General features: G+C 36.8%; 2 protein-coding genes across 2 annotated transcripts; one reads left to right on the top strand and one right to left on the bottom strand.

The window, feature by feature from the left end:
* Window positions 1–53878: 53878 nt before the first annotated feature.
* Window positions 53879–56138, top strand: LOC149816857 (uncharacterized). The gene is made up of 3 exons (XM_089986979.1): window positions 53879–54272; window positions 54712–55044; window positions 55858–56138. Exons 1-3 carry the CDS (start codon window positions 53879–53881, stop codon window positions 56136–56138), a joined length of 1008 nt encoding a protein of 335 aa, XP_089843105.1.
* Window positions 56139–67616: 11478 nt separating this feature from the next.
* On the bottom strand, window positions 67617–273016 carry LOC149816856 (DNAJ heat shock N-terminal domain-containing protein). The gene is made up of 20 exons (XM_089987245.1): window positions 272410–273016; window positions 271540–271609; window positions 271357–271399; window positions 270357–270434; window positions 270143–270227; window positions 269916–269998; window positions 269732–269789; window positions 268581–268694; window positions 248816–248873; window positions 217236–217332; window positions 210562–210597; window positions 193147–193283; window positions 143225–143295; window positions 143065–143118; window positions 119672–119814; window positions 118907–119053; window positions 80662–80901; window positions 73482–73541; window positions 69254–69487; window positions 67617–67915 (listed from the first exon to the last, which is right to left on the bottom strand). The coding sequence occupies exons 1-20, from the start codon at window positions 272534–272536 to the stop codon at window positions 67781–67783; spliced, it is 2070 nt and encodes a 689-aa protein (XP_089843371.1). The 5' UTR covers window positions 272537–273016; the 3' UTR covers window positions 67617–67780.
* Between the last annotated feature and the right edge of the window lie 15342 nt (window positions 273017–288358).

Raw genomic sequence — 288358 nt, 5'->3', positions numbered from 1 at the left:
ATGAATGTTTTTGACATAATCTAACAGTTTAGAAAATTTTAAAGCCCCATGAGGAAAAAATTTTCTAAACAAAGCTAAAAAGAGTGGTTATTTATGTGAAGTTTAAAGAAAAGACTGTATTTGAATTTAAAAAGCTAATTTTGAATCACAAAGTATAAGTATGCACAGTTGCGATAAACTACTAAGCAAATGAAAAATAGAAAGAAAAAGTTTGAGCTCAAAAGTAAAAGGGCATGCATTAGGTTGTTTGGATATATTTCACAATCTTTAGTAGTTGGGCTTAGATGCAAGTTGAAGCGTCTGAGTTTCATATCGAAAAAGAGAATGAAAATCTTTGTGATCCTTAGTAGCTGAGCTCAAACACAAGTTGAAGTATTTAAGTCTCATGTCGAAAAGGTAAATGAAGGAAGTCACTTTTGTGTCCTAGTCAATATCTTTAGCATATAGTGAAAAAGTATAAAAAGATATTGGCATCACACAGGGCATAAAAGCAGACCACATGCAAGCCATCAAATTAAAAGAAAAGAAAAAAATTGAAAATTAAGAAAGATTGAAAATCCATTAAAAAAAAGAGAGAATGAGAGTTTGATGAAAAATTCATTGCTTAAAAGTAGTGTGAAAGACTGTGCAGAAAAATATACAAGTGATGAAAAATGAACAATAACATGACAATACATGGTTTTCTAAGAAACAATCATAGATAAATGTAATTTTTTAAAAAATGAAAGGAAAGTTTTTATCGTGGAGGCGTAGAATCTCTAAATGTGTCTTGGGAATGAAAATTACATGAAGTATAATTGCTAAAATTAATTTCTTAAATTGCCTAACATTTTTGAGAAAGAATTTAAATTTTTGCATGACATTGATGTTTGTGGGTAGCATCACTACAAACCCTCACGAGACCTTTCTCGTCCATTGGGGTAACTCATGGGTTTAAAAAAAGCTTGTTGCATAAGCTAAATGCAACCGTGATTCCTACGAAAGAGAGTTAGTTTAATAAAAATTTGCATTTTATTTGGCTAGCTCGTATTCTCATAGATTGGGTAGTGTAAATTGCTAGGGACTAGCAATCATTTTAGCATGGGGGTATTTGATTATGCATGAATTGTGCATCAATCTAACACACTATTCATGCATTTAGGCATCATTTATAGGTTTAGGACTCACACTTAGATGCATTTGAGCACGAATGAGCTATGGTTCAAATTTCACTCAAATCAGAGTTAAATTGAGTAAGTTATTGCATTTTTAATGCACGAGTTCGTACCTCGAGGCAAATCGGGTCAAGATCTGATCCAAATGGCCATTTTGGGCCTTTGATCAATGCATAAACACCACAATCCAACCCAAATAGGATCCAAATCTACTTCAAAAAATAATTGCAAAACCCCCCCTCTCAAAATGGTGCCTAGCAATAAGTTTCTTTTTAATCTCCTTTTTGGAAATTCCAAAAAGTGAGTTTTTTACTATAAATGGTAGCACAAAACCCTAGGAAATCATTTTTGCCTAGGGATTTGCACCCATTTGAGCTAAGTCTCAATCCTCCACGCCTTCCTCTTCATCCACCCCATTCCATCTTTTTCTTCTGCTTGGTTTTCCTTAGTTTTCCATCATTCTCTCCCTTGTCGCCCCCTATCTTCCCCATTTCCTCTTCTTCTTCTTCCATTTCTTCCATTTCTTCCATTTCTTTTCCTCCTTGATGATTGCTGATCAATATTTGTTTTCTTTTGCAGATGTAGCAGAAGTGGAAGGTGGCAATCTTGGATGGGGTGTCGTCTACTCCACCAAGATCAACCGGTTTTACCTCCCTGTTCCTCTTCTCCACCCGAGCTCGACTCGATTCCCACTCCATCATTCGGTGCACTTCAACCATGCTACATCAGCAAGTTGCAGCATATTGACACAGCCATGCAACATCATTGAAGACTTCTAGATGCATTTTCCTTGGCTTAAATTTCTCCCCATCGACCCCTCCACTCGTTGGACAGCCCCCACGCACGGTTTGTCTCTTTTCCCCTCTCTTTTAGCTAAATATGACGTGTACTGTTTTTTTTTCGTTGTGTGCATGTTTTCTGGTTTGGTGGCAGCCTTAGCTTAAGTTTTTGCTCAGACCAGCACCCTAAGATCGAGTGTAGGCTGTTTCTTTGCTGTTTTTTCTATTTTGAATATTAGTATAGCTGATTTCCCTCTTGCGCCAAGACCGGCTAGAGTTCTTCTAACCGGTTGTGGTCGGTTTGCTTTAGGTCCTCCTTTTGTTTGATTGATGTAGACTAGAATAATTCTAAGTGTTCAAAATTAGTTTAAATTGTTGTATCTTGCTGCATTTTGCTTAGATTTTCATTCATAGATGCATTATCGCCCAAATGCCAAAAATCGGGTAGGGTTCTTCTTCCCGATTTGGGTGTTTGTCAAGTAGGTGTATTAATTGTTAATATTCTATTTTTCAGCATGTTTTTAGGTGGTAACTAGTTAGTCTATACTGTGTTGTGTAGCATAGATAACTTAGATTAGTTAATTCATGTTGTTGTTATTGTTTTTAGTGTTTGATTAACCCGAAGGCCAAAAAATGACTAGAGTTCTTCTAGTCGGTATTAGGCATTTATTGTAGTAAGTATATTTATTGTAGTTTACGGTTTTATAGTCTATTTGAGTGGTCATTTAGTTAGCATCTAGTCTGATATACAGCGTAGTTAGGTTAGAAAAAAAAAATTATGTGTTTTTGCTTCGTCGCACCCGTTCTAGCCTCACACGCCAAAACCGGCTAGAGTCTCTTCCCCAGTCGGTGTTGTTGGTTTTTACGAGGATAAGTAATAGTTTATTTTACTGATTTCAGTATGTTGGTAGCATACTTAGTAGTAGACTATCATGTATGTGCGTCTTAGTTAGCATAGTGTGAACACCCCAAATTTTTCAAAGTTTTGTAAAAATGACCCTTTTGCCCCTAACTCCATTTTCTGAGAAATCAAAGCAAATTCTTCAAACTTTCTGGATTAAAAACCATATTGATCCATTCAAAATCGTTTTCAGGTTCAAATCTGGTGCTTTAAATCCATATTTCCTCAAAACCCGGATCCTAACTCACTTCTGAAGAAGTTTTCTCAAAATGACTTTAAAATTCTCAGAAGAATTCCCTTTTGTAAATATTTTTTGCAAAAAAACACAAAAAAATTAGTTTTAATCCTTGTTTTCTCACAAGCTTTAGGATTTTATTCTAAAAATACAAAAAAATTGAAAAATAAACTAAAAACCAAAAAAATTTGGAAAGTTATGAGAAAAACAAATGGGTTTAAGCTTTTTAAAATCAATTTTGCTAAAAAAATCAATTTAAAACCGTTTTATGAAAAATCTTTTACACGGAGCCTTCTTTTGGAAAATCCAAATTTTTACAAACCCTTCTTAGGGTTTCTCTTTGAAAAACCTTGGAGAGGAGTGGCGGCGGACTCTCTTCACCGCGCTCTCCTCTTCTTCTCTCTCCACCATTCGATCTGCAACAACCTCCTAATTCCTCCACCCTCGATTTCCAACGACGCACAACCATCGGTCCTTCCAGAACCCTCTCCTGCTCCTATAAGAAGGGCACGCAGGGAAGAAAAAAGGGGGAATCGTCTACGAAGGAGATCATCGATAAACACCACCAACTCTGCAAATCTCGGTGCCTCATCTCCAGTGGTCGAAAGAAAACCAAACCCCTCTGCAAACAAGGTAAGGATCCCCTTTCTCTTGCCTCCGGTCTCCAATTTTCTTTCATTTTTCTTTTCCCCCAATTGAAGCATCCACAGTAACATTGGTTCGCCTATACCAAACCAACTTACTTCAATGCGAAATTGATGGAATCTTCAGGTTCCAACATTTTTTTTTTATTTTTTTTGCCCTTTACAGAAATCTACTTTTCCCATTTTCTTAATCTTCAGGGTTTCCCCTTTATTTTGGATTACATTCTATGAATTTTTATTTAATGCCTACATCACGACCATTACATTAGATGTTCAATTTCGGACCCTTGTACCCTGGTTTTCATTAATATCCCCATCAGTTGATATTGTTCATTTTGTTTTCGTTTACATTATAAGCTCAGGGGAATAGCGGATCTGCAAGCTTTTTAGCTTCAGATCTGCGTCCAAAATCATACCGCATGGCATTGACACCATTGAATCCTCTACATTTTGATGAACACTATGTATTTCATGATCTTATTTTCTCTGTGCACATCATCTGTTTTCATCCGTTATTTGATATATTATATTTCCTATGTCGTAGCTCTTTAACTGTTCAGTTTTGCATCAATTGCATTTTGGTCTCAATTTACATTTTATTTCATAAACATCCCCTGTAGACTTACTGTTTTGCCGTCTCCATTATCATTTATCTGTTATCATGACGTTCTTCACCTTGCCCCATTCTGGAAATATCTCCACCTGCAAAAACGCAGAAGTTGCTTTACTTAATCACGTATAAGTGAAACGTATCACAGAATCTAAGGTTTGTATATACCAACCTTGTGCCTGCCATCGTCGGTGATAGCCCACGGAAAGCATCAGGTAGCTCCAGAGAATTTGATATAATCACAAACCTGTGTGCTAATGAAACAAAGACATCATTGAAGTTGGTTAAAGCAATGATTTGATACAAAGTTTTCCCCAGAAGTAGATCGGTCAAGGATGAGAGGATTCAAGAATTAACGTTGCTGTCAAGATGAAACATACTAGAGCTCAGGGATTAATAAAGATAGATATACACCAATTAAGAGCATGCTCCATGCATACACAGTCAATATAATCCCCATTGACAGAATGATTTGAAAACCAGTTCTCTGGTTTCATTATGGATCCTCGTAAGTATTGTTTTGAAGCTAGGACTGAATTTACTGAAGAATACATGCTTTGTTGGTTCATAATCTGCTATACACCTTTCTCCTGTAAGATTCCCCATATGCTTTAAATACAGGTAATCTTCTTTCACTAATGTTCCATTCAAACTTCTTTTTATAAATATCTCTGTGGCTTAACTGTTATGTTTCTTTTTATCAATTCTGAATAGCAATCGGATCGGAGCAATATCAGCAGCTGATTATCACCATAATTTCTGCTGAAACTGGTCCGGATGACCTCTCACCTCGTGCTCATGCTGTAGCACCCATCAGTTTCATTTATCGCTCAGAGAAAGAGAGAAGCGAGTTTAGATCAAAAGAATACCTGGATTTAAATAAAAATCTAGGCCAAGTCTTCAAAAGCAAGTCTGGATTCGTGAGATCAATCAGCAGGATCGGTAAATTAATGGCCGGTGTCATTTTCAAAAGCTCTTGATATGCAATCACACTTCCACATTGATCAAGAGGCAGAATCATTCTAGTAAAGGGGTACATTTCGCATTCCTTAGTAGTGATTATTGGAAACAAGTGACGTATAGGTTTTGCAGTAAATCTTTGAAGTATTTTATATGTGTTTTCATATCTGAATTTTTGCTTGTTATATGAATTTTACCTCTCCAAGTCTGGAAAAGGAATCTAAAGAGCATAATGGGATAATCCATGGGCATACTCCGATCACATGACTGAAAAAGTTAGCACTAAGAGTTGAATGTCAGTATCAGATCAGATTGACTGCGACGGTTGTGGTGTATATCAATGGTTAGTATATATCGGCACAGCAAACCTGTGTTAATAGTATATATTAGCTTCCTGTGGGATAGTTAGTCTATGTCCATACGTATTAAACAGACAGTCTGTGCTACCAGTGAGGTAGTAAATCCATTTTAATGTGTATTCTGATTAGTGGTATGTATGAATCTGTAGCTAAGGTATGTTAGATCCTATACATGTTGCATAGTGAAGTTGATTGAGTGTGAGTTAGCAAATCTGTGCCGATAGGGTGTCAGCAGTGGGTCCATTGAGATTGGAATGCTCAGTGAGTCTGTGCGACAAATTAGCTGGTTTATCAATTAATGTGGGTTGTCTGGTATAGGCATCAATAGTTTAGAGTATGTTAGTGTTAGATTGTGGCATCATTATAAATCTGCATATACTAGTTATACCATTAGTGTTATATTTTCTGTAGCTTCTCCATTTTTTTTTTCTTTTCCTTTTGTTTCTCTTTTCGCCTATGTATTAACACTCCACAGTAGCTTTTGCATGTTTTATTAATTCAATGCTAATCATTTATCCACTTACATTAGTCATATCATTAGCATCTCCATCTGCATTCTGTACATCCCAAGCAAATGTTCTGAGTTGTAGTTGTGGTTATCAGTCATAGCCTCACTCACCCTTTTCAGTAAATTTCTGTGCAAAAATGCCCAGATCCACCTACCCCATTTACAATCTAGTGATAGTCATGTCCAATATATATATCATATTTTAATCCCGTGTACGTAATTTCTTTCACTTCACCCATGCCAACACCATCATATCCCAGCTGCAATATCACAGCACCAGTAGCCTGTTATCCACCAACATGTTCACATTCTTTTGCACTTTCTATGCACAGCATAGCCACCTGCAGCCTCTTCAATGACCTTTTACATCAACATTTTCATTACATCTCTATCCTTCATTAGTTTACAAGCATCATTTCACTGCATACTTTGTCATTGACATGCATAAAACATTCCATCAATTATGCTTTGAAATCAAGATGATGTTATATAAATGATTTCCCATACACATCATGTGCTAACTCATCCTTTGCAGGGGATGTGTGAAAAAAAGATATCATTACTTAAGGTTGTACATTTGATTTTATCCATTGTAATAGTTAGATTGGAATAAGAATTTACCTTTCCTGCTTTAGGTAGAATGGATGAGCATTGTAAATATCATTGAATTACTTGTTGTTCATGCATTTTTTCCTTTATTTCTCAAATTCTCACAATGGTAAAACACGAATGGCACGTGCACCATTTCGTAAGAGGTAATCGATACTAAGTTGATGATCCACATCAATGACCATAGTCAGGGTGTGGACAAAACTTAGCATCTTTATCTTTTACAAAATAACACTGGACCCACACTGGATCCATTTTCAAAATTCATCATATTTTCCATAAATACTTTCTTCTTTTATCAGAATTTAACTTAAAATTAACTCAAAATATATACCAATGGCCATACTCAGGGTATATTGAGGGTTAATTTCATTTTAAAATTCTATAAAAGCACTAAAATGTATTTTATTCTTCTTTTGAATTTAAATATAGATTATCATATAATACATTCAATGACCATAGTCAAGGATGTATTATATTTTCAATCTTATTTTAATTCATTTAAAGAATGAAATAGCTTTTCAAGTTCCAATCTCAAACTTATTCAAATTCATTCATCCTATAGGGTAGAATTGCATCATATTTTCAAAACTTCTTTTTCAAAAAAGTATTTTCTTCTTCTTCATTAGATCTTATTCAAATCCAATTCTATCTCATTTTAAGATTCAAAAATTCAATTTCAAAGTCCAATTTGATTTTGAAACTCCTTTATATTTCAAACTTCAACTTTCCAAAAATCTAAAATTCAAAGTTCAATTTAACTTTGAAAGTATCTTCTGATTTCAAAATCAAGTTCATCCCCTTACCTTCAATCAAGGTTTGGATTTGAATCTCAAGTTTAAATTTGGGTTTCTAAAAACCCAAGATCCGTCTTTAAAGGTCCTATTTGGACTTCTCAAAATCCAAACCCAAAGACAAATCCTAGTCTCAACTTGGATCCAGATTTCCAAGTATAAACTCCATTCCACTTTGGATCTCCCATCACGGATCCGAAATCCATCTAGGATCCAAATCCTTATTTCACTTTGGATCTCCAATCACAGATCCAAATTTCATTTAGGATCCAGATCCTCGTTCTACCATTGGATCTCAGATTCAGATCCAAAATCCAATTCTTAGGATCCAGAATCCAACCCTACTTTGGGTCTCAGATTCAGATCCAAAATCCAATTCTTAGAATCCAGAACCCAATCCTATATTGGATCTCAGACTTCAGATCCAAATCCAACTCTTAGGATCCAGAATCCAACTCTACTTTGGATCTCAGACTTCAGATCCAAACCCATTCTAGGATCCAGAACCAACTCTATTTTGGATCTCAAACTTCAGATCCAATTCCATTATAGGATCCAAAAATCCAACTTCATCTTGGATCTCAAATTTAAGATCCAAAATCCATTTAGAACCCAGAATTCAACTTCAGGTCCAAATTTCATCTGGAATTCCAAACCTTGAATCCAATTCCATTCAAAATTTCAGATCCAATTTCTCCAAATTCTTAAATTCAATTCCATTCAAAATTCCAGATTCAAATTCCATCTTGAATCCCATATTCCAAATCAACTTCTCAAACCAATTTCACTTCATTCTAAGATTTCAAGATCAAATTCCCATTTCAGATCCTAAATTCAGAATTCAACTTTGAAACTCTATTCAGAATCCAGATATTGGATTCGAATTTCATCTTAAAAATCCAACTTTTAAATCAATTCCATTTCTCAATTTTGTTCAAATTTCCCAATTCTATCTTTCCTTCTGATTCAATTTTCATTTCTATTCTGATTCAAAGTCCATTTATGACTTTAAAAATTCCTTTTATCTCGAAGTTTCAAGATTATTTTCCAAAACCAGATTCATATTCCCAAGCTTTTGATTACTCTTAAAACTTAGAACTTTAATCTTAAGTTCTAAGTTAAAATCATTTCTTCACTTTATCAGATTCATCTCACTTGGGAGATCTTCAAAATATTTCAAAAAGAGCATACATCTTTACATTTGCACAAGCATGATTCTTTGTGCATCTAGACTTAGGATAAATACTTAGATAAATTCATTGCGAAGCAAAAGGCATAAAATTCGACCCTTGGTTCGATTACCCCTGGTAAAGGCGCCAGGAACGGTCGAACCTCATACCGACGAGCGGATCCCGTCTCCCAGTTTTCCCGCAAATATTTCAAAAACGGAGGCGAGTTATTTCAAAAATTTTCTAAATTAAGGTCAAGTGAGACCCGCAAAAGAATTCCTCTCCTTCTTTTCTCTTCTTTTTCTCTTCTCTCTTTCTTTCTGTCTTTTATCTTTCTCCCTTCAAAAGGAGGAAAATGAGAGGTTAGAAAGGAAAAGAGAAGGAAGAGAGAGAATATTACGAGAGGAAAAATTTTGCGATGATCACAGTTTTGGCGACCGTGATGGGACCCGTCTCCGTCCGGTCGAATTATGCCTTTTTCTTTTGCTTTGATATTATCTAAGTCTTTATTCTTCAAATGTCAGCTTCATTTCCATGCAAACCTTAGGAAGCCTAGATTTTGTCCTAAGCTGACATCATTGCATATAGGATTTAAGTATGGTTTGGTAGGACCATATTGAGGAGATTATTCCATGCTCACATTAGACTTAGGTCTTAAATACAACTCTCCTTAATTCTAGGGATTGAATGCAAAACAATGTATGCAAGTGTATGCTTCTCTTCATTTTAATCTATCTCTTTAGGACTTGCATTAGAGCCATCTGATTTCTTGCATGTTGGGCATATTTTGAAAACCTCCTTACCTACATTGTTCCGGTCTTCACGTTGCTGGGCTGTCTCACTGAACCATAGTTCGGGAGAGAGCCTCACAACTGGACCACTTATTTGGGTTCGCGCCCCCCTTACCACGTACCTAAGAGCCATAGTCCGAGGTATATCGGTAGGTGCTCAAGGATGTTAGGAAGCCATTACCCTAGAACCGGAAAAATATTTCTATGCCACGTACTTCGAGCTTCGGCTTGAGTATATCAGTGTATCTTGATTGGAATCAGATGATCTGAACCCTAGAGTTAGGATTAAGGTCCTACAAGCCATTTCAAAATATTGCATTTAGAGTCAGCCTCTAGGGAATGCTGTTTGTGCATCCTTGTTTGTATATCTATGATTGTATGATATTTTATATTCCCTATATTTTCCGAAACCCTGGGTGTATATTATTCAAAATTTCCTCCTTGTTTTAAAACCCAGGTATATTTTCCTTTTTCTTCTCTTAATTTCTTCTAATTCTTTTTTTGATCCTGCCTGCAATTCTTCAAAAAAAATCTTTTCTATATTCTATTCCTTACCCTCATTTACAATAAAACATCTTTTGTCAGGATATGTCCTTTTCAAAATTTGTCTTTATTCACATTTTACTTGTCTATCCTTTTTCAGAAAAAAAGTGCGGTTGTCGCAAACTTTGGTGACAATCCGATCCCTCGTAATGGGATATTCTCATTTTCGGATTATGATTTCCTCCTTTATTAAAATTTCTTCTTAGATCTTTTCTAAAAAGACCCATTTATGCTCTACAGAGAGCATTGGCGCTATCAGTTGAGTCAGGTAAAGCTCAGAGATTACACTACTCTAACATCCCAGTTACAAGCAGAGAGAGTAAGGAATGGATTCTCGAAAGTCTGTCAGAGAGGGAGTTCAGGACAGCAAAAGTGAGATTGATCCTGCGATATATCAATTATTCAAAAAGATGATGGTGGAGATATTATCTGAGCAAGCTGAGGCTAGTTGCGGAAAAGCTTCCACAGAAGGAAAGGCACCTGTCACTTTCCCCATGAATAAGCACAGCAATATCAGTATAGGAAATTCCAAAGCCAGCAGGGGCAGCAATCAAGGCAACCAGGACAGCAACTTGAGAAAGTGTAAAGGCCAGATTGGGAAATATTGTGAAAAACATGATAGACTTCATCAATACAATCCTCAACAAAAGGACAAGAAGCAGGAAGAACCAAAGCGTAAGGATTGGAGCAAAGATCGAGATTTCACTCCTTTAGATCAACCGCTCGACACAATCCTCGAATATATGATGGCCAACGGATTACTCAGGCTCCCAAAAGCCGCCAGCCCTTCCACAGTCATGGGAAAATATATAGACCAGTTCTGCAGATACCATCAAGTAACAGGGCATGACACTGAGCATTGCTTCATCTTCAAGAATATCGTTCAGGATTGCCTTGATAAGAATCTCTTTGTCAAAAACGAAGAAGAAAGGCATCCAGATCTCCTAAACATGCAAGCTCAGTCCAGCTATCAGGCAGGGGTCAGCACTCAGTGGAAGTCAAGCAAGCCTAAGAAAACAAAGCATGAGGGTTGGGGTTATGATCGTCAGCTTACCCCCCTAGGTCAGCCAATCGAAGAAGTTCTTCAATACCTGCTCGAGAAAGGCATGATCAAACTCCCAAAGCAGGATGATCCCTCTATCACCAAGGGGAAATGGAAAGATCGCTTCTGCAAGTTTCATCGAGCAAGGGGGCATGACACGGAGCGTTGCTTCGTCCTCAAAAACATTGTGCAGGACTACATTGATAAAGAGCTTCTGGTACCAGAGGAAGGAGAAGAGCAGCCTGCAGTTTCAGCCGGACCTTTTTCAGACCAATCAGAGAATTGAGAATGTCAAGAATTTTTCGCTTTCATCCCTTTCTGTTAATCGCTTTGTAGGGGCAAGTCAGCCCAGTCTTTGTGACTTCTTTCTAGTTAAAATACTTGTAAATATTCAAGTTCTGTCGTCAACTTTTGCTTATCAATGAAATATCGATTTTCTTTATATCTTTAATATTCAATACTTTCTTCCTTTTGCTATATTGGGGCATTAAAATCTCTTTTTCAAAAATACGGGACAATCCTGACACCATTCATGAGAGAAATGATATTACCTATGAGGGTCTTTCAAAAACCATGAAAATCTTAGTTCAAATATTTTATTACAACCTTTTTCAAAGATCAACCCTTGTGTTGATCCTATTTGATTTTGAATCATTGCATTTCAAAGATCAACCCTTGTGTTGATCATATTTTTCTACAAATTGATTTTTCAAAGATCAACCCTTGTGTTGATCATATTTTTCTACAAATTGATTTCGAATCATTGCATTTCAAAGATCAACCCCTGTATTGATCATATTGATTTCGAATTATTGCATTCTAAAAATCAACCCTTGTGTTGTTCATATCTTTCAAAATTGGTCTTTCAAGCCATTGCATTTCATAGATCAAACCTTGTGTTGATCATATTTTCTAAAAATTTGGTCTTCAAATCATTACATTCAAAGATCAATCCCTTGTGTTGATCTCATTTTCTAAAAATCTGATTTCATTTCATTCAAGGATCAATCCCTTGTGTTGATCTCATTTCATTTAAGGATCAATCCCTTGTGTTGATCTCATTTTCCAAAAATTTGATTTTATTTCATTCAAAGATCAATCCCTTGTGTTGATCTCATTTTCCAAAAATTTGATTTCATTTCATTTAAGGATCAATCCCTTGTGTTGATCTCATTTTCCAAAAATTTGATTTTATTTCATTCAAAGATCAATCCCTTGTGTTGATCTCATTTTCCAAAATTTGATTTCATTACATTTAAAAATCAACCCTTGTGCTGATCTCATTTTCCAAAAATTTGATTTTATTGCATTCAAAAGATCAATCCTGGTGTTGATTATGTTTTCTAAAAATTGATTTCAAATCATTACATTCAAAGATCAACCCCTGTGCTGATCATATTTTCTAAAAATTGATTTTGAATCATTGCATTCCAAATATCAACCCTCGGGTTGATCATATTTTTTTACAAATTGATTTTCAAATCATTGCTTCAAAAAATTAACCCTCATGATGATCTCTCATGAATGATCCCCTTTCAAAGATTAGCTCTCGTGGTTAATCCTTCCTTCCAAAATGATTTTCTCGTCATTTTCTCTCATTTTAAAAGATCCCACATGCAGGTAGGATCAAATTCTTTTCTCAACTCCTATCAACCTTTTGTTTTTTTATCAGTTTTATCAATTTTTATTCATTTTTATTATTATTTATCCATTTTTTTTCTCCTTGATTCTTATTTTCAAAGATTTTCCTTTCAGGTTAAGGGATAAACTTGATGCCTCTTTCCCATGAGGTATTTCTTTTTCCTTCTTTTCTTTTCTTTTTTTCCCCCTTCAGGTTAAGGGACAAACTTGAAACCTCATCCTACGAGGTCTTTATTTCTTCAAAACAAGGGATAGTCCTGAATGTCTTTCTCTTTTAAGGCTTCATTAATTTTTGCTAAATCTTTTTCTTCATCCAATTTTATCAATTTTATTTCTTAATTAAACTTTAAATCTTCCAATCCTTTATCAAAGCTTTTTCATCAACTTTTGCCTAAATTTTATTCCTTTCCCATTCAGGATAAGGGATAATCCTGAAACCCCTCATAGGAGCAACAATGCTACCTTTGAGAATTCTTTCCATAAAATTTCCTTGATTCTTCTCCTTTGTCAAATCTTCCATCAATTTCTATCTCTTCTCACCAATTCTTTTTAAATTTTATTTCCTCCCCAGTCAAGATAACAGGGGCAATCATATCACATGCAAATAAATTCAGTCCCCTAAATGGTCATTCTCAATCCCAGGTCCGGTCCTCGCACTAGCAAATTTTCAAAACCCAATCTTTTGATTAAAAACTTTCTGTCAAAAACCCGAGTTTCCACTTGGGCTTATCCTTCTATTTATTTTTTGTTCGGAGTTCTGAGTTCCGACCAGGACTTCCTTCTGAATCCAATCCTCGCATTGGAAATCAATCATTTCTTCAGAAATCTGAGTTCCAGCTCGGGTTTTTCTTCTATTATTTTTCGTTCGAAGTTCTGAGTTCCGACCAGGACTTCCTTCTGAATTCAATCCTCGCATTGGAAATCAATCATTTCTTCAAAAATCCGAGTTCCAGCTCGGGTTTTCCTTCTATTATTTTTTGTTCGAAGTTCTGAGTTCCGACCAGGACTTCCTTTTGAATCCAATCCTCGCATTGGAAATCCATCATTTCTTTAGAAATCCGAGTTTCAGCTCGAGTTTTTCTTATATTATTTTTCGTTCGAAGTTCTGAGTTCCGACCAGGACTTCCTTTTGAATCCAATCCTCGCATTGGAAATCCTTCATTTCTTTGGAAATTCGAGTTTCAAGCTTGGGTTTTTCTTCTATTAATTTCAGTCAAAGTTCTGAGTTCCGACCGGGACTTCCTTTTGAATCCAATCCTCGCATTGGAAATCCTTCATTTCTTTGGAAATCCGAGTTCCAGCTTGGGTTTTTCTTCTATTAATTTCAGTCGAAGTTCTGAGTTCCGACCAGGACTTCCTTTTGAATCCAATCCTCGCATTGGAAATCCTTCATTTCTTTGGAAATCCGAGTTCCAGCTCGGGTTTCTCTTCTATTATTTTCAGTTGAAGTTCTGAGTTCCGACCAGTACTTCCTTTTGAATCCAATCATCGCATTGGAAATCCTCCATTCCTTTGAAAATCCGAGTTCTAGCTCGGGTTTCTCTTCTATTAATTTCAGTCAAAGTTCTGAGTTCCGACCAGGACTTCCTTTTGAATCCAATCCTCGCATTAGAAATCCTTCATTTCTTTGAAAATCCGAGTTCTAGCTCGGGTTTCTCTTCTATTATTTTCAGTCGAAGTTCTGAGTTCCGACCAGTACTTCCTTTTGAATCCAATCATCGCATTGGAAACCCTTCATTTCTTTGGAAATCTGAGTTCCAGCTCGGGTTTTTCTTCTATTATTTTCAGTCAAAGTTCTGAGTTCCGACCAGGACTTCCTTTTGAATCCAATCCTCGCATTGGAAATCCATTATTTCTTCATTTCCCCTTCAGGTTAAGAGATAAACCTGATGCCTCCTGCTAACGAGGTATTTCTTTCCTTCCTTCCCAGTTTAGGATAAGGAGATAAATCCTGAAAACAGACCACACGCAGTTAGGATGTGACGATCCATTGAATTCAGAATTTCTCATCAAATTTTACTTTCCTAGCTCATCTTCACAACCCAGTCCTCGCACTGGTTATTTCTCAAATTTTTCAATCACATATTGAGCTCATTTAGAGGGTCCGGTCCTCGCACCAATAACTTTCTACATTCAATCTCTTGATAAAAAATCCTTTCTTCTACAAAATTCAAGTTCTGATTTAAAATCTCCCAAAAGCTGATGTATTTCAAACGTCCCAGTTTTACTGGTCAGGTATTTCAAAAGTTCCAGCTTCTTGCTGGTCAGGTATTTCAAACGTCCCAGTTTTTGCTGGTCAGGTATTTCCAAAAGATCCAACACTCGTTGGTCGTGTATTTCAAACGTTCCAGCTTCTCGCTGGTCAGGTATTTCAAACGTCCCAGCTTTTGCTGGTCAGGTATTTCAAAAAGATCCAACACTCGTTGGGCATGTATTTCAAACGTTCCAGCTTCTTGCTGGTCAGATATTTCAAATGTCCCAGCTTCTGCTGGTCAGGTATTTCTGAAAAGATCCAACACTTGTTGGTCATATATTCCAAACGTTCCAGCTTCTCGCTGGTCAGGTATTTCAAATGTCTCAGCTTCTGCTGGTCAGGTATTTCAAAAAAGATCCAACACTCGTTGGGCATGTATTTCAAACGTTCCAGCTTCTCGCTGGTCAGGTATTTCAAACATTCCAGCTTTTTGCTGGTCAGATCCAACACCCGTTTGTTATATATTTCAAACGTTCCAGCTTCTCGCTGGTCAGGTATTTCAAACGTCCCAGCTTTTGCTGGTCAGGTATTTCAAAAGATCCAACACCCGTTGGACATGTATTTCAAACATTCCAGCATTCCGTTGGTCATGTATTTCAAACGTTCCAGCTTTTGCTGGTCAGGTATTTCCAAAAAAAATCCAACGCTCGTTGGTCATGTATTTCAAACGTTCCAGCTTTTCGCTGGTCAGGTATTTCAAACGTTCCAGCTTTTCGCTGGTCACGCATTTCAAACGTTCCAGCTTTGCTGGTCATGTATTCCCAAAAAGGACTCAACTTTTGGTCGTGTATCTCCAAAAGACCCAGCTCTCACTGGTCATGTATCTCAAAAGGTCCCAGCTCAAATTATCGAGCTCCCAACTCAACCTATTTCCATAAATCAAACCTTCAGGGTGTGATTTCTCCGTTCTCTCATTTTCAAACCTTCAGGTTTCAATCTCTCAAATCTATCATTTCTAAAATCTTCATATCTCTAAATTCTATCAATTCTCTAAACCTCTGGGTACAATATTTTCAAAATTTCATCATTTTTTTCAACCCTCGGGTTATAATCTCCCAATTGCATTTCAAAAAATTTCAAAAACCTATTTGTCATATATTTCAAACGTTTGAGCTTTTGCTGGTCAGGTATTTCCAAAAAGATCCAACACTCGTTGGTCATATATTTCAAAACGTTCCAGCTCCTGTTGGTCATGTATTTCAAAGGTTCCAGCTTTCCGCTGGTCATGTATTTTTCAAAATCAAAGATTGCAACTCAAGATCTCATCAAAATTTATATTGAGTGATTATTTCACAAAGAATTCATGAAAATTTTGCCAATTTGTTAAAAACACTTGTTGATTCTAAATATTCTTACTACACAAAAGAATTTTCTCAGATTACCTCCAGTATTTCCTCCCAAAGGTGAAACTTTTTGCGAGAAAGAGGTAAAATTCAAATCTTTTTTTTGTTGATCAAACCAAAAGGATATAAGAAATGTCCTCGATATGATCAATGAAAGAAATCTTCAATGATGTTGAAAAACCAGAAGCGAATTGATATTGATCTTAGCTATGGCGTGTGTTTTAAAATGACTTTCTGGCAATCAGGCAGTGGAAATATCTTGAGCCATAAAAAGAAATCCACTCAATCCATATCTCCTCATTTATTCATTTAAAGCTTCAACCAAATATTCGCAAAAGGGATCTCTCGATTGTCGTCAAGATGAAGACGAATTAAGCGAGTAGACCCCCGGGGCCAAAGAAGATTTGAAACATCTCCAAGATGACGGAGTTTGTGACGGATCCTTCAAGGGAAAGTTCAGATCACCGTCGAGATGAAGGCGGATGTGAGGGGCCTACCGACAAACCCTAAAAGATATTTGATTCCAGCTATCATCTAAAGACCTTTTGAGCCAATATCATCATATATAATCCTTGAGGAAAAGAAGGATCAGAGCATCTCCAAGATGAAGGAGTTTGTGACGTACCCTTCCCTGAAAAAGAGAGAAAAGTCAGGACCCATCCAAATGAAGGATGATGTGAAAAAACGAGAAAACCCAATGACTCAAAAAGAGTGCAAAAAATCATCGTAGAGAAAACACCCAGATATCAAACTGCCAAAGTTGCCAAAAGTCATCTTTTCTCATGCAAAATTCTTTTATCAATATCTTTTCATTTCCTGCTTTTATGAAATTAAGAATATTTCTTCTACTTCTCATATCAGGGAAATGGATAGCTTCCTTGAAGAAAATCATCAGTGCTAAAATTTGTGAATTTGACTCTTAAGACCAAGAAGATAACCTCGTTGGGGGAAGTACTCTAGGTAAAAGAGGGAATATCTTTTGCACATACGTGCACATTTCCAAGCGTTTGAATCAACTATCATTTTATCTTATTGGCAAAATTTTCTAGCTATTCCAAGAATAAACATTCAATATCCATTTTGATGCAACCTAGTGTTGTTTATATTTCCCAAAAAGAGCTCCCTCTGAAAGAAGTATCTCTTCCTGTCCCATCACGGTTTTCTCATTAACGAATCCCGTATGGATGACCCACTCAGGATAAGGGTCAAAAACCTGAAATTTCTTGCGAAAGATCATTTGATTTCAAAAGCTATTTCAGTCTCAGCAATGAGACGCCCAATTTCTTCCCCTTTTCAAAGCTTTAGGGACTCTATATTTCCTCCTTTCGCAAAAACCCCTCTCGGATTTGTTCGTCCAAATTCCGAAGGTCCCATTATGGTTTCTCCATTTTTGAGAAACCTGTATGGTAGATTTCCCCCACTCAGGATAAGGGTCAAACCTGAACCATTTGCGAAAGATTCTTTGATTTCAAAAGTTATTTCAGTCTCAGCAATGAGACACCCAATTTCTTCCCCTTTTCAAAGCTTTAGGGACTCTATATTTCCTCCTTTCGCAAAAAACCCTCTCGGATTTGTTCGTCCAAATTCCGAAGGTCCCATTATGGTTTCTCCATTTTTGAGAAACCTGTATGGTAGATTTCCCCCACTCAGGATAAGGGTTAAACCTGAACCATTTGCGAAAGATCATTGATTTCAAAAGCTATTTCAGTCTCAGCGATGAGACACACCATTTCTCCCCCTTTTTCAAAGCTTTAGGGACCCTATATTTCCTCCTTTCGCAAAAACCCCTCTTGGATTTGTTCGTCCAAATTCCGAAGGTCCCATTATGGTTTCTCCATTTTTGAGAAACCCGTATGGTAGATTTCCTATCCAGATTAAGAGTTAACCCGGAACCTCGTTTCGCGAGGTATCTTCCTTTCAGGTTTGGGTTAAACCAGAGTCACATTCCAATAAAATTCCTCGTTTTAACGAGATGATTTCTTCCAGTCCCACCATGGCTCTTCCCATCTAAAACTCCATGCTTTGTACCTCCATTCAGAATATGATCCTACTTGAGCTTCAATTCACGAGGCATTTTCCAAAAATGTCCCATCAAGGTCCTCGTGTATTTCCTTTCCTCATTTCCAAATTCATTTTGATATATCTTCGTCCCATCCAGGTTAAGGGCTAAACCTGAATCATTCCAATAAGAGTATCTTGTCTCACCCACGAGACCTGATCAAAATTCTCATTTCCCACCATTTCAGAATTTTCATCTAAAGACCCATCACGATTTCCTCATCTTTTACTCAAATCATATCATTTCGAGGATTTCGTCTCCCCAAAACCATTCAGGATAAGGTTTTTAAGCCTGAAGAGCCATATTTTCAAAATAATTCTTCCACACCCAATTTAGATCTGCTGACTGGGGTATTTTTTTTTTTTTTTTTTAAAATGGAGTGTTATCTTTGCCACTAAGCTCGGCTTTCAACCGGCTTAGTAGCAAAGAGGGGCATCTGTGAACACCCCAAATTTTTCAAAGTTTTGTAAAAATGACCCTTTTGCCCCTAACTCCATTTTCTGAGAAATCAAAGCAAATTCTTCAGACTTTCTGGATTAAAAACCATATTGATCCATTCAAAATCGTTTTCAGGTTCAAATCTGGTGCTTTAAATCCATATTTCCTCAAAACCCGGATCCTAACTTACTTCTGAAGAAGTTTTCTCAAAATGACTTTAAAATTCTCAGAAGAATTCCCTTTTGTAAATATTTTTTGCAAAAAAACACAAAAAAAATTAGTTTTAATCCTTGTTTTCTCACAAGCTTTAGGATTTTATTCTAAAAATACAAAAAAATTGAAAAATAAACTAAAAACCAAAAAAAATAGGAAAGTTATGAGAAAAACAAATGGGTTTAAGCTTTTTAAAATCAATTTTGCTAAAAAAATCAATTTAAAACCGTTTTATGAAAAACCTTTTACACGGAGCCTTCTTTTGGAAAATCCAAATTTTTACAAACCCTTCTTAGGGTTTCTCTTTGAAAAACCTCGGAGAGGAGTGGCGGCGGACTCTCTTCACTGCGCTCTCCTCTTCTTCTCTCTCCACCATTCGATCTGCAACAACCTCCTAATTCCTCCACCCTCGATTTCCAACGACGCACAACCATCGGTCCTTCCAGAACCCTCTGCTGCTCCTATAAGAAGGGCACGCAGGGAAGAAAAAAGGGGGAATCATCTACGAAGGAGATCATCGATAAACACCACCAACTCTGCAAATCTCGGTGCCTCATCTCCAGTGGTCGAAAGAAAACCAAACCCCTCTGCAAACAAGGTAAGGATCCCCTTTCTCTTGCCTCTGATCTCCAATTTTCTTTCATTTTTCTTTTCCCCCAATTGAAGCATCCACAGTAACATTGGTTCGCCTATACCAAACCAACTTACTTCAATGCGAAATTGATGGAATCTTCAGGTTCCAACATTTTTTTTTATTTTTTTTGCCCTTTACAGAAATCTACTTTCCCCATTTTCTTAATCTTCAGGGTTTCCCCTTTATTTTGGATTACATTCTATGAATTTTTATTTAATGCCTACATCACGACCATTACATTAGATGTTCAATTTCGGACCCTTGTACCCTGGTTTTCATTAATATCCCCATCAGTTGATATTGTTCATTTTGTTTTCGTTTACATTATAAGCTCAGGGGAATAGCGGATCTGCAAGCTTTTTAGCTTCAGATCTGCGTCCAAAATCATACCGCATGGCATTGACACCATTGAATCCTCTACATTTTGATGAACACTATGTATTTCATGATCTTATTTTCTCTGTGCACATCATCTGTTTTCATCCGTTATTTGATATATTATATTTTCTATGTCGTAGCTCTTTAACTGTTCAGTTCTGCATCAATTGCATTTTGGTCTCAATTTACATTTTATTTCATAAACATCCCCTGTAGACTTACTGTTTTGCCGTCTCCATTATCATTTATCTGTTATCATGACGTGCTTCACCTTGCCCCATTCTGGAAATATCTCCACCTGCAAAAACGCAGAAGTTGCTTTACTTAATCACGTATAAGTGAAACGTATCACAGAATCTAAGGTTTGTATATACCAACCTTGTGCCTGCCATCGTCGGTGATAGCCCACAGAAAGCATCAGGTAGCTCCAGAGAATTTGATATAATCACAAACCTGTGTGCTAATGAAACAAAGACATCATTGAAGTTGGTTAAAGCAATGATTTGATACAAAGTTTTCCCCAGAAGTAGATCGGTCAAGGATGAGAGGATTCAAGAATTAACGTTGCTGTCAAGATGCAACATACTAGAGCTCGGGGATTAATAAAGATAGATATACACCAATTAAGAGCATGCTCCATGCATACACAGTCAATATAATCCCCATTGACAGAATGATTTGAAAACCAGTTCTCTGGTTTCATTATGGATCCTCGTAAGTATTGTTTTGAAGCTAGGACTGAATTTACTGAAGAATACATGCTTTGTTGGTTCATAATCTGCTATACACCTTTCTCCTGTAAGATTCCCCATATGCTTTAAATACAGGTAATCTTCTTTCACTAATGTTCCATTCAAACTTCTTTTTATAAATATCTCTGTGGCTTAACTGTTATGTTTCTTTTTATCAATTCTGAATAGCAATCGGATCGGAGCAATATCAGCAGCTGATTATCACCATAATTTCTGCTGAAACTGGTCCGGATGACCTCTCACCTCGTGCTCATGTTGTAGCACCCATCAGTTTCATTTATCGCTCAGAGAAAGAGAGAAGTGAGTTTAGATTAAAGGAATACCTGGATTTAAATAAAAATATAGGCCAAGTCTTCAAAAGCAAGTCTGGATTCGTGAGATCAATCAGCAGGATCGGTAAATTAATGGCCGGTGTCATTTTCAAAAGCTCTTGATATGCAATCACAGTTCCACATTGATCAAGAGGCAGAATCATTCTAGTAAAGGGGTACATTTCGCATTCCTTAGTAGTGATTATTGGAAACAAGTGACGTATAGGTTTTGCAGTAAATCTTTGAAGTATTTTATATGTGTTTTCATATCTGAATTTTTGCTTGTTATATGAATTTTACCTCTCCAAGTCTGGAAAAGGAATCTAAAGAGCATAATGGGATCCATGGGCATACTCCGATCACATGACTGAAAAAGTTAGCACTAAGAGTTGAATGTCAGTATCAGATCAGATTGACTGCGACAATTGTGGTGTATATCAATGGTTAGTATATATCGGCACAGCAAACCTGTGTTAATAGTATATATTAGCTTCCTGTGGGATAGTTAGTCTATGTCCATACGTATTAAACAGACAGTCTGTGCTACCAGTGAGGTAGTAAATCCATTTTAATGTGTATTCTGATTAGTGGTATGTATGAATCTGTAGCTAGGGTATGTTAGATCCTATACATGTTGCATAGTGAAGTTGATTGAGCGTGAGTTAGCAAATCTGTGCCGATAGGGTGTCAGCAGTGGGTCCATTGAGATTTGAATGCTCAGTGAGTCTGTGCGACAAATTAGCTGGTTTATCAATTAATGTGGGTTGTCTGGTATAGGCATCAATAGTTTAGAGTATGTTAGTGTTAGACTGTGGCATCATTATAAATCTGCATATACTAGTTATACCATCAGTGTTATATTTTCTGTAGCTTCTCCATTTTTTTTTTCTTTTCCTTTTATTTCTCTTTTCGCCTATGTATTAACACTCCACAGTAGCTTTTGCATGTTTTATTAATTCAATGCTAATCATTTATCCACTTACATTAGTCATATCATTAGCATCTCCATCTGCATTCTGTACATCCCAAGCAAATGTTCTGAGTTGTAGTTGTGGTTATCAGTCATAGCCTCACTCACCCTTTTCAGTAAATTTCTGTGCAAAAATGCCCAGATCCACCTACCCCATTTACAATCTAGTGATAGTCATGTCCAATATATATATATCATATTTTAATCCCGTGTACGTAATTTCTTTCACTTCACCCATGCCAACACCATCATATCCCAGCTGCAATATCACAGCACCAGTAGCCTGTTATCCACCAACATGTTCACATTCTTTTGCACTTTCTATGCACAGCATAGCCACCTGCAGCCTCTTCAATGACCTTTTACATCAACATTTTCATTACATCTCTATCCTTCATTAGTTTACAAGCATCATTTCACTGCATACTTTGTCATTGACATGCATAAAACATTCCATCAATTATGCTTTGAAATCAAGATGATGTTATATAAATGATTTCCCATACACATCATGTGCTAACTCATCCTTTGCAGGGGATGTGTGAAAAAAAGATATCATTACTTAAGGTTGTACATTTGATTTTATCCATTGTAATAGTTAGATTGGAATAAGAATTTACCTTTCCTGCTTTAGGTAGAATGGATGAGCATTGTAAATATCATTGAATTACTTGTTCATGCATTTTTTCCTTTATTTCTCAAATTCTCACAATGGTAAAACACGAATGGCACGTGCACCATTTCGTAAGAGGTAATCGATACTAAGCTAATGATCCACATCAATGGCCATAGTCAGGGTGTGGATAAAACTTAGCATCTTTATCTTTTACAAAATAACACTGGACCCACACTGGATCCATTTTCAAAATTCATCATATTTTCCATAAATACTTTCTTCTTTTATCAGAATTTAACTTAAAATTAACTCAAAATATATACCAATGGCCATACTCAGGGTATATTGAGGGTTAATTTCATTTTAAAATTCTATAAAAGCACTAAAATATATTTTATTCTTCTTTTGAATTTAAATATAGATTATCATATAATACATTCAATGACCATAGTCAAGGATGTATTATATTTTCAATCTTATTTTAATTCATTTAAAGAATGAAATAGCTTTTCAAGTTCCAATCTCAAACTTATTCAAATTCATTCATCCTATAGGGTAGAATTGCATCATATTTTCAAAACTTCTTTTTCAAAAAAGTGTTTTCTTCTTCTTCATCAGATCTTATTCAAATCCAATTCTATCTCAATTTAAGATTCAAAAATTCAATTTCAAAGTCCAATTTGACTTTGAAACTGCTTTATATTTCAAACTTCAACTTTCCAAAAATCTAAAATTCAAAGTTCAATTTAACTTTGAAAGTATCTTCTGATTTCAAAATCAAGTTCATCCCCTTACCTTCAATCAAGGTTTGGATTTGAATCTCAAGTTTAAATTTGGGTTTCTAAAAACCCAAGATCCGTCTTTAAAGGTCCTATTTGGACTTCTCAAAATCCAAACCCAAAGACAAATCCTAGTCTCAACTTGGATCCAGATTTCCAAGTATAAACTCCATTCCACTTTGGATCTCCCATCACGGATCTGAATTCCATCTAGGATCCAAATCCTTATTTCACTTTGGATCTCCAATCACAGATCCAAATTTCATTTAGGATCCAGATCCTCGTTCTACCATTGGATCTCAGATTCAGATCTAAAATCCAATTCTTAGGATCCAGAATCCAACCCTACTTTGGGTCTCAGATTCAGATCCAAAATCCAATTCTTAAAATCCAGAACCCAATCCTACATTGGATCTCAGACTTCAGATCCAAATCCAACTCTTAGGATCTAGAATCCAACTCTACTTTGGATCTCAGACTTCAGATCCAAACTCATTCTAGGATCCAGAACCAACTCTATTTTGGATCTCAAACTTCAGATCCAATTCCATTATAGGATCCAAAAATCCAACTTCATCTTGGATCTCAAATTTAAGATCCAAAATCCATTTAGAACCCAGAATTCAACTTCAGGTCCAAATTTCATCTGGAATTCCAAACCTTGAATCCAATTCCATTCAAAATTTCAGATCCAATTTCTCCAAATTCTTAAATTCAATTCCATTCAAAATTACAGATTCAAATTCCATCTTGAATCCCATATTCCAAATCAACTTCTCAAACCAATTCCACTTCATTCTAAGATTTCAAGATCAAATTCCCATTTCAGATCCTAAATTCAGAATTCAACTTTGAAACTCTATTCAGAATCTAGATATTGGATTCGAATTTCATCTTAAAAATCCAACTTTTAAATCAATTCCATTTCTCAATTTTGTTCAAATTTCCCAATTCTATCTTTCCTTCTGATTCAATTTTCGTTTCTATTCTGATTCAAAGTCCATTTATGACTTTGAAAATTCCTTTTATCTCGAAGTTTCAAGATTATTTTTCAAAACCAGATTCATATTCCCAAGCTTTTGATTACTCTTAAAACTTAGAACTTTAATCTTAAGTTCTAAGTTAAAATCATTTCTTCACTTTATCAGATTCATCTCACTTGGGAGATCTTCAAAATATTTCAAAAAGAGCATACATCTTTACATTTGCACAAGCATGATTCTTTGTGCATCTAGACTTAGGATAAATACTTAGATAAATTCATTGCGAAGCAAAAGGCATAAAATTCGACCCTTGGTTCAATTACCCCTGGTAAAGGCGCCAGAAACGGTCGAACCTCGTACCGACGAACGGATCCCGTCTCCCAGTTTTCCCGCAAATATTTCAAAAACGGAGGCGAGTTATTTCAAAAATTTTCTAAATTAAGGTCAAGTGAGACCCGCAAAAGAATTCCTCTCCTTCTTTTCTCTTCTCTCTTTCTTTCTGTCTTTTATCTTTCTCCCTTCAAAAGGAGGAAAATGAGAGGTTAGAAAGGAAAAGAGAAGGAAGAGAGAGAATATTACGAGAGGAAAAATTTTGCGATGATCACACATAGTTAGACTTTTAGCATAGATAATAATTAGTTTCTAATCCTTGCAAATTCGTGTTTCATGACAGTCATGTCGCTGAAATTTTACTGAATTTGTGACGTGTACATCCAGAGCTTTCAAAGTGATATTTGAAATCCGAAAGTTCTTTTGGATTCCTGATTGAGTCAGGAATCCAACAAAATAAAAATCACTCCGATCGGACTCCGTTTGGGCCGTCTACTGTTCAGTTTAGTATTGTGTGGGGACATAACTGTCATTTCTGATTTTACGTAAGTGTTATAGTTTTATTTCTAAGTTTAGTAGCAGAGTCTGAGTTTGAGTCTGAGTCTAAGTACAGAGTTATTTTTAGCATTAGGTTAGTTTAGTTTACTTAAGTCTTGTTATTTTTATTATTTTAAGCATAATTTGGTTTATTAGTTAACTTTAGCATTAGCATAGACTTAACTTTCTTAATTGTTTTTATCATCGTTATTAACATTGATTTCCTGATTTGTAGGTGATATACAGCTGCAAGTTAGTGCAATTCGTCCAACTAATAGCATGCTCTATTATGAAAATGATGAAAATGCCCCTACAACCTAGGGCTTGAGTCACTTTGTAGTTTTTCTTTTCATACTTGTTCAATTGATTTCGTTGTATGATTGCTTGTAATTGAACAAGTTAATATCAATAAAGTGCAAATTGTAGATTTAATTGAGTGTATCCCATTCCCTGTGGATCGATCTGTACTCACCACAAAAGTGGAAAGTCGGTTATTATTACTTGGTTGGCGATTTTCCAAAATACTTAAATGAAAAATATGTTTTAAAATATCGATTACAATAGTCCGACCAAAATACATTCTTTACATATCCCTGACTATGGTCACGAATATGTATTGAATACATCTCATTTAGTTTTAAAATGAGAAGATACTTAGAAAACTTTTGAAAATATGCTATGATTTCTGAAAATGCCTAATAGTGTAGGTTGTTTGTGGCATAGAAAAAGATGATAAATCTGGGTTTTGTTCATATTCTGACTATGGCCACAAATACGAAACCCACCGAGTTTACCAAATCCTTAGAAGCTACTGCATGTGCCATTCGTGTAGACCATGGTGGGTTTGAATATGCATGAATCACCATCCATCACACATTGACATTATTTTAAAAAATAATCTATATGCAATGCAGCCCTATTCTAAGCATGAAATTAAATTCTTATTCCAAATTGTTTACAATTTACATCAATAATAAATTGAAATAAAGAAAAAGACAATAAAGCAAAATACAATCTTGAGTGTCCCTGCAAAACAAGAAAACTTGTTAGTGGAGATATGTCAACTTTTCGGGATTTATGCCACAATATCTGGAAATTGCTGGATTTATTAGCTATAAGCCTTGTTTCATGTTTTCCTTAGATAAACATAATAAAAGATAATAAAAAATTGAATAAATAATAAAAATAAACAACTTTGAAATTTGAAATTTTGGGAAAAATAACCAAAATGCCCCTGAAAACAAGACTATGACTTTGAGATCAGGATTTTCAGAAAAGAATTTTGTAAATCTTTTAATTTAGTGATCAAACAGATTCAAATCAACACCAAATTGGTTGTGGAGCACCCTAGCATGATTATAAAAATGATCAAACCCTAAAAATATAATATTTTTTATAAAAAAATCAGAATATCATAAAAATATCAAATTTGGCCCATATTTCAGTTGAACCGAGACTCCATGGGCATCCTGTTTTTATGATTTAACTAAATAACGCATCAAATGAATTCCAAAATTTACAAAAATCGACATGAACACTTATAATAGCCCTAAAATTAAAGTGCAATCAAAAAATATAATTTTTGGCATTATTTTGATATGAAAAATAAATAAAAACATAAAAATATAAAATTTTGTTCGCGAGCACGTACCTGTCACAGTGTCAGACCTGAATTAGGCATCAAACAATAATGAAAATAGTAAAATTTCACATGGAGAAACTAGACACATGATTAAAAATAATTCCTTTTACAGATCAGAAAAAGCATCTCCGGTAGAGGATATCGTTCTGGCAATATACGCTTGATTCCGGCAAACACGTAACGGCTCTAGAAAATACAATTTTGATTTAGGTTCAAATTAAAATAACATACAGAGTTAAAAAATTTCCAAAATAACACTGATAAAACTAGACGTGCTAATGAATTTGTGTCATCTTACGGATCAGAAAAACAATCTTTGGTTACTGTGATACAATCTGTGTAAGTTGACCCAGAGCTTAAATGATACATAACAGTTGTTGTGAAACAGATTCTGATTTCTGATAGAGGAAAAATAGCAAACAACCATATAAAAATCTAAAGATTTTACAATATATACTAGACATCATAACAAACATACTGCAACTTATAGATCGTCGATTGAATCTCTAATGAGGGAGATATTGCTTCGACAAGCCATACCTGATTTTGTACATTGCATTCACGGTACCAGAATTAGAGTTTGGTTTTTTATTTTTTAGCATAGTTATAGAACTCAAAATAATCCATTTTTTTTATGAAAAAACACTGATACATGCACGGTTTAACCCTAAAAAAATCAGAATTTAATGACAGAAAAATAAACATGAAATAATATTGTTCCTGCATGCTTGAAATCAAGAACGCATAATAAATAAAAACCTAATTTAAGCATGTAAAACCTATTAAAAAATGCAAGGAATCATGTTTTGATGCTTGAACACATAAAATAACATTAACATGATAAAATAAACAAAAAAATTCAGGAGAAACATGGTTGGAATTTGATTTGGTCATTAAAAAAGAGATTTGATTCATTGAACGGTTGAATCTCGATCTTTTTTGGGCGTTTAACATAATAAATAAAAAATAAATATTATTAATGGATGAAAACATGTAAGAGACCATCAAACATCAGCTAATCATCATCTTGAAGCCCTCACATGATTTTTTTTAAATAAAAACAAGGGAAAAATATGCTAAAAGAGGCGACAAAGGTGATTTTAATTAAAAATAAACAAAAATTAAGAAAAGAGAAGAAGACCTTACCGTGGAGCTTCAATGGAGGAGGCTGGAGCTTGGAGGAGAGAGAGCCATAAATTTGAGAAAGGGAGAGAAGGAGAGAGCATGTGGAGGTCGACCCTCTAGGTGCTCCTTTTATAGAGTTTCATTAGGTTAGCTTTTTTTAGAGTTTTATTTTTTCAAAATTCTTCCTAGTTAGCTTAACTAGGGGGGGGGGGGGGTTTGGTGGAGTGTTCTAACATAACAATACACTAATTAACTAACCTAATTGAGTCCTAACTAGCATAAAATAAATCCAAATGTGGTGTCACCTATTGTGGGCCCACATTTGATTTTAAAAGCTCTAATTTCAAGGTCTTAAAAATGATGTTTTAAAAAGTGAAAATAAAGGTTAGTTTTTAAAATCAATTTGGATCTTTTTGAAATTCTAATTCAAATAAGACACCAACTAAACTTGAACTAACCTAGACTTCTTTTAAATGTGATTCCGCCTACTGTGGGCCCCATTTGAGTTTTCAAAAAACGATTTTACAAACCTGAAAATAAAGGGGTTAAAACCCAGATTTTCAAAAGAGTTTGAAACAAAATGTAAAAATCAAAATTCTAAATCAACTAGAGTCCTAAGTGAATTAAAAATCTCTCGAGTATAGTGCCAGGTATGTGGGCCCCGCATCTGAGTTTTTCAACCAGTTAAAATAAAGGTTAAAAAAAAGTTTTTAAAACAGATGGGAATAAAAGCAAAGGATAAAATTCGAGAAAATTAGAGTCATAAACCAACTGAAACTCCTGGTTAGAGTCCTAAAATTTTGAAACTCTTAAATTTTGGTTTTTAAAGGACAAACAAAGAGATTTTGAAAGATCTTCTCAAAGATTAGTAAAAGTGAACAAAAGACGAAACCAAGGTTAGAGTCTTAATCAACTGGGACTCTAGGATAGAGTCTCAGAATTTTGAAACTCTTAGAATTGAATTTGTTTTTGAAAAAACAAGTGAAATAAAAGTAAAAAGATGAAATCAGAGTAGAGTTCTGGAACTCTGGGGTAGAGTCCTAAAATTTTGAAACTCTACAATAAAGTCCTGAAATTTTGAAATTTGATCCTTTGAAAGATAAATGAAGAAGTTTTTGAAAGATTTTCTAAATAATGAAGTCAGGGTTAGAGTCCCAATCCAACTGAAACTCTGGAGCAGAGTCCTGATCCGACTAAAACTCTAAAATTTTGACTTCTTTTAAAAGATTTCCTTGAAAACATATATAAATAGAGATAAAAGGAAGAGTTCTAATTTGATTGAAACTCTATGATAAAGTTCTAGTTTGACTGAAACTCTAAATTTTTTATCTTTTGAAAGTCAGTAAGAAGGTTTTTGAAAACAAGTGAAAAATAGGAATGAAGAATGAAATTGTGATAGAGTCCTAGTTCGACTAAAACTCTAAAATTTTGAGCCAAAATGAAAGATTTTCTTGAAAATAGGTAAAAATATCAATGAGAGATAGAGTCCTAATCCAACTAAAACTCTGAGATTTTGGAAAAAATGAAAGAAATTGATGAGGGATATTACTACCTCTGACTTAAAACCAAAATAGAATTTTGAAAAAGGTTTAAAGAGATAAAAAGATAGAGTCCTAAATCAACTAAAACTTTGGAATTTGAGAAATGAAAGAATTCAGAGGCGACACCACCTAGATGGGTCTCATCTGAGAATTGAGATCAATTAAAATTTGATTTTAAAACGAATCTAGATCACTTTCTAAAGAAAATATTTTGAAATATAAGATCTTGGGGGTTAACAAAAGGCAAATATCTATCTAAAAACCCAGGTTTTTGAAATTGATTTCGAAATAGGGTTTTAAAATCGAATCTAGATTTGAAGATTTTGAAAAACCAGAGTGCTAGATCTCGAAAATGCCATGCAATGCCATGCAATGTAATGAAATGACATGAAACGAGATGAAGTGATGCAAAATGATATGGAATGACATGCAAAAGGCAAACCCAAGAAGAGGGATTTGAAGTCCCGGACCCCTGGCAGAGACAAAGAATTGACTATTTTTGTTCGAAGGCAAAAAATTGATAACTGAAATGGAGATTGACTTTTGAAATATTTAAAGTTGGGGCGAAATTCGGGCTCTGAATAGCCCTGGCTCAGATGTCGACCAACTAGTTTCTTGAAGGATTTAGAGAGCGGGTCCCAGTGGCAAGAGAAAAGGGTTTGTAAGCGAAGGTGGAAAATTTGGGGTATTTACAATATCCCTAAAGTTAAAACTTTTTTCTAAAAACCACCTAATTCTAAAGTTAGTTCTAATTGAATGCAAAACTAATTGTTATTTACAAGTAGGTGCCTAAGTTCATTACAAAGAGGGGCTTTTTGAGAAATGTTCAAAGATTTAACACTATGGCATATGAATTTGTGGATCTTTAGGTTATAGATCCAGTCTAAGGTCCAAATTTGAGCTCTTGGGTCGGATCTGGATCTGCTTTGCCTCAAAAACTGATCCAAAACCCTAAAAATGTTTTATTTTCCTCATTTTAACTCTAATTCGAGTGAAATTTGAACGGTGGCCTCTTTGTATCTAAATACATCAATACATGGGTTCTAAACCTTCAAAACACGTGAAAAATACATGAATATTATATAAAAATGATATGCATTTCATGCATCATCACCCGATTTCATATGCATTGCATTTCAAGCAATGCATATTGGCCTTTAGTCACTTTGATACTTAGCATAAGTATCACATTTTTGGTATTTTCTGCACTCAAATCAGTTAAACATATGAGGCAACCATAGCATCTCTAGATATCCACAACTAAATATGATGTGTGCTCATAACTTGCATTTGCATTTCGGTTAAGGATTGAGCGTAACAACAACATTCATAAATATCCACAACTAAGTATGGTGGGTGTGCATAACTTGTATTTGCAATTCAGTTACGTATTTAGCGAAATAATAACATGCTTACACGATTAATGCCTATCACCATTGCATAACAAGAATATCATTAAAAAATAATTAAAAAACTTATGCATAAGCAAATAAACATGCATGCACTTACCATTGTAGGACAAAATTTTTTTACGCACGAGTGACTTTAATTTCCTTTATTTAAGTTTTTTTTACATGATGTGATCATGTATAATATTCACATTTTATTAATCATTATTTATGCACGATTCATGTTAAAATTGCTTTAAAACCCCATTTTTATCATTAGTTTTGAGAAACCGCGTTAAAATTGAATTTATCAAAAATTCACGTATTTCAAAGCTTACCCAATGTTTTTAGTATTTTTATTAGTTTTAGATTTTCTTAATTATATTTTAATTAGGTTAGGTTTGAATTAGCCAATATTAATTAGACTAAGAAGTTGTGTTTTTTTAGAAAAACACATTTTTCATAAGAGACCCTATTTTGAAAATTATAAAAAATCTTTGGACTCTTTTTGAAAAATCTGTTTTAACCTAATTTGAGCATTATAAATATGTCTTTTCCAGCAAGAGGAGACATTTTTTTCAGCAGCCCTCTTGCTTCCCCTACTTCTTGCCTCCCTCTTAGCTCTCTCCCTTGCTTCTCCTCTCTCTTTTGTCGATTTCTTTCTCTCCTTGTTCTCCTCTTCTTCTTTTTCTTCCTCTTTTTCTTCAAGCTTCGAACCCTTTCATCATCGGCAACTTCTTCTTCTTCTTCGTCGGGGCAACGTGGATATAGCTAGATTGACCATCTTCTCTTCTCAACCTTTTCATCGGAGATGATCCGTGGCAGGTCGCTTCTTTTTTCCCTATCTCCGTAGTTTAGGTTTTTACTATTGTATGCATAGTTAATTTCTGCATATAGCTGATTTGAATCTTGTTTATTTGGTTTTCTCATGGTAAAATAGTGTAGGTGCATCTTGATATTGCATTTTATCATAGCTCACATTTTATTTGATCCTTCGTTGATCGTTTAGATTTTAGAATAAATTTTGAATCATTGTTTTTATTTGTTGCTGCCGTTGATTAGGTTTAGTTTTTACTGTTGAGAGGATCACGTTGATTAGGTAGAATTACTGCACGATCAGACCTGTGTGATTTACTAATCACACATATCTGTTTGGGTTTAGCAAATTTTTTTTACAATTCTGCATTCACGTTTTGTTTTAGTGTTTTGTTTTTAAAGTAACATAGCATAAATCAGTATTCTGTTTTCTTGTTTAGTGTTGCAGATATTGGGGCTACAAAATAATTTTTGTTTTTAGTTTATGCTTCACGCTGATTCAATTCATCGTGTTTGACGTTAAAAGAATAAGTTCTGTTTTATTTATTTTTTTGACAAAGAGTATGCTAAATAAGGTGGAATAGTCGTAGGACCATAGTGTTATTAGAATTCTTTTTGTGTTTCATACAATACTTGGTTATTGTGTTTCATAGTGGTCTTTTTCTGGAATTCGTATAATAGGCATAGGTGAATGTCTTAACTTGTTAGTTAACGTGTTTTAATTTTGTTGAGTTAGCATACATGAATAGGTTAGTGGCATACCATGTGGTCAGATTAATATGTAGATTTACCTAGATATAATTTAGTGTTTGTTGTAAAAGTCATCTAGTTTATTTTATTTCACTAGTTATTCAATTCATTAGTTGTCAAGCATTTGCTATTCTATATGTTAATTGTTAAATTTTTTTAGTAGATATTCTATACGGTAGTTTTTTTACATGAGTGAGTTTTAGTTAATTCGTTCTTTTCATGTTAGAGTTTTCATTTAATTAAATTCTACTTAGTTGCTTTGTTATTAGGGGTTAAGATAGTTAGTTCTAATTCGTGTGCCCTTTTTCCAAATCAATTAGTGTGTTAAATAGTTTAGTATAGTTTAGATTGTTTTAAGTTGTTTCATAGTTTGTTTTTAGTTTGTTAATTAGTTACCTTATTTCGTCTTCTAGTGTAACTAGTGGTTTAGTATAGTTTGATTCTTTATTGTTGATTTTTAGTTCATTAACTAGTAGATTTCATTTAGTGCTATTTGTTGTTGTTGCATTTGTGTTTTTGTGTTTTGCAGGAAAGTGTTGGAAAGTGCGGTAGAGCCCTTTTTGTGCCCTAAAAGTACCCTCTGAGGTCTCCTCGGGCTCAAAGAAGTGCCCTCAGGGAGCCCTCAAAAAAGCAAAAGTTCAAGAAAACATACATTATCTCAAGAAACGACAAGAAGACTCGAAGCACTGAAGCCTTTGCTTTTATTTTTAGATTAAGTTTTTATTTTTAGATTAGGTTTTCATTTTTAATTCTTTTATTTATTAATTAGGTCTGTAATAAGACCATTTTATTATTTGTTTAAGCCCTTTGCGTAGGGCAATACTCTCTTAGTTATTTTAATTATTTAAGTATTTTTTTATTATTGGCAAAAAAGAGTAGTTTAGCTTGTGTGTTTGAATACAAGTATTTCTCGTTCCCTGAGATCGACCCAGACTCCACCACTCATGCGAGCCAGCTCTTATTATTTGGTGTCTGGGTTTCACACTTGTTTTCATTAAAAATATTTTTTTAAAAATCATTTTCATAAAACTCACACCAAATTTTTGGCGCCGTTGTCGGGGAACGGCGAGTAATACAAGTATTCACTTTATTGCCATTGCTTGTTCATGTTTATTTAGGTTGTTAGTTTACTTTCTGTTCTTTAATTAGGATTGTTTAGTTTGCTTTCCGTGTTCATATCTAGGAGTGTTTAGTTTCTTTTCTACATTTAGGTTTAGAACCACGTTGCTTGCCAACCCTAGATAGCAGCTTACCTTTCTTGCACGGTCCACCGATTAGGATACCCCTAGAGGTGACTGTGCACGATTGGTACCATGCTCATAGCTTGAATTTTCGCAAAATATCTGTTGGGTGCAAGTGTGTGGTGTTTGTTTATTTCTTACTTTCTAGTTATTTTTCTTTTTTACCTGCTTTGTGGTTTGTTGTGGTTTGGCCGTGTAGCGTGTTAGGTAGGTAGAAAATCAGTGTCTAGGATGGTTGCTGCACTAGTCTACACTTTGGTGCATGCATGGGCGACGCTCGTTTGACCTCAAGCTTGCTGAGTTTGTTAAGGACCTAGAGTCCCTTATTAGGAGAACACGTTGATCTGTCCCCATGGCCTAAGATCAGCAGTTGACCCGTCCTCTTAGGGAGTATTTCACTCCCAATGCTTACACTCTAACCTCCTGCATCGCGAGACCTGATGTAGGAGCCAATCAGTTTGAGATAAAGGCCAGCATAATTTAAATGCTTCCATCTTTTTATGGTCTGAGCAACGAAGACCCCTACCATCGTCTCGATGAATTCATTGAGATCTGCTATACGATGCAGATCAATAATTTTGGAGATGACGCGTTGAGGTTAACATTGTTTATGTTTTTCCTCAAGCACAAAGCCCAACACTGACTGAAGGCCCTCGATACAATTCAAATTACCACTTGGGAAGGCATGCAACGTGAGTTCCTCAAAAAGTACTTTCCAATTGGTAAGACAAATCAGTTTCGTAAAGCCATCACCAGCTTTTTGCAAATTGAGAGAGAATTATTTCATGAGACCTAGGAGAGGATGAAAGATCTTCTCTGAAAGTGCTCCCATCACCCGGTGCCCCATTGGCAGCTGGTGTAGTACTTTTATGATAGCCTGACTGAGAAAGACAGGCAAATGATCGATTCTTCGTGTGGGGGCACGGTCATGCCCAAGAGTGAGGATGAAGCATGGGCCTTATTTGACACACTAAATGAAAATGCCATGCACCATGCCCTGTCCTCACGGCTTGATAGGACCATATATGTTCCTAGTGGTTCTAAGAAGAGAGGGAATTATGAAGTTGGGTCCGAGCGTGATTTGCAAATCAAAGCGGACCAATTGACCAGGAAATTAGATCAATTATTGGTCAACCCAGCTTCGATAAATTCAGTAAGAAAAATGTGTGAGCTATGTGCTATCCCTACACACTTTGTTTCTGAGTGTCCGACAATACCACTCTATCCTGAATTCGTTCAGAAGCAAGTGAATGTTGCCCAAGGTTTCGCCAAACCGGTGCACGATCCTTATGCACCCACCTATAACCTGGGATGGCGAAATCATCCCAACTTTGTGTGGAGAAATCCATAAGAGCCACCCCATCTGCCCTCCCAGACACAGCACAGATAGGGTAACTTCTCACAAGGTTACCCACATCCCACACTTCCATAAGCCCACCCCTCACTTAGCTTGCCTTCTCCTCAAGAGCCCACATCGAGCTCATCTTTTTAGGAGAAGTTGTTAGAGGTCTTTTATGACATTAAGGCCACCCTCTATTCCCACATGCAGTCAATAGCAAAGCTAGAGACCCAGATGGGACAGTTGGTTGAGGCCTTGAGCAAGCGCAACGAAGGAATCCTCCTGAGTCAGTCTGTCATCAACCCGAAGGATAAGGAACCCATGTAACACGGCCTGCACTCCACAGAGTCCCACCATGAGCAGGTTAACTCTGTTATGTCCCTTTGGAGTGGGAAGGCATTTCACCCTACTCAAGAATCGACTGACGATCCCACTAACCAGTCGATCTCCTCCACCAGACCCAAGGAGAATGGGCAGGGCCCACAACCTATGCTTTCTTTATATATCCCCGCAACCCCTTTTTCTCAGGCCTTGGCCAAACCGATTGATTTTTGCAAGCAGGGGGCGCACATGCCCGAAATGCTTGACATGTTCAAGCAGGATCACATTAACCCCCCCTTGTCTGACACTGCTTATATTGATAGATGTTCAGTTCTTGGCTCTCCACCATTTGAGAATAGTCTCCACATGGAGACTAAACTCCTTCCTTCCAGTCTAGAGAGTCATTGTAAGGTGCATATGGGTAGAGTTAGAGGAAACATAGTGCGCAGTGTCATGAATAACACTATTTTCCTCAGAGCCCCTGATTGAGCATGACTTTACGTCCATTGATCTCATGGATGTTGAAGGGTCACTAGAGATCCGTCTGGCTGAGGACGTAAAACTTAGCACTTTATGGGAGGCAACCCATATTTGTGATGTACCATTAGTAGTTTTAGTAGTTTTTCTTCATGAGCGTCAAGCCTAGATCATGTATGCATTGCATTCTTTTGCATATTTCTATGAGTTGTGAACTGTGAGACAGGTGGAACCTATGCAGAGTCATTCACATGTTGTATCAGGTAAGATTTCACAGAGTGGATCAAGTGACTTTTACTCCTTTTTCTCTCATTTATTTTTGTTCTCATATGCATTCACTTAGTTTCATACAAGCATGGGGGAGTGCTACTAAGGACAGTGTCATTCAAGCATGGGGGAGAGTGTAGTTTGCACACCCAAATTTTTTATGCCTTCGTACTTGCACATTGATGAAAACTCATAAAAAATGGGCTTTTAAGGAATGAGTTTGAACTTATATGACTGCTTTGCAAAATCTAATGTTTTTAGAGAATTTTTAAGCCCCATAAATTTTTTTTCTAACACGGATCTAGAAAGATGTGATTGTTTATATAGATTTTAAAGAAATGATGATAGATGCATGTTATAGCATATTTTGAATCACAAATATGAATATGCATAGTTTTACTTTTGAAAAACTATGCAAATGAACACAATTGTGAAAATAAGATTTCAAAAAGTGAAAAGAGCATACATTTAGTTGTTTGATATCTTCGTATTCCTCAGTAGCTAAGCTTATACACAAGTTGAAGTGTTTGAGTTTCATGTCGAAAACAATAATGAAGGGCGTCACTTCTTTGTCTAAGTTGATATATGTGGCCTATTTGGTTCGAGCAAGTGGATCCTGAGGAGTGTTTACACCTGGTTCCCTAAAGCCATCTGGTTTGGGAGCCACCGGCCCGAAAGCCTGTTACATCGACTTTATAGAGAGCCTAATAGATGTTGACATTGCACATGACAAAGAAGCAGACTATACGTAAACTATGAAAATTGAAGGTCTAGTAACTCAAGCAATTAAGTCTGAGGGTTACTTTGTATCTAGTGCCCTAAGGTCGTCTGGTCTGGGAGTCACTAACCTAATGCTCGTTACATGGGTCACAAAAACTGAAAATTTGATATAGTGCTCAACAAAAGAAAGAAAAGAAAATGTGTTAAAAATTGAAAATCAAGAAAAAGAAGAAGAAAAGAGCATCGAAGAAAAAGTTTATTGCTTAGAAGCTAATATTGAAAAAAACTGTGCAGAAAACACATGAGTGAGGATAAGTAAATAATGACATATACTTATTTGAATTTCTGAGAATAAAACATAAATGATTATGTTATTTAGAAAAGTAAAAGAAAATGTTTTATTCTATGGTGGCAGGTAGAAGACTTTAATCATGTTTTGATAATGCAATGGCATGAAATATTTGTGAAAGCAAACTCCTTAACTGCCTAATGCTTTGTGTTTTGAAATTTGTATGCATACATGACAAAGATGTTTGTGGGTAGCATCACTGCAAACCCTCACGAGACCTTATCGTCTACTGGGGTAACCCAGGGGTTGAAAGGGCTTGTTGCATACGCTAAATGCAATTGTGATTCCTACAAAAGTGAGTTAGGTTTTGATTAGTTTAGCATTTTTGCTTTTTGCTTTAGTTTGCTCGAGAACTAGCAAATGATAAGCATGAGAGTATTTGATTATGCATAATATTCACATTTTATTAATCATTATTTATGCATGATTCATGTTAAAATCACTTTAAAAACTCATTTTTATTGTTAGTTTTGAGAAACCACATTTAAATTAAATTTATCAGAAAAATCATGTATTTCAAAGCTTACCCTATGTTTTTAGTGTTTTTATTAGTTTTAGATTTTCTTAATTATATTTTAATTAGGTTAGGTTTGAATTAGCCAATATTAATTAGTTTAGGAAGTTTTTTTTTTTTTGGAAAAACATGTTTTTCATAAAAGACATTGTTTTGAAAATTATCAAAAAACTTTGGACTTTTTTGGAAAAATTTGTTTTAACCTAACTAGAGCATTATAAATATATCTTTTCCAGCAAGAGGAGACATTTTTTCAAGCAGCCCTCTTGCTTCCCCTCCTATTTGCCTCCCTCTTCTCTCTCTCCCTTGCTTCTCCTCTCTCTTTTGCCGATTTCTTTCTCTCCTTGTTCTCCTCTTCTTCTTTTTCTTCCTCTTTTTCTTCAAGATTCAAACTCTTTCGTCATTGACAACTTCTTCTTCTTCATTGGGGAAGTGTGGATGCAGCTAAAATGACCATCTTCTCTTCTCAACCTTTCTATCGGAGACGATCCATGACAGGTCGCTTCTTTCTCCCCCATCTCCATAGTTTAGGTTTTTACTATTGCATGCATAGTTAATTTTTGCATATAGCTGATCTGAATCTTGTTTATCTGGTTTTCTCATGGTAAAATAGTGTAGGTGCATCTTGATATTACATTTTATAATAGCTCTCATTTTATTTGAGCCTTCGTTGATTGTTTAGATTTTAGAATAAATTTTGAATCATTGTTTTTATTTGTTGCAATTGTTGATTAGGTTTAGTTTTTACTGTTGAGAGGATCACGTTGATTAGGTAGAATTAGTGCACGATCAGACCTGTGTGATTTACTAATCACACATATCTGTTTGGGTTTAGCAATTTTTTTTTACGATTCTGCATTCACGTTTTGTTTTAGTGTTTTGTTTTTAAAGTAACATAGCATAAATCAGTATTATATTTTCTTGTTTAGTGCTGCATATATTGGGGCTATAAAATAATTTTTGTTTTTAGTTTATGCTTCACGCTGATTCAATTCATCGTGTTTGACGTTAAAAAAATAAGTTCTGCTTTATTTTTGTGTGGACAAAAGTATGCTGAATAAGGTGGAATAGTTGTAGGACCATAGTGTTATTAGATTTTTTTTTGTGTTTCATACAATACTTGGTTATTGTGTTTCATAGTGGTCTTTTTCTGGAATTCATAGAATAGGCATAGGTGAACGTCTTAACTTGTTAGTTAACGTGTTTTAATTCTGTTGAGTTAGCATACATGAATAGGTTAGTGGTAGTCCATGTGGTCAGATTAATGTGTAGATTTACTTAGATATAATTTAGTGTTTGTTGTAAAAGTCATCTAGTTTATTTTATTTCACTAGTTATTCAATTCATTAGTTGTCAAGCATTTGCTATTCTATATGTTAATTGTTAAAAAAATTTAGTAGATATTCTATACAGTAGTTGTTTTACATGAGTCATTTTACTTGAGTGAGTTTTAGTTAATTCGTTCTTTGCGTGTTAGAGTTCTCTTTTAATTAAATTCTACTTAGTTGCTTGGTTATTAGGGGTTAAAATAGTTAGTTCTAATTCATGTGCCCTTTTTCCAAATCAATTAGTGTGTTAAATAGTTTAATATAGTTTAGATTGTTTTAAGTTGTTTCATGGTTTGTTCTTAGTTTGTTAGTTAGTTACCTTATTTCATCTTCTAGTGTAACTAGTGGTTTAGTGTAATTTGATTCTTTCTTGTTGATTTTTAGTTTATTAACTAGTAGATTTCGTTTAGTGCTATTTGTTGTTGTTGCGTTTGTGTTTTTGTGTTTTGCAGGGAAGCGTTGGAAAGTACAATAGAGCCCTTTTTGTGCCCTAAAAGTACCCTCTGAGGTCCCCTCGGGCTCTAAGAAGTGCCCTCAGGAAGCCCTCAGAAAAGCAAAAGTTCAAGAAAACATACATTACTTCAAAAAGGGACAAGAAGACTCGAAGCAGTAAAGCCTTTGCTTTTATTTTTAGATTAACTTTTCATTTTTAATTCTTTTATTTATTAATTAGGTCTGTAATAAAACCATTTTATTATTTGTTTAAGCCCTCTGCGTAAGGCAATACTCTCTTAGTTATTTTAATTATTTAAGTATTTTTTATTATTGGCAATAAAGAGTAGTTTAGCTTCTGTGTTTGAATACAAGTATTTCTCGTTCCCTGAGATCGACTTGAACTCCACCACTCTTGCGAGCCAGTTTTTATTATTTGGTGTCTGGCTTTCACACTTGTTTTTATTAAAAATATTATTTTAAAAATCATTTTCATAAAACTCACACCATGGTGCATGTCATGCTTAACTAAATGCACAAATAATTAGAGTTTTCACTTTTTAGCCATGTGGGTACTACACAGGCATTCCCTAGATGAGGACTATGACTCACGAGGGTGTATTCAAACAATTTTTGGCTTTACCCTAACCAGACACCTTTAACCAATTTTGAGTGAGGGACAACCTAGTCAAGAGAGATCTCCCAATACCTCTATCATGATGCATCAAACTTTCACTCATGAGTTTCGTAAACAACCACCCCACGGCTAATATGAAAACATTACCCTATCTCCGTGGCTAGAGAGAAGCAACCTTCTGTGCTCAAAATATAATCCATAAAGCTAAAAGTATCGCTTACCCGCTCATTGTAAGCCCAATAGAATTACTATTCACATGATTATTCTTTTAATCAATTAATTCTATCATTTATCCACGCACATACAAAATGAATCTAATATACGATTCAGGTCTCCAATTTGGGCAAACAGATGCAAATTTTTAATGCCAAAGATGCTATCATGTTACACGTGCAATTTGTAACATAGTAAACTTATTCATGCAGTCACTTATAGGCATTGATCATGATTGACTACATGCATCCAAATAATCACATAAACACATAGTGCATAACACATGCACTTCAATAGCAGTGTGCATTCAAGCATGCACATGCAAAAATGAACATTTTCTTGTCATGCTCCTTTAGGCACTTAGCACCTATATAAACATATCATTATAGATTGCATTTGTATATTCATTTATCATTTAGAAACATAAGCTCATATCATACATTGATTTCATGCATTGCTTAACTAATCCATAGTCAGTTCGGGATCCACTTAGGCCCATATCTGCTCTGTTGTTCCGACTATCATATCTCTATGCATATTCTAACAACAGAGCTCAGATTTTCATAAAAAGTAGAAAAATTTGTTAGCTTTTCAATGCCATAAATTGTTCTAAAAACTCATCTGGATGAGAGAGATAATTAGTTTAGTCTCGTATACACTTTTTTGTTTTGACAATCACTGTTCTATGCACATTCTGAGAACAGAACTCAGAATTTCATAAAAAATGAAAAATTTCATTAGCTTTTCAAAGCCACAAACCGTTCGTAAAAACTCCTTTAGATGAGAAAGATACAATCAATTTATCATATGTATATTGGATTTTTTCACACAGCCGAGAATATACATTCGGGAGAAACAACTAACACATCTTATATTTTCTTTTCACTGATTCATCAAAACAAAAATATACAAATTACTATTTTTGGGGTTCTTTTTAAGGGCTAGGTTTAAATAAAACCCTAATTTTGACTTATTCAAAATTACCAATAGTTTTGAAACAAAAATTGCATGTATATTCTTTTGAAAACAGGTTTGGTTTTTAGAAACAAATCTCAAGAAGTGTTCTTTCTCTTTTTTTATCAGTCATGATGAACTGGATGCATACGCACTTATGGGCATATCAGTTCCACCATGTCAATATATACAACAAGGATGAATCTGATATGCCTAAGGACAAAGGTTTGCAAAACACGTACATGATTTCAACAAAGTTTACTAAGAAATCATTTTTGAAATACTTTTCTAACTTTGCATCATCGTCATGGTCTGGTTCCATGGTTGATTGTATGTAACCATACACGTACTAAATTTATACATTATCAACATGCAAACATGACTATAACAGTTGCACACTCAGCTACATAGACAACAAGTCAACTTTTACCATGAAACGATTTCCTCGTAAACGTTTCTGATAAAACTACACTATATGTAACTTTAACATGTTATATACTTTTATTTTTGTCAGGAACTGAACTGACTCGGCCCATTGGAGTTTAGTCATGATGTTCCCGAGCATATCAACACTAAGTGGACTAGTTCATGCTGCATATCATAACATGATGTTGCATATTAAAATATCATGTTGCATATCATAACATCATGCTACATATTATCACATCATGACAAAATTTAAAGCTCTACATTAAAAAAGATTTTTATAATAGATTATAAAAACACCATGCCTCCATAGGCCCACATATTGTACATCAATATGTCACATGTCTATCTGGTTCACTTTTGGATCCATGTCATGTTCACCTGGTTCACTTCTGGAACCATCTCATGCATTTAAATATACAATCCCCTAACTTGGGACTGGTAACACAAAATTTACTCATCATTATAAATTTTATCATAATTCGTACAAAATAACTCATGCTTTGAGATTTTAATAGAAGGTTCTTATATATGTTACATGTATACAAGAAAAAACCTAGACCTTAGCATAGACTGTTTTCTATTCACAAAACAATCTTGTCCAATTCTGTCTTTTCAATAAAAAATTAGTCATAAATAATTCAAAATAAATTAGATGTTGAGATTTTTATTGTGTGACTTGATATGCTTGTTTTAAGCCCACAAAAACCTAGAATTAAATTTGATTACAACAAAGATCTAAAAATCACATAATATCTATTGTTTTTGTTACTTGATAGAACGTGTTTCAGAAACTTACAGATTCTGGATCAACTTCCATGAATTTTTATTTCTAAACCATAAAGAATCAACCTTCAAGATTTTAATTGTGTATTTTTACATATCTAAACTAACATACCTTAAAATCTCATCCACAGATTTTGAGTATTTTGGAAGACATGATTTTTACAAAAATATACTATCTCCATAGACTCTCGGTCATGACAGGATTTATATGCTGAATTACAAAGGGCATATCTCTCAATTCATGACTCATTTGAGTCTATGATTTAGACTGTAATTATTTCTATATGTTTGAAACGTCTCTACAATTTTTAAAATTTATAATTTTATGGTTTGAGAGAACCAAATTTATTATTCTGACTGGTCGAATTAAAATACTCAAAACAAAATACAAGAATCAACCAAGAACTTCATGCTTTCAACATGAACATTAAGAAAACTCATCAAACAATTCCAAATCCATCAAGAACATATCAAATTCATGCATTCAACCATGGAATCATGCTATAAATACAGAAATACAACATATACATAAATCTAACATAAAAAAATCATATGTTTTTTTAAAAGAAAACACATTATAAAAATCAAAATTAGCTTTCGAAAAAGGATTTTGGATTTTCAAAACCTTCATGTATAACACAATATGGCTGATATATATGCTAATATGCATCTAAAGATCATCCCACAATATGCTCATGTATCTTAACAATATACACACATATAAGGTTACAGTGTACCTACCTCAAAATCATTGATTCTTACGTATGATCTTTGTCTTCACTGAACAAGACCTTCTCAACCCTTCAATGGAGATGCAATCGCTCTACACCAACTTCTATGGAAGCCTTCTCAAAGAGGGGCATGAGGAAGAAAGAAGATAAAAAGAAAAAGGAAAAGAGAAAAATAGAAGGAGCATGTGGGAGAGAGAAGACAGCCTTTTAATAAGCCTCCTAAAAAGTCCTCTAATTAAATAAGGAAACCCCTTATGTCATGTTAGCTAAATAAGATTCTAATTAGATTCAGGAGCCTTCTATAATCCTAGCTAATTAAGGATCCTATTCAATTAAAGAAACAATTAAGCAATTTAACTAACTAGGTCTCTCAATGAAATAAGAAAAACATTAAATAGATTGACTAAGCTAAGAAGGTTAAATTAAAAAAGTAGGTGGGGACATCTCCCCCTTTGGATTGCCTTGGACTTAGTTGAGTTATTTCCATACCGGTTTTTAAGATTCAAGAGGACTCACCTAAGAAGCATCTCACTCTATAGATTCTATTTTCAAATTCAGATTTAAATTCAACGAAATTGAAACTCAAATTTAAATTCAAACCAAATTTGAGACATAAATTTTATCTTTATTTCTCACAAAATTATGAAAAACCTTAGGTATTACAAAAATATCTCCCATGTTTGCATTGCAGGATGGAGCTCGCAAAAATGGTACAAGCTCCCATGCCTTTTTGCAGAAACCACCAAGTTCCCATGCATACGTACCCCTAGGGCATGTTTGTCTGCAGTGGATGAGGCTTTGCGGCAGCACTGGACACAGAACTGTGAAAAGAAAGTCGGACACCCCCTCCCCCCCAACGGGAAACCTTTCAGTAGGAAGGGGGTATTGCATTGAAGAGGGCTTTCCTTAAGAAAAGCGGCTTCTCTATTTGTGTAGCCACAATGAGTGGCACATAAATGCATAGGGCTACGTGCGTATCTGCAGAAAGCCCCAACTTTTTGTGACAAACTTGCCCTAAAGAAAATGGCAGATTCCGCAGAAGATGGTCCTTTAAATTGCAAACAACATCCTTCTACTGACCCAACCAAAGTGGCAATGTGAGTAATGGAGTCCATTAATGCTAATGGCATCATGAATATTCTTGTTCCCTCCTCCACTCCCTAAAAAGAAAAGTCATTCCACCACTTAACATTGTGAGAAAGCTTTCATATGAGGAAGGTACAAAAGGATTTACACATAAAGGGTATTTGGTTGTTCTTTTCAAAATTGAAAAGAAATCTCATGTGATTTTGAATATCATGTCATTTCATTTCTCATGTTTGTTTAGTGTGAGATTTGAAATCTCATTTGCATGAGAATCCCATGTCATGGAGAGGGCAGCGGAGCTTTTCAAAGGAGCATTTCCGACAATCTCCACCCATCGTGATTCTTTCAGGTGGTTACAGTGAAAAAAAAAAACTCAAAACGGGGGCTTGCATGCTTGTTTGGGACTTAGAGAGGCCAGTGGAGCTCGCTGGAGGTGGTAGCCCGATGAGCTCCATCTCATGCTGTGATTCTTCTTGGTGGCTGCAGCAAATAAATAAATAGATATATAAAGAGGAGAAATAGGGGGCTTGCTAGTGGAGCCCTTGTTTGGGTCACGAAGAGGGTGATGGAGCATTTCCAGCGAGCTACACCCCTGCTGCAATTTTCCTGGATGATTGCGATGGAGAAAAAAACCTAAAAAGGGGGGAATATGGGCTTGCTAGTAAGCGCCCCCCTTTGGATCGCAGGAATGGAAATGGATCTCGCCGAAATCCCATTTTCGATGAGCTTCACCTTAACTGAACCCCTACCTAGTGCTAGTGGTTGCAGGCTTGCACCGATTTAAAAAAAAAATGTCCCTAAAATTCTGGCAAGCGTTTTTCTTCTCCGATGGTTACCCCTGTATCCGGCACTTCTCCAGCATTAATTCCCTCTTTCATTGAGCTGGATGCAGCTGGTGCTAAGCTTCCCCCAACCCACTTTCATATACGTGAAGGTGAAGAAGAATTTTGGGGTGGAAGCCCCAACATTCATTTTCGTGAATCACGCAAAATGTGATTTGGAAAAACGTCACCCTATTCAAAATCTTGCGTGCTGAAGTGATTTCAAATTCACATTAGCATCTTTTCTCATGAGAATCATGAAAAATGAGCCACTATGAGAATCTCTCTCATTTGAATGAGAGTGATTTTCATGGGGTCAAAAAAGTGATAGGTTGTGAAAAAAAAAAAAACTGGAGCACACGTGTGCCCATCATGGTACTTCTTACATGCTGATTTGATGTTTGTTCCATTTATGATAAAAAAGATTATGGATTGCCAGCTCAGCACTTTCCTAAGAAAGTTGCACGAAACAAATGAGGTCAGTAACAAAGTTCAAACGAGGGTGAAGAAAAGTGAAAGCTGTGGAGTTTTAGACATAGTAAAGACAAACAAACTGGGGCTGTCTGTTTTGTATTGGGTGGTTTAGTATTTTAGTTAGGTTAGTTTTCCAAAAGAAGCCACTGGCTTCCTCAAACTCCATTTGCACATGTAGAGACTACATGGTGTGGCCCACCTAGCGCTTCTAATTTTCCCGCTTATTTTCTTTCAAAGTTTATTCTCCAACCTATCAGTACATTTATGCTTTGACTGTAGTATGCCTCCACATTTAATCTCAGCAGACGTCTTCTGCCACTGGTTTTCTGCTGTGAGTGAAAGAAGGTTTTCTTTATTACATTCGGCTCTTACACTATGTTTTGGACTTCCACCTGATGTCAAGTACATCCTCTTTTATAGAATGTACAGATATGCACAATTTATTTGCTTGGTACTCTTTTTCTCTTTTTGTAAAGAAAAGGTTTTGTTTTGAAAAGAAACAGTTGCAGTTCACCTGTTCCGTGTCGAGTTGGCTCAAGACACAGGCCACTAGAGTTAGTACTCTTGCACTGCCAATGAAAAGATACTGTTAATGTTTTCTGTTATAAGTTAATTATAACCACCGCAGAAGATCAAATTTATCATGCATCGTTTGGCTGTTTTTCCTGTAGTAACAAGGGTAATTCCCTGAAAGAACCAAATTAATTATAGATTTGAACATTACAAACAATACGTTGGGTCAAGTTTAAAAGCCACTCTCAAGGTTCATTTTTTCAGATAGATAGCTTGAAAAACGTATCAACTATTCTAGATTATGTTTGGCATAAACATTAAAAGTAATTCTTGCTTATGTTTAGTGTTAATCCACCATCTATGAAAGGGTACCATTTTAAGCTGCTTCTGTTTTTTCAGGAACGTGTATGCGTTATGTATTTCATGTGTTGTTTTGCTTTAGTTTTTAAGCAATAAAGAAAATTCGACCAGCATCTCTTTTGGCATCAGCTACAATGATTTAATGTTTATTATGATTACGGGCTGCGATTTTCTTTCCGAGACCATTATGGTTTGTTGGATCTTGTTGGAAAGTTTGTTCAAAAGATGTAAAGATTGAATCGGGAGTTGCTCCGAACGGGTGCAGCCGTGCAGCTTATAATTGTTCGCTTGGAAATGAAATGGAGGATGTGACCTGTTCCATGCAGAGTAAAGCAAGCAGACACAGCAGTCTGGCTATATATATATATATATATATATATATATTTTGTTACACCAACCTTGTGAAAATTGAATTTTAGAAAAGAGATTTCAAGCCTAGAGGCACGTTCTTAAGATCGCTATCTTTAGAACTTCAATCGCCCCACTCCGAAAATTCCGAAGATGCGAAAAAGGGTTTTGTTACGACTGAGTTCCCAAGATACAACTAGCCTTGAACCTCAAGAGAGTCACTGCTTCGCAAGAACAAATGACCTCTTCCACACATGAACTCTGCAAGCCAAACCGAGAAGAAAGAAAGGAGAAAACTGGAGAGTCAGAAATTTTGATGTCCTCAAAAGACGAAAATAGAAGATATTTATAAACTTTTAGAGAGGCCAAAACGTTTTGTGATAAATGAGATTAATGGCCATAAATCTGACAGTTTGAAAATAAGACAAAAAGGTACCTGAACGGTCACCCACCTTTGACTGTCAATCAAAGGCCTTCAAAACCGTCCAACAGTCACAAAGCGCCTTAAACTCAATATAAATGCTATTAAAACCTTTCAAACGGCCAGATATCTCAAAACCGAAAAATCAAAACGGATATTTGCGCCTCATATGCACCTCGCACCGCTGCGAGCGTGCGAAGTGCAAAGTGCGCCATCAAAATGCCACATTGTGCCTCAAGCGCCCTTGCGCACACACACACGCGCGCGTCCGTTGTTGCACGATGCGCAGCAACGTCCGCAAGCCACCCAAAGACACAAGGCTTACCAAAGTAAATAATAGAGAACAAAGTCTGTATTTAAACCACTAGAAAAACGGATTTCTCTTAGATATGGGACTAAACCTTTTAAAACACTTATGGTGGAAAGAAATCACCAATTTTAAAACTTTCCTAACAATCCCCCACTAGTTTTAAAATATATTTGGCTTGCATAGAAACTTATGCATTAGTGAGAGTGTCTGCATGACTTGAACCCCCACTATTTGAAAGAAAACCTAAATTAACCAAGGTGCTAAGTGGACTTACCTTAAACTTAGCTCCTTATATTGTTAACAGAGTTTTCAATCATACATAGCGTTTCCAAAAGTTCGATTGTATGGATTTCATGTTGGCACATTTAGAGCCTTGTGCTTTCCTGGATTCATGAGTGCTCTAGGGAATTGTCAATTCTCATAAGAAACGGCTCACATTTCTACACTCATATAGGTGAGTTTGTCTAGGTGTACAATAACACACACCCTAGCCTTAAGGCCTACAAACTCATTAAGAGCTATTAGCTCAACTCTCATATTAGTTACAGCTCATGAGCACACATCAGTAATGGGCTTACATAAATATGCTCAATATCTGTCATTCACCAATTCGTTTCCCATTGAACCTATGCATGTGGGATCTCGAGCGCTCTAGGTTGGGTATCCTTAGGTGATGACTTAATTGGCTTAATTCTCATTCCCCTTGATGTTTTATTGATGACATCTCTCGAAAGGCCTTTCGTAAATGGGTCTGCCAAATTTTGACAAGACTTCACATATTTCAATGAAATAATATTGTCATCAATCATTTGTCTTATAAAACTGTGTCTTAGACTAATATGTCTAGACTTTCCATTGTATTTCATATTACTTGCTTTACATATAGCTGATTGGCTATCACAAAACATTGAAATAGCAGGTATAGGCTTCTCACCTAGTGGAATATCCACTAGCATATTCTTAAGCCATTCAGCTTCTCTACAAGCAGATGCCAAAGCAATAAACTCATATTCCATTGTAGAATGAGTTATACAGGTTTGTTTCTTAGACCCCCATGCAACTGCTCCTCCACCAAGGGTAAAAACTCAACCACTCGTAGACTTGGAATCTTCAAAGTTGGTTTTCCAACTTGCATCACTATACCCTTCAATAATAGCAGGAAACTCGGTATAGTGAATTACATAGTCTAAAGTATGTTTTAGATATCTAAGAATCATGTTCACTACATTCCAGTGTTGATGACCAAGATTATTAGTGTATCTACACACTTTACTCATTGCATAGGCAATATCAGGCCTTGTGCAGTTCATTGCATACATAAGGCTACCTACAACACTGGCATATTTTAATTGTTGAACACTTGCACCAACATTAGGAGTCAATTTCATATTTGGATCATATGGGGTGCATGCTGGTGAACTATTAAGATATCCATACTTTGTAAGAATTTTCTCAATATAATGTGATTGACATAATACAATGCTATTTTTATTTCTTATAATTTTGATTCCTAAAATAACATCTGTAACACCCAAGTCTTTCATACAAAACAAGGAAGATAAAAATATTTTTGTTTGATTTATGCATTCACTATTGTTACCCAAAATAAGCATATCATCAACATATAAACAAATAATAATAATTGAACTACTATCTACTTTACTGTAGACACATTTGTCAGCATCATGAATTTTAAAACCATTATGTACCAGAGAACTATCAAATTTTTCATGCCATTGCTAAGGGGCTTGCTTTAATCCATATAAGGATTTCTCAAGTTTGCAAACTTTGCGCTCTTGCCCTAGCACTACAAAACCTTCAGGTTGCTCTATATATATCTCTTCATCTAATTCTTCATTCAAAAAGGTCGTTTTCACGTCCATTTGATGGATTTGAAGCTTATATATGACAGCCATGGCAATCAGAATTCTAATAGTAGATATTCTGGTTACAGGAGCAAAAGTATCAAAATAATCAATACCTTCTTTTTGTTTAAAGCCTTTTGTAACCAAACGCGCTTTAAATTTATCGATTGTACCATCAGATTTTAATTTCTTTTTGAAAATCCATTTGCAGCCAATAGTTTTGCAACCAACAAGTAAATCCACTAATTTCCAAACATTATTAGACATAATTGATTCTATTTCATCATTAATCGCTTCTCTCCAAAAGGCAGCATCATGAGAAGACATAGTCTCTTGAAAAGACAGAGGATCATTCTCAATTAGAAATGTATAAAAGTCAGAACCAAAATTAGTTGGTTTTCTAATGCGTTTACTGTGTCTAACTTCAGTTTCTGGTTCATCAGCACAATCATTAGAATATTCAATCATGTCATTAACATGATGTTCATCTACTGTAATGCGATTGTCATCAAGAAGAGAATCAAATGCATTTTTATGTTCTATGAAAGATGCATTTCTAGATTCTATAATAACATCATTAATAATGTCCAAAAATCTATATGCTTTATTATGTTCAGCATACCCAACAAATGCACATTTAAATGCTTTCGGTCCAACCTTATTTCTTTTATTTTTTGGAATTTTATCATATGCTAAACAGCCCCAAACACGAAAATAACTAAGATTAGGTTTCTTACCAAAACATAATTCATAAGGTAATTTTTCAGATTTGGAATAAGGAACTCGGTTAAGAATATAACAAGCAGAAAGTATAGCCTCTCCCCATAAGTTGGAATGCAAACCCGTATTAAGAAGCATAGCATTTATCATTTCTACAAGTGTTCTGTTTTTCCTTTCTGCTACTCTATTTTGTTCAGGAGTTCTAGGTGCTGAAGTTTGATGGATAATGCCATTATCTCCACAGAATTTATCAAATTCTTCTCCTAAGTATTCACCTCCTCTATCTGTTCTTAAATGTACAATATTTGTTTTAAACCTATTTTGTACTTTAGCAAGATAAAGAAGAAATTTGGAAAATGCTTCAGATTTATGTTTCATCAAATAAACATAACAAAATTTCGAGTAATCATCTATAAAGGTAATGAAGTACCTATTGCCACCACGACTTAAAACATTATCCATCGTACACACATCAGAATGCACTAATTCAAGCAATTTATAATTCTTTTCTACACTAGGAAACGGGAGTCTAGTTAACTTAGTTTGAATGCATGTCTCACACTTATGTTTATGTTCTATTCTAACATGACAAGGAAGAAGACCAAAGTTATTCATATTATGAATGCAACGAGAATTTATATGTCCTAATCTTGAATGCCAAAGAAAATAGGAGTCAACCATATAAACAGAAGTAGTAGCTTCATTTTTGCTCATTTTGAACATACCACCAGTGGCAAACCCTTTTCCTACAAAGATTTTTCCTTTGGTCACAGTTACAACCCCAAACTCAATAACAATCTTAAAGCCATTTCGTGACAGTAGATCTGCAGAGATTAAATTTTTTCAAACTTCTGGAGCATAGTGGACATTCTCAAGTGTTAGGACTTTCCCGGAGGTGAACTTAATTTCCACACTCCCTTTTCCCAGCACTTTAGTTGAGGAAGAGTTTCCCATAAAGAGATTGCATCCCTCTCCCACTACTTCATACGACTTGAACAAGTTCTTGTCGTTTGCCACATGAACAGTGCTTTCAGTATCCAGGTACCAGTCCTTATTTGCAGCCACCATAAAGGTTTCAGAGATTACAACAACAAGCCTTTCTTCTGACTCATTTGGCTTAGGACCAGTCATCTTCCGTTCTCTGCATTCTCTAGCAAAATGGCCAAACTTGCCACAAACATAGCAACTAATTTTCTTTTTATCAGTTGGCTTTTTCCCTTTCACGAAATTCTTTTTGATTTTCTGGGTTTTCATGATTTTGCCACTCTTGTTACTAACAAAATTCACTTTAGGATAACCTTCTTTAGGACTCAAATTCTTTTTGTCACGAAGACGAGTCTTCTCCTCAATTCGGATGTCTTTAAGAAGACCATCTAAAGTGATTTTTTCATTTTTATGTTTTAGGTGACTCCTATATTCTTTCCAGGAATCCGACAGTTTTCCAATGATGACAGCAACTTGGAAGTCATCATCAAGATACATACCTTCTCCTTTGATCTTATAGGCCAGAATTTGCATCTCATGAATTTGAGCAAGTATCGGCTTATCATCAACAATAGAAAAATTAACATACTGATCTACGATAAACCTTTTGTTACCAGCATCTTCTGCATTGTACTTGATCTCGTGAGCATTCCACAACTCTCCAGCCAACTCCAATGGTGAATACAGGTCAAAGAGAGAATCGTCTAAAGTGTTCAGGATATACCCTTTGCATCTGTAGTTGTCAGTATGCCACTTCTCTCATTCTTTCTTCTGCTCTTCTGTCTCAACTTCTCCAGCAACGACAGTGGGACAGGGCTTTTTGAGGACATAGTCGATATGCAGCTCGGACAACAAAAAAGATACCTTTGATTGCCACCGCTTGAAGTTTGACCCATCAAATCGATCGAGTTTTTCAAGGTTACGGCTAAGCAGATTGATGGAGTTGGATGTCGAACCAGAGGCCATATTGAAGTTCTAAAATTGTTACACCAACCTTGTGAAAATTGAATTTTAGAAAAGAGATTTCAAGCCTAGAGGCACGTTCTTAAGATCGCTATCTTTAGAACTTCAATCGCCCCACTTCGAAAATTCCGAAGATGCGAAAAAGGGTTTTGTTACGACTGAGTTCCCAGGATACAACTAGGCTTGAACCTCAAGAGAGTCACTGCTTCGCAAGAACAGATGACCTCTTCCACACATGAACTCTGCAAGCCAAACCGAGAAGAAAGAAAGGAGAAAACTGGAGAGTCAGAAATTCTGATGTCCTCAAAAGACGAAAATAGAAGATATTTATAAACTTTTAGAGAGGCCAAAACGTTTTGCGATAAATGAGATTAATGGCTATAAATCTGACAGTTTGAAAATAAGACAAAAAGGTACCTGAACGGTCACCCACCTTTGACTGTCAATCAAAGGCCTTCAAAACCGTCCAACAGTCACAAAGCGCCTTAAACTCAATATAAATGCTATTAAAACCTTTTAAATGGCCAAATATCTCAAAACCGAAAAATCAAAACGGATATTTGCGTCTCATATGCACCTCGCACCGCTGCGAGCGTGCGAAGTGCGCCATCAAAATGCCACATTGTGCCTCAAGCGCCCTTGCGCACACACGCGCGAACGTCCGTTGCTGCACGATGCGCAACAACGTCCGCAAGCCACCCAAAGACACAAGGCTTACCAAAGTAAATAATAGAGAACAAAGCCTGTATTTAAACCACTAGAAAAACGGATTTCTCTTAGATATGGGACTAAACCTTTTAAAACACTTATGGTGGAAAGAAATCATCAATTTTAAAACTTTCCTAACATATATATATATATATAGAGAGAGAGAGAGAGAGGTAGGTGCTTGAACATTAGCTGTTTGGGATAAGTGATGGGTTTTTCTATTTTTTCTGTATTTTTTTCATAGTTTCAACCTCATAAATGTGTTGGATCATGTGTTTTTAAAGAAAAAATGAACCTAAATAATTTACAAAGATTTTAGATAGTTGAGTTTTTAAACATTATAAAAACCCATCCATTGGAATCGACACCTGAAAAAACAATCAATCGCAAGCGCCTAATGTTTACTATATATATATATATAGAAAACAGAGAGAGGCACGTGGGAGGGGTGACATCACACTTGTAACTGGTTGTTAACTTGTTATGGTACAAGAATAAAACAAGAGAAAGAAAAGAAAAAAGTAAATAATAAATTTCAGCAGGGATTTCTTGGGTAAAGGACGCTGGTGATGCAAAATTCTCCTGCTGCTGCTTAAGTTGCTAGCTTTTGTTGAAGTCTGGAAATTTTCGTCCCCTGTTTTTGCTTTTCTTCAATCTCTTCCAACCTAGCTGCCGTCCTTGTTCTCTGCTTCTCCCATCTCACCTTCCCCTCCCCGAAAAAAAACAAGAGAAAAAAATTTCTGTCTTCTGGCTCTCTGGCCATGAAGATGACCCTCCATCAGCTGCACAGGAGCAGTATCTGTCATGATGTAAACCAAGGTAATGACGATGACCGAGCCTGTATCCTTGATGTTAACCCTACTAATGAATCATAATGCGAGTGCCACTTCCATACCACCCAAGACAATTCATTTTCATTTCATTCATTCATGTGCTGAGGATCTCTCTCTCTCTCTGTTTCTTCCGGTGTGTATGTTTGCAGATGCCGCTGGGGGCTACCTTGCAAATGAAACCACCATTACTCCCTGTCTTCATGGTGGCTCAGTCTCTTCTTCTGGTGAGAGTTACAGCAAACGTGACTTAGGCATTCAGATTTTGGAAGCTCCATCAGACAACCATGATGTGAAGGCTTTCAACTTACCATTTGTGGAAAGCTGTAACATTACAAAAGGGTATGAATCCAGCGAAGGCAATGATGCCGGTGAGGAAGTGCATGACAATGAACATTCTTCATTTGGGAAAGCTACTAAGCTCTGCGCTCGGGGCCATTGGAGACCTGCTGAGGATGCCAAGCTCAAAGAGCTCGTTGCTCTCTATGGCCCTCAAAACTGGAACCTCATAGCGGAGAAATTGGAAGGGAGATCAGGTAATAAAACCATATCTACATCCAGTCTCTGTATGCTTCAGTGAATGATGACCTTTTGATTGTTCTAAAAAAATGACCTTTTGAGAAAAAAAAATAATTACCACTTCCTCTGTTTCTTTAACCAAATAAATCTTTTGAATGCTATTTTTTCATTCTGGATACTCATTTGCAATGTTCATTGATCTTAGCTATGCTATTAAGGATAATACCCCAACATACAAAATCCAGCATTTTATTCTAGTCTTTTCTTATTTCCCTTCTTCCAACGAACAAAAGGCTTAAAGGGAGTGATGTTTTGAAAATCATACCTTTTAGCAAGACTTGGTCTTTTGGATGCGTTGTTCATGTATCTATGTTGGTATGGTAGACTATTTTTTCCAAATATTTCTGTTTTTTTTTTCTTTTTTAATGATAATCTTCCCTTTTGATGGTTATGAAGGTAAAAGTTGCAGGCTGAGATGGTTTAATCAATTAGATCCAAGAATCAACCGTAGGGCCTTCAGTGAAGAGGAAGAGGACAGGCTAATGGCTGCCCACAGGCTATATGGGAACAAATGGGCCATGATTGCTAGATTGTTTCCTGGTAGGACAGACAACGCAGTCAAGAACCACTGGCATGTGATCATGGCTAGGAAATACAGAGAGCAGTCTAGTGCTTACAGGAGGAGAAAGCTGAACCAATCTGCTTATGCTAGCACAAGGTTAGATACAATCTGTAGCCCCGCTGGTTGCAGTCACACAGTCAATAGAGAAGCAAAACCCCATTACCAAAGTCTCTGTTTTATTTTAAAACATAGAACTCATCCCCATTTCAAATCTCAACCATGACGCGAAACTCTAATGATGGTAGGGAAGAAGACTCGGTTTCAAGTTGCAGGGATGTGCCATTCGGTTCAGCCAGCAGCATTACCAATATGACACAACAACGACCACCTTTTGATTTCCTTTCCGGTATGCGTCAATCTTTTCCTTAACCTTAAAGTTTCATCACACTAAAAACTAGTTGAATGCTGTTTACTTATTTGCTTATTTGTTTGGGAGAGGAGCGTCAATCCGAGTCCAGAGTTTCTGCTCGTTCTTCCTCCATTTGTTCTCTACCGTCATGCTTTTGTGTTGGGGGTTTCTTCCCTTTTTTGTTTGATTCCAGCAGTTGTACCGTTTCAGCTTAGTAATCTCATGTGTTTGTTATGAAAAAAAATCTCATGCGTCCCTGGTTTCAGTGAAGATTATGAAAACCATTTGTTTTTGTGCTCTCTCAAGAATCAACCAAGCAGGTGTCTTTCTTCTTGTCATGCTTCTGTGGATATGATTTCATGCTTTTATGGGTGTATGGGCGGGTGCTGAAGTGAAGGCGTTAGTTCTAATTAATGGGGAGTCTGTCAGTTTATATTAAAAATTTGACGATCTGCCCACTGTCTCCTGAGCAACCAAAATGGTCCCCAACTCCCAAAACATGACCCAGTTAGGCAAAAGGGTGCCCAACTTTCCATTTAAAACAGCCACTTCAAATTGTTGCAGGTAAAGAACACATTGGACACCTATCCTTCTTTGATGAGAGCTCCTTTAACCATTTTGGGTCTTGCAGGTTTCAGGGATGGTGATGATAGGACAGGCTTTTACATTAATGGTGACAGCTGCTGGTATGTGTCTGATCATTTCCACCACGATGGGTGCTACGACGACGACCACCACCACCCATCTCTTACTCCATTGACAATGAGCAGCCGTGGTTATTACCCAGCCTCACCCACATCAGAAATCTCAGTCACCCAAGAATCCTCTGTTGCAGACAAGAACAATAACAACGCTTTTGATAAAATCTCTCCTGCATTCATTGATTTCCTTGGTGTAGGTGCCACTACATGACAAGATTTTAAAGAAGACCCTACAGCACTTTTAAGGAGGGTGGGGTTTTGCATTTTTAACTCCAAAAGACTAATTACCCGAAAAAGGAATGTGATAATGACGATCGAAAGAAATTGGTTTTTGTTAGGCAATATTGCTTTCGCCTGTTTGTTTGTTTTTTAAGAAAAAAGAGATGCTTGAGCTGCCTTGAGTTTTATTTTTCTACGAAAGATGGCCTTAATGCTCCTAAGAATAATGTTATTTCAGACTGCATTTTCACCAGCTCGATTTTCGCTGAATATAGAGGTATTTTTAACGATTTTACCCTCCATTGGAATATAAGAAAAGTGGCTTTTGCCCTCACCACACTTTTGCAAAAATCCTTTCTTGCGAAAGTCAAAATAATAATATAACAAGGAAAGTGAAGATATTTATGATGACATCCTTCCACTGGAAATTCATGCAGTGGTTTTGGTTACACAGACAAGTGAAACTTTATTTTTATTCGGATAAGAGTTTCGCCTTCAAGTCTAAACAGCGAATCTTTCTTTCCCTTTTAGCGGATCTCTTCGATGTGTTATTTTTGAGCGGAAGTCATATTTTCAGCGTAACTCTTTTGCGAGCGAACTTCTTAGGTTTCCAGCGAAACTTGAGTGTCTTTATAATTTAAGTGGAATTCGTTTCCTGCAAAACTGTTTTTTGGGGAAACTCTTTTTTGTATAAAAACGGGTTTTGAAAAGTCGTTTTCAGCAACGGTGCCAGGAATTGTTTCTATGTATTTCTTCTACCATTGTTCTCCTCTGGTCGATGTTCTTTTGAGCTTTCGCATGATGGATTTTGACATTCTTGCTTGAAGTTACTGTGCACTATTTCATTCCATCATTGTCAACCTTCTTTTTGTGAGATGTCAACCTACTTTTGTGAGTTTTTGATGGACCTTTCTTGTAAGATATACATCTATATTTTCTCATAGAATGTTTTGGCTAATCCCTATGAGATTTTGATGGGTCTTTTAGTGGTTGTATTATTTCTTATAAGATATGATTTTTGTTGACCTTATTTTTGTAGATTTTATTTATAGTTTATTATTTTATTTATACATGTATTATTGATGTTTTAAAAACTATGAAGTTGAAAAATTCATACCAATGTAATGTACACTTATAGTCACAGTGCAATAACATCATCATACACATGTGTGCATGTGAATTGTTCAATGCAGTCATGTAGAAAATTGACAAACATTGTCATGTTTTCATTTGTATTTTATATTTTTTTGTATTGGTGGCCATCTGATTTTCTATTTTCTTGTTTAATACTGTATTATTGATTTTTTTGTCATGTTATTTCAGTTAACAAGACATCAATATATGTTTTGTATTATAAGTATACTCGTTGCTTAAGATTTTAATATCAAGTATTTTGTAATAAATGATTTGAGTTAGTAGGTTAAGTTACGATGGATCCAAAAAAGGTAAGGATTTACTATCGCTATGTTGACAATGAATATTGACGAACTTTATTGTTGTTGAGAAGCAACATCTTTAATGATATTGAATTGATGAAACAAAAAATTGGGTTGGTTGGAGGAGAGATGAGGTTTCACTTTAGCTTTTGAAAAGAGGATTTTGATGGTAATATAAGATTGATGTGCATTAAAGATGATGATGATGATGATGATGTAGCTTCCATGTTGAGTGGCACTGATCTTTATATTATGATTTCATAAAAATGACACTTTGAGGAAGCACAAAGATAACTACCACTAAGCTTATACACTCAAAGAGTTCAATAAGGCATCATCAAAATATATAATATTTGAATTAAGGGATGATGTTGTTGATAAAGACCCATCGTTTCATAGAACACTTGCATATGATAAAGACATGTCTACAACAATGAATATACCTAAGTGAAAGGATATCAGATTTGAATCTGACATGCACGTTTATAGTGACGTGGTTGCAAGAAAAGTTGTGCATGTGCACAATAAAGTATATAAGGTCTTATTCAAGTGATGATTCTTATGATAAAGACTCATTCTATATAGAAACTAATGCACATAAGAAAAATAATACACATTTGGTGAGCAGTGCAAAGTGGAGGGTATGCAACTACATGTTGCACACTTTGAAGGGATGCATGAGATGAGGAGCTTAATTATGAAGGACACTTCGTGTCAAATACAGTTGCTCAATGAGACATAGTTTGAATGCGACACTTAATGAAGTTGGTCACATGGATAATATGACAAATGAAACAGAAGTGCACATGAATAATATAGAATATGAAACACATGATTATGATGCAAGACAACTAGGTATGCCTTATATAATTGGAATGAACATTCAACATCATTCTCGTTAAAATAGAATATAGAGTATGCATGTTAAATTCTCGTTTACATGCATAAGAGATTCATCTTCCCAAAGTTTTGATGATGTGCTACACGATGATATGCCGAATATATATGAATATGAAGATGAAGATAATGAAGATGAAGATGATGACGATGAAGTTCATGCTGATGAAAATTAAAGAATGTGCAAAATGCAAACCAAGGAGCTCAAAGCATAGTATGATTATATGATACGTATGAATATCTTGTGTTATAACATATCATAAATTTTTTTAACATGGTTAATGTTTTGCAGGAATGTGATATATGAATTTTGCAATGAAGAGGATTATAGAGCATTTCATTTGTAAATCTTTTAGCTGATAAAAAAATGGATGAATGTTTGGAATAGTGTGAGGAAGTAGTTGTTTTTTTACCTACAATCGGGTTATCAACATTCAACACTCCTTACGTTAATCCATAATTTGATGATATGAAGAGTTGTCAAATGAATGAAAAATTATGTGATACAAAAAAATTACAATATCATGTTTAAGAGGAGTTGCAATAATAGAGTTACAGTCATATGTATACGATAAATGAACTGCCCGTGAAAGATTCATTGTTCGAGGGTGTGTGGCACCAATTACTTTTGGGTCAAAACATATGAAAACACCCACACTAGTGGTGGTTCATATGGTAACATACAAGAGGTGCATGTCCAAACAAATGGGTTTCCGATGCTATATATAATCGACTATACGATCAACCACGAATGACTCTGCGACAGATCATCAATGATATTTTTCATGATCAAGGGGTTTAAATTAGTTACAAGCAAATGTAGCGAAAAAAAGAAAAGGCACAAATGAAGCTTTATGGTTCTTTCAAAAACTCCTTCAAGAGTCCTATGTATATTCATCAGTTCAAGACCACAAATCCAGGTTCATATGGAATCATTGAAACTGAAAGAAGAACAAATCAATTTAAGTATTTGTTCATTTCTTTAAGACCTTGCATTGAAGGGTTTATACAAGGATATAAGCCATTGCTTTTCCTCGATGACACCTTTTTGAAGGGAAAGTACATGATCATATGCTTATCATCACATTTTATCGATGTTTGTGGAAAATTGTTCACCGTAGCATTTGGGGTTGTAGACAAAGAGACTAATGCATCATGGGAATGATTTTTTGAGTGTAAAAAAAGAATTACACCTACTCAATGTGTATTGTCATCTTGAAAAGATTGACTATATTATTCGATAGACAAAAAGGCTTGAAGCATGCCGTACTTCAGGTATTCCAAAATTCTCATATTGGTTATTGCACAAAATATCTCGTAGATAAATTAAAAAACAACTTTGAATAAGCACTTGTGAGGCATTAGTGAAATGCAATTAAGGCTTACACTATAATACAATGCAATTGACAATTGGAGAAGATCAAGGAACACAATTTGGCCGGATATGATTATGTTGCATTGGTTGAACCCATATTTTGGGCCAACTCTCATTGTCCTAAAAAAAGTTATGATCATTTGACAACAAATGTAGCAGAGAGTTTAAACACATGGATCACAGATAACTATGATAAACCATTCATCATGTTTGTTGAAAATACTCGGCATATGTTGATGATGGTTTTTGTGGAGAGAAGGAAGTGTGAGAATAAATGAGAGGCATTGTTGCACCAAGCGTGGTGCAGAAATTAGAGGATTTGAAGAACAAGACTAGAGAATTGCATGTAAATGTTATACCTACATTAGATAAACACTTTGAAGCGTGTGTGATTTCTCGCAATTATGAAGTCAACCTTGAGAGGTGTAAGTGTACATGTCTAGAGTGGAAGTGCATTCGAATGCCATGTGATTATACGGTTGCTTGCATATCTAGCTTGCGTGAACAACCAAAAAGTTACTATGATGAGTGTTTCATAATTGAGAAGTACAAAAAGATGCATTGCTCAGCAAAGCAAGCAACTGAATTGTTGTTGTTTTCTTTCCTTGTTTTCTTTTCTTGTCTAATTCTTTTCTTGCCTAAAAGATGGAGCATAGTGACTAAAAAAGAAAGCAACAATTGAGTGAGCAAAGCGACCGATAGAGTGAGCAAGCAAAGCGAGCAAGCGGTAAAGATTAAACTCAATAGGAAACAACCATTCCTGTGCCAAAGTTAGATAGTATGGGTGACGTCCCTTACTATCTAACCAATACAATACCTTTTAAAAATGGTAAGCAATTCAATACCTTTACCAAAAGTCAAAAGAAGAGAAACAAACGTACTAGACAAGATTTCATACAAGTGTGCTATGAGCGGCAATTATAATCACAATAGGCAGACATGTCATGAAAGAAAATAAGTATAAAAAAACATAATACAAACTATTTAGTTTATGGTGTGGTTAAGTAGTTATATACATTCGTTATTTGTGGTTGCAATTTTTGTTTTATATATAGTCATGTTGATAATTTTGTTTATACTTATGTATTAACTATTATGAGCATAAAGTAAGTGTTATAAATGGGCAAGAGAAAGGTCGGTGCCCAGGAAAAGGGCAAGGCAAAGACTGATGCCACGAAAAAGGGCAAGGAAAAGTCATATGCTTGCCTTGTCCTAGTAAAGCCAATGACATGTCGTTGCTCTCCAAGCAGTCAGTTGTCTCACTTTGCTACCCTTTAGTTGCGACCATTTGCTCCAGTTAGTTTTTTAATCAGTAGTAAAACAATATAAACATCACTTTTCAGATTATTTCTTTTCATGTCCTCGTTATAAGCCACTTAGAGTCTTTATACAAATCTTGCTAGATGCTACATAGAACAAATAAAATTATGTGCAAACATAACAAAAAAATAAACAAATTAACATGCAAAACTAATACTTACATCACTTGCTAAGAGATTTTCTTTACCAAACTCATACTCTTTCAACTCTAGAGTGTTCTCTTTTATAAGTTTTTCTTTCTCATTAACTTGTTCTTAACAACAAAATAAATTATATATGATTAATATCACATATACACACATAATTTAGAATATTGCTTATACTTGATGTACGATAGGTTTTTTCATGTTGTTCGAACCTTAGGGCTATTTGAATATCCTTATACCATGAGAACGCTTATGGCTATATATCTCGAGCTACCTAGATATACACACAAAGAAGCAATTAATTAAACAACATTGGATATACATACAAAGTAATTCATTAAACAATACTATATATACATACATATTGTTGTTTGTGCTTTCGCTTGTTGAGTCCAACCTCGCCACATACACTGCATTTGTATGGCACAATATCTGTGTGTTCTATTCTCCATCTATTAAGCTTAGGTCGCCTTTCTTTGCAAATCACTTTTGGTGAATAGACAACTATAAGAATATAGAGTGTTGTGTGAGACATTATGTCATAGGGAAGAATGAATATTGATTATATGCAACTCGATAAGATTCAACTTTGAAGAACTTATCACAGTAATCCTTTGGTAGGTTGCCCTTATACAAAATGCATGTGATTGCATGTTTGTAAAGAATACTGCTAACCTGTCACTCTTCATAAGAACATAAGTGCCTCTGAAGATCAATACTATAACCATGAGATCGGTCACAGGCTTCGTACCATAGGCAATGCACTACTTGCACACATATTTGTTGTGCCTTTTTCTTCAGTTTCTCTAGCTTTTCTTTTACTTTCGGCACCACAACACTTATCATATGCTGCTCTGCAATCTTATTTTTTTTTTAAAGTTTCATCAGCATGAGACGAAGCTTTTCAATATGTAGAATTAGGGACTTGTCGTGTATGGCGAGAATCTATGAATTGAAGCTCTCATGTATATTAGATGTTAGGCAACCATATATTTTCACTGAAAAGTGACAATTAACCTAATGTTTCTGATGCACGTCACTGGCAACATAATTATATGAGTTTGCGCTTTGTTCCTTAATTTTGTCAAAAAAATAATTGCATTATTCTTTCATGCATGTTTGAGTTGCAGTCCACCAAAGTGCACTGAGTGGTAAAGCAAATTTCTTCGAATATTTCTTCATCAAATATTTCATGCAAAATCTAACATGACATGTAAGCCATGTGTGGGGAACGACATACTTTAAACCTGGATGCCTATCTGAGATAACTGTCAATACTCTTCTCTCTATAAACTCACTGAAGTGTATGGATTCATTCTTTAATACCTCTAAAAACCATACCTATGAATCATTGGACTCCTTATCAACAATTGTAAATGCTATAAAAAATATCTCACCACAAAGATCAATAGTATGGGCCGACAACTCATGTATCTTTTATGAATGTGTTATCTACTATAAGAACTAGAGAGCATCATTTCAAAATCTTATTGATGCTTGGTCGAAAGGATAAGAATAGATACTTAAATCAATCTTTTCTATCAGTCTTAATATACCCTAGCAATCCTCGGTTAACCTTCATCAGATGATCCAAATAGGTGAAAAGCACCTTGAAGAACTTTTTGAATGAACCATATAATGCAACTTTAGTGTGTTCTCATCCACTCCATGCTTGTTTGTAACTTTCACACCTTCCTCGTGACTGATGTCATTAATGATTTCACTTAAAGTTATCTTCGGGTTATCATGCATGCGTTTGTGAATAATACTTGAAAGACATTTTCTCCACTATAAGGTTGCTCAATGATCCACCATATATATGTTCGCTATCATATCTCTTCACTTGAAAGAAACCTACACTGCGTACCTTTATGCAATGGATCTTCTAGGGACAATCAACCATCATATGAGTGTTCTTGCTCGTGCATACGATAGTGACTATTATTGTAACTCTTTAAGAATTTTGCTTTATAATTTTTCTTGATCACATGATCTTTTAAAAACTCGTGGTAGTGTGGGAGATTATTAAACCTTTTGCCCAAAGCAATTTCTTGATCATTTGAGTGTGTCGCTTTCACCCACCCTTATTTGTCCCATGTAATCATTATCTTCATCCTCTCTTATAGACATGGTATACTCATCATCATCAATATCATCTGATTGTTCATTGTCAACATGATCACTACTACCATTAATTAATTGTTTGATTGCACCAATTAAATCAAAATTCATTGTATCTATCGCTTTATTTGCTTCCATGCATGCATCATTTTTGCATTTCTAACATTCGAAATTAACTATCAAAATATCATATTTATTATCACACCTAAATCTTAACTATAAATTACATCAAAATTATAACTTGTCCCTATCATTGTTGTATGCCCGAGAAGGCTGCATGTCATTCAAATTATTGCAATGAAGATTACTAGCACTTATTTGTCCACATGGTTTCATATCCTTTGCAGTGATTCGCTGATCATGTACAACATCAATATCGTCTACTATTTGAGATAGTTAGATAATTGATAAAAGATCCACCTCGATAGATGGTATCTAAAATACATGCACATTCTCTATGGGATTCAAATCATTCCATTGATCAACTACTCTTTGTTTAATTGCTCATTTATTAACTTTGCATACTTCCAAGTAAACATTGCTATTAAATAACATCAATTTTACATCATCATCATCATCAACATCTATCTATATTTCTTGGTTGTTTAAGTTTGAAGAATAACTATACCAGAGGCTCAATAAGTCTGTCGTATATCCAGTTTTATGAGACATCAAAGCTGCAAATTCTTTAAAGGTAATATTTTTGAAGACCACTAAATATTTTTAATTAGTGTAATCAGACCTACAGTAATATACTTTAGTCCTTTTAGACACCATCATTGATTATTTATAATAACCACGATAGTGTACTTTAGCCCTTTCAATGCTTATGCACAGTGAACCCTAGCCTCGTTACACCAACATAAGAACAACAAATATTAACTAAAGAACAAGCAAACAATCATAAATCATCTAGAACAATATATATTTTTATAAAAAAAAATCATAAACATAGTAAACCATAAATCTGGTGGCTGGAGAAGTCGATGACAACATAAGAAAACATACAAAATACATCAATAACAACAACCAAATACAAATATGCATTGAGATATTCAATGATTGCGAGCTGGATTCGTTCACACCCCTGATTGTAGGTTGTCATATTAAACAGAAATACACATAAGGATATATATATATATATATATATATATATATATATATATATATATATATATATATATATATATATATATATATATATATATATATAGTATAAAACTCACCTTTCGAACCTGTAGATGGGTAAGTCGATTATACGGATGATATCACAACCTCCTCGGAATGCAGGAATCATTGCAAGGGTTCTATAGAGATGTTCTTTACAGACACAAACAAGAAAAAAAAACCTCAAATAAAAATGAGTATATATGATTCGATAAAATCACAAATATTAAGAAAATTGTATATAATAAAAAAATCATAAATATTTAAGTAGGACATTTGCGATTTTATTGGTTCTCTTTAAATGGAGTTTCACACATAAATTTATGTGATTTTGAGAAGTATATGCGAAAAAGTAGGATATTTGCGAGAGGTGTTTCACAAATATATTTATGTGAAATATTGACATATATATGAAAGAGTAGGATATTTATGATTTTGGTCATTTTAGTTTCACCAAAAATTTGCAAATAAATTTATGTGAGTTTGTGAAGTCCACATAAAAGAACCTGCAATTCTGGATTTAAGTGGGAGTTGGACCTAATCAATGGGCCATACAATTTTATCATAATAAGGTATCAATTCGCAGTTGCGAAGGGTAAAAGAGTCCTAACAATGTCAGCTTTTTTTATTTTGGACATCAGGAGAATACCAAAATATAAGGTTTTTAGGAAATCGGGTCAAATTATCCATACAGTATGATCATTTTTTGCAGACTTCCTCAATTTCGCTTATATTTTATGTGGACTTCCTCAAGTCCGCCAATATTTTATGTGTTTTTCCTCATCCTCGCCTATGTTCATTGTTTACATGTTAAGGAGGAACAATCTATCCTTTAGATGATGTTTCTCCCCAACCACTCATTAGATCAAGGTGATCTTGGTAGTAGTAGAAAGCTAACATCCTGATTTGTCTCTTTCCTTTTTGTCTATTTTTTAAAAATTTTGATGCATGTGGCCAGAAAATAGTATAGAACATATGAAAAATATGCAACCCTAGAGGGTGCAGAGTATGTTTCTATTTCAGTTTTAGAACTCAGGAACCCTAGAGAGGTTTTTGATTGACTCAAAACATGAAAGTTATAAGCCTGTGTCTCGACTTTTCAACGACTATAAAAACACAAGCCTTCAACATCTGATCAAAGAGAGACCAATATGAGAACATAAATTATTGTACAAAAAAAAGTCACATATTTGGTAGGAAGTTCACATATATATAGGAAAAGTTTGCATGTGTAAAAGGTAAAAAGGTCTTTTTAAATTAAGATATTTATGATTTTAGAGATGGAGAGTATAAAAAATTGTACAATTTTTTGAAAAATGTGTCAAATAACCCGCACAATATGATCATTTTCTGTAATTTATCTATCTCATGAAATCATTATCTTTCCGGTGGATGTAGGATGAGATAGCCGAACCACATAAAATTCAATCTCTTTGTTCTCTTTTGGCTCTGAACTCCTTTAATCCCCACCATTGTGGCTGGAAAGCTCAGCTTGTAAAAAGCTCATTTGAACTTTAAAATATGCTCAGCAAGCCAAGCACGAATAAGATTGGTTCATCTTGACCCAGTTCGTACAGACTTATTAAGTAGTAGTGCATTCAAACAACGGGGGGCTCCCATTGTCTGGTAGGAGCAGCTAGTGCACGTCAACTTGTGTTGGGACGTTGCAGGTTGAAAACCCAATGGTAAAGTTGTATGACTGGTAGGGGTCTGTCTAACCCCAGCTTGCCTTTGAAAAAAAATATTAGTAAATTCTAAATACATTTTACGTTATATAAGGTAGTAAAAACAAATAGTCGAAATGTTTTTGACTCAAAATTGTATTGCTATCTTTGCAACAAAGTGAGACATCTTGAGCTTGCCTCAATTGGTCTAGAGTTCAAATCCTATTAATTCCAACTATGAGTCAATGCATTCTCACAAATGAGCCAGCCTGAAGTCGGCTTATTTAATGATGAGCTTGAGCTCAGTTGCACTCTCCACAAAAATGAACCGAACACGAACAGCTAATTTTTGGTTCATGCGGATTATTTGCCAGCCCAAATGGAAGGTCATCAATCCAATTGTAACTTCCGTCTTCAAACAATTGAAAAATGTCAGTGTGCACACAATACCATCGGAACCAAGAAAAATACAAGTCCCATCTTGCCATGAACTCAAGAGCATGCTGCAAATTCACCATACACGGCTCCACGAAAGGGTAATGTTGAGAACACAGCTTCAACTTCAAATTCAAGATCTCTGGGCAACTCGGGTTTCTTTCTCACTGAAGCAAGCTCTGAAAGCTTGGTTTTTGTTGGCCCCGCATGGTTATTGGAATTCTAAAGAAATTGCCCCCCCTCCCCCCCCCCCTGTAGACAGAAAACACCTGAGGAAAGATAGCATACATGGTACACCACGGAAGTGTCTTAAGCTTACTGGATTCAATTGGTTTAGCAGTCTCTTCCAATGGGATCCACTGAGCTACAACGGGAGGCATCACAATGGAAACACCCTTTGATGTGGGAGCTGAAGGTGAATGGGACTACCTTTGTCGCCACACCACAGATTATCAGACAAGTTGGTGATGATCTAAGGATGAACTCATTCTTTCGACCCTAAGGCCTTGTTTGTTTCATTCCCAAGCAAAGGAAAGGCTTTACATGGGAATGGGCACATATTTAAAAAAAATCCTGTCAGCTCAGCCTTCTCATGTGAAAGCTTTCATGGGGGAGGTATCAAAAGGATTTACACATAAAAGTGGTAGGTGGTGGAAAAAACTGGGGCCCACTTGTACCAGCACTTTCCCAACGTGATGATTTAATGTTTGTTTCATTCATGGTGGAAAGAATTACATCAGAGTTGCCAGCTGGGCACTTCCACATTTAAGTTGCATGAAACAAAAGAGGCCTAAAAATAGTTGTATCACAGGAGAAGTGAAAGAAGATATATTGGAGTGGTAGAATCTTTGGTTTTAGAAGATGAAAAGACTTTTACCTGTAATGCTGCCGTTTAAGATCGGAAACTACTTTTCTTGTGTAAAAATTAAATATTTGTCTGATTAATAATTAAACAAAATCCATTTCAGTTCGTGTCACAATATTCAAAATCATAAGCAACAGAAGCTCATTGCCTTTCTGAAACAATCTTCTTTGATGCCCAAGTCCTGCCTGAAGATGGTCTTCCCTTTGCATCATTCAGAGTCAGAGTCCGCTGTTACCCACTGATGTGCGTTCTCTGGCTCTATTTCAGTAATCAAAGTTGGTTGATCGTGTTGCTCTCTAGTCGCTGCACTAGATTTCTCACTACCATCTTCCTTGTTCTCAACCTATCAAACAAGAACAGAAGCTCCCTCAGGTGGAAACCAGATACAGACCATTGCAATTAAATGAATAAAAAAGAAACTGGAAGTGAGCATACAAAAGGGGAAAATCATTTAATTATGCATAAGTAATTAATAACCAACATATTCTAAACCTGCACTTCTCAAATACATGATTTAAATTGGATTGGCCAACGCAACATGCCATATCCGAATAGGATCTGAATCAGATCAATGGTTTCCCAATTAAAGCCATAGAATATTGGAAGCAGCAGATGAGCCACAGCAGAATCCGATTCTAATTGGATGATTTGTGCCATATGGTAAAAAATCTAACAACTACATCATGGATTAGATTATTCTCTTGAACATTCAGGTACGTGAACAATAGAACAATCGTTTAGCCCAAGGAAACAGCTCCTTAGACTTAAAAGGAATGGTTCTGTTTTCATCTGTCGTTAGTTAAGTAGGGGGATAGCCCGTGGGATTCAAACCACTGTACTATAATCAGTTTGTTCTTAATGCATCTACCATCACTTTCTTTACCTCAAGTATCAGTAATATCAAGAACAGGGAAGTGAAGCAACAAACAGATTTGAAGCTGAGGACCAAAATAAATAAAAGACATTTTTGTGTGGGGAAGTGATACAAATTCCAAAGTCCACCCAAAGACCTTAATCCCTTTGAGATCCCAGTCAACCTGCTGACCAAAAGTCAAGGTCAACCAATCTGATTCGAATGTTGGATGAATTTTGGTGTGGATGAAATTGGAGTTTATACAATGCAATCCCAAGTGCTTTACAGGTGAATGGAAAAGCTCTTGCACGTGACAGAGATGGGCAAAACCTCTCAAAACACAAATTTGCAGAAAGAACTGTGAAACCACAATGCTTCCCAAAACAGCACATTTTATACGTATAACAAAATAGGCCTTAAGACATGGTTTAAAAAAAAGGCTCTTGTTGAGATTCAAGAGCAACTACAGCAATACTTCTAAATTCATGGTTGTAGGAGGCAAGCATGAACATGATAGAGAACAAATCAGAGAACCATGGAACCTTTTGATAATATTACAAAAACACGAGGACAAGCCCAAGGATAACTCTTAGAAGAATGGCATTATCACAAGCTTATAGGAAAATTCTGGTTGACTTTTCCCAGAAGCAAATTAAACCAAGTACTAACTAGTGTTGTACAAAGCAAAAAGATAAAAGCTTACAGCAAAGGAATCATTGGTGAAGGAATTGAAAAAGAAAATTCTACATGGTTTGGAATTTTTTTTTTAATTGCATAAGATAGATTCACTTGAAACCGATAGCTACAACTAAGAAGATTTTGGCTAACCTTTTCACTCTGCTGAGATGACTGAGTTGCACGCAACCAAATAATACCAAATGATATGGATGCACCTAGTAACAAGAGAGGTCCCATCCTTGGATCTATGATGAACATGTACAAAGCTGCACAGATACTCCAAATTCCTTGTTTCAATTCTTTCCCTTTCGATACAATGCTCTGGGCACCTTTTGACCATATTGGCTCCGCATCCTCTGGAACAAGTTCTGGAGTCTTCACTTTCTGTAGAAGAAAAGAAGCAAGTACACATGCATCACAAGCCAAAAAGAACTAAGGGGTTCAGAACATTGTTTTAGGTTCACAAGTACTCTTGTGGCATGCATGTTAGAGATTAGATATATTCTTACATATACAATAATATAAAACACATCCATGCAAAATGACTAATTCAAAACCGACCATCACATGCTAAACAAGGCTTAGAGATGTAGTGTAGTTTAGTGTTGTATGTATTTATAGCAATGTCGTAAATATTGTATCGAAACCCGTATCAGAAAGGTTTGGAAAACAAGTGTATCATACGGTATCGTATCATAAGATACAAGAGAAAAAAACATTTAAATTTTGCAAAAAATAAAGTCACAAAAAAACAGAAAAATCTAAAACTTATCTAAAAATTAAAAAATCATAGAATACAAGAAAAATATATATAAGCATGAGTACAAGCATTAAAATCAAGTGTCAAATAAAACAAACATAGACTATTGACATGCCATTAACATGTAATAGAGTTCAGTAGTTCACTAAATAAAGTCAACATAGAACCTATGGTACCCGAACACTCCATTTTTTCCTCCGTACCTGTGTTGACACGTGTCAACACCCGGACACACCATTTTACCCTCCGTACATACAAGTTTGTATTTAATTTATAATTTATAATTTATAATTTATAATTTATAATTATATTTTCAGTTTATAACTTTATATTTTCAGTATATAATATATATTTTAGATATAGCATATACGTTTAGATTATATTCAGTTTATTTTGAATTTATTTGTATTTATGTGATATATATATATATATATATATCCGTGTCCTTGTACCCACATTTTTTGGAATTGTCATGTCATACCCTTCGTACCCATACCTGCACCCGTGCCTGTACCCGTACCCAGGTGACAGCATAGAACTTAGAAGTTCACTACATGAATACATAAGTCAAAGGACTCAAAACAACAAAGACAAACAACAAGACTCATCACTCGAACTTTATTACAAAGTCAATAACAGAGAAATTCACTATATAGTTTACTACATGATTACAAAAACCAAAAGACTCAAAATAACAAGACTCATCACTAGCCTTTATAATCAAATATTTTGCATTCATAGCCAAATATGACATCTTGTTATGCCTCTTATTGCTCCTCATTTGATTCATCATTTGCATTTCGTTATGCCAGCACATGAATGTCTTGTGCATGTCCAAATGCTTGTAATCTCTCTTCCCTCCCATTATCTCATTCAGATTGGCGAGCATTGTATCCCGTGTATCATCTGGAGCTTCAACACATGGTCGTAATAGTACATCAAGTTCCTGAGCAATGTGCCACTTAATGTGATGCAAGCCCCCCCACAAATCAATGAATGACAGAATCTACATCTCAAAACATCACGCCTCTGGAGATCGTCAACAACCTCACAATGCTACCATGTTGGGTCATCAGCACGTCAAGCTATTGCTAAATACAAAGTTACAAACTAAATATATAAGTTCAATGATTTTCTCTGCTTGTTGCAACGTCCACTTTATCAGCTCAATGATTTAGCCAGAGATGACATCTTCCCCCTGAGATGTTGATGGGTCATCGTTATCTTCTGAATTAGGGATGATTTGTGGCAATTTTTTTTCGACAAATAAAACCATATAAAAGGACTTCCCTCTACCCCACTACAAGACAAAAATTGTTGACTCTATATTACCTGAGAAAGCACAAAAATACCCATGAATAAAATGCTATATACATATCACAACAAAAAGGGGCAGCATATAAGAATGGTAATATACATATGATACATAAGTCTCAACACTCCCCCTCAAACTTGAGAAGATACAAGCGGAATCCCAAGTTTGTAAAGGAATGAACTAAAATATAGAGGAGCAAGAATCTCGGTGAACACATTAAAAATAAGTTTACGCATTTTTGTTGGTGAGACTAAGTATAGATAATTAGATATGAATTATTACCTGTTCTAGTGCTTGAAAAATTAGCTTGATGTTCGTTTAAAAGTTAGAACTTTAGTGAATAATTCTATTTAAATTAACTTTTGAAATCATTTGAAAAAAATCCCCCCTTGAATTGATGCAAAAAATTAAAATGTTAGAGAATTGAATTGGTTTCTTACTAAATGATGAAAAAATAAAAATGGTGAGAGATTTCAGATTTATGTCTAAGGAAATATATATCATGTACTTGAGATGGATTGTCATTATGTTAGAGAAGAATATTTAGAAGGAACGATAAAGTTGCCCCTATGTTTCTTCTAAGTATCATGTTGTGGATTTTTTGAAGCATTGCCTTCACCCTATTTTCTTTTTCTTAGCAAACTTTCAGTTGTTACAACATAAGTTTGAGGGGAAGTGTTAATATATATATGATGTATTTTAGGTTTTTTATGTAATTTTTTTTTAATATTGTAGTTTTTATTTTATTTTTATTTTTATTTTTAATTTTAGTCTTTTGTTAGTTAGCTGTTGGACTAGCCTAACCGCTAGCTAACTAGCCGTTAGACTAGTCCAATGGCTAGTTAAACTATTAGTTAGGACTAGCCTAACGACTAGCATTCTCCTTTGTGTATATATAGGGGACAAATTCCCCTCTTAATGTATACTTCTCTTGAGCATACTTCGATAATAAAAAATTTATATTTTTATATTGTGCTCTTGGGCCCGTTTGTGGCTTGTGATTGTGTGTTCTCTTGAACTCTTGTATTTGCCCTTAGTGGCTTGTGTTTATTTCCCTTGGTGGATTTCTGATATTGTATTCTTTTTTTTCTACTTCATTACAGTTTGATATCTATAAAAACAGTTGGACGGTGATCAAGTGCAGCGATACATTGAATTTGTGCAATGTGATTGCACCCGATCCCAATTCTTGTTAGATACACGAAGGAAACATTGAATTATGTGCTAATTTTTTCCATCATTCTCTACTGGAACTTTGAGCATATTTAGATGCTGATTTTGCAGGGTCTCCTTCAAACAGATGTTCACCCAGTAGATTTTGTATATGCCTTTGTGCCTCCCTTATTTCATTACACAACAAAAAGACAAGATTTGAGTTCAAAAATCAATAACGGTTGTTATTAGGATTTTTCATATATAAATAGAATTTTAGTGGTGCAGACTCTGACCACACAAAAATCATTAGGGGCTTAGGACTGTCTTCTCTTAACGTGCTGCCTTCATCAAGAAAACTTTAACAGATTATTAATATGATGAGAAAAAACCAAAGATTCTCCAGTATCTTTTATATTTTCAACATCCTGGAGTTATGATGTCTTTTCAAAAAATGAAGGGTGTGTATCCCTTATCGACAAGATAACATTCGGACACTTCATGGGCACAATCAAACCAGTTTTACACAGTCAACATTGTGTCATTAACTTTATCTATTTTCTTTTATGATCTTATTTACTTATTTCATATTCACTTGAATTCTTTTTCTTTTAAAATTTGTCATCAATTACATTACATTTTAATTTCAATTTACTTTTATTATTTGATGTTCCTAATTATAGCGATTTAGAATTGTTGTTTTATACATACATACACACATACATCTATGTGTGTGTACAGCCGTGTCCCCATGTCCTAATTATTGAAAATTATTGAATTGTACCAAGTGAATCCTCATTGTGTCCCACTCCCGCATCTGTATCCATGTGACATAGCTCTTATACCATGGAGTGTTTCTCAAGGTAGAGAAATATCACAATGCAGTCTTTGAGTTCAGTACTGATTAATACTTTTATGGCTTTTAAAAAACCATAGTTTTTGGTCATGTTTTATGCTTCAATGTAAATGAAAAGACTATTTACATGAAAAATTTTCTCGAACAGAGAAGATTTATCTTATCAAAAGATGCAATTCTAATTCTGCAGATCATGATGGATTTCTAATAAGTCCTTGACATTCACCTTGGAAGGAAAATATATGACTAGACAATAATGCTGCAAATAGCATGTTAACATATAAATGGCACTTACATAATAGGGAAGATCCTTGGTGTCGCCATCCACAATTATTTTAGAAATCCATTCTAGTATCTACAATAGAAAAATCATGTTTCTTAGGGCTGAAAACAAAATAGAAGCATGAAGCACATCAAATTTTAACCGGACAGATAGACCAAGTAATCGAGAGGGCCATTTAACAGAGACAACATAGCTCAACTCATTAGTTCCAATACATGAAACCATAAATATTTTTTTCCCTGAAGCATACTGGTAAGTTCATTGACTCATAAAAGGTGTTTAAAAATGTGCAGCTAATTCATTAAAATTTATTGGAAAAAAGGGAAAATTTACAATGTTCTCATACTTCTTAAGTTACACACTTCTTCCAGTCTGGCTGTTTAATCTGCAACCTATTTGAATTCTCAATATTGAAGATCCAATACTTCTTTCTCACAGTAATTGAGCCCTAACATAAGAAAGAACGCATTGTGTATGTCTATGTCATACTGGTACTTTATTGACCCATCAAAGATGCTTACAATGTGTAGCTAATGTCTTGAAAGATTATCCCAAAAAAAAAGAAAATTTTCAAAGTTTTCATACTTCTTATATTACATGCTTTTGCCTGTAATGAAATGGTGGTCTTCAACAAATGCACAAATAACTCACCAACAAGTGTCTATTGGAGACACTACAAGCATGACCCTTGAAAGGGTATAAAAGGAAGAACACTTGAAAAATAAATAATACTTTATTCATGAACAAAATGCTTAAGAAACATTGTGGTTTACATTGAAGGGGTTCACCCCTATATATACAAAAAAGTGGAAGAGAGAGGAGAGCTCATTTTGAGCTCTCCAAAAGAGACGTTGGATTCCAATGTCTCTTAATATAGCTGTTGGACTACAATCCAACAACATTTATTATTATAGCTGTTGGACTATAGTCCAACAACATTTATTATAGATGTTGGACTATAGTCCAACAGCTATTTGCACAGTCAAGTTCCAACAGGAACTTGACTGGATCAAATATCTAGTTTCTATTGAACTAGATGCTAAAAAAGAAAATAAAGAAAATAATAAAAGAAAATATAATAATATTAAATAATATATATATATATATATATATATTACAGTTTACATTTTAACACTCCCCCTCAAACTTACGGTACAATGAGCGAAAGTTTGTCTAAGAGGAAGTGAAATCTGGGAGCAGTGAGAGGCTTGGTAAAGAAGTCTGCTAATTGATATTCTGATGTAACATATGGCAGATCAATGGTTCCATGTAAGTATTCCTCTCTGACATAGTGACAGTCCATCTCAATGTGTTTAGTGCGCTCATGGAATGTCCGGTTGCTTGCAATGTAGATCGCACTTTTGTTGTCACAGCACATCTTTGAAGTTTGCGTTGCTTTAGCTCCCATATCCGCTAACAATCGTCTGAGCCAAACAACCTCCATAGTGGTGGTTGCCATGGCTCTGTATTCAGCTTCGGTGGAGGAAAGAGAGACTTTCTGCTGCTTCTTGCACCTCCACGAAATTAAGGTTTCACCTAGGAACACACAAAAACCAGTAGTTGAGTGTCTATTATTGGGATCACCTCCCCAGTCAGCATCAGTATATGCAATTAAATTTAATGAAGATGAAGCAGACAAGAAGAGTCCTCGTGAAAGAGAGGATTTTAAGTATCTAATAATACGCAAAATCGCTCCCATGTGCACGGAAGTGGGAGCATGCTGAAACTGACTGACTGTATGAACCGCATGAGTTATATCTGGCCTAGTAATGGAAAGATAAGAAAGAGCTCCAACAAGCTGTCTATAAGGAGTAGGATCATCAAGAAGTTCTCTATCATCAATTTTCATTTTAACATTGACAACTTCTGGAGTGTCTACTTTCTTATCATCTGTAATTCCAGACCTGGAAACGATATCAAGAGCAAATTTAGATTGAGATATCAAATACCCCCGAGGGGAATAAGCAACTTCAATGCCTAAAAAATATCTTAATAAACCTAAGTCAGTCATTTCAAAGTGAGTTTTAAGAAGAGATTTGATATTTGCAACTCCCTGATTGTCGCCTCCGGTGATGATCATATCGTCCACATAGAGAAGAAGAATAATGATGCCTGCATCAGATTTCTTAACAAACAAAGCAGTGTCAGTTAAACAAGGTTGAAAACCAATATCAAGCATAACATGACTAAATCGGTCATACCAGGCTTTTGGAGCCTGTTTAAGACCATAAAGAGCTTTTTCTAGACGAAGAGCTTTACCCTTAGGGATACTAATACCAGGTGGGGCTTCCATGTATACTTCTTAAACGAGATTCCCATTCAGAAAAGCATTTTTGACATCTAATTGAAAGATAGGCCATGTTCTAATGGAGGCCAAGGCTATTAAAGTTCTAACAGTGGTCATACGGGCCACATAAGCAAATGTTTCTTCATAATCGATGTCATACTCTTGGGCATATCCTTTTGCTACTAAATGGGCCTTATATCTTTCCAGGGTCCCATCACTTTTGGTTTTGACTTTGTATACCCACCTACAACCTATAGGTTTCTTACCCGGAGGGATATCTTGTATCGTCCAAGTATTGGCCTTTTCTAGTGCATCCAATTCTATTTTCATGGCTTCTATCCATTCTATATGATTTTTTGCTTGAGAATAGGATGATGGTTCAACATATGATTGTATTAATGTAATGGCGGCCCTATACGTGGGTGAAAAAGATTCATAAGACACAAATTTTTCTGGAGGTTTAGAGATTCTAGACGTTCTTCTAGGTGAGACTTCAGAGTATTTTTGTAATGCACATGAAAGATTTTGCTCTCTACGTCTTGAATATTGTAGACTAACATCTCTATGGATTTGCTCTTCATTATCATCATTTTCAACAACAATAGGACTTTGATCATTGTCAAGGTCACATCCAACATCACATTCATTGGATTTTGAAGCTGGATCAATTAAAAACAAGTATTCAGTGACATCCTTGGATTTTTCAAATTCAAAGAAGCTTTCTTTTTCCAAAAAAGATACATTTCTTGACACATATAATTTGTCATTTTGAAAATCGAAACACCTGTAGCCTTTTTTATTATCAGCATATCCTAAAAAGGCACATGGGATTGCACGAGGAGAGAGTTTATCATTTCTGTTGGTGAAAACAAAACATTTGCATCCAAAGACTCTTAATCTAGAATAATCTGGAGTTAAATTAATAAACTTTTCTATTGGAGTTGTATTCTTTAATGAGGAAGATGGCATCCTATTAATGAGGTAGGTGGCAGTTAGGACCGCTTCAGCCCAAAAACTTTTTGGAACTTGATTTGCAATTAGCAATGTCCTAGTAGTTTCCATAATGTGTTGATGTTTGCGTTCGGCTAGGCCATTCTGTTGTGGAGTGTGGATATGATCTCTGATGTGTAATACCATGTAAATTGAGATAGTCTTTGAATTCGTTGGACATAAATTCTCCCCCTGAATCAGTGCAAAAAACAGAAATATCATTTTGAAACTTATTTTTAACCATTTTATGAAATATTTGGAAGTTAGCAAAGACATCAGATTTATGTTTAAGAAAATAAATCCAAGTATGTCTAGAAAAGTCATCAACAAAAATGACATAATATGTATAACCACCTTTGGAAATAACTGGTGCGGGGCCCCAAACATCCGAATGTATTAACTCAAGTGGTCGTGAGGAAACAAAAGTTTTACTAAGAAATGGTAACCTTTTCATTTTGCCAAGAATGCAGTCTTTACAAGAAAAATTTTCAGAATTACAAAATTTTTCCAAACTTGGAAAATATTGAATTTTAGACATATGAGGATGGCCAAGCCTTTTGTGCCATAAATCCAATTCTAATTTCTGAATATTATAACAAAATGCATTCTTGGGTAATTCCAAAAAGTCCATGTAATAAAGTTCTCCTTCTCTATGACCTTCCCCAATCAGCTTCCCTGACTGGCGATCCTGTACCCAACAACCATGAGAAGAGGAGATATTATATCCATAATCAGATATTTGCGAGACAGATAAGAGATTCAAATTAAGTTTAGGGATATATCTAACTTCTGGGATAAAAAATCTTTTGGATTTTTTAAGATTTTCAAAACATCCTATTCCTTTTACTTCAAGAGATGTGCCATCGACTGTAAAAACCTTTGACACACTTGAGTTATTTTTAAGACATTCGAATATACTATTAACATTTGGGGTCATATGAAAAGAAGCACCAGAATCTAAAAGCCAAGGAAAGTTACCTGGACCAGAGAAAGATGCAACTGTCGCTCCAGTTGAGGCTTCGGTTGAGGAGGATACCCCTTTGAGAAGAGGTTGAAGGATTTCCATCAGTTGAGCCATAGACACAGGTGCATCTTGATCTTTTGACTCAAATTCAGCAGATACAACTCTTTTTTCTTCTCTTCTTTTTAACTTTGGACATTGAGGCCTATAGTGCCCCGGTTCATGACAATGATGACAAATAACCTTTCTTTTATCAAAGTCGCTGTTTTGCCTTCCAAAATGAGGCGGCTTGTAAGTACGAGTATGATTCCTCGATCTAGATACAGTTAAAACGGAGTCATCATCAACTTTTGGAGTACTTTTTCTAAGTCTATTTTCCTCCATAGTGAGCTCTTCTATAGTATCAACAATAGAAGGAATTTTTCCACGATGTAAAAGGGCCGATTTGGTGGATTCAAACTCCGGCCTTAGACCATTCACAAATTGATAGAAATGTTCCATATCGAGTTGCTTTTGGCGAAGCTCGATGTCTTCGACACAATGCCATTTGGGCTCAAGAAGAGCCAACTCTTCCCAAAGTTCGAACAACTCATTATAATATTCTCGAATAGTTTTATCTTTTTGAGTCATTGTCCGAACTTTATCTTGTAAATTGCATACATGTGCAATATCTTTAAGGGAATACATGTTTTTGAGGTATTCCCAAGCCTTATCGGCATGCTCAAACTTAGCTAGACTAGAGCATTTTTTAATGTCTATGCTATTGATGAGCCATGACATAATTTTTGCATGCCCTATCCTCCATTCTTTCCATTTCTTTTCATAAGTGGCTAACGCCTTACTCTTCTCTTCTTCCGTTAGAGGAACCTCTTTATCACCCTCTTTCTTGGTAAGAGATAGTTTAGGTTCCAAATCGAAACCATCCACTATACCCCATAAACCTTTTCCCCAAATGTGGTGCTTCATAATCGAAGCCCACATTACATAGTTAGTATCATTTAGCTTCATTGGAATGATGGTGATCTTATCATTGTCATCCATCTTTTACAAGGGTAAGAGAGGAATAAATAGGAGGAGAGAGAGAAAAATAAAAAGAAAAGAAAAAGAGTAGACAAAGGAATAAGAGAGGATACAAAACCAAAATTTTTTGTAGCACAAGTTCGCCTTTCTTCAAACAAATCTTCTTGAGCCACAAGGTGATGAAACACCTTTTGTAAATGTGGCACGGAAATAGAGGCGGAAGCACTTCAAGATCTAAGGATTTCGTAGCTCTGATACCATGTAATGAAATGGTGGTCTTCAACAAATGCACAAATAACTCACCAACAAGTGTCTATTGGAGACACTACAAGCATGACCCTTGAAAGGGTATAAAAGGAAGAACACTTGAAAAATAAATAATACTTTATTCATGAACAAAATGCTTAAGAAGCATTGTGGTTTACATTGAAGGGGTTCACCCCTATATATACAAAAAAGTGGAAGAGAGAGGAGAGCTCATTTTGAGCTCTCCAAAAGAGACGTTGGATTCCAACGTCTCTTAATATAGCTGTTGGACTACAGTCCAACATCATTTATTATTATAGCTGTTGGACTATAGTCCAACAACATTTATTATAGCTGTTGGACTACAGTCCAACAGCTATTTGCATAGTCTTGACTGGATCAAATATCTAGTTTCTATTGAACTAGATGCTAAAAAAGAAAATAAAGAAAATTAGAAAAAGAAAATAATAAAAGAAAATATAATAATATTAAATAATATATATATATATATATATATATATATATATATATATATATATATTACAGTTTACATTTTAACACTGCCAATATGGCTGTTTAATTTGCAACCTATTTGAATTTTCTATATAGGACATCCAACACCTCTTTCTCACAGCAATTGAGCTCTAACATAAGAAAAAACAAGTTATGTATGTTCTAGGTTGACACAAAGAGAACTACCTAGTTTACCTTCAAGTTTCACCTTAAACCGGAACAGGAATGAGTAACCTCCTACAGAACTAAGAGGAAGCTGGTGGACAAATGTTACTACCATATATAGTTATGGATCTCAAGGCATGAGATTATGTATCTGATATCAAGCTGGCCCAGGTCTATCTAGTCAAATTTGGTAAGCCTATCCCATGCCTTCTCACATAGATGATCCGTTTCTGCATGGAATTTTTTAATCTGAAGCTGATGAGGATCTAAAAGATCTCCAAATTAATAAAGGTCCCAGACTGGTTAAGTTGTTTTTCATGTATTATATATAAAAGGTAGGGAGCTCATTGGATGCAGTGTGAGAAGCCCCTGCCTAGAGACCTAGACCGAAGACATCTGATTATGTTAGATCGAACTAGAGCAATTTTTTATAATATCTGAACCTAATAAATACCATTTATTGTCAATTCTGGTGCGAGGACAAGGATACTTGGTATGAGATAGCCTAGAGCTATGGAAGGTAAGAAATTGTACAACTCAATGGAAACTGCGAGACAGAATATGTACAAGTACAATTTGAGTTCAATGATTCAAAGGGAAGTTTTGACTTTTCAGAACCTGTCAGATCTCCTTGGCAGCAGTAACTTGTAGCTGACACCAAGTACATCTAATGCTATTGGTAAGCAGTAAGCAATCTCATATGCTTAACAGTGAAACCATTTTACAGCAAGCATTTTACAAATGAAAGGTGGAATCCTCTCAAAACAAAGACAATAATTTCTTTGAGGTGGTGTAACCAATATTTATCAATTTGATGCACCATAGAATAGCAACTGATAGAAAAATTATTATTTACCATAATGTAAAAGCAACTGTTATAGGGTGACATGAAGAACAAAAATAGGCTGCTTACTCTAAAAGAATAATATAAACCAACTTAGATGCTGTAAAACTTCTATAACTCTTAGATAAAGAGAATATATATGTTTAAAACCAAGCAAAAATTGTACCTCGGGAATGTCTGTTGAGCCATTATACTTTGCCACAAGCTGGGATGCTAGACCTACTTCATCCTCTCTAAACATGTTCCACATGGTCCCCTTATGCTTCTCAATCTCAGCATCATCGTTCGTAGAGTTCCTTTTGTAACGCACAATGAATAATCGGGGCACATCCTCTTCATCTCCATATCTTTTAGGTCCACAAGTTTCATAACTATGTTCCGAATAGAGGTAGAAGAAACAATATTTCTGGGTGAAACAACACAAGCACACATGAAAATTTATAAACTAAAGATGAAATATCACAAATAAGATGAAGTATCACAAATATTTCACTATCTTTAGAAGTCTCAAGAGAGCACCATTTTAATGTAAGCAATAAATCGATAACTGGATAGGCGTAGAACAGATAGGAATATGAATAAGCAATCTACTTTGAGAAATGTAGAGAATTTTTAGTACACGTGGGACCATCCAAACCAAAGATCTTACAAGCAAAACCAAAAAAGAAAAGCTCCTAGTGTAAAGGAAATACAAGAACAAGTGCACAATATAAAAGCCACTAAGAGCACTAAAAGAACAAAGATGTGCACAAACACAAGGCCACTAAATGCAATACACATAAGCCACTAAGGGCAAGAACAAGAACTCAAGACCATAAACAAACACAAGCCACCAAAGGGCCAAAAACAATATAAAAAATAATTTTTTATTAATTCTCAAATGCTCAAGAGAAGCATAAACAAGGGGACTAATCCCCTATATGTATATATATATATATATATATATATATATATATATATATATATATATATATATAAGAGAGGAGAGAGATAGAGTATACAAAGAGAGAGAGAGCTAGATGTTAGCTAGCTCTAACAAATACATGCCTTTTAAAGGAATGCATTGGGTATAGTTGGAACGAATGGTGCAAGTATATGCCTTTTGAAGAGCCTCTGTTTGGTAGATTTGTGCATCAAAACTCCTACAAAAGTCAGCAGAGAAACCAGCATGGACCCTTTGACTCAGAGTGGGTCTATTTTGGATTACAAAGACTCTAACAAATCGATCTGGATCTAATTCATGTACCTTCGAGAAGGTTTAAAAGGATCCCCCAAAGTCAGGAAATGGTTACCAATCCACCTAGATCCCTTGATGAATGGGATTGCAACCTCATGGTAGTCGATGAGCCTCTTGTACCTAGGACCTTGGGTGATGGTATGTCTGATGCAGGTCCTTTTGTAGTCAGAGAGCTATCATCCACCATGGAAACCAGTCATGAGACCAACCAAGAACAGGGTAGTGATACCTACACCCGAGGTATGTAATTTTAACCTGGACCTTATACATTATCATTCAAAAAACCAAAAAAAAATGAAAATTCAAAAATTCAAAAACATTTTTGCTTTTCTGTCTGGAGATGCAACAACTCCCCCCCCCCCTATTCCAGAACTTTCCCATGTATGTGAATGGGAATCTGGGAATTTGTGTCAATCCTTCTCTTTTTGTTGATGTCTCTGTCTCTTATACAAAAGCCCACAAAGAATTGAATATTTCAAAAATCCGAAGGAATCAATAATTTGAAAAAACTGACATTGTTATTCTTGAAAAATCCTCCTAAAGTAAGCATGGTGATAACTTGGGCATGAGCATTTCAGAGATGAGGGAGAGCCAGGGGAAGATATTATCGAGCTTGAGTTTAAAAAGATTTTTGAAAGGCAAGTGTTGATGGGAAAATTCACCAACAAGATTTTGAAATGTTTTAGAAAGATTTTTAGAAAAAAGATTTTAAAACTCGCCTCCGTTTTTAAAGGTGACGGGATCCACCCACTCAGTACGAGGTTGAACCATTCCTTACCAAGTGGCAAGGGATAATTCAACCAAGGTTCAAATCTTTACCTAAAAAAACTGGTCTTGAGCTTTCTTGAACCCTTGAGAGTGCACCTGTGAGGTAATTTTGGATGGTGGTGTGTGTATATATATATATATAGGTAGTTATATATTATACATAGGTAAAATATGTAAACATTTTTTTTTGCCCTTTTTGACCAAGTCAACATATTGTTGACCTTGGTTGACTAGTTGTAGCCGTTGGACTAGCTCCAATGGCTATATAGGGCCTCTCTTGTGTATAAAAAGGGAGCAATCCTCTCATTTCAAATATGCCTTCTTGCATATTTGATGAATATAAATAAAACATATTTTTTATGCTTGTGAGCTTTCTTGGGTGTGCCCATTGTGGGTTTTTGTGAGTGTGATCTTTGTAGCCACTTTTGTGTTTGAATCCACTTTGTTATATGGTGGATATTTGTTCGTGAAGGCTCGTATTTCCTTACATGGTATTGTTAAAATGTAAAACATATAGATATAATAATAATATAAATATTATTATTATATCTATATTTTTCTGTAATTTTATTTTTGTATTTTTTAGTGTCTAGTTCTAATAGAACTAGACTAACCTTATCTAGTCAAGTTCCACTTGGAACTTAACTAGAAAGGTAACTGTTGGAATGGTCCAACGGTTACATTTCTAACCGTTGGACCATTCCAACGGCTACAAGGAGAGCTCTCCTCTTCTTCCCTTTTTCAAACTTGTATATATAGGGGTGCAGACCCTCTTGTAAAATGATTCCAATGCTTCTTAAGCATTAGGTTCTCCAGCTTCAATAAAGAATATATTTTATTCTTTTTTGTTTTCTTTTATACCCTTTTAAGGGTTATGCTTAAGTGTCCTCTTAAGACACTCTTTCTTACGGATCTTAGTTCGTGTTTGGAAGATCCTCATTTCATTTCATGGTATCAGAGCAAGGTTCATCCTACGTCGTGAGAATTTCTTGCCTCGTTTTCTGTGCCAAGCTTACAAAGGTGTTTTATCACCTTGGTTGGGTTCTTTGAAGGAAGGAGAAAAGAGGAAGGCTCGTTGCATCAAAATCTTGTGTTTGTTCTCTTTTACCCTCTCTTCCTCTTTATTTCTTTTTCTTTCTTCTTTTATCACCTTTATAAAAGATGGATGATCAAGATAAAATCACCATCATACCCATGAAGCTAAACGACACAAATTATGTAATGTGGGCTTCAATAATGAAGCACTATATATGGAGAAAAGGATTATAGGGAATAGTAGATGGTTCTGATTCAGAACCTAAACTTGTCCTCACCAAAATGGAAGGTAATAAAGAAATTCTCTTAACCGAAGAGGAGAAAAGCAAAGCCTTAGCCAACTTTGAAAAAAGTTGGAAGGAATGGCGAATAGCGCATGCTAAAATTATGTCATGGCTAATTAGTAGTGTTGACATAAAGAAATGCTCTAGTCTCGCCAAGTTTGAGCATGCCGATAAGGCATGGGAATATCTCAAGAATATGTATTCTCTAAAAGATATTGCACATGTGTGCAATCTTCAAGAAAGAGTGAGATCAATGACCCAAGGTGATAAAACTATACGTGAATACTATAATGAACTATCGGAATTTTGGGGTGAATTGGCTATTTTAGAGCAAAAATGGCATTGTCCCGAGGACATTGAGCTCCGGCAAAAGCAACTTGACATGGAGCAGTTTTATCAATTTGTAAATGGTCTAAGACCAGAATTCGAGTCGACTAAGTCGGCCCTTCTTCATCGGGGAAAAGTTCCCTCTATTGTCGATACTAAAGAGGAATTAACTATGGAGAAAAACAAAATCAAGAAGAATACTCCAAAGACTGAAGATGATTTTGTGCTAGCTGTATCTAGACCGGGGAATCATGTACGATCTTATAGACCTCCTAATTTTAACCGACAAAGCGGTGACTATGACAAGAAAAAGGTTATTTGCCATCATTGTCATGAACCTGGACACTACAGGACACAATGTCTCAAGCTTAAGGAGCTGAGAGAAAAGAGCAGTGATTGCTGGATCGGAGCCCAAAGATCAGAATGCACCAGTTTTCATGGCTCAACTAATGGAGATTCTCCAACCTCTCATCAAAGGAGCATCATCTTCATCTGAAGCTTCAACTAGCGCACCTACCTCATCTTTTTCCGATCCAGGTAACTTTTCTTGACTCCTTGACTCTGGTGCTTCTTTCCATATGACCCCAAATAATCAAAGTCTATCCGAATGTGTTAAAATGAAACAAGTGTGTCAAAAGTTTTTACAACTGATGAAACTTCTCTTGAAATAGAAGGAATAAAATTTTTTGAAAAAATTCATAAAACTAAAAAATTTTCTATCACAAAAGTTAGATATATTCCAAAATTAAATTTAAATCTTTTATCTGTATCTCAAATATCTGATTATGGATGTAATATTTCATTTTCTTTTCATGGTTGTTGGGTGCAGGATCGCCAGTCAGAAAAGCTGATTGGGGAAGGTCATAGAGAATGAGGACTCTAATACATGAATTTTTTGGAAATGCCGAAGAATGCATTTTGCTATAACATTCAAAAAATTGAGTTGGAACTGTGGCATAAAAGACTTGGTCATCCACATATAGCCAAAATCCAACATTTTTCAAATCTAGGAAAATTTTGTAACTCTGAATCATTTGATTGTAAAGATTGTATTCTTGGCAAAATGAAAAGATTACCATTTCAAAACAGAACTTTTATCTCTTCAAGACCACTTGAATTAGTACACTCGGATGTTTGGGGTCCTGCACCAGTAATTTCTAAATAAGGACTTGCTTATTACGTTATTTGTGTCGATGATTTTTCCCAACATACGTGGATTTACTTTCTTAAACATAAGTCTGAAGAATTTTCATAGTTTCAAACATTTCATAATATGGTTAAAAACAAATTTCAAAATGATATTACTATTTTTCGCACAGATTCAAGGGGGGAATTTTTATCCACAGATTTTAAAAATTATCTTAATTTACATGGCATCACACATCAAAAGTCATGTCCATACTCCATAAACACCTCAACAAAATGGGCTGGCAGAACGTAAACATCGCCATATTATAGAAACTACTAGGACTTTATTAATAGCAAATCAAGTCCCAAAAGATTTTTGGGCATAAGCTGCCTTAACTGTCACCTATCTGATTAATAGGATGTCACCCTCTTCTTTGCAAAATATAACTCCCATTGAAAAACTTATGAACGTTTCTCCAGATTACTCTAGACTAAGAATATTTGGATGCAAGTGTTTCATATTTACCAACAAAAATGATAAACCTTCTCCTCGTGTGATTCCCTATGCCTTTTTAGGGTATGTTGAAAATCAAAAAGGTTATAGGTGTTTTGACCTCAAAAATAATAGATTATATGTATCTAGAAATGTTTCCTCTCTCGAAAAGGAGAGCTCTTTTATTGTCAAACACATCTTCGATGGTGTTGAGATGATGATACCCATATCACCGAGAAGACTTGTAAGCCACATAATCTCCATTGTCGTGGTAGCCATTGCTCGATATTCAGCTTCAGTTGAGGATAGAAATACTTTTTATTATTTCTTGCACCAAGAAATCAGCGAATCTCCTAAAAAAATACACAAACTAGTAGTTGGGATTCTATCATTTAGATTATCTCCCCAATCAACATCAGTATAAGCAGTTAAATCAAGAGATGAGGAAGAGGATAAGAAAAGCCCTTTTGAAATGGTGTTTTTAATATATCGCACAATCCTCATTACTACTGCCATGTGCACTGTAGTAGGAGCATACTAAAACCGGCTAGCCATATGAACAGCAAGAGCAATATCAGGTCGGGTGATAGAGAGGTAAGTGAGAGATCCAATTAATTGACAATATGGATTAGGATCTTCAAGCAGAACACCATTTTCGAGTCTTAATTCAACATTTATGACTTCTGGGGTCTCCACCTTTTTTTCATCCAAAACTTTCGACTTAGCACATATGTCAGCAGTTAATTTCATTTAAGAGAGAATATATCCTCTAGAGGAGTAGGCCACTTCAATGCCTAAAAAATATCTCAAGAAACCCAAGTCAGACATATCAAAAGTTTTCTTTAAGATTAATTTAATTTCAATAACTACTTTGTTGTTTTCATTTATAAAAGAAGAATCAGAGCAATGTCACTATAACAAAAAATAAATCCCAAATTAATCAAAACATTACTAAATTTGTCGTACCAAGCCTTAGGAGCTTGTTTAAGACCATACAAGGCTTTTTTTAGTTTTAAAACTTTTCCATTTAAATTTACCCCTGAAGGAGGTTCCATGTAAACTTTCTCACCAAGTTCTCCATTCAAAAAGGCATTTTTGACATTTAATTAAAAAATAGGCCATTTTTTTATAGACGTAATGGCAATGAGAGCTCGAATACTTATCATTCGTGCTACAGGGGCAAAGGTTTGCTCATATTCTTGAGCAGACTCTTTGGCAACTAATCTGGATTTATACCTTTCTAATGATCCATCACTTTTGGTTTTTACTTTAAACACCCATCTACATCCTATAAGTTTCTTGCCTAGGGGAGGATCAACTATTTCCCATGTATTAGCTTTCTTAAAATCATTAAGTTCAAATTCCATAGCTTCATTTCAATGAGGATATTGTTTGGCATCATTATAATGAGATGGTTCATAATAAGAGTGACGAGTTATTAAACATGCTCCAAAGTTTGGAGGGAACGAGTCATATTATACAAATCTACTTGGTGCACTAGAGATACGATTTGATTTTCTAGGTTGGGATTCTTCTAAAGGTATGTTTTGGGAGAACTTGTCAAGAGCACATGGATGATCACCTTCACTCCATCTAGTATACACGTGTATTATTTGATATATGTTCATTCAAATTTTCATGTTGAGCAACATCTTTATCATTAAGAGAATGCTCACTATTAGAGCCATTATCAAAAGATTCAAATACCTCATTAGAGTTAGACTCATAATTTCGTGGTAATAAATCAAATAGAAATGAATAATCAATGTTTTCTCTTGGTTCTTTAATATCAAACTCATTTTCATTTTCAAGAAAAGTAACATCTTTTGAAATATAAAGTTTGTTATTTATTGGATCAAAACATCGATATTCTTTTTTATTTTCTCCGTAGCCTAAGAAAACACACTCAATAGTTTTTAGAGATAGTTTATCATTTTTATAAAACATAACACCTACAACCAAAGATTCTTAGTCTTTTAAAATCGGGAGTCATTTTAAAAAGCTTTTCAAATGGAGAAGCATTGTTTAATGAGGACGAAGGAGTTCTATAAATTAAGTTGAGGTTAGAACAACTTCGGCCCAAAAATTTTTTAGAACATCCTTGAAAATTACAAGAGTCCTAGTGGTTTCTTTTCTTTCCGCTAACCCATTTTATTGCGGAGTTCTAGGACAAGACCTCTGATGACAAATTCCATTTTGTTTCAAGTAATTTTGAAAATCATTAGACATGTATTCTCCTCCCGAATCCGATCTAAGAATAGAAAGGTTGCTTAGGAATTGATTTTTAATCATTATATGAAATTCTTTAAAAAAAACACATCAGATTTATGATTTAGAAAATAAATCTATGTGTATCTAGTAAAATCATCAACAAAAATAGAATATGAGTAACCTCCTTTTGATATGATTGGTGAGGGACCCCATACATTCAAATGCACTAATTCAAAAGGTTGTATAGAAACAAAAGTTCTTTAAGGAAAGAAAATTGCTTTCATTTTTCCAAAAATGCAATCTTTACAAGCTATGTCTTTTTCATTACATGCATTTCCCAAAAAGGAAAAAAGAGTCATTTTTTAGAAGCTAGGGTGGTCAAGTCTTTTATGTCAAGTATCAATACTTTTGACATTTACAAAATTACAAAATGACTTGGGTGGAAGAGACAAAAAATTCATAAAATAAAGATCGACCCTCCTATGGCCATACCCAATCAGCTGCCCTAACTAAAGATGCACGGTGCAATCTTTAGGTTAGAAAGAAATTTTGCAACCATGATCGAAAATTTAAGAAACCAAAAAAAGATTTAAACTTAATTTTGGAACCACCCTTATTTTTGAAACAAAAAAAAAATTGAGAATGTTTTGAATCAAGTGTTCAACACTTTCTATTTATAAAGAAGTTTCATCGACCGTTGAAACATAAGATGAAGAAGGATTAGAATATATTTTGGAAAAAACATTCTTATGCGATGTCATATGAAAGGAAGCACCCGAATCAAGAATCAACATACCTGGAAGTGATGAGGATGATGAAATGGCGGCATCCGTAGTGGAGGATGATTTGAGAAGTAGTTGAAGTGACTCCGATATTTGATTAAGCGTATCTTTAATATCTCCTCCATTTTTGCTTACTTCTTTTTTAGGTGTGATTTCACCAACGGAAGCAACTTTACCTTTAAGCTTAAGAGATACCAGTCTAATGTGTCCCAGCTAGTGTTGTGAAAAGCGTTGAGGCGTAGCGAGGCGCTCCACCAAAATCTAAGGCGAGGCGTAAGCCTCGAGGCACAAAGCGTAAGCCTCAATTTTTTTTTTTTAAACTTAAAAAAACTATAAAAATTATCTAAAATTATAAATAAATAAGAAATGCTTTATTGATGAAGCACCAACCAACATGAAATAAAAAATCTCAAATAAATACAGAAAAATATGAGATAATTAGTATAAAGAAAAATAATGTCTATATTTTTTTTATAGAAAGAAAAATTTAGACAAAACCTTAGCTTATATTAGTATCTTTTCTGAGGTACATTAATTCACGGGAAACAGAACTAGGAGACAAAATTCTGCACAGAATTTCATATCAACAATAACTAATCATACTTCACAAAATATTTTCAATGTTGAGAGAAAAAACTGAAGCAAAACATCAATGAGAGAGACATCAACTGGAGGAAATCAAGGCAACATGGATATCTTGAGAGAAAAAAATGAAAAACATAAAAACTACTTTAACTACAATGTGATTTTTATACAAGCTCTCCAGCTCCACCAATTTAATGCAGCTCGCACATGGTATCTGACCTACCAATTACGATCTAAGAACAACTGAAGATTGATATGGGAACACCTAGAAACAAAAAAACATATTTGCAAAAAATATATTTGCGTGCAAATCTATTGGTTATAGCAATATATGGCAGGGGCTTGGCCCCTGTCTGCTATAACCAACAGATGGCAGGGGTCGAGGCCCCTGCCTGACTGAATCATAGAATGGCCCTGCCATTCTATGGCCCCTGCTAGAAACAAAAAGCAGGCAAGGGCTTGGCCCCTGCTTGCTTTAACCAATAGATGGCAGGGGCCGAGCCCCTACCTGCCTGAAACAATATATGGCACGGGCCTCGGCCCCTGCCTGACTGAACCATAGAATGGCCCCTGCTAGAAACAAAGACTAACGAAAATCATATATGGCAGGGGCCAAGGCCCCTACCTGACAGGGACCACAATCGGCAGGAGCCATGGGCCCTGCCTGTCGGAATAAATCGCACGGCAGGGGTCGTGCCCCTGCCTGCTACAGAGATTCAAGAGAGGGAGGCAGACACGAACGAAAAAGAATGAAGGGGGTCGGGTTACCTGGGGTATGGCTGCTTCCGACGAGAAGGAGGAGGCCGATAAGGGAGAGACGCTAGAGAGGGGCTGCGAGAGAGAGGGACAGGGGCTGCGAGAGAGAGGGAGAGAGGTTGCGAGAGAGAGGGAGAGATTGTGAGAGACGAGAGAGAGGGATTGTGAGAGACTATTTAGGGGCCCCGACCCTCATTAGGGTCGGGGGCAAGATTTTAATTATGGTCAAATGAGGGATTTGACCCTCATTTGACCAAAATCATGAGGCGTGTGCGCCTCACCCTGAGGCTCGCCTCGCCTCGAGGTGTACACCTCAAGGCCTCTGAGGCGTGCGCCTTTGTGCATTTGCGCCTCAAGGCACAAAGGCCCTTGCCTTGAGGCGAGGCACGCTTTTAATAACACTGGTCCCAGCTCATTACAATGATGACAAGTGACACCCTTCCTATATCCACTATTATAGTTGGGCCCATTACCATAGTTATTAGGTTTTACAAAGTGAGGTGGCTTATAGGTTTTTACATTGGAACCTGGCCTAGTAACGGCCAAAACCTCATCATTCTTAAGGGTCATACCACGACGGGTTTCTTCTTGGCATTCCTCGGCAAGAGCATCTTCAATAGGCATAGCTTTGGTCCTATGAAGAAGAGAAGCCCTTATTCAAATTCCGGACTTAGAGCATAAAAGAATTGAAAAAAGTGCTCTTTCTCAATTTGCTCTCGTCTCAATTCAATATCTTCGGGAACCACCTATTTAGGCTCAAGAAGAGCTAATTCATCCCAAAGACGGGACAAAATACTAAAGCAGTCACTGACACACATGTCCCCTTGCTTAGTGGATCTAATTTTATCTTGACAACAATATTGTCTAGCAAGATCCTTTTGGGTATATATACCCTTAAGAAAGAACCAAGCTTTGATGGCTCTTTTAAATTTAGCAATGTTGGTACATATTTTTATGTCAACATTGTTTATAAACCATGCCAAAATTTTAGCATGGTTACTTTCCCAATCCTCAATCTAAATTTGATGATCATTGATGGCTTTAAGACGATCATCCCCATTAAGAGCTTTTTCGACACCTCCTTCAACTTTGGTGAGCTTTAGTGATGATTTAAGAGAGGTTCCCATCACAAACCCTAAAGTTTCTTTCCTCTAAAATGATTTTTCATGGCCGATGCCCACATCAAGTAGTGTGATCCATTAAGTTTGAAGGAAAGCTCCACTCTTAATTCATGCTCCATGACAATAAGAAAGAGATAATACTTTTATCACAATCTTTAAACACCACAATAAATGCTTCCAAGATCAAGAGAACCCAAATAGCTCTAATACCATGTAACGAAGTTAGCATAATCACAAATAACAAAGTGTAGAACACTTACAAGTCTAATAATGGACAAAAACAAAGAAAGCACAAGCACTTTAAGTGCATTCACAAATCCACAAAGGCATAATGCCAAAAGGCAAATAAAAAGTAAATATTATTGAGAATATGGGAGAAAGGAATGTTACAAAATGAAGGGAGAACACCCCTATTTATATACAAGAAGAGAGAGAGGAGGCCCTTTAAAAAATCCTAAGTTTTTCAAAAAAAAAAAACTTTCGGCCAGGGTCGGATCCGACCTAGACCCATAACCCATTAGGGTTATAAACAGTTATCGTGACGGTTTAAACCCTCGCCTTTATTTCTTTACTTCCCCGCCTCGCAGTTGTGTTTCCCCTCATCCCCATTACAAACAGAAAACCCTTTGGTGTTTCCCTGTTCGACGCCCCTGATCCTCTTTAAAAGCACGAGAGGGGAGGGAGGGCTCCCATCCACTGCGCCTCCCTCCTCCTCCTCCTCTTTCACCTCTCCTCCTTCTCTGTGTGCGGTGGCATTGACGACGCCGACCTCCTCGCACAGGTAAGTCTTTTATTTCTCTTTCTTCTTCTCTCCTCTGCGCCACATAACCCATCTCCCCTTCCATGTCGGCGACCTCCCCCTGCCATCGGTCCTCGCAGCATCGTCAGAGCTGCGGCACCACGACCGACCACTGTTGTTGTCGCCTTTGCCTCGACTCCCACCTGCTTCCACCTGCTTCCCTCTTCGCAGCATTTTTTCGGCAGGCCCTAACAGCGATTTCTGCCAGCGACCCACTGCCATCGCCCAATCTCGCAGCCCCTTGTGAGACCTCCGTAACTCAACCCCTCCCTTCGACTTGTTTGGTAGGCAGGGGCTTCGACCCCTGCCGTCTGTCGCTCCCGTCAGGCAAGGGCCAGGGCCCCTACCGTGCGATTATTCCGATAGGCAGGGGCCTCGGTCCCTGCCATTTGGGGTTTTTATAAGGCATGAGCCTCGGCCCATGTCGTGCGTCTTATTCCGGCAGACAGGGGTCTCAGCTCCTGCCGTTTGATGTTTCTAACGAGCAGGGGCCTCGACCCCTGCCATGCACCCCCTTCTGGGGGTGGGTTTTGCCCCTGCCACTCGCTCTTTGGCAGATCGACAGGGGCTGAGTCCCTGCCGACTAAGTCCTTTCGGTGGGTCGATAGGGGTTGAGCCCCTACTGCCTCCTATGATTTCCAACTATCGGCAGGAGCTAAGCTCTGCAGTTTTCTGCCTTCTGGCAGGTGGCAGCAGCCTAGCCTTTGCCCCTGTCCGCGATATCAGAAGATGGGTGGAGGGTCGAGCCCCTACCACCTTCTGTCACTGCCACCGACATCCCTTGTCTAATGTCGGGTTGGATCAGGATCACAACCGAGTCCACCAAGCCCTTTCTATTTCTTATTCGAGTTGCTATTTATTTGTTCTTCACAAATTGCACGACGGAGCACGCTCACGGCCCGAGATGTACATTACTACGTACAACGACGCGTGCAATCCTGAAACCCTCAAGGTAGAGGAAAGTTGCGCAAAAGGGTAGTAGATGAACTGAATTAAGTTAAAATAATTAAAATAATCATGCTAGATATGCCTAGTCGTACTTTATTTCCTTCCTGTACTTATCTGCTTTGCGTATTTACTTGCCTGCACTCTTATTGGTTGAGATATGGTTTTGTACCTAGTGCCTTATTTGCACATTTACTTACTTGCTTAGATATTTTGTTACGACAACAAAGTCGTACATGATACTTCAAGTACAAGGTTTTGATGATGAGCAAGTGAAATCAACTGCATTTCAGCTAAGGCAATGAAGACATTGAAGAATTTGATGAAGAATGTTTGAAGACTAGTGTGCAAATGTTTAATTCATTAAAAGTCTTAGATTCTTGTAAGAGCCTTACTTAAAGTGCATATTTAGATTGCATTTTACCTAAAAAGTCTTTAAAAAAACTTTTCTAAAAGAACCCTTTATGAAAATCTTTTTAGAAAACTCTTTTCTTAAATTTTCGTGTTTATTAGTCGACTAATAGACTCACCAGTCGACTAATCCTTTCGCGCCATATTTTCTAAAAAGTCATTTTTGTCAAATTAGTCGACCGAAGGTTTTATCAGTCGACTGGACAGAACATGTGTTTTCTGAAAATTTAGCAGCAGTCGACTAATGCTTTTATCAGTCGACCGGACAAAATGTATAATTTTCAGAAGATTTTAGCAGCAGTCGACTGAAAGATTTTTCAGTCTACTGATGATATTATCAGTCGACTAATTTTATCTCTAGTCGACTAAGTTTCAAAAGTTCAGATTTTCAAACGGCTTGATAAACAGATCAGTCGACCGACGATAACAGTCAGTTATCAGTCGACTAATTTTATCTCTAGTCGACTAAGTTTCAAAAGTTCAGATTTTCAAACGGCTCGATAAACAGATCAGTCGACCGACGATAACAGTCAGTCTACTAATAACTAACTATTAGTCGACTAACTACTCTTCCAGTCGACTAATTTTGTCGTTTTTCCTGAAACTTCAAAAAGGCGTGTCTTTTCGTTTTTCAAACGTTTTGATCGTTCAAAATAGACTGTTTTGACACCCTTTCATACACTCAACGTATGAAAACTTTTAACTATAAATATGAGTGCTTTCTACACTCAAAAATATCAAATCCAATTGAATTACTTCTTGCTTTTCACTCTTATTCATTCAAGTATTTATTTTCTCACTCACGTGATATTTTTTACTTCAGTTTTTCACTCAAATTCCTTTGAGAGATAGTGAATTCGTGAGTAGAGTATTTCAACAACCTCAAAAGCCAATTGCATCTCATTTGCATTCAAAAGAAAGGCTTATAGGTTGTATTTTAAGTTGTTACTTAATTTTCTGTAAAAGGAAGGACTCCTTGGTTTAAAGGAGTTGTTTGCTTTCAGTAGGTGTGTTACTGAAAGTAGGACTGGATTTGGTCTGTGTATGATCTTGTAGTTACACAAGGTTGATAGTGGAAATCTCGAGCGGGTTTTGCTTGGGGACTGGATGTAGGTCGGGAAAGACCGAACCAGGATAAATTATGTATTCTTTGTGTGTTTGCTTTTCAAATTGCAAAATTCGTTAATATTCCGCAGACAATTTTTAAAAGCACTATTCACCCCCGCTCTAGTGCTCGTTGCCTCGATCGTACTGCACTTTCATTTGGTATCAGAGCAGGTTTGCTATTATTTTGATTTGATCATTATCTAGCATGGCAACTACAACATCTCAGCACAAAGAAGGAAGCTCTTCTGTTCGTCCTCCTCTCTTCGACGGAACAAACTGTGGATACTAGAAAGTGAGAATGACAATATTCTTGCAATCCATGGATCTCGATATTTGGAGAATTGTTTTAGAAAAATACCAAACTCCATCAACTGATTTCAGCCAATGGACCGATGAAGAAAAGAAAACTGCTTCACTGAATGCCAAGGCGATGAATGCATTATATTGTGTCGTTGACAAGGTAGAGTTCAATCGCATCTCTCAATGCTCTACAACAAATGAAATCTGGCATACTCTTCTCGTGACTCACGAAGGTACGTCAAAGGTAAAGGAATCCAAAATTGCTTCTTTGGTTCATAAATTTGAATTGTTTAAAATGAAGCAAAATGAATCTATATCGGACATGGTAACAAGAATGACCGATATAACTAACACTCTGAAATTCCTTGGAAAAGAATATTCACAAGTGGATTTAGTCAGAAAGATCCTAAGGTGTTTAACTCCTGAATGGGAGAGAAAAACCACTGCTATTGAAGAGGCAAATGATTTAAACACTCTCACTCTTGAAGATTTGGTTGGTAACCTAATGGCATATGAAGTCCAACTTCAAGACAGACAAGAAAAAGAACCCAAGAAGAAATCTCTTGCTTTTAAGGCTACTTCTGACTCAGAAAATTCAGAAGAAGATGAAGATGTAGATATTGCCCTCATTACAAGGCAATTAAGAAGATTCATCAAAAAGGAAAGATTTCAAAGAAAGGTAAAGAAAGCAGATTCTTCCAATCCAAATGAAGTCAAGTGTTTTAATTGCAAAAAGGGTGGACATATCAAGAAAGATTGTCCTCTTCTCAAAATCAAGCCCAATGACCAATTCAAGAAAAAAAAGGCATCTCAAGTATATTGAGATGATAGTGACTCCTCTTCCGATGAAAAATCAAATGAAGAAGTCGCCAACATGTGCTTTGTAGCACAAGAAGATTCGGTAAGTCAATTTGACTATGATGAGTTATTAGAAGCATTTAATGATTTATATGCTAAATTTAAGAGTCTAGGTTCTAAAAATAAAGAGTTAAAAACTGAAAATTCAACTCTTGACTCTTAAAATAAAGCATTATTTCAAGAGATAAAAGATATCAAGAAGGAAAACTCTTGCCAAGCATTTGAGATAAAAGAAATTGGAACAAGAACCAATCTCTTACAAAAAGAAATAATTAGACTAAAAGAAAAATCAAATGATCTTCTATCTATAGTGACCAAATTCACAAATGGTCAAGAGAATCTAGAAAAACTTCTTGGTTCTCAAAGATGTTCGGTTAATAAAACCGGATTGGGATATAGTTTCTTTGATACTCAAAATAGACCAAACTATGTTGTGAGAAATCAAAGACAATATTCTCAATCATTTGTTCAAAGAACTAAATTTTCTAATAGAAATGCATCTAATCATGGAACTTATAATACTTATAAGCCTAAACATGATTATTCTAGAAATGCTAAATCTTTTTATAAAAAGAATATTTATTATCAAAGGAAACCAAAATCCAAATGGATATGGGTTCCTAAGACTAACTCTCATAGACCCGAAAATAGAAAGGGGTCAAATGCTTTGTCTTCTAATTTTGTTGTAGGTACACAAAATAAGGAGCAAATGAATATTGGACAACGGTTGTTCCAAACATATGACTGGAAGGCCGGAGTTATTTTCCACCCTCCAAAATAAAGATGGAAGAACCGTCACCTTTGGTGACAATAACAAGGGAAAAGTAATAGGTATTGGTAATATTGGTAATCCAAAATTTCCCTTGATAGAAAATGTTCTTTTAGTAGATGGTTTAATGCATAATTTATTATCTATTAGTCAATTATGTGATAAAGGTTTTCATGTTTCTTTTGAAAATGATTTATGCTTAATTTCTGATTTTCAATCTAAAAAGATCATTTTTAAAGGTAAAAGAAGGAACAATGTGTATGAACTATATCTAGATGAGTTACCCACTTTTAATGAAAAATGTCTTATCGTTTCAAATGAAATTCAATGGTTATGGCACAAGAGACTTTGACATGTTAACTTTAAAATTATTTTCAAGTTATCCAAGAATGATCTTGTAAGAGGCCTACCTAGAATACCATATAAGAAAAGAAAGATCACTTATGTGATGCTTGCCAAAAGGGTAAACAAATCAAGAGTTCTTTTAAAGCAAAAGATATAGTTTCAACAAAACGTCCTCTTGAACTTTTACATTTAGATCTATTTGAACCATCTAGAATTCAAAGTTTGAATGGTAGCAAGTATGCTTTTTTTTAGTAGATGATTATTCTCGATTTACATGGGTGATTTTTCTAAAAAGCAAAAATGATGCTTTTTCTGAATTTTCCAAACTTTGTAGAAGAATTACAAATGAAAACTCTACATCTATAATTAAAATTCGTAGTGATCATGGTGGTGAATTTGAAAATGAATCTTTTCTAAAGTATTGCGATTTACATGGTATCTCTCACAACTTTGCTTTTCCTAGAACGACTCCACAATAAATACAGCATGTTATGTTTTAAACCGTGTTCTTATTCGACCAATCTTACATAAAACTTGTTTTGAATTATATTATGATCGTATACCAAAGATCTCATATTTCAAAATTTTTGGTAGTAAATGTTTCTTGTTAACAACCAAAGATAATCTTGATAAGTTTGATTCAAAATCAGATGAATCAATATTTCTTGGATATTCCTCTAGAAGTAAAGCTTATCATATTTTTAATAAAAGAACATCTTGCATCGAAGAATCTTTACATGTTGCATTTGATGAGAATTGTGAGCAGGTTATACCTCTAAGCGAAGGAGAAGAAGTAATACTTCAAGAAGAACCCTTGATAGAAAATACTTCTCAAGAAAATATTCCTCTTCAACCTGTTTGGAAAGAAGTTCCTAATCATCCACATGAACAAGTTATTGGAGAAATAAAAAATGGTGTTCAAACCAGGGTTACCGGAAGCGCCTAGCTAAAAGGGGAAGCGCGCTTCGGAAGCGCGGAACGTCGCGCTTCCGAAGCGTGGGGGGAAGCGTCCCCCTTTTTTGGGAAGCGCGTTTCCCTTTAATGGGGGACGCGTTTCCCTTTAATGGGGGACACGCTTCCCTTTAATGGGAAGTGCGCTTCCCATCACGCTTCCCCCTCGCTTCCCCCACGCTTCCCCCTCGCTTCCCCTGTTTTTTTTAATTTTTTTGTATTTTTTATTTTTTATTTTTATTTTTTTCGCTTCCCCCTCGCTTCCGAGACGCTTCCTAGGTCGCTTCCGAGACGCTTCCTAGGTCGCTTCCGAGACACTTCCCGAATCGCTCCTAAGTGGTCCCACGCTTCCCCGCTTCCTAAAATTTTGAAAGTGCCTCGCTTCCCGCTCCCGCTTCCCGTATCGCTTCCCGCTCCCGCTTCCTCAACTGGCAACCATGGTTCAAACTAGAAGGCAATTAGAAAAATATATTGCAAATGTTGCTTTCATATCTAAAATAGAACCAAAGAATATCAATGAGGCTTGTGATGATGAATTTTGGCTTTTGGCCATGTCTGAAGAACTTAACCAATTTACTAAGAATGATGTTCGCGATCTAGTTGATAGACCAAAGGATCATCCGGTAATTGGAACAAGATGGGTCTTCCGAAATAAGCTGGACGAAAATGGTGAAGTCATTCGTAACAAAGCAAGGCCAGTAGCACAAGGCTATAATCAAGAAAAAGGCATAGATTTTGATGAAACCTATGCACCAGTGACTCGATTGGAGTCAATTCGAATGATGCTTGCTTTTGCTAGTTACATGAACTTCAAATTATATCAAATTGATGTTAAGAGTGCATTCTTAAATGGACACATCAATGAAGAAGTTTATGTAGAGCAACATCCAGACTTTGAAAATGAGAAATATCCAGAAAAGTCTACAAATTAAAAAGGGTTCTGTACGGACTTAAACAAGCACCAAGAGCGTGGTATGAAAGACTATAAAATTTTCTAGAACAATCTGGTTTTTCCATTGGTTGGGTAGACTTCACTTTATTTATTAAAAATCTTAATTCAGATATTCTTATTGTGCAAATTTATGTTGATGACATAATATTTGGTTCTACTAATGATTTTCTTTGTAAAAAATTTGCTAAAGTTATGCAGGAAGAGTTAGAAATGAGCTTGATGGGCGAATTAAACTACTTCCTTGGACTTCAAATAAAGCAAACTGAAGAAGGAATCTTCATCAATCAGGCTAAGTATACAAAAGAACTTCTCAAGAGATTTGGGATGGACTCATCGAAATCAAGAAGGAATCCTATGAGTACAACTACTTCTCTTGATAAAGATGAAAATGGTAAAAGTGTAGATACTAAGCTCTATAGAGGTATGATCGGATCTCTATTATACTTAACTGCTAGTCGACCTGATATTATGTTTATTGTTTGTATGTGTGCAAGATTTCAAGCTAATCCAAAGGAATCTCATTTAACTGCAGTAAAACAAATTCTTCGTTATTTGAAAGATACTTCAGATTTCGGTTTGTTTTACCCAAAATCATCTTCCTTTGATTTAGTTTCATATAGTGATGCAGATTTTGCATGAAGTAAATCTGATCGCAAGAGTACTAGTGGAACTTGTCATTTCTTAGGAAATTCCTTAGTCTCTTGGTTTACCAAAAAGCAAAATTCAGTGTCACTCTCAACAACTGAAGCATAATATATAGCAGTTAGTTTAGCGTGTTCACAAGTACTATAGATGAAACAGACCTTAAAAGATTTTGGTTTGAATTACTCCACAACAACTATTTATTGTGATAACACTAGTGCTATAAATCTTTCTAAAAATCTTGTTCAGCACTCAAGAACTAAGCATATTGAAGTTAGACATCATTTCTTAAGAGATCATGTGCTAAAAGGAGATATTTCGTTAAATTTTATTTCCACTAAAGAACAACATGCCGATATCTTCACTAAACCTCTTAAAAATGAAGATTTTATGAGAATCAGGAGAGAACTAGGTATTTGCTCGTTTTTTGATTTATAAAAATGCTGATTTTTGAACAAAATCTCAGAATCGCATCATATTAGTCGACCGATATATTTCTAGTCGACTGATGTTTTAAAATTTTTAGAATGAGTCGTACATTCTTAGTCGACCGATAAAGTTTTAGTGGACTAAATTTTTTTTTAAAATTTTAGCTGAAGGGGCCCGATACCCCTTGGATTTTTTAACACCCATTTTTTTTAAGGCATCGTTTCATTTTATTTTCACACCTTTTCGTTTTTCTTAAAAACAAAACCCTTTGAAAAACGAAAACCCTCTTTCTCTCTCTTTCCTCTCTCTCTTCCGAAAAACCCTCGGAGTGTCGTTCGATCCTATCCTCGCCGGGATTTTCTTGCCGTGACAGGGAGACGCCGTAATCTTCTGGCCGTGACCAGGAAACGCCGGAATCCTCTTACAGTAATTGGCGCATCTTCAAATCACGCCGGAACACTCTTGCTGTGACGGTGTATCTTCAGTCATTGCCGAAATCCCCTTATAGCAGCCTTCACACTCATCGTCAGCCACCGTATCTTCCTCTGTTTCTGTTTCACAACGTCGGACAGCATCTTTGGTCTTTCTTGTTAAATACCAAAGATAATCTTGATAAGTTTGATTCAAAATCAGATGAATCAATATTTCTTGGATATTCCTCTAGAAGTAAAGCTTATCATATTTTTAATAAAAGAACATCTTGCATCGAAAAATCTTTACATGTTGCATTTGATGAGAATTGTGAGCAGGACTTCTTGGTTTAAAGGAGTTGTTTGCTTTCAGTAGGTGTGTTACTGGAAGTGGGACCGGATTTGGTCTGTGTATGATCTTATAGTTACACAAGGTTGATAGTGAAAATCTCGAGCGGGTTTTGCTTGGGGACTGGATGTAGGTCGGGAAAGACCGAAACAGGATAAATTTTGTGTTCTTTGTGTGATTGTTTTTCAAATTGCAAAATTCGTTAATATTCCGCAGACAATTTATAAAAACATTATTCACCCCCCCTCTAGTGCTCGTTGCCTCGATCCTACTGCACTTTCATATTTGACTGATGTATGGTTTCGTACCTCGTGCCTTATTTGTATATTTACTTGCTTGCTTAGATATTTGACCGATATACATATTTGTACCTCGTGCATTTTGCTTATACATCTTTCGCTCAATGTGTGATTTTGCATATCGAGTATTGCTTAGTACTTTGCTATCACGCTATAATGTTCCCATGCTCGCAGTTATGGTATACAAGTCGATGCAACCTTTTATATATCCTGTTTTTGTTAATTTTCGAAGGATGCGAGTTGCGCTTGTGCGCAACAGTTCCTCTTAAAAGGATTCCTTATGCGAAACCAGTTTTCAAATGCACTGTTTTGCAAAAGCAAAAATTGGAAGTCTTGCAGATTGCGAAAGTGCAACTAAGTTTTCCAGGACAACACTTTCGAATAGAATGTTTTACAACTATAATTTGATATTTTGATATGATTCAGAAACTCTGAAAAGGGTTACAACTTATCAAGGGTGCAACCTTGCAAAGCAAGCTCGAAGGTTTTGGGAGTTGCAATATATCAAGCAAGTCTCTCAAATTGTCGTGTCTTTGAAGAACGGAAGCAAGATCTGCAGCGATCTCCTGCATGCAATATTGTATTGTCACTTGAAAGGAGTGATTTGAGGCAAATCTCATATCGTGCAATATGCCATTATGTTAATATAAATTAAAAGACTTGATCTTATCAAACAGAGTAATTATTGTATCACTTTTCTTATAAAGGATAAATGTTGGGGTTTCTTTTAAGAATCTGTTTTCCCTTTTATCGTAGTTGTACCTTTTAACAGGTATGGTGGTACCTTTGGACATGTACGTCAGATTGGTGTTACGATGATCGGGTGAGAGGTATGTGGTAACCTCGAAACGTGTTTTGGCACCTTATTGCAATCATGTAATGTTGATGATCACCTAACAGGCAAGAGGCTCGTGAGGGTCTAAAGGACCAGAGCATGACAAATATGAAATTGAGTGATTATACTGTGTACTTTTACAAAGCAGATGTGTTGGGGATTTCATATGAGAAATCCATTCTCTTCTCATCGTGAATGTATTTTTGAACAGGTACGTTGCGTATTACGATGAGTAGGATGAGAGGTCCATATTTACCTCGAACGTGCAATGGCACATATAACACACATAATGGTGATGGTTTCGCCTTCACAGGCAAGATGCTCGAGTGGGTCGAAAAACCAGAGCATGTTGAACGGGGCGGCGATTAAAAAACCCCCGTCATGCTCGTTCGACATGGTTCGTCAAGAGAGAGGACGGATGGTACAAAACTCCGATGAACAGGTCTTTTAATAGCAGTTACGGGCAAAAGACTCGAATTCCCCAGTCATCGAAGTTAGGGGAAATGGGCTACAAATGGTAGCTTACAATTGGATGCATCCACGGGTCACCTATGCCTTTGGGGATTTACTCTCTTGGTCACTGGTCATCCCCTTAGGAGCGGACTCAGTTAGTCATCCGGGTTATCTAAAATACATAGCATAATAAACGTCGGGATTGGTCTCGGTTGTTTCTATGTTTTGTGCCTTGCACGTACCCGCCTGGCCAGCTAATATCGAAACATAAGATAAGCACGTTGTGACATGACTTGCTTGTTTAGTTCAGTATTCTACTCATTGAATTATGCACGCTTGTTGTAGCATTACACTAGTTCCTTGTAAGTAATAATTAGTTGCTCGTGCTAGTTAAATGCTTATGATAATAACATTATGCTAGTTGCAATATGACACATGTGACATGCTTTACTACTTGGTCGAACTATCCTGGCTTGTCAATATGATTTCTTATAGCTCGTAATCTACGAACTGGTTGCATCTTAAGATTAATGTGACTGCTTAAAGCTCGTAATCTACGAACCGTTTATAACTAGGGCTAATGGAGTTGCTTGTCTTATTAGTTGCTTACAACTTGTGGTTAGTATAACTATGGTTGTATGATTGCTTACCGCGTGCAACTTAATAATTGTTTGTTGTGCAATTGCTTGCACCTTATGAGTGAGGTAGTTACTTGCCGTAAAATTTTGTAAACCTTTATTTGTTTGCATATTCAATTGATTCTGGAGCCTCTGGTCACTTGTGCGGAAATTCGAATAATTTTTTGGGTTTAAAACCTGTGACTGGTCAAAAAGGGGTACGTCCTTGCTGATGGTAGTTCTTCCCCAATTGTAGGGCAGGGAAGCATGTCTATTACTCCTACTCTTCAATTGTCGCATGTTCTTCATGCTCCTTCGTTTCCACAGAATTTACTATCTGTCAGTCGAATGACAAAAGATTTGAATTGTAGAGTGATTTTTTATCCTATGGGGTGCACCTTTCAGGACGTGGTCTGTATTACCTACACCAACCAGAAGTTTCGGCCTATTCTGCTGGTACATCATCCTCAAGTCCTCTATTGTGGCATCATCGTTTGGGTCACCTTCCAGTGACAAAACTTCGTCGTGTCATTCCTCATATACCTCCCTCAGTTTCTTTTCAGTGTGAAACATGTCAATTGAGAAAACATTGTCGAAGCTCTTTCCCCACTAGTCAGAGTCCGTCAAGTCAAGGATTGTTTGATCTTCTTCATGTCGATGTGTGGGGTCCGAGTAGGATTCCAAATAGGTTTCAGTGTCGTTATTATCTAGTTATTGTTGATGACTTCTCAAGGTTATCGTGGGTGTTCCTGTTAAAATATCGGTCTCAAGGTCCTGTCATTCTTAAATCTTTAATTGCCGAGATAAAAACTCAATTCGATGTATGTGTTAAAATTGTTCGCACTGATAATGCTCTTGAGTTCAAATCCAAAGACTTACTTCAATTCTATTCTGGTAATGGGATTCAACCTCAATGTACATGCCCCCATACCTCCCAGCAAAATGGGGTGGCTGAGAGGAAACATAGACAAATCCTTAATGTTGCTCGGTGCCTTATGATTCAATCCAATATGCCTGCTTCATACTGAGGCGATGCGGTTCTGACAACCGGTTTTTTGATAAATCACATGCTGTCAAGCTCCGTAGAAGACCAGATCCCTATTCAAATTCTCCATCCAGAGGCTCCTCTCTTTCCTATCCCCCCTAAAGTTTTTGGATGTGTGTGTTTTGTGCATAAGTTGGGTCCGGATCGAGATAAACTTGCTGCGCAGTCTATTAAATGTGTTTTTCTTGGGTATCCTGAGAACCAAAAAGGATATCGTTGCTACGACCCTATATCTCATAAAGAGTATGTTAGTGCGGACGTTACCTTCTTTGAGTCTATTCCTTATTTTTCAAGTACTACTCCCAGACTACAGGAGAGCCTTGGTGATATCCTTCCTCTGCCGATTCCTCCCTTTCCGTTAGAGTCGCTTCCTCCTCAGTCCTTGGTTCCAATGTCGGGTGTGTCTCGCTTCTGAAACCCTCCCATAGTATACATGCACAGGGTGCCTCCTACCTCCATGCTGCCATCACCTCCTTCTCCTTAGGTAAGTATTTCTGAGCAAACTGTTGCCCCTACATCTGATGTTGATCTTCCCATTGCTCTGTGCAAGGGAAAGAGATAGTGCACTCTTTACCCCATCACGCAATTTGTATCCGAAGCTAATCTTGGGGCATCCATGAAGAATTTTATTTCTGCTTTGTCTGCCTCTTTTTTTCTGCTTCATCACAGTCAAGCGCTAGTCAACTCCAACTGAATGCAGGCTATGCGTGATGAGATGGATGCCCTATGGTCTCGAGGCACTTGGGACTTGGTTGATCCTCCCACAGATGCAGATATTGTAGGCTGCAAATGGGTATATAGCATTAAATATAACTTGGATGGGTCGATTGAACGGTACAAAGCCTGATTGGTTGCAAAAGGCTACACTCAGACTTATGGGGTTGACTTTTTTGAAACTTTCTCACCAGTTGCTCGTCTTGGCACTATTCGTCTCGTTCTTTCTGTTGTTGTGCACCATGGATGGCCCTTGTTTCAGTTGGATGTCAAGAATGCCTTTTTGTATGGGGATTTGCATGAAACTGTCTACATGCAACAACCCCCAGGCTTCGAGGTTCAGGGGGAGTGTCAGAAGGTGTGCAAGTTGAAGAAGGTTATTTATGGCCTGAAGCAGAGTCCGCGAGCATGGTTTCACAAATTATTTGAGGTAATGTCGAGCTATGAATTTGTCAGGTCAGCTTCAGATCATTCCTTGTTTATCAAGAAAACCAATACTGGAATTGTTGTTATGGTGGTATATGTCGATGACATCATATTAACAAAGAGCAGTGCCCAAGATATTTCTGCAACAAAAGATCATCTTCAGAAGCACTTTGTTACTAAAGATCTTGGTCACCTTCGATATTTTCTGGGTATCGAGGTTGCAAGAAACAGAGAGGGCTTAGTGTTGTCTCAAAGAAAGTATGTGTCGGACTTATTAAAAGAGACTGGAATGTAGGAGCTAAGTCAACTAATATTCCAATGGATCCCAAAACTCACATGTTCGATGAGAAGTCTGACTATATGGATAGTGTCAGTTTTAGATCCTTGGTGGGTAAGTTGCTATATGTGATTGTTACTAGACCTGACATTTCATTAGCCGTGAGTAAAATCAGTCAGTTCATGGACAAACCTACAAAAGTTCACTGGGATGCAGCTATGATGGTTCTTCGGTATTTAAAGTCATCTCCTGGTAAAGGTCTGTTGTTTAAACGAAATTCATCTTTGGATGTGGTTGCTTACACTGACGCAGATTACACAGGATTTGTCGAAGATAAGAAGTCAATATCTGGATTTTGTGTGTTTGTGGGAGGAAATCTTGTTACCTGGAGGAGTAAGAAACAAACCGTTGTAGCCAGGTCGAGTGCTGAATCTGAATACCGAGCAATGGCCCAGACTGCAACTGAGATTATGTGGGTAAAATCAGTCTTGACCGAGCTTCAGGAGAAAGTATCCCTTCCTATGTTGATGATGTGTGACAATAGGGTTGCTACATATATTGCCAACAACCCAATGTTTCATGAAAGGACTAAACATATTGAAGTTGACTGTCACTATGTTCGTGACCTGGTTCAAGCTGGGTTTATCTGCACCGATCATGTATCTTCCGAAGATCAAGTAGCGGATGTTTTTACCAAAGCCCTGGCGAGACCAAATTTCTCAAAATGTTGTGACAAGCTGAGCATGATTGATATCTATGCTCCAACTTGAGGGGGAGTGTTGAGATTAAGAGGTTTTAAGTTTTAAGTTTATATTGTTGAGAATAGGTGGTTTTAAGTTAAGTCTTTTTATATTAGAGGCTATTTGAAATTATTTTTCCATAAAGGGCTTAGATGTAATTATTCTTTTTAGCCTCTCTCTATTTAACATAGAGAGAAGCCCTAATAATTAAGAAACAGTGTTTTCTCTGTGCCTCTTTCTCTCTCTCTCTCTCTTCTATCTTTCCCTCTATCTCTATCTCTCTATCTAGGGTTTGGTGCTTCTATCAACAATAACTAAAGGGTTATTTTTATCATCTACCTCCTTGAATTTAACTGCTTATACTGATGTTGATCGGGGTAGTAACCTGAATGACAGAATCTCAACTACTGGCTTTTGTGTATTTTTAGAAGATTCTCTCATTTCATGGAGGTGCAAAAAAACACCAAAAGATCTCTCTATCGTCTATTGAAGTTGAATATAGAGCAATTGGTTGTCACCACCATGGAAATCATCTGGTTGAGGAGCCTTCTCAAAGATATGGGATTAATCATCTTTAGACCTATGAAGATGTGTTGCGATAATAAGAGTTTTATTTATATTGCTAGCAATCATACCTTCCACGAGTATACCAAGCATATAGAGATGGATTGTCATTACGTGAGAAGAATATTGGGGTGGAACTATTGAGCTACCCTATGTGACTTCTGAATGTCAGTTTATGTTTCTTCTTAACAAACTTTTGGTGATGTCACCATCAGTTTGAGGGGGGATGTTAAAATATATATTTTTGTATATATAAAGTAATTTACCCAATAGGGGTATTTTGATAATTTCACTCATGTAATAGGTTGTGTCTAGTAGGGGCACAGCAGTCTTTTTATCATGTTGTAATAGGCACAGTCTACTAGAGAATACACATGCCTTTTTTGTTTTTTATATTTTACATTTTGTATTTTGCCTTTATTAATGTTTTATCTTTAGTCAATTAATGTTGGGACAGTCCAACTAGTTGTTTGTCTTTAGTCAATTAATGTTGGGACAGTCCAACTAGTTGTTGGACTGCTCCCAACGATCATAAACATGACCGTTGGAGGCAGTCCAACAGCTAGTCGGGCTGCCTCCCATATGTACCATTTTGGCTCTATAAATAGAGCTCTCATATATGTTGTATGATAAGCTTCTCTTAAGAATTTTGCTCTTAATAACATTATATTTTTTACTCTATGTTGGCCCTTAGTGGCCTCTTGTGTATGCACTTTAAGTGCTTCGGTTCCATAGTCAACCTTGATTTGGAACGCCCTTGTTGTGACTTGTATGCTTCCGCCTATTGGTTCGTGACAGATATTTCAAGTTCTGTTGATGGGAAATTCCACCAACAAGGGTTTTGAGAATATTTTTGAAATATTAACCTTAGGCAAAACATGGGAAATAGTAACCCTACTTATTTTGATTGTTTAATTGGAATTGGAGGATTTGAATTTGTAGTGATCCTTTGCGCAAAGAGCTAGGATGTGTCTCAATTAAAAAAAAGAGTAATTTCATATGCATCAAGGCAACTAGAAGACTACGAAAGAAACCATCCGACACGACTTAGGATTGGCATAAATAGTGTTGCCTTAAAAATTTGCAGATACCTATCTTTGTGGAGAGAAATTTGAGATATATAATGATCACAAAAGTCTAAAGTATTTGTTTTCGTAAAGAGAGTTGAATAAATGGCAGATGCAATATATGGAACTTTTAAAGTGTTACAATGTTGTAATTCAATTTCGTCTAGGCAATGTAACGACCCCAATCCAGACCCTTTAAAAAAGCGGAACATTTTTTTTTTCTAAGAGTTGCGGAAACCTTCCCAGAGATCTGGGGTCCTCACAGTTCCACTTTCCATTGGATAGCCCAACCACCACAAACGAAGTTGCAATTATCATCCATATCAACCAACTAAAACTCTTTTATTAATGAGTAAGAAAATTTCAAAGACAAGGTTTTCTTTAACTGAAAGTAAAGTAACAATTGCAGAAATTAATAGAACTAAAAGAAGCAACAATAGAGTCACTCTGTCCTCTGCTGAAGCCGTCAAGCTCAAGTATGACTCTTATCCATCCCAAGATGCATGTCCAACTTCACGGTTCACCATTTCCTGTGAAAAACCAACAAAGTAGGGTGTCAGAACCGAAATTCTGAGCACAGCTACTTCTAAAGAAACCAGGTGAGAGAAAGAACATGGATAGGATTTCATGCAGTGATTTGAGTGAGTGCAGATATAAAATTTGCAACATTCAATTATCTATGACTACCAACAATTGTATGTGCTCACCAGTCAGGAATAGTAAAACAGTACATATATCAGGAACTAAATAATTAAACCTTGCAGCATGATTTCAAGAAGTAAATCATATGCTAATACCAAATCATGTCATGATATCAAGAGTGATTCAAACATGCATGATCTAATGCATAACAGAAAAATGCATGATTATGTGCAATGCATGATTTCTTTTGTTATCTTTCATTTAAGTTCCATCTTTCCATATGCATGCCCTATTAAATGCACGCAACTTTAAGTTCCTCTTTTTAATTACCGTGGCCCGCGGATACACCAAACGGGTACAAACCCCGAGGTCAAGTAGGTTCTCAGGGTAGCTTAACACACAATTTGTATTTTATTACTGGGTTTCAACTTAACTCTCGACCGATATCAGGAAACAGCAACATTCATCGGAACATTAGACCTGCACATCTAATGTCGGGGACACCAGGGACACCCCACGCCCACAAGTGCCACTTCCTTGGTACCATAAACTCACAGTAGTGACTAACACACCACCCCCGGGTAAAGTGGCGGCTCTCCCTAAAACCGTGGCCAGAAGAAGAACTTCAATATCGGGTTCAGGGGCAACAACGCACACGGAGTTTTTGTATCCTCACAGTCTCCCCAAGATCGGATATCTAAGATTCTCATACTCCAGATGAGATATCCCAGAATGTAAATTACACTGTTCTTATTCATTATATTTTTATTTAATTCCATTCTTTAAGTTTGCAACACAATATGCAAAAGTAAAGTGAAAAACCCGCATCCTCCCTTGCGGGGACCCATTCGGGACTCCAGCCCGTATCAACCACTAGAACAGTGTAGTAATGTGTCAAACCATCTTATGTGGTTCAAGAGATGCAGTTAAAAACATATGTGAAAGAAAACCAAACCCACGGCTCTCCAGGCCGATAATGGTCCATTTAGGCCAACGGTGCATCACATAGTAAAACCAAAATAGTGTTTCCTTTATAACACTAAGCCAAAATGCCAAAAAGCATGTATATTCATGCAAATATAAACCCAAACATATGCATGTCATCATTCATGCATAAGCATTTTCAATATGTGTGTGTTACCTACATCACATATGGGTATTAACCGAATCCATGGTTTCTTTAAGTGTGTGAGCGTACACATGAAATACAGGTTCTCATCAAGCGTACATGCTTACCAAACTATCAATAACCGATCCATGATCACATTCATGATTAAACAACCAGCAAAATGATGTGCTAAGATAAGACTTCACATATTCACAGGAAATCAAGTATCTCACAGTTTACAAACTATATAAATCATGCTAACACGTGCCATTAAATATTCAAACTCAACTTTAAGTATATAATAACGGATAGAGCTATCAATGTAAATTCGTTAACTTTGAATTAACTTACGTATGAAACCTGTGCCAAAACCTAGAGTTAACCATCCAAGTACCCGCATCGGGTATTCAATCAATATTGTCCACCAGGCAAAATTTCCCAAGTGACTGCCTCACAGAAAGGCACATATCTATATGCCACTAAGTGTATTGTCATTCCTTTGAACTAAATGTGACAATCTTAAGCATGTACAGGCTTCTGTACACATTCCTCAACAGCGGATTTCATATGAAGTAAAGTGTTCTCAAAACAGGCACCATTTTTGCTAACATAGTTTAAATCATGTATGCCATATTTCCCCGACTTTACTAAAATGCACAGACCGTCAAAATAACATGGCTAGGTACCCTATGCCGAAAAGAGCTGCATGAATCTTCAATGCAGCTCGGATATCACACAACACGCTCTGTTTCACAGCAAATAACAGGCATTCAAACCTTTTAAGAAATATGCATTCTAATAGACATTTGACTATCCAGAAATATGTAGTTTAATATGTCTTTAGACTTCAGAGAAAAATGCAGCTTAATATACATTTGGACATTAGCCCAATATGTATTTAGCATTAGAGTTATGCAGCTAGAATGCATTCTCATTCAAGAAATCTGTGTACAGAGGTGCGCAAATCCACAGTATTCAGCATGTTATAATCTGGAAATAAAATTTCAGGAAAATATACAATACATAGTTCTGACATGCAATTTCATTTACACTAGGTATTCTTATAACAAGCAGGACTTAAAACATTCAGACATTACAAGAAGCTACACTTGTAACTATGCATTACAGATTTTTTCTTTTTACTTATTTTTAATTTCCTAAAAACCAAAAACGATTTTTTTTTTCTTGATAACCCAACAAGATGCCATCATCGTGTCAGTCGATCGATATATAAATGTGCTTCCATCATTAGCTGCACTGTTTCACATTAGCCTCATGGATTTTTTTTTTTAAATATAAAATCAGGAATGGACTAACGTTTAATATTTTCACCCGAGTTACGATACATAAAAAAAAAGAGATCAACTCTAGGAGCCGAGTAGCATGGATACAAATTTGCAGTAATGACTTACCTGATTCTAGGTTTGGGATTTTTTACCCCAACCGAGATCCCCAAACAGGGATCAACATACATCGTACCTCCCCTTCTATCAGAACACTGAGGATCCCCAAATCTAAAAACCCTTAACCGAAACATATTAAACCCCCAACAAATCAACTAGGGTTCCGAAATCCCCAAACTCTAAGGGGTTAGGGATTTCCGACAGCATGAACCCCTCCTCTCCAATCCCTACCCGAAATCGAACTCAGGTTCGATCCCTCACCTAAAATCCAAGAAGCACCGTACCTTATAGAAGATTTCTCTGGCGATCAACGGCGGCAATCGCGAAAGCAGGGCCGCGGCTGACGCTCCTCACTGCTGCCGTGGCCTTCGGTGGTGGCTGGTGGCCAAAACTCCACTCACGGCTGCTGTCGTGGTTGTTGGTGGCCGAAATTCGCTGGCGACCTCCCTGCCTCCGGCGCACGCACACAGACCGAGAGAGAGAGAGAGACGAGGCTGAGTGAAGAGGGCGAGACCCCCTCTCCACTCCCCCCCTTTATCGGCCCCAGGCCCCCTCCTTCTTTGCCGAGATGGGCGCGAGGTCGTTACGCTCTGCGTAACCCCCCCCTGCGCCCCCCCTTTCTGTTTTTGTGTTAGGTTTTATCGGGCAACCCTTATCGGGTTGCCCTTTTTATTTAACAGGGCAGAACATATGGGGTGGGGCTCGGGTCCGAACCCGAGACCCGCAACCCGGCCCCAAGTCAAAATGGATCCACAAGTTGGATCCGAATGGATCCAACTGTGGATCCTCGGATTAAATTTAATTTTTAAAATTTAAAAAATTTATTTATTTATTATTATCATTAAATCGAAGTTTCAAATAAATAAATCCTAATTACCCCCTTTATGGGTCCTAGATCCGTAATGTGGATCTAGGCCCAAATTGCATAATTTGGAATATTTTATAATCAAAATTTTCGGGTTTTACAGGCAAAGCCAACATTTGAGTTAAAAAAAGAAAAAAAAAGGCACTAGGTAGTGGCTCACATATTAACAAACTTGAAAGTCCAACCCAATGTTGTGAAAAGCGTTGAGGCGTAGTGAGCGCTGAGGTGAAGCATAAAGAGTAAGCCTCAAAAAAAGTTTTGAAAACCTACAAAAACTATAAAAAAAATATCTAAAAATACAAATAAATAAAAAAATGCTTTATTGATGAAGCAACAAGCAATAAGAAATAGAAAATCTAAAATAAATACTAAAAATAGGAGATTAACATGTAAAAGTAACCAAGAAACTTATCGTAAAGCGTAAGCCTCAATTTTTTTTTTGAAAACTTAAAAAAAACTATAAAAAAGTATCTAAAAATACAAATAAATAAAAAAATTGTTTTATTGATGAAGAAACAAGCAATAAGAAATAGAAAATCTAAAATAAATATTAAAAAATCTAAAATAAATTCTAAAAAATATGTTTATATGACTTGGAAAGAAAACTAAGGATTAAACTATAAAACAATATCTAAAAATACATATAAATAAATAAAATGCTTTATTGATGAAACAACAAGCAATAAGAAATATAAAATCTAAAATAAATACTAACAAATATAAGATTAACATGTAAAAGTAAATGAGAAACTTATCGGAAAGCGTAAGCCTCAATTTTATTTTATTTTGAAAACTTAAAAAAAAAAACTATAAAAAAATATCTAAAAATACAAATAAATAAAAAAATGCTTTATTGATTAAGCAACAAGTAATAAGAATAGAAAATCTAAAATAAAATACTAAAAAATCTAAAATAAATACTAAAAAATATGTTTATATAACTTACAAAAAAAACTAAGGATTAAACTATAAAAAAATATCTAAAAATACAAATAAATAAAAAAATGCTTTATTGATGAAACAACAAGCAATAAGAAATAGAAAATCTAAAATAAATACTAAAAAATATGAGAAATTAACATGAAACTGATTATATAACTTAGAAAAAAAACTAAGGATTAAACTATAAAAAAATATCTAAAAATACAAATAAATAAATAAAATGCTTTATTGACAAAGCAACAAGCAATAAGAAATAAAAAATCTAAAATAAATACTAAAAAATGCTTTATTGATGAAGCACACCTTAGGTCGGCGCCTTGAGGCGTAGAGGGTCTCGCCTCAAGGCGAGGCACGCCTTTTATGCCTCAAGGCGCGCTTTTAACAACACTGGTCCAACTAGTGATCATGTAAGAATTAGAGATGTATAGAAAGAGGATCCTCTCATGAAACTTTTAAGGGATGAAATTGAAAATACTTGCAATCTGACTTCAATGTTCAGGAGATGGTATATTGAGAAACAAGAGATAATTCTGTGTTCCAAATGAAACAAGTATAAAGAAAGAAATATTAGAAGAAACCATCGATCTCAATATATTCACACGCACTACTATGATATTGAGATTATGGTTTTGATAAATTGGTTATTGTAAGCAATTGAATTAGGTGATTATAGCATTTGTTTGAAATGTTCAAACGCTCATTTTTCCTCTTAATTACGTAATTTGAAAATAAATCTCATAAACCAAATATTTGATTACAACTTCTATGTTTTCTAAAAGTTATTGATTTTTCAAACATCACAAGGTTTTATTGTTATTAAATATGGTTTTACAACTTCTTTTAAGTCAAACTAGTTTTCTAAAATTGTTTTGCAAAGCCATTAGATTTAAGTTAAACAGGTTTTCTAAAATTCTTTTGAAAAACCATTAGATGTCCTAAATTACTTCAAAAGTGATTAGTTGTATCTTTATGAATTTAATTATTGTTTTAAGTGTTATTTTGGCTTTATTTTATCGTCTCTGAGTTGATTTGAAATTGTGTTATTTAGAAAATTGGATTTGACATTGAAAATTCAATGAAAGATCTATTTCAAATGTTTTCAAAATATTTAATCCTAAAAGAATATTGTTTTTATTGATTTTAAGTGTTTAGATTTAAATATCCGTACATATAAGTGTAAATGGATCGTCGGTCGGATGGTATATTAACCCCTGACAATCTTATCGGGGTTTACGAGCCCCTTTTGAAAAGGTTAATCAGCCATTTGGCTTGTCATTGGGATTTATCAGCCCAATTGACTTGGTCCTAGGAAATCAGATAGCCCTTTGGAGCAGTCAATGGAAAAGGTGGAGTCCTCTACTAGTGAGTGGCTTATTGGAGTTTCCAAAAGGGATACAGGATCTTTATCCCAATCGGGTATCCAATGGGTGGTGGAGCCCGCCACCGCTAGTGTTATTGGCCTATTTGAAGTACCAAGATTTTATTGGCCCAACTAAAATTGGGATTTACTGGCCCTCCAAACATTCGATGGGATTGTAAATCGGTGCTTTTAAAAGTATTTTCTAAAAGTTTTAATGAAACAAGAAATGATAGATTTTGAAAAGAAAGTTTCATGAGTTTACAAAGTGGTTTACAAAGTGTTCTAAAATCAATTTTCTTGTTTTTATGTATGTACCACATTTCGAAAAGTTGATTTTGTTATTCAAATGAAATTTGCAAAAGTGATTTCAAATCAATTATGTTGTTTTTTCGAAAATGTCCTTTTCAAATGTTCTTTTTAACCTCAGAAACATAACTATTAAAGTTGTAATTAGTTGCTTACTGAGCATATAACTCATTAACTGTTCTTACTGTTTTTCAGAGGAAGAATTATGGTAAAAGTAGCAAGAGTTTAGAGACACATGATATTCGACGAGGATATTATAAGTCAAGCACATGAACCTCAGTAGAGTTATTAGTTTGAACTGTTAGAGGACATGATATTCATCTCATGGTTGTATTTTGTCGTGTATTGGAGACTTTAATGAAAGATGAGTTATTATATGGAGTTGTTTAAATGCTTTGTAAATGTTCATGTTATTGCTTTTTGTAAAGCTTTGTCAGGTTATTTAAGAATCAAAGACAAATATGAACAACACAATAATCACACCTTAAGATTGTACGAAATGCCAGCTGGTTTTAGGTTTTAACAAAGATCACGTATTCCTTTCAGAAACTCCAATGAATCACTCTCACTGGTGGGGGACTCCACCTTTCTCATTGACTATGCCAAATGGCCACTTGATTTCAAAGGACTCTGTCAACTGGGCCAATAAATCCCAATGGCAAGCCAAATGGGCCAATTACCCTTTTCATAAGGGGTTTGTAAGCTCTGATAAGGTTATCGGGGGTCGATATACCATCTAGTCGACAGTCTATGTCACAGGGATTTGGCTAGCAGGGTGCCGCACCCGCGTCGACGCGTGTGCGGGTGCGGCACTGGGTGCAATCAACCCGATCCTGGGTGCGTTGACCGCACCCAGGATCATTTAGGTCCATTTTTTTTTGGATTTAAAAAAAAAAAAAATCCTTATGAAATGGGCTGCGGAATTTTTTTTTTAAAAAATTCTACTTACAGTTGCTGCTTCTCCTACCTTTTCAATCCTGATCCTTCTTTTTCGTAAAGGATTTTCTCTCTCCATAATAAATGATAATGATGGTGGTAGCCTTACTGATCCTTCTTTTTCGTAAAGGATTTTCTCTCTCCATAATAAATGATAATGATGGTAGTAGCCTTGCTGATCCTTTTTTTCGTAAAGGATTTTCTCTCTCCATAATAAATGATAATGATGGTGGTAGCCTTGCTGGCTATTAGTATTCACTGTTCTCCTGACGAGATGGGTGCGCTATCGTGCAACTGTATATAAAATGAAATTTGAAAAAACCCGCGTTGGGGGAACCCCCGGACCCCCTTATATATATATATATATATATATATATATATATATATATATATATATATATATATATATATATTACATTTTTTACATTTTTTACATTTTTGCCCCTGTCGCACCCGGGTTTTTTGGAAGTGTCGAATCCCCGCACCCGCACCCATGTGACATAGTCGACAGTCCACTTACACATATGTGAACAAATATTTAAATCTAGACACTTAAAATCAATCAGAACAATATTCTTTCATAATTAAAGAATTTGAAAACATTTGAAATAGATCTTTCATTCGATTTTCAATGACAAATACGATTTTCTAAATAACACAGTTTCAAATCAACTCAAAAACGATAAAATAAAACCAAAATAACACTTAAAACAATAATTAAATTCCTAAAGATACAACTAATCACTTTTGAAGCAATTTAGGACAACTAATTGTTTTTCAAAACAATTTTAGAAAACCAGTTTAACTGAAATCTAATTTCAAAACAATTTTAGAAAGTTAGTTAATGGCTTTTCAAAACAATTTTAGAAAATTAGTTTAACTTAAAAGAAGTTGTAAAACCATATTTAATAACAATAAAACCTTGTGATGTTTGAAAAAGAAACAACTTTTAGAAAACACAAAAGTTGTGGTTTATGAGATTTATTTTCAAATTACATAATTAAGAGGAAAAATGAACTTTTGAACATTTTAAACAAAAGCTATAATCACATAATTCAATTGCTTACAATAACCAATTTATGAAAACCATAATCTCATTGTCAAGAAACTAATTCAGAAAGTCTAAATCTATTTAATAGGAATATGTGACTAATATCGGACTTAACTAACTTTAATTATGAAAACTATAACTAATTATTAAAATAATTAACTTAAGGCAGACCTAATCCTAATTATCAAAACTATAATTACTTACAAAACTAAATTTAAGAAAAACTAATTTCTAAAACTGAAATTAATCACTTACCTAATAATCGCGAGCTTCGACATTTCATCTCCTTAAAGTGTTACTTCCTTGCAATTCTCAATCTTGGTGATAGGTTCTCTTTCGGTACCATCAACCAAACCCCATAGACCCTTTTCTCATATTTTGTGTTTTACTATGGATGCCCACTGTCACATAGTTTGTATCATTGAGTCCCACGGGAATGGAGATGGCAAATTCTCTTTCATCCTTCATTTTTACGAGAGAGAGAAAACAAGAGCAAAAAGGCGACAAGAAGAAGCTAACAATAAGTTAGTTGAAGAGGTTTGATGGTGTGCTTCCCAAGGCAACGAACCAACAAACCAAAGCTCCACCTATGTCACAGGGATTCGGCCAACCAGGTGCCGCACCCGCGTCGACGCGACGCGATGCGGGTGCGGCACCCAGTGCGGTCAACCCGACCCTGGGAGCGGTCAACGCACCCAGGGTCATTTATGTCCAACTTTTGGACTTGAAAAAAAAGAGGCCCGCTGAAATGGGCATGACAGCCAGAAAACTTAGGAACTAGTTTGTCAACATGGCGAGTTTCGAGACACAACTCTTCAACTTTATTTACGGCAACCACATGTCGTAGCCAACTACCAAGGAGTCTCCTCTCTAAATTGTTTCTTTGGGTCAAGCACAGGCTCAACCTGCGAAGGTGCCTGGTTCAACAAGAATCAATTGACAATGGTGAAGAGATCAGTTCCTTCCAGCGGCGAGTGCCACTCGCCAAGCTTCTTCTGTCTCTTGACTTGCTTCATGGTCGAAGGGAAATGATCCTCATCGAAATCTGCACAGAGGATTGCGGTGGGGAGATACCTCCATCTCTTGGAAAGGATGTTGGTCCTCACCGCAACTTTGATGGGGAGTGAATCAAGCAATGCATTGATACTACACCTGGTGGCTTTCTTCATCATTCTCACCTTTTACTGAAGATCTGACACCTCTCGTAGTTGATGAGAGCTTAACTTTTCACGAAAATCTGGATGGTCTCAAAGAACAACCATATTGTATCCTGAAAATTGAAGAGAGCACAGATGGTTTGTTAAAATAGAGGGTTCAGGAAGGCAAAAGGGTAATGATGCCCATGTTGGCCCGTACAGATTGCAGTCCACTGTACCTGCCTGCAAATATTAAATCAGATTTTGATTTCCTTCGAGATATGTGTTGGGCTAGAGGTTACGTACTACAAAAATTAATACAAAATATCTAAAGCCAATGAGCTGCCAGATTTTGGGGCAGGATGTAATGATCATGGACAATACAGCCTTTCTTCAGGGATGACCAGCTTGGTTACCATTCTAAAGTAGCTCAGTTACGGAACTAAGAGAGAATAACTAAAAGAGTCGGATGGAAAACCAAGCATATATGTCCTGGCCAGGGGGAAAATGGGGTCTCGCCCCGTTTGGACCGATGTTCGTATCTTATTTGGTTCTTTTACATGTAATCAGATATCCATCAAATCTTGATATTTGTCTGATTCAATAGCAAAAAATTAAAACCATATATGCATCCAGCAGTGCTCGATTAAACTATTAAACTCGGCTCAGACCAATAGAGCTTAATGAAGAAACTCGATTAAGCTTGTTTAATATATATATATATATATATATATATATATATATTACATTTTTGCCCCTGCCGCACCCCCGCACCCGGGTTTTTTGGAAGTGAAGAATCCCCGCACCCACACCCGCACCCGCACCCGCACCCGCGCCCGCACCCGCACCCATGTGACATAGAGCTCCACTCACAATCCTCCTCTTGATCTTCACGTACAAGCCACACTCCAATGGTTCTTATACCATGTAATGAAGCAAGAAATATAACAAGAGAGTGCCTCTTATGGGCTTACAAGAACACAAAGACCACTTATGGGTCAATCACACATACACATGGGCCACTTAGGGGCCAAGAACACCATAAAAAATATAGAATTTGTATAACAAATATGCTTGAACAAGCATTAGTTTACAAGAAGGGAATCACCCTTATATATACACAAAGGCAACTTAATGTGTAATCCAACGTGGGATTCCATACTGCTATATGTCAGAACATCTATATTCTATGAAATTAACATCTTGGAAGGTACCGACTTATGTCACATGGATGCAGGTACCAAACCACAGGTACATAAAACAAACATGGCAATTTTATGAAAAGTAGAACTCTTGGGCGTGTACACACACATACACAAGAACCGAAAATTCTGGTTACAAGATCCAAGTAATACAATGCACAATATCTAGAAGTACGTCTCCTATCCTCTAAGGAATCTGCCCTAAAATAGTGTCAATCAATACTTCGGCATCACTATGTCCATGCTTTGCAGACAGGCACATTTGAGGAAATAGAAAAATGGTGTCAATGCTGAGATATTTCATACAGGAAAGCTAGGAGTCATGTCACAGCACAGAATAAAAGGATAGCAGCCAAACTGACAATTAAGTCAAACATCAAACTAGAGTACCCAATTAAATTTTCATATAGAATCTTCCAAAATACTTACGCTTTGAGCCTCTCCATCAATCCAGCCAAAAGTTAACCTTTTCTCCCTCAGAGTTTTTACAACAATCGGTGGAACTGAAACCCCATCCTTGTCAGCAAATTCCGAGAGAGTGTCATCTGACAAAATATCTTGGATCATGCGCATGGTCTGTCAGAAATTTAGGTGTAAAAAGCAGTCATTTTGCAAGATAATGCCAACAAAAGGAATATAGGAACATTAACTTGACATAACATGCTGAATGAATCTGTGAGATAATAAAATGAAAGAAATATTGAACCAAAGATCCACTTATGTGCCAGATCTAACTCCTGCCACCAAGGACTTTAATCGTAAGAAGATAGCAGGTACTATAATGAACTTGTCAAGCCTACAATTGACTTAACACTGTAGACTTTTCTGGGGAAAGGATGAATGAATATATTATTTAAAAGATGATGTTGGAAGAAAGCAAAGACACCAATATCGGAAGTCTACTTGTTTGGATTGCAAAGTGGCAGGGAAACAATATCATAGCTCAAAGACAGGCTATTGCCATCACATGATAAGAAAGTATATACCTCAGAACACTGAGCTACTAGATGAACATTGTTCAAGCGTCAGGACTGACTTCTAGCCAGGTTCAGGAATAACTCAGCTTAGAACTCCATGCCACAAGCCACTAGTGCATTAATTGGATTACAGGAGAAACTACTGATTTCATAAAGTTCCATGTGGAGGCAAGTAAAATATGGTTAAAAGTTATTCTGTATAAAAGGTAGGACTTACTTGACGCATATTATTAAGTTCCAGGCTTAGCCTTCCAGCAAGAATTACACAGTACCAAGTTGTTGTATCATATCCAGCACGAGAATAGCCTCTTGCATCACAACCCAGTTCCATAGAATTTATATTTCTTATCTGAGGAAGCACTGGAGAAATACACTTGTCAGATGATATCATCACAATTGATCCTATTTTGCAATTAATTCAGTTTAATTCTTACTAGCACAGAAAGCGTGATTTCTAAAGCCATCCAAGATAGTACCAAAAATTGCAATGGATCCATTATCATGGAAAGTAAAGAAGCAGCAACACTACATTGACAAAACATGACGGTGATTCCCAGGATAACATAAAATTCAGAAAACATTTTGGTGATTCCAGGACAATATAACAGTATGGCATACTTAGGCATCAGGAATACTGCAACTGCTTTCATCATTCAACTTTCACATTTTTTTAGAAAGAGATTAAACACCTTTGATAATATTAACTGCTTTTCTTATTGGAAAATTTATAAAAGACTAGATTACCTTCGTTCCTTTGAGATGTTTCAATTTTTCTTAGATGACAATAGAAATACAATTGAAATTCACACTTTTTGAAGATTTCTGCACGTTAAAGAGTATTGTATGATTATTCACAAAAAAAGAGTATCGTATGATGAATAACAAGCAAAGAACAAAAATGTGACATCCGATTGCTCTATTCAGATGCTATACAAAACTTCCACAGCAACTGGCCATGGATATAATATTTAGTCTATTTTAACAGAAGTTAACAGGCTACCATGAACCCATATAACACTGCAAATAGATTTCTACTTGTATCTGCACTAAAAAGTTCAAAAGTGTTGTGTTCCAGCGGGCCTAGGTTCAAGATTTGGGGCTTAGGTGGGCTGGGTTAGGTTAGAGTTTGGGTCAAAGTCAAAATGGGGTAACAGGTTAAGTAGGTTCTGATAGGGTTTGGGAAAAAGGTTGGTGAGTCCAAATGGCACCACAGAAAATTCCCAAAATTTAGGGGAGGTTTTGGACACCTGGGACTAGCTCAGGTTAAATTTTCAGGTTCAAAGGTTTTATAATCAGGGAGAAACAAATAAGACAAGTTTTCTGCAAGCTCGACTGGGTTTAAGGAAAACAGACTTAGTTTGTAGAATTTATATCTCAACATAGAGATATGATAAAATTGTGATTTTTGGTGGGTCTGAACTAGGGATCCTAAGGAAGCTTGGGTCAAAATTTCAGACCCGGATGATTTACGCTGTGGGCTGGGAGACTTCTTGAAGTCTGACAAAATTTCAGCTCCGTCAAAAAACAGGCTCTGGACAGACTTCAGTTAAGGGGATTCTAGGCTTGGGAAAGGCTAAGGAAGAGGTTCTAACGACTTACAACACTTGGTCCAGGTGTGTCAAGGTCTGCTGCAGGTCTAGGTCATCCGGGGTTGGTCAGGGTTCTGCGGTTTAGGCTGGGAAGGGTCGAGTCCCCCAAATTGCTGGTGCAGTCCACACGAACCGATTCCAGATGGTGTCTTAACTTGGTCCTTAGGCGAATTCAGACCCAAGTAGGATCTAAATCACCTTGGTGCTGAAGGGTAGAACACTTAGAGAGAGAGGGTGAGACGAGTTAGGGGGTATGGACTCGCAATAGAGAGAGAAGGAAGAAATGTCAAAGATAGAGAGATAGAGAATAGGGAGATGAGATTGAGAGAAGGAACAATTTCAGATTTCATTCATATATTGAGTACATCAAAATGAGCCCTATTTATAGGCTAAGAGAGCTCTCATAATGGCTTCACAACTTATAATGCAATTTAATTAGAAAACACCTAAGTATACTTCTTCCTTAGATGGACCTTCCCTTGGCTCATCAATGTAGAGCCCAATTCACAAGGTCCACTTGGGCTTCCAAAGCCCATTAAGGAGGGAACCCAAAGAGCTGCACGAGTTCCATGGGGAGGGCTTAATGACCTTGGGGGAGCCTAGAAGGTGAGGTCCACACGTCTTCCTTAGAGCCTTCTAGAGGGGACACCCCCTGTGGGTCCCACTTGCATTTAATTCCTTCTAGAAGGGATGCCCAAGGGTGGGTCTCACATGGTTGATATGGGTACAAGGCCGATGTGGGGCTTTTTAACCAGGTCTCAATTGGTTGAGGTGGCTTGGAGCATTTGGATCTTGGATCCGGATCAGCTACACTTAGATCCATTTGCAAGATTTGGACTCTTGGAGCTGGATCTAGGTTTCTCACGACTTGGTCCGCATAAAAAAGCCATCAATTTGTATTTAAGGCTCAGAGGGGCATAGGAAGTCAATGAAGGGAAGCAAGGGCCAACAAATGGGGAAACCACCCATCTCCAGCCCATCTAGAAGGGGCTGGAGAAGGAGGGGGGGGGGGGTCACCTCCCCTCTCTCTTTTTACATAAAGAAAGGAAAAAGAGAAAAAAAAAACAAGAAAGAGAGGGAGAGAGAAAGAGAAGAGGAAGGAGGAAGAAGTAGAGGAGGAGGATCTTCTCTGCCACCCATGTTTTTGCACCTCAGCCCCAATTTTCCTTCGATAATTGCAAAGGTACGGGTCTCCTCTCTTGAGTCAAGTGAGATATTGAGTATAGTGAGGTTCCATGTATGTTTTTTTTTTTCTGATTTTTCCCAATTTGTTGCAAGAAATGGACAACTTGTCTACCTTCCTTGGTATTTTCATTAAAGGCTTAATGGATTAATATGACCGTAGTCTATTTTGGTTTTCAGCGGTAGGTCAGTGGGTTCTTGTGGTAGTAATTTATTTATGTACAATGCTCAATACATGAAACTTCAGATAGAGTCATATTTTTATGTTGTGCGAAGTGTTAAACTTATGATTAACTTTTCATACTCGTACATACATAAAATTTTGCTAGTGGTTAAATATGTATATTCTGGTTGTTGTGTAGATTTTACCGATGAATTTCCTGTATTCTTCATGAAGTTGCATATTTCCTTTCTGTAGTGGCAGAATGTGATTTTTTTTTAATCTGTTTGTTTTCTTTTCGCATCATGTGACTTCACTCTCAACAGAGTTATGCTTGAAATTATATTGGTCATCTGTCGCTTTTTGTGTAATGCCCCGTTCATTGCTAATCAAAATAGGTACATGTGGTATTTAGAATCATAGTCAATAAGTGCTAAACATGCTAATATATATACATCACTGCTCTGTTAGGGTGGATCTATCTCACAACAGCGCTTCAACATCCACTTCATTTCAGAAATAGCTAAATGAAAAATTGGTCTCACATATGACCACTTGTGGCAGAAGTTCGGTCAAGGATATATCATTATAAATTTATAATCCTATACGAGATGCCTTTCCTTTTGATGGAGTATAATGGAAGGAATGAAAGTAGGTGCCACCATGAGTTTCATTAGGAATATCTTAACTAGAATGTTGTAAACACTTCCAGGTTAATAACATATTCACAGGATTATTCCACTATCTTGGTTGAAGAACCATCAAAGAGAAGTTACACAGGGCCTGTTCTTTGTATGTTTACACAGGTGTATTGCCTTGGGCTGTTTTTATTTTCTTGCCAATTTTGTTGCTCGCAAAAATAATACTTTACAATAATTCCCTAGGTTTCTTAAGGACACTTTTTGGAATCAAGACAAGGTGACTTTTCTGTTTTAGAGGCAGGCATTTCAGACATCATTTTACATATTTTAAGAGAGGCATTGTTGGGGAATTGGAATAGTCTAGCACAGCATCATTAGAGCTGACTGCCAGGCCCTGGCAGCCAGGCCTGGGCTGGCCTGACAGTCCAGTGTTGGACCCAGTAGGGGCCCTGCTAGGCCTGCACAGGCCCGGCCTGTGCAGGGTACCCTAACCCCTCCTAGCTGAGTCGACTCGGCTGGGACTGTGCTAATGGCTCCAGCCGAGTGGGGCACGGCCCACTCATGGCTGGGGCTGTACTCAGTCCAAATATATATATATATATATATATATATATATATATATATATATATATATATATATATATATATATATATATATATATATATCTTCCTCAGTTATGCATTTCCAGATTTGTAATTAAATTAAATTTAGCTTTGTGCATGAAAAAAATGGGATTTTCACATGTATTCAAAAAGAAGAAACTTCTAATTTCGGTATATGATTTTTTCAAGATGTTGAATATATATATATATATATATATATATATATATATATATATATATATATATATATATATATATATATATATATATATATATATATATATGTTGCCACATGAATGTATGAAATTGCCTATGGTGTTAGATACAGTGGTATGCATGTAAAAGGATAAAAATTTTGCATACTTGTGCTTTGGTATATCGTGCTTAGTCAAAGTGTTACTACACAATTGTCCTTATGTACACGAGCATTCTTGAAATCGATGTAATTTGCATGCGAGCAATTGTTTGAATATTCATATGCTTAAAAGGGATATGCTATGCAGCATTTAAGTGTTAATATAAGGTTGCTTTCTTATGCATAAGCATACGTGAAATTGATACATTGTTGCATGTAAATAATCGCATGAGTGTTCACATGTTTTAAGGGAAATGATTCGTGAATGAAATTATACACGTGGATTAAATGAAAGCATGCAATTAGTATGAATATGTGAACTTATGTACAAGCATATGTATATTGTTGTTACATGCACATCCTTAAATTGGCATGAATGAATGTGCATTGAGAAGCATTTAAAAAGAATGCATAGTGGCATTGTCATTCATGATTTTTGCATATGAATGTATCGATAGTCAAAATGAATCCTCGTGGGCCTGGTGAGCCTTGAGCTTGGGATGTTCCTGCTTTACTTGTAAAAAAAAATTCACATTGGTATTGTCTTCTATATTGCATTGTTCTATGTTTTCCCCAGGGGGTGGTCCCGTGATGAGCCTCGCATTTGAAAATGCGAATTTGTGGTATTAATTTGGCATACTGAATTGCAAATTAATGAAATAGCTATTAATAATAAGATAAAGAAAAATAATAGTGTATTGATAACTCGTCGAGAGTATGAGACTCTTAGAGTTGCAGTTTTGGGAAAACCGAAAGGATACAAAAACTCTGTGTGCATTATTGTTACCCCTGAACCCGATATTGAGGTTATTTCTTCGTACCACAGTTTTAGGGAGTTTCCGTTACTTTGCCTGGGGGTGGTGTGTAGGCACGGCTGTTGTTTTAGTATACCAAGAAAAGTGACATTTTTTTATAGGTGGTCCCTGGTGTCCCCGACATTAGATGGCTGGTCTAATGTTCTGAAGGTTGTTTCGGACGAGAGCGAAGTTTAGAACTCAGTAATAAAATACAAATTGTGTGCTAAGCTACCCTGATAACCTAACTAGACCTCGAGAATTTTACCCGTTTGGTGTATCTACGGGCAACAGTAATTAAAAACAGGAACTTAAATTGTGTGTATTTAATAGGGACATGCATATGAAAAGAAAATTCTAATAAGAGGTAATAATTTACTCATGCATTGCAATGAAGCCATGCATATTCCTGTTATACATTAGATCATGCATGTTTACATTTTCCCTTAACTGTTAAATGTTGGTGAATGCATAATATTGTTCCCTATTGCATGTTAAATGATTGTATTGCTTAAATTGTGATCAATGTTATTTATTAAATGTTCCCTCATGCTTAAGAATTGTCTCTATTGCATAAATGCTTAATCGAATTATGTATTTGTCATAATTGCATTTTCTCTAAGTTATTGCATGAATTTCTATTTGTATTCTTTATGCTTATTTGATTCATTAGAGAGATTCGTACGCAGAATTCCTCGAATTTCTGACACCCTATTTCTGTGGTTTTTCGCAGCCGCAGAGGATCAGTGAAGTAACTCGCTTCTGGGAGAGCTACAAGTGTTATACGTTTGCTAGACAGCTTCACAGATGGACAGTGTGGCTCTGCTTTGCATTACTTTTTATTTACATTTAATTGTGCATGCACTTAGATTTGAACATTAAAATCCCAAAGAAGATGTTGCTTATTCTTTTTTATTTGATTTATTACCTAGAAATGATTTTAAAATTTCTAATGATATAATTTGTGATGATGAAATTGTTTGTGATAACAATTCTTCTCAAAGGGATGATTATCCTAATGATATTCATGTGTATACCCGGCGTGAGGGAAATGAGCATCAAAATGCTTTTGATATACATTCACAAAGTCTATCTTTAGATGAGCAAGTAGAGGAACCTTTACCTAGACGATCCTCTAGAAGTGTTAGACCTCCTCAAAAATTTGTATCATATGATTTCTTCTCCCCAAATTATAGAGTCTGTCCAGTAATGATATATTCTCATCATGAGCCTTCAAACTTTAAAGAAGTTAAACAACATTCACATTGGGTAGATGCCATGAAACTAGAATTAGAGGCACTCAACAAAGCTAACACTTGAAAAATGGTAACCCTTTCTTTAGAAAAAAAGGTTATTGGGTGTAGATGGGTTTATAAAGTAAAAACTAAAAGTGATGGATTACTAGAAAGATAAAGGCTAGATTAATTGCTAAGAGATATTCTCAAGAATATGAAATTTATTATGAAAAAACTTTTGCTCTGGTTGCTAGGATGACTAGTGTAAGAACTTTAATAGTCTTAGCATCTATTAAACATTGGACAATCTACCAATTGGATGTCAAAAATATTTGTTTAAATGGAGAACTGTGTTAATATATCTATATGGATCCCTCGCCAGGTCTTGAGATAGAAAAAGGGAAAACCCTTAAACTTAATAAATCTCTTTATGGTCTTTAACAAGCCCCAAAATTGTTAAATTGTAAACCATAAGACAATGTATTTTATAATATATATTTTATATGTATAAAAGAATATACATATATATATATATATATATATATATTTCATATATATGTACATGTATCCATCTACTTATATATATAATATATATTTCTTTTTTGTATTAGCTATAGGGGTATTTTAGTCATTTTATGCATATTTATGTCATTGAATATGATTGTAATTCTTTTAATTTTTCTTATTTTTGTAACTTTTTCTTTTTACTTTATCCTTTTTTTATATACTATTTATGTACACAGTCAGTAGCTGATTGTGTACAACAGTCAGCCACTGACTTGTTGTACACAGGTAAGAATAAGAGATGTTGGGCTGACTCCCAACAGCTCTAATTAGAGCTGGAGTTGCTAAAGCTTATAAATAAGGGTTGTAAGCCCATTGTAAAGGCAGAATTTCAGTAAGGAGTTGTCTCCTTAAGCTTGTGAACACTGTGCATTTATTGCACTTCTTTTGTGGTTTAAAGCTTATAAACACGGTGCATTTATTGCATTTCTTTTGTGGTGTAAAGCTTATAAACACTGTGCATTTATTTTGTGTCTTGAGTATTTGAATTATCAAGTTATTTGAAAACTTGATTGTTTGCAAGGATTCTTCACATGGTATCAGAGCAAGGTTGGAGAAAGAAAGATCGTGTGGATTCTCAATTATTCAAGTGCCTCAAAAAGCGTGCCCTCGATTTTTTTGTAATTGTAGTGGATCCTCTTATTCATCCAATATTTTAGAAGACTCTTCTATCAAGAAAGGTCTAAAAATCCTTTGTGATACGTACTATTTTTCATCATCTCTCCTCTCTAATGGGTGAAAAAGACTTATTTTTCTCTCGGCTTCAAACTCAATGGGTCCAACTATCATGTTTGGGCCGGAAACATGGAGGCTCATATTAAAGGAAAAGGGCTTTGGGGCTATGTCCAAGGCTCGATTCCCGAACCGGAGCCAAAGATAACCTTGATGGAGAAAGGAGAAATAAAAATCCTTGAAAGCGAAGAAAGAGTCAAGGCTCTTGAAGACTACACCAAAAAGCATGAAGAATGGGAGATGAGAAATTTTAAAATCCTCTCATGGATTTTCTCATCCGTAGAAACAAGAATTAGCGCCAATATTATCAAGTTTAAGAAGGTTTCTCAAGTGTGGGAGTACCTTGAGAAGATGTACACCTCTAGGGACTTGTCCCATAAATATTACATCCAAAAGAGGGCGCTAACTCTTCATCAAGGAGAAATGACTATAAGGAAGTATTTTGCCGAACTCTCTTCTATTTGGGATGAGCTTGCTATGCTCGAACCCAAGTGGAGTGGAGAAGCCATAGAGCTTCGTCATAAACAATTGGAAGAAGATAGATTTTTTAATTTTTTGAATGGGCTTAGGCCTGAATTCGAACAAATCCGGTCTTCTCTTTTATCCGCCTTCACTTCCCCCTCTCTTGAAGATGTAATTACTAAACTAAGTGGGGAAGAGACTCGTATGGGTATAAGCAAGAACAACCTAAGTGTTCTAACTACACCTTCCAATAATGAAGAAAACGAAGGAGTTAATGTTGTCTCAAGATCGGGGAGCAACTTAAGGACTTACAAGCCTCCTCACTTCAAGAATCAAAACTCAAGTGGTCAAGGAGGGAAGAAGGATTATAGCAAGCTTTTATGCCATTTTTGTAAGAAACCGGGGCATATCAAGCCTATTTGCCCAAAGTGGAAAAAGTTACTTGTCATGGCTACTACATCCCAACCTCAAAAGGAAGAGTGCTCGTCATCTTCAAATGGAGCTCTCTCATTGCAACAAATCGTGGATGCACTTCAACCTCTTCTAAAATGGACTATTTCCAGAGCCGCCATGTCAACCTCTTCTCCTCCCGGTAAAACCTCTTGGCTTTTAGATTCGGGTGCTTCTTTTCACATGACCCCAAGTTTTAGTTCTTTTTTCGAATACTCAAAAAATCACTCTCTATCTTTTGTTTCAACCGTGGATGGAACATCTCTTGAAGTAAAAGGAATAGAAAATTTTGAAAAACAAGGGTTCTTTATTCCAAAAATTAGATTTATACCCAAATTAAACTTAAATTTGTTTTTCGTTTCTCAACTCTCGGATCATGGGTGTGATATAAAGTTTTCATCTAACAAATGTTGGATACAGGATCGCCGGTCCGGGAGACTGATTGGGGAAGGCTCTAGGAAGGGCGATCTATACTATATCGATTCTCTTCAAATTCCAAAGAACTTGTTTTGTAATGTTGTCCAACAAAAGGATATTAATGTTTGGCACAAGAGACTTGGACATCCAAATATTGCAAAAAAAATTCATTTACCTTTTCTTAAAAGTCTATGTAAAAGTGATTTCACTTGTAACGACTGTATTCTTGGGGAAATGAAAAAATTGCCTTTTTGTCAAAGATCTATGTTTACAACAAGACCTTTTGAAATTATTCATTCAGATGTATGGGGACCGGCACCCGTCCTATCAAAAGAAGGCTTTGCATATTATGTCATTTTTGTTGACGACTACACGAGATATTATTGGATTTATTTTCTTAAACACAAATAAGAAGTTTTCTCAATTTTTAAAACCTATCATATGATGATTAAAAATCAATTTAATGGGAATCTAAAAATTTTTAGAACCGACTCTGGTGGAGAATACCTTTCAAGTGAATTTAAAAATTATCTTGAAAGTCATGGTATTCTTCACCAAAGATCTTGTCCGAAAACCCCTCAACAAAATGGATTAGCCGAAAGGAAGCATAGACATATAATAGAGACAACTCGAACATTACTTGTTTCTCAAAACATCCCAAAAAGTTTTTGGGCTGAAGCGGCTTTAGCATCTGTCTATCTTATAAATCGGCTACCTTCTAAAAACTTAAACAATATCAAGCCTTTTGAAAAATTGTATACCAAAGAACCCGACTATAGTCGGTTAGAATTTTCGGTTGTAAATGCTTCATTCTTACTGACAAGAACGACAAGCTTTCACCAAAAGCCATTGCCTGCGCTTTTCTTGGATATTCTGAAACCCAAAAAGGGTTTCGTTGTTATGATATTAAGAATGACAAGCTATATGTTTCCAGAAATGTGAGTTTTCTGGAAAATGTTAATGGTTTTGAAAGGAGTGAATCCTTTGAAGAAAACATGGATTACTCTTTTTTATTTAAAATGTTAGAACATGATGATGATGATGATAATGATCATAGTGATGACGATTTCATTCATAATGACGTCAATGACAAAGAAAATGGCTCTTCATATACCCATAGAGATAGAAACAATTTTAGGAGTGCAATCGAAAAATTCAGTGAACCTAGTGGGTCCAATTCAACAAATGATGAAAACCTACGAAGATCTGAGAGAAGTAGAAAGATGTCTTGTAGGTTTATTTCATATGATTCGTTTACACCTAAACATAGAGCATGCCTTAGCGTCATTCATTCCTATATAGAACCCAGAAACTTCGAAAAAGCCAAAAAGAATGATGAATGACTGAAAGCAATGGAATGTGAGCTTTCTGCTCTCAACAAGGCAAAGACTTGGGAGTTCCAAGATCTTCCTAAGGGTAAGAAAACAATAGGGTGTAGATGGGTATTTAAGGTAAAAACTAAGAGCGATAGATTTCTTGAGAGATATACGGTTCGATTAGTTGCAAAGGGATATAGTCAAGAATATGGGATTGACTATGAAAAAACTTTTGCCCATGTGTGTAACGCCCCAAATTTCAAACTTGCGAACCTTTTCAGAAAAACAGGCAAAAGACTAGAAATATCTTTCCTTCAGAGTTTGTTTATGAAATCAACGGAAGATTTTTCTTTTGATAAATCATAAGGCAAGCTGAACACTTTGGGCACGTTAGCTAAAAGAACCAAAATTCACAAGATTTGGATATCCTAAGGGAAATCCGACACAAACCCAAGCGTCCAAGACGCGAGCTAAGAGCAGAAAGAAGAAGTCTTGAAGCCATCTTGCAATCACGTCATCGCCCGTAGTGTACCTAATCATCACTTGAACTCATAGAATGGGTTAGTTTCGCGAAAAACTAGTAGGTGCACAAGAGAGACTAACATGAAACTTAATTAAGTACATTTAATTCAGTAGGCTACGCAGTTTAAAGCAAATATGCAGCTAAACAGGTAAGCAATGCAAGCAGGTGAATAGTGCAAACGCGTAAGTAGTACAAACGAATAAGTAGTGCAAGCGAGTAAGGCGTGCAAGCACGTAAGCAGTGCAAATGCGGAAGTAGTGCAAACAGTAAGCAGTTCAAAGCAAGTAAGTAGTACAACTGACAAACGCAGCATACGATTCAATTGATCGTAGGCTGTGAACCACCATGCAACTAGCTTGTTCTCGTTCCTAGAACGAGGTCACAACATCTAATCACCATCAGGACATCGCTTGTCGCTCACTACTTCTAACAAACGCGTTGTCCTGAACAACCTTAATCTATTCTCATCTCTCAAAACCTTACGCGGCCAACTGCCACCTGTTATGACTCACTAAGGTATCATACTTTCTCAGAAAAGCTCACCCTTACGTAGAAGGTTCAAAACATAAACACTAAGTCAAATCGCTAACGATCTTATTCTCACATCTGAGTCCTGCATGTAATCATGCTAAAACAGAAAGTTGAAACTATGAATTCATAGTTGGCTATCACAAAAAATCTCAAAAGATCATCACAGCTCACCATAACTTTTTATGGACAGCAAAAACACAAGATCCACATCGGATCGCTCGGTCCGGGAGATATACGACTTGACAAGGAATTACCGCCCTAGAGGGTATACTTGGTCTTGGACCATACACTTCCTCACAGGAGTGCACCGTCTTTGCGGCTACCCGTTCGTGGATAGTGCACGTCCTTACAGATAATCTCCCACTCTAGTTGCGTCACCTGATCTTAATCATACATACCCCCACAGCGAAACCTTTGGAAAGTCGGTCCCCAACAAATGTCATATCCAATGAAAATCATTGTGATACATGCATCAACACGAATGACCGCTCTCAGGGTCGATAGCCACTAATACAAACAACAAGATCAACGTCGGATCACCTGGTCTGGGAAATGTATAACCTCACAAGGAATTTCGCCCTAGATAGTATACTTGGTCTTGGACCATACACTTCCTCACAGGAGTTCACCGCCTTTGCGGCTACCAATTCGTGGACAGTGTACATCCTCACAAAGAATCTACCACTCTAGTCGGGTACCTAGTCTTGATCATACACGCCCCCGCAGATAATCCTTTGAAGATCAGGTCCTCGACAGACACCCCACTCAGTGATACATGCATCAATCATCGACTGCTCTGAACCATTGACCGCCTCGGGGTCGGTAGCCACAATATGGGCACAAGCATGCATATCAGCAATATGCATCGTATCACTTCACATAGAAGCATAATCCTACGCATCGTGTTATTGCCACAAGAAATATTGCAATCCTCAAATAGGCCCTCAAAGCATGTGTAAACGACACATGAGAACGCGCAGATATGGCAATCCAGTTGATACTATGGGTGAAGGGTAACTAACTCTACCCGTCAGCCAAACAAAACAATTGAATAAGACAAACACTCATAACAATGCTCGTAAAACATATAATTACCCTAAAATGGCTCAGTCCATCAACAAGTAATTAAATTAATCGTAAGGCATAAACCATTGCATCACAAGCCATTCATAAGGAATCATACGGCAGCAGTTATATCACAATATGTAAGCAGCTTATAAGACAAGCGGCCACATCAATCCTAGTTGCCACCAGTTCGTAGATTACGAGTTGTATGCAATCACATCAATCATAAAAGATGCAAGCCAACAAGTGTTACGCTACAATAAGTACTAAAACAGTTCGACCAAGGGATAAAGCAAGTCACATGCTAATATGTAGCAACTGGCATAATGCTATTATTAAAAGCATTTAACTAGTATGAGAAGCTCCTTATTACTCCGCAAATAACTGTGTAAGCAGTTTAACCAACTAGAGTAATGCCTTGACAGGCGTGCACAGCTCAACGAGAAGCATACTGAACTACCGAGCAAGCAAGTGATTTAGTAGTGTAAGTGAATCCGTAGTGCAAGCGAATCTCACGACCCAACGACCAGTGTGAACAGACCTTATGTTTCGATAATTACGAATCTGCGGGTACGCGCAGGCAAAACATAGAACCAACCGAAACTAGTTTGGGCGTCTGTTATTCTATATATTTTCAATAACCCGAATAGCTGGTTGAGTTCGCTCCAAAGGGACGGCTTTAGCCGAGAGAGGATTCCCCAAAGAAGGTTGTGCCACGGACGCATCCAACTTCTGCAAAAGTGTTGAGCTAACTAATGTAGCCCCTTTCTCCTAACTCCAATGACTGGGGAGGTCGGATCGTTGCCCGTAGGGTGGTTGTTAATAACCTGTCCATTGGAGTTTGTACCGCTTTGTCCTCTCCCTTGACAGACACATAGAAGCGAATAGGTACGTTAGGGGTTGCTTAACTAACGACCCATTCTATATTGTGGTCTTTAAACCACTCAAGCATCTTGCCTGTGAAGGCGAATGTGAGGTCATTTATGTGATTACAAAATTTTGCATTTAGCGTTGTTCGAGGTCGCACGACCGTCTCATCCGATCATCGCAGTACTAGACGTGTCGTGCACGACTACAAGTACTCTAGGATGAAGGGGGTATAGCTCCTCAATAGAAGCCTCAACAGGAGTGTTTCACAAAGATGTAAAGTTTATCAACTTTACTCTATCTTTTGAAACAGCAGTACCTTGTGCCAACATGATGCATGTGATTATCTCAAATCACATCCGTTATCGGGGTATCTACATGTCTCGCATGACTCGATACCGGCCTCGATAGACGGGATACAGGTCTCTCAACAGAACACCCGCTAAGAAGTTCGCTTGAACCTCCAATTCAGGATCACCTGAGATATGCCAAAAAGGTGAGCAGAACCAGCCAATCACGTCTCTCCAAATGCTTCGATTTGGAGCAGTCTTTGATGCTTTTGCGCAGCTCCCTAAAATCTCAAGTCGACTCTGCAGGACTGCGCACACGAAGAGCGAGGATCCTTGCGAGGTATCCCTTTCTTTAGACGAGGATGTGTCGCTCGCTCCCGACTGAACTCTTGTCGCAAGATGGAGAGTGGTAAATGCCCCTTGCATCCTCCACGAGGATGCCTTTAAGGCATACACAAAGAGCAAGAACCTGCACGTCATCTGCAATAGCAAGGCAATACCAACACATATGCAAAAGCAAGAGCCTAGGCGCAAAGCGCGACGGCAAAGTAAAGGCGGTAAGCAAAAGTGCAACGCAAACCCTCGGCACAACGTGCAACGGCAAGTAAAGACCGTAAATAGGAGTGCAATGCCAAACCTTTGCGCGATGCGCAACGGCAAAGTAAAGGATAAGGATCTCGAAACTGCGTCCTCGAGTCAAATGTGTACTCGTATAAATAAATAAATATATATATATATATATATATATATATATATATATAATGGTCCCTTTTTAGTTAATTGAACTTAATTCAATTGTCCAAGTCTTCTGTGCAATCTTCCCCTACCTCTGAGAGTTGCAAGCTTGCTAGCATCTGCGAGTGTAAGCGATGGACGGCTTGGGTCGCGGAGCGCGAGCAGGATCTGTCTCACGAGCTGCAAAAGTAACGATCTTAGCAAGCAACCACCAAAAATAGAAGGTCAGGAGCATTATCGTCATCCTGACGTAAGGGAAGCAGAGACAGGGGCATTGTGCACACGCACACCTGCTATAAGCACAAGGAGCAGGGGCAAGGCCACGAGCCCCTGCTGACATGCTGTCAGCAAACAACGAGGAGGCAGGGGGGTTGCACCCTTGCCCGAAGAAGACAACGAGGGAGGCTTCGCCTTGCCTGCCAAGAGAGCAAGGAAGCGAGGCCCTTCCCTGCAAGCCACTAAGGGGAAGGCAGGAGGCCGCACCCTGCCTTTCAACAATAAACGGAGGCCCGCCTGATGCCAGGGAAAAGCGAGGCGAGGGGGCTTGCCCCGGCCTGCCGAAAAACAGCGAAGGCAGGGGCGTTGCCCCTGCCTAACGAGAAAAGAGGCACAGGGAGGGCTCGTCCCCCTCCCGTGCCGTAACAGAGAGCAGGGAGGGGGCTCGGCCCCTCCCGTGTTGTAACAACGAGCTGGGAGGGGGCTCGACCCCCTCCCCTGTCAAAACAAAGAGTAGGGAGGGGGCTCAGCCCCTCCCCTACCGTAACACGAAGCAGGGAGGGGGCTCAGCCCCTCCCCTGCCGTAACAGAGAGCAAGGAGGGGGCTCAGCCCCTCCCCTGCCTAATAGGGAGCAGGGAGGGGAGCTCAGCCCCTCCCCTGCCATAACAAAAGGAACAGAGAGGAGGGGGCGAGCCCCTCCTCTGCCGTAATAGGAGGCAGGGAGGAGGGGCTCGGCCCCTCCCCTACCGTGACAGAGGGAACAGATAGGAGGGGCTCGGCCCCTCCCCTGCCGTGATAGAGGGAACATAGAGGAGGGGGCCGAACCCCTCCTCTGCCGTAACAGGAGGCAGGGAGGAGGGGCTCGGCCCCTCCCCTGCCGTGACAGAGGAAAAAAAAAGGGCGTACCTGGTGGTCGCCGGCGGCGGCAGCGGCGGCATCGGAGGCTGTCGGCTCCCTGCAGCACACGGGATGAAGGAGGTGGCCGGCGGCAAGTCACGAGCGTCGGTGGCCGCAGGGAGGAACGAGGGGGAAAGAGGGAGTCAGTCGGGGAAGAGAGACCGAGAGACTAGAGGGGGAAGGAGGTTTCGAGAGCCTCCCCCCCTTCGTCGCTGCGTGCTTTTAAAAGCACGCAACCGACTTACTTACCCGGGTCGGATGCAGGTCCGAATCCGGCTCGGATCCAAATATATATATATTTTTTTCTAACTTTTACACTGTGACCTGAATGGTTATTGTCTGATGTCTCATTATTGTTGCCTCAATCAACAAATGGAACATCTATCAAATGGATGTTAAAAATACATTCCTAAATGGTGATCTGAATGAAGAGGTATATATGGATGCTCCACCAGAAATGGAGACTCACAAAGGGAAAGTGCTCCGCCTTCAAAAAGCACTTTATGGTTTAAAACAAGCCCCAAGGCTTGTTACGATAGTTTTAACTCCGTAATGTTAGAAAATGGTTTTTCTTCCTGTTTCACTGACACTGCCTTATTTGTTAGAAAACCCAATGCAGATTTGGGATTTCTAACTTATTTTTTGGGTATTGAAGTAACATACTCTCATAGAGGGTATTTTTTATCTCAAACTAAGCTTGCCTTTAAGATTATTGACAGGTCAGGTATTACGAATGATAAGGTTTGTGAAACTCTTGCTATAGTAGGAGCCAAAATGAAGATTGATGATGGTATTCCTCTCTCTGATCCCACCCCCTACAGACAGCTTGTGGGATCTTTGATGTATCTGAGTATTACTAGACCAGATATCTCTCATGCAGTTCATACTGCAAGTCAGTTCCAACATGCACCAACATCAGTTCACATGAGTGTCATCTTGCGGATTGTGAGATACATAAAGGGCACACTAAACAAGGGAGTATTCTTATCTTTTTCTTCTAAATTAAAATTAATTACTTATACTGACTCTGACTGGGGAGGTGACCCAAATAACTGTCACTCCACCACTGGTTTTTGTGTGTTTTTAGGAGACTCGCTGATTTCATGGAGATGTAAGAAGCAACAAAAAGTGTCTCTATCCTCAACAAAAGCTGAATATCGTGTCATGGCGACTACTACCATGGAGATTGTATGGATTCATCAGCTACTAGAAGATATAGGGATTAATGTAGAAGGGCCCACCAAGCTATGTTGTGATAACAAGAGTACAATTTATATTGTCAAAAACCACACATTTCATGAGCGAACCAAACTCATCGAGATGGACTGCCACTATGTCTGAGAAGCATATCTGAAAGGAGTCATAGATCTTCCATATGTAACTTCATATTCATCAACTGATAGATTTCTTCACCAAATCGTTGTGCTCTCCGCGATTCAACTTCCTTCTTGGCAAACTTTCGGTCATTATGCCCTAAGTTTGAGGGGGGGTGTTAAATTGTAATCCATAAGACAATGTATTTTATAATATATATTTTATATGTATAAAAGAAGATACATATACATATATATTTCATATATATGTACATGTATCCATCTACTTATATATATAATATATATTTCTTTCTTGTATTAGCTGTAGGGGTGTTTTAGTCATTTTATGCATATTCATGTCGTTGAATATGATTGTAATTCTTCCTTTTAATTTTTCTTATTTTTGTAACTTTTTCTTTTTATTTTATCCTTTTTTATGTACTATTTCTGTACACAATCAGTAGCTGACTGTGTACAGTGTACAACAGTCAGCCACTGACTGTTATACACAGGTAAGAATAAGAGACGTTGAGCCGACTCCCAATGGCTCTAATTAGAGCTGTTGGAAATCAGCCCAACAACTCTTATGAGTTGCTAAAGCTTATAAATAAGGGTTGTAAGCCCATTGTAAAGGCAATTTTTCAGCAAGGAGTTGTCTCCTTAAGCTTATATACACTATGCATTTATTGCACTTCTTTTGTGGTGTAAAGCTTATAAACACTATGCATTTATTGCATTTCTTTTGTGGTGTAAAGCTTATAAACACTGTGTATTTATTTTGTGTCTTGAGTATTTGAATTATCAAGTTATTTGAAAACTTGATTGTTTCAAGGGTTCTTCACAAAAACCTGGGTATGACCACTTTAATAAAGTTGTTCTTGATAGTGGATTTACTTCTTGTTATGCTAATACTATTCTTTTTGTTAAAAATGCAGAGAACCACATAACTATTTTATTGTTATATGTTGAGGAGATGATCATCACTGGGAATGATAAAAGGGGCATTGAATCTGTTAAAAATGTTCTTAAAAATAATTTTGATATGTCTGACATTGGATTTCTAAGGTATTTTTTAGGTATTGAAGTTGCATATTCTCCTAGAAGATATATTATTTCTTAAATGAAACTTGTATCGAATATTATTGTCAATTCTAGATTAACTGACAAAAAGAAGATGGAGACTCCATAAGTAATTAATGCTAAGATGAGTTAATGATGGAACTCCTTTAGAAGATCTCACTCCTTATCGTTAATAGATTGGATCACTAACATATTTGTCTATTACCAGGCTAGATATTGCTCATGTCGTTCAAAGTGCAAGTCAATTTCAAAATACTCCTACTATTCACATGATTGTTGTCACACGAATTATCAGATATCTGAAAGAAACAATAACAAAAGGACTATTCTTATTTTCTTCTTCATCTCCAAATTTTAATTGTTTATACTGACTCTAATTGGGGTGATAACCCCAATGATCATATTTCTACCACAGGTTACTGTGTTTTTGTTAGAGAAACATTAATTTATTGGAGATGTAAAAAATAACAAAAGGTGTTATTGTCCTCTACGAATGTAATATCGCATATTTTCACACTTAGTTAAATTTGAGATTTTTAAAAATTTGGCTGTCTGGGAAAAAAATCGTTACACCTTGATTTTTAACCGATGTGTTTGAGTCTGGGCTTGGCCCAAGTCTCATCGACAAGGTCGATGCAAGCCAATCGAAATGTGAGAAAGAGTTTTATTTTTAACCTTTAAATTCAAGCGAAATTCAAGTAAAATTCAGGTTATTTTCAGGCAAAATTCAGAATTTGATATTAATGTAATATGTTGTTGGATGCGTCTCAGAATTCTGAGTGCAACAATATTTTATTTTCCTCGATTCGGGCTACGGTTGATCCAAAAATTGCGTTTTTCTCAAAATTGAGCAGTTTTTTGGATCAGGTTGGATCCAATGCATATGATCCGAATTATTATGGATTGAGATCTTATTTAAGACCTACTTAAATATGGATTTAATCCAGATCTTGATCCATTTTCATTTTGGGTATGGGTTTAGATTTTCGATCTGGATCCGGATCTAAATCCAAGCCCCACATTTTTTCAGCTTTAAATTCAATATAAAGCGTTAATTTGGAGTTTAACAAGGTTAGAGAGCCTTCTGGGTTAATTTGGTTATTTTTGGAAGTTTTTAGATAATTTTAATTAATTATATTATATTATATTATATTATATTATATTACAAATTTTATTTTAGGGTTGTTTAGGACTTCTTAAAAGGGTCCATATACGTGCCTTAGAAGGCTAAAGAAAGTTTTAAGAAAGAGCTCTAAAGAAAAATGGAAACTACCAAAAAGTCAACAAAAGAAATTTTGAAAATTTTGGAAACAAGAGAAAGGAGTTTCAAAAATTTGGAAACTCTCCTTCTCCAGCCCATTTAGAAAGGGCTGAAGAAGGGGGAGGGCATACCCCCCCGGCTTACTTAAACAAAGAAAAGAAGAAATAAAGAAAGAAGAAAAAAAGGGAAGAGAGAAAAAGAAAGAAAGAGGGAGAGGAAGGAGGACCTTCTTCTCCAGCCAAACAGTCCCTTTCCACCATTGTTCAGTCTCTTTCCACCATTGTTCTTCATCATTTTTTTCCCAATTTTTGCAAAGGTACGGGTCTCCTCTTTTGGATTCAAGTGGGAAATCGAATGCCAGCTTGATTTCTATGTAATAAATTGGATAAAAATCCATGGAAAAATGTTTATATGATGATTTTCTCAAAAATGCATGGATCTTTTCTCCCATGGCTGTATTTCTTATTGTTTTCATCCTTTCCATGAAATAAAATTTTGTACATGAAGAACAGAATTTTATTGCTTGATAAAAGTAGCTTTTTTAATGGGTGTTCCATGCTTGTTTGGATTCCCATGGTTTTTCCATCACATAGGATGTTGGATGCATGTGGTGTGAAAGAGAGAATAAATGTGTAAGCATGTATAATTTCATAGAAACTTGCACGAGCATGTTTATAACCAGTGCATACTTGATTTTGGTCATGATATAAATGTCTATTCCATGGATTCATTTATATATATATATATATATTTTTTTTTCTGTGTATGCTTTTTATGCAAAAACATAATTTCTTTTATGTTAAAGAAATAATTGTTATGGGTTTTTGGGTTGGGTTTCATGCCCTAAAGACTGGGTTATCAAGTGTGGGTGCTATTCATAAGAATCATGGCTAGAATAAAATCAAGAACCTAACCCCGAATAGGTCCAGCGATGTTTTTTTTTCTATTGAGCACTTATGAAAAATATATATACACCAATAAATAAAAAGGGAATCAGTTTTATTTTAAGGGTGCCTTGGAGTTAGGCAAAGTTGTTTGGGTGGATATATATATATATATATATATATATATATATATATACATACTTTCAAAGGGATCAAAGTCATATCTTGTGCATAAACGTATATGTTGTATATCTACTTGTCACAGTAGAATATTAGACCAATCTTATGAGCTTATGTTTTTTTTTTTCAGAAAGGCGCTCTGTTTCTGTTTACATTATTATTATTAATTAATGATCAACATTGCATTTTCTTTTGATTGATAGTAACTGCACTGTAGACTGTTATTGTATCACTATTATTTTATCGGTATGTCCCACTCTTGTGCATGGTCTGCCAGACCCAGCCGAGCATCTCGGCTGGGCTGACCTGGCCAGCCTAGGCCTGACAGCTCTCAGCTAGGCTTGGCAGCATGCACAGTCCTGGTCTGGGATTCTGTATTGGCTGTTAGGCCCAACCGACTGAGCTCGACTGGGCTGGAGCCAAACCCAGCCGACCGAATCGGCTGGTACCGCTTTCAAAAAAAAAAACTGTACCTTTATGTGGTCTGGCCATACTGGGCCAGACCTGGACAGCCTTCATTCTGGGTTGACAAGCCCGACTGCCTGGCCTGTCAAGCCATATAAGCCACTCGGCTGGGCAAGTGGGTGTTACAAAAAACCAAAAAAAGATTTTTGTTAACAGGTTTGCAATCCCAGCTGACTGTTAGTCGTCTGGGCATGCGTATTTGAGCTGGCTGGAAGCCCAGCCGAACCCAGTTTCAGCTGGCCTGCCAGGTCCCCGTGTCCTTGCATAGGCCCAACCCTTTCTCGACCGGGTAGGGTGTTCAAAAAAAAATTATATATGAATACCAAATTATTTTCTGTTAAGTATGCGTCATCATTCAGTTTCTTTTTCATGTTTACCATGCTTACATTTTGAAGGTGCAGATGCATGTGTGCGTCATTTGCTAATGGCTTAAGGGTTTAATGTATAATATGCCCTCTCATGGGTGTGATATAGGTTCTGAATGCATATAATTGCAAGTTAATCATGCATAGTACCTCTAACTGTATAACTTGAACAGAATTAAGTTTGATTTGTGAATTCCTAGATTAGTAATCGAATTCAAGTGGGCTTATTGAGGTTTTTTCTCCTCGCCACAGTTTTAGTGAGAGTCTGCCACTTTGCCTTGGGTGGTGTATAGACACAACTGTTGTTTTTAGTATACCAAAGAAAAATGGTACTTGTGGATGGGTGGTCCCTGGTGTCCCCGACATTAGATGGGTGGTCTAATGTTCTGAAGGCTGTTACGGTCGAGGGTTAAGTTTGGAACCCAGTAATAAAATACAAATTGTGTGTTAAGCTACCTTGGGAACCTAACTTGACCTCGGGGATTTTACTCGTTTGGTGTATCCGCGGGCAACGGTAATTAAAAAGAGAAACTTAAATTGTGTGCATTTAGTAGGGGCATGCATATGAAAAAAAAAATCTAATAAGAGATAATCATTTACTCATGCATTGTACAGATTATGCATATTTACTCATTCCCTTAATTGTTACATGCTGGTGGATGCATGATATTTGATTCCTAATGCATGTTAAATGTCATGGTTATTTAAATTGTGATCTTTTTATTTATTAAATGTTATTTCATTCTTAATAATTGTTCTTTATTGCATGATGCTTAATTGAATTTTGTATTTGTCATAATTGCATTCTTCTAAGTTATTGCATGAATTCATATTTGTATTCTTTATGCTCATTTGATTCATTAGAAGGATTCGTATGCAGAATTCTTCGAATTTCTGACACCCTATTTATGTGGTTTTTTGCAGCCGCAGGGAATTAATGAAGTGACTCGCTTCTGGGAGAGTTACGAGTGCTACACGTTTGCTAGACAGCTTCACAGATGGACAGCATGACTCTGCTTTGCTTTACTTTTTATTTATATTTAATTATTCATGCCCTCTGAATTTTCTTATACTAATGTCTCGAGACTATTTCTTACTTAATTAATAAAATTTTGGTTTGCTATGGTGTGGATGATAAATGTAATATCCCTTGTGATTGGTTGGTTATCCAATGGGGAGTGAAATTGTAAAGGCCCCGGGTCTCTGGAAATGTTTCTGCACTTGTAAAAAAAAATCCGCATTTTCAAGGGGTAAGAGTTGAGGTCGTTACAACGAAAACCGAGTATAGGGCGATGGATACAACTTCAATTGAACTTGTCTAGTTAAGAAGTCTGCTCAAAGATATGGGAGTCATCATCTCTATTTTTTCGAAGCTGTGTTGTGACAAAAAAAGTGCAATTTACAATACCAACAACTATACTTTTCATGAACGAACAAAATGCATCGAGATGGACTGCCATTATGTTCAGGACAAATTTTTGTGAGGCACCATTCAACTGGCATGTCACTTCAAAGTATCAGCTTGTAAATTTTTTTACCAAAGCTTTGTCATCCCCTCATTTCTCCTTTCTCCTAAGCAAACTTTCGGTGATCTCACCGTCAATTTGAGGGTGTTAAAATATATGGTTATCATATATATATATATATATATATATATATATATATATATATATATATATATATATTACTTATATTTTTTGTAATGCCCACTAGGGGCAATTTAATCTTTTTGTTCCTATATAAATATACATGTCCACAAGGGACTTTTTTGGCTTTTCCTTTATTCTTTCTTTCTTTTTTCTTTTTTCTTTTTCTCATTTGATCAAGGGTAAAAGGGTCTACCCCTTAGAGTCGTTGGGACCCTCCCTAACTGTCATAAATATGACCATTGGGGAGCTCCCAACAACTTTATGGGAGCTCCCCTTGATCCCCATAGTTGTATAAATAGGGGTCAAAAGACCCCCTCATTCTTAATGTTTTTTCAAGCATTTTCAATATATTGATTCTTTATAATTTAGTTCTCCCTTCTCACTTTGTGTGTTTGGTGATTTGCTCTTTGTGGCTTATTGTATTTTGCCCATTAGTGGCATTTTGTTTATGTGTTTATGCCTTCTTTGTAGTCACTTTGTGACATTGTTCTTGGCACTTGTGTTTCAATACACCCTTATGACTCACGATTTTTCCTCAATTACTTTTTCATGTGAAAAAAAAAATTGTGCTACATGTTCTAATAAACTTAAAAGATGAGAACCATAAAGCATCAACAGATTCAACACCCAATGCATAAAAGTTTGCATTATCCACTACAGATAAGCAAGGAGAACATAGTAAATCTTCACAGCCAAGAAGCCCATCAAGTGTATATGACATATATTAAGAAAACAATAAGTTAATTTTAACAACTGCAATGAAAAAAAATAGAAACAGGTTATTGTACCTTGATTCTTATTTTGCTCCATTATGATTGAAAACCATGAGCTATTGAGGACTCCTACAAAAAAATGTTGGTTGTAGCATAAAAATCATTGAGTAGCATTAAAAACATGGTTGAGAAGCTAAAGGTGCAAAAAGAAAAAAGAGATTGAAGAGTAACATACCATGGACAACTAACGGTTTTACTCCTGGATCTTTTACAAAAACAACAGCAGGGGCATTCTCCACCTCAAACCTGTTAATACCCAAAAGAAGTAACCAATAACCATAATCCAAACATACAAGTTGTAGATGTGAAAATATCTCAAAAAGAGATAAAGTGTGCGATAAGCACAACACCACCAATGTGCACAAATGCACAAGAACACTTAGAACAAATGTACACAAAGGTACAATAAAGAAACTCAAATGCACAAAGGCATACAAAATATAAAGAATTTTATTGAGAAGCTTGGAGAACAAAAGCTCCAAGAAGTATTACAAAGGGGGAACTCCCCTATTTATAATGAGAAAGGAAGCCTTGGAGGGGCTCCACTAGCTGTTGGAGCCCCTCCAACGGTTAGAATTCTAACCGTTGGAGAGGCTCAACAGCTAGTGTTGAGCCCTCCAAGTTGACTTTGAGTCAACACAAAAAAAGGACAAAAAATGAAAAAGAAAAAAGAAAAAGAATAAAAGTGAAAAAGCAAAAAGAATTACAGCATATTCATAATTATGAATATGCGCAAAAGGTGAATGACTAAAATACCCTTGCGGGTTTTACAAGAAAAGAAAAGAAACAAAAAGAAACATACATATTTACATATATATATAAAGATAGATACATATACATATATACGTGATATATATGTATATGTATCTCTCTTTATATATATATATGTAAATATTTACATAAAGAGAGATACATTTTAACACCCTCCCTCAAACTTAGGGCACAATGACCGAAAGTTTGCTAAAGAGAAAGTTGAATCTTGGAGAGCAAAGCGCCTTGGTGAAGAAATCTGCCAACTGATATTCTGACGTTACATAAGGAAGGTCGATGACTTTTTGTAGATATGCCTCTCGGACATAATGGCAGTCCATCTCAATATGCTTTGTCCGCTCATGAAACGTGTGATTCTTAGCAATATAGATTGCACTCTTATTATCACAACACAACTTTGTGGGTTCTTGAATTGGAATCCCCATGTCTTGCAACAACTGATGAATCCAGACAATCTCCATAGTTGTAGACGCCATGGCTCGATATTCTGCTTCGGTGGATGATAGAGACACCTTCTGTTGTTTCTTACATCTCCATGAGATCAGGGATTCACCTAAGAAAATGCAAAAGCCTGTAGTGGAGTGACGGTTATTTGGGTCACCTCCCCAATCAGAGTCAGTATATGCAATTAAATTCAACTCAGAAGAAGAGGAAAGGAAAACTCCCTTGTTTAAAGTTCCCTTTAAGTATCTGACAACTCGGAGAACGGCACTCATATGAACGGATGTAAGAGCATGCTGAAATTGGCTTGCAGTATGCACGGCATGAGAGATGTCCGGCCTTGTGATGCTAAGATACATTAGAGATCCCACAAGTTGCCGGTAGAGGGTAGGATCCTCCAAAGGTTTCCCATCATCGATCTTCATTTTTTATCCCACAACTTCAGGGGTCTCACAGATTTTATCATCAGTAATACCTGATCTGTCAAGAATCTCATAGGCAAGTTTAGTTTGAGACAAAAAATAGCCTCTATGAAAGTAGGCTACCTCGATACCAAGAAAGTAAGTCAGATACCCCAGGTCTGACATTTCAAACCTTTCTTTTAAAGTGGTTTTAATGTTTCTGATGCCCTTTATGTCACTACCTGTTATCAACATATCATCAACATACAACAGTAAAATCACAATTCCTGCATCAGACTTTTTGACAAACAGAGCAGTGTCAGTGTAGCATGAGGAAAAACCATTTTGAACCATTACATCATTAAATCGATCATACCAAGCCTTAGGGGCTTGTTTTAAACCATAAAGCGCTTTTTGCAAACGAAGGACTTTCCCCTTTGGTACGTTCATACCAGGAGGAGCATCCATGTAGACTTCTTCATTAAGATCCCCATTTAGAAATGCATTTTTAACATCCATTTGGTAAATATTTCATTTTTTAATAGATGCAATGGTGATCAAACACCTTACAGTAACCATTCGTGCAACAGGAGCAAAGGTTTCTTCGTAATCGATGTCGTATTCTTGACTATATCCTTTTGCGACAAGACGGGCTTTATATCTTTCGAGAGTGCCATCACTCTTGGTTTTGACTTTAAAAACCCATCTACATCCTATTGTTTTCTTTTCTTCTGGAAGACATTGAAAAACCCACGTTTTGGCTTTGTTGAGGGCTCTAAGTTCGTTGTCCATGGCATCCCTCCATTCAATCATTTCCTTAGCTTCTTTAAAATTTCTAGGTTCTTGATATGAGTGAATGGCACTAAGGCATGCCCTGTGTTTTGGAGAAAAAGACTCATAGGATATAAATCTAGAAGGATTTTTCCTAGATCTTTCAGTTCTTCGAGAATTGTTGGAAGATTCACTAAGATCACTATATTTCTCTATTGCACTTCTAAAAGTGCTTTTATCTCTATAGTATAGGTAATGGGTTCATTTATCATTTCTTCTTCATCATGAATGGTTTGAGGAATGCTTTCACTTATATCCTCATTCTCTTTTAATTCATCATCGCTAAAAAAATCTTCATTTCTAGATAATAGTTCAAACAAAAAAGAATAATCGGCATTATCTTCATGATTTTTGTGTTCTTCAAAACCACTTATGTTTTCTAAAAAGGTTACATTTCTTGAAACATATAGTTTATCATTTTTAATATCATAACACCTAAACCCTTTTTGAGTTTCCGAATATCCCAAAAAAGCACAAGGAATAGCTTTGGGAGATAATTTATCATTCTTATCGGTGAGAACAAAACATTTACAACCAAAAATTCTTAACCTATTGTAGTCGGGTTCTTTTTTATACAAGAGTTCATATGGAGATATTTGATTCAAGTTTTTGGATGGAAGTCTGGTTGATGAAATAAACCGATGCAAGAGCCGCTTCGGCCCAAAATCTTTTTGGATTTTTTTGAGAAATTAGTAAAGTTCTTGTAGTTTCAATTATGTGTCTATGTTTACGTTCGGCCAACCTATTTTGTTGGGAAGTTTTGGGACAAGACCTTTGATGAACAATCCCATTATTTTCAATATAACTTTTGAAATCATTTGAGAGATATTCTCCCCCGAAATCGGTTCTAAAAATTTGTAACTTACTATTGAATTGATTTTGTATTAACATGTGAAAGATCTTGAAAGTAGAAAAAACCTCATGTTTATGTTTGAGGAAGTATATCTAACTATACCTTGAAAAATCATCCACATAAATAACATAATATGAAAAACCTCCCTTAGACACAACGGGTGCCGGTCCCCATACATCCGAATGTACAATTTTGAAAGGTTTGGTTGAAAACATAGTTCTTTGTCCAAAAGGTAAGCTTCTCATTTTACCAAGAATGCAATCATTACAATTGAAATTGTCTTTACATAAGGTTTTAGCAAAATGTAAATACGAAAGCTTGACAATATTTGGATGCCCAAGGCGTTTATGCCAAACATTTATATCCTTATGTTGGGCAACATTACAAAAAGAGGTTTTTGGAATTTGAAGAAACTCCATGAGATAAAGATCTCCCTTCCTAGAGCCTTCCCCAATCAACTTTCCGGACCGGCGATCCTGTATCCAACATTTATTTGATGAGAATTTGATATCACACCCATGATCCGATAGTTGAGAGACGGAAAGCAAATTTAAATTTAGTTTTGGTATAAATCTAACTTTTGGAATAAAAAAACCTTGTCTTTCAAAATCACCAATTCCTTTTATTTCAAGAGAAGCCCCATCCGCGGTGGAGACAAAAGAGGGTGACAAATTTTTTAAGTATTTAGAAAGTGAAAAAACATTTGGAGTCATATGAAAGGATGCACCCGAGTCTAAGAGCCAAAGAGTCTTACCGGGAGGAGAGAAGGTGGTCATGGCGGCTCCGGAAACGGATCCCTTGAGGAGTGGTTGAAGAGCTTCCATGATTTGATTGAGAGCCAAAGTAGCATGATTGGAAGTAGAAGGACCTTCCTCCTTGGTTGATTGGAAAGTAGTAGACATAGCCACCATCTTCTTCCATTTAGGGCATACCGGTTTAATGTGACCCGGTTCTTTGCAAAAATGGCATATGATCTTACTATAATCTCTCCTTCCATAATGCCCACCATTTTCTCTTCCTCCTTGATTTTTGTTAAAATGAGGGGGGTTATAGATTTTAACATTATTCCCCGGTCTTGAGACGGCATAAGCACCCTCATCCTCATCTTTAGAGGGGATGGCCAACACACTTAGATTGGTTTTATTCATTCCCAATCTAGTTTCTTCTCCACTTAATTTGGTAAGCACATCTTCCAACGAAGGGGAAAAGAAAGAAGATAAGAGAGAGGATCTAGTTTGTTCAAACTCGGGTCTAAGCCCATTTAAAAAATTGAAGAAATGATCTTCTTCTAATTGTTTGGCTCTCAATTCAATAGTCTCACCACTCCATTTAGGTTCTTGGAGGGCAAGCTCATCCCAAATAGTGGATAACTCGGCGAAATACTCTCTAACGGACATTTCTCCTTGTTGAAGGGTTAAGGCCTTCTTTTGGAGATAGTATTTATGGGACAAATCTCTTGAAGTATACATTCTTTCAAGATATTCCCATACTTGACATGCTTTTTTGAACTTTAGAATATTGGCATTAATTTTGGTCTCAACCGAAGAGAAGAACCATGAGAGTATTTTGTAGTTTTTCATTTCCCATTCTTCATGCTTCTTATTGTAATCTTCAAAAGCCTTTTCTCTTTCTTCTCCCTCAAGAACCTTGATCTCCCCTTTGTCAAGGGTAGTAATTTTTGGTACGGGTTTGGGAATAGTTCCTTGAACATATCCCCAAAGACCCTTTCCTTTTATATGGGCCTCCATATTCCCGGCCCATACATGATAATTCGTTCCATTCAATTTGAAGCCAAGAGAGAAGTGAGAATCCTTTTCGCCCATTAGAGAGGATACAAAGAGAAATAAATGCGTACCACAATGCGAAATGAGTCCCTTCTTGATGTAGGAAGCTTCCAAAATATAGAATAAAGAGCCGAGTCTTCACTTCAACCACCACAACTTAATGACACGCTTTACGAGGTATTCAACGAAGAGAAAAAAGAGCACGATCTTCTTTTCCTTTAAGCCTAGCTCTGATACCATGTGAAAATATCTCAAAAAGAGATAAAGTGTGCGATAAGCACAACACCACCAATGTGCACAAATGCACAAGAACACTTAGAACAAATGTACACAAAGGTACAATAAAGAAACTCAAATGCACAAAGGCATACAAAATATAAAGAATTTTATTGAGAAGCTTGGAGAACAAAAGCTCCAAGAAGTAAGTATTACAAAGGGGGAACTCCCCTATTTATAATGAGAAAGGAAGCCTTGGAGGGGCTCCACTAGTTGTTGGAGCCCCTCCAACGGTTAGAATTCTAACCGTTGGAGAGGCTCAACAGCTAGTGTTGAGCCCTCCAAGTTGACTTTGAGTCAACACAAAAAAAGGACAAAAAATGAAAAAGAAAAAAGAAAAAGAATAAAAGTGAAAAAGCAAAAAGAATTACAGCATATTCATAATTATGAATATGCGCAAAAGGTGAATGACTAAAATACCCTTGCGGGTTTTACAAGAAAAGAAAAGAAACAAAAAGAAACATACATATTTACATATATATATAAAGATAGATACATATACATATATACGTGATATATATGTATATGTATATGTCTCTCTCTTTATATATATATGTAAATATTTACATAAAGAGAGAGACATTTTAACAGTAGAGAGCTAGTATCTCATAAGCTGCCCAAGCTTGGTATATGCATCATTCTTACATGAATACCAAAACAAGTAAGAAGGCCAAATTACTTCTGGAAGGCAAAAAAGAACACTTGTAAAAAGCACCTTTTATAATTTTCTATTTGAACTTGATGTACATTCGCCAGCTCTCACCATTTGGTTTAAAGGGCCATGGTTTTAGCATCTCCATCGTGACTCATCTAACACATTTGTTTATGCCAATTATGTCACATGGTCACTTCAATGAGCATGCATATCCCCTGTCGACATGACACAACACCAAATGTACCATGACATTTCATGGACAATGAAAACTGCGTCGGACATAGTAAACATTGTGCCCTTAACTTATCTATTTCTTCTTATGATCATCATTGTTTATTTTGTATTTACTTTTGTGCTTTTCTTTTTAATACTTATCATTGATTACATCACATTTCAAATTTCAACTTAGATTTATAATTTAATGTCTAAAAACAGTGATTTAGAAGTGTTCTTCAAGAATTTAGATTAACATAATATTCATGCTTTATATTCTAGATTAAGCATTTTGAATGCACAAAATAAGACACACATGTGCACATATATATGTTATAACTACGCCCTCTATCCTAGCTTTAATGTCTAAAAACAGTGATTTAGAACTGTTCTTCAAGAATTTAGACTTAACATAATATACATGATTGCACATATATATAACTATGCCCTCTATCCTAGCTTTACAAAACTCCTGTCACACCAAAAGTGTTTGTGTCTATGTGACATAATATGCCAATGTCACATCTGGTTTAACTAATCCATTGCAATCAAATTCTTGAAATTCATGCTGTGGAGAAACCCAATAATGCACAGGAACCGAGAGAGAGAGAGAGAGAAAGAGAGAGAGCAGTCGAATCCTAACAATTTTTTACCATTTCAGCTAATTTAGCTTGTTTCAGGTGAAATAAGCTCATTTTAGCTCGAATCTTAACCAAATTGTCCCTGACTCAGTCAAATCCATTAGATCTCATCCCACTGAGTCTAATCAAAGTTTACCAGGAGTTCGAATAACTCAATTCCAATTCAAAGTCACTTGGACCTGCATTTCAACTCATTTTAGCTCGTCTAAGATCAATTCAATCCAAATTGAGGTAGCCCCAGCTGGTTGAGCTAGTGTTTTAGCTTTGAATTTAGTTCGTATGAGTATAACTGGCTTCAGATTCAGTTCATTCTAAAGCTGGGACATTTCATTTAATCATTTAACGACCAGCGAAGTAGCTAGGACATTTCATTTAATCATTTAACGACCAGCGAAGTAGCTGGGACATTTCATTTAATCATTTAACGACCAGCGAAGTAGCTGGGACATTTCATTTAATCATTTAATGACCAGCGAAGTAGCTGGGACATTTCATTTAATCATTTAACGACCAGCGAAGTAGCTGGGAACCGGGTGAACCGGTTTGTGTTTATTTTTGCAATTTTCAAAAATAAAAAACTATATAAAATTTTCAAAGATTTAAAAACAAAACTTATTTATGAAGAACTAAAAAAAAACTATTCTAAAAAAATTTTTCTCTTTAAAAAAAAACAAACACTTAAAATGAAAAAAATATTTTTCTATATTATTATTTTTTTATTTCATTTTTAATGGCAAACTAAAACTAAACTACTATGAATATAACAAAAACTAAAATATGTATAAAAATGCAAAAATAAAACTATTTTTCATGCATTTTCTATTTTTAAATCATTTTAGCACATTTACTCAAAAACTAACATAAAATTGGGTTTTTGAAACATTATTTTATAAAATCATGCATATTTTAATGTTAATAAACCCTGAATTATATGCATGATCAGCTCACATCTCATGGCCAAATTGGATATGAATCGCCGAATTTATTGCATACGTCCCTGAAGGCTACGCAATTCTTTCAAATTAGTCGGAGGAGACATGTCAATGATAGCTTTGGCCTTAGCGGGATCAACTTCTATCCCCTTTTTGCTGACTAGAAAGCCTAACAATTTGCCAGATTCGACTCCAAAAACACATTTTTGTGGATTGAGTCTTAGCTTGTAAAGAATGAGCCGCTTGAAAACTTGATTGAGAGTTTCGATGTGATCTTCCTCTTCTTTGGATTTTACCAAAATATCATCGACATAGGCATCCATGATTTTGTGCATCTAATCATGGAAAATGACGGTCATAGCACGCTGATAAGTGGCTCCAACATTCTTAAGCCCAAATGGCATGACTGTATAACAAAAAGTGCCCCAAGGAGTAGTGAAAGATGTCTTGGACTGATCACGAGCGGCCAACTTGATCTGATTATATCCGGAATATCCATCCATAAAAGAGAACATAGCGTGACCTGCTGTGCTATCAATCAAAAGATCAATATTAGGAAGTGGATAATCATCCTTAGGAGTCGCTTTATTGAGATCTCTGAAGTCAATGCAAATTCGAACTTTACCATTTTTCTTGGGAACAACAATAATATTTGCTAGCCAATCTGGATAGTCAATGGTTCGAATGAACCCTGCTTTGAGTAGGTCTTCTAGACCTTCCTTAACTTGTTGTTCCACTCGATGATCCATCTTTCTCAGTTTCTGCTTAACCGGCTTGACATTTGGTTTTAGGATGAGACGATGCTCAACCAATTTGGTATCTAGACCTGGCATGTCCTCATACGTCCACGCGAACACTTCTTCATGTTGCTTGAGAAAACGGGTGAGCCTTTCTTTCTCTTCCGGGCTCAAACTGCTGCCAATCTTGAGAATTTTAGGATCGTCTTCTGATCCAATATTGATATCCTCAGTCGGATCCTGAACTAAGGACTACTTTTAGGGCTAAACACCTCTTGCTTAAATAGAGGTTCAGCCTAATAAACAAATTACAAAAAGGTCCCTCATTATTTGTAAAATTCTAAAGAACCATCTTTTAAGAATAAATAATAACTTTAAGGATAAAACACTTGAAACTAACTAATAGTCGACTAGTCTTAACACTCCCCCTCAAGCTGGAGCATAGATATCGATCATGCTTAGCTTGCAGCAACATTTTGAGAAACTGGGCCTAGCAAGAGGCTTTGTAAACATATCTGCAACTTGATCCTCAGAGTTCAGATGCTTGGTAGAGATATATCCAGCTTGAACCATATCTCTTACATAGTGGCAGTCAACTTCAATATGTTTTGTCCTCTCATGAAACACAGGATTATTTGGTATATACGTAGCTGCCTTGTTATCACACATCATCACCATAGGAGATGAGACCTTCACTTGAAGATCATTTAATACATTTCGAACCCACATCAATTCAGTTGTTGTTGTTAAATTATGTATATATAAATATATATATACATATACTTATATATATACATTAGTATATATATAAGTATATATACGTATATATGTATATATACATAATTATATTTTCTTTTTCTGTTTTGTATAAACCAAAAACCCGATAGGGGTATTTTGGTAATTCCCAAATGTACCTTTTTCTTTTTCACCTTTTTCTCTTTTTCCCTTTTTTCTTTTTCCTTTTTTATTTTGTCTTTTTGCTTTTTGGAATCATAAAGGGGCCCCAACCATCTAGTCGTTGGGGCCCCAACAGTCATATTTATGACCGTTGGGGCTCCCAACGACTAGAAGGGAGCCCCCTTTATGGGTCCTCTTTAGTGCTTCCCTCCTCTATATAAAGAGGAGGTTCCCCCTTGTAAATGTATGGGTTTTTTACACCCTTCTCTTCCTTTCTTCAATAAATCCAACTTATGACTTTAAGTCATTTCCTATATTTGTGAGTTTTGTGTGAGCACATTTGGTGTTTGTGTTCTTGGCTCTTGTAGTCACTCTTAAGGAGTGACTTTTTGCTCTATTGGTGCTTCCGCCTCTTTTCATTACATGGTATCAGAGCTCAGTTGGTGATTGGGTTTCTCTTTTGTCATCTTGGAAAGTGTGCCTCTCAACGTTTTGAAGAAAGGAAGTATATTTGGTGTCGATGGAACGTGACTCTAAAGTGGAGCTCTCCTTCAAGCTAAATGGGTCCAACTATCTCATGTGGGCCTCCGCTATGGAAAATCATCTAAGAGGTAAGAAACTTTGGGGTTTTGTTATGGGGACTACTCCCGAACCCTCTCTTGTTCTTACCAAAATTGAAAATGAAGTTAAAAAGGCTTTAGATGGCGATGAGCGCATCAAAGCCATTAATGAACATCAATCCAAAATCGAGGATTGGGAAAGTAACCATGCCAAAATCTTGGCATGGTTTATGAACAACGTAGATCTTAAAAATTGTGTCAATATTGCCAAGTTTAGAAGAGCCAATGAGGCTTGGTTTTTCCTTAAGGGTATGTATACCCAAAAGGATCTTGCTCGGCAATTCTTTTGCCAAGAAAAAATTTGTTCCACCAAACAAATGGATATGAGTGTCCAGGACTATTTTAGCTCTCTAACTCCTCTTTGGGATGAGCTTGCCCTTCTTGAGCCCAAATGGGTTGCTCCACAAGACATTGAACTAAGAAGGGAACAAATTGAAAAAGAGCATTTTTTTCAATTCCTTCGTGAACTTCGCCCGGAATTTGAACAAGTGAGGGCATCTCTTCTCCATAGAAGCAAAGCCCTACCTATTGAAGATGCTCTTGCCGAGGTATGTCAACAAGAAACTCGACTTGGCTTGAGCATTAGGAATGATGAGGTTTTGGCCGTTAATAGGCCCGGATCAAATGTTAAAGCATATAGACCTCCCCACTTTAACAAAAATATCAATGGGCCTAGAAAGGGAATCATATGCCACTATTGTAATGAACCGGAACACATTAGACCGGTTTGTCCTAAGCTTAGAGGAAAGGTTGCTGCGGTTGGAGAAAATTCTCCAAAGAAGGAAGAAAGTACCAAAGAAGGAGATATCAAAGAAACTCTTAATCATATCTCCGAAGTTCTCCAACACCTTCTCAAGTCTTCTCCTTCAACATCCGGAGCCTCCATCGCCTACTCTTCATTACCTCCAGGTATGTGGATACTAGACTCTGGTGCTTCTTTCCATATGACATCTCATAAAAACTCTCTTTTCAATGTTTTTTCCGAACCTATGTCCTCCTATGTCTCAACGGCCGATGGAACGTCTTTAAAAATTGAAAGTATTGGAACACTTGACTTTAAAAATTCTCAAAACTTTTTTGTTCCTAAAGTAAGAGTTGTTCCAAAAATTAATTTAAATCTTTTTTCTGTTTCCCAAATCACCGACCATGAATGCCAAGTCTCTTTCTCACCAAAAGATTGCATCGTGCAGGATCTCCAGTCAGGGAAGCTGATTGGGCAAGGCCATAGAAGGGGTGATCTCTATTTTATGGACTTTTTGACGCTTCCATCTAAGTCATCTTGCAATCTTGTCAAAGACAAAAGTATTGGAATTTGGCATGAGAGACTTGGTCATCCAAATTTTGTAAAAATGTCTCTTTTCCCTTTTTTGAATAATACTTGTAAAGACAATCACATGACTTGTAAAGATTGCATTTTTGGGAAATCTAAAGCTACTCCGTTTCCTCAAAGAAGTTATTTTGTCACTCGGCCATTTGAACTTGTTCATTCCGATGTGTGGGGACCTTCCCCAATTTTATCTAAAGGAGGTTTTTCGTATTATGTGGTCTTTATTGATGACTTTACTAGATTTACGTGGATATACTTCTTAAGTCGCAAATCTGAAGTCTTCTCGTTCTTTAAAGAATTTCATGCAATGGTTAAAAATCAATTTTTGGGAAATCTATCTATTCTTAGGTCCGATTCGGGAGGTGAATATATGTCTAATGATTTTCAAAATTACTTAAAAGAAAATGGAATTTGTCATCAACGTTCTTGTCCCAACACTCCGCAAAAAAAATGGTCTTGCGGAAAGAAAGCATAGGCACATAATAGAAACTACAAGAACATTATTGATTTCAAAAAATATCCCAAAATCCTTTTGGGCCGAAGCGGTTCTAACTTCAACATATCTCATCAATAGAATCCCTTCATCCTCTTTGAAAAATCTTTCTCCATTTGAAAAACTTTACAATATGTCTCCCGATTATAAAAGATTAAGAATTTTTGGATGTAAATGCTTTGTTTTAACTCGCAAAAATGATAAACTTTCTCCTAGGGCTATTGAATGTATTTTTTGGGGATATGGCGACAAACAAAAAGGATATCGATGTTTTGACATCCTTAATAATAAACTTTATATCTCAAAAGATGTCACATTCCTCGAAGAAGAAAATGGTTTTTCGCATCAACCAAATGAAAATATTGAGTATTTTTTTTTATTTGACTTGTTACCTCAAGAAAACATCATAGATGATCATATTGATCTTAATGAACCTCTTGAAGATCTTGTTGAACATCCAAATAATGATCAAAACTTAGAAGAAAATGCTTCAAGACAAATACAAGTCTACTCTAGAAGGAATCAAAGAAATCCTCCATGTGCCCTTGAAAGATTTTCTCAAAATGAGTTGATAGAAGAAACCTCTCAAAGAAGATCAAATCGCATTCCTAAGATTCAAAATAGATTTGTTTCTTATGACTCTTTTTCCCTTAATTATCGAGCATGTCTTCTTGCTTTTCACTCCTTTCATGAACCATCACATTACAATGATGCTAAACAATATGATCATTGGAATGAAGCTATGGAGCTTGAACTTAATGCCCTTAAAAAGGCACAAACTTGGGAAATCATTGATCCTCCCAATGGCAAGAAACCCATTGGATGTAGATCTGTGTTTAAAGTAAAAACTAAGAGTGATGGTTCATTGGAAAGATATAAGGCTAGGTTGGTAGCCAAAGGTTATGCCCAAGAGTATGGGGATAGACTATGATGAAACTTTTGCCCCAGTTGCTCGAATGACTAGTGTTCGAGCCCTTATTGCTATAGATTCTGTAAAAAAATGACTCATCTTTCAACTTGATGTTAAAAATGCTTTCTTGAATGGTAATTTAAATGAAGAAGTTTATATGGAACCACCTCCAAGTATGAATTTAAATGGAAAAGTTTTAAAATTAAAAAAGGCTTTATATGGACTTAAGCAAGCTCCTAAAGCTTGGTATGACAGGTTTAGTAATGTATTAATCAATTTAGGTTTTTCTTCTTGTTATACTGACACTGCTCTTTTTGTCAAAAGAACAGGTGACTCCATTATTATGCTTCTGCTGTATGTTGATGATATGATCATCACTGGGAATGACAAAAAGGGAGTAAATGATGTTAAGTCTATATTAAAAGATACTTTTGATATGTCTGACCTTGGTTATTTGAGATATTTTTTAGGAATTGAAGTGGCTTATTCAGCGCGTGGGTACATCTTATCTCAAATGAAGTTAGCTGCGGAAATTTGTACCAAATCAGGAATATCTGATGAAAAGAAAGTGGAGACTCCTGAAGTTATCAATGCGAAACTAAGACTTGAAGATGGTGTTCTTCTTGAAGATCCAACCCCCTACCGCCAATTAATTGGATCCCTCACCTATCTATCCATCACACGTCCAGACATAGCCCATGCGGTTCATGCAGCGAGCCAATTTCAGCACGCTCCTACTACGGTTCATATGGCGGCTGTAATGAGAATTGTGCGATATATCAAAAATATCATCTCCAAGGGACTCTTCTTATCCTCTTCCTCATCTCTTGAATTGACTGCCTTTACTGATGCTGACTGGGGAGGAAATCCCAATGATCGGATCTCAATTACGGGTCTTTGCATTTTTTTAGGTGAATCTCTCATCTTGTGGAGATGCAAGAAGCAGCAGAAGGTCTCCTTATCATCTACTGAAGCTGAATATCGGGCTATGGCGATGACAACTATGGAGATTGTGTGGCTCAGAAGTCTTCTTAGTGACATGGGCGTTAACATTTCCACTCCCACCAAGCTCTGTTGTGATAACAAGAGTGCGATATACATTGTCAGCAATCACACCTTTCATGAGCGGACCAAGCATATCGAAATGGATTGTCATTATGTTCGAGACGAATATCTCAAAGGGACCATCACATTGTCATATGTCACTTCAGAGTATCAACTAGCTGACTTCTTCACCAAGGCGCTCCCAACTCCACGATTCATGTTTCTTCTTGGCAAACTTTCGGTCTTCTCCCCGTAAAGTTTGAGGGGGCATGTTAAATTATGTATATATAAATATATATATACATATACTTATATATATATATATATACATTAGTATATATATAAGTATATATACGTATATATGTATATATACATAATTATATTTTCTTTTTCTGTTTTGTATAAACCAAAAACCCGATAGGGGTATTTTGGTAATTCCCAAATGTACCTTTTTCTTTTTCACCTTTTTCTCTTTTTCCCTTTTTTCTTTTTCCTTTTTTATTTTGTCTTTTTGCTTTTTGGAATCATAAAGGGGCCCCACCCATCTAGTCGTTGGGGCCCCAACAGTCATATTTATGACCGTTGGGGCTCCCAACGACTAGAAGGGAGCCCCCTTTATGGGTCCTCTTTAGTGCTTCCCTCCTCTATATAAAGAGGAGGTTCCCCCTTGTAAATGTATGGGTTTTTTACACCCTTCTCTTCCTTTCTTCAATAAATCCAACTTATGACTTTAAGTCATTTCCTATATTTGTGAGTTTTGTGTGAGCACATTTGGTGTTTGTGTTCTTGGCTCTTGTAGTCACTCTTAAGGAGTGACTTTTTGCTCTATTGGTGCTTCCGCCTCTTTTCATTACAGTTGTTTGGGCCATAGCCTTATATTCTGATTCGGCACTCGACCTAGCAACCACGGTTTGTTTCTTACTTCTCCATGAAATTAAATTACCTCCCATAAACACACAGAATCCAGTGGTAGATTTTTTATCCTTAACAGATCCAGCATAATCAGCATCAGAGTAGGCGACTATCTCCAGGGTTCCCCCTTTCTTGAATAATAACCCTTTTCCAGGGGAAGATTTTAAGTACCTGAGAATCATCATTGCAGCATTCCAGTATACTTCATTTGGATTTTCCATAAATTGGCTAATCTTGCTTACTGCTAAAGCAATATCTGGTCTAGTCACAGTCACATATAGTAGCTTCCCTACTAATGAGCGATAACTTTTGCTATCCACAGGTTTCAACCCTTCTTCCAACAACTGAACTTTGTGATCCATGGGAATATTTGTTGGTTTGGCTCCCAACATTCCTGTTTCTTTTAATAAATCAAGAACATACTTACGTTGAGATAGAACCAAGCCTTCACTGCTTATGGCAGCTTCTATACCCAGAAAGTATCTAAGAAGACCAAGATCTTTTTGTAACAAAATGCTTTTGAAGATGAGCCTTTGTAGTTGCAATATCGTTCATATCATCTCCTGTAAGGATGATGTCATCCACATACACCACCATAACAACTAGACCTGAGTTAGTTTTCTTGATAAATAATGTGTGATCTGATGCTGACCGCTTAAAGCCAAACTTTGACATCACGTCAAACAACTTTTGAAACCATGCACGAGGACTTTGTTTCAGACCATATATCGCCTTCTTTAACCTGCACACCTTCTTACACTCCCCCTCAACCTCAAACCCATTTTTGACAGATCCCCATATAGAAATGCATTTTTCACATCTAGTTGACACAGACACCATCCATGGTGAACAGCTACAGAGAGAACTAGATGGATGGTACTCATTCGTGCGACAGGAGAGAAAGTTTCAAAGAAATCAACACCATATGTCTGAGTATAACCCTTTGCTACTAATCTGGCCTTGTATCTTTCAATAGAAACATCTGAGTGGTACTTAATGGTATATACCCATTTACATCCAAGAATGTCTGCATCCACTGGGGGATTAACCAGGTCCCACGTCTGTTGATACAATAAGGCATCAATTTCCTATTGCATTGTCTGCTTTCATCTACTATCAAGCTCTGTTTGTTGATAGTTCAAAGGAATAGTTTCAGCAGATAAGGCGGAAATAATAGTTTTCATCTGACTTCCAATTCTGGCATCGGACACAAAATGAGATATAGGATATAAGGTACATTGTCGTGTCCCCTTACGTAGAGCGATTGGCCTGTTATCATCAACATGAGGATCATTGTCATCAGGAATACTTACCTCAGGAGAAGAAGAATGAGAGGGCTTAGGAGGAGGTGGAGCTCTACGCACATATACCAATGGGGGATTATGAAACTGTGAGGAAGGTAGAGTGGGACCCGGTAATGGAGGTACAGATTCCAAAGGGAAAAGAGGAACAGGAAGGGGAAAGGAGTCATTTAGATCAACTTGCATCTGAGATCCAGTATGAGAATAATATGGAACGGATTCCAGGAAAGATACATCTGCACTGACATACTCCCGATGAGAAATAGGGTCATAACATCGATAGCCCTTTTGGTTCTTTCGATAACCTATAAAAATACATTTAATTGCTTGAGCTGCTAATTTATCACGGTCAGGTCCAAGTTTATGCACAAAGCAAATACACCCAAAAACTTTGGGCGAGAAAGAGAAAAGAGGAGCATTGGGATTCAGGATGTGCAAAGGAATTTTGTCGTCCACGGATGATGAAGGCATACGGTTGATCAGATAACAGGTTGTGATAACAGCATCACCCCAATAGGAAGCAGGAACATTGGATTGAATCATAAGGGTACGTGTTACATCAAGAAGATGCATGTGTTTTCGTTCAGCCACCCCATTTTGTTGGGAACTATAAGCACAGGAGGTTTGAGGTTGAATGCCATGGTCTTGATAAAATTGCAACAAGGCTTTTGTTTTGAACTCAAGCGTATTATCACTGCGGATAAACTTAACAACAGATTCAAACTGAGTTTTTATTTCAAGAATCAATGACTTAATAATACTAGGAACTTCAGATCTTTCTTTTATTAGGAATACCCAAGACAACTTAGAAAAATCATCAACAATAACAAGATAATATCGACACTTAGTCCTAGTAGGAATCTTACTAGGACCCCATACATCTGCATGAAGAAGTTCAAAGACCTTATGACTGGACTGACTCTGACTAGAAGGGAACGAACTCCGATGATGCTTGCCCAACTGACATGCTTCACACTGAAATGAAGTAGTAGACGGAATTTGAGGAATGACATGACGAAGCTTTGACAATGACGGATGACCAAGATGACGATGCCAGTGAACAGGACTCGAGGAATAGTCGACTGCAGCAAAATTGTTCCCTACTGGATGATGTAAGTAGTAGACTCCATTTTCTTCAGAGCCTCCACCAATCTTCTTCCCCGTTAGCAAATCCTGAAAATGACAACCAACAGGATCAAATATCACTCTACAGTTTAGCTCTTTTGTAAGACAACTCACTGAAAGTAAACTTTGAGGAAATGAAGGAGCATGAAGAACATTTTTCAAATGCAAGGAAAAAGATATAGAAACATTTCCCTGACCAACTACCGGAGAAGAGCTCTCATCTGCTAATGAGACTCCCCGATGAGTAGTAATATCCTTTAGATCTAAAAAATAATGAGAATTTTCACATAGATGTCTGGATGCACCTGAGTCAATAATCCACTTACTATCATTGAGATGAAGATGGTTCCCTGTTGCATAGGCCACACCGGCTACAGGAGAGAAGGAGCTTGAAGGACGAAGAGCTACCAGTTCTTCATATTCAGCACGACTCAGGCAAATGCAGTCTGTAACGCCCCAAATTTCAAACTTGCGAACCTTTTCAGAAAAACAGGCAAGAGACTACAAATATCTCTTTCCTTCAGAGTTGTTTTATGAAATCAGCGGAAGATTTTGCTTTTGATAAATCGTAAGGCAAGCTGACAACTTTGGGCACGTTAGCTAAAAGAACAAAAACTCACAAGATTCGGATATCCCAAGGAAAATCCGATACAAACCCATAGCGTCCAGGACGCGAGCTAAGAGCAGGAAGAAGAAGTCTTGAAGCCATCTTGCAATCGCGACATCGCCCGTAGTGTACCTAAACATCACTTGTACCCATAGAATGGGTTAGTTTCGCGAAAAACTAGTAGGTGCACAAGAAAGACTACAAGGAACTGAATTAAGTACATTTAATTCAGTAGGCTACGCAGTTTAAAGCAGATATGCAGTTAAACAGGTAAGCAATGCAAGCAGGTGAATAGTGCAAACACGTAAGCAGTACAAGCAAATAAGGCGTGCGAGCGAGTAAGTAGTGCAAGCGAGTAAGCAGTGCAAATGCGTAAGTAGTGCAAACAGTAAAGTTCAACGCAAGTAAGTAGTTCAAAGCAAGTAAGCAGTGCAACTGACCAACGCAGCACACGATCCATTTGATCGTAAGTTGAGAACTACTACGCAACAAGCTTGTCCTCATTCCTAGAACGAGGTCTCTGCATCTAATCACCATCAGGACATCGTTTGTCGCTCACTACTTCTAACAAACGCATTGTCCTGAACAACCTTAATCTATCCTCATCTCTCAAAGTCTTACGCGGCTAACCGTCACCAGTTATGACGCACTAAGGCGTCATACTTTCTCAGAGAAGCTCACCCTTCCGTAGATGGTCCAAAACATGATCACTAACTCAAATCACTAACGATCTGATTCTCACATCTGAGTCATGCACGTAATCATGCTAAAACAGAAAGCCGAAACTATGAATTCATAGTTGGCTATCACAAACAATCTCAGAAGATCGTCACAGCTCACCATAACTTTTTATGGTAAGCGAAAACACAAGATCCACGTCGGATCGTTCGGTCCGAGAGATATACGACCGAACAAGGAATTACCACCCTAGAGGGTATACCTGATCTTGGACCCTACACTTCGTCACAGGAGTTCACCGTCTTTGCAGCTACCCGTTCGTGGACAGTGTACATTCTCACAGAGATCTCCCACTCTAGCCGGGTCACCCGATCTGGGAAATGTATAACCTCACAGCGAAACCTTTGGGAAACCGATCCCCAACATATGCCATATCCAATGAAAATCATTGTGATACACGCATCAACACAACAGACCGCTCTTGGGGTCGATACCTACTAATACAAACAACAAGATCAACGCCGGATCACCTGGTCTGGGAAATGTATAACCTCACAAGGAATTCCGCCCTAGATGGTATACCTGATCTTGGACCATACACTTCCTCACAGGAGTTCACCGTCCTTGCGGCTACCCGTTCGTGGACAGTGTACATCCCAGAGTTACCGGAAGCTTCTTAGATAGGTGGGAAGCTCGCTTCCCGAAAACTCGCTTCGGAAGCGCGATACTCCTCGCTTCAGAAACTTGATGAGAACCTCGATTCTCCCACGCTTCTCCTATGCTTTCCACACACTTCATTTATTTATCTTATATGTTCTCCTACTCAACTTTTTTTGTTTTTTTATGTATTTTCTCTCACTCTTCTCACTTACTTCCACGTGATTTCTCTAAATTGGTAATCATCATTTTTAGATTTTGTTAAAAATTTAATTCTTACACTAAAAAATCATAAGTTTAATATTAGTCACTTTTATTTTAGTTTTATTTGTGTTTCATTATGATTCACATTCAATTATTATATTTCTTTTTTTTATTTATCGCTTCCCGCTTCCTATACATTTTAAAATGCATTGCTTCTCGCTTTCGCTTCCCATATCGTTTCCCGCTTCCGCTTCCTAGTCTGGCAACCTTGGTAGATCCCCACAGAGAATCTACCACTCTAGCCGGGTACCTGGTCTTGATCATACACGCCCTCGCAGATAATCCTTTGAAGATCAGGTGCTCGTCAGACACCCTACTCGGTGATACACGCATCTATACAATCGACTGCTCCGAACAGTTGACTGTTCTCGAGGTCAGTAGCCACAATATGGGCACAAGCATGTATATCAGCAATATGCATTGTATCACTCCGCGCAGAAGCATATAATCCTATGCATCGTATGATTGTCACGAGGAATATTGCAATCCTCAAATAGGCCCTCAAAGCATGTGTAAACGACACATGAGAACGCGCAGATATGGCAATTCAGTTGATTCTATGAGCGAAGGGTAACTAACTCTACCCGTCAGCCAAACAAAACAACTGAATAAGACAAGCACTCATAACAATGCTCGTAAAACATATAATTACCATAAAATGGCTCAGTCCATGAACAAGTAATTAAATTAATCGTAAGGCATAAACCATTACATCACAAGCCATTCATAAGCAATCATACGGCAACAATTATATCACAATATGTAAGCAGCTTATAAGACAAGCGGTCACATCAATCCTAGTTGCCACCAGTTCGTAGATTACGAGTTGTATGCAATTACATTAATCATAAGAGATGCAAGCCAACAAGTGTTACGCTACAATAAGCACCAAACAGTTCGACCAAGGGATAAAGCAAGTCACATGCTAATATGTAGCAACTGGTATAATGCTATTATTATAAGCATTTAACTAGTATGAGAAACTCCTTATTACTCTGCAAAGAACTGCGTAAGCAGTTTAACCAACTAGAGTAACGCCTTGACAGGCGTGCATAATTCAACGAGTAGCATACTGAACTATCGAAAAAGCAAGCGAATTAGTAGTGCAAGCGAAGCAGTAGTGCAAGTGAAGCAGTAGTGAAAGTGAATCAGTAGTGCAAGTGAATCAGTAGTGCAAGCGAATCCGTAGTGTAAGTGAATGTCACGACCCACGACCAGTGTGAACAGACCTTATGTTTCGATAATTACTGGTCTGCGGGTACGCGCAGGCAAAACGTAGAAACAACTGAGAGTAGTTCGGGCGTCTGTTATTCTATGTATTTTCAATAACCCGAATAGCTAGTTGACTCCGCTCTAAAGGGGACGGCATTAGCCGAGAGAGGATTCCCCAGAGGCTGAAAAGCAGTGCCACGGATGCATCCAACTTCTGCAGAAGTGTTGAGCTAACTTGTGTATCCCCTATCCCCTAACTCCAATGACTGGGGAGGCCGGATCTTTGCCCGTGGGGTGGTTGTTAACAACCTGTCCATTGGAGTTTTTGTACCGATCTGTCCTCTCCCTTGACAGACAACCAGAAGCGAACGGGTGCGTTAGGGGTTGCTTAACTAACGACTCATTCTATGCTATGGTCTTTAAACCACTCGAGCATCTTGCCTGTAAAGGCGAATGTGAGGCCATTTATGTGATTACAGCATTGTGCATTTAGCACTATCCGAGGTCGCACGACCGTCTCATCTGATCATCGCAGTACTAGACGTGTCGTGCACGACTACAAGTACTCTAGGATGAAGGGGGTATAGCTCCTCAATAGAAGCCTCAACAGGAGTGTTTCACAAAGATGTAAAGTTTATCAACTTTACTCTATCTTTTGAAACAGCAGTACCTTGTGCCAACATGATGCATGTGATTATCTCGAATCACATCCGTTATCGAGGTATCTACATGTCTCGCATGACTCGATACCGGCCTCGATAGACGGGATACGGGTCTCTCAACAGAACACCCGCTAAGAAGTTCGCTTGAACCTCCAATTCAGAATCACCCGAGATATGCCAAAAAGGCGAGCAGAACCAGCCAATCATGTCTCTCCAAATGCTTCGATTTGGAGCAGTCTTTGATGCTCTTGCGCAGCTCCCTAAAATCTCAAGTCGACTCTGCAGGACTGCGCACACGAAGAGCGAGGATCCTTGCGAGGTATCCCTTTCTTTAGACGAGGATGTGTCGCTCGCTCCCGACTGAACTCTTGTTGCAAGAGGGAGAGTGGTAAATGCCCCTTGCATCCTCCACGAGGATGCCATTGAGGCATACGCAAAGAGCAAGAACCTGCACGTCATCTGCAATAGCAAGGCAATACCAACACATATGAAAAGGCAAGAGCCTATGCGCAAAGCGCGACGGCAAAGTAAAGGCAGTAAGCAGAAGTGCAACGCAAACCCCTGGCACAACGCGCAACGGCAAAGTAAAGACGGTCAGCAGGAGTGCAACACAAAACCTTTGCACGATGCGCAACGGCAAAGTAAAGGAACTGTAAACAGGAGTGCAACACAAAACCTGTGCGCGATGCACAACGGCAAAGTAAAGGACAAGGGTCACGAAACCACGTCCTTGAGTTAAATACATACTCGTATAAATATATATATATATATATATATATATATATATATATATTTTTATTTAATGGTCTCTTTTTAGTTAATTGAACTTAATTCAATCGTCCAAGTCTTCTGTGCAATCTTCCCCTACCTTTGAGAGTTGCAAGCTTGCTGTCGTCTGCGAATGTACGCGATTGACGGCTCGGGTCGCGGAGCGCGAGCAGAGTCCGTCGTACGAGCTGCAAAAGTAACGATCTTAGCAAGCTAATACCAAAATAGGAAGTCAAGGGCACTATCGCCGTCCTGACGTAAGGGAAGCAGAGGTAGGGGCATCGTGCACATGCGCACCTGCTATACGCGCAAAGAGCAGGGGCAAGGCCACGAGCCCTTGCTGACATGCTGTCAGCGAACAACAGGGAGGCAGGGTTGTGCCCCTGCCTTATGAAGGCAACGAGGAAGGCCGAGGCGTCGTCCTGCTTGCCAAAAGAGCAAAGAGACAGGGGGCCAAGCCCCCACCCGTTAGCACAAAGTAGGAGGCAAGAGGCTTCGCCCCTGCCTGCCGAATACACCAAGAGACAGGGCTTGGCCCCTGCCGGTCGAGCACGCAAACAAGCAGGGGGCGAAGCCCCTGCCTGACGCCCGAGAAGAGGGAGCAGGGAGGGGCTCAACCCCCTCCCCTGTCGTAACAAGTAGCAGGGAGGGGCTCGGCCCCCTCCCCTACCGTATCACAAAGCAGGGAAGGGGCTCAGCCCCTCCCCTGCCTAACGAAAGGGCAGGGAGGGGGCTCAGCCCCTCCCCTGCCATAACAGAGAGCAAGGAGAGGGCTCAGCCCATCCCCTGCCTAAAAGGGAGCAGAGAGGAGGGGCTCGGCCCCTCCCCTGCCGTGACAGAGGGGACAGAGAGGAGGGGGCCGAGCCCCTCCTCTGCCGTGACAGGAGGCAGGGAGGAAGGGCTCGGCCCCTCCCCTGCCTTGACAGAGGGCATAGAGAGGAGAGGGCCGAGCCCCTCCTCTGCCGTGACAGGAGGCAGAGAGGAGGGGCTCGGCCCCTCCCCTGCCGTAACGAAGAGCAGCAGAGAGGAGGGGGCCGAACCCCTCCTCTGCCGTAACGGAGAGCAGTAGAGAGGAGGGGGTCGAACCCCTCCTCTGCCGTAACGGAGAGCAGCAGAGAGGAGGGGGTCGAACCCCTCCTCTGCCGTAACGGAGAACAGTAGAGAGGAGGGGGGGTCGAACCCCTCCTCTGCCGTAACGGAGAGCAGCAGAGAGGAGGGGGTCGAACCCCTCCTCTGCCGTAACGGAGAGCAGCAGAGAGGAGACTGTGAGGAAAAGAGGGCGTACCTGGTGGTCGCCGACGACGGCAGCGGCGGCGTCGGTGGCAGGTCGCAGGTGGCAGCAGCGTCGGCGTGGTTGCAGAGGGGGGTTGTCGCCGGCGACGGCCTAACAGTCCTCTTCGACAAATCACCGAAGCCGAGGGAGAATCGGGGAGAGAGAACGAGAGAGGAAGAAGGGGGCGGGGGTTCTCTTTGAAACCCCTGCCTCCCTGTGTCAAAAACACGGGAGGCGGTGCCTCCATTCGGGTCCGGGTCCGGGTCCGGATCCGACCCGAATCCAAACTTAAATTTTTTTTTTTTGGTTATTACATCCACTGGGAGACGAGGTTTCATTTGCATTTGCTACCTCTAGTTTTGTAACATTAGCTTTTAGAACATTAGGCCTCGATGCAAGAAAGGCAGGCCGTCCATGTTTATCCCAGCAACGGTCTTCTAAGTGCCCGGATTTTCCACAAAATGTGCATTGACGTTTACCTCTACCTCCCACACCTCTTCCACAACCACGTCCTCTAATGTTCAGAGTATTTCCACGACCATAACCAGAAGGAACAGCTAAGGCAGATGTCTGGGATATAGGATGAGATTGTTGGAGAGAAAAAACAAGTCTGCTCAAGCGATTGTATGCATCAGCTAGAGTAGGTACATCAGATCCAGTTAACATTTGGACTTTAGCAACTGAGAATTCAGAAGATAGCCCTCTGAGGAACCGAGCAACCATAGTCTGTTCTAGATGATCATTATGCTTAGAACAACACAGAGGCATGTGAGCATTAAGCCTTTCAAAGGCAGCTTTAACGAACGCATAGTACTGGGCCAATGTCTGATCTCCCTGCTACAAATTATATATTTCTTGTTCCACTTGCAGAATACGGCTCATATTTGTTTCCTGAGAGTAAGTATCTCGAAGATTATCCCACATCTGTTTAGCTGTATTATAATAGATTAGACCGTCTGCAATATGAGGTTTAACATTGTTCATGATCCATGACATAACAATGTCATTATCTTCATCCCAAGTAACATATTTTCCCACTTTATCACTCGGTTCAATTTTCAGCAAAATATGCTTTCTACGATGTCCAGATACCGACATCATAAATGTTCGAGACCACCTGGCATAGTTAGTTTCATTTAATTTCACTGAAGACCCATAAGAAAAAGGATTCGCAAAAGCCTTATATTCCCCAATAGATTCAGTCTTAGAATCAGCCTTCTGAGCTTCAGCCATAATGAAGAAAGCTTATGCAGGAAATGATAACACTGCTGCAATGTACGACCAAAAAAAAATTAAAAAAAACTTATCAGATTGAATCTGAATATGTTACGAACCCACAGTAAGTTCGACACACTGCATAAGCTACGACGCCCCACGATATTTTGAAGAAACACTACATCAGATCTGAGATCAGATCTGAACCATTCCAACCACCTCTACAGGAGCACCCAACAAAAAACCTCCACATCATCTTTGATCACGACCAAGAAAAAAAATATGTGTATTTAATCACAGCTCTGTTAGAATCTCAGTTCCAATGCAGACTGCTCACGGTACAGGATTCACGACAGATAGAACATTAAAACATGTGATACCCCATTCACGGCAACACAGTTCCGATGAAGACTGCTCACGATACATGATTAAAAAAAATAACGAAACATGCGATACTCCATTCACGACAACCCCAGATCCATCGAAGTGTTCCACCATAATAATCAGAAATTTCTTTTCTCATCCAGATCCAGGATTAACAGCATAAGATTTGCTTCAGATTCACGACTGAATCCAGGTCCAGTTGATAAAATCACGAATCATGAAGGCATCACGGTTGACGATATACAGTCCAGATGACAGCGATGTTGCTGAGCTCTATGGATCTGATTACAAATCTATGTCTTGACTCTTGTCAGACAATAGATCTGTTATCAGATCTATGCCACCCAAATTAAAGAAGGTAGAGCACGCACCTTTTTTTTCTTTTTCTTTTTTTTTTTGGCGCAGATCGAACTCTGGTTTACGCTCCCATGACCTTCAACTCTATACCATGTAGAGAAACCCAATATTGCACAGGAACCGAGAGAGAGAAAGAAAGAGAGAGAGAGAGAGAGCAGCTGAGAGAGAGAAATCGTAATCTACTTTTAGGGCTAAACACCTCTTGTTTAAATAGAGGTTTAGCCTAATAAACAAATTACAAAGAGGTCCCTCATTATTTGTAAAATTCTAAAGAACCATCTTTTAAGAATAAATAATAACTTTAAGGATAAAACACTTGAAACTAACTAATAGTCGACTAGTCTTAACACATGACATGCAAGCCCATAAAGGTTCCATTGTTATCAGTATTTTTTTGGTAGTATACATATACAAGTTTCATTCTCTATGGACTATAAGATGATGATCTCATGGCTACTGAAAACAAATCAAATCAGATGGTTCAATTTCTTAATATTTCTAACTTGCTCCAATGTAACCAAGTTAAAAAAGATTGAGTCATTTACAATCACTGAAAGAAGTGTGTATATATATATAGAGAGAGAGAGAAGGTGGCAGCTGCTAACCACTTTTCCAGCTAACCGGCCAACTAACTGGGTTTTTGAAGGGTTTTTTCCATGTTTTCCTTAAATCTTACCATACAGATGTGTTCGACATGGTCAATTTGCTCGGGAACGAAACTTGGATCATGTTTTTTTATAAAAAAAAATAACTTTTTAAGCCTTGAATATTTATGAAAATCTTAGACTATCAATTTTTAAACCTTATAAAAACCTACCTGCGTATCGGAATCGGATTATCCAAGAGTCGATTCCTATAAAATCAAGCATGTAGAACACATATGTACAGTCAGATTTAAGGATAACATGAAAAACAACCTTCAAAAGTCTGAAAAGTCCGATTAGCTGGCAGTTAGCTAGAAAAGTGGTTAGCAGCACTCTCTCTCTCTCTCTCTCTCTCTATATATATATATATATATATAGAGAGAGAGAGAGAGAGAGAGAGAAATCTGTAACACTTGCTTTTTCAAAGGAAAAAAAGATCGGATCCGGTTTGGATCCAGATCCAAATACCCCCTACTTCTATTTAAGCACGAGGGGGGGTCCCCTTTCATGCTCATGACCCCCTGCTCTCTTCTCACTCCCCCCGTATTGTCCCACTCGACCCCAGCTCCCCCTTCCTTCTCCTGTTTCTTCTCCAGCCCCCCATCGTCGGCAACCTTCTCCCTTATCTAACCTCCCTGCTCCCACGTCCCTTTGTCTTCTCGGTTTCATAGGGGAAGGGTGTTGCCCCCTTCCCTGCTCTCTCTCGACTTCGCCTGAGTCTCCCGACTCGTCGACTGTCCCCCTTTGCTCACCGAAAAACCCCCGACCGCCCCCCAGGTTTGTCTCTCTTCTCTCCGCCTCTCTTTGTGCCTCACCCTCCCTCATCTCTCGGTTTGTTCTCTCTGTGAGGGCGCCGGTAGGAGGTTGCCGACCTCCTGCCTCTCCCTCCCTTTTCTCTCGGTCTTCCCTGTGAGGGTGCCGGTAAGAGGTCGCTGACCTTCTGCCTTCCACTCTCTTTCTTTGTGCCATTTTGCAGGGGAGGGATACCGCCCCTCACTGCTCCCTCATCCTCTTTGTTCCTCTTAGCAGGGGAGGGACGCCCCCTCCCTCCTCCTTCTCCCTGTCTCATTTAGCAGGGAGGGGCGCAGCCCTCCCCTGCTCTCTGATGTCGGGGAAGGGCTGCACCCCCCCCCCCCCACCACCCCCTTCCCTCTACTCTCTGATGTCAAGGGAGGGGCGCAGCCCCCCTTCTCCCTGCTCTCTCCTTCTCGGCTTGCAGGGGAGGGGCGTTGTACCCCTCCCTGCTCCCTTCCTTTTTATTGTTTCTTGTTTTGGGGATCCAACTGAGCCCGGTCAACACCAAACCTAGCTCGGTCCACTCTAAGCTTGAACCCGGCTTGGTCCGATCGGCTCAAGCAGGGTTAGGTTTGACCCCTGCGTCACATACCTGGCACACTTTTACTATTTTAAAAAGAGTTCGCCCGTTCTTTTTATGCAGTATGACGAACCCTTTAGCGCACCCCATCAGCGCAACGAACGTGGCATGCGCAACAAGGCATAAGCCTTTAAAGACCTACGCAAGAAATCGTCAGCAAGTTCGACCATCTTCGAGGTAGGAGAAAGTTGCACGAAGAACAAAGAAAGGGCAATGTTAAAACTTGTAAATAAATATATATATATATATATATATGCATTTAACTCAAGGATGCAGTTTTGTGATCCTTGTCTTTTTTCCTTTATGTCATTTACTTTGCCGCTGCGCTTTTACGTGCACAAGCTTCTGCTTACTCATTTATTTAGCTCGACATTGCTTTATGTCATTTACTTTGTCGTCGCGTTTTTACATGCACAGGCTTCTGCTTACGCATTTATTTAGCTCGATATGTGGTTTTACATATCGAGCATTGCTTTATGTCATTTACTTTGTCGTCGCACTTTTACGTGCACAAGCTACTGCTTACGCATTTATTTAGCTGAGGTATGATTTCATACCTCGTGCAATGCTTACGCACTTATTTAGCCAAGGTACGGTTTCGTACCTCATGCACTGCTTACACATTTATTTAGCTGGGATACGGTTTCGTACCTTGTGCACTGCTTACGCATTTATTTAGCTCGATGTACGGTTTCACTCATCGAGTCTTGCTTTATACTTTGTCGTCGTGCTGAAATATGCACAGGCCAGCATGATATAATATATGTATTATTGGTACATATATCCAACCTCATAAAGTATGCTATTGCGTACACTTTCCTACCTCGTAGCGAGCTTGCGCTTTTACAAAAGACACGGATTTACGCATGAGCGCAAAAACTTTATAAAAAAAAAGGTTTTCTTGCAAGAATACAACATTCAAAAAATGCGTAGTTTTGAAAAGCAAGATTCGAACACTTGGGGGTTGCCTAATTGCAACTACGTTCTTTCCAAACTGGCGCGATATGAGGAAATATTTTAACTTCGGTTTAATATCCGATATGACCCAGATATCAACAGATGGGAGCATGGGAATGTGTTTGTTTGGGGTTTCTTCTGAGAAAACAATGCCCCTTTTTATCGTAAGCGATATCGCAAGACATACGCTGCATGTTTGATACTACGATAACTGAATGAGAGATTCATGGCGATCTCGTATCGTGCAAAGTGCACAATGATATAAAAGCATTTTGAAAGACCAATTCATGTCAAATTAAACTAAAACGATTACATTGTTTCTTTCATAACACATTAAAGTTGGGGTTTCTTTCTGAGAAACCTATGTTGAGGACCAGAACGCACAAACCCACTGACAAACACACACAATAGAAGAACAAACCAAGAACAAAAATAATCTCAAAACTAGAAAATAAAGAAACACAGAGATTTACGTGGTTCCGACTTAAGCTGATTGCTTAATCGTACTCCACGGGGTGCTGGGATGGTTTCTTTCTCTATAATGAAAGTCTAAAATCAATTACAATAAGAGGCAACCCTAATTTGCTTTTATATCCCAAGCAAATTAATTACATCGCAGACCCCCCAAAAAAAACGCATTGCTCGTAATTTTTTTTTCTCTTTTTTGCGTACACAGTAGTCCGAACCAGTCTCACGTTAGTCCGGACCAGGGTCATAAAGTCTAATCGATCTTCACACTTAACAATCTCCCACTTGAAGATTGATTCAGACATCCCGCCAATCATCAATCATGAACAACTGACACCAACAGTCATCAACACCACCAGCACCCAGCCTCCCACTCAAGCTTGGAGACTCACAGAAGTTGAACAGGACTTCAGCTTCTCCACAGTAAGCACCTTCGTACACATGTCTGTCGGATTATCTCTAATGTGAATCTTTTCCAAAGTAAACTGACCATCCTCTAACAAAGAGTGAATAAAGTGATACTTTATGTCGATATGCTTAGTCCTCGAATGAAAGGCTGCGTTCTTTGCCAAATGTATCGTACTTTGACTATCGCTGAACAATCTGCAATTATCCTGTTCCTTACCCAACTCTTTCATGAAGCTATTCAACCATATCATCTCCTTGCACACCTCCATGGCTGCAACATACTCTGTAAGATCTCGTGTTTTCGGACCTTAGTCAATTCATGAAAACTTTGAAAGTTGGCTAAGTCTGGTAAGAAAATCGTTTGAGGCTCGAGTTGTAGACCGAGGTCTTGGAGTTTGGGTTTGACCCAAGTCTCATCAACAAGGTCTAGACAAGCCAATCGAAGTCTGGCAAAGAGTTTTAATTTCAACTTTTAAATTCAAGCGAAATTCAAGCGAAATTCAAGCGAAATTCGGGTTATTTTTTGTCGAAATTCGGAATTTGATATTCATGTAATATATCATTGGATGCGCCTCGAAATTCGGAGCGCAATGGTATTTTACTTTTTCAAATCCGAGTTCCGGTTGGCCCAGAAATCACGTTTTTCTAAAATTTTAACAGTTTGTTGAAACGGATCCAAAATTGGATCGGATTACATTCTAGGTGTATGATCCAAATTTTTATGGATTTGGGTCCTAGTTAGGTCCTATAAAAATCTGGAGTTGATACAAGTCCTAATCCAAAATTTTGTATGAGTATGGGTTTGGATCTTGGATCTTGGATCTTGGATCTTGGATCTTGGATCCAAATCCGATCCAAAATCCAAGCTTAACATTTTTATGACTTTAAATTCATCTGGGAGCTTTAAATTGGGGTTATTAGCATATAAAAAGTCTCCATGGTCAACATGACCAATTTTGGGAACTTTTGAATACCTATTAATAATTAAATTCAAAAAAATAAATTTATTAATTTAATGCTTTTTATTAATTTCGGGATTTGGGTTAAGAGGGTTTAAGGTTAACCCTCTTCCCTAATTAAAAGGGGTTTAGAGGTTTCCATACCTTTTTAGTAAGGTAGGTCAAAAAGTCAACAAAAATTTTGTTAGAGAGGAGTCCAAGAAATCTGGAAACTCCCTAATGTGGGAGACCCAAATCTGGAAACTCTCTAAAGAGTTTCCAGCTACAAATAAGAGAAGGGGGGGGGGGGCGGCAGCCCTTCTCTTTTCTTGGCTGGAGAGAAAAAAAAACAGGAAAAAGAGGGGAGAGAAGAAGAAGAGAGAGAGAGAGAGGAGATAGAAAGGAAGAGTGAAGGAGGTAGAAGAAGAAGATTGGAGGCATCGGAGCTCAGCCCAAACGCCCTCCACAGCCTCTATTCTCTTTTTTTTCCAAAAAGGTACGGGTACTCCTTGAAACGGATGAGAAATAGAGTGAAGATTGAATTTTCCATGCATCTTTTGATGGAAATCCATAGAAGAACAGTGGACCGTCGATTTCCACTGTTACCCATTCATATATGTTGTATTTTTATTGTTTCAGAAAAATATATATAAGCAAATGAAAAAAGGTAGATGATAGATTTATTAAACAGTTTTTTTTGTAACCTGTATGTTGACGTTTTGACAGCATACACAGGCCCAAACTGGGCCTGTGTACATGCTGTTGGACCCAGCCGACTGGGTATTCTCTTTTCAAAAAAAAAGGTATATGCATTAATAAAAAACAGTTTTTTTTTATCTGTAGTGCTGTTGTTTTTTACAGCCTACACAGGTCCAAACTGGACCTGTGTACATGCTGTTGGACCCAGCCGACAGGGTCGGCTGGGTTGGGTATCTTCTTTAAAAAGAAAATCAGTTTTGCGTGATTAGTGGTGCTGCTGTTTTTCACAGCATACACAGGTCCAAACTGGACCTGTGTACATGCTGTTGGACCCAGCCGACATGGTCGGCTGGGGCTGGGGTGTGTTCCTTTCAAAAAAAAAAAACACATGATATTATTAGCAGGCAGTTTTGCGTAAATAAATTTTTATGTTGTTGTTGACAGCATACACAGGCCCACACTGGGCCTGTGTATATGCTGTTAAGCCCAGCCAACAAGGTCGGCTGGGCTGGGCAGGGTTGTAACAATATATATATATATATATATATATATATATATATATATATATATATTAATCAAAAATCACTTTTTCGTAACATGTATGTTGTTGTTCTTTTTGACAGCATACACAGGTCCAAACTGGGCCTGTGTACATGCTGTTGGACCCAGCCGACAGGGTCGGCTGGGTCTGTCGGCTGGGCTGGGCATTGTCCTTTCAAAAAAAAAAAAATTGAAATCTGTTTTGTTTGAAGTGTCGGTTGTTGGATTGGCTGGCTGGCAGCCAGCCGAGTGGCAATCAGCTAACTGCCAGCTGCTGGCCCAGCCGACAGGCCCAGCCAAGTGCTTGGCTGGGTGTGTGGGTGGTTTTGGCAGTGCTGGGGCAGGCCCAGTTGACCCAGTCAGTGGGGTGTTGACCTGGGCCTTGGCTTTGGAAAAATATTTTTTTACTATATACAGAAATTTTCTGTATAAGTGGGCTTCCTGACAGCATACACAGGCCCAAACTGGGCCTGTGAATATGCTGTCAGACCCAGCCGACAGGGTCGGCTGGGCTAGGTTTGATCCTTTTCATATATATATATATATATATATATATATATATATATATATATATATATATAGGGATGTTAACATATGGCTTCCCTTTTGTGATATGTTTCCAGGCAGCATACGCAGTCCCTGTTTTGGGCCTGCGTATATGTTGTCAGACCCAACCGACAGGGTCAACTGGGTTGGGCTGTTAAATACATAATTTTTCTCATGTGGATACTGTAGCATGCCAGTAACATAAGTGCGTTAATTTATGAAAACAGGGCCTGGTTGCGATTAGTAAAGTTAGAATTTTAATCTCTTGATGCATGATAAACTTTGGGAATAAGTCATGTACCTGAAATTTTGATTTCCACATATGTTAGGCGTTGATGTAGTTCATATGTGTGTTGGAACATGCTTACACATTACTCCATGATAAAGTTGTTTTGAGTGCTTACATATTGATGGACTTAACGTGTGTTGCTGCATATACATAAATACATGAATGCTCTTTTGTTCATCTCAATACAATTCATGGTTAGAACCATATGTGGTGATAATTGCATAAAGATGCATGCATGCGCATACCATGCATATGCACAGGAAAAGGGGGTATAACATGGGCAGTTTAATTTGCATATGGGAATGTCATATCTCATGTTCATTATCAATGAATTAATTTGATACATACATGAGTATACCTTGCAGGCATGTTAAGACCACTGCATACATTACATATGATTATGATTCTTGCATTAGTGCTTCGGTGTGTAATGAAAAGAGGCGGAAGCACCAATAGGGCAAATGTCACTCTTAAAGAGTGACCGCTAAAGCCAAGAACACAATCACCAAATGTGCACCCACAAAACTCTCAAATATGGAAATGACTTAAAGTCATAAGTTGGATATTATTGAAGAAGAGAAGAGAGAGGGGTATGAAACCCATACATAAGAAGGAGAACACCTCCTCTATTTATAGAGGAGGGAGGCTTCTAAGGAAGAGACTACAAGGGGGCTCCCTTGTAGTCGTTGGGAGCTCCAACGGTCAGAAATATGACCGTTTGGGCCCCAACGACTACAAGAGTGGGGCCCCTTGTGGTCATCCTAAAGAGAAAAATAAAAAGATAAAAAAGTAAAAAGCAAAAAGGAAAAAGGGAAAAAAGATAAAAAAGAAAAAAGAAAAGTACATTGACAGAATTACAATAATACCCCTATCGGGTATTTCAATAAAATAGAATATGTATATATATACATATATGTATACATATACTTGTATATATACGAATGTATATATACAAGTATATGTATATATATATATATATATATATATATATATATTTTAACACGCCCCCTCAAACTTTACGGGGAGAAGACCGAAAGTTTGCTAAGGAGAAACATAAATCGTGGAGTTGGGAGCGCCTTGGTGAAGAAGTCCGCTAGTTGATGCTCTGAAGTAACATATGGTAATGAGATAGTTCCTCTGAGGTATTCGTCTCAAACATAATGGCAGTCCATTTCAATATGCTTGGTCTGCTCATGAAAGGTGTGATTACTAGCAATGTAAATCGCACTTTTGTTGTCACAGCAGAGCTTGGTGGGAGTAGAAGTGGGGACGCCCATGTCAGCAAGGAGACTTCTGAGCCATACGATTTCCATGGTTGTCATTGCCATGGCCCGATATTCAGCTTCAGTGGATGACAGTGAAACCTTCTGCTGCTTCTTGCATCTCCACGAAATGAGGGATTCACCTAAAAAAATACACAGACCCGTTATTGAGATACGATCATTGGGATTTCCTCCCCAGTCAGCATCAGTAAAAGCAGTTAAGTCAAGAGAGGAGGAAGAGGATAAGAAGAGTCCTTTGGATATAGTATTTTTGATATATCTGACAATTCTCAATACGGCTGCCATATGAACCGAAGTAGGTGCATGCTGAAACTGGCTTATTGCATGAACCGCATGAGCAATGTCTGGACATGTGATGGATAGATAGGTGAGAGATCCGATTAATTGACGGTAGGGGGTTGCATCCTCAAGGAGAGCACCATCTTCAAGTCTCAGTTTTGCATTAATGACTTCAGGAGTCTCAACTTTCTTTTCATCAGATATTCCTGATTTGGCACAAATTTCTGCAGCTAATTTCATCTGAGATAAGATGTATCCTCGCGGGGAATAAGCCACTTCAATCCCTAAAAAATATCTCAAATAACCAAGGTCAGACATATCAAAAGTTTCTTTTAACATGGACTTGACATTATTTACTCCCTTTTTGTCATTCCCAGTAATGATCATATCATCAACATACAACAGAAGCATAATAATGGAGTCACCTGTCCTTTTAACAAAAAGAGCAGTGTTAGTATAACAAGAAGAAAAACCTAAATTTATTAATACATTACTAAACCTATCATACCAAGCTTTAGGGGTTTGCTTAAGACCATATAAGGCCTTTTTTAATTTCAAGATTTTTCCATTTAAATCCATACCCGGAGGCGGTTCCATATACACTTCTTCATTTAAATTACCATTCAAAAAGGCATTTTTGACATCTAGTTGAAAGATTGGCCATTTTTTAACTGCGGCTATAGCAATAAGAGCTCGAACACTAGTCATTCGAGCAACGGGGGCAAAGGTTTCATCATAATCTACCCCATACTCTTGGGCATATCCCTTGGCTACCAACCTAGCCTTATATCTTTCCAATAAACCATCACTCTTAGTTTTCACTTTAAAGACCCATCTACATCCAATGGGTTTTTTGCCATTGGGAGGATCAATGATTTCCCAAGTTTGTGCCTTTTTAAGAGCATTAAGTTCAAGTTGCATAGCATCATTCCAATGAGCATATTGCTTAGCATCATTGTAATGAGATGGTTCATGAAAAGAGTGAAGGGCAAGTAGACATGCTCGAAAATTAGGCGAAAAAGAGTCATAAGAAACAAATCTATTTGGTATTTTAGAAATCTGATTTGACCTTCTTTGAGAAGTCTCTTCGATGGACTCATTTTGGGAAAATCTTTCAAGGGCACAAGGAGGATTCCTTTCACTCCTAGAGTAGACTTGCATTGGTCTTGAAACATTTTCTTCTAGGTTTTGATCATCGCTTGGATGTTCAACAAGATCTTCACTAAGGGATTCATTAGGATCAATATGATCATCATTAGGCAATAAGTCAAATAAGAATGAATAATCAATATTTTCATTTGGTTGGTGCGAAAAACCACTTTCCTCTTCAAGAAATGTGACATCTTTAGAGATATAAAGCTTGTTTTTAAGTATGTCAAAACATCGATATCCTTTTTGTTTTTCGCCATATCCCAAAAAAATGCATTCAATAGCCCTAGGGGAAAGTTTATCATTCTTGTGGGTTAAAACAAAACATTTACATCCAAAAATTCTTAGTCTTTTATAATCGGGAGACATATTGTAAAGTTTTTCAAATGGAGAAAGATTTTTCAAAGAGGACGAAGGAGTTCTATTGATAAGATATGAAGAAGTTAGAACCGCTTCGGCCCAAAAAGATTTTGGAATGTTTTTTGAGATTAATAATGTTCTTGTAGTCTCTATTATGTGCCTATGCTTTCTTTCCGCAAGGCCATTTTGTTGCGGAGTGTTGGGGCAAGAACGTTGGTGACAAATTCCATTTTCTTTCAAATAGGTTTGAAAATCATTGGACATATATTCGCCTCCCGAATCGGATCTAAGAATAGATAGATTTCCCAAGAATTGGTTTTTGACCATTGCATGAAATTCTTTAAAGAAGGAAAAAACTTCGGATTTACGACTTAGGAAGTAAATCCATGTGAATCGAGTAAAATCATCAATAAATACAACGTAATACGAAAAACTACCTTTAGACAAAATAGGGGAAGGTCCCCACACATCGGAATGGATAAGTTCAAATGGCCGAGTGGTAAGTAACTTCTTTGTGGAAATGGAATAGCTTTAGATTTCCCAAAAATGCAATCTTTACAAGGCATGTGATTGTCTTTACAAGTATTGTTCAAAAACGGAAAAAGAGACATTTTTACAAAATTTGGATGGTCAAGTCTCTCATGCCATATTCCAATACTTTTGTCTTTTACAAGATTGCACGATGGCTTAGATGGAAGAGTCAAAAAATCCATGAAATAGAGATCACCCCTTCTATGGCCTTGCCCAATCAGCTTCCCTGACTGGAGATCCTGCACGGTGCAATCCTTGGGTGAGAAAGAGACTTGGCATCCATGATCGGTAATTTGAGATACGGAAAAAAGGTTTAAATTTATTTTAGGAACGATTCTTACTTTAGGAACAAAAAAATTTTTAAAATTAAGAGATCCAATACTTTCAATTTTTAATGATGTACCATCGGCCGTTGAAACACAAGAAGATATAGGTTCGGAAAAAATATTTGAAAGAGAATTTTTATGAGATGTCATATGAAAAGAAGCACCGGAGTCTAGTATCCACATACCTGGAGGAGATGAAGAGTAGGCAATGGCGGCCCCGGATGTTGAAGGAGAAGCCTTGAGTAGATGTTGAAGAACTTCAGAGATGTGATTTAGAGTTTCTTTGATATCTCCTTCTTTGGTGCTTTCTTCCTTCTTTGGAGAATCTTCTCTAACCGCTGCAACTTTTCCTTTAAGCTTTGGGCAAACCGGTCTTATGTGCCCCGGTTCATTACAATAATGGCATATAATCCCCTTTCTAGGTCCATAGTTATTTTTGTTAAAGTGGGGAGGTCTATATGCTTTAACATTTGATCTGGGCCTAGTAACGGCCAAAACATCATCACTCTTAATGCTCAAACCAAGCCGAGTTTCTTCTTGACATATCTCGGCAAGGGCATCTTCAATAGGTAGGGCTTTGCTTCTATGGAGAAGAGATGCCCTTACTTGTTCAAATTCCGGGCGAAGTCCATGAAGGAATTGAAAAAAGTGCTCCTTTTCAATTTGTTCTCTTCTCAGCTCAATATCTTATGGGGCAACCCACTTAGGCTCAAGAAGAGCAAGCTCATCCCAAAGGGGAGTTAGAGAGCTAAAATAGTCCCGGACACTCATGTCCATTTGTTTGGTAGAACGGATTTTCTCTTGACAAAAAAATTGTCGAGCAAGATCCTTTTGGGTATACATACCCTTAAGGAAAAACCAAGCCTCATTGGCCCTTCTAAATTTGGCAATATTAGCACAATTTTTAAGATCTATATTGTTCATAAACCATGCCAAAATTTTGGCATGGTTACTTTCCCAATCTTCAATTTTGGATTGATGATCATTAATGGCTTTGATGCCCTCATCGCCATCTAAAGCCTTCTCAATCTCATTTTCAATTTTGGTGAGAACAAGAGAGGGTTCGGGAGTAGTTCCCATAACAAAACCCCAAAGTTTCTTACCTCTAAGGTGATTTTCCATAGCGGAGGCCCACATGAGGTAGTTGGACCCATTTAGCTTAAAAGAGAGCTCCACTTTAGAGTCATGTTCCATCGGCACCAAATATTCTTCTTTTATTCAAAAACTTTGAGAGGCATGCGTTCCAAGATGACAAGAGAGAAGCTCAATCACCAACCGAGCTTTGATACCATGTAATGAAAAGAGGCGAAAGCACCAATAGGGCAAATGTCACTCTTAAAGAGTGACCTCTAAAGCCAAGAACACAATCACCAAATGTGCACACACAAAACTCTCAAATATGGAAATGACTTAAAGTCATAAGTTGGATATTATTGAAGAAGAGAAGAGAGAGGGGTATGAAACACATACATAAGAAGGAGAACACCTCCTCTATTTATAGAGGAGGGAGGCTTCTAAGGAAGAGACTACAAGGGGGCTCCCTTGTAGTCGTTGGGAGCTCCAACGATCAGAAATATGACCGTTGGGGCCCCAACGACTACAAGAGTGGGGCCCCTTGTGGTCATCCTAAAGAGAAAAATAAAAAGATAAAAAAGTAAAAAGCAAAAAGGAAAAAGGGAAAAAAGATAAAAAAGAAAAAAGAAAAGTACATTGACAGAATTACAATAATACCCCTATCGGGTATTTCAATAAAATAGAATATGTATATATATACATATATGTATACATATACTTGTATATATACGAATGTATATATATAAGTATATATATATATATATTTTAACACGGTGATCAAAATGAATCATCGAGGGTTTGGTAAACCCGAACTGTGGAAATGTTTTCCCTTACTCATTTCAATGCATTGCAAAGATCATGCTTTATTAATATTTCAGCTTTATTGCATTGTTCTATATGTTTCCACAGGCCGGAGTCCTGTGATGGCTCTCGCGAGGTAGATGCGAGCTTTTATCTTTCTTTTTGCATATGATGTTGCAAAACTTAAGAAATTAATTTTTAATAAAAAGTAATAATAAAGCACAGTGTAATATACCTTCTAGGATCACCCATCTGGAGAATGGGGATCTTAGAAATCCGGTCTTGGGGAGACTGTGAGGATACAAAACTCTGTGTACTTAATTTGGTCCCCTTAACCCGATATTGAGGTTCCTTCTCCTAACCACGGTTTTAGGGAGAGTCTGTCACTTTACCCGGGAGTGGTGTGTTTGACACAACTGTTGTTTTTTGTACCAAGGAAGTGGCACTTGTGGGCGTGGGGTGTCCCTTGTGTCCCCGACATTAGATGTGGAGGTCTAATGTTCCGAAGGTGATTCGGTCGAGGGCTAAGTTGGAACCCAGTAATAAAATATAAATTGTGTGCTAAGCTACCCTGGGAACCTAACTTAACCTCGGAGTTTGTACCCGTTTGGTGTATCCGCGAGCAACGGTAATTAAAAAGAGAAACTTAAAGTTGTATGCATTTAATAGGGCATGCATAAGGAAACAAAAGACTTAAATGGAAGATAATAAAATGATTCATGCATTGCACAAAAGACGTGCATTTTCCTTTTATGCATTAGATCATGCATACTTTAATGGTTCCCTTAATCAATACATGATAGTAAGTGTTGAATGTTGATTTCTTGTTGCATGTTGAAGTTTTAGTTCATGCTACTGCTTTACTGTCTTTGCATGTTTAGCATTTATGATTGTTGTATGAATAAATTCCCAAATGCTATAAACTGTCATGTATGTATTTTCCTCAATTGTTGCATGATATCTTATCTTAACTCTTTATCTCACTTGTTTCATTAAGAGATAGTTGTGCTCAGGATTTCGATTCTGACACCCTACTTCATTGGTTTTTCGTAGGAACAGGTGATCAGTGAAGTCGACAGCTACTGTGAGGGCGCGGGAGTCACAATGAGTTTTGACAGTTTCCTTTGTGGACAGAGTGGCTCTTTATTTTGGTTTTTCAGTCTAGTGTTCTTGTTATTTGCTTATGGTCATCAGTGGTTACATTACTTTCTGTTGAGTCAAACACTTTATATTTGAGATTAGTTCTTAATTCATGAATAAAGGTATTTGTTAGTTTATGGATGTTAATTGCAAGTTCTTTTGTGGTTTGTGGCTATCCAGTTGGAATTGGAACTGTGAGGACCACGGGTCTCTGGGAAGTTTTCCGCACTGTTTAAAAAAAAAAATCCGCATTTTCAAAGGGGATGAGTTGGGGTCGTTACATACTCCGTCTCTGTTGTGGAAATAGTTACTAATTTTTATAGCCGCGAAACCCAACCGACTGCTGCACTCCCCAAAGTAAAAACATACTCAGTAGTGCTCTTTCTGCTGTCAAAGTCCCCAGCTAAGTCTAAATCCACAAATCCTTGCAAACAAATATCAGAACCCCCAAAACACAAAGTCAAATCAGAAGTACCTCTCAGATACCGCAAAATCCACTTGACCGCCTCCCAATGCTCCTTGTCCGAATTTGCCATGAACCTACTGACAACTCCCACTGCATGAGCAATGTCTGACCTTGTGCTAACCATAGCATACAGGTTGCCTACCGCCGAGGCATATGAAACTTTGGCAATATAGTTCTTCTCTTCATCAGTTAATGCCCCTTTTTCCATCGAAAGCTTGAAGTGACTCGCCAACGGTGTGCTAACAGGCTTAGCACATTCCATGTTGAATCTTTTGAGCACCTTTTCAACATATTCTTCCTCTGACAACTTAAACTTTCGGTTCACCCTGTCCCTACTGATTCGCATCCCAAGGATTTTCTTTGCAGAACCCAAATCCTTCATTGCAAACTCCTTGGACAGTTGTGCTTTGAGATTAGCAATCTCATCCATGCTTGAACCTGCAACAAGCATATCATCTACATACAATAAAAGTATGAGATAAGATTTACCAAGCTTCTTAAGATAACAACAGTGATCCCCATGACATCTACTAAACCCCGTTACTACCATAAAAGTATCAAACTTTTTATACCACTACCTAGGTGCCTGTTTCAACCCATACAGACTCCTTCGAAGCTTGCAAACCTGATCCTCCTTGCCTTTCACAACATAACCTTCTGACTGATGCATGTAAATATCCTCCTCAAAATCCCCATGAAGGAATACAGTTTTTACATCTAACTGCTCTAAGTGTGAATTCTCAACAGCCGCAATATTAAGAACACGTCTGATAGTAGTAGAAATCTTCACAACAGGAGAAAATATTTCAGTGTAGTCAATACCTGGTTTCTGCTCAAACCCTTCACTACCAACCTCGTCTTGTAGCGTTTACTCCCATCGGATTCTTCTTTAAGCATGTATACCCATTTGTTGTGCAAAGCTCTCTTCCCCTTGGGCAATTGAACCAAATCCCAAGTCTGGTTTGATGAGAGAGAATCCATCGCATGCTCCCACTCCTCTCTAGTATCCACCTGCAATGCTTCCTCAAAACATTTTGGTTCACCACTATCAGTCAGCAACAAATAGTTTAAAGCTGGAGAATAACGCATTGTAGGTTTAACTGTACGAGTGGACCTCCTGAGAGGAGGGGTCTATGGATCTACCTGTGGAGTAGGTTGTGTATTAATATCCTAAGGTTGTAAAACTTTCCTGTTAGGGATCCCCTCAAACTCTACAAAGTCTGATATTTCATTTGCCTCCTCGGGTTGATTTTGTCTATTTTTATACAGAACTGGCTCATTAAATACCACATCCATACTCCTGCGTGTTTTTCGGTTTTCAAAATCATACAGCCTATACCCATAGCTATCAGTACCATAGCCTATGAACACGCACTTTCGAGACTTAGCGTCAAGTTTATTCCTTTCACTTTATTCAATATGCATATATGCCATGCAACCAAAGACTCGTAAATACGATAAATTTACCTCTTTACCTGACCAAGCCTCCTCCGGCAATCCATGATTCAAAGGAACTGAAGGCCCCCTGTTGATTAAATACACAGTTGTATTCACTGTGTCAGCCCAGAATTGCTTAGGTAACCCAGCATGTAACCTCATGCTCCTTGCACGCTCTAGGATCGTCCTATTCATGCGCTCAGCGACTCCATTCTGTCTTGGCTTCTTTGGGATCGTTTTCAACCTCTGAATCCCATTCGCAGCACAATAAGCATCAAACTTACCATCACAATATTCGCCACCATTATCAGACTTTAAACACTTCAATTTCTTTTCTGTTTCATTCTCAACTAATGCTTTCCAATTCTTGAAAACATCAAACACGTCAGATTTATACTTGAAAAAATAAACCCATAATTTTCTAGTAGTGTCGTCAATGAAAGTGACAAAATAACGTGAGCCACCAAGAGAAGATACCTGAGATGGGCCCCACACATCCATATGAACCAGCTCTAACTTTTCTGATTTTAGAGTTCTTACCACCTTTGTAAAGCTAACCTTTTTTTGTTTCCCGAGGATGCAATCCTCACAAAAATCCAAGTCCAACGACTTACAACCCGGCAATTTCCCCTTCGACAACATTACTTTCATCCCTTTTTCGCTCATGTGACCCAACCTATGATGCCACGTGGTACAATCAACCACTGATGCTGCCACTACGATGCTACTGTAAGTACCTGAAGATACATATAAGGTTCCTTGCTTTTTACCTCGAGCCACAACCAGGGCCCCTTTGCTCATCTTCCAAGCATTTGCTGTAAATGATGTGACTACTCCACCCTCTGACAACTGACCTACAGAAATAAGATTCCTTGTTAGATTAGGCACATGTCTAACATTCTTCAATTGAGTTATCTGCACATCCCCTTTTCCAGCTATGTTGCAGGCTTCATCATCACCCAAATAGACCTTTCCAAAATTTCCCTGCACATAGTTCTGTAACACATCCATGCGTGGAGTAGCATGGAATGCGGCTCCCGAGTCTACAAACCAAGACTCATTGCGAGAATCCAGCGAACAAATTAGGGCTTCATTATCCGACTCATCGGTAACATTGATGTTGTTATTACTTCCCTGATTATTCTCGTTCTGTTGTTTTTTCAGTAGTGCTTTACAGTCTCGCTTCCAGTGCCCCATCTGACCACAATTCCAACAACCTTCAGGTTTTGGATCTCTAAAACGAGATTTACTCCTATTTCTACTCCTGGAATTTCTTCTTTCATTACCCTTGTTGCCTCCTCTATTCGTAGACCTGCCTCTTTCCTCTGTGCTTAGTGCTGAACCCGAAGCAACATCCTCACCTGATGCTCTTCCCCTAGCCTCTTCTCCTAATATCAACCCAGTAACATCCTCCAATTTAATTTTCGCAGACCCGGAGGAATTACTCACTGCCACGACAAGTCCATTCCAACTTTCTGACAAACTCGATAATAGGACAAGAGCTCTAATCTCATCATCAACATTAATGCCCACGGATTCTAATTGATTCGTGACTGTATTAAATTCATTAAGATGTTCAGCAACAATAGAGTTTTCAGGCATCTTTAGGTTAAACAACCTTTTCATCAGATATACCTTGTTCACCGCAGAAGGTTTCTCGTACATCTTTTCTAGGGCTTTGAATAAATCTGTTGTAGTCTTTTCTTTGGCAATATTTGACGCAACAGACGGCGCGAGGCTCAGTCGCATAGTCCCCACAGCTTTGCGATCCAAAATATCCTAATCTTCTTGTTTTACACTATCTGGCTTCTTTCCGGTGATCGGCTGATATAGATCCTTCTGATACAAAATATCCTCCATCTGCATCTTCCAGAAAGCGTAGTTCGTACCATTGAACTTCTCGATCTTATATTTGTCTTCAGCCATTGTGTTAACCCTAGACCTCCGAACCAAGCTTTGATACCAGTTGTTGAGGACCAGAACGCACAAACCCACTGACAAACACACACACAATCGAAGAACAAACCAAGAACAAAAATAATCTCAAAACAAGAAAATAAAGAAACACAGAGATTTACGTGGTTTCGACTTAAGCCGATTGCTTAATCGTATTCCACGGGGTGCTGGGATGGTTTCTTTCTCTATGATGAAAGTCTAAAATCAATTACAATAAGAGGCAACCCTAATTTGCTTTTATATCCCAAGCAAATTAATTATATCGCAGACCCCCCCAAAAAAAATGTGTTGCTCGCAATTTTTTTCTCTTTTTCACGTACACAGTAGTCTGGACCAGTCTCACGTTAATCCGGACCAAGGTCATAAAGTCTAATCGGTCTTCACACTTAACAACCTATACCCCTCTCATCGTAGCGATACTATCAGACATGCACGGCATGTTAGTACTACGATGATTGGATGAGAGATTTATAGTAACCTCGAAGCGTGCAAAATGCACATTGTTGAAATCACATAAATGGTGATCATTGCCTTTACAAGTAAGATGTTTGATTTGGTTTGAAAGACCAGAGCATGTAGAATGGATTGTCAGTTAAAATAGAACATGACATACCCATTTGTCTCTTGTTTCCGTCAAGAGAAATGATGGGATGGTACAAAAACTTCGATAGACAGGTTATTAACAATCACCCCTCAGGCAAATGACTCGGTATGCCCAGTCATCAGAGTTAGGGGACGGGACTACCAAAAATTATCCTAGGTAGTAGATCTCATGGACTTCTGCAGAAGTTGGATGGATCACTTGAATGAGTGGCCTTTGAGAATTTCTCTCTCGGTCATTGACTATCCTCTTAGGAGCAGACTTAGCTAGCTGTTCGGGATATAAAAAATACATAGTATAACAAACCTCCGGGTAGTCTCAGTTGTTTCTACGTTTCTCCTGTGCATACCCTCAAGATAGCTAATATCGAAACAAAGTTATCTTTTTCATTTTACTTATTTTGACTTGCACACCGCGAAAGGAACAACGTATATGTTCAATTCTGAATTTTGTTAGCATGCTCATTTTACTCACTCTTCGGAGATATCTGGTAATATTGGAACGATACAGAAACAATATTAACATGCTTATTTTTACTTATGTTAAATTGCATATCATGTATGAAATAAAGCATTGTTAGTTTTGCTCTAAATTGTTATACTTGTGCACCTATCAATTTTTCATGAAACTAACATGTCTTATGGGTACAGGTGATGATTAGGTCAGTACGGCTAGCGATGGCACGATGGTGTGATGATATCAAGATGAGACTCTTTACCTGACATTTCGCTCCTGAGGACATTTTTGGTAAAGGGTTTCTTTGAAATTTCACTTTTCGTATAAATTGTAAAACCTCGTTTTGAATCTATTTGATTTGAATGAATGTACGAAGTTACAAATCCGTTGTGTAATGGAAAAGGTTCACCCATAATGTGCCCAAGGTCCGTGGACTTGTTATTTAAGACATCATTTTTCGGTGAACTGCTATTTTAAACTCTCATAAATGAATGATTACAAGGCTTTCAACATTTTTCTAAAAAGTTACAAGTTCAGGATTTTAGGGGCATTACAACTTGGTATCAGAGCGACAGGAAAAATAGTGATTCTTGATCATCTGGCATCTGCATCACACTGTAAGTATTATTGATTAAATTATTTCGTATTTATTTTGATTAAAGAAATATGTCTCGGTTTAGATGTCATACAATAAAATGATCAAGTCGATAGATGCCTTGACCGGAGCAGTTGAAAAACTCCAATCAATGGTCCAGAACCTGGATCATAAGGTGGATGGGTTGGCTTGAGAAAGCACCACCTAAGATTATGTGTTAACCATCAAGCTTTCCCGGGACAAATGTGCCCTCGGGACCCCGATGATTGTATCTTTTGTGGAAAGGTGAGCCATTTTGTAGAAGAATACCACCTTAAACAAAGTCACGACAGGAGACTGTTGGTCGCGCAAGGCCTTGAGAAATGTGAGCAAGTTAAGGGTATACAAGATAAAAAGTCTGTTGGAAATAGTGAGGGCAACAAACGACGACATACTAATGATAAAATGCAGAGACCCCCATTCAAAAAACAAAAACAAGGTAGAGGAAATGAACCACAACAACTGTCAAACCAGATATGCCCAAGGTGCAACTATGTTCATCGTATACAGCCATGCCCCCGAGACACTGGAGGTTGTCTATATTGCGAAAAGATGGGGCATTTCGCTAGAATTTGTGGCAAGAAGGCAGAAAATTGGCAGAAACGAATTGCGGGTGAAGGTCAACAATATCAACAACAACAACCTGAACAACAACCACAAAGAGAAGTGTCTAGCCGTGTCTATGCTACCATGATAGAACAAGTAGAGGATGACGAATAGACACTTTAATAGTTGTACGTTAAGATTTTTTCAGTACAAATTTTGTCAGGCAAAAGTTCATCAAAGAAATCACGTACAAATTTCGTACAACCAAATTATTAGCCCAAAACTTTTCTCAGAAACTCATTGTGAGTTGTCTTGATCACTTTAAAAGCTTATATGTTTGGATACATAAACATGTGTAATGTCTGAAAAAAAAATCTGAGTCTGACATGTGTCGGACACGCGCCGGGCACGTGTCAGACACGTGTCTCGGTCGGCCGACGATTCTGGATCCGAGCCGGACCAGGATCCGAGCCGGACCAGGATCCGAGCCGGACCAGGATCTGAGTCGGACCCGGATCCGAGCCGAACCTGGATCCAAGCCCAGCCCGGATCCGGCTTCTCGAATTTTCGAGAAGCTGGTACACCCCCCCCCCCCCGTTTTTAAAAGGGTTCTGGTGTCTCGGGCGAGGGCATTTGCCCTCGCTCGATTCTCTCTCTCGTTCTCGGCAGCTCTGGCGACGCGACGACCGCTCGAGCGACCATCCGGCAGCCACCTTGGTGGTTGTCAGCTCCCCTCCTTCGTGCTAGCGTAAACCGCTGTCTTCTTCTTCTTCTCCGGCGACTCGCCGCCGGTTGCTGCAGGTAGGTGTCCTTCTCCCTCTCCCCGGAGCTCGGGTTGTCGGCAGAGGGTTTAGCCCCCTGTCGTCGGCGTTCGTCGGCAGGGGGCTTGGCGCCCCTGCTGTTGTCGGTTCATCGGCGGGGGGCCTGGCCCCCTTCCATCGTCGGTGTGTCGGGGAGGAGGCTTAGCCCCCTGTCACCGACGATGGGTCAGCAAGGGGTTTAGCCCCCTGTCGCCGACGATTCGTCGGCAGGGGGCTTGGCCCCCTGTCGTCATCGGTTTGTCGGCAGGGGGCCTGTCCCATTGCCGTTGTCTGTGTGCCAGCAGGGGGCCTGTCCCATTGCCGGTTGGGGGCTTCGCCCCCCTGTCGCCTTTGTGTGCTAGCAGGGGGCGGAGCACCCCTGTCGCCTCTGTGTGCTGGCAGGGGGCGGAGCCCCCCTGTCGCCTCTGTGTGCCGGCAGGGGGCGGAGCCCTCTCTCATTGTTTCAGCTTGTCGGCAGGGGGCTTCGCACCCTGTCGTTGTTCTGTCTGTCGGCAGGGGGCTTGGCCCCCTGTCACCGACGGCTCATCGGCACGGGGCTTGGCCCCCTGTCACCGACGACTCATCGGCAGGGGGCTTGACCCCCGGTCACCGTTGGTTTGCCGACAGGGGGCTTGACCCTCGGTCACCGTTGGTTTGCCAACAGGGGGCTTGGCCCCCAGTCACCGTTGGTTTGCGGACAGGGGGCTTGGCCCCCTGTCACCGTCGGTTTGCCGACAGGGGGCTTGGCCCCCTGTCGCTTTTGTTTGTCGGCAGGGGGCGGAGCCCCCTGTCGTTGTTCGGCTTGTCGGCAGGGGGCACTGTTCTGTTTGCCGGCAGGCGGCCCCGCCCCTTTGTCATCCTTTGTTGCTTCTGTGTACCGGCAGGGGGCTCCGCCCCTTGTCGCCGTTGGTGGTCGCCTGCCGCCTGGGTTGTTCGTTAGGGGCCCTGTCTGCCTATCTCTGCTTGGCGGCCAGGCCCGCGACTCCCCAAGGTAGGAGAAAGTTGCGCAAAAGGACTTTGAATGAACTAAACTGAACTAAAGAAAAGATAATCAAACAATATGCATATATACGTATATGTACGTTCTTTTAACTCAAGGACGCGGTTTCGCGATCCTTGTCCTGTTTACTTTTCAGCACTTTACTTTCTGCTGCCGCCGCGCTATATGTGCCCAGACTTTCTTTTCTGTTCTTTAACTTAAGGACGCGGTTTCGCGATCCTTGTCATATTTACTTTTCAGTACTTTACTTTTTGTTGTCGCCACGCTATATGTGCCCAGGCTTTCTTTTCTGTTCTTTAACTCAAGGACGCGGTTTCGCGATCCTTGTCCTATTTACTTTTCAGTACTTTACTTTCTGTCTTTTAAACTGAAGGACGCGGTTTCGCGATCCTTGTTCTGTTTACTTTACAGCACTTTACTTTCTATTGCCCCGCGCTTTATGCGCCTTGGCTATTTACGTTTCAGCACCTTACCTGTTGCCCTGCTTGCTTGTGCTGACTCACTTCTTACTTGTGCCATATAGACTACGATTACGCTATTGTTCTGCCTTGCAGGTACCTCTAGAAATTATTGTCAGCATTTGAGCTCATTTGAGTATTTTTGGTGGCTTGTGGCTATAAACCTAGCCATATCTCTTGGCAGTGCTATGCGATGCTATGATGCGTAGCACAAAGAGAATGAGCCTCATGTTCTGCATTTGGATATCTCACTAAATGATAATTATGCGCCTTCACAGGCAAGATGCTCGAGTGGGTCGAATAGACCAGAGCATATAGAGCAAGGCGATGATGATAAATAACCCTTCATCGTGCTTATTCGGGTTGGTTCATCAAGAAAGAGGATGGATGGTACAAAACCTCCGGTAGACAGGTCATTCATGGCTATTTCGGGCAAAGATCCGGCTTCCCCAGTCATCGGAGGTAGGGGAAATGGCGTTACCATAAGTATCTTAGGTGGTAGTCGCCCGACACTTCTGCAGAAGTTGGATGCATCCGTGGGCCCTTTTTAGCCTTTGGGGGCTTACTCTCTCGACCACTGGTCGTTCTCTTAGGAGCGGACTCAGTCAGTCTTTCGGGGTATAATAAAATACATAGCATAATGAACCCTCGAACGGATCTCAACTGTTTCTACGTTTACACATTGTGTGTACCCACAATGTTCAGATAATAATCAGATCACAGTATGGCATGCTCACAGTTGTTTGTTCTTTGCTCAGACTGAATACTTTTACCTTGCTATCAGTTCGTTATTTGCAATAGTTAGAAGGTATGCATGATAAGCCTGGTTGTGATTGCTTACAGTTAGATTGTTATCACTGTAATACTAGCCTGCTTGAGTTCATAATATCTTGGTTAGCTTTGTTGTTTACATGCATATGTTGTATCAGTTTCTACTTGCTTCTATTCAAGCATGCTTTAGATTAGTTCGTCTTATTTTTTTTTACGTACCTACCAGTTTTCAGGACTGACCCCATTTTTATGGGTGTAGGTGACAGGTAGCTCTTCTTACAGGCGGCGGTGCAGATGCTACGCGGTCAAAGCCTTGCCTCTCTCGTCGACACGCTGGCTATTTGGTTTTGTACTTTTTGTTATTTTGGGGTGGATACCCTTCTGCCTTGTATAAACTAAACCCTTTTTATGAATGTACTCTTTTCTATCTTTTGCTCACTATTTTGGCTTAGAAAATGGGCTTGTGTTTGTGCTGAGTCTTTTTGCTAACGTACTCAGAAGAATCGACTTGTGCTTCTAAATCCTTTGGTATCTTTAAAAAAATCTTTCCCGCAAACTCTGATTTTCGAAGGTATTTTTATTTAAATTTTTTTCTCTCAAGTCGAACTTCTGGGGCGTTACATGTTGTGCATCCTCGTTGACACCGATTAACTTAGACTATGATCTCTACAAGATAACCTTTGAAGGATATTTCGCAGACGAAGTTCTTTTAAGAGAGGTAGGTTGTAACACTCACTTTTTTCAGAGGAAAAAAAAAAAGATCGAATCCGGGTTGGATTCAAATCCAGACTCAAAATGCTCCCTGGGCTTCTATTTAAGCACAAAGGGGGGGGGTCCCCTTTCACGCTAAGGACCCCCCGCTCTCTTCTCTCTCCCCTCGTATTGTCCCGCTCGACCCCAGCTCCCCCTTCCTTCTCCAGTTTCTTCTTCGGCAACCTTCTCCCGTATCAAAATTTCATGACTTAAAAAATCCTACTTTTATGTCCAAAAAACATGATACAAAGCATGATTCCTATCAAATAAACAATGTTGAGTACATCTATTAGGTTCAATTGAGAAGATACAACCTACAACCATTTTTTCTAGTATGTGGCAGTAGGTACTCCCAGAGCACCATAGCATCTCTCTCTCTCTCTCTCTCTCTCTCTCTCTCTCTCTCTCTCTCTCTCTCTCTCTCTCTATATATATATATATATATATATATATATATATATATATATATATATATATATATATATATATATATATGTGTGTGTGTGTGTGTGTGTGTGTTCATCTAGTCTTTCAAGGCTTGCAATGTTTGATACTTCATACCCATGTCCGAAATTGACACATATAAGTATCCAAGTAACATATCTTGATAAGCTTGTTAGGTAGATGGATTTTGAGGAGGTTTACTTTTGCAAATGTGGAAAACTAAAAATATCAATTTCCCTTCTATTATACATTGAATCCATTGAAATTTGCATTATACTACAATGTATGACTGCCTCTATGAAGATGTTGATCATAAGAAGTCGATTCCTGGCAACATTGTTGGAATTGATATCCAGCCTACCTCAGGAAGCTCAGGAGAAAAAAGAAATCTGCCAATTTCCCGTCATGGCTATTGAGATCAGTTAAGCACAAGATTTGAGCAAATCTGACCTTCATATGAGAAGAAACTTGACTAAAGAATAAAGATTAGCCATCAGATATGGATAGGTCAGGATATGTTAGGTGGAGAAAGAGTTAGTAATGTCACAGTTACCATTAAATATTCATGAACCAATTTCAATATTATTTAGCTCTCATGGGTCCCAAAGCAATGCAGTTCCTCAAGCAATGGCTTCTGCTTAATTCTTCTTTATGTATACAGATACCCAAGAATAAATGGAATGATCATATATTACTAAATCCCAAAAAAAAGATTGTAGAGATATACATGTTCCACCATATGGATGACTCCTCTTCCCGCCATAAAATGAGAGCAAAAGAGGCATATGACCAAAAGTCTTTTGCTGCTTGACGCAAAAATGGAGTAGCACGCTCACCAGACTTGGAAAAGAAAATTACTTTTACCTGCACTCTAGTTGGAATGAACTAAATAAATCTATAGTGAATAAGCAAGCAATTTCATTGCAAACAAAAAGACATAAAAGTATTTGAAAGCCAAACTATTTCTTTGAAAAGAAAACTTATGACAGCAAAGAAAGTGCTAGAGAAAACCATATGGATTGCATGGCTTACATAAAAAAAATCTTATGGTCACATGAGTACCATGATAAAATGAAAAAAATGTAGAATTCTAACACATTTTGGTCATTTAATTAGTTTCAAATCTATGAAAGCTAATCGACAATATCATTTTTCATTTTCTGTATTTGTTCATTTCATTACTAATTCATCCATAGCTCAAGTTATGTTCTTCACATCCAAGAGAGAAATTTTCTCAGAGAAAATGAACAAAAAAAAAAACTACCAGAAAATCAACGAACCATCATTCACTGCAAGCAAAGTAATAAAGATTTGGAGGCAACACATTTTGATTTGCACATGTTGAGAAGTCAACTACAAAGCTAATAGAAAAATATCAAACACAAACACTCGTGCAAAGGTGTCAGAAGAAGCTTATTGATGCATTGAAAACATTATGACATTATTGCAATAATTTGCTCAACAGATTTTATAAGTAAATTATTGTGATATCTTAAAAATATTGTTCAATATCATCAATGATATTATTGCAATATTTTCAGGTTTTTTACAGTTTTACTTATTTATGCATTATATATTTATCTTTTTCTTATATTATATGTTTTGACATCTTGTATACCTCTCTTATTATCATTGGGGAAATAAAAACCAAAAATTTATTGTCATATTTTTATATTATTACTTTTTTATTTTTCTAAAACACCAAGACTTTCCCAACCAATATTTATAAGAGGGATGCACGAATATCCTAAGTACCTTGCAGAGTTACTATTGAAACAGATATTCATATCTATGCTTTCTATGATTGCATCGGAGGTACTGCGGTCATATTATTTTTCCTTCATTTTTCAATTGAACATATAAAGATAGCTAGTTATTTAATGTTACACTCACACATATTGCAAGAATGTAGGAAAGTTAGCAGTGAAGAATGATCATATTTCAAACAGTCTCTGATCGTATTGTAGATCCAAGTATATTACACTCATGGACGTCACAAACATTAAGGATAACCTGATTGAGATTCTCTACTAATCATCTATTAAAGTTTTATGAGCCATTAAGAAATTAAGAATAAAGAAGAGAGAGAGAGAGAGAGGGTGAGATGGAGGAGTGCAACAGATATAGGTGAAATATTCTGTTTCATTGTTTTGGACAATGCCATATCATTACCTTGTATATAGAATGAAATGTATGATGCAGTGACCTAAGATACCCTTGATTACAAGAATAAAGAACAGATTTTAATGGTACAGTGCATAAGATTGCTAAAATGAAAATCTAAATTGCACTTGCGTAACTCGTTAATATTGTCAAGCCCATAGTCTAGAAATCCAACTACTAACTTGAAGTGGAAATCACAGTTTCTACTTATGAATGAGATAATCTCCATAACCCATAACGATGGATGCACTACCTTGAGAAGGAGAAAGTTTAAAAACAATACCTGCTTCCTCGTTGCATGATGTGAAGGCTGGAATTTTAAAAATTAAACAATTTAATTGACTTCAAGTGGAAATCAGTCTCATTGCATGCATGAGACAATGATGTTTTTCATAATCTATAACTAGAATTATTACTTGTATCACTTGTTGCATGCCATGTAGCCAATGTCTAGAGAATCAAGAATTTGTCATTCTGTGGCTTCTTAAAGTTGGACACTTGTCTAGAATCTAAGTGCTATGTGAGTATCTATGTATCAAGGATGAGGAAGGTGGATATGTGATGCCATAGGGAAAGGTGGAGTAAAGATGGATCAGATCTATGACAGAAAATTAATGTCTTAAATTTCCATAAGAAAATATAAACCAGTCTGGGAAGAAAACCTTATTTCCTTTATAGACCTTTTGTTCACCTCTCATCAGAGCGGAGAAGCAGCTTGTGAAATAATGAGTAAATGAAGCTGATAAGAATTGCTAGCATACTAATGCAAAGTGGTAGGACAGACGTAGCCTCAATACCTCACGAACAATAAACATCATGCATATCTCTTTGGACAGATAAGATCAGGATCGTAATTTATTGATAGCAATGACTAAAGTCTGAAAGTCAAGCTCCAGATGGTAAATCATCTACATCACGATAATTGGACATTGAGCAGCTAAATACTAGCACACTAGTAATGATTGACCTAAACTAAGATAATTGGGAACTCCAGGCAAGACCTTTACTTAGCCAGATTCAGACAAATCTTTATAACAGTCACTTGTTTTGAGACGTTTGTCTAGCAAGACCACAAATGAAGTTCTGAAAAATCAGTAGCAACCAAAATAAAAGCTTCTTCTCAGAGTTACAATTAGCGAACAGCCAGTTTCCCTCCATCATATCTGGTACAGGCATGTTTTCTTTATCACCTCATCAAGTTCTTTACTAAGTGTTGAAGGATTGATGAGATGCACCTAACCTTATATATATATATATATATATATATATATATATATATATATATATATATATATATATATATATATAGAGAGAGAGAGAGAGAGAGACGGCTGCACAGAAAGTAAACTTGTTATCTTCATTAGGGCAGCTACTCTCTATGTTAAATAGAGAGAAGCCAAAAAGAAGAAATTACATCTAAGTCCATTATTAAATAAAATTTCAAATAACCTCTAATCTATGAAGGCTTAAACTTAAAACCACCTGTTCTCAACACTCTCCCTCAAGCTGGAGCATAGATATTGATCATGCTCAGCTTGTCACAACAATGGGAGAAACTAGGCCTCGCAAGGGCCTTGGTAAAGACATCAGCAACTTGATCTTCGGAAGATACATGATCTGTGCAAATATAATCAGCCTGAATCAAGTCATGTACATAGTGACAGTCAACTTCAATATGTTTAGTCCTTTCATGAAAAACTGGGTTGTAGGCAATATATGTAGCAGCCCTATTGTCAGACACCATCACCATAGGTAGGTGTGTGACAATAGCAGCCCTATTGTCACAAAAACTGGGATACTTGTGAAAATATCTCAAAAAGGAGATAAAGTGTGTGATAAGCACAACACCACCAATGTGCACAAATGCACAAGAACACTTAGAACAAATGTACACGAAGGTACAATAAAGAAACTCAAATGCACAAAGGCATACAAAATATAAAGAATTTTATTGAGAAGAATGGAGAACAAAAGCTCCAAGAAGTGGTTTTTACAAAAGGGGAACTCCCCTATTTATAAGCAAGCAAGGAACCTTGGAGGGGCTCCACTAGCTGCTGGAGCCCCTCCAACGGTTAGAATTCTGACCGGTGGAAAGGCCCAACAGCTAGTGTTGAGCCCCCTCCAAGTTGACTTGAGTCAATCAAACAAGAAAAAGAAAAAATAAAATGAAAAGAAAAAAGAAAAGAAGAAAAAGTAAAAGTACAAAAACATTACAGCATATTCATAATTATGAATATGCGCAAAAGAAGGGAAATGACTATAATACCCTTGCAAGTTTTACAAGAAGAGAGAGAAACATATATATTTACATATATATATATATATATATAAAGATAGATACATATACATATATACATCAAGTATATATGTATATGTATCTCTCTTTATATATATATGTAAATATATATAAGAGAGATACAATTTAACACCCTCCCTCAAACTTAGGGCAAAATGACCGAAAGTTTGCTAAGGAGAAAGTTGAATCTTAAAAAGCAAAGCGCCTTGTTGAAGAAATCTGCCAACTGATATTCTGAAGTCACATAAGGAAGGTCGATGACTTTTTGTAGATATGCCTCTCTGACATAATGGCAGTCCATCTCAATATGCTTTGTCCGCTCATGAAAAACGTGATTCTTAGCAATATAGATTGCACTCTTATTATCACAACACAACTTTGTGGGTTCTTGAATTGGAATTCTCATGTCTTGCAGCAATTGATGAATTCAGACAATCTCCATGGTTGTAGAAGTCATGGCTCGATATTCTGCTTCGGTGGACGATAGAGACACCTTCTGTTGTTTCTTACATCTCCATGAGATCAGGGATTCACCTAAAAAAATGCAAAAGTCTGTGGTGGAGTGACGATTATTTGGGTCACCTCCCCAATCAGAGTCAGTATATGCAATTAAATTTAACTCAGAAGATGAGGAAAGGAAAACTCCCTTGTTTAAAGTTCCCTTTATGTATCTGACAACTCGGAGAACGGCACTCATATGAACGGATGTAAGAGCATGCTGAAATTGGCTTGCAGTATGCACGGCATGAGAGATGTACAGCCTTGTGATGCTAAGATACATTAGAGATCCCACAAGTTGCTGGTAGGGGGTAGGATCCTCCAAAGGTTTCCCATCATCGATCTTCATTTTTTATCCCACAATTTCAGGGGTCTCACAGATTTTATCATCAGAAATACCTGATCTGTCAAGAATCTCACAAGCAAGTTTAGTTTGAGACAAAAAATAGCCTCTATAAGAGTAGGCTACCTCGATACCAAGAAAGTAAGTCAGATACCCCAAGTCTGACATTTCAAACCTTTCTTTTAAAGTGGTTTTAATGTTTCTGATGCCCTTTATGTCACTACCTGTTATCAACATATCATCAACATACAACAGTAAAATCACAATTCCTGCATTAGACTTTTTGACGAACAGAGCAGTGTCAGTGTAGCATGAGGTAAAACCATCTTGAACCATCACATCATTAAATCGATCATACCAAGCCTTAGGGGTTTGTTTTAAACCATAAAGCGCTTTTTGCAAACGAAGGACTTTCCCCTTTGGTACGTTCATACCAAGAAGAGCATCCATGTAGACTTCTTCATTAAGGTCCTCATTTAGAAAGGCATTTTTAACATCCATTTGGTAAATATTGCATTTTTTAATAGATGCAATGGTGATCAAACATCTTACAGTAACCATTTGTGCAACGGGGGCAAAGGTTTCTTCGTAATCGATGTCGTATTCTTGACTATATCCTTTGCGACAAGACGGGCTTTATATCTTTCGAGAGTGCCATCACTCTTGGTTTTGACTTTAAAAACCCATCTACATCCTATTGTTTTCTTTCCTTTTGGAAGACATTGAAAAACCCAAGTTTTGGCTTTGTTGAGGGCTCGAAGTTCGTTGTTCATGGCATCCCTCCACTCTATCATTTCCTTAGCTTCCTTAAAATTTCTAGGTTCTTGATATGAGTGAATGGCACTAAGACATGCCCTATGCTTTGGAGAAAAAGACTCATAGGATATAAATCTAGAAGGATTTTTCCTAGATCTTTCAGTTCTTCGAGAGTGGTTGGAAGATTCACTAAGGTCACTATATTTTTCTATTGCACTTCTAAAAGTGCTTTTATCTCTATGTGTATAGGTAATTGGTTCATTTATCATTTCTTCTTCATTATGAATGGTTTGAGGAATACTTTCACTTATATCCTCATTCACATTCAATTCATCATCACTAAAAAAATCTTCATTTCTAGATAATAGTTCAAACAAAAAAGAGTAATTGGCATTATCTTCATGAGTTTTGTGTTCTTAAAAATCACTCATGTTTTCTAAAAAGGTTACATTTCTTGAAACATATAGTTTATCATTTTTAATATCATAACACCTAAAACCTTTTTGTGTTTCTGAATATCCCAAAAACGCACAAGAAATAGCTTTGGGAGATAATTTATCATTCTTATCGGTGAGAACAAAACATTTACAACAAAAAATTCTTAACTTATTGTAATCGGGTTCTTTTTCATACAAGATTTCATATGGAGATATTTGATTCAAGTTTTTAGATGGAAGTCGGTTTATGAGATAAACCGATGCAAGAGTCACTTCGGCCCAAAATATTTTTGGAATTTTTTGAGAAATGAGCAAAGTTCTTGTAGTTTCAATTATGTGTCTATGTTTTCGTTCGACCAACCCATTTTGTTGAGGAGTTTTGGGGCAAGACCTTTGATGAAAAATCCCATTATTTTCAATATAACTTTTGAAATCATTTGAGAGATTCTCCCCCGGAATCGGTTTTAAGAATTTGTAATTTACTATTGAATTGATTTTGTATTATCATGTGAAAAACCTTAAAAGTAGAGAAAACCTCATGTTTATGTTTGAGAAAGTATATCCAACTATACCTTGAGAAATCATCCACATAAATAACATAATACGAAAAAACTCCCTTAGACACAACGGGTGCCGGTCCCCAAACATCCGAATGCACAATTTCAAAAGGCTTAGTTGAAAACATAGTTCTTTGTCCAAAAGGTAAGCTTCTCATTTTACCAAGAATACAATCATTACAATTGAAATTGTCTTTACATAAAGTTTTAGCAAAATGTAAATAAGAAAGCTTGACAATATTTGGATGCCCAAGGCGTTTATGCCAAACATTTATATCTTTATGTTGGGCAATATTACAAAAAGAGGGTTTTGGAATTTGAAAAAATTTCATAAGATAAAGATCTCCCTTCCTAGAGCCGTCCCCAATCAACTTCCTGGACCGGCGATCCTGTATCCAACATTTATTTGATGAGAATTTGATACCACACCCATGATCTGATAGTTGAGAGATGGAAAGCAAATTTAAATTTAGTTTTGGTATAAATCTAACTTTAAGAATAGAAAAACCTTGTCTTTCAAAATCACCAATTCATTTTATTTCAATAGAAGCCCCATCCGCGGTAGAGACAAAAGAGGGTGACAAATTTTTTGAGTATTTAGAAAGTGCAAAAACATTTGGAGTCATATGAAAGGATGCACCCGAGTCTAAGAGCCAAAGAAACTTACCGGGAGGAGAGAAGGTGGTCATGGCGGCTCCGGAAACGGATCCCTTGAGGAGTGGTTGAAGAGCTTCCATGATTTGATTGAGAGCCAAAGTAGCATGATTGGAAGTAGAAGGACCTTCCTCCTTGGTTGATTGGAAAGTAGTAGACATAGCCACCATCTTCTTCCATTTAGGGCATACCGGTTTAATGTGACCCGGTTCTTTGCAAAAATGGCATATGATCTTACTATAATCTCTCCTTCCATAATGCCCACCATTTTCTCTTCCTCCTTGATTTTTGTTAAAATGAGGGGGGTTATAGATTTTAACATTATTCCCCGGTCTTGAGACGGCATAAGCACCCTCATCCTCATCTTTAGAGGGGATGGCCAACACACTTAGATTGGTTTTATTCATTCCCAATCTAGTTTCTTCTCCACTTAATTTGGTAAGCACATCTTCCAACGAAGGGGAAAAGAAAGAAGATAAGAGAGAGGATCTAGTTTGTTCAAACTCGGGTCTAAGCCCATTTAAAAAATTGAAGAAATGATCTTCTTCTAATTGTTTGGCTCTCAATTCAATAGTCTCACCACTCCATTTAGGTTCTTGGAGGGCAAGCTCATCCCAAATAGTGGATAACTCGGCGAAATACTCTCTAACGGACATTTCTCCTTGTTGAAGGGTTAAGGCCTTCTTTTGGAGATAGTATTTATGGGACAAATCTCTTGAAGTATACATTCTTTCAAGATATTCCCATACTTGACATGCTTTTTTGAACTTTAGAATATTGGCATTAATTTTGGTCTCAACCGAAGAGAAGAACCATGAGAGTATTTTGTAGTTTTTCATTTCCCATTCTTCATGCTTCTTATTGTAATCTTCAAAAGCCTTTTCTCTTTCTTCTCCCTCAAGAACCTTGATCTCCCCTTTGTCAAGGGTAGTAATTTTTGGTACGGGTTTGGGAATAGTTCCTTGAACATATCCCCAAAGACCCTTTCCTTTTATATGGGCCTCCATATTCCCGGCCCATACATGATAATTCGTTCCATTCAATTTGAAGCCAAGAGAGAAGTGAGAATCCTTTTCGCCCATTAGAGAGGATACAAAGAGAATAAAATGTGTACCACAATGCGAAATGAGTTCCTTCTTGATGTAGAAAGCTTCTAAAATATAGAATAAAGGACCGAGTCTTCACTCCAACCACCACAACTTAATGGCACGCTTTATGAGGTACTCCAACGAAGAGAGAAAAATGCACGATCTTCTTCTCCTTTAAGCCTAGCTCTGATACCATGTGAAAATATCTCAAAAAGGAGATAAAGTTGCGATAAGCACAACACCACCGATGTGCACAAATGCACAAGAACACTTAGAACAAATGTACACGAAGGTACAATAAAGAAACTCAAATGCACAAAGGCATACAAAATATAAAGAATTTTATTGAGAAGAATGGAGAACAAAAGCTCCAAGAAGTGGTTTTTACAAAGGGGGAACTCCCCTATTTATAAGCATGCAAGGAGCCTTGGAGGGGCTCCACTAGCTGTTGGAGCCCCTCTTGGAGCCCCTCCAAGAGTTAGAATTCTAACCGTTGGAGAGGCCCAACAGCTAGTGTTGAGCCCCCTCCAAGTTGACTTGAGTCAATCAAACAAGAAAAAGAAAAAATAAAATGAAAAGAAAAAAGAAAAGAAGAAAAAGTAAAAGTACAAAAACATTACAGCATATTCATAATTATGAATATGCACAAAAGAAGGAAAATGACTATAATACCCTTGCGGGTTTTACAAGAAGAGAGAGAAACATATATATTTACATATATATATATAAAGATAGATACATATACATATATACATCATGTATATATATGTATATGTATCTCTCTTTATATATATATATATATATATATATATATATGTAAATATATATAAGAGAGATACAATTTAACAATACTTTCACCTGAAGTTCGGTCAAAACTGATTTTACCCACATGATCTCAGCTGAGGTCTGAGCCATAGCTCTGTATTCCGATTCAGCACTCGACCTGGCTACAACAGTTTGTTTCTTACTCCTCCAGGTAACAAGATTTCCTCCCACAAAAACACAAAATCCAGTTGTTGATTTTCTATCTTCGATAGACCCCGCATAATCTGCGTCAGTGTAAGCAACAACGTCCAAGGAAGGATTTTGTTTAAACAACAGTCCTTTACCAGGAGATCATTTTAAATACCTGAGAACCATCATAGTTGCATCCCAATGAGCTTTGGTAGGTTTATCCATGAATTGACTAATTTTACTCACGGCTAATGAAATGTCAGGTCTAGTAACGGTCACATATAACAACTTACCCACCAAGGATCTAAAACTGGTACTATCCACATATTCAGATTTCTCATCAAACATATGAGTTTTGAGATCCATAGGAATGTTAGTTGGCTTCGCTCCTAGCATTCCAGTCTCTTTTAATAGGTCCATCACATACTTTCTTTGTGACAAAACTAAGCCCTTTTTGTTTCTTGCAGCCTCAATACCCAAAAAATATCGAAGGGAACCAAGATCTTTAGTAACAAAGTGTTTCTGAAGATGATCCTTTGTTGCGGAAATATCTTGGGCACTGCTTCCTGTTAATATGATGTCATCAACATATACCACCATAACAACAATTCCAGAACTACTTTGCTTGATAAACAAGGAGTGGTCTGAGGCTGACCTGACAAATCCAAACTCTGACATTACCTTAAATAATTTTTGAAACCATGCCCGAGGACTCTGCTTCAAGCCATAAATAGCCTTCTTCAACTTGCACACTTTCTGACACTCCCCCTGAACCTCAAAACCGGGGGGTTGTTGCATATAGACTGTTTCATGTAAATCTCCATACAAAAAGGCATTCTTGACATCCAACTGAGACAAGGGTCATCCATAGTGCACTGCAACAGAGAGAACAAGACGAATAGTTCCAAGACGAGCGACTGGGGAAAAAGTTTCAAAAAAGTCAACACTAATTCTGAGTATAGCCTTTTGCAATCAATCGGGCTTTGTACCGTTCAATTGACCCATCTGAGTTATATTTAATGGTATATACCCATTTGCAGCCAACAATATCTGCATCAGTTGGAGGATCAACCAAGTCCCAAGTGCCCCTAGAGCATAGGGCATCCATCTCATCCTGCATAGCCTGCATCCATTTGGGGTCGAATAGAGCCTGACTGTGATGAAGCGGAACAGAGGAGGCAGACAAAGCCGAGATAAAATTCTTCATGGATGCCCCAAGATTAACTTCAGAAACAAACTGAGAAATGGGATGAAGGGTGCACTGTCTTTTCCCTTTTCGCAGAGCAATAGGAAGATCCTCATCAAGAGCAAAAACTTCAGTATGCTCAGATATACTTGCGTCAGAAGAAGGAGATAATGGAGGCATGGAGGTAGGTGGTAACCTGTGAGTATACACTATAGGAGGGTTTCGGTATCGAGACTCCCCAGAGGATGGAGCCACAGGCTGTGGAGTGAACGACTCTAAAGGAAAAAGAGGAATTAGCAAAGGAAAGACATCACCCTGACTCTCATGTAACCTTGAAGTAGAACTCGAGAAATATGGAGCAGACTCAAAGAAGGTAACATCCGCATTGACATACTCTTTATGGGATATAGGGTCATAGCAACGATATCCTTTTTAATTCTTAGGATACCCAAGGAAAACACATTTAAAAGTTAATTGTTCAGGACCCAGCTTATGCACAAAGCACACACATCCAAAAACTTTAGGGGGGATAGGAAAAAGAGGAACCTCAGGATGGAGAATTTGGATTGGGATCTGTTCTTCTACAGAACTTGAAGGCATGCGGTTTATAAGAAAACCAGCAGTCAAAACTGCATCTCCCCAGTATGACGCAGGCATATTGGATTGAATCATTAGGCACCGAGCAACATTGAGAATTTGTCTATGTTTTCTCTCAGCCACACCATTTTGTTGGGATATATGAGGACATGTAAATTGAGGTTGAATCCCTTTATCAGAATAGAATTGAAGCAAGTCTTTGGATTTGAACTCAAGAGCATTATCAGTGCGAACAATTCTAACACACATGTCAAATTGAGTTTTTATTTCAACAATCAAAGATTTAAGAATGACAGGGCCTTGAGACCGATCTTTCAACAAGAACACCCATGATAACCTTGAGAAGTCATCAACAATGACCAAATAATAACGACACTGAGACCTACTAGGAATCTTACTCGGACCTCATACATCGACATGAAGAAGATCAAACAATCTTTGACTCGATGGACTTTGACTAGAGGGAAAAGAGCTTCGGCAATGTTTTCCCAATTGACATGTTTCGCATTGAAAAGAAACTGAGGGAAGTATATGAGGAATGACTCGACGAAGTTTTGACACTGGAAGATGACCCAGACGATGATGCCATAACAAAGGACTCGAGGAAGACGTAACAGCAGAATAGACAGAACCCACTGGTTGATGTAGATAATACACACCACCTTCCTCGTAGCCGCCACCGATCCTCTTCCCCGTAAGCAAGTCCTAAAAAGTGCAACCCATAGGATAAAAAATTACCCTACAATTCAGCTCTTTTGTCATTCTACTGAAAGATAATAGATTCTGTGGAAAAGAAGGAGCATGAAGAACATTTGACAGTTGAAGGGTAGGGGAAATAGACATGTTTCATTGTCCTACAATTGGGGAAGAACTGCCATCAGCAAGGACTACCCCTTTTTGATCGGTTACAGGATTTAAACTTAAAAAGTTACTCGAATTTCCGCACAAGTGTCTGGATGCTCCAAAATCAATGATCCACTTACCACCTTGGCCAGATAGGCCATCACCTGCCAAGCACGCAACCTTAGCAACAGAAGACTTCGAAGAGGATGAGCATAAAGCAAAAAGCTTGTTATATTCAGCCCGGCTAAGAGTTATATAATCATTGGAGCAATCCGCATTTGATTTAACCACTTGATCCATAAAGAAAAGAATGCGTTAAAAAACAAACAGGTACTCAGATTGATGACACTAATTTGTCTCCACCACGACAAAAAAAAACTCTACACTATGCAGGTCCACAAAAAAAAATTGTTACTCTGCTTCACGACGTCTGCGCAACATCCATACCACTCACCAGATCAGGAACCCATGGATTCATCACGACTTGTAGATCCGATCTTCTACAGACGATCTGTCCAAAAAGAAATCCAGAAATCACCTTCACGCGATCAACCTTTCACGAGCTTTGCCTTCACACGTTCCCAAGAATGTACAGTAGCAATAGCATAGTTCAAGTCTACTCCCACGATCCACTAAATAATCGGATCTGAAATCAGTCAGATCTGATTCTTTCTCCCCTCTTTTTTTCTCGGCACCCAATATGTAGATCAACAATTGAGTTTGATCTTCACCACGACACACAGATCAGAAACTGCCCCTTTTTGTTTTTGACACCCACAAACGACACAGGGAATTACAATCAAACCTGATTTCAACACAGCCAAGATTCACGCTTGCTGCTTCCACGACATGAGCACAACTGAAACTAACATGTTTCTTTCACAGGAAAAAAATCACGACAGCATGGTTGGTAGGAGCTGTCAATGCAGTCTCCTTGTGGTGATACATTGGAGGTTCAAAACTCAGTGGTACGTTGAATAAAAAACTGGTGAGGGTCTGCCTAACTTAGCTTTCAAAAAAAATCACGACAGCATGAAAAAAAAAAATCACGACCTAGCAGGTAATCACGGTAGGTGCTGAAATCACGACAGATATTGAACTCACGACAGTTGTAAATCATGACAGCTGCTGCTGAAATCATATAGATAGATGTTGTAACTCACGACAGCATGAAAAAAAAATTCACGACCCAGCAGAAATCACGGTAGATGTTGAAATCACGACAGATGAAGAAGGAAGATCATTTCTTCAAGGGACACGATACAAAATCACGGCAGCAGCACATACAATCTGTTATAAGCTGCCAAACCCAAAAATCACGGCAAGGCTCAAGGGTTACGGCTGCTAGATCTGAAGACACACTCCCACGATGCTCCCTTAGATCTGATGACAAATCTTACAAAAAAAACCTGACCTGATTTGAATATATAAATTTTTCTTCGTAGGTGTAGATCAATCGTAGATTGTTCACGATCGATCACGCTCCCACGATCGACTGCTCTGATACCATGTTGAAGGATTGATGAGATGCACCTAACCTTAGGTATATATATATATATATATATATATATATATATATATATATATATATATATATATATATATAGAGAGAGAGAGAGAGAGACGGCTGCACAGAAAGTAAACTCGTTATCTTCATTAGGGCAGCTACTCTATGTTAAATAGAGAGAAGCCAAAAAGAAGAAATTACATCTAAGTCTATTATTAAATAAAATTTCAAATAACCTCTAATCTAAGAAGGCTTAAACTTAAAACCACCTGTTCTCAACACTAAGAAAGTAAGAAACTCTAGTGGATGCAGGACAAGTTCTATCCCAATCGCATCAAATCATGACTCCTTGTACATAAAAATATAATTTTTCTTATTCACGAAGCTTATCCAAGAAAATCCTCAGTGATCACTTGGGAAAGAAAGGAAACTTTTTGCAAAGAATTCATGAAACCATTAAGAAACAAAGGTGCAAAGTGAGAACCTCGTGTTGACATTAGAGAAACTAAGCTATGTCACATAGGTGCAGGTGCAGATGTTGGTGCAGGTGTGAAGGGTGTGACAGCAACAACAACAACAACAACTACGCCTTCATCCCAAAACAATTGGGGTCGGCGATATGAACCAAAAAAGAAAATCATTCTGGGTCCTCCACATGAATCCTTCTCCTCCAATCATTTATATCCAATGCCATGTCCTCGGTGAGGTTCAAAGCATTCATATCCTTTCCTATCATCTTCATCCAAGTCTTCTTAGGCCTACCTAGACCTCTTTTGACTAATATATTTTTCCATTTGTCCATCCTTCTAACCGGAGCACCATTAGGCCTTCGCCGAATATGTCCAAACCACCGTAAACGATTTTCTCTCATCTTATTTTCAATGGATGCAACGCCTACCTTCTTACGTATCTCCTTGTTTCGAATCTTATCTTTTATTGTATTTCCACACATCCATCGAAGCATACGCATCTCAGCTACACTCATTTTTTGAATATGATGTCTCTTGGCAGCCCAGCATTCCGTACCATATAATAAAGTGGGCCTAATCGTCGTCCTATAAAACTTTTCCTTCAACCGCAATCGCATTCTACGATCGCACAGCACTCCAGTTGCACTTTTCCATTTCATCCACCCAACCTTTATCATATGGTTTACATCTCCATCAATTTCTCCATCATTTCGAATGATAGATCCCAAATATTTGAAACAGTCATCCACCGATATTTTTTGCTCGCCAAGCTTCACTACACTCTCATCACTACTGCGTTGCTTACTAAACTGACATTCCATATATTTTGTCTTACTCTTACTCAACGTAAAACCTCTTGCTTTCAATGTCTGTCTCCATAATTCTAACTTAGCATTAACCCCAGCTCTAGACTCATCAATCAAAACAATATCATCAACAAACAACATACACCACGGCACATTTTCTTGAATTGATTTCGTAAGCTCATCCATCACTATAGCAAATAGGAAAGGGCTTAATGTAGATCCTATTGTTATATGAGCAACAATTATAAGGTCGAAATATTGAGGGTTGGTACATATATCTCGAGACAAAAAATATCAACATTGAAACCAAGGGTGTTGAATATGCACCAGACATCAAAAAAAACCTTTTAATTAAACTTCTCACTACAGTTGATTTTCTGATTATTTCTTCTGGCAGTCGTGTATATCTACGATACAAGTCAACTAATAGTTAATCTGGCATTATTAGCTCCATCATTATCATCTATGTTATTTCTACCTTCATGTTTGAAGGAATGATATGCAACTATTTATGGCACTTAAGATTCGAGCATACAAGTACTGACGAAATGAAAAGCCTTTCTTTGCAATACGAGGACTCTGCAGAAGGTCAACAATCCTGGAATTACTCTCGCCCAAGCACGCTTAACTTCAGAGTTCTAATGGTGTTTGATGCATTAATGTTGGTTTAGTGTTGGGTTTTTTCTCTCAAGTTGAACATTTTCTCTCTTTAATTTTAAAACCTCTTCTAGAAAATGAATATCTCTAAACTCGAAGATTTATCTTGCTCTATATCATAAAACTTGTAGCATTTCAAATCTTTTGAATATCCAATACCAATTGTTGTTTTGTAGGATTTAATCTATCTCCTCACTGAGATGGAATTATAACATGAGCCTAATGCCCTCAAAATCTAAGTTTTTAATAGAATCCGTTTTTTATTAGTTCATAATGTCAATAACTTTAAAACATGCCACGACAATGATTGCTTCTCCCGAAAAAACTTAAGACGCAGATTTGCATGACTCATCATAGGATGCACCATATCCATAAGTGTTCAATTCCTACTCTTGGCAACTCCATTCTTTGGTGGTATATAAAGAGTTGTAGTCTAATGCATAATTTAATTCTCTTTGTAATATTGTTCAAATACGGCTCATCTATACTCACCACCATGTCTGACCTAAGGACTTTAATGGATTTCTCAAGTTGCTTTTCCACAAAGTTCTTATAATGTATGAACTGAGCAATGCTTCGCATTTGTGTCCAATAGTATAAGTAAAATAATATCGTGAATAATCATCCATAAAAGTGATGAGATTTGTCTAAAAAGAGGACCACAAATATTTATATGAACAATCTGCAAAAGATTCTATGCTTAGTGCCCCTTATATTCATTCTTCATTTATTTTGAATAGGGAATTTCGATTGACCCAGTCCCAATGCATAAATGAAGTATTGTGCCTTGGCAAACTAAAACTAAAGTTGGGGGTTTGGTGTATTATGGAGAATAAGGATACTATATATATATATATATATATATATATATATATATATATATATATATATATATATATATATATATATATATATATATCATTCATCAAATTGGATGGGACAAGCAACTCACATTTGGCTGAGTATGTGAAAACAATGATCAAAGGTCTTGGATATGTCGGATACTTGGATGGAACGAAAATGAAACAAATGAGTGATGATGAAGATTATAATGTTGCATTGAATAGTGGGACAAAGACAATGATAAGGGTCAAATCATGGTTGTGGAGTTCAGTTGAGCAAAACATTGCTCTAAACATAGTGAAATTTGAAAAAGCAAGAGATGAGCTTGATGATGATTTTGTGATCTGCTAATTGCTTTTTATATTACAAAGTTAAAAGAGATTCTTGCATAAAAAATCTCCAGTTAAGTACACAACAAAAGGAAACCTAAATTTCTAATTTGTACTTTTGTAGGTATAAGTATTTTCCTAAGTTCCTTAATAGCAAGGAATACCTTAGAACATGATCATAGAACAGATAGTGTTTGTTACCTTCCTAAAAGGGAGGTAGAAACCCCGAATCTAAAGAGAGAGAGAGAGAGAGAAAAGAAAAAAAGATCGTTAATTGAAGGGGCTTCCTGTGTTACTTTTATGGTTTTATACCAAAACAGATTAAAAGATTGTTATGCCAGAATACCCCTGCATCAACTTCAATAAGTGTTAAGATAAAAGAGGCAAATGAGATACGCCAGCAACCAAAGGGCAATTATCCTATTTGTTTTTCTGTGTTGGATGTCTCACTTCATCTCATGTATGGAATAAATTTCATTACAAATTCTAAACAACGATACACACTTGATCCCAATGATAGTAAACAGCACATGATAATAATACAGCTCAGGAAATTGCCATCAACTAAAGTCTATATCCTGACAAGGTCAACTCTAAGGTATTTCGATCTTGAACTTTTGCAAACACTCTCAATACATTTTGGTTATTGTCAAGTTTATGACAACCAAATTCCAAATGGAGTTGAATTCATGGACATTCATATTTCACAATATTCTGCATCTGAAGTAAATGACTAAACCATTCGATATGAATGTCAAGTTGTGCAGCTCATGCCATGAAGGAAATATTGGGCAAATTATTCATCATTAAAAGAAACAACTTCTGAAACCAGGAAAAAAGAATCACCAGATTTGACTAAATCTTTCTCAAGCAATTCATCAAGATATAATATCTCTACACCTGTTTTGACAACTCAGAGGAATCATGAGATCACAGCAATCTAGTCAATATGACTATAATTCTTTAAATGCAAAAAAAAATCCATAAGATAATTAATCTATGCTTGGATAGTACAAGAAACAGTAAGTTTCACAAAGAAATGAATTCTTTTAATTTAACTCAGGTATGTCCTCTTCCAATGATCTCGCAGAAGGAACAAGGTCAAACACAATATGGATATAGAAAACCTAAATGCAATTAAATTGAAAAAATGTGGACCTTGTGGGGACCAGCCTTCCGAAAAAAATCATTCACCTGAAAATGCAACGAAAGTCTAATTATAAGATAATTCACCATTACAATAGCTGACAAAGAAGAACTGGAAATACAATAAAAATAGAATGAGCAAACTTGCATAAAATAAAATAAAATAAAAAGTGAACACTGACCTATGAAAATAAAATGGTTGCAATTGTATATATAAATATATATCTATACATATACTTATATATACATACGTATATATAAGTATATATATACATATATGTATATATATATATACATAATTTAACAACTTTTTCCAATGTTGAAATAACATAAAAAAAACTAAATACAAATATGGCAAAAACAAAAACTAGTATCAAGCACCAAGAAACACTAATCAGTTATATCTGCTCACTAAATCCAGTATTAAAAAAGTTGCATACAAACCTTTGGTTATTTCATGTATACAATAACGCTATGTAGCATTTCCCTTCTTTGTCCTCTCGATGGACTGTATACAAGGTTAGTGGTATATGCTCATGTACATTATGGGGGTCTAAAGAAAAGAAAAGATGAAGTGGTAGGATTAGACTGGTCAACCCAGAAGTGGCTGATTCAGATCGTGGGCCCGCTCAGCCAATGGCTAAGGCAGGCTAGAGGCTGGAGCAAGTAGGATGCCACCAGGCTGTGAAAACCACCTGGATGTTGCTCGTCCAGTGGCAACTGATCAATTTTCAGCTTGTGACCTGTTAGGATGTGGATCTACGAAGAAAGAAAACAAGATACACACACACACACATATATATATATATATGGAGAGAGAGAGAGGCCGCATGAAGTGAGCTCTTAGAGGAGATGATACCTTCAAGTTCCTTAACAGAAGTCTTTCTTTGCCAAAGTTGAAAAAAACAAAAAAGAACACAAAATAATAATCATAGTGAAAATAAAAATTAATATCAAGCACCAAGAAACACCAATCCATTATATCTGCTTACTAAATCCTATATTTAAAATGTGCCATACTATTCTTTGGCTATTTCAAGTATAATACAGTGTTTTCTTTCTTCATCCTCTTAATGGACTGCACACATGGTTAGTGATATATGCTTGTGTCTATTTTAGGGGCTCCAAAGGGAAAAAGGAAAGAAAGAAACTCAAAAGATTGGACTGGCCACTGTTAAGGAGTTTATATTTGACAACAGGGGTATTTTGGGTTTTTTACAGACAGCGTAAATTCTGTCAAGACAAGTAATTATTCCATTTATATTGTACTTTTGTTTGACTCTTGTAGTTGTGACATGTTTGTAATTTGTCCTTTATTAATATTCTTTTGCATTATAGCCCTATTAGGACTCCACTATATAAATAAGAGAAATACGGAGTTATCTCACTCTTGTTAAATGACTTGGGTTTTCACGTCTGGCCGCCCTTTTCTCTTTTACCTTTCTTTATTCCCTCTGTTGACAGGTATCAGAGTATTGACCAGTTAAAACACCAAGGGCCTATTCACAAGGTATCAGAGCGCTACTCTTTTTATCCTGATATTTCAGCCTCTACTTGATATGCATATGATACGACCTTAAAATTTTCTTCACTGATCATAGCCTTTTTGCAACCATTTGGCATGATTCTTCCATAAGTTATATGCTTTGAAGCTCTTGTGGTTGTAAAAAACATCCTCGAGTGAAGTGTCCACTCTGTACTTGGTGAACAGAAGATAATGTCTCTTTCCATATCATGAACATAAACAATAATCATTCTTGAATCTAACCCAAGAGTTATATTTGCTCTGGTGCTGAAAAACCAATACAATACCTATTACAAGATTAAGAGATAAGAGATAAGAGACAATATCGTTTTTAGCCAACAACTATAAGAAAAGGTATACACAGTCAATATAAAAAAGACAGAAATGATCCTAAAACCCTCTCTCTAATGATGCACAACAAGGTTAATGGAATTACCAAAGCATGGGAAGCACAATTTTGAGAACTGCATTTTGAAGGCATTAAGCATGAAGACTCCAAAATGCACATTCTTCCCCTTCTTCCTTGATAACTTTGCATGGAAAGCATGTGTCTCATGCTGTGGAAGCAGTTTCTCAAACACTTTCATGCTTTTTCATTCATTTCTTATTTCCCACTTCACATGGATTAAAAGTCATCACTTCTCAATAACTTACCTCATCACTTCTCAATTCCACTTCCTTCTTGGCCACGTTGCACATGACATGTAAGACCCGCACTTTTCAAAAAAAAAATTGTTTTGGATCCAAGTTGGATCCGAGTCCACTCCCCCCCCCCCCCCCCCCGCCCCGGTATTCTACTTAAACCCCCCACGAGAGGGGGTTTCTTTTTACAAATTGAAACCCCCCTCCCCCGACTCCTCCCCTGCGCAACCCTCACCCCCGACTCTTCCCCTGCGCAACCCCTCGCCTGCACCTGAGTCTCCCGACTCGCCGGCCACCCTTCTGTCTCCCTTTGCTCGATGGAAAACCCCTCGACCACCCGCCAGGATCCCTCTCTCTCTGCACAACTCTGATCCTCTGATGGAACCCCCTTCTTGCCTCTCGTCTTCCTAGCCCTCCTCACGCCAGAGCTTCGTCGAAGGCGCCGCCTCCCCTAGGTACGTCTCTTGCCCTCCTTCTCTCGCGCCCTCTGTTAAACCCAGCAGAGGAGGGGTGCCTCCCCTCCCTGCTCCTCTCTCCCATCTCTTTGTTTAACCCAACAAAGGAGGGGTGTCGCCCCTCCCTGCCCTTCTCTCCCACTTCTCTGTTGGTAGGCAGAGGTGACGCCCCTCTTGCCCCTTCCTCTTCTCTGTTAGTATCGCCCCTCCTCAGCTGATCTCGGCCTCAACAGGCCCAGCCCATGCCGCGCCGCAGGGCGCTGCCTGCGGGTCAGGCCTGTCGCCCCTTGCTGTCGCAGCATGGGGACAGGTCAGGCTAGGCTCGGCCTAACCACCGAGCCCACCACCTCCCCTTTGTTTCCCCTCTTGCTAGGAATCGAGCCTGGCTCGGCTGTGGACTGAACAACCATGCTGGGTATGCCCGACCAAGTTGAGCTCGGTCCCCGCCTTCAGTTGATCGGACGTAGCCGAGCATGAGCCCGGCTCAATCAAGGGGCAGCATTGGGCTGCCTCTTACTTGGCTCAGCCGAGTTGAGTTTGGCATAGCCCATCTTTTTGGTACCGAGCTTGACTCGGTTTGGTCAACTCGAACTGGGTTTGGGTTCGACCCCTACGATGCAAGCATTGCCTACTTCATTAAATTAAAAGGGTTTCATCATTTCTTTCGCAGCATGATAAAATACATTTTAGCGCACCTCATCGGTGCAAGGGATGCGACACGCGCACCAAGGCACAAGCCCTTGAAAACCTACGCTCGGAATCGTCCGCGAGTCCGACAATATTCGATGTAGGAAAAAGTTGCATACAAAGACATTGACAGAACACTTCTAACATATATATAAATATATATATATGTGCTTTTAACTCAAGGACGCAGTTTTGCGTATTCTTGTCCATTTAAAATTTATGTCATTTACTTTATTGTCGCATTGTTACGTGCACATGCTACTACTTACGCAATTTACTTAGACGATGTACGGTTTCGTACATTGTGCACTGCTTACGCAGTTTATTTAGCGGATGTACGGTTTCATACATCGTGCATGGTTTACGCAGTTTATTTAGCTCGATGTGTGGTTTCGCACATCGAGCCTGGCCTTATGTCATTTACTTTGCTACCGCGTTGTTACGTGCATAGGCTATTGCTTATGCAATTTATTTGTTCGATGTACGGTTTCATACATTATGTACTACTTACACAATTTATTTAGCCGATGTATGGTTGCGTACATCGTGCATCACTTACGCAGTTTATTTAGCTCGATGTGTGGTTTCGCACATCGAGTCTTGCTTTATGTCATTTACATTGTTGTCGCATTGTAATGTGCATAAGCTTATATTTTGATATATATATATATGTATTATATATACAGATATATAGTTTTGTAAGGTACGCAATTTTGCGTACTCATGCCTACCTTGCGTTACACTTGCATTTAAAGACGCATAATTGAGCATGCTCGCTAAGTCTTTAAAGAAAAAGGAAATTTCATGTGAGATTCCAATGTTTGTAATATTCGTTGTTTCGAAAAGCGAAAACAAATATATGGTCGTTGCTTATTCGCAACCAAGTCTTTCCCTCAACCCTGCGTAGCCCTAAGAGGTACGTACGGTCTTGTGTTTGATATCCAAAAATGACGGATATCCTCGATCTAGAGCACGGGACATTGAGATTTTTAATACAAAGTTGGCATTTTTTTTCTAAGAAACTGATACTTCTTTCATCGTAGTGGTACTATAAGACATGCGTGGCATGTTAGTACTATGATGATTAGATAAGAGTTTTATAGTAATCTCGTATCATGCAAATACAAAATGATAAAAAAGAAAATCACATAAATAGTGATAAACGAACATTGAAATTTTTAAATGATGTTGGGATTTTTTTTTTGAGAAACTGATACCCCTCTCATCGTAACGGTACTATCAGACATGCACGGCATGTTAGTACTACGATGATTGGATGAGAGGTTTATGGTAACCTCGTACGTGAAAATCCACATTAATGGAAAAAAAATCACATAAATGGTGATCATCGCCTTCACAGGTAAGATGCTCGATTTGGTTTGAAAGACTAGAGCATGTAGAATGGGTCGTCAGTTAAAATAGAACCTGACATACCCATTCATTTCTTGGTTCCGTCAAGGGAGAGAATGGGATGGTACAAAAACTCTGATGGACAGGTTGTTAACAACTACGTTCCTCGAGTAGCAATTGACTTGGTGTTCCCGGTCATCGGAGTTAGGGGACAGGACTACCAAAAATTATCCTAGGTGGTAGATCACATGGACTTCTGCAGAAGTTGGATGCATCACTTGTCACGAATGCCTCTGAAAAATTCTCTCTCGGTCACTGGCCGTCCCCTTTAGAACGGACTCAGCTAGCTGTCCGGGGTATCAAAATAAAGAGAATAACAAACCCTCGAGCAGTCTCAGTTGTTTCTATGTTTCTTCTGTGCGTACCTTGAGGACAGTTAATATCGAAACAAAGTTATCATATTCATTTTACTTATGTTAAAGTGCAAATCATGAATGAAACAACACATGTATTAGTCTTGTTCTAAATTGTTTATATCTATGCACCTACCAGATTTTCATGAATCTGACTCGTTTCATGGGTACAGGTGATGATTAGGTCATAACGGCAAGCGATGGCACGATGACGTGATAATATCAAGATGAGACTATTTCCCTGACGTTTCGCTCCCGAGGACGTTTTATAATTTTGCATAAGGGTTTCCTTTAGAAATTCTTCTTTTATATAAACTCTAAATTATTAAAAACCTCATTTTAAATCTATTTGGTTTCAATGAATGTACGGAGCTACAAATCCGTTGCGTAAAGGAATGTTCGCCTGTAATGCGCCCAAGGTCCGTTGATTTGTTATTTCAAATATCATTTTCCTCTGAACTGCTATTTTAAACTCTAAAAAAGGAATGCTTACAAAGCTTTCAAACACTCTTTAACTCATCATGAACTAAAATTTGTTTAAAAGCATAATAGGATTCATGTGTTAAAGGGGATGCTGCTAGGGCAGCAATTTATCACACTCTGAATTTTAATATATGACATTGCCACCTGAATTTTGCAATAAAATATGAAACTTTAGCTTGGGTAGAGGTACTAGCATGGCACATTTGGATCTTGAAAGCTCCTCACCTAGATCCAGCTTTCAGCTAAAAAAAAATTGCACCTAGAGCCAACACATATTTAGATATGGCTATCAGAACCATCTAGACCAATAAAGAAATTCTCTATCTCCCAAAATTGCAGATTGGATTGTCAAGGGTGTGTGTATGTTCCACTATAAAGTTATTTTGTCATATTTTCTAATTTAAATTGATAGTTTTAGGTCATATTTTTTATTTTTTTACTTTTTTTCTTGACAATCCAACCTGAAATCCATATATATAGGCCTTAAATCTAGTATTTAATGATAGCATTGCACTATCTAACAACTCCATTATTTTTTTTCTATTTAGTGCTTCATGCTTTGGAGCCTACAAACCTCATTAGTAAAATACAAGTTTTCATTATGATATCTGAAATTTAGACAGGCTTTTTAATAAAAACTAAGAATAAATGGCCCACAATACTAAAATTTCACAGTATAAAAAAAATTGAATTTTATTTAAACTTGATCTGAAGTATGTTTACTAGTATAAAAAGTATGATAAACACAAGATAGTACAGAATAGTACCAAATATGAATATTATGTACATATTTATTCTTTTTAGGGGTCGGCACCAGGGTATTTGGACTGTGGGTTATGGGATATTTTCCTAGGATTATGAAAAGACAAACAAGAATGGATTATATTAGGAACTAATTGGTTCTTCAATAAGTGAAACTAAAATAAATGTATAAAATGGTTATAATGATTTGTTAACATCCTTTATATGAACGAGTATATTGGAAATTCAGAACATATAAAACATTGGATTAATAATATTTTGCATGAAAATAAAATACACATGATAGGCATTCACAAAACTAGCATAGCATCTGATTATTGACAGAAATCCTATAAAACCAGTAATGGACAAAGGCAAACATCTGCCAACCAATGAGTCCTTCGAGTAGTAAAATATACGAGGCAGCCCAAGCACAACTGTTGCCATCCAATCAACTACTGCATCAACTGAGAGGTCCCCTTGATACCTGCAGGTTCATTAATTTGAAGGTCAGTATTGTCATTTTAATTGCTTTGCATAGTGAGTTTGTAATATGGGTGTTGTATTGTATTTTGTGATTGTTTTCTTGGACTAGGAACATTGTCGTTCCATTGTTCATTGTTTGTTTGTCTTTTTCAACTTACCCCTCTAGCGTTGCCCCATATTAATGAATATCTGAATCAGATCCGAGGAGATTAGATTGAATCCAAATCCGAAATACATGTGGTAATACTGGATCCGGAAAAAAAAATAGAAAACAAACTATTTACATTAAAAAAACATTCAGGTCAGATTTTGATTCAGATTAACTCCAGATCCAACTTAAAATGCTGTTCCCAATCCGACCCAAATCCGAAATTGATCCGATTGAACAGATCTGAATCCAATCCAAATACACATTCGGATTTTACTTTAAGGGTCCATATCCAAAAAAACATATCAGACTCAGATATCCGACCATATCTGATCTGTTTGCAGCCCTATTCCTTGTCCCTATTTTTGTAGGAATTTTGATCTCGGTTTCACAAATTTGTAGAGCCAATTGCATTTCCTTTGTATTTACATCTACAACTTTGTTTTCTTAAAGGACGTAAAAAAGAAGACCATGTGTGCTAGGGAATTGTAGTGTGGACAGTTATATATTATAAATGACATCTTGAAGAAGCTCGAAGTCCTGGTTTCTCCTCTTGGTAGTGTTGATGCCCAATTGTGGCATCATAGGTTATACAGGGCATTGCAGGAAGATACACTGAAACTTTTGTGTAGATACGGGTATATTCCATGTTTTGATGTCCCCATGGACAATTTTGTTCGGTATGATTGTCAGCTTCGGAGGACTACTATATTTCCCTTTAATGATAGTGATATGAGAGCTTCTTCCATAATTTTTGAGCTTTTACATACAGATATTTGGTGTCCTACACTTAACTCTTCCTTGTCAATAACTAAATATTTCATAGTCTTTTATAATTATTTTTGCTATTCTTGTGATTAGTTCCTCAAAAACAAATCTCATGTGCTTCAAGCCTTTAAAAATTTTAGGAGTTTTGTTGAAAAACATTATGGAAAAGCTATTAAATTAATTCGAAGCAATGGTAGAGAATATTGTTCCTATGCTTTCCGGTGTTAAGGAATGTCATTTTTGTTAATGTAAACATATATATACACTTGTATTTCAGGGGCATTTTTATCTTTCACATGTACTTCAAAAATAAGTATATTTTTATCTTTTTATTTTTATTTTTATTTTTTCATATTATTCTTGTATTTATTCCCAACGAATGATCTAGGAGCCGTTAGACCCTTCGTCGGTTGCATTGATGACTTCTCAAGTATCAACTCTGTTTTCATCAGAAAGTTTAGACCGTTCTATGATCTCTGCTGCATATTTAGTCTGGGACAACAAATAACCACGAGGTGAATAAGCCACTTCTATTCCAAGAAAATATCGTAAAAAACCAAGATTTGTCATATCAAAATCAGTTTTAAGCACATCTTTGATATGGCTAACTCCCTGTTTATTACATCCTATGATAATTATATCATCAACGTAGAGAAGTAATATTATCATTTTTGCATTAGAAGACTTAGCAAATAATACATTGTCAGTATAACAGGAATTAAATCGAGTTGTGTCATCACACTACTGAATCGATCATACGAAGCATTTGGGGCTTGTTTTAAACCATACAAAGTTTTTCGTAATCGAAATTTTTTTTCAATGTGCTAAATTTAATCTTGATGGGGGATCCATGTAAACTTTCTCATTGAGGTTACCATTCAAAAAAAGTATTTTTTACATTCATTTGAAAGATGAGCCATTTTTTAATTGATACTATGAAAATAAAGGTTCTGACAGTGGTCATTCGAGCAACCGGGGCAAAGGTTTTGTCATAATCTATGTCGTACTCTTAAATATAATATTTGGTTACTAGTCAAGCTTTATATCTTTCTAATATTCCATCACTTTTGGTTTTAATTTTATACACCCATCTATATCATATAGTTCTTTTTCCTTTGGATAATGTTTGAATTTCTCAAGTTTTTGCCTTTTCTAAAGCTTTCAATTCATCATTCATTGTTCTAGTCCATTCTTGATGTTTTTAGCTTCATGGTAAGATGATTGTAATATCCCGTAAATTTTTCATGATTTATAAGCCCAAAAAATATAATTTTAAAATTATATACTTATATTTAATTGATAAAATCATAGAAAATATGTATATATTAGGTGACATCAGCAAGGAGCATGGTCTAGAGCCCGTTGACAAGATTTAAAATTGTTAAGAATAATATGACAAATTTATTAATGTTAACCTTTAAAATTGAGTGAAATTCAGGTTACACTCAGGCGAAATTCGGAAGCGAAATTGAGTTAAGACCACCATTAGATCCGCCTCGGAACATAGATCTCGTAGGAAATCTGTTTTCTCAAAATTGAATTACGGTTGGCCCGAAAAATGCATTTTTCTAAAATGACCGGCCTTTGTTTTTTGACCTTTTTCTTGTTTGGATCGAACTGAACCTGCTCCATTGGACCCATGTTAATATGAATCTGGACTCAATCCAAGATCCATATTGACTAGGATCCGGTCCGAGTTGAGATCCATTTGGATTTTGGATATGGATTTAGATCATAGATCCAATCTGGATCCATAACCTACCCATTGTCAATTTTAAAACTAGAATGAATTTAAAGTTTTAAAAACAACTAACTTTAAATATAGACTAAAGATGAGGTAGAGTTCTACCTGGGGTAGAGCGCTACCCCATAAGGACATTTAGAAGGGGGCATACCCCCTAGAATATTTTTTAGGAATAAAAATAAAATAAATAAAAATAAAATCTAAAATCTAGAAGGATAAGGGATAAGGAGGTAGAGTACTACACGTGGTAGAACTCTACCCCCTCTAGAAGCTTTTAAAAATTATAAAAGAGGCTTAGAACCCTCTCTCTCTAGAGAGAGGAAAAATCATGGGTTACGGAGGAAGAGAAGAAAGAAAGAAAAGTAAGAAAAGAAAAAAAATGAGAAAAGAGAAGAAAAAGAAGAAGTCATCCAACGATTTTCTCTAGTTTTTCAATCTTCAAATCAAGGTATGGGTTTCTCTCTTAATCCACACGGAAAAGGGATTAACATAAATCGATTTGAGCATGGATTTATAAAGGAAAAAGGGGAAATCTGATATATATATATATATATATATATATATATATATATATTTAGATTTGCCGATTTCATGCTCATGCATCTGAAAATAAATAAATAAATAAATATATATATATATATATATTCAGTTCTGTCGATTACATGATCATGCATCAGAAATATGTATTTTCTTTCCAGTTGGTCGATTTCATGAGCATGCATTATATATATATATATATGCACTTAATTTTCTACTTGTCGGGTCATGAGCATGAATTTGATCCCATATAGTTGCCGATTTCATGTTTTTGAATGCCATACATGAATCTTCCAGAGTTGCCGATTTTATAAGCATGGATCAGATATGTTGATTCTTCTTGTTGCCGACTATGTTGAATCTGATATACATATAATTCAACTCATGCCATGAACCTGATTTATATATATATATATATATATATATATAGATCAAGTGTTGAAACTGATATTTATATAATCAGTTGTTTCATGTTTAAGAATATGGTATATATATGTATCAGCTGATTCATCTTGTGAATCTGATAATTCATGTTTGAATATGATATATATATATATATATATATATATATATATGTTGATATACATATGTCAATCAATACATGAATCTATTCAACATGCTATAAATTTTTTGTTTTGTCGATTCATGTGCATGAAGTTAATCAAGTACATGAACCGAATTAGCTCGTTTATATTTTTATGACAGCCGATTCATGTACATGAAGTTGATCATGTACATAAATCCGATCAGCACACACGTATTCTTATGTTAGTCGATCCATGTAGATGAATCTGATAATGTACATGAATTTGACAGGCACTTGAATATTTTTTTTCCTGATTGGCCGATCTATGTACATGAATCTGACCAGCGGTCGTTTATTTACTGATTGCATGATCCTTGTACATGAATATGATCATGTACATGAATCTGGCCAGCAATTGTTTATTTTTTGATTGGTGGATCCATGTACATGAAACTGATCATGTACATGAATCTGATCAGCACTTATTATTTTCTGATAAGCCGATTCATGTACATCAATCTGATCAGCACACATAGGTATTTCTGAGTAGTCGATTCATATGCATGAATTGGTCATGTACATGAAGCTGATCAACAGTTATACATTTTTTCTGCTAGCCGATTCATGTACATGAAGCTCATCATGTACATGAAGCTCATCATGTACATGAAGCTCATCAGCACTTGTAATTTCTAATCAGCCGATTTATGTACATGAAGCTGATCATGTACATGAATCTGATTAGCATATTTTTATTTTTCCTGATAGTCGATTCATGTACATGAAGTTGATCATGTACATGAATCTGATCAGCATACAGATATATTTTTCTGTTAGCTGAGCATGTACATGAATCTAATCAGAATACTTATATATATTTGTTGTCAGCCGATTCATGTACATGAAGCTGACCATGTGCAGTTTGTAGTTAACTGATTATGTACATGAATCTGATCGAAAATTACATACCTATTATGTTAGCCGATTCATGTGAATGAAGCTAATTGTGTGCGTGTTTGCAATCAGGTAGTCATGTACATGAATCTGATCGAAATATATATTTTCTGATTAGGTACGTAAATCTGATCCTAATAGATCAGTTTGCAGTTTTTTTAGCATACGCATAAACCTGAATATAATTAGATGTTTGCATGACTATGATCATAAGCATGTTTGTTGATCATATGCATAAATTTAAACATGAATGGTGTGGTCTGCAAGCTTTGTATTTGCATGTGTATGTGCTTAACTAAATGTGCATTCCTTTTTGTGATATGAATGTGCATTGTGAACATAAATTGTGAAATTGTGTGTTTATGTTCACTGAAATTTTGCAATTCGCATAAATCACTTTTTCATATATGTCAGTGGTTATGTGTGAACCACTATGGGCCTATTTAGGCCAGGAGCATTTGTTGCTCCAGTGATATTGAATTGTTTATGCATTGTAAAATAATTTCTGAAAATTATTGATTTTTCCAAAATTAATTACACTGAAATTGTGAGGGTCAGGGCCCGAATTTGTTATTGCATGTTGATTTGCAAAATGGTTCCTTTGTAAAGAACTTGAAATTGTTTTAAATGGTAAAAAAGACCAAATCAGTATAATTAAGTTCTTCCTTGATGTCTCTTCTATAGTGTAGAAATCTTATATGGCGGTCATGAGGACCGTGAGGATACTAAAACTTCGTGTGCAATCGTGCCCTAGAATTCAATGTGAGGTTCACTTTCCGGTCACGGTTTTAGAGAGCTTTCAACCACTTTGCCTGGGGTGGTGGTGTTGACTAAACTTTAGTTATTGATATACCAAGAAAGTGGCATCAATAAATGTTGATTTCCTTGATGTTCCGGCATTAGGTGTTGATTCTTAATATTTTGATTGATGGTGTTATTCTTGATATTGATTGAGTAATAAGTGTTAAAATATAGCTTGTGTATGGATCTGGATCCAGATCCATATGCATGGTATGTTAATGAAACACATGTTGTTTTACTCTCATTAATGGCATCCTTGTAATATCTCTGATATTACAAGGATAGATGTATATTTGCTGCATATATAAAATGGTTAGGGCTTGGAGGTCGAGCATTGTCAGCCGCCCCAGCCATTCTGCTCTCTCTCTCTCTCTCTCTCTCTCTCTCTCTCTCTCTCTCTCTCTCTCTCTCTCTCTCTCTCTCTCTCTCGCGCGCGCGCGCGCGCACGCAAGCCCTGTTTCCTGTAGACGTTATACCAGATATAAAATCTGATATGGTATCAGAGCACAAGCCATCCTGTGCGTGAAGAATCTCTGAAACAGCAGCAGCGTGTTCTTCCTTTCGCAGATCGTGAACTGCGTGTTCCTCCTTCAGCGTGTTCATCGAGATGGGGTCAGCGTGAACAGCAGAACTCCCTGTGCGTGAAGAAGTTCTGAAACAGCAGATCTCCCTTTCTGAAACAGCGTATCCTCCTTCAGCGTGTTCATCGAGATGGGGTCAGCGTGAACAGCAGAACTCCCTGTGCGTGAAGAAGTTCTGAAACAGCAGATCTCCCCTTCTGAAACAACGTACTTTCAGCGTACCAGATATAAAATCTCTGGAACAGCAGCAGCGTGTTCCTCCTAACAGAGCAGATCTCCCCTTCTGAAAGTTGGTACTTTCAGCGTACCAGATATAAAATCTCTGAAACAGCAGCAGTGTGTTCCTACTTTCGCAGATCGTGAACTGCGTGTTCCTCCTTTCAGCGTGTTCCTCCTTAAGCGTACTCATCGACTATGTTCATCCTAAGTTCTCTCTTTTCTGTTACTCTATCATCTGTGTTGGTTCCAATTTTTTTAACACATCACCGACTGATGTTTTCCTTTTTATTTCAAACTAGTTTTGATTCCACAAGTTTCCTTTCCTTCGTTGCTGTTTTAGTGTTCTTTGTGCAGCATTTTTGGTCGTACAAGTATCTGCCTTATTACAGTTTTACTGATTGATTAAGTGATCTCAAATCTGTTTATTTCTTTCCATTCATCTTGTTTGCTTATTCATTATTCTACTGATATGGATTACTCTTCGTCTTCATCATCCGGTCCCTCTGCCAATTTCTTGAGTCAGCTTGTTACAGAAAAACTTACTCATTCTAATTTTTTGACGTGGAAAAGGCAAATCCTTCCTTTTATATGGAGTCAGGATCTCGATGAACATTTGGATGGTTTAGTTCCTATACCACCACGGCTTATTTTGCAGGAAACCAAGGATGAGAAAGGTGACACAATTACCATTTCCATTAAGAATCCAAAGTATACAGTTTGGAGGAAGCGGGATCAGTCTTAAGTTGCTTATATTACGTCAACACTCTCTCAAGAAGTGTTGGTTATTCTTTCAGATGATTGCACTGCGCCGGATCTGTGGAGTAAGTTGTCACAGACTTACTCTCAGATATCAGAATCCCGAGTTATGTTCTTAAAAAATGAATTTCAAAGTTTGAAGAAAGGCTCCATGACAGTCATGGAATACATAGGCCGCTTGAAGAGTATTACTGATCAATTGGCTGTTGTTGGAAGTGCTATTGCAGATAAAGATAAAGTTCAACAACTCCTCAATGGATTGGGTCCTGACTTTGACATGTTTACCACAGCTTTATCATGCCTTCCTCACTTGCCCACTTTTGACGACCTCCAAGCGAAACTTCTCCAGCATGAGATGATTATGAAGCAAAGGGCAGAAGGAAATGAATCAGCTCGTCCTCATTCAGTTTTGGCCATGGACACTTCTGTAGGTTTTGGACGATGGAATGGAGGGCATCAAGGAGGCAGAGGCCGCGGACGTTTTGGGCAAGGAGGACGTGGTATTTTGCCTACACCTAATATTTCAGGGGGTTTTAACACAGGGAATCAGAGGATAGTGCCCACTTGTTTCTTATGTAACAAAAGAGGACATATGAAAGCTGATTGTTGGTTCAATTTACAAAATAGAGGAAAAATAAACAAAATTGAAAATAAATCCGCTACTGCTGTGGACACAAAAGGGCCATCCACAGATGTGCAACAACTTTTGTTATCAGCATTGTCACAGATGACGATCAAGCAAAATGAACAAGGCGAATGGTATGTTGATTCAGGTGCCGCCACGCATGTTACGGGTAATGTGGGTAAGTTATCTCACTTATTGTCTTATTTTGAAAAAGGTAGTATAGTTACGGGAGATGGAACTTATCACTCCATTAGTCATACTGGCAATGCACATATCCCTATGTCAAAGTCCCCACTTCACTTGTCCAATGTCCTTCTTGCTCCTAATATTAAAAAGAACATTGTTTCTGTAGCTAAACTTGTTGACGATATAAATTTTTCCGTCGAATTTACTCCCTCTTCTGTTTATGTTAAGGATCTACGAACGAAGGAGACGTTCGCTGAGGGGGAGCGACAAGGAAACATGTACGTCTTCAAGGAGATTCCTTCAGTGTCTTCGTCTTCAGTCTCAGTCCTCCAGTTGAAGTCGTCCAAGCATTCTTCAGTGTCTTCGCCTTCAGAGTCTTTGTTTTTAACTTTATTGGCAGTTTTTAATTCATCTCATTGTAATAAGCCAGATATTTGGCATAATCGTTTGGGACATTGTAATCGAGGTTTCGTTGAAAACCTTGTATCTGATGGTCTCCTTCCAGAGTCTAGTTTATGTTCATTTTCTGATAATAATAATAAATGTTCCTTATGTGAACTCTGCAAAAGTCATGTTCTTCCTTTTCATATTATAAATAAAAGAGCTTCAAAGCCATTTGAGATTATTTGTTCTGATGTTTGGGGACCCGCACCTATTCCTTCTCTTTCTGGCAGTCGTTACTATGTTATCCTTATTGATTCCTATTCCCGTTATACTTGGATATATTTCTTAAAACACAAGCATGAAGTTTTTCAAATATTTCGGGAATTCCATTCGATGGTCAAAACAAAGTTTGCTTGTGATATTGTGCATTTACAATGCGATGGTGGAGGAGAGTATTCATCGAACGAGTTTATTGCCTTTCTTCGGGATAAAGGAATAAGTCGACAGGTTTCTTGCCCTCATACTCCTTAACAAAATGGGGTTGCAGAGAGGAAACACAGGCATATTGTTCAGAGCGCGATGAGCATGTTACATGATAGCAATGTGCCCGTTAGTCTCTGGACAGAAGTTTTTCACACATCTGTTCATATCATAAATCGTCGTCCTATGGCACTTTTGGATCGGAAATCTCCCTATTATACTTTATTCGGGCAACATCCCTCTTACGATGAGCTGCGTGTTTTTTGTTGTGTATGTTATGTACATATTGATTCATCTCTGCGAAATAAGTTTCAGGACAAGGCTGTCAAGTGCAGATTTGTTGGGTATGCAGATGAATACAAAGGTTATCGATGCTATGATCCTACTACAAAACGTATTAGGACCTCCAGAAATGTTGTTTTTGACGAACGAAATTTTCAGGTCAATGACTCTGCAGCGTTGCCATCTCGAGAATTAGAAGTATATGATCCATGGATGAGCGCAAATCTTTTTGCTAATACAGGAGAAACATGTCAGACAAATTGTCCTTCCTTCGGCTTGAGTAGGGAGTTGAATGACTCACAAATACATGTTGAATCATCTCCAGTTGAGCCACCCCCAGTAGAACGCTTCTCTAGGCAGGTATACACTAGACGGGACAAAAATACAGAGCCGAGGAATGTGGAAAGCATCGCCAATGATTCGGCTCAAAGGCCGTCACGCATTAAGCATCCTATTCAACGATGGGTGAGTTATGAGACCTTCTTCCTTGATTTCCAGTTGTTTATGTCTCAGCTCACAAAACAGGCTGAACCCACTTGTTTTAATCAAGCTCTTCAATCCCGTCATTGAACTGAAGCTATGAATGAAGAAATGGAAGCCCTTCATGAATGCCAGACTTGGGAAATAGTCCCTCGGCCAGAAGAAAAGAATGTAGTTGGCTCAAAATGTAAAACCCGAAAATTTTATAAAATTTTGCAAATTGGGCCTGGATCCAAATTTCAGATCCAGGACCAATAAAGGGGTTTTCCGCATACATTTACCTCGTAAATTTGATATATACGTATAAGTACAATAATTTTTAATTTATTTAATAATTCGGAGAATAATCATTCAATAGGGATGCGTAGATGGGTATGGGATCCATATACCGGATCCATATACATATGTATATATTTATATATATCTAAATATATATATATATATGTGTATACTCATAAATAAATAATATTAATATTATTAATAAAATAGAAATATACATATATATGTATATATATATAGCAAACTCGAGGATCCACAGTTGGATCCACTTGGATCCAACTTGCGGATCCATATTGTTGGGGGTTAAAATGTTATGAAATGCAAATTAAATAAAATTTGAAATTTTAAAACTTATCCGAGGATCCACAGTTGGATCCATTCGGATCCAACTTGTGGATCCATACAGATTGGAGTCGGGTCACGGGTCTCGGGTCCGGACCCGAGCCCCACCCCGTGACCCTGTAGCAGCCCTTTTAAAGAAAGTAAAGGGCAACCCGATAAGGGTTGCCCAATATGTTTGAAACAAAGGAAGAAAGAGGGGGGGGTTAGGGTTCTGAGAGAGAACCCTAACCGAAATCGCCGGAAGGAAAGAAAGGGGGGCTTGAAGCGCAGCCGCTGGAGGGAAGAGGGCTCCGATTTCGCCGGGCCTTCCTCTTCAAAAGGGGTCCCAAGTAGGTCTCTTTCCCCGATTCCCATCTCTCTCTCTCTCTCTCTCTCTCTCTCTCTCTCTCTCTCTCTCTCTCTCTCTCTCTCGTGTGGGCGAGCATTGGGGAGGTGGAAGATCGCCGGAAGGCTGCAGCCACCGCAGGCCACGGCAGCCCTTTTTGTTGTCTCTTCCCTTGCGTGCGACCATCACGACACCGGAGCAGTCGAGGCCGGTGGAATAGCTCGCCTCCTCACGTCAGCCGCAACCCCCAAAACATCGGATTGTAAAGGTACGGGTTTTTCTTTTGGGTTAAGTGAGGAAAATGAACATGGATTCGATTTCCATGGAGTATTTTAGTGTAGAACCATGTGGGTGAGTAAATCTAAGCATTTACTCTACAATCCGTGGATGAAATCCATGTGTTTCATGGTCTTTTTATTTGGTTATTTGAAACATTGTAGGTATGGATGCATTCTTGTAGTAAAACAGAACTTTTATCTATGAAAAATATGGATTGTCATGTGTGTGGGTGTGTGTGTAGACGACAGGTCCAGCAGCCCTGAAAAATTAGCCTATGTTGATTGTTGCTAAATCAGTCGGTAGGTATTTACAAATTGATGTCACACGGTCTGGTGTATGTGGGTAGTTATGTTTGGGTGAAACTGCCGCAGTCTTGAATCATGGTAAAAGAAAGGTAAAACTGTGTGGTGCTCTTGTTAAGAAACTGTTTTTCTGCTGTGGTAGAATTTTTGTTGGAGGCATAAACAGAACCCCACGAAATCCAGATTTGATGGCCTGTTCAGTTGCTGCTGATATGGTGGACAGCATGTTAAAAGATTTAGGTGGTTAAATTAGTGAACGAACTCAGACCTATTTACATGTGCAGATTTCCTTTTTAGTATATTTAAGTATAAAAGACCTTGAATTCTTTGGGTTTAGCATGTTGGACATGGATTTAAAGAACCCCTTATGTAGTTTCTGTATCTGTACCGATTTAAAGTTCTCTTACTAAATCTGTTTATGGTACATGTCCAGCTGAGCACAAGAGTCTGTGTGAACCGAGCTCTTGTTGGGTATGTCGGAACCAAGGGTACGACTGAAATTCAAAGGAAAATGGGTTTGGATTTCGGGTTGGTCTGTGGAAGGGGGCTCCTGAATGAGTCTACTGCCCTGTCCTCAATCCTGTTTTACATTAGGATGGGTAGATCACAAGCAGTGTATGTATATATATATATATATATATATATATATATATATATATATATATATATATATTCAGGATTTCAATTAATGTCGTATGAAGATTTTGGTTATCTGATTTCTCTAGTGATCTGATTATTCATAAGTTGCCTATGTTTCTATACATGCAATGATTTAGTTTATGTTTAATATACAAATTTAGTTACGTGTTGATTATGTGGTTAATTTGGTTTCAATATATTGGCTGGGTCATTGCTTCTCAAATAAGACTACATTATACCTGTGTTAGTCCAGCTTTGCATGGTTATAAAATTTGTATATACTCATGTGTAAGTGGTCAATTGCTTGTTTGCTTAGTAGTATGATTGATCTATGTCATGCATTCTGTCATACCTATTTACAAGGTGATTAAGAGGCATATGGACGTGTAAAGATTGTTAGGCATACACCCATGTAATCTGTATGACACAAACATCATGGGTGTTCTCATAAATTAGCTAAACATGTAATCGTACATGTTGTTTTCCACGGCTTAAACTAAATATTATAGGCTGAGTTAAATTAGCTTGTGTAAGGTTCAGTTCTTCTTGAAATTTTCATATTTATGTTTACCTAATATTCAGACCTATGGGTGTAAGAGCATGATATGTTTTGTTTTTCTGCATTGCACACATTAAGCTAAAATCAAAGTATTTGCTGCAAAGCTACATCTTATGCATATTGTACACTAACTTGATGTATTGACACGTGCACCACCACTTGAAGGTTCACATGCTGATTTAAGTGTGTAATTTCATCAAAGTGTGTATGTGACATGAACATGTATGTTAAAGCATACATTGACAGGCTAAATAAAATCATACATGGGATATGAGCATGTGTATGGAATGAAAGCATGAAATTTAAATTGAAATTGTGAACTCATGCATATGTATATGTATGTTATTGTTTCATGTACACCTTTAAATTGTCCTAAATGAATGCGCATTGAAAAACATGTGAAAAGAATGCATAAGTGGCATACTCTTTATGATTTTTGCTTATGCATGTGGTAATGATCAAATTGGATCATTTGTGGCTGGATGAGCCGCGAGGACTAGTTGTTCTCCGTTTTAATTGTTTTTGATGCATTGCAACAAATCAAATGTGATATTGTTGTTTTACCACACTGTTCTATGTTGTCACGGGCTGTAGTCCCGTGAAAAGCTTAGCATGCTGATGTGCAAGCTTATGTTATTAGTTCTGCAGGTAAATTTGCAAATGTAAAAGAAATGGATTAATAACCAAATAAAATTAAATAAAGAACAGTGTAATTCACTTTCTCCTTTACGTCTCTGCTTTAGCGTAGGAATTTTGGATATTGCGGTTTAGGGGAAACTGTGAGAATACAAAAACTTCGTGTGTGTTTTGTTGCCCCTGAACCCGATATTGAGGTTCTTCTCCTGGCCACGGTTTTAGGGAGAATCCGCCACTTTACCCGGGAGTGGTGTGTTAGTCACAGTTGTAAGTTTGTTTTGGTATACCAAGAAAGTGGCGCCAGTGGATGTTGTTTTCCCTGGTGTCCCCGACTTTTGATGTTGTTTTCCAAGGTTCCGATAGATGGTGTTGTTTCCTGATATCGGTCGAGGGCTAAGTTTGGAACCCGGTAATAAATTACAAATTGTGTGTGAAGCTACCCCGGGGACCCTACTTGACCTCGGGGATTGTACCCGTTTGGTGTATCCGCGGGCCACTGTAATTAAAAAGAGGAAGATAAGGATTATGTGCATTTAATAGAACATGCATATGGAAAGAGGAAAACTTAAATGGAAAATAATAAATGGTTCATGCATTGCACATAAATCGTGCATATTCTTGCTATGCATTAGCTCATGCATGTTTACCTGTTCACTTGGTTGTTTATGTTGATCATTGTATGATGTTGAGCTCTTTTGCATTTAATTGCCTTATTGATTAAGTTGTGATCAATGTTACATATTTCGTGTTCACTCTTGTTAAATGTTATATGTTTAATTATGCATGAATGGTTAATTGACTTAGGAATTGAGTATAATCGTATTCCTCAAAATATTACATGGATCTTATTTATGCTCTTTTTCTTATTTGATTCATTAGGGAAACCTGTACGCAGAATTCTTCGGATTTCTGACCCTCTAATTTTATTGGTTTTTCCCAGGCACAGGTGAATCAGTGAAGTCGACTCGCTTCTGAGGGATACGAGGTCACATTTGTTTCAGACGGCTTCACTTACGGACAGAGTGGCTCTACTGTTATTTTCTTTTAGTTCTTCTGATTTCCTGCAATTTGATATTTCACTTTTGACATGGAATATATTACTCTTATTGATTCATTAATAAAAGAATTCAGTAGATTGGTTATGATTGATAAATGTAAGTTGCTTTGTGGTGTGTGGTTATCCAACTGAAATTGGAACTGTAGGGACCCCAGGTCTCTGGGAAGTTTTCCACGACTTTTTTTTCAAAAAAAAAAAAAAAATAATATATATATATATATATTCCGCATTTTTCAAAGGTAGGAGTTGGGGTCGTTACACAAAATGGGTTTATAAAACAAAGTATAAGCCTGAAGGAAGCATTGACAGATATAAGGCACGACTTGTTGCTCGAGGATTCACACAACAATATGGTGAAGACTACGATGAAACTTTTAGTCTGGTAGTCAAAATGGGTACTATTCGTGTCATCATATCCCTAGCAGTCGATCGAGGTTGGAGCCTTAGCCAGATGGATATTAAAAATGCATTTTTGCATGGAACTTTAAAGGAAGAAGTGTATATGGAGCAACCTCTTGGTTATGCCGAGAAGGATCCTACTGCCTGGGTGTGCAAACTAAGGAAATCTATGTATGGGTTGAAACAGGCGTCCCATTCCTGGTTTGAAAGTTTCTCTATGCAAATTCAGAGTTATGGTTTTAGAAGATGCTCTCTGGATCACTCACTCTTTATTTGCTAAAAGGCAGACATTGTTATACTTCTTCTTATATATGTTGATGACATTGTGATCACTGGGAGTTCAGATAATCATGTGCAAGACGTGAAGCAGTTTTTAATGAAAACTTTTAAAATGAAAGATTTAAGGGAGTTGAGGTCCTTTCTTGGTGTGGAAGTTGACAGACAACAAGACACATTGATACTCATGCAACAAAAATACACTCTTGACCTTCTGGAAAGAGTCGGGATGACGAATTGCAAACCAATCAGTACTCCTAGTGTATTACATCAAAGGCTGAGCTCTGAAGATGGTCATCTTTGTGTCAACCCTACAATGTATAGAAGTCTCGTGGGAATGTTACAGTACTTGACCTTTACCAGACCTGATATAGTTTATGCTGTCAATCAGGTATCCCAGTTTATGCATGCTCCAACGGAGGGTCATATGGAAGCTGTGAAGTGCATTCTACGTTATTTAAAATGAACTATAGGAGACGGACTTGTTTATCGCAAGAACGATAATTTGCATAGAGGACATGAACGCATCACTTATACAGACGCAGATTGGGCAGGGGATCCACATGAGAGACGATCTGTCTCTGGATATTGTGTATATATTGGACACAATTTAGTGTTCTGGAGCAGCAGAAAACAAAAGGCAGTGGCACGATCGAGTACAGAGGCTGAATACAGATCGATGGTTACAGGCACGGCAGAAGCCACATGGATTAGACACTTATTGAGTGATCTTGGGGAGACAATTATTCGATCTTTTCTTCTATGTGACAATCAAAGCGCAATAAACATTGCATGTAATCCTATCCAGCATAGCAGAACGAAGCACATTGAGATTGATCAACATTTCATACGGCAGAAAGTCGAGATGAAGGAGATAGAACTACGTCATGTTCGAACAGAAGATCAAGTGGCAGACTTGTTTACCAAGGGGTTAACAGGACGTCAATTTTGGCTATTGAAGAGCAAGTTGTACATGATCCAAAATCACGTACAACCTGAGGGAGGGTGTTAAAATATAGCTTGCGTATGGATCTGGATCCAGATCCATACGCATGGTATGTTAATGAAACACATGTCGTTTTACTCTCATTAATGGCATCCTTGTAATATCTCTGATATTACAAGGATAGTTGTATATTTGCTGCATATATAAAATGGTTAGGGCTTGGAGGTCGAGCATTGTGAGTCGCCCCAGCCATTGTGTTCTCTCTCTCTCTCTCTCTCTCTCTCTCTCTCTCTCTCTCTCTCTCTCTCTCTCTCTCTCTCTCTCTCTCTCTCCCTGTTTCCTGTAGACGTTGTACCAGATATAAAATCTGATAAGTATGTAACCTAGTAAATAAAATACAAATTGTATGTTAAGCTATAACTGAGAACTACCTTGAACCTCAAGAATTGTGCATGTTTTGAGTATCCATGGGTTTAAGGAAATGTAAAAATTAAATGTGCATTTAATAGGAACATGCATGCAAAAACAACTTTGATAAATAACTTAATAAGTTATTCATGCATGTGCATTGAATCGTGCATCTTTTTACTGATCAGCATCAGTTTCATGCATTTCTGCATATTTTGATTTGGCATGATATCTATTGAAAGATTGAATGGTAAGTTAATGCTTGTGATTTTCCCTAAAATTTGTGCTTGAGTTAATTTATGTTATTTCCTTGACTGCTAAATTTTTAGAGGAATTCGTACGAAGACTTCGATTCTTACATGTTTTCTAAAATTGTTTTACAGGCACAGATACTTAGTGATGTCTAGGACTGGCTGACTGGAGGACGCGAGACTTGTGACTTGGTGTTTGGGTTCTGACCAGAGCGCAAGATTTTTAAGAGAGTCGATTTTTATATTTTTAGACTTTTCAACTTATTGATTTAATTAATGAAGTTCAAATTTATTACTTCAGATTGATTCAATGCATGGAATGGTTTGTGGTTTGGTTATATTAAAATTGTGATGTACCTCAGATCCTTGGGAGAGTTTCCGTAATTGTTTAAGAAATAATAATAATTTTTCACCTTTTTTTCGAGGGTCAGTTAGGGTCATTACAACAATGGTTCTTCATACGAATGTACAACCATTAGACATGCTCTATAATTAGGTTCAAATGAATCATATGATACAAATGTACTAGGAGCCTTTGAAATTCTCATTGATGAATCTATATCTTTCTAAAGCACGTGGAGGATGATCTTCGGTACATCGAGTATAGATTTGAATTTCACTATGAAATTGATTTATGTTATCAAGACCCTCGTTTTCATTCTCATGTGCATCATGAGTGACCTCATTGTCACTCTCATGCACATCATGAATGTCTTGAATGTCCTCACAACTCACATGCTCATTGGCAAGGTAAAAAAGAAAAGAATAGTCACAATGCTTTTGGATTTTATCATATAGCTTGCTTCTTTTAATTTCATAACATCTATATCCTTTTTATTTTCATCTTAGCCTAGAAACACATAAAGAATATCTTCTGCGGAAAGTTTGATTTTTTTGTCGATAGGGACAAAGCATGTACAACCAAAGACTCAACATTTTGTAATCAGGAGATGTTTTAAATAAATTTTCAATGGGAGAAATATTTTCGATAGTTTCTTATGGCATTCTATTTATCAAACAAATTGTCGTAAGAGAGGTTTGGGCCCAAAAAAAATTTGGAACATTTCTTGATATAAGAACTATTCTAGTAGTCTCAACAATATGTATATATTATCTTTCGGCTAGTCAATTTTGTTAAGGGATATAAGGACATGATTTTTGGTGAATAATCTCATGTAAGTCAAGATAGTTTTTGAAGTCCTTTGAGACAAATTCTCCTCCAAAATCGGTTCTAAAGATTTTAATATTGGTTTTAAATTGAGTCTTTGTATAACGATGAAATTTTTGAAAACAACCAGATACTTTGGATTTGTGTTTAAGAAAATATATCCAAGAGTGTCTATTATAATCATTCACAAAAATAACATAATAAGATACTCCTCTTTTAGATATAACCGAAGTTGGTCTCCATACATCCGAATGTACCAACTCAAATGGTTTCTTTGATATAAAATGACTAGGCCCAAAAGGTAAAGATTCATTTTACCAATAATGCAATCTTCACAAACGAAATTCTTTTCTTTATAATTGAGAAATGAAAACAAATGTAATTTTGACACACTAGGGTGTCCTAGTCTTTTATGTCAATTTATTATATCTTTCTTTTCCACTAAATTACAAAAAGTATGTTTTGATAATTCAAGATTGTCTATAACATAGAAATATCTCACCCAAACGGCTTTTCAGACTAGATATCATATATCAAACAATCATTAGATGAAAACAAGATTTTGCATCCATGATCCACAATTTGGAAAACGGATAGGAGGTTTAAATTTAATTTTGGTACTATTTTAATATTGGGTAAAAAAATGTTTGATGTTTTTGTAAAGTCCAAAAACTTTTGATTTTTAAAGAAGTTTCATCAGCGGTTGACACATAAGAATCATTTGGGTTAATATAGCATTTGGATAGTGTAGACTTATTTGGGGTCATCTGAAAAAAGCACCGGAATCAAGAATCCAAGAAGTCTTACTGGAGTTAATGTATGTTGATATGGTTGCGCTCGAGAGGGAAGAAGCTTGATTTTTTAACATTGGTTGTAGAGCCTCCATAAGTTGTGTCAAAGACATTGAGTCGATGTCTTTAGAGTCATTTACATCATTTCTCTCAAGAGATGGTCCCACCGAAGACACCTTCTTATCATCTCTTTGATCTTCTCTCCTTTTAGGGCAAAAGAGCTTGATATGACCTGACTCATAGCAATGATAACATATTAATTTGTTACTCTTCTTGTATTCATGATAGCCTCTTTTATCATTTTGACTTCTTCCATAATCATTGGAATTTCTTCTATTTTCATTATTTCTTCCAAAGTGAGGAGGCTTATAAGCCCTTGTGTGATTTCCGAGCCTTGACATAGCAAGCATGGATTCTTCATCTTTAGAAAAGGAAGGCTTTTTCAACTTATTTATCTCCATAGTTAATTGTTCAAGTGTTTCAACTATGGTAGGTATACCTCATCTATGAGGTCCATTTGGTCCCTTCAAATTCGGGTCTAAACTCATTAACAAATTGGTAGAAATGTTTCGTTCTAATTTCTTTTTCAGGGAGTTCTATAACTTGGGGACAATGCTACTTTGGCTCTAAAAGAGCTAATTCATCCAAAGAAGAAAAAGAGCATTATAATATTCCCTAATGCTTATCTCTCCTTGGGTCATAGTTCTCACCTTATTTTGCATATTGCAAATGTGAGCAATATCCTTGAGACTATACATATATTTAACATACTTTCATGCATCACTAGCAAAATCAAATTTTGCTAAGCTAGATCAGTTTTTGATATCAACGATATTGGTGAGTCATCCAATTATTTTGGAATGACTCATTCTCCATTCTTTTCATTTTTTCTCATATTCGGTGATGGCTTTAGACATCTCGTCTTCTTGAAAAGTTAATTCCTTTCTTTATTTAATCTTGATAAGTATAAGTTTAGGCTCTCTTTCGGTGCCATCAACCAAACCCCATAAACCTTTTTCCCATATTTTATGTTTTACTATGGATGCCCACATCACATAGTTAGTATCACTGAGTCTCACGGAAATGAAGACGACCACCTCTCTTTCATCCTCTATTTTTACAATGAGAAAGATAGAGTGAGATAAAGAAAAGAAAAGAGAGAAAAAGGTAGCAAGAATTTTGTTGAAGAGAACTTTGATGGTGTGTTTCCCAATGTAACGATCCCACGAACCGATGCTCCACCAATCTCACAATCCTTCTATTGGCCTTCCCAAATGGATCACAACCCAAGAGCACCAAGGCTCTGATACCATGCAATGAAATAAGAATAAGCATAATGAAATGCCTCTTATGAGCTTACAAGAACACAACCACACACAATATCACTTAATGGTCAATCAAATATGCACAACACCCACACAAGGGTCAAGAGAGCACATAAAAAATATAGACAATATATTGCAAAATGCTTGAGAAAGCATTGAAGATTACAAGGGGAGAACCCCTATTTATAACCACAAGAGAGGGGAAGTGGGGCAACCCAACTAGCTGTTGGGCTGGCTCCCGTTTGACCGTTGGGAGCAGCTCCAACAATTAGTTGGAGCTGTCTCATCGGCTCATGCTCCAATAACAAGAAGGAAAACAAAAAATACAAAGAGAAAAACAAAGTCAGGCCCTAATGGGCTGACCACTATTAGAATGCAAAACAACCAAAATACCCATGATAGGTATTTCGGTTTACATACATTAGGATATTACAAAAGATAACTATATATTAATATATATATATGTGTATGTATTAGATACACATTCTTAACAGTCATTTCTCAAGTTGTGCTTTAACCCATAAGTGGCTCACTAAAGAATCACATTAGAGCAAGTTCGATTCTTTGGTGATATTGAACTCCTCCTCAAGCATATTTTGAGTGTTGCAGAGATCGGACCTTGCCTTGGAAAGTGTGCCGACCAATCCTCTTAAAGATTGATCATCTCGTGAATGCATAGAAGTATTGGTTCTTCAAAGGAAGCTGAAAATTGTTCCAAGTACATATTTTTTCTCTCTATTTTATAATCTTGTCTTATATATTTTGGTTCCATGGCCGACAAAGAAGTTGTGACGGTGGTTCAATTAAATTTGATGGAAAAAATTATAATCTATGGGCTACCACCATTAAAAGTATTCTTGGTGGAAAAGGTTTGTGGGAGTTTGTTGATGGTTCCGCTATTGAACCTCAACTTACTCTCACAAAATCCATAAAAGAGAAAGAACCATTAAAGAAGTGCTTAAAGGAGAAAAAAAAAAGGCGCTTGTGAGTTATAAGAAAGCCTTGAAAGAATGGGAAATAAACCATGCCAAGATTTTTTCCCTATTCATGGGAAGTATGAATAAAGATACTTGTGAGACTATTTTGGAATTTGAGAGAATCAATGAAGTATGGCTCTTTATTAAACAAACATATACTCAAAGTGATATTGCCTTTAGATGGGAACTTTAAAATAAAATACATAATTGTAAACAAGGTGAAAAGAGTCTTAGAGAGTACTTTGGCTCTCTAAAAAAAACTATGAGATCAAATGGCCAAATTGGAATCCATTTGGGAAACTCCCAATGATTCTCATGTTAGAAAGAAGCAAATAAATAATGATCAATTTTTCCAATTTATAAAGGGATTGAAACCTGAGTTTGAGCAAACGAGGAGTAACATCATAGTAGACAAGATGAGCTTCCTCTTATCCAAGAAGTTTTGGCTCAAGTATGCATGGAAGAGACTAAATTGAGGTCTCAAAATGAATTAAGATAAGTCTAAGACAATGTATTGGTTGTTTCAAAGCCGGAGCCAGCACCCATACATACAAACCACTACATTTTTATAAGAATAATATCAACTATGGGAAGAATCATATGTATCAAGGAAAAGGGGATGGAAAGAAAAGAAGTATTATTGGTTGTCATAATTGTGGGGAACCAGGACATATTAAACCATATTGTCTTGAATTTAAGACAAAAGATGAAAGAAAGGTTGCTTCAGTTGAACCTTCACAAGCTGATCAAGAATCTCTAAGCAAATCTATGTCAAACATGTCTCTTTCTTAGCTCGTGAAAGCATTACAACCTCTTCTTAAAGGACAATTAGTAACTAGTGCCACCGTCTCCACCTCTTTCCTTCTAGGTATGGCTCATTGGCTCTTAGATTCAAGTGCTGCTTTCATATGACTTATGATGGATCTAAACTTCCTAATTGTAGAAACACTAATAGTAAAAGAAATGTATTTACTGTCGATGGAACCTCTCTTGATATTAATGGAATTGGAAACTTTGAAAAATATCTCAGTTTTAGTATTCCAAAAATAAAGATTGTTCCAAAACTGAATTTAAATTTGCTTATGTTTCTCAAATCACTGATCATGGATGTAGAGTCTCCTTCACTTCTAACTAATGCTTAATATAGGATCTCCAGTTTAAGAAGCAGATTGGGAAAAGGCATAGAGAAGGAGACTTGTATTACATGGATCAGTTGAAGATTCTCATCAGAACAAATGTATTAGCGACTAGATCAAGAGTATAACTAATGGGTGCACAGAACTCACCACAGTTAAACATATCTCTTGACTACATAAAATAACACTTAAAATAAGTGTATTAGCGACTACAACAAGAGTATAACAAGAATGTCACTAATGGGCTAAAAACATGCACAAAGGAATGAATAAACATCTCTTGTCTACATATAATGACACTTAGATAAGAAGCATAATAGGAGGAAACACACGAGGTAAAAGAGTTTGTAATGAAACAAGCTAATATCACTAATAAGAATATCAATCTTTAACAATCTTTCGAAATACCATGGTTTCAAAAATAGATAGACATCACAGATACACATAATTATAAGAATCCATAATAAAGACAATGGTCAAAAACAAATGAGTGATTTAACACACTCACACAATCAGAGATCACATAATTGCCTAAACTACAAGTTGACAATCTAAACTAAAATAAAACGAGGTGCACACAACTCACCCTAACAAACATCTTTAATTCAACAATAACAAGGCCAAGAAAAATGATGCATCGTATAAAAGTATGTGATGGACAACACAAATGCCATAAGAAGGCAATAAATACTCATGAAAATCAAATTTCAAATAAGTGAGTTGATATATAAGAACTGATTTGAAAAAATAAAGTTTCAGATCAAATCCTAATAACGGTAAATGAAAAATTCAAATGAATATAGTGCAATCATATGCATAAGTGTCAATTGATGCAATCAGATCAATATAATCAAGCTATATTGAGAGATAACTTAATTTACTTGTAAAACCAAGTACATACACAAGTACAACTAATTATGGATACTCATAAAGAAATCAACAAACTCATGTATATGTAAGTGATAGATTAAAGAACTAAGGGCACAATATAAAAATTTATATTTTATAAATAACAAGCATGCAATGAATCAAGAGTTTTTTAATCAAGAATACACATGTCCACCAAAGATCTAGGTGAATAAGCACGTCCATCAATCATGAATAAGTACTAAAGTGAATCATAAAGGAAACACTCATAACACCTATAAAGAATAAACACAAAGAAGTTTTTTATGATTCTCAAAAAACCAAGTATGCAACATAATCTCATGCAAAAACATGTAAAATAAAAATAACATAATCATAACTATCACAAAAAGGATCAATAAGAGAAACACCTAGTATTATAACTATTGTCCCACAAAAGGATCATAAAAGGCATTTATTAAAGTAAATGACTTCCCATAAGAAATTATGCTCAATAGCTTATGCACAAATAAATGATCTTATTCATCATTTAAGGCAATCATAAGTGCATGCACAAAAAATCAAATATTAATATAAAAATTATTTATTCATAAGTTAGATTATAATTTTTAACACTTCATATGCTATTTTTAATACACCAAAAGTAAAGAGAAAAATTAAACACAAGTGTAAGCAAAACTTTATAAGATCATACTAGTCAAATACGCACAACATCATTATTTTAAAATATCTGAAATTATTTTAAAATATATGGCAATTTTTCAAAATTGAAAAAAACAAATCTCAATAATAAATACGAGCATGATTTGACACTTGTAATTATGACTTGTTCAAATAAAGCATCTAAATGCCAACAATACATGCTCAAGCATAAAAGATTATGTACATATATATCAAATAAAGCAAGTTTAAGATTCAAACATGATTTAAAAAACATACATATATATAATTTCACAAGATTAAACAAATAAGCCTTATAAGATATTTAACAAAAATAAGTCCAATGATAATTAAAAAAATATTTAAATTCTTTTACTAAAAATAACAAATATATATATATATATATATATATATATATATATATTTTAAAGATATAAGATATATATCGGGTCAAGGTTTTTCTTGAAGCCAAGCTAAACAACGATCATGAATCCTTTATGAAGCACGAACTAGAACCAAAGAATCCCAAGACCTAAAAGAAGCAAAATGCCAAGAAGAATTTCTTGGCTTTGATACCATGTAATGAAATAGCAGAAAATGCAAAAACAATGCCACTAAGAGCTTATAAGATCACAATCATAAAAGTGCACAAGCACAAACCAATGCCACTAAAGGCTTACAAGATCACAATCACAATGTGCACAAGCACAAGTCCACTATGGGACAATACAATAACCAACAAAAAGCAAAAACAAAAGCACTAAGTGCATATAAAACATTAAAAAACTAAATAGAAAACACAAAACATAAAAATATTTTTCTTTATTGAGCATAAATGCTTAAGAGAAGCATTAAAAAATAAAAAGGGATAAAAGCCCCTATTTATACACGTACAAGAGAGAGGGAGACATCAATAGAGCTGTTAACTCTTCCAACAACTATATTTTCTAACCGCTCTATTAACTAGTCAACTCTATGTTGACTAGTCAAAAAAGAACCTAACAACTATATTTGGTATTTGACTAAATAGTCTCTATAAAAACATAAAAAGAATAAAAGAAAAGAAAAGAATAAAATAAAGTACTAGTTTGCCCCTAATGGGCACAACCTATTACAAGAACTGAAATGACCAAAATACCCCTAATGGGTATTTACCTATTACATCATTTATAAATAAAATATATACATATATATGAATATATATATATATGTATATATGTACAATATGAACCATATATATATATATATATGAAAATACATATATATACATATACAACTTACCAATTTCATATACTGACTCTGATTGGGGAAATATAAATGATCGCCGCTCAACCACTGGTTTTTATATTTATGTAGGTGATTCCTTGATATGTTAGAGATGCAAAAAGTAACAAAAGGTGTCTATGTCCTCTACAAAAGCCGAATAGCGTGTCATAGCCACTACGACTTTTAAATTGGTGTGGTTGCAACAGTTACTAAAAGACTTGGAAGCTTGCATTACAGAACCCTCAAGATTATGTTGTGATAACAAGAGTGTTGTCTACATTGCAAGCAATCATACATTTCATGAGCGAACAAAGCATATTGAAATGGATTACATTATGTCTGTGAAGAATTCCTTAAGAAGACAATCACTCTACCATATGTACCATCTGAATATCAACTGGTGGATTTCTTCGCTAAGGCGCTGCCCTCTCCCATATTTTACTTTCTCCTTGAAAAACTCTTGGTTGTGATTTCGTGAGTTTGATGGGAGGGTGCTAGAATATAAGTGTTTATATATATATATATATATATATATATATATATATATATATATATATATATATATATATATATATATTTGTGAATGTAATATGGTTTACCCTTCAGGAGTATTTTGGTCTTTTAACACTTGTAATAGGAACAACCCAATAGGGGAACTTGGGGGCTCCCCAACGGCTAAAATCCTAGTCGTTGGGAGGTCCAAATAGCTATTTCTTGGGAGCTCCTCACTCCCCTCTTATATATAAATATGGGCATTGAGACCCTTGTCTTCTATTAATTTTGTGTGCTTTTTGACATTCAATAAAGAATATATTTTTATGTTGTGTGTTCTTTTAAGCCCCTAAGTGGCTATTGTGCTTGTACCCCTTGTGTGGGTTTGTATTTACCTCTTGTTTGAGGTGTGTAGAGACTTCTTGATCTCATTACAGATATCCTCATCATAGTATACATGAGCGTCTTTCAAAATCTTTGCTACCTCTATCAAAATTGTCACTCTGGAAACAATAATAATTCACTAATGAACTATGATGCTCAATAAGAAACTAATTACAATCTCAATAATTAGGTTTTTAAGATTTTTTAATAAGAGAGTTGAAAAGACATTTTCGAAAAGACAACGTAATAGATCTTAAATCACTTTTGCAAATTTATGAGACTTGCTTCCCAAAAAGGATTGCACATAAAGACAATAAAACAGCTCTTAAGAGTACCATTTCACAAAACTTACTTTGTAAATGAAGTATAATTACACACTTATTTTACTAAGCTTTTAAGAAAACAATTTCTTTTAGGTCTGATTCACGTTCCCACCGATGATGATAAATCCCAATTTTATTTGGGCCGATAAAATCCCTCCATACTTTAAATGGGCCGATAACACTAGTAGTGGCGGGCTCCACCACCCATTGGATATCCGATTGGAACAAAGATCTCGTATCCCTTTCAGAAACTCCAATGAGCCACTCACTGGTGAGAGACTCCACCTTTCCCATTGACTATGCCAAAGGGCCACCTGATTTCCCAGGACTGTCAACTAGGTCGATAAATCTCAATGACAAGCCAAATGGACCATTTACACTTTTCAAAAGGGGCTTGTAATCCATGATAAGGTTGTCGGGGGTCTATATACCATCTGGTCGGCGATCCACTTACACTTATGTGAACGGATGTTTAAATCCAAGCACTTAAAATCATTAAGAACCATATTCTTTCAAAATTAAACATTTTGAAAACATTTGAAATAGATCTTTCTTTCAATTTTCAATGCCAAATCTGATTTTCTAAATAACACGGTTTCAAATAACTAAAAGATAATAAAATAAAGCAAAAATTGCACTTAAACCAATAATTAAATTCACAAAAAGTATGGCTAATCAATTTTGAAGCAATTTAGGAAATCTAATGATTTTTCAAAACAATTTAGAAAACCAGTTTAGTTTGGAAGAAGTTATTAATCTACTTTTAATAACAGTATAACTTCATGGTTTATGAAAATCAGTAGTTTAATAAGGATATAGAAGCTGAAAATCAATTAATGGTCTGATAAGATTACTAATAAACTACTTAAGCAAAAGACTAACTTTTAAAACATGTGAAACATATGTAATCTAAATTCAACAGCTTTAGCTAAAATCAGATACAATAAAATTAGCATGTAACAAACTTAATTGTACTCATTGGAAATAAGGGCCCAAGTTTGACTTTTATATAAATCGCTATATTAGAATAAAATTAAGGCCTATAACTGAGGAAAATAGGGTGGTATATTACATTCCTCCCCACTTTAAAGAAATTTAGTCCTTTAAATTTCATGTATATAAAGGCAAAATTTGATAAGTGCTAGAGCAAGTCATTAGGTTTCTAGGGCTCTACTTTAACTTGCTAACATGTCAAACACTTGGATACAAACTGAGTAATTTTTTTCTTCACGCTGCTCTACCAATGTTTGGTTTATAAATTTTGTAGATCATAGTAGTGCGTATATTGAGTAGAATATCGAGATCAATGGGTTTCTTCTAATATTTCTTTCTTGGAACACAAAATCATCTCTTGTATCTCAATATAGCATCTCCTGAACATTCAAGTCAGATTGCAACTATTTTCAATTTCATCCTTTAAAAGTTTCAAGAGAGGATCCTCTTTCTATACATCTCTAATTCTTACATGAGCATTGGTTGGACTTTCAAATTTGTTGACATGCAAGCCACTACCCAATTCCTTTTTTTCACTTAAAGCATCTACGACTATGTTGGCTTTGCCTAGACGATATTGAATTCCAAAATTGTAACTCTTTAAAAATTCCATCTATTTCCTCTGTCATATGTTCAACTCTCTTTATGAAACAAATACTTTAGACTTTTGTGATCCATATATATCTCAAATCACTCTCTATAAAGACAAGTGTGCAAATTTTCAAAGCAAAAACTATCAATGTCAATCCTAAGTCATGTGTTGGGTGATTTCTTTCATAGTCTTTCAGTTGGCTTGATGCATATTGATCATGCATAATTGTTATGCATATTATACACATTTTATATGCACGATTACATGTGAATCGAGATTTAATTACCCGTGTTTAATCGGTTTTTGGCAGGGCACTACTTATTTTTCAAAAAGAGAAAAATTGCACAAAGTGAAGCCACTTGAGTGTTTTTTGATAATGTAAATTTTTACTAACAGTGTTTTTAGAAATAGTTTTTTAAAATGTAGGTCTTTTGAAATTATTGAAATTTTGGAGGTGTTTTAGAAATTTTCTTAAACACACCCAAAACCTAATCCATCATTATAAATAATAGCAATTAAGAAGAGGGGGATGTCTCCTCTTGGGATTCACGCCAGCCTCTCTCTCTCTCTCTCTCTCTCTCTCTCTCTCTCTCTCTCTCTCTCTCTCTCTCTCTCTCTCTCTCTCTCTCTCTCTCTCTTCTCTTCTTTCCCGTGTTCATTGCCGCCTTCTTCTTCTGGACTCGTCAGAGGACAACGTGGCGTGCGTGCGATCTCATAAGAAGGCAATTCTTCTCTACCCACACTGTCGGAAGCGGCTCCAAGTACGCTTCTTCTCCCTCTTCTCTTTACTTTCATGTACATAGAATAGATGTTTGGATCGTCGAATGCATATAGTTATTTCTTTTACATTGCATTTAGATGGTTGTGATTCATGCGTATTTTCTTTTTTTTTTGCAGTTAGGTATTACATCATTTAGCTAGTCTAATTTCTTGTTTATTCTTTCTCTGTGAAAAAGAAAAAAAAAAGAGCACGCAGATTGCGGTCTGCATTGAATCTATACCGGATCTGTCATCGGTGACAGATCTGGTCAGGTTCCTGTAGGCAGACCTTGATCGGGTCCTGACCAGGCCAGATCAGGCCCAGCCAGCATTAGCGAATCTGCTCGCCAGATTCGCTGAGTCCAGACCTGCTACAGCAGATCCGACCCATCAAGAATCAGATCCATTCATTGGACAGCCGACTGATCTGCGTTCTGGTCAGTCCAACGCAGACTAGTCGACTCGGTCAGCGTGGCTGGTTGTCGATATATTTTTTTAGATTTCATTGACAGCTGTGGGAGTTGGAAGTATTATTATTTTTTTTATCTGCGTTGCTGGGTTTGCATTTGCCAACTTGCATTAGATTCAGCAAAACTGAATTAGATCTGCTAATCGTCGACCCACATTGATTGCCCAGACCCGATCTGACTCGGTCAACCTGAGCAATCAAGTTGGGCCTGATTAGTTGATATAAACAGACCTGCATGATTTAGCAATCACGCAGATCTGTTTGATCAAGTAGTGGTGCAGAAAAGGGTCTGCTGAAATTAAAGCTAAAATTTCTTTTTTGGACTTGCCAAAGGCAAGATGAGTCTGCAGAGTTCCTGTGTTCTAACCCAGATCAGGCCAGAATAAAATATTTTCAAGATAACTGAGCCTGACCTGGTTGGCGTGCCTGCATGTGCCCAGATCAGACTCGGCTAGTGTTCAGCTGAACAGATCATACCAGCCGATCAACCTGTTTAGGCTTTGACTGATTCATTTTATTGGACAAAAATAAATATTGCTGATTGGGTCTTAGCAGGATGCAGTTTCGCCCAGCCTGGGTGCTCCTTTTTAGTTAGTGATTTAATGATAGACTTTAGGGTAGTGCATTTGTTTCCAGATTTTAGTTTTGTGTGGTATATTTAGATATATTTAACATTCATAGTCCTAGGTTCAATCTTTATTTATTGTAGACTGACTTGAACTGGATTAGAATCTAGTAGATTGGGTGTTTTGTGTTTTGTGTGTTTTGCAAGTGGGTTCATAAGAAAGTGACATCGCCAGGGTCGTGCCCATGCGACAAGGAAAGCTAAACCGCAAAAGAAAAGAGCCTTACAAATTTTTTTTTTCTTTAATTTTTTTTTTTTTGGGGCCTCTAGCCATTTAATTGGGTTATAATAATTTTTAATTTTTGCTTGGACTCTTAGAGGAGAACGCTTTGTTTGTTTTTAAGGCAATAAAGTTTTGTTATTGTGTGGAGTACGAAGGTTTTTAAACATGTTCCCTTTGTTCGACTCAGACTTCACCACTAGTGTGAACCGAAAATTTAAGATTTGATGCATGGTTTACCTAAACGATATTTACTAAAAAATATCTTTTAAAATACTTCCAAGAAAAGTTGCATCACATATGCAACTACTATTCTATTTTTTTCATTAAAACACAACATAAACAACCGGTGTCACAGTTTCATCATCTTTTGCTCTAAAATATGAGGCTTATTTGGCTATTGTTCATTCTTGTTGGAATATGTTACATAGTTGCATGCCAAGAAGCATAGGGTCATAAAAATAGGAGAAAGCAATAGCAATGGAGTTAGATGCCTTAGAGAATGCCAAAATTTAGGAAATACCATGTCTTCTTTTGCAGAAGAAAACTATTGATTACAAATGGGTTTTCAAGTTTGAGACAAAGAATGATGATACTCTTGAACATTATAAGGCAAGATTGTAGGTAAAAGGATATTTATAGAAGTATGGAATAGATTATAAAAAAACTTTTGCTCTTGTTGTTCACATGGCAACTACTAGGATGTTTAACACTGCTGATAAAAAAATGCCATTTGTACCAAATGGATGTGAAGAATGTCTTTTTGAATGGATAATTGCAAGAAGAATATTTATGTACCTCCAACCAAATCTGGATATTCTTCATGGCTTATGATCTTAAACAAGTTCCTTGAGCTTGGTATGATGGGTTTAGTAAAACCACGTTAAATATAAGTTTTGAATTTTGCTATATTGATACTGATATGTTTGTAAGACCATCTTCTACAAGAATTTCTGTACTTCTTTAGGTTGATGATATGATCAATTATTGATAATGGCAAGAAATTAGAGAATATATCAAAAGCAACTTCAAATTCAATTTGAAATGACTGATACGGGATTTCTTCGACATTTTATCATAATAGAGGAAGTTTTTTCTCAGATATTTTCTATGTTGCTGACAAATTCTCAAGTTTAGGCACATCTGATGATAAATACATAAATATATCAGAAATGCTAAATGTGATTATGAACACTTTAAATGGTATTTTATTTGAGAATCCTACTTCATATCGCCAATTGATAGGAACACTTATTTGACTATTACCCGACAGATATTGCACATGTAGTTAACACTGTATTAACATGATCTCACCACGCTTCACATGAGTGTTTGTCTTGGAATACTGTAATGCCATTCAGTTACTTTTCAGGGGGCTTTTCTAATCTTCCCCTTCGGCACTTGGCTTAGATGCTTACACAGGTGTAGACTTGAAAGGTGATATTACTGACAGATATTCAATGACTAGCCATTGTGTTTTCTAAGGAGATTCTCTAATTTTGCACCAGTGCAAGAAAGAACAGAAAGTATTCTTGTCATCCATGAGGGTACCGAGCAAAGGCTACAACTACAACTGAACTAGTTTGGCTAAGGCAAGTGCTCATGGACATAGGTGTACCTTTAATTCAACCATCACACGTTTTCTGTAACAATAGAGGTGTTATTTATATCGCAAGTAATAATAGTTTTCATACATACAAGACTCACTAAAACAGATTACTATTATGTAAGAGAGGAAATTTCTCGGAAGCAACATTTCCTTGACTTATGTTATGTCCAAGCTTCAGTTGGCCAATTTGTTTACCAAGTCACTTGCTTCGTCCAGATTTTAGTTTCTACTTGACAAGCTCTCGGTTATACAAGTGTTAATTTGAGGAAGAGTTAAATGTGTCTATAGTTTACTTATTGTTGTATATAAGGGCAGTTTTATACTTATTCTAGTATAGAAAGGCAGTTTAGTCATTGTTAGAATATGTAGGATAGTGTTGTCTTCTGTCTTTTCTATTCTTTGTTCTTTTTGTAATTATCCCTTGCAAACATGGGCTTTTCATCATTTGCCCATTATAATTATTGTAAAGACATATACCTGTTGTAAACCCGATGGTAAGGAACTTCGGAATGAAATAAAGTTGTTTTTATTAGGCCTCCTCTTCAACCATAACCGTGTATTAATTGTCACATAGAAGGCCTAATAACTATGGCAGAAAATAATAGAAAGAAGAGAATCTAAACATAGAACCCAGATTAGTTTGTAACTAAATAGCTCACCTAACAAGGCAATTGAAGCTTCTACAATCGTGAGGAAATACAACAACAGAAGGAAGGCCTGTGATAATCAACAAGAGGACTTCTAATTAGAAAATAAGCTGAAAGACAAACTAAAAAACAAGAGTTTTGTTCCCGCAAATCTTAAACAATGGCCAAAACAAAAAAAAAGTTTAACTAGCTAGATTGCCAAGCACATACAAGACATTATAGCAAGATATAATCAAGAACAAGCCTAAAAATATTATGACTAACCAAATAAAAAAGTAGGCGCTTTAATATAAAATATTAGAAACATCAACCCTTCATGTTAGATGAGTATTAACTATTTTCCACATTTCATTTAAGTATGTTGATAAATTTGTTGCATCAAGCATCAGGTAAATTAACAATAACAATTAGGAAAAAAGCAAACAAATACTATCACTGTGTCATGCATTTCAGAACAGCATGTTCTGGTAATGTTGGATCATGTATGAATGGACACTATGGGCTCTAATCATTTTTAGTAAAAAATTCATTTACTGACAGAAAAATAGTGCATCATTCTTGACCCTGAATTTAAGTAAATTTGCATGTCAAACTTGATTGCAATTGGTTGAACCAACTCAAGGCAAGATGACCCAATCTATGGACAACTTGACACAGAATATGTAGGCTCTCATTCGACCCACAAAGTATCATTAAGCCTCAAAGACTTTGCCAATGGGTGTAAGCTAACCACATGACAACCTACTTCCCAGCTTGTACCTGTAATGAAGCAATCACCGAGAATATAGGTCCATCAGAACTAGGGATACGAGCACAAAAACAAGAGTGCACAACTGGGCCGCTAAGGGCACAAATACAACAGCCACTAAGTAGAATCACAAGCACACACAACACTTGAAAATATTAATTTCATCAAGGGATCAAATGTTAGATTTAGGGCCTCTGAATTCCCTGCAGAGAGAAAAGATGACAATAGGGTTTTGGGCTGAACACACGCTTCCCAATATGGGAAAATCGTGTTCCTCTTGTAACTATATATTAACTTTACAATTAAGATACATCACGACTAAAATACCCTCATTTACATAAAATACAAAAAAGATTAATGAGGGGCATTTAAGGAAACACAACAATCACATTAGACGTGAACACAAGATGCACATTGAGTGATCTGGATCTGACATGATTTGGATTTGGACCCTCATGCGTGAATCTAGACCTCACGCTAATAGCCTCCCTCAAGTTATATATGGTTATCAACCATGGACAACTTGTTTCTTAAGTACCAAAATTTATTCTTCATGAAGCCTTTTGTGAATAAATCAGCAACTTGTTCTTGACATATTTGGTCTCTATCTCTTGATCCTCCAACTCCTGACGAATAAAATGTTAAGCAATTTCAATATGCTTCATCTTCCCATGATGGATGGGATTTACTGAAATCTTGATAGCACCTTGATTATCACATAACAATACTGATTTGGGAATAACTTCTCCCAAATCATAGAGCATATGTCTGATCCAAGTCATTTAAGCAGTGAGTGCAGTCATGGAACGATATTTTGCCTTTGTATTGGACCTTGCATCAGCCTTTTGTTTTCTATTACTCCATAAGACCAGATTTCTTCCAAGGAAAACACAATATCCAGAAGCAGACCTTCTCTCATCAAGATCACCTACCCAATCAGCATTTGAATAAGTCGTGACCATCATCATATCTTCATGTGTTGCCATTTTTCTGTAAAGCAAACCATCTCCAACAGCCTCCTTTAAATATCTTAGAATTCTCTTCACACCCTCCCTGTGTGGTAATCTAGGTTGATGCATGAATTGTGAGACCTGGTTCACCGCAAAAACAATATATGGATGAGTAAACATAAGATATTGTAGCATTCCCACTATGCTTCTAAATTGTGTGAGGTCATGGTATAGTTCTCCTTCATTTGCTCTCAATCTCTGATGAATAGGAACTGGAGTTGCAACCGGTTTGCAATCCTTCATGCTCATTTTACTTAAGAGATTCATCGTGTATTTGTGTTGAGTTAGAATAAGAAAATCATCCTGCCGATCTACCTTTATTCCAAGAAAATATCTCAACCGACCAAGATCTTTCATCTTGAACTTTTTATTTAAGAATCTTTTCACTTCTTCAGCATGTTCATCACAACTACCGGTAATAATTATATCATCAACATAAATGAGTAACACAGTAATAAGATTGTTACCTTTGTAAATAAAGAGTGAATGATCTAATGGGGACCGAGTAAAACCATAACCTTGAATTACAATAGAGAAATTGTCAAACCATGATCTTGAAGCTTGTTTTAACTCATAAATAGCTCTCTTTAACCTGCAAACATAAGAAGCCTTTGGATCATCCTTACTATATCCCGGTGGCGGATCATATAAACCTCTTCCTTAAGATGTCCATGTAAAAATGCATTCTTCACATCCAATTGACTTAGTTTACACTCGTGATCAACTGCTAGATAAAGAATGATTTGAATGGTGCCTATCTTAACAACAGGGCTGAAGGTTTCATCATAATCATGTCGTACTCGTGGGTGAACCCTTTTGCTACTAATCGAGCTTGATCTTCTTATTGGTTCGAGTTGACTCTCTTTATCTAACGATTGTTGTTGATCTTGCAGGAACGGCTGTTGATGGTTTTGATTGTGTCTTGTGTTAACGCATCCTTCTTTGAATCTACCTTATACGAATGTCATGAACTTGATCAGAATTATGATTTGGTTGTTGCACGCTATTGTTCATCAGTGTAAATAGGTTGTCATCCGGCCAGGGTTGATATGTAATGAAGTGCCAAATGAAAAGAGCAACGTCTCCAAGCGAAAGCACGGAAGCACGCACATACACAAGAGGCCACTAAAGGGCAAAATAAACCACAAAAGTGGTTAAGCACAAAAAGAAGATAAAAAATATGTTTCTCTTCATAGAATGCTTCATAAGAAGCTTAACAAATACATGGGGCTGTGCCCCTTATTTATACACAGCAAGGGACCCAAGGAGGGGCTCCCATAGAGTCGTTGGAGCCCCTCCAACGGTCATATTTATGACCGTTGGAGGGGTCCAACGACTCTATGTGGACCCCTCTCAAGTGAATAAAAACAAAAAACTAAAAAAGCAAAAAAAAGGAAAAAGAAAAAGAGAAAAGAATATCAATGATATGCGTGTACAGGGTGAAATGACAGAAATACCCCTATCGGGTTTTACAAAATAAATATATATATATATATAGATAGACACATAGACATATATATATTATATATATGTGTATGTGTCGTAATCTATGTATATAGATATATATATATAAATATACATCATTTTTTAACACCCCCCCTCAAACACATGGTGAGATCACCGAGAGTTTGCTAAGGAGGAAGTAGAAGCGAGGCGAAGGCAAAGCTTTGGTTAAGAAGTCCGCTAACTGATATTCGGTAGGAACATATGGAAGTTGAATGGTGCCTCGTAAAAACTCATCTCGAACATAATGACAGTCCATCTCAATATGCTTCGTTCGTTCGTGAAAAGTGTGATTGCTAGCAATATAAATGGAGCTCTTGTTGTCACAGCACAGCTTTGAGGGAGTGGAGAATGAGACACCCATATCTTTAAGTAAGCTTCTTAACCATATAATCTCAGTTGTGGTAGTGGCCATCGCACGATATTCTGGTTCAGTAGATGAGAGAGAAACTTTGCGCTGCTTCTTACACCTCCAGGAGATAAGTGACTCCCCAAGAAACACACAATAACCTGTGGTAGAAATACGATCATCGGGGTTACCCCCCCAATCAGAGTCAGTATACGCAAGTAAAGTAAGAGGTGAAGAAGAGGAAAAGAATACTCCCTTAGTTATGGAATCTTTTAAGTATCGGATAATCCTCATTACTGCTGCCATGTGAGTGGTGGTAGGAGCAGTCTGAAATTGGCTTGCACTATGAACTGCATGAGAAATGTCAGGCCTGGTGATAGATAAATATGTTAAGGATCCAATCAATTGACGATAAGGCGTGGGATCTGCTAAAGGAGTGCCATCATTGGCTCTCATCTTGGCATTGATCACTTCTGGAGTCTCCACCCTTTTGTCATCTGTCAGCCCAGACCTAGCAATAATATCAGAGGCAAGCTTCATCTGAGAAAGGACATACCCCTTGGAGGAGTATGCAACTTCAATTCCTAAGAAATACCTCAAAAAACCTAGATCAGACATATCAAAATTTTTCTTAAGAATATTTTTAATAAGATCAATACCTTTCTTATCATTACCTGTGATAATCATATCATCAACATATAATAACAAAATTGTTATGTGTTCATTAGAGGATTTAACAAACAAAGCAGTATCAGTGTAACATGAGGAGAAACCATTATCAAGAACTACTTTGCTAAAAAGATCATACCAAGCTTTTGGCGCTTGTTTTAACCCATAAAGAGCTTTGTTTAATTTTAGAATATTACCTTTCCCAATTTCAAGACCCGGCGGAGGGTCCATAAGAACTTCTTCACATAAAGTTCCATTTAAGAAAGCATTTTTAACATCAAGTTGGTATATAGGCCATTGTTTGATGGATGCTAAAGCAATTAAGGTTCGTACACTAGTCATTCTGGCTACGAGAGCAAAAGTTTCTTCATAATCAATCACATATTCTTGGGCATAGCCTTTTGCAACCAAACGAGCTTTGTATCTTTCAAGAGACCCATCACATTTAGTTTTGACTTTATATACCCATCTACACCCAATTGCCTTCTTCCCTAAAGGTTGAGGAATAATGCTCCAGGTTTGGGCCTTGTTAAGAGCATCTAATTCGATTTTCATGGCTTCAATCCAATGTGGGTGATCTTTAGCTTCCTTGAAAGAGGTAGGTTCGTGATACGAATGTATTAACATAAGACAAGCCCTATAATTCGGAGAAAAAGATTCATAGGACACAAACTTTTGTGGTGGCCTACTAGTACGAGAAGATCTCCTAGGTAGGTTGTTGTCAGTAGATTCTTCTAAAGAGAAGTCTTGAGAATATCTGTCAATAGCAGGTTGATGTTCATTTCCTATCCGCCGGGTATAGACATTTATATCATTAAGGTTTTCATTTTGGGAGGTATTATCATGTTGTTGTATATTATAATGTGAAATTCCATCACAACTAGTATCACAAGTAATAGCCTCAGGAGACTCAATTCTAGGAGCTAAGTCAAATAGAAAAGAATAATCGATGTCTTCCTTAGATGTGTGGATATCGAAACCATTTTGTTCTTCAATAAAGTTTACATTTCTCGACACATATAATTTATTGTTTCGAATATCATAGCATCTATAGCCTTTTTGATTCTCACCATAGCCAATGAACACACATTCAATAGCTTTAGGTGACAACTTATCTTGTCCTAGACTAAGTACAAAACATTTGCATCCAAAAATTCTTAGTCTATTAAAATCGGGAGTAATTTTAAATAATTTTTCAATGGGCGAAACATTTTTCAAAGAAGAAGAGGGCATACGATTCACAAGATATGTTGCGGTAAGAAGAGCTTCGGCCCAAAAATTTTTAGGAACACATTTAGACACAAGAAGAGTTCTTGTGGTTTCAATTAAATGCCTATGTTTCCTTTCCGCAAGACCATTTTGTTGCGGAGTTTTAGGACAAGATCGTTGGTGCAAAATCCCATTTGTTTTAAAATAATTTTGGAAGTCTTTAGACATGTATTCTCCTCCTGAGTCGGATCTAAAAATAGCTATATTGTGTTGGAATTGGTTTTGAACAAGAGCGTGAAACTCTTTAAAATTAGTGAAGACATCGGATTTATTCTTGATAATATAAACCCATGTGTATCTAGTAAAATCATCAATAAAAGAAACATAGTAAGAGAAGCCTCCTTTGGACATAACGGGTGCCGGTCCCCATACATCGGAATGCACAAGTTCAAAAGGCCTTTTTGACACAAAATTGCTATGAGAATATGGAATAGAGTGAATTTTCCCAAGAATACAATCATTGCATGTAAATGTATTTGTATTACAAAATTTTTCCAAAAATGGAAAAAGGTACAATTTAGAAATACTAGGGTGTCCAAGTCTCTTATGCCAAGTCTCAATATCTTTGGATTGAACATGATTACAAAATGATTTGGATGGCAAAGACAAAAAATCCATATAGTAAAGGTCCCCTCTTCTATGGCCTTGCCCAATCCGCTTCCCGGACCGGAGATCCTGCACATAGCAATGGGTAGGTGAAAAAGAGACATTACATTCAAAATCGGTAATTTGAGAGACGGAAAAAAGATTTAGATTAAGTTTTGGGATGATTCGGATTTTAAGAACAAAAAATTCTTTGTTTTGGTCATAAATTTTCTCAAGGTTTCCAATACCCTCAACATTTAAAGAAGTTCCATCGGCGGTGGATACATATGATTTAAATTTATTGAAACTTGGTTTTGACAAAAGTGATGCATTTGGAGTCATATGGAAAGAGGCACCCGAATCAAGAATCCAAGAGGACATACCTGGAAATGAAGAGATGGCGGCACCGGAAGTGGAAGGTGATGATGTAGAGGCGTTCATCTTCATAAATTGTTGGAGAGTTTCGGTTAGATGAGCGATGGAATCCTTTATATCACCATCCTTTTTTGTATCTTCATTGATGATTGGGGGAGTCTCTCCCACGGAAGCTACCTTCTTCTTGAATTTAGGGCAATTGGGACGAATATGGCCCGGTTCATTACAATTATGACAAATGATTTTTCTTCCTCCACCACCATTATTCTTCCAAAAATGTGGTGGTTTATATGATCTTACATTGTTGCCGGGTCTAGACACAGCATGTACTTCATCAACATCCCTTTTTAAGGCCAAACGGGTTTCTTCTTGACATAAATCGGCCAAAATATCGCTTAGAGGAGTAGAGGCTCTATGAAGTAGAGATCCTCTAAGTTGTTCAAATTCGGGACGAAGCCCATGAATAAATTGAAAGAACCTCTCTTTTTCCATTTGCTCTTGTCGCATAGCAATAGCACTTCCTTCCCATTGCGGTTCGAGAAGGACAAGTTCATCCCATAAAGAAGATAGGGCACTATAGTAGTCCCTAATGCTCATATCACCTTGCTTGGTAGCTCTTACCTTTTCTTGTAGAAAAAAATGCCTAGCAAGGTCTCTTTGAGTGTACATACCTTTCATAAAAAACCATGCTTCATTGGCCTTCTTGAATTTTGCAAGATTTGCACAAATCTTTAATTCGACGTTCTTCATGAACCATGCTAAGATTTTAGCATGTTCACTTTCCCAATCTTCCATTTTAGAAGAATAATCAAGAATAGCCTTTTCTTTTTCTTCTTCATTCAAAGCTTTTTCTTCACCTCCTTCAAGTTTAGTTAACTTTAGTTGTGGTTCCAGAATGGTTCCACATACATAACCCCAAAGCCTTTTACCTTTGAGATTATTCTCCATAGCGGCCGCCCACATGCGATAATTGGTCCCATCCAATTTGAATGAGAGATCGATTTTTGCATCTTTGTTGGCCATTAGAAGAAAAATTTATAAGACAAGAGAGAGGAGAGGTATTACTTGTCGAGGGAGGATCCAATGAAGCCTTCTTAACCTTGCTTTGATACCATGTAATGAAGTGCCAAATGAAAAGAGCAACGTCTCCAAGCGAAAGCACGGAAGCACGCACATACACAAGAGGCCACTAAAGGGCAAAATAAACCACAAAAGTGGTTAAGCACAAAAAGAAGATAAAAAATATGTTTCTCTTCATAGAATGCTTCATAAGAAGCTTAACAAATACATGGGGCTGTGCCCCTTATTTATACACAGCAAGGGACCCAAGGAGGGGCTCCCATAGAGTCGTTGGAGCCCCTCCAACGGTCATATTTATGACCATTGGAGGGGTCCAACGACTCTATGTGGACCCCTCTCAAGTGAATAAAAACAAAAAACTAAAAAAGCAAAAAAAAGGAAAAAGAATAAAGGAAAAAGAAAAAGAGAAAAGCATATCAATGATATGCGTGTACAGGGTGAAATGACAGAAATACCCCTATCGGGTTTTACAAAATAAATATATATATATTTATATATATAGATAGACACATAGACATATATATATTATATATATGTGTATGTGTCGTAATCTATGTATATAGATATATATATATATAAATATACATCATTTTTTAACATGATATACATCGACATTGCTCTTATTCATTAGAAAAATTGAACTCATCAAATACAACATTCCTAGATATTTTAATTTTTCTTAACTTGAGATCATAGCACCTATAGCCTTTGTAATCATCAGCATATCCAATAAAATGACAAACATGGGTTTTATCCTGAAATTTGTTTCTCAACTGGCTATCCACATGCACATAACATACGCAACCAAAAGTCCTCAACTCATCGTAATTTGGATGCTTCCCGAACAACATAAAATAGAGAGAATTATTTTGCAAAAGTTTCAAGGGCAATCTATTTATAATACAAACAGTTGTATGAAATGCCTCAGTCCATAGTTTTATGGGAATTTTACTTTCATGAATCATGTACATTGCACTCTCCATAATATGGTGGTGCTTCCTTTCAGCAATGTCATTTTGTTGAAGTATCTGCGTGCATGAAACTATTCGACTAATTCTATTATTCTATAAAAATGCAATAAATTCTTTTGACGAGTATTCACCACGACCATCACACTGAAAATTTAGAATATCTAATGAAAATTGAGTACGAACATAAGCACAAAAATTCTTAAACACACCAAAAACTTCAGATTTGTACTTCAAGAGTAACGAGAGTAGTCATCAATAAACGAAACATAATATTGACTACTAGAAGAAGAGAGAAGTGGAGATGATCACCATACATCAGAATGAATAATGACTTACAGACTTGACAACTAGGGCATAAACTATCACGAGACTCTTCACCCAGGACAGATTTGGGCAACAATTTATTTGAGACTAATCTTTCAATAAAAACTCCACCACAATGACCTAACCTACTATGCCAAACATTTGACTAACCGGACTTTGAAATACTGAAGACACACGCAGAGGACTCAGGCTTCAAGTGACTATCCAAAGTAGCTCGTGCAACCAAGGGATCTTCTCTGAAGACGTACATGTTGCCAGACCTTTCTCCTTCAGCGAACGTCGCCCTGGTTTGAAGGTCCTTAACATACACAGAAGATGGAGTAAATTCAATATATGATTTTGGTATTATCGACAAGTTTAGAAACAAAACTATATTCTTTTTTATATTGGGAGAACACAATACATCAAACAACTGGATGGGATAAGATTTGGACAAAGGAATGATGATATCTCTGGAATGTGTGATAGGGTAGCATCTACCATCTCCAGTAATATGTTATTTTTACTAGAATAAGGAATCAGCTTAGAGAATTTACCTGTATCACCTGTAATATGGTTGGCGGCTCCTGAATCAACGTACCAAACACACTGATCATTTTGTTTGATGCTCAGTCCAGAAAATGCAGCCAACAAAAGATCCGTGTCAAGGCCACTTTGCCCCTTGTTCTACTCTTGATCTCTAGGCACAGGCTTGCCTCTAGCTTCAGGATTATATCTCGGATCATCTTTAAACCAACACTTTGCTTTTACATGACCCTTCTTGCAAATATAGCATGTAGAAATGTTGTTATTAGAAGTACCTCTTCCTCTTAAAGGGTTATTAGAAGTACGAAGAATTCTTCGTCCTCCCTAATTATAACATCTGCCTCTGCCACATCCACGGCCTGAAAAAGATCTCGTAAACAATATATCATGTAAGTTTGCTTCAGCCTTCTCTGTATTTGACATCCCCTTTAATGACATCTCATAGCTAAGAAGTTTGGCCTTCAGATCATCAAAATCAGAAATGGTCCTGACAAATTGCAGAGTAGTGGACAGCATGTGAAACTCAGGTCCCAAACCAACTAGAGCTTGATGAATTGTCTTTCTCAGATATTTGGCATCCAATTAATGCTAACTGATCTGTAATGGACTTGATTTTATTGAAATACTCCATAATAAACATGGATGCTTCCTTTTTCAACATCTGGAACTCTCTTTTCAGATACATAATTTTGGCCTCTGAAATTTGTGAGTATGTTGCAATGTATTCCACAACACCATGGCAGTGCAATCATCTGGTATTCCCACCAATACCTCCTCGATAAAGTGGAAGTAATATAGGAAACTAAAGCTTGATCCTTCTTTATCCAGTTGATGAAATCTAGATTACGAGCAATCCTCGTTGCGGTGACAACCCCTTTGTCATCTTTATATTTCTGCTTAAGAAACTCAGGTGGAGCAACTACTGATCAATCTAGGTGACCAACAAGATCCTGGCTCCTAATAAAATGAACAATCTGCATTTTTTAGGTAAAGCTAGTTGAAATTATTTAATTTTTCAGAAATCAATTGACCAAGGAAACCGGCATAGATGGATCCTGAAGAAGAACTTGAATCCATGAGGGATGAACTAAGGAACGATGCAGAAAGATTAAATCAGGGCAGCCAATAAGCAATAAGAGGCAATATCAATCGACAAAAGGTATTGCAAGAAATCGGCAACAATAGGAGGCAATAATTTCTCACGTTTTTTCTTTTGCAGAATAAAACGTGAGATTAACAATCAAAGATATTTGCCACAAACAAAATTTTAGAAACACAATATGTCAAGATCAACTTTGAACTTGATTTTTCCTGATTATCACAAACCGAAAACATGAGATCTAGGGTGACGTCAATCAGATTCTCAAGCTTGATGAGTAAGATCTAACAAAAAAGGAATAAAATAGAAAGAAAGATCAAAATAGTGACCCAAGCATGATTCAACGAGAATATATTTAAAAAACTTCAACCCAAGATGTCAAGAAATAGAGATTCACCCAAATGCATGTTTGATTTAAGAGGAAAGAAATCAGATTTGAGGAAGGAAGAGGAAACAAGAAGAAACGCAGATTTGAGAAAGGAATAGCAAGAAAAGGAGGGTCCAGATTTGAAGAAGAATAAAGAAAGCGGAAAGAAAAAGAGGATTAGAAGAATCAACTATTACTTGGAGGAAGAAAAGATCGGATCTTGAAGTTCACCAAGATTTTCTATCCCTGCTGCGGATCATGGCTCTGATACCATGTTAGATTTAGGGTTTCTGAAATCCCTGCAGAGAGAAAAAAGGACAATAGGGTTTGGGGCTGAGCACACACGATTCCCAATATGGGAAAATCGTGTTTCTCTTGTAACTATATATTAACTTTACAACTAAGATACATCATGACTAAAATACCCTCATTTACATAAAATACATAAGAGATTAATGAGGGGCATTTAAGGAAACACAACAATCACATTAGACATGAACACAAGATGCACATTGGGTGATCTGGATCTGACGTGATTTGGATCTGGACCCTCATACGTGAATCTGGACCTTGCACTAATATCAAATACACAAAGAATGCATAATACAAGAGGGGTGAGAATCCCCTATATATACACAAAGAGCAGCCCAAACTAGCTGTTAGACTAGTCTAACTGCTAGAAATACTAGCCATTGGACATCCTAACATCTAGTAGACCTAGCTAAAAACAAAATAAAAGACAAAAAATTATTATTATTTTGAACAAAAAATATATATACCATATATGTATATATATATACATATAAGTACATATATAAATATATACATATATATGTATATAATATATAAAATATATAGAATTTTACACTCCCCCTCAAACTTACGGTGTAATAACCGAAAGATTGTCAAGGAAAAAATGGAAGCGTGGAGCCGAGAGAGGCTTTATGAAGAAGTCTGTCAGTTGATATTCTAAATTGACAGAGGGCAACTCAATAGTCTTTTGTAAGAATTTCTCTCTCACGTAGTAACAGTCAATCTTAATGTCTTTTGTTTTCTTATGAAACGCATGGTTGTTGGCAATGTAGATAACAACAACACATTATGGATGCTCCAGTCAACTTGACTCTCATGTTTGGCAGAAGTCTTCTAAGCCAGACTACTTCCATAATGGTAGTAGACATGGCTTGATATTTCACTTTTGTTAAGGACAACGAGACCATATGTTGCTTCTTGCACCGCCACGAGATCAATGAATTGTTAAATTGTATATACCATATGTATGTATATATATATTTTATTGTTGTAAATAATTTTCCTTTATTTCTTTTTGTTTAGTTCTATTTGAATTAGTCAACACAAAGTTGACTAGACAAATATAGCTGCTGGAACTAGTCCATCTCCCTTGTTGTATATAACAAGGGGTTCACCCCTTTGTCATTCGTAATGCTTTTTGCATATTTTGAACATCAGTAAAATATTAATTTTATATTTTGTGAGCCTCTTTGTGGATTTTGTGAGTAATCCCTTTTGTGGCTCTTTCGTGTCCACTTTGGTGATTTGGTAGACTTTGTTTGAGGCCCTCATTTCCTTACATGTAGCAGAGCTTGGTGGTGCTAAGCTCCTTGTTGATGTTCATGGGATCGCGTTGCACACTAAGATTAAAATCCAATTGTTCGTGTGATCCATTGGTGGTGCTAGATCAGTGTCAAATTTTTGGGTGGAGTGATCGTGCTTGTTTTATTTTTGTTCTTCTTCTCTATATCTTTTATCACTCTATCTTTGTATCTCTCTCACCCTTGTAAAATGGATGACAAAGAAAGTATCACCATTATGGCTATGAAACTTAATGATTCTAACTATGTAACATGGTCTTCAATTATGAAGCACCATATTTGGGGGAAAGGGTTGTGGGGACTAATGGATGGATCTGATCCGAAGCCTAAATTAGTTCTCACCAAGGTAGAGAACAAGAAGAAGGTTTCACTTACGGAGGGTGAGAAAACTAAAGTTCTTGCTACTTACGAGAAAAAATGGAAGGAAAGGAGGATGAGATATGTCAAGATCTTGTTTTGGCTCATTAATAATATTGATATCAAGAAATACTCAAGTCTTGAAAATTTTGAGTATGCAAATAAAGCTTGGGAATACCTCAAAAGAATGTATTCCCTTAAGGATGTTGCACATATTCCAGCAAGAAGAAGAAGAAAACATAGCAAAGTAGAAGGGGTTGTTGATGACACGGTTCCCAATATAGGACGTGACCTGGGTTTCTTCTATTTATATTCAAACTTAATATGTTTACACAGGCTGCAATACCCCTAATAATACCATAGTCACCTGTATCGTTAAAACTAATTTCTCAGTGAGGGTATTTCTCTGAGAGATTTTCAAAAGTTGATAAATCTCAGGAATATCTCGAAAGTTTAAAATTTTGAAAAAAATATAAATAACAATAAAAAAACTAAGAAAATAATAAGTTTTGCAATATTTTTCTTTCAAAAATATAAAGAAACATGTTTTAAAGGTTTTAAATATATAAAAGAAACAAAAAACTAGGAAATGAAAAGTTAAAATTTTAAAAAAAAATCTAAAAAAATATTGTGATGTTTTGTTTCTAGCGATATTTTAAAAATATCGCAATACATTCTCGATATTATCGACTACCTTGAAATAGACAATAATATTGCGATATTTTCAAAATATCAGCGATATCAGTGACAGTGGTTCAAAGTAATTTCTCGATGAGGGTATTTCTCGAAGAGATTTTCAAAAGTTGAAAATCTCAAGAATATCTCAGTAATATTTAAAAAATTAAATAAAACTTCTAAAAAATAAGTAAAAATACAAAAAATAAGAAAATAAAAGAAAACTAAGCTAAAGACCTTAAAATAGACAAGGCAAAATGATAAGTGAGCAACTAAGTCAACAACTAACAAACAATAAATTAATAACTAAACAACTTACAAGTAACAACTAACAACATAACAAATAATCATAGCAGTATAGCATCCATCTAATAATAGGAAAAGGTGAAGAATTTAGAACTTAGAAGTAAACATGAAAAGACTAACAAGTAACAAGTAAACAACTCCAAAAAAAATGTCATAACTCATAACTCCATAAGTCATAGCCCACACAATGCCAAAATAAAGTTCAAGGCTCAATATCATAATTTCTTAAAAAAAAATCAAGCATCATCTGATGATGCAGAAGCATAATCAACTGCTCTATGCGCTCGCCCTCTATGACTACGACTTCCACAAATATCTTCTTCACTATCTTCTGAAGGTGGATTTTCCTCTATCTCATCATCAACAAATGGATCCATGTGATTGATATAGATTAGATTTGCATTCTTATTCTCTATTTTTGGAGTCATCTTCTTCATAAGCATATTCATCTTAATAAACAGCAAATCAGCTAGCTTGTGGGTCCAAGATTTGACCTCTTCTTGGTATTAACTGCATCAAATGCATTTCAAATCCTCTCACAAGCTGAAGCACTACATGGTTGGCTTAAGATTTTGATTGATACTTGCCAAAACATAGGAACAAAGCTTCCAAACATGTCCCACCAAATTCCTATTGTGAAAATATAAGAAATTAACAATAGAGCATAAAGTAAGAAATCATAGATTAAGCAATAAAACTTAAAAAAAAAATTAAGCAAAAATAATACTTATGTGGATGTGCAGAGTGAATAAGATCCATGACTAACCCCTTGTGAAACAATAAGCAATAAAACTTAAAAAGAATTGAGCAAAAAGAATACTTACGTGGATATGCAGAGTGAATAAGATCCATGTCTAGCCCCTTATGAAACAAATAAGGATTTCTAGCATGATACTTTAAAAGTTATTTGGCTACCATCTTCCCATTTTTATAAGAAAGATACTTCTTTTTCACATCCTAACCCTCATGAACTTCATCATCCAGCTTTACCATTTTTTTCATAAAATAAATGAGAATTTAGGCAAGCAGCTGCAACATGTATAGGATTATGCAAATTATGGTTCCATCTCTTATCAATATTCCAATATGACTTTTTTTTCTTTCTTGTCCCCATTAACACACATGATAGCATCTTTATCTCTATCAAGTGCCTCATACAAATATCCCATGGTAGCTCCTTCTACATCTATCATTTTCAAGACTTTTACCAATGGCTTAATAGACATGATTACTTCTTTTCCAACTTTCCAAAAAATGATCACCTTAAATGATGTCAGTTGCTTCTTTTCCTTGTGTTTTAAATTCCTCTAACTGACTCCATTCATTAGAAGCAACCATAAACCTAAGGTTCTCTTCTTGTTTCAAAATGAACTCTAGACAAATAAATTGAGTTGTAAATCTTGCCACACCCAGTCTCTTTAACTCACTTCTCTTTATGTGAGCCCTCATAACATCCAAATCTTGTTGCTTATTATATACAAATTTTGTGATCACCCTTGCATTGTTCATTACAAGTGACACATGTTTCAAACAATCATTATCTTCAAGCATTAAATCAATGCAATGTGCTCTTTGTGTGAGCCCTCATAACATCCAGAACTTATTGCTTATTAAATAAAAAATTTGCAATCCACCATGCATTATTCATAACAAGTGACACATATTCCAAACAATCATTATCTTCAAGCATTAAATCAATGCAATGAGCAGCACATGTTGTAGTAAAAATATTCTGATAACATTCTTCATGAATAATGTTTTATCTTCTATAATTGCTTCTATTGTTAGTTACAATTTGAACAATATTTTTAAGTCCAATCTCCTTTATTGCAGAGGATAGGAACTCAACTCCAAATTCTGCATGCATACAAGTACGTTCAACATTCTCTGCTTTCCAAAATTCAGTGCCCTTTGGAGAGCTCACTGTCAAATTAATATATGGTTTATTTCTAGTTGTATTCTTTCAAATATCGGACATAAGGGTACATCTGGTTTGAGACCATGTAGATTTCATTTCATCAACATATGCTCAAATTTTATTTTTTGCTGTAATGAAATGGTATTCGAAAGAAAAGAGCTCAAATGCCACTTATGGGCAAGAACACAAGTGCAACAAAGCATCACAATAGCCACACAAGAGACAACTATCCAAAACCAAATAATCTATCAAGAATGAATATTAAGTTTTGGCTAGAACTACTATAAATTTTAATGGAAACATATGTTCATAATGTAAACAAAATGTTCATAAATTAGCAAGAAACTCATCTCGCTTGTATACATCTAGTTTGAGACCATGTAGATTTCATTTCATCAACATACAACAACAACAACAACTACGCCTTCATCCCAAAACAATTGGGGTCAGCGATATGAACCAAAAAAGAAATTCATTTTGGGTCTTCCACATGAATCCTTTTCCTCCAATCATTTCTATCCAATGCCATGTCCTCGGTGAGGTTCAAAGCATTCATATCCTTTCCTATCATCTCCATCCAAGTCTTCCTAGGCCTACCCCGACCTCTTTTAACTAATATATTTTCCCATTTCTCCAACCTTCTAACTGGAGCATCATTAGGCCTTCGCCGAATATGTCCAAACCACCATAAACGATTCTCTCGCATCTTATTTTCAATGGGTGCAACACCTACCTTCTTACATATCTCCTTGTTCCGAATCTTATCTTTTATTGTATTTCCACACATCCATCTAAGCATCCGCATCTCAGCTACACTCATTTTTTGAATATGATGTCTCTTGGCAGCCCAACATTCCGTACCATATAGTAAAGCGGGTCTAATAGTCGTCCTATAAAACTTTCCCTTCAACCGCAATGGCATTCTACGATCGCACAACACTCCAGTTGCACTTTTCCATTTCATCCACCCAACCTTTATCCTATGATTTACATCTCCATCAATTTCTCCATACTTTTGAATGATGGATCCCAAATATTTGAAATAATCATTCACCGGTATTTCTTGCTCACCAGCTTCACTACACTCCCATCACTACTTCGTTGCTTACTAAACCGACATTCCATATATTCAGTCTTACTCTTACTCAACTTAAAACCTCTATCTTCCAATATCTGTCTCCATAATTCTAACTTAGCATTAACCCCAGCTCTAGACTCATCAATCAAAACAATATCATCAGCAAACAACATACACCACGGTACATTTTCTTGAATTGATCTCATAAGCTCATCCATCACTATCGCAAATAGGAAAGGGCTTAAAGCAGATCCTTGATGTAACCCAACCGTTATCGGAAAATTGGTTGTCACTCCTCCACAAGTGTGGACATTGGTTACTACTCCTTCATACATATCTTTAATTATACTAATGTACTTGAGAGAAACGCCTTTCTTCATCATTGTCCACCAGAGAACGTCCCTAGGTACTCTATCGTATGCCTTCTCTAAATCAATAAAAACCATATGCAAATCTTTGTTCCTCTCTCTATATCTTTCAATAAGTTGTCTAAGAAGATGTATAGCTTCCATAGTTGATCTTCCAAGCATAAAACCAAATTGATTCTCCGATATCATGACAACCTTCCTCAACCTAGACTCAATCACCCTCTCCCAAAGTTTCATAGTATGACTCATGAGTTTTATACCACGATAGTTTGTGCAATCTTGTATATCACCCTTATTCTTATATAAAGGCACCAAAGAAATCTTCCTTCACTCATTAGGCATCTTATTTGTTCGCCAAATCAAGTTAAAAAGATTTTTCAACCATTCTAAACCTTTCTCTCCCAAGCATTTCCAAGCCTCGATAGGTATACCATCTGGGCCAACTGCCCTTCTTGATTTCATTTTCTGCAAAGCCTCTGCAATTTCTTTCTTTTGAATCTAGCGCATGAAGTCATGATTTATCTCATAAAAAGGAATGGAGAAGTCTCCAAGATCTTGAGCATGACTATCATTAAATAGCTTATCAAAATAATCTTTCCATCTCTCCTTAATCTCCTCATCTTTAACTAAAACCCTTTGCGTTTCATCTTTGATACATCTAACCATACCCAAATCCTTTGATTTCCTATCTCTCATCTTTGCAAGCCTATAAATATCCTTCTCGCCTTCTTTGGTATCCAACTTGTCATAAACCTCCTTATATACCTTAGCTCTCGCGTTTTGAACAACTTTTTTAGCTTCCTTCTTTGCTAACATATACTTCTCCAAATTCTCATTATCACGACTCTTACTTAGATTTCTATAACACTCTCTTTTAACCTTAATAGCTAATTTGACATCCACGTTCCACCATGATGTATCCTTACCTAGTGGTGCACCGCCTTTAGACTCACCCAATACCTCCTTAGCCACTTTTCTCATGCCACCCGCTATTTTATTCCACATTGATTTTGAATCCTCCTCGAGACACCAATCAGCTTCCTTAACTACCTGCTCTACAAACATTCCTTGTTTAGCTCCTTTCAGTGCCCACCACTTAATTCTAGGATCTATCCTATGTCTATCCTTTTTGCGGCATTGTCTAATTCTAAGATCTAAAATTAAAACTCTATGTTGTGTAGCTACACTTTCTCCCGGTATAACCTTACAATTGATGCAACAACCCCTATCTCTCTTTCTAAGTAGGAAAAAAAACTATCTGACTCGTATTAACCCCACTTTTAAATGTTACTAGGTGAGACTCCCTCTTCCTAAACCAAGTGTTTGCTAAGATCATATCATAGGACAAACAAAAATCTAAAATCCTTTCTCCACTTTCATTTCTTTCTCCTATACCATAGCCACCATGGATACTCTCAAATCCATCCCTACTAATGCCTACATGTCCATTAAGGTCACCGTCGATGAAAAGCTTTTCTCCATAAGATATCCCTTGTACTACTCCATCTAAATCTTCCCAAAATTGATGCTTAATGGAATCATCTAAACCTACTTGAGGTGCATAAACACTAATAATATTAATAATATCCGTACCTAATACTAATTTAATAAGTAAAATTCTATCACCCTTCCTACGGACCTCAACTACATTATCTATAAACTGACGACTCATAACAATCCCTACTCCATTCCTATTCCTATTTATTCTTGTATACCAAATCTTATATCCCCAAGGTTCTATCACTTTTGCTTTCTCACCTACCCATTTGGTCTCTTGAAGACATAAAATATCAATCTTTCTCCTACACATAACATCTACTAACTCTACCAACTTACCAGTTAAAGACCCTATGTTCCAAGTGGCTAACCTAATTTTATGGTCTTGGACTAACTTCTTTACCCCCACCCGTCCAACAAAGTGAGGGAACCCTTGCCTATTTGACACCACACCCGGGCGCCGGTGTGATGCGTCGCTTCTGGGCGACGACCTAGCAACCCTTGCCCATTTATCACTGCCTCCGGGCCTAGAGAGTACAGCGCGTCGCTCAGTAGGGAACGCCCCAACGAAATTCTCATATTGGTTCATTTTCATAGGGTATGACAAAGTTTTTATGCTGGCTGTCACAGGCCTACCGCAACCCTCCTCCTTTATCCGGGCTTGGGACCGGCAGTGTATAACTAAACAGTTATACACAGGCAGATTTCATCAACATATGCTCCAATTTTATTTTTTGTTGTAATGAAATAGTATTCGAAAGAAAAGAGCTCAAATGCCACTTATGGGCAAGAACACAAGGGAAACAAAGCATCACAATAGGCACACAAGAGACAACTATCCAAAACCAAATAATCTATCAAGAATGAATATTAAGTTTTGGCTAGAACTACTATAAATTTTAATGGAAACATATGTTCATAATATAAACAAAATGTTCATAAATTAGCAAGAAACTCATCTCGCTTGTATACAGAAAAAAAAAAAACAATCTATTGAAGCACAAACTAGTAGCTTAGCACAAAAATAACATTCATTAACCCTCTGTTGAAAGAAATAAATAGAGAGAAACAAATGCCTAATCAAAAGTTACCATGCTCAAAGACTGGCTGCCCAGTAAGTTTTCTTCTAACAGCAAGATATGCCGCAAGTTCAACCTCACCAAGCTCCACTACACCAGTTATTGCAACACCTTCAAGCCAGCCAGCTAAATAGCACCAATGTGAAAAACAAGGAACATATTATTCATGTATCAAAAAAGGCATAGAAACTGATGGAAAAAATGTGGGCCCCTAAATTCCAAATCAAAAGAAGCATAAAAATTACCATGAAGTTATTCTGATGAAATCTGCCCATCCTAAGTTTCAACATCAAAAGAAACAAAAAGTTCCAAGAACTAGTAGATATCTTCATTGAAGACGCTAGGAAGGGTTCGACAATTATTGACAAGTTGGAAGTGACTGACATGCCTCCCCCAACTTAAAGGGAAATGTGATATCATAGAGGGGCACTTTTTATCATAATCATACATTTTTTAAGCATGCTATGTTTTTGTTCCCATGTCAAGAGAAATGTAACTTTCTAATAGTTTTAAAAACATAATAGAGAATCATATACATCTTTTTTTCCTCATTTTTTAAGTGAAAAAGAAAAACACAATACAGAAACATAACAGGGAACGACTGACATGTCTCCCCCAACTTAAGGGGAGTGATTCGATTCCTCTCTTTCATCTCTAAGGTCATTGACATTATATAACTCTCAAGAATCAACAATTCCCACATAAGTAAACAATTCAGAACCTTTTGAGAGGAGGGCACTTTGATCACAAAGGAAAAGATGCATCAGTGCTCGTTATATGATAAAAGATTGAAACTCAGTTAAGAATCCCTTTGTCAAGTGTCATTGGAAAGAAACAATTGCAGTTATTCTGTGTAAAAAGCAAAAAGGTTTTTAGGATCGACATTTTGGTAATTTGAAATGAACACCTAAAATCATATCAAGATATGAAGAGGACAAAGTTCAAAGCCACTAATGTCATGTCTACATGAAACAGAAAAAGTGAATTAGTCATGGCTTCCAAGTTTTACGTTGCACTTCAGAATTGAAGACACATGCATTGAAACAGATGCAAACATTAAGATACCAGAGTGACCATACTCATTCATGAACACTAAAGTAAAAGCAGTACAATGAATTACATCAAAACCAATCAGAAATAACAATTGGAAGCACACCAGATACCTATTAGTTTCCAGTTTCTAGAAAACTCTGCACATCGATTGCTCCCAGAGGAATAGACCTGCAAGGAAAATAATGCTGGAATGAGAAGTCCGATTTTAGAAGAAACAAATCACCTTTAAATGTGTATTCAGAAGAAAAGCTTTAAACAAGGCAATATTATATCAATCTAGGGTTCATAATCCACCTGAATAAGCCAGCTCTCTTTGCCTCCAAGTTTAGCTTCAAAGTCCTTTGCCGTGAGATCATCAGAAACACGGTCCACAGGAGCTATTAAAATGTCAAATATCAAGCATCGTGCACATGAATATGATTCCATCACATTAAATTATTAAAATTAAGATAAACATTAAACATATGCACCAACCCAAGTTGCATTGATAAACAACAATGAGGCTTCAAACATTCCCATACCAGAAGATGGAAAATCTAGAATGGGTAGATCTACTTTGGAAAAGCTCTCCCCAGCATATTGTTTCTTAACATTTTCAATAGCATGCTGCACCCAATAAATGATTACAGTAGGATGTGAAGTTTCCATTATTTCGACTGCAATTCAAAAGGGATAAAGCAACTCTGATTGACATTATTTGCATCAAATCAAATGATAATGAAGTAAAAAACTCACCAATTGTTCATCAACAGAAAAAATGTCATAATCCCTTTTCCATATGGGATTGCTCAGCAACTCGAAGGCATAACGAATCTAGAAACAAGTAGACGACAGAAAAAGAACAGTCATGAAATGACAATTAGAAAAGCAAACCTTTTCTAAAAAAGACAAAAATGAATGGTTGGCAATAAATTATACGCTTTAGTTATGCATTAATATACCTCTTAGCTTTACTACTACGTACATGTAGCCAGCATTCAACGACAATCAAAATTCCAGTGAGCCAATGAAATAATGAAGAATGCTCCAGATTTGAGCCTTTCTATTAGCTCTTTCTCTATTCCACATATATGAAAAAGTCCTTCAAATGCCCCTTTCCTGAAAGTTGGAGCCTTTGATCTCCATTGAGGGACACATTTATTTCAAAGATTTTGTATGTTGCCTCAAATGTAGTGCCTCCCTACCAGCACTTATAACAACTTTATAACAAATACAAGCCTCGCACAAACCACAAATACCAGTTTGAAGTTGCATAAAATTCTTAATTTGAAGAAAAGTCTTGTTTAATGTTGAGTTCATTGGAAAAGGATAATCTCTATGAAAATGAAATACAGATGTTAAAGCATTATCAATTACCATGTAGCCATTTCTAGCTTACTTTAAGATTTCTGCATGGAACGAGGAATAAAAAACGCCTAACTATAATCAACACACATCATAATCTTTTTCACACTTTATAAATTTTCCATGATAAGTGGAACAGAATTACTTCAACAATATATTCTGTCAAATTCTAGTCAACTTTGGCCTACAAGAAAGGTAATCAGTTTATACACAAACTCATCTTATCATGGCCTACATAAATTTTTGCAAAGAGCAACATATTTCATTAACTTTTAGCAGATTTTATCTCTTGAAATTGAATAGTATTCCTGTATTAACCATCAAAAGTAAAACTCAGTTGCAACTAATCACCTAGGCATCAAACCATGAATAGACATGGGTTCTTACTGACCTTTACGAAGTCATCTATTTTTGGTATGTCCTTGCCAGAATCCCTGAAATTATAAAGCACTCGGTAAATTGACAGAAAACATGCATTACTATAACATGAAGAAAAAAATGGTAATAAGCTGAAGTCCTGGCATATATCTATTTGTAGAACAAACATATATTAAGCTTGTGAAATTATGATTACCATTTGGCCACCAGCTTGGCATATGTATCGTTGACTTCCTCAATAGAGCAAAACCTTTTAAGACCAAGAACTGATCACATTGAAATCACAGCTAATGAGCTTATAGAAATTTGAGAGGATGAAGAAAATTATCACTTGACACAGAACCAGAAAAGAAAAGGCATATATTAAGTAAGGCAAATCAAACATGATATGAGAATTTTCATTCACAGACTTAGATGGAATACTAATATAAGTTGGCCAATTACCAAAAGTTCACTGAGCTAGCAAAATGCATAAATATAATTTGATTTCACTTGATAGTTATTTGGGAACTCTCTAGGCCCCCATGGCCTCATCTTTAAGTTTCCATATGGCTGGTGATTTCTTGATCTTTAGTGACTCTTTGATTAGTCTATGTTAACTCACTTATCGCCCATAGTTAGAACTACGTTGTCTGAATCAATTACGGGCCCAGCTTCATGAATTATTTATGTGGAAAGCCAATACACTGAAATAAGAACAGAAAATGTAGCCAAACGTCAAAAGATGCAATCTTCCAAGAAGAGAGGAAAAAAAGTACGTAACACGCACGCAAAACAGCAAAAAGAAACAAACTTTCTGATCTCATCGAAAAGATCACAAAGAGAGAAACAGCACTCCTAGCGGACGAAAATAAAGGAAAAAAGAAGGGTTGGTACGGCGATGCACATAGTAAAACATGAAACCCATAGTTCAGAGTATTCGCAACGGTGGATGAGCACGAATTCTTCAACGGAAACAAAAGCTACAATTTGAGGCATCGATCGATCATGACATGAAAAATGGAGGGGAAGTAAAGAGAGGTAATGGGGAAAGAGGGAATATAGAAGGAGAAGAAAAACAGAATACCGTCGTAGTGAGAAGGAGGGAAAGCGGAAGGGAGGACGAAGATCTGCCAGAATATCGCAAGAGCGAGCAGAGCCAGTGGGACTCCGTATCGCCTGAACAACGAAACTAGGGCAACCGAGAATGCCATCTCGTCAGTCTTATCAGGAAGAGGAGGGGAGGAGGAAGGAGTGCTCTTCTCCGTTTGTTTTCTCGCCTCCTCTTTCCTCCTCTCAGTTTGGCTTATGGTGTACCGTTGGCGGGAGGGTTCTTCGCCACGTCCCGTCCGATAACAGCCAAGGGCTTCTCGCGGGACCTCCCTTCAACTCCTCCTACCAGCAGTTCAGTTCCCAAACGAAAAAACAGAAAAGAATCGTAGTAGTTGCGGGCTCTTTAGAAGAGTACAAGGTTTCCAATTCACATATATAGCGAGTTGATTGGGACAAAGAAATTTGTGGAATCACGGAAACGGAAAAAGGAATCCACGTTAACCAAATTTCTTCCAAATCCTTGTTTCAAATCTTTCCCACAGATTATTCAATTGCTAAATGCTTCTTTGGAAGGAAAGATTTTAATTTCCCCTTTGAGAACTTCCCACAGTGGCGGCCAGGGATCTAAACTAGGGTTGGCCACAAATGTAAAGTAAAACACACACTAAAATAAACTAAAATTTAATTAAATATTCATGTTATTTAAAAAATAAATATAAATCCTAAATCCTAACCAACATGGTTTATATATAATAATAATTAAAAATCCTAAAATTCTAAGTTTATAACTAAAATCAAACATATTGATTCAAGTTTAATGTTGATTGAAAAGAAAAAACAAAGAAGTACATAAATGTTATTTAAAAAGACAAAAAAAAATATACAACCTAATAAAATATTCATGATTCATGCTATTTCAAAAAAGGTCAAAAACCTAAATCCTAAACAAACATCATTCACATGTACATGTTAATTGAAAAAAAAAATGTAAAATTCTAAGTTTCTAACTAAAAATGTGCATGTAGATTCATGCTTAATGTTGATTAAAAATAAAAATGCAAAATACCTAATTCAATATTTGTCTCATTTAAAAACCAAAATCAAACACCTAAATGTTATTTGAAAAAAATACCAAAAACACTTAAACCTAATTAAATATTTATGTCATTTATAAAATTAAATATAAAACCTAAATCCTAACTCCTAAATTGTAACAAACATTATTCATATATGTAATAGTTAAAAAAATAAAAAATCTAAATTTATCACTAAAACTAAGCATGTGGGATCAAGTTTAAAGTTAATTGAAATGAAAAAATACATAAATACCTAAATGCTAATTTTTTTGAGAGGTACCTAAATGCTAATTGGAAAAAAAAAAATCATAAAACCCCTTAATACCTAATGAAATATTCATGATTCATGTTTTTTAAAAAATAAAAACTAAATAAAAAACCTAAATACTAAACAAACAGCATTCACATGTATATGCTAATTAAAAAACACTAAAACCTAACTAAATATTCATGCTATTCAAAAAAAACTAAATAAAAACCCTTAATCCTAACAAATATTATTTATAGTTTCATACACAGGGTAATTAAAACAAAAAATTAACAAAAACCCAAAATTCTAACTAAAATCAAGCATGTGGAATCATGTCTAATGGTGATTGAAGAAAAATATAGAAATAACTAATAAATATCTATCTTATTAAAAAAATATAAATGTTAATTTAAAAAAATACACAAATAGCCCTAAAACTGAATTATTGATAGGCAACTATTTAAGAAAAAGTAAATAAAAAACTTAAATCCTAAGTCATAACAAACATCATTATTAATTTCATATGCTAATTGCAAAGACCAAAATTCATAACCTTAAAAAAGACACAAGAGGAAGAAGTTTGGATGTTCAGTGTGCTAGAGAGACCATCGGATGGCAGACATATGGATGCAGCCACGCACACGAGCAGCACGCCTGACCATGGCTTGAGCAGAAATTCTAAGAGAGAGAGAGAGAGGTGGGGTTGGGCACACATCATGCCGTGGCCTTTGGTTAGGTTTGGGCGGTGACCACCCTGACCTAGGCACCTCTAATGTATGTTCAAAGTGGGCATTGCCCACCTTAACCTGATACCCATTGGGCGAGTTCTTTTGGTAAGGGTGGCCACGTGCCCCACCTTGGCCATAACGTGCCTCCACCACTGTTCTCCCAAGTAGTTAGCAAGCACAAGGATTACTTCTAAATCCTTCCATACCTCTATTCCAACACTCTGAATTCGGCAATCAATTTCTCCGAAAAAAAAACCTAACAACCATAGTAGAGCTGTAGGGATGAGAATGGATTGGATTCTATTTTGACTATTTTAATTGGAATTAGAGGACTTGAAACTATAATGATGTTTTATTCAAAGAGTTACAATATATTTTAATGAAAAATAGAAGAATTTAGGCTCAAAAGGTTTGGCATAGTGGGATGGGGCCTAGACCATTTGAGAGGCAGTCTAGAATCAAATTTTGTGGGGATTCACCCCTATGCAAGTTGAAGCTTGGTGACTCCTTAGGAGGGGTACGCCCTTGGAGTTTTTACATTGACATGGATAGAGACTGTTAGTACGGTAGGTTGAGCCAATGCGACTAGGTCTTTGCACCTAAGGCAGTTTCTCTGAGTAAAAAAATTTGAAGAGTGCATATGCATCAAAGCAACTGAAAGTAGGGGTGGCAATTTCTGACACGACCTGCCAACCCGCCTCTTAGGCGGGTTCAGGTTGGGCTTAAGCCAACCCGTTTAATAAACGGGTCGACCCACGTAACCCGTTTATTAAACAGTTTGGGTTGGGGGTATGCCAACCCGCCAACCCGGCTGACCCGTTTAATAAACGGGTTAGGCGGGTGGGTCAACCCGCCAACCCGTCGACCCGCCAACCCGACCCGTCAACCCATCAACCCGACCCGCGAACCTGAGAACCCGTTTACCCGACCCAACCCATTTATTAAATGGGTTGGCGGGTCGTGTCGGGTTACCCGTTTATTAAACACGTCGGGTTCGTGTTTGCCACAACCGACCCGTTTAATAAACGGGTCGGGTTCGGGTTGAGGTATGCTGACCCGCCAACCCGTCGGGTCGACCCGCCAACCCGACACGATTGCCACCCCTAACTGAAAGACTATGAAAGAAATCACCCAACACATGAGTTAGGATTAGCATCGATAGTTTTTCCTTGAAGATTTGCAAACTTATCTTTGTAGAGAGAAATTTGAGATATATATTGATCATAAAAGTTTGAAGTATTTGTTTTCATAAAGAGTTGAACACATGGTAGAGGCAATAGATGGAACTTTTTAAGGGTTACAATTTTGTAATTCGATATCGTCTATGCATAGCCACAAATGCTTTGAGTTAGAAAATAAATGACACCAGGTAGTGGCTTGCACGTTAATAAATTTGAAATTCCAACCATTGCTCATTTAAGAATTAGAGATGTATAGAAAGAGGATCCTCCCTTAAAAATTTTAAAGGATGAAATTGAAAATAGTTGCAATCTGACTTGAATGTTCTCGATATTCTACTCACACACACTACCATGATGTATAGAACTTATAAACAAAACATTGGTAGAGAAACAAGAAGAAAGAAATTAGTTAGTTTGTATCCAAGTGTTTAACATGTTAGCAAGTTAAAGTAGAACCCTAGAAACTCGTTGGCTTACTGTAGCACTTATCAATTTTTTCATGGAAATAGAAGATTATGATAATAAATTCCATTATTGGCCTACCAAGGACTATGAATAGTGGCAACAATTTAGGTAATTGTGAAACTTTGGAAGAGCTTGTAAAAAAATTATATAATCAATTTACTTTTGATAGAGTTTGATTAGAATAATAACTTTTAATTTAGCATTAGATGACAACATATATGCATTATGTGGAAGAAAATGTGAGACACCAATTATATTAGAAGAAGTAAGAGAAAGAAATCTCATCGAACACAAGCTTGTCGGAGGTGACCCAGCCACTTAAGTAAAAGTTTGGATTGTTTCTTGAACAACCTGACACTGGCGCCGACTACCACTATTAGGTAAGTGATTAATTTTAATTTTAATAATTAGTTTCTTAATTTAGTTTTGTAAGTAATTATAGTTTTGATAATTATGATCATGAATGCATTAAGTTAATTATTTGAATAATTAATTTTAGTTTCCATAATTAAAGTTATTGAAGTCAGTAATTTGTCATATATTTCTATAATTAGATTTGAACTTTCTAAATTAGTTTCTTGATAATGAGATTATAGTCTTGATAAATTAATTATTTTAAGCAAATGAATTAGGTGATTTATAGCTTTTGTTTGAAACGTTGAAAAGTTCATTTTTTATCTTAATTACATAATTTGAAAGTAAATCTCATAAACCAAATATTTGATTACAACTTATGTGATTTTTCAAACATCACAAGGCTTTATTGTTATTAAATATGGTTTTACAACATCTTTTAAGTTAAACTAGCTTTCTAAAATTGTTTTAAAATGCCATCTGATTTCAGTTAATTGGTTTTCTAAAATTGTTTTAAAAAACCATTAGATTTGCTAAATTGCATCAAAAGTGATTGGCTATATCTTTATGAATTTAATTATTGTTTCCAATATTATTTTGGGTTTGTTTTATCATCTTTGAGTTGATATAAAACTATTTTGTTTAGAAAATTAGATTGGGCATTGAAAATAAAAAAATTGTTGCATTTCAAATATTTTCAAAGTCCTTTATTCTAAAAGCATATTATTCTTATTGATTTTAAGTGTCTGGATTTAAATATTCGTTCACACAATTGTAAGTGGATTGCTGACCGTTGACAACCACATTGGGGTTACAAGCCCGTTTAAATAAGGGTAATCAGCCCGTTTGGCTTGTCATTGGGATTATTAGTTCAGTTGACTTAATCATGAAAAATCACGTGGCCCTTTAATGTAGCCAATGAAAAAGGTGGAATCCCCCACCAATGACCGCCTTATTGGAGTTTCTGAAAGGAACACAAGATCTTTGGCCTAATTGGATTTCCAATGGGCGGTGGAACCCGCCACCTCTAGTGTTATCAGCCCATTTGATGTATAGAGGGATTTTATTAGCCTAAGTAAAATTGGGATTTAGCGACCCTTTGGACCTTTGATGGGATTGTGAATTGGACCTTTTAAAAGTGTTTTATAAAAATTTTAATAAAATAAGAAATGCCAGCTTTTAAAAAGAAAGTTTCATGAGTTTGCAAAGTGTTTTAAAATCAGTTTTATTCTCTTTTACGTATATACCACATTTCAGAAAGCTGATTTTGTTAAAATGAGGTTGCAAAAGTGTTTCTAAATCTATTATGTTGTCTTTTCAAAAAAGTCATTTTAAAATATCTCTTTTTAAAACTCTGAAAAACTAATTATTAAAGATGCAATTAGTTAGTTACTAGGCATGTAGCTTATTAAATGTTATTATTGTTTTTCAGAGTGAGAATTTTGATAAAGGTAGCAAGTTTAGAGAAACAGGATATTTTATCGAGGATGCCAACAATGTTATCAAGCATCTGAACCACGATGGAGTTATTAATTTGATCTTTTAGAGGATATGATAATCATCTCATAGTTGAATTTTTGTCTTGTATTAGGGATAGTTATTAGATAGAGTTGCTTGAATGCTTTGTAAATGTTCATGCTCATTTTCATGTTCTTGTAAAGCTTTGTTGCGTTTATTTAATACCCAAAAACAGATATGAACAATCAAAATTCACACTCAAGATTGGACTAATTATGGGTCCATTTTGGTGTATGACATACAAGTTGATCTGGCCTAGCCAGATTGGTGGGTAAAAGCATAGAGTTCTTCAGCAAATCCTCTTTGGGACATGAATTGAAGAGGCGCATAAGCCAAAATTCAAGAAACGTTCTAGGAGGTAATACACATCAAGAGTTTATGCAATCTAAGAAGCATGAATTTGTGGACATCCATTGTGAGTTGGGTTCCTCTATCAGGTGACAGTTGTTTTGAATTAGATCAGTTGTTAAAGTTGTGAAGATAGTTTGAAATTGAATTCTTGTTGAGTTTTATGGAAGATTGGGTTCTTGGTGTCAATTTCCAAGATTGAGATTGATAGAAAAGAATTATGATGTTGGGTTATAGAATTATAGTGAATCCTTGCTTGATCTTAATTAATTTCAATTGAAATTGAGTTTATTGTTGTTGGATATTGTGGGGAACTCAATCTTGCAAAAGATATAAGCATGACTAGTGATCTTGAAGTCATGAGTGAGCAATAGTCGAGAATAAGGAAATTATACAGAAATACAAAATTATGTGAGCTACAACTAGTTTGTTTTGCTCAATGAAAATTTATTCCAATTGATCATTGAGAGATTCTTGTTTCTTGAGATTTTGGGGAGTGTGTATTATACTTTAGAATTAAGAATCACTTGAATTGGTTCAAAATTGGGTCAAAATTTGCATTTTCTTGGTCATGGCAAGCAAAAAAAAATGACAGAATAGTCAACATATTATAGAAGAAAATTGGGTCTTCTTGCAGAATTGATTGCGCAATGTTGGAATCCAATTTGATGCTCAATTTTGATATGTGTTACTTTGAAGTGTCTATTTTCATATACAGATAATGGAATCCCCATTAGAATTGTAGACCTTGAGATATACCAACGTAAACAACCAATTTTTTCTGGGTTCTAAACCAACATTTGTGTTGTCCATGACTTAAAGTCAATACTATGATTTATTGAAATTGACGTTCGTGTTTGCACTCAAGAGGATTAGGGTGTGTGAACTTTTTAAAAGGAAGGAAATTCTCAAGAGGTGTTGTAAAGCCCCAAAATTTTAACCCAAAAATATATCCATTTTTTTCAAGTGAATGATACAAGGCCTTATCGATGGCAATGCTTCAACCAGATTCAACACTAAGGGTCCCGCCTGAGCGCAAACATGAGCGTATATTAGCCCACTAGAACTAAGTTTGCGAATGAGATAACCAAGGATAAAAACCCTTTTATAAAAAATATAAATACATCAGAAATATTCATTTTGGTTTCGGTTAAAATTTTGGGCGGGTTACAGGTATTTTAACTCAACATGATACTAGATCCAATTCTCATATTAAACTTGGGTCCAGGTCCAAATCATGAATAAGTTCCAACTCAAGAATCTAAATCCAAGATATAAAGGAGATTATATCATTCATGCGCCAAATTAAACCATTCGTCAATTGAATGGATTATTTGTAAACAGTTGTCAAAATAAATTGACAAGTTTTTATATTTAAAACAAATCTCGGATCTAAATAATGGTTTCTTGGCATCACTCGCCATCGTTCAAGCTTATTACTTATTACTTAAATGGTTATGATATATGAGTCAGAGTCTCAGTAGAAACATAATAATAATGTATGTATATATAGAGACAAGCATACATAAAGCCATGCATCTTTTCAAAACATATACAATGCAACTTAACAATCATGATGCATCCAAATAGACAATTATAGCAATTAAATCCATGAAGCATATTTTAAAATATAAACATATGTATGATTAAGCGCATTATTAAGGCATGTTTTTAATACAAGTTTAACACAAAGTGAATCTGCTCAAATGTAAGGCTTTTGTTTCTCTTTCTACCCTTTATGTGGGCATTCATATGCTATTGTCATGAGTTAGAGTAGACCACTCAAGTGTTTATTCTGTCATATATTTTAATTTCCTAAATGACTTACTAAAACAGATCCATTGAGGGTGGTTTATAACTGAGAGAAATCCCACCAGTGGCTACTAAGAAAAACAGAATGCATCCTTACTTCTATTGAAGATATGAACATATCTTTTAAGACAATATATAGTGGTAGTCTGCCCCCCAACTCCGAAGACTGAAAACCAAATGAGCCTTTCTTGCTCGAAACAAATACCGGTCTAATGAAGTTTTGGATCCCATTTCCAAATCCAGGATCCATTTGTGATCCACATTTGGATCCAAATACAAGTATCCAAATAAAAATCCATTTTTAGATCCAAATGCTAAAATGCAACTCTTTAAATTCAAATTAAAATTCAAACAAACTTTAAACTATCTCTATTTATCCAAAAATTATGGAAAAATTTCAAGTGTTACATCCTTCCCCTTTAAAAGAATTTTGTCCCCAAAATTCAATACAATGACTACTTGAACAAATAGGGATATTTCTTCTTCATACTAGCCTTAGGCTACCATGTATATTCCTCGATACCGTGGTGCTGCCAACGAACCTTGAAGAGAGAAATGGTCTTGGATCTCAACACTTTTTTCCTTCTGTCAATGATTTCCATTAGCTTCAACACCATTGTCAGTTCATCTACATTCTCATATTGAATGACAAGTGATGGATCGTGGATGTATTTTATCAACATAAATACATGAAAGACAATGAATTTATGCATATTGAGGAGGTAATGCCACAATGGTACGCTGCTTCTTCAATCCATTCTAGGATTTTAAAAGGACCAACAAATCTGAAACATAGTCTTGGTAGCAGATACCTTGACAAAGACAAAATCTCCTACATCAAAAGTGTGTTCTTTGCGTCATTGGTCTATATTGCTCTTATATCGACTTTGAGCCTTAAGGAGTCTATCTCATATCTTCTGCACCTGTTGAGTATAATATTGTAGTGCAATTAAGTATCCACAGTTCGCAAACCTACTTCATCTTAATACATAGGTGATCGATAGGATGTTCTGTATAGAGCTTCATAAGGAGTCATCCTAAAATTAACGTGATAACTATTGTTGTAGGCAAATTTTGCAAGTATCATGTGAATGTCCCAATCACCCTTTGTAATATCATGTATTTTCATACTTAGTCATTTTTAGATTTTTCAAAAATGTGGCTAAGTATAAAAGAAAAAACATTTGAGGCTCAGTTTTTAGACTAATGTCTTTGAATATGGGCTTGGCCCAGATCCCAGCAACAAGGTCGTAACGAGCCAATCGAAGCGAGATAAAGAGTTTTAATTTTCACCTTTAAATTTAAGCAAAATTTGAGTAAAATTCAGGTTATTTTTGGACAAAACTCAAAATTTGATATTCATGTAATATAGCGTTGGATGCATCTCAAAATGCCGAGTGCAACAGTATGTTACTTTGTCGAATTCGAGTTCCGGTTGACCCAAAATTTGTGTTTTTCTAAAAAAAGAGCAGTTTGTCGGTTTGGATCCAGATTTGGATCAGACTGAATCTAATGAGTTTGGTTCAAATTAATATGAATTTGGACTGTATCCAAAACCCATATTAATCTGGATTTGGTCCCGTCCAAAATCCAAATAGATTTTTGAAGATAGATTTGGATCTTAGATCCGGATCCATATCTAAATCCAAATCCATGCCCAATTTTTTTTGAGCTTTAAATTGATCTAAAAGCTTTAATTTGGAGTCAAATAAGGTTAAAAAGTCTCCTAAGTTAATTTGTCTATTTTTGGAAGCTTTTAGATAATTATTAATTAATTAATAATTAATGATTTTTTATTAATTCTGAAATTTGTATTTTAGGGTTGAGAAGAACTTCTTAGTAGAGTCCTTATTCATTCCTAAAAAAGCTTAAGAGGTTTTAAAAAGGGACTTTAAAGAAATTTGGAAACTTTGAAAAAAGTAAAAAAAAATAGAGTTTTGGAAATTCTTAGAAAGGAAGGTGAGAGCTGTTGAGAAACTCTGTTTTGATGTCACATAATATGATACACTGTCGTTTTTGATTTTATATGATATGATAATATGTTCTCTTGAAAAATGTTATATTATGACTGAATATGTTTTGCCATAAATCTAACGAGTATTTGATGCAAGAATATCTCACCCAAAAAGGATGGAGACTTCCTATTCAAGTACAACTAGTGCAATCATACTCCTTGAAGAAAAAGCTTGATGAGCCATGCATTCCTAAAGATCAACTGAAGAGATCGGGTACCTCAAGATGAAGATTTTTTTTTCTTCTTTAGAGTCATATGTAACAGAACCTTCAGGAACATGCATATTGCATATTACATACTCATTCATAAAAGCTATATCATAAAAGTATACGATAGTTTCAAAAAGCTCCTTTTTGAAAACTAATAATTGTACCTTCTTACAACCCTTTATGAAAAAGGTATTTTGACATGATTTCAAAATGTAATAATTGTACCTTACATCATATACAAGACAACATGAAAAGAAATGTAGGAAAAAGACAAAACATGAAATCGGCTACATAAAGAAAAACAAATATAATATGTTTTGAAAAGACTCTAGTTACCATCTTTAAAGAAATGATTTTAAATATAGGAAAAAGATAAAAACATGAAATCGGCTACATAAAGAAAAACAAATATAATATGCTTTGAAAAGACTCTAGTTACCATCTTTAAAGAAATGATTTCAAATATAGGAAAAAGACAAAACATGAAAATCGGCTACACAAAGAAAACAAATATAATAAAGGTTTTGAAAAGACTCTAGTTACCTTTTTACAAACCCATAGAATGTCGACTTACTTGAAGTCATCATTCTCTTTGTATAGCATTAAATACCTCCTGTAAGAAATCCTTATTAAATATCCTTCTCAAGAATGTCGACTTTCTTGTAGTCCTCATTCTCTCTGAAGACTTTGAAAAACACAACATAAAGAAAACACTTGACATGACTATGTACAAATAAATATCTCAAAACACTCATTGTACTTACACTCATTTAAAGTAAAGAAGTACTTATGTACCTCAAATCATTAATTAGGATAAAGACAAAACTACAATCCAACGTTCAATGTACTATTGTAAGAAATAGACTTTTTACATAAAATATGTATTACCTAAAATATTACAACGACTAGTGTACCCTATATTTTACTTTTATGGAAAAAGGCTTTCTCGAATTTCTCTAAAAGATGTTTTTGAAATGACATAATATTTCACATCTCAAAAAGGCTACGATTTCAAAATGTAACAACTACTTTTTTATAAGCTGTATAAACACACTCAAATAAACTATTCAACATGGAATGGAATGGACATGTGAGCTTACAACGAGAAAAATTCCTATTCGATATTTTAAAAGAGAGCCTTGAAAAAGAAAGAGAAAAAGAAAAGAAAGAAAAGAGAAAAAGTCAAGTATAACTCTTTGACAAAGAGTATCCTCTGAGTGACAAACAGAACATTCTGAGAATCCTTCATTCGTGCATTCATATCATTCTGAAGGTTCTATAGGAAGTATTGTAACTCTGTTATTCACTGTTTTCCTTCTTTGTTGAAAGAAGTAGACCTCTGTGAAAGCGGGTGTTGCCCTTCTCTGTTTAGAGAAGAAGACCTCTATGAAAGAGGGTGTTGTCCTTCTCTGTTGAGAGAAGAAGACCTCTGTGGAAGAGGGTGTGCCCCTTCTCTGTTGAGAGAAGAAGACCTCTGAGGAAGAGGGTGTTGTACTATTTATCCGGTGACTCGGATGTTATAGTGGAAAGCTCAAGTGGTTTGCTTGGGGACTGGATGTAGGTTTGAGTATTGACCGAACCAGTATAAATTCTGTGTTTTATGTGTTGTGCCTTATTGCTTGATTATTTTATTTTATCGATCTTTATCATATTTCACTATTCACCCCCTCTAGTGGAATTTCATTTGGTATCAGAGCAGGTTTGTTGGTTTCGACATAACAAGTCTTCCAGCACAAATGGCATCTACCTCTTATGCTCGTGATATTGAAGGTCAACACGCATCTCATCCTCCTTTCTTCAATGGCTCCAACTATGGATACTGGAAGTGCAGAATGACTATATTTCTCAAATCCATAGATTTTGCTGTATGGAAAATTTTTGAGCATCCATACACATCTCCATCCGCAGACTATAACTTATGGTCTGATGAAGAAAAGAAAATGGCAAACCTAAATGCAAAGGCTATGAATGCCTTATATTGTGCCATTGATCAGAACGAATTCAATAGAATATCTATATGTGAATCTGCATATGATATTTGGCATTCTTTAGAGGTTATTCATGAAGGAACCAACAAAGTGAAAGAAGCCAAAATCTCATCTCTTGTTAGAAAATATGAGTTGTTCAAAATGAACAAAGATGAACCCATCACAAAGATGTTTACCAGATTCACCAACATCACCAACGATCTGAAATCTCTGGGTGTAACATATTCCCAGACAGAAAAGGTGAAGAAAATCTTGAGATCTCTCACAACTGATTGGGAGAAAAAGACTACAGCTATTGAAGAAGCTCAAGATTTATCTAAGCTTACTCTGGACGACTTAATAGGCAATCTTATGGCCTATGAAGTCCACATGAAAGAAAGAAGGGAAGAAGAACAACCGATAAAGAAAACTCTAGATTTCCCAGCTCTATCTGAGAATGAAGACTCAGATAAAGAATCCGAAATTGCGCTACTAACCAGAAAATTCTAGCGCTTCATGAGAAAGAACCGGCTTCCAAACAAGCACAAAGAAAAAAAAAGATCCTAAGGAAGATCCCATGTGCTTTCAGTGTAATAAGCCAGGTCACTTGAGGCGTGACTGTCCCTTTCTCAAAAGAAAGTCCAAGACCGAGGAACCAAAGAAGATGTTCTTCAAGAAAAAGGCTCTGCATGCTCAATGGGATGACTCAGAACCATCCACCAGTGAAGAGTCAAGTGATGATGATGCCGAAACTGCAAACATGTGCTTCATGGCAAACGAAAGCTCTGTAAGTGAAATTTCTGATTTTTCCTTTGAAGAACTTCTAGATGCTTTTCAAGAACTATTTGAAGAATCTAGAAAATTAAGCTTCAAAAATAAAACTTTAAAATCTGAAAATTTAGAGCTTTCCCAGAAAAATGAAAAACTCAGCTGTGAAAACTCTGAGTTGAAAAAGAAAAATCTTCTTATTACTTCTGAAATTTTATCTACTAGCTTCAAGACTAAAAATCTGCAAGTAGAAATTTCAGAATTAAAAAGTAAAACTGAAAACCTTATGAAAACGGTTTTCAAGTTTACTAAAGGAAAAGAGAACTTGGATAAACTCCTATCTTCTCAAAAAGTCTCTTTCTACAAGAATGGTATTGGCTACTCTCATTTCAACAAGCCTTCTTGTATGAATCAAAAGACCACTTTTGTGAAAAGTTCGTCTGAACCAAATAAGGAGTATTATAATGTTAATTTTTTTAACTCCTCTAAGGTTGTAGACAAACCCAAATCCAAATGGATATGGGTTCCAAGGTCTAACAAAAAGGGACCCGATTGGGTACCAAAAAGAAATTTTACTTGATGATTTGCAGGCTCCAAACAAGAAGAACAGATGGATTCTAGACAGTGGATGTTCAAAACACATGACTGGACATTCAGACCTCTTTGCTGTTCTTCATAAAAAGGAAGGAGGAACCGCCACCTTTGGAGATAACAGCAAAGGTTTGATAATAGGTATTAGTAATATTGGAAATATAGATAAACCTCTTATCAAAGATGTTCTCCTGGTTAAAGGCTTAAAACATAACCTTCTAAGTATTAGTCAAATGTGTGATACAGGTTATAATATTAGCTTTAATCATAATGCTTGTCTTATAGCAGACACCAACGAAAATATTATCTTAAAAGGTATAAAAAAATAATATATATGAACTATACCTAGAAAACATCACAGAATATTGCCTCATAGCTAATAATGACTCTCAACATCTATGGCACATGAGAATGGGTCATGTCAATTCTAAATACATGTCTAAACTAGCTAAATATAAGTTAGTACGTGGGTTACCCAAAATATCTTTTAAAAAGGATTATTTTTGTGATGCATGTCAATTAGAAAAACTGTCAAAATCTTCTTTCAAATAAAAAAATATCATTTCAAGCAAAAGACCTTTAGAGCTTCTCCACCTGGATCTTTTTGGTCCTTCTAGGGTAGCTAGTCATAATCACAATAAATACGTTTTAGTCATTGTAGATGACTACTCAAGATTTACTTGGGTGATATTTTTGAAAAACAAAAGTGATACGTTTTGTCAATTTGAAATTTTATGTAAAAAATTACAAAATGAAAAATCTTGTTCTATTGTTAAAATCCGTAGTGACCATGGAGGAGAATTTGAAAATGAACTTTTTGAAAATTTTTGTAACTTGCATGGTATCTCTCATAACTTTGTCTTTTCTAGAGCTGCACCTCAAAATGGTGTAGTAGAAAGAAAGAATAGAACCCTTCAGGAATCTGCTAGAACTATGCTCCAACACAATAATCTTGCTAAATCTTTTTGGGCAGAAGACTACTTTAAAGTCTTTGGGTGTAAATGCTTTATCCTAAACACAAAAGATAGCCTAGATAAATTTGATGCTAAATCTATTGAAGGCATATTTTTAGGATATTCAAGTCATAGTAAAGCTTACTGGGTTTTCAATAAGTGTTCTAAGTCTATTGAAGAATCTATGCATGTTAGTTTCTGTGAATCTATTGATCAATCTGTTCATAAGCAAACCAACGATGATGATGTTGAAAGTACAGATTTATTTTTAGATAACACAACTAAGTCTAATGAAGATGATCATCAAAGAACATTTGTCGATATCAAAGATCATCCTCAAAAGCAGATTTTGGGAGAACTGACAAAGGGGGTTCAGACTAGAGCTCAGCTAGAACGGATTGCAAATATGGCATTCATTTCTCAACTTGAACCAAAGAAGATTGATGAAGCCATCATCGATGAGTTCTGGATGCTAGCCATGACTGAAGAACTGAATCAATTCCAAAGGAATGAAGTTTGGGATCTTGTACCAAGACCAAAGGATCATCCAATCATTGGGACAAGATGAATCTTCAGAAACAAGCTAGATGAAACAGGTAATGTTATAAAAAACAAGGCAAGACTAGTAGCTCAAGGATACAACCAGAAGGAAGGTATTGATTTTGATGAAACATTTGCTCCTGTTGCTAGACTTGAATCTATTAGAATGTTTTTAGCATATGCAAGCTATATGGATTTCAAATTATATAAAATGGATGTTAAAAGTGCTTTTCTAAATGGTTTTATAAATGAAGAAGTTTATGTAAAACAACCTCCAGGATTTGAAAATGAACAATATCCAGATCATGTTTTCAAACTCAAACGTGCTTTGTATGGTTTAAAACAAGCACCTTGTGCTTGGTATGATAGACTTAAAACCTTTTTGTTAAAAACTGGCTTTTCTGTAGGCAAAGCAGACTCTACATTATTTGTAAAAATAGTGAATAATCATACCCTAATTGTTCAAATATATGTAGACGATATCATCTTTGGATCATCTAACAACACTCTTTGTGAAGAATTTTCTAAGTCCATGCAGAAAGAATTTGAAATGAGTATGATGGGAGAACTCACCTACTTTCTTGGACTGCATATTAAGCAAACCAAGGATGGAGTTTCATCAATCAGTCTAAGTATGCTCGTGAACTTCTGAAGAGGTTCAACATGAACTCAACTGCTTCAAAATCTACTCCTATGAGCACTACTACTGTTTTGGACAAAGATGAAGATGGTAAGTCTGTTGATACAAAGGTATACCGAGGTATGATAGGATCACTTCTCTATTTAACTGCTAGCCGTCCAGATATTATGTTCAGTGTTTGCTTGTGTGCTAGATTTCAGTCAAATCCAAAAGAATCACATTTTAAGGCTGTAAAAAGAATAATGAGATATTTAAAAGACATAGTTGATTTTGGATTATTCTATTCAAAATCCTCTACATTTGATTTAATCTCATACAGCAATGCTGACTTTGCTGGAAGTAAATCTGACAGAAAAAGCACAAGTGGAACATGTCATATGCTAGGGCACTCTCTTGTATCATGGTTCAGTAAGAAACAAAATTGTGTATCCTTATCAACTACTGAAGCCGAATACATTGATGCTAGCCTAGCCTGTACACAAGTTATCTGGATGAAACAAACCTTAAAAGATTTTGGTTTAAATTTTGAAAATACAACTATTTTCTGTGATAATACTAGTGCTATAAAC

This window comes from Nuphar pumila, chromosome 14 (genome assembly GCF_984573655.1).
Source record: "Nuphar pumila chromosome 14, dmNupPumi1.hap1.1, whole genome shotgun sequence".
NCBI classification, from domain to species: Eukaryota; Viridiplantae; Streptophyta; class Magnoliopsida; order Nymphaeales; family Nymphaeaceae; genus Nuphar; species Nuphar pumila.
The sequence above is the reverse complement of the archived record's forward strand: the minus strand, read 5'-3'. Positions and strand labels throughout refer to the sequence as shown.

Coding starts and splice junctions, on each gene's coding strand:
- LOC149816857 (XM_089986979.1), top strand. CDS start 53,879: ATGTTTGCAGATGCCGCTGGGGGCTACCTTGCAAATGAAACCACCATT. Junction 54,273..54,711: donor GAAATTGGAAGGGAGATCAG/GTAATAAAACCA, acceptor ATGGTTATGAAG/GTAAAAGTTGCAGGCTGAGA. Junction 55,045..55,857: donor AGCAAAACCCCATTACCAAA/GTCTCTGTTTTA, acceptor TGGGTCTTGCAG/GTTTCAGGGATGGTGATGAT.
- LOC149816856 (XM_089987245.1), bottom strand. CDS start 272,536: ATGGCATTCTCGGTTGCCCTAGTTTCGTTGTTCAGGCGATACGGAGTC. Junction 269,999..270,142: donor TCTAGATTTTCCATCTTCTG/GTATGGGAATGT, acceptor ACATTTTAATAG/CTCCTGTGGACCGTGTTTCT. Junction 210,598..217,235: donor ACTACTCGAAGGACTCATTG/GTTGGCAGATGT, acceptor TTGCATTTTCAG/GTGAATGATTTTTTTCGGAA.